This window comes from Somniosus microcephalus, chromosome 7, assembly GCF_052327205.1.
Source record: "Somniosus microcephalus isolate GS21.2 chromosome 7, FLI_Smic_1.0, whole genome shotgun sequence".
Lineage (NCBI taxonomy): Eukaryota > Metazoa > Chordata > Chondrichthyes > Squaliformes > Somniosidae > Somniosus > Somniosus microcephalus.
In genome coordinates this window covers 70,168,471-70,418,946 of record NC_140993.1, presented here as the reverse complement: position 1 = coordinate 70,418,946, position 250,476 = coordinate 70,168,471, and the positions used below count along the sequence as shown (strand labels likewise).

At 48.8% G+C, this 250,476-nt stretch overlaps 3 protein-coding genes across 4 annotated transcripts in view; 2 read left to right on the top strand and 1 right to left on the bottom strand.

Annotated features, from left to right (window-relative positions):
- The window catches only part of klhl18 (kelch-like family member 18), a 44,620-nt gene extending 20,528 nt beyond the window's left edge, over nucleotides 1–24,092 (bottom strand). The window contains 4 exon segments of the mRNA XM_085992567.1: nucleotides 269–545; nucleotides 2,730–2,870; nucleotides 5,210–5,340; nucleotides 23,854–24,092. Of these exon segments, the coding sequence (XP_085848693.1) occupies nucleotides 269–545; nucleotides 2,730–2,870; nucleotides 5,210–5,340; nucleotides 23,854–23,970 (666 nt within the window). The 5' untranslated portion in view covers nucleotides 23,971–24,092.
- An 11,343-nt stretch (nucleotides 24,093–35,435) lies between these two features.
- LOC147114705 (D-serine dehydratase) lies at nucleotides 35,436–179,918 on the top strand. Its single transcript, XM_085992108.1, is given in 7 exon segments — nucleotides 35,436–35,594; nucleotides 60,707–60,987; nucleotides 98,649–98,829; nucleotides 134,492–134,613; nucleotides 145,606–145,795; nucleotides 146,931–147,036; nucleotides 177,901–179,918. Coding segments are annotated over 7 exon segments (1,119 nt in total). The 5' UTR covers nucleotides 35,436–35,445; the 3' UTR covers nucleotides 177,991–179,918.
- Nucleotides 179,919–204,245: 24,327 nt separating this feature from the next.
- nradd (neurotrophin receptor associated death domain) lies at nucleotides 204,246–237,518 on the top strand. 2 transcript variants are annotated; one of them, XM_085992565.1, is made up of 7 exons: nucleotides 204,246–204,444; nucleotides 204,655–204,871; nucleotides 227,123–227,255; nucleotides 227,970–228,323; nucleotides 229,285–229,492; nucleotides 233,932–234,002; nucleotides 234,851–237,518. In XM_085992565.1, the coding sequence occupies exons 2-7, from the start codon at nucleotides 204,836–204,838 to the stop codon at nucleotides 235,156–235,158; spliced, it is 1,110 nt and encodes a 369-aa protein (XP_085848691.1). In that variant the 5' UTR covers nucleotides 204,246–204,444; nucleotides 204,655–204,835; the 3' UTR covers nucleotides 235,159–237,518. The 2 variants fall into 2 exon arrangements, with proteins under 2 accessions (XP_085848691.1, XP_085848690.1); XM_085992564.1 differs by having other exon boundaries at nucleotides 204,248–204,444; nucleotides 233,932–234,074.
- The last annotated feature ends 12,958 nt before the right edge of the window (nucleotides 237,519–250,476 follow it).

Here is a 250,476-nt window from a genome sequence, read left to right as displayed (position 1 = left end):
GTTCCCACGCGCCTGCTGCCCTTGTCCTTCTAGGTGGAAGAGGTCGCGGGTTTGGGAGATGCTGCCGAAGAAGCTTTGGCGAGTTGCTGCAGTGCATCTTGTAGATGGTACACGCTGCAGCCACGGTACGCCAGTGGTGGAGGGAGTGAATGTTTAAGGTGGTGGATGGGGTGCCAATCAAGCGGGCTGCTTTGTCCTGGATGGTGTCGAGCTTCTTGAGTGTTGTTGAAGCTGCACTCATCCAGGCAAGTGGAGAGTATTCTATCACACTCCTTACTTGTGCCTTGTAGATGGTGGAAAGGCTTTGGGGAGTCAGGAGGTGAGACACTCGCCGCAGAATTCATACCTGCTCTTCAGACTTCACATTGAGCTCATCCCGAGCAACAAGCTCCAACACCTCCTCAAAGGGCAATGCGAGGAACTCTTCAGACATGGACACTTCCACAAAGTGCTGGTGGATGAAACTGTTGGAAGAGTCGTAAAGGACGGTGCATAGCATCGTCTCCGCAAACTGACGCACTCCTAGGCAGTTTTTAGGATGCAGCCTGGAAGGGAGGAGGAAGGCATATGTTACTGCAAACTTTATAAAAATTGGGAATTGATCCCCAGAATCAGTATTGGGAGGGTTTTAGGGAACAGTTTTTTGGTATTACCCATTAATACAGGAGTGAGTTACAAGCTGGAATGTAATGGCAGGAATCGATACACCAAGTTGGTGATGAAATGTGCTTTGCCAGCAAGCCACAGGAGTTGGTCATTCAGCTCCTTGAGTCTGTTCCGCCATTCAGTTAGATCATGGCTGATCTGTACCTCAACTGCATTTAAAAGCATTTGCTCCATATCCATTGATAGCCTCCCTAACAAAAATCTATTGATCTCAGTGTTGCAAATTTCAATTGAACCAATATTCAGTCTTTTGGGGGAAGAGAGCCTCAAATTTCCACTATCCATTGTTTGAAAAAGTGCTTCTTGATTTCCCTCTTGAATAGCCTAGCTCTAATTTAAGATTATGCCCCCTTGTTCTGGTTTCACCCAGCAGAGGAAATAGTTTCCCTGTATCTACCCTATCGAATTCCTTTATCATTTTAAACACCTCAATTAGATCACCCCTCAGCCTGCTGTACTCAAGGGAATACAAGCCAGGCTTATGCAACCTGTCCTCATAATCTTACCCTTTAAACTTGATATAATTCTGGTGAATCTGTGCTGTACCCACTCCTGGGCCAATAAATCCTTCCTGAGGTGCAGTACCCAAAACTGAATGCAGTACTTCAGATGGGGCCTGACCAAAGCTCTACACCTGAAGCACAACTTCCTCCCCTTTGTACTCCAGCCCCCTTAAGATAAAGGCTAACATTCCACTAGCCTTTTTGATTACTCTTTGTACCTGTTCAATAGCTTATATTGATTTGTTAACATGAACACCTAAATCCCTCTGGTCCTCCACTGCTCTTAGACTTTCCCCATCCCTTTTAATGATCCCCCTCCTTGTCTGAAGGTACTAATTGAGGCTGGAGCTGTGAGCAGTTCACCTAAACTGCACTCTAGCAGATACTCTGGGTGGAGGAGTCTGGACAATGTCAGCTGGCCTTTAAGGTATCACAGCCAAACCCAATTCCTTCAGCACCTGACTTCCACGCTTGCCACCAAGAACAGGAACCTTGGAGCACCTTCCGTCTCCCTACTGCAGCTGCACGGAGATCAACTGTAGCATCCTAATGCTCACCCAGCTGGGATCAGCTAATTCAGAGCAGACCATGGGATCGAACCTGGGAACTCCCCGATCTGTACAGTTCAGTACCATTGGGCCATGGGATTCTCCTCACTCTCATATTGAACACTGCCACAATCACCTCATACCCAAGGTAACAACTTGTATTTATATATAGCGCCTTTAACGTAGTAAAACACTTCACAGGAGTATTAAAAGACAAAAAAATTTGACAGTGAGCCACATGAGAAGAAATTAGGGCAGGTGAGCAAAAGCTTGGTCAAAGAGGTAGGTTTTAAGAAACGTCTTAAAGGAGGAAAGGGAGGTAGCGAGGCAGAGAGGTTTAACCAGGGAATTCCAGAGCTTAGGGCTTAGGCAACAGAAGGCACGGCCACCAATGGTTGAGCAATTATAATCAGGGATGCTCAAGGGGGCAGAATTAGAGAGCGCAGATATCTTGGGGGGCTGAAGGAGATTACAGAGACAGGGAGGGGCGAGGCCATGAAGGGATTTGAAAACAAGGATGAGAATTTTGAAATCAAAGCTACAGACTAACTGGTACAATCTTTCACCCCAAATTCCTTCTCCAGTCACTGGTTTCCTTCCCTGAAGGTGCCAACTCATGCAGGGGTTCGGTTCCACAGATTCCAACCACCCTGCAATAACTTGCCCAATGGTCTACAGCCACATTCCAGCCTCCAACTACTCAAGCGTCAGCAGACCATTTGAGTATGTGGGGCATCACAGCCAAGCCGAATCCTACCCTCACCGGACATTCCAGCAGGAATCAACACAGAGCAATCAGGAAGCGGAACTCTGGCTTGTCTTTTTCTCCTCCCTAGACCAGGAGTTATGAGATCAATTGCAGTGGCCCAACTGCACCTTATCCTGGGATCAGTCCGTCTCTACGAGGAACCTCCCTGGCCTGTGAATACTGCAGTGACACACGGAGCCCCGGGGATCTGGCAGCAACACTCGAGTGATGATTGCGATTTTCTCTCCCACTCCCAACACTCACCTCTCTCTCAGGAAGGTACAGCACGCATCCTTTACATTCTGGAGCTGCAGGAAACTGGCACCGATCAGCAATGACTGCACGTTCTGCTGGTCTATCGCCAGACGGCCATTATAGGCAAAGTTAATGAGCGCTTCCAGGGCACTGCGAGAAGACAGACAGACTCACTTTAACTCTCTCTATCAAAGCCTGACTCTATCACTTTAAAATTTCTCATACAACTGCACAAAAACAGCAACAAAAGACCCGTCAATGCTTGCTCTTATATTAAACACTGCCCCATCACCTCATGGCCGAGGCACTGTACTGCGTACAGTACAATCTTTTAATCCAGATTCACCCTCCAGACACTGGTTTATTCCCCATCTCCCCTGAAGGTGCTGAATCATGCTGGGGTTTGACTCCAGAGCTGCTAATCACCCTGCAGTAACTTGCCCAATGGTCAGGTGTGATGTACAGTCCCCACCACATACAGCGGACATGTTTGTGCTAATGCGATTTGCCTGCTATAAGTAGTAGATGGTAAATCCATCTCAATGAACCAAGACATTGTAGCAACGATTGACCTGATCGCACGTTAAACATATCAGCTGATAGAGACTTCTGGAAGTTTCAGTCAATGAGACACCAACGATTTAGACTTTGAAATCAGAAACAATTTCTAAATTTGCAGATGACACCAAATTGGAGGGGGATAGTCAATATTGAGGAGGACTGCAACAATTTACAGGAGGACATTAATAAACTTGCAGAATGGGCGTATAATTGGCAAATGAAATTCAAAACAGATAAATGTGAGGTATTACATTTTGGTAGGAAGAATAGGGAGGTCACTTATCACTTGGAGGGTGCGAGTCTAGGTGGTGTAGAGAAGCAAAGGGATCTCGGGGTATAAATACACAAAAAGTAGCAACACAGGTTAACAAGGCCATAAAGAAAGGCTAGGGTTTATTTCTAGAGGGATAGAATTGAAAAGTAGTGAAGTTATGCTAAACTTGTATCAAACCTTGGTTAGACCACACTGAGTACTGCGTACAGTTCTGGTCACCATATTATAAAAAGGATATAGAGGCACTGGAGAGGGTGCAGAGACGATTTACAAGGATGATACCAGAAATGCGAGGGTATACATATCAGGAAAGGATGAACAGGCTGGATCTCTTTTCATTTGAAAGAAGAAGGTTGAGGGGGTGACCTAATTGAGGTCTTCAAAATTATGAAAGGTTTTGCTAGAGCAGTTACAGAGAGTTTCCACTTGTGGGGAAGAGCATAACTAGAGGCTGTCAATATAAGGTAGTCACCAAAAAATCAAATACGGAATTCAGAAGAAACTTTTTTACCCAGAGGGTGGTGAGAATGTGGAACTCGCTACCACAGGGAGTAGTTGAGGCAAATAGTATAGATGCATTTAAGTCGAGGCTAGGTAAGCATATGAGGGAGAAGGGATTAGAGGGTTATGCTGACAGATTGAGATGAGGAAGGATGGGAGGAGGCTCGAGTGGAGTATAAACGCCGGTATGGACTGGTTGAGCCGAATGGCCTGTTTCTGTGCCGTATAATCTGTGTAATCCTATGATATAGGCACCTGTCTGTGATAAGCGAGGATGCTGTAAGTGGTGGGGTCTGTACCTCTCCCTTCTCCTCAGACACGAGTAACGTTGATGGTGTCAGCCATAGCTCAGTTGGTAGCACCCTCGCCTCTGAGTCAGAAGGTTGTGGAGTTCAAGTCCCACTCCAGAGACTTGAGAACAAAAATCTAGGCTGACACTCCAGTGCAGTGAGGGAGTGCTGCACTGTCAGAGGTGCTGTCTTTCAGATGAGATGTTAAACCGAGGCCCCGTCTGCTCGCTCAGGTGGATGTAAAAGGTCCCATGGCACTATTTTGAGGAGCAAGGGATTTCTCCCTGGTGTCCTCGCCAATATTTATCCCTCAACCAATATCACAAACAAATTATCTGGTTATCATCACATTGCTGTTTGTTGAAGCTTGCTATGTGGAAATTGGCTGCCGCGTTTCCTACATTACAACAGTGACTACACTCCAAAAGTACTTTATTGTCTGTAAAGTGCTTTAGGACGTCCGGTGGTCGTGAAAGGTGCAATAGAAATGCAAGTCTTTCTTTCTTCTTTACTGGGGTGAATCAGTAGGGAAATCAACAGTTACTAGAAAAACACAGAGCATGTCACACAATGAATTACTTTCCTGAGTTCAGTGACGGTTATGTACAGAAATGTGACAGCCAGTCTGTGCCAGCCACGTCCCACAAACCGTACATAGATAAGTTAATCCTTTCAACCAGTGCCACAGGATACTCAGCGTCCAGATGGTTAACATCTCGTCCGAAGGACGGCACCTCCGACAACGCAGCACCCACTCAGCGCTGCACTGAAGCAGGGCAGTGGGTAAAACGGGACTAAATAAGAGAGTCGCTCAAAGCCTGAAATCACAGAGATAGAGAGGGTATAAACCAAACGCCTCTAACCTCGGGTCCATTCCCTGCATGACAATCTCGGCCTGCTTGCATTCGATCATGTCGTTTGTGAACATGGCATGGAAGTACGGAATGGACGCAGCCAGCACAATGCGATGGGCACTATACTTGTGGTCACCAACCTGCAAGGGAAGACCAGAATCTTTAGGAGCAGGAAAATCCCAACAACTCCAACTCCAATATCCCAATATCAACCACCCAAACGTCATGGGTAATATGGGGGCGGGGGTGTTGGTTGGGGGTTTGAGATCGGGGAGAGGGAGGGAGATCGGGGGGGGAGAGGGAGATCCGGGGGGGGGGGGGGGGGGAAAGAGGGAGAGGGAGATCGGGGGGGGGAGGAGAGGGAGATCGGGGGGGGGGGGGGGGGGGAGGAGAGGGAGATCGGGGGGGGGGGAGGAGAGGGAGATCGGGGGGGGGGGGAGGAGAGGGAGATCGGGGGGGGGAGGAGAGGGAGATCGGGGGGGGGAGGAGAGGGAGATCGGGGGGGGGAGGAGAGGGAGATCGGGGGGGGGAGGAGAGGGAGATCGGGGGGGGAGGAGAGGGAGATCGGGGGGGGGAGGAGGGAGATCGGGGGGGGAGAGGGAGATCGGGGGGGGGAGAGGGAGATCGGGGGGGGGAGAGGGAGATCGGGGGGGGGAGAGGGAGATCGGGGGGGGGAGAGGGAGATCGGGGGGGGGGGGAGAGGGAGATCGGGGGGGGGGGGGGAGAGGGAGATCGGGGGGGGGGGGGGGAGAGGGAGATCGGGGGGGGGGAGAGGGAGATCGGGGGGGGGGGGAGAGGGAGATCGGGGGGGGGGGGGAGAGGGAGATCGGGGGGGGGGGGAGAGGAGATCGGGGGGGGGGGGGAGAGGGAGATCGGGGGGGAGGGGAGAGGGAGATCGGGGGGGAGGGGGAGAGGGAGATCGGGGGGGAGGAGAGGGAGATCGGGGGGGGGAGAGGGAGATCGGGGGGGGGAGAGGGAGATCGGGGGGGGGAGAGGGAGATCGGGGGGGGGGAGAGGGAGATCGGGGGGGGGGAGAGGGAGATCGGGGGGGGGAGAGGGAGATCGGGGGGGGGAGAGGGAGATCGGGGGGGGGAGAGGGAGATCGGGGGGGGAGAGGGAGATCGGGGGGGGAGAGGGAGATCGGGGGGGGGAGAGGGAGATCGGGGGGGGAGAGGGAGATCGGGGGGGGAGAGGGAGATCGGGGGGGGGAGAGGGAGATCGGGGGGGGGAGAGGGAGATCGAGGGGGGGGGAGAGGGAGATCGGGGGGGGGGGAGAGGGAGATCGGGGGGGGAGAGGGAGATCGGGGGGGGGAGAGGGAGATCGGGGGGGGAGAGGGAGATCGGGGGGGGGAGAGGGAGATCGGGGGGGGGAGAGGGAGATCGGGGGGGGGGGGGAGAGGGAGATCGGGGGGGGGGGGGGGAGAGGGAGATCGGGGGGGGGGGAGAGGGAGATCGGGGGGGGGGGGGAGAGGGAGATCGGGGGGGGGGGGGGGGGAGAGGGAGATCGGGGGGGGGGGAGAGGGAGATCGGGGGGGGGGAGAGGGAGATCGGGGGGGGAGAGGGAGATCGGGGGGGGGGGGGGGAACGAGCACACAGTTCAAACCAGACACTAACCCCGGGGAACCACAGCCACACGATACAACTGACAAACCCCAGCATAACTACCAGGGAGGAAGCCACACATAGTCCCCCTACCATTCCCAGCTCACCAAGAGAAGAGCAGCATAGCAGGAAGTGAGTGAGCCCTCCAGGGCCGACCAGCCTAGCCAGGAAGTGAGTGAGCCTACCAGGGCCGACCAGACACATACCCCGGGATCACACAGCCAGATACAACCAAAAGATAAATTTAATCAATTAGAGATAGAGATGGTTAAACTTAGAGAGGACTTCCTCAAAATGAATGACGATCAAAATCAGGAGAGGGAGAGACACAAGAGAGAGCTGAAGCTACTTGAGAACCAGGTGAATCTACTTAGGAATCAGGTGAAAGAGCTGCAGGAAAAAGAAGAGAGCCATAGAGGAGAGAAAACACATTAGACCAGCAACCAGAGGCTAGAGATAAGACAAGACAGAGCCGGACGGAACGGCTGCACTCCCACACGGAACAAAAGCAACAGACACACAATACAAGGGGTGCCACACAGACCGACCAGCATACTGATTCGCAATCTTCCCCCACCACCGTGGAACCACAAGCGGGCCGCTCACAAGAGGTACGCACACACCAGACACCCAGCCCAGCCACACACACACTATGAGTCCAAGCGAAAGCCACCAGACAGTAAACGCAAACAAGGCTGACGTCGTAATACTCATAGACTCAAATGGGAAATTTCTATGGGAGAAAAAGCTATTCCGAGAAGTAAAGTAGAAAAGATCTGGTGCCCAACAACAAACAGAGCCATGGGATGGCTGACCAAAGCCAGATTAGGCTCCCCCCAACACATAATAATACACACGGGCACAAATGACCGAAAGACCCAACAGAAAGAAGTAGCAACATCGCTCAGAGCAATGATTAGGAAAGCAAGCAGTACATTTCCAAACACTAGAATCACTGTTTCCACAATATTGCCGAGAACAGACTTCAACAACAACACAATTCATGAGATAAATGCCAGCATAGCAAGAGACTGCGAATCAAACCACAACGTACACCTGGCCCAACACCCCACCCTCGATGAGGAATGTCTTTACGACCACGTCCACATCCAAAGGCAAAGAATATCGATCTTTGCTAAAGCCCTGAAGGACGTCGCTTTTAACCGGGTCCATACCCAGACTCCAAGAGGACCCCCCCCCGACCACCAGAGATCAGCGAGGTACATATCAGGAACACTACAAGGACCACCAACACACCAACCGAGACCAGAGAGGATCCCCATGCAAAACAACAATATCAGACCTGCACCACTCCTGTCCCACAGGGGAATAGGACTGCTCCCAGCCAGACAGAGGGAGAGATGCACAGGACGTACGCAATACCTCAGACAGAAACAATCCATTAAGAGACAATAAGCAGATGTGCAGCAGCATCTACTTCCGCCTTATGGATCAAGGACTAATTAATAGAAAGAACTGTAACCAAATTGTATTAACTTTTGTAGACAACTGATGTGATCTTTTTTTTCCACACTTAGACACGACAAACACGTACCACTCTTTAACCTATCATAGTAAAAGATCAAACTTAACATGAAATCCTTATATATTTCGACCTGGAATATCCAAGGTCTACGCTCTTCACTGCGAGAAGTGAAAAGTAGGACCCCAGAGTTCATAGATGAAACTAAAGACCTAGATATTATCATTTTACAGGAAACTTGGTATAAAGGAAAAGGACACACTGGCTGTCCCCAAGGGTACACTGAGCTGGTGGTCCCCTCCAATAAATTACCAAGTGTAACCCAAGGCAGAGACTCCGGAGGCATACTGATCTGGTTTAAAACAGAACTTAAGAATTACATCAAATTTATAAAAAAGGGCGAAAACCATATGTGGCTCAAACTTGAGAGGGAGATTATCTCAAACACCCAAGATGTTTACATTTGCGCACTTTATATCCCTCCAATCGATTCCCCGTACTTTAAAGAGGACACCTTCTCCAACATGGAGGGGGAAATTATCCAATACCAGGCCCAGGGGAACGTGTTGATCTGTGGGGACCTCAATTCAAGAACGGGCGAAGAACCAGACTTCACCAATAATCAGGGAAACAATTACGTTTTCGGGAATAACCACTTTGACATCCCTTCCCTTCCATACAGGCATAACTGCGACAAGCAGTCAAATACCAACGGAAAACAGCTACTACAGCTCTGTCGAAACCTGGGTCTGTACATTGTCAATGGTAGGTTCATAGGAGACCTCCTAGGAAGATCGACCTATTGCTCACCTCTTGGCTGCAGCACAGTAGACTATATGATTACAGACTTAGACCCATCCTCTTTCAGAGCATTCACAGTCAAACCACAAACAACACTGTCAGATCACAGTCAAATTACTATGTTCCTCAAAAAGACAGAAACAAACAACATAGAAACACAACCCAGTAAACTGTACAACACCAAAAAATCGTACAGATGGGCCAAAAGCGACACGGAAAAATACCAGAAAACAATTAGCAATGCATCAACTCAAGCTCTCTTAGACACCTTTCTGGATAACATATACACTCACAATAAAGAAGGCGTAAACCGGGCAGTTAGTAAACTAAACAATATTTTTGATAATTTGGCAACAAATGCAAACTTGAAAGCTCGCAAGAACAAACCCAAAACAAAAAACTATGAAAAATGGTTTGACCGAGATTGCCGTAACATGAGGAAAAAACTTAGAAAAATATCAAACCAAAAACACAGACATCCAGAAAACGAGGAACTACGCCTTACTTATTGTCAGACACTAACACAATACAGAAACACACTCAGAACCAAAAAAGAGCAATATATTAAGAATACACTCAGCTCCATGGAGGAATCCATTGATTCCAATTGTTTCTGGGAAAACTTGAAAACACTACACAAAAAACAACACGACGATTTGGCCATTCAAAATGGGGACACATGGGTAAACCACTTTGAAAAATAATACCAGAAAAACACACTAAGACCAGAGCAACACCAAATATGCAAAAAACTGGAAAAGCTAGAAATGGCCATAAAAGATAACCAAAACCCGCTGGACGCCATAATAACAGAAAAAGAACTTCTTGAAAAACTCAAGGACCTGCGACCAGGAAAAGCCTGCGGGACAGACGCATACTAAACGAGATGATTAAACACACAGACAACAAAATGAAACTGGCTATCCTAAAACTCTTCAACTTGGTTCTGAGTGTCGGTTATTTCCCTGATATCTGGAACAAAAGACTCATAACGCCCATATACAAAAGTGGGGACAAAATCGACCCAAACAACTATCGAGGCATCTGTGTAAACAGTAACCTGGGGAAGGTATTCTGTAGCATCATAAACAAAAGACTTATAAACTTCCTTGAGGAGCACAATGTCTTGAGTAAAAGCCAAATTGGATTCCTGCCAAACTATAGAACATCCGATCATATCTTCACCCTACAGACCCTAATTGACAAACACGTTCACCATAACAAAAGCAAAATCTACGCATGCTTTGTAGATTTCCAGAAGGCTTTCGACTCCATCTGGCATGACGGTTTATTCCTGAAACTTATCGAAAGTGGGGTAGGAGGGAAAACATATGATGTAATTAAATCAATGTATACAAACAACAAATGTGCAGTTAAAATTGGAGACAAACAAACAAAATACTTCCCACAGGGGCGGGGGGTGACGCAGGGCTCGCCAATCTCACCGACACTCTTTAATATTTACATAAATGGATTGGCAAAACTACTTGAACAATCTACAGCACCCGGCCTTCACCCTATATGAATCCAAGGTTAAATTCCTCCTCTATGCAGACGACCTGGTTCTGCTGTCACCTACTAAAGAGGGGCTACAGCAAAACCTGGACCTAACCTGGACCTGCTGGAGTCATACTGCCAGACTTGGGCCCTGACAATAAATCCCCAAAAAACCAAAGTCCTTGTGTTCCAGCAAAGATCCAAACATCAGGGACCCAAAATAAATTTCACAGTAGGAACAACCAAAATTGAACAAACCACTAACTACACATACTTGGGCTTAAAAATCAGTTCTACGGGAAACTTCAAACTGGCTGTGAATGAACTGAAAGAGAAAGCAAGAAGGCTTTCTATGCCATCAAAAAATCAATCCAAATAGAAATCCCAATTAGCATTTGGCTCAAAATTTTCAAATCAGTAATTGAACCAATTGCACTCTATGGCAGTGAGGTATGGGGGACCGCTAACTCAACAAGAATTTGCAAAATGGGACAAACACCCAATTGAGATCCTACATGCAGAATTCTGTAAAAGTATCCTCCGGACTCAAAGGAAAACAGTAAACAATGCATGCAGGGCGGAACTAGGCCAATATCCATTAATAATCACTATCCAAAAAAGAGCCACCAAATTTTGGAATCACCTCCAAATGAGCAATCCCCAATGCTATCACTACGACGCCCTGAAATGCCAAGAGCTGACCATAAAGAAGAATACCCTCAGTCAACTAGTCCTGGGACTCAGTGAAGTAACTACTAACAATACTAACAATAACCAGCCCCAGGACAGTGACAGGGTAACACAAAGAATTCGACCCAACACAATCGTCGCTAAGCAAAAGGAAAAATATCTGACATATTGGGCAGAAACAACAAAAACCCAAAGCAAACTCAATTGCTACTTGGCCCTAAACAGACAATACAACATAGCTGATTACCTGACCATGGTAAAGGATAACAAACTGAGAAGAACCTTCACAAGGTACAGACTTAGCGAACATAGCCTAGCGATCGAAAAAGCAGACACAGGCAGACCAGGCTGCCAAGAGAGGACAGGATATGCTCTCACTGCAGTCAGGGAGTGGTGGAGACAGAGATGCACTTCCTCACAGCTTGTGGAAAATATCAGGGCATCAGGGAGAATTTCTACCAAAAATCTCACAAATATGCCCTGATTTCAGAAATCTGAATGACAACCAAAAACTCCCATTCCTACTGGGAGAGGAGAGAAGCTGTATAACACTGGCGGCGCACTATGTTACAGCTTGCCATGAACAGAGGGACAACCAGTAAACTAAGAAAAAAATATATATAAACAATGCGAATGTATATTTATACACTCAGGGATATACCTGTTTATACACTGTATGAATAGAACTGCGTTTATGTGCTAAACCATAAATGTATTTTGATGCTTTGGCAACATAAGATGTAACTTATCATGCCAATAAAGCGATTTGAATTGTGAATTGTGAATTGTGAGAGGGAGATCGGGGGGGGAGAGGGAGATCGGGGGGGGGAGAGGGGAGATCGGGGGGGGGAGAGGGAGATCGGGGGGGGAGAGGGAGATCGGGGGGGGGAGAGGGAGATCGGGGGGGGGAGAGGAGATCGGGGGGGGGAGAGGGAGATCGGGGGGGGAGAGGGAGATCGGGGGGGGGAGAGGGAGATCGGGGGGGGAGAGGGAGATCGGGGGGGGAGAGGGAGATCGGGGGGGGAGAGGGAGATCGGGGGGGGAGAGGGAGATCGGGGGGGGAGAGGGAGATCGGGGGGGGGAGAGGGAGATCGGGGGGGGAGAGGGAGGATCGGGGGGGGGAGAGGGAGATCGGGGGGGGGAGAGGGAGATCGGGGGGGGAGAGGGAGATCGGGGGGGGAGAGGGAGATCGGGGGGGGAGAGGGAGATCGGGGGGGGGAGAGGGAGATCGGGGGGGGGGAGAGGGAGATCGGGGGGGGGGAGAGGGAGATCGGGGGGGGAGAGGGAGATCGGGGGGGGAGAGGGAGATCGGGGGGGAGAGGGAGATCGGGGGGGGAGAGGGAGATCGGGGGGGGAGAGGGAGATCGGGGGGGGGAGAGGGAGATCGGGGGGGGAGAGGGAGATCGGGGGGGGAGAGGGAGATCGGGGGGGGGAGAGGGAGATCGGGGGGGGGAGAGGGAGATCGGGGGGGGAGAGGGAGATCGGGGGGGGAGAGGGAGATCGGGGGGGGGAGAGGGAGATCGGGGGGGGAGAGGGAGATCGGGGGGGGGAGAGGGAGATCGGGGGGGGGGAAAGAGTGATATCGGGGGGGGGAAAGAGTGATATCGGGGGGGGGGGGGGAGAAAGAGGGAGATCGGGGGGATACCAAGAGAGGACAGGATATGCTCTCACTGCAGTCAGGGAGTGGTGGAGACAGAGATGCACTTCCTCACAGCTTGTAGAAAATATCAGGGCATAAGGGAGAATTTCTACCCAAAATTCACAAAAATATGCCCGGAATTCAGAAATTTGAATGACGACCCAAAAACTCCCATACCTACTCGGGGAAGAGAGAAATTGCATAACACTCGCGGCGCACTATGTTACAGCTTGCCATAAACAGAGGGACAACCAGTAAATAAAGGAAAAGAGTATATATAAATTATATGAAAGTATATATTTATACACTCAGGGATATTATCTGTTTATACACTGTATGGATAGATCTGCATTTTTGTGAACAAACATGAATATTTTCTGATGCTTTGGCAACATAAGATGTAACTTGTCATGCCAATAAAGCGATTTGAATTGAATTGAATTGAAGGGAGAGGGAGATCGTTGGGGGGGGGGGGGGGGTGGGAGAGGGAGATCGTGGGGTGGGGGGGGGGGAGAGGGAGATCGGGGTGGGGTGGAGAGGGAGATCGGGGGGGGGCAAGAGGGAGATGGGGGGAGAGGGAGATCGGGGGAGGCAGAGGGAGATCGGGGGGGGAGAGAGGGAGATCGTGGGGGGGGTGGGGAGAGGGAGATCGGGGGGGCGGGCGAAGAGGGAGATCGGGGGGGGCGAAGAGGGGAGATCGGGGGGGGGGCGAAGAGGGAGATCGGGGGGGCGAAGAGGGAGATCGGGGGGGGCGAAGAGGGAGATCGGGGGGGGCGAAGAGGGAGATCGGGGGGGGCGAAGAGGGAGATCGGGGGGGGGCGAAGAGGGAGATCGGGGGGGCGAAGAGGAGATCGGGGGGGGCGAAGAGGGAGATCGGGGGGGGCGAAGAGGGAGATCGGGGGGGGCGAAGAGGGAGATCGGGGGGGGCGAAGAGGGAGATCGGGGGGGGCGAAGAGGGAGATCGGGGGGGGGCGAAGAGGGAGATCGGGGGGGCGAAGAGGGAGATCGGGGGGGGCGAAGAGGGAGATCGGGGGGGGGCGAAGAGGGAGATCGGGGGGGGCGAAGAGGGAGATCGGGGGGGGCGAAGAGGGAGATCGGGGGGGGGCGAAGAGGGAGATCGGGGGGGGCGAAGAGGGAGATCGGGGGGGGCGAAGAGGGAGATCGGGGGGGGGCGAAGAGGGAGATCGGGGGGGGGCGAAGAGGGAGATCGGGGGGGGGCGAAGAGGGAGATCGGGGGGGGGGTCGAAGAGGGAGATCGGGGGGGGTCGAAGAGGGAGATCGGGGGGGGGTCGAAGAGGGAGATCGGGGGGGGTCGAAGAGGGAGATCGGGGGGGGGGTCGAAGAGGGAGATCGGGGGGGGTCGAAGAGGGAGATCGGGGGGGGTCGAAGAGGGAGATCGGGGGGGGTCGAAGAGGGAGATCGGGGGGGGGTCGAAGAGGGGAGATCGGGGGGGGTCGAAGAGGGAGATCGGGGGGGGTCGAAGAGGGAGATCGGGGGGGGTCGAAGAGGAGATCGGGGGGGGTCGAAGAGGGAGATCGGGGGTCGAAGAGGGAGATCGGGGGGTCGAAGAGGGAGATCGGGGGTCGAGAGGAGATCGGGGGGTCGAAGAGGGAGATCGGGGGGTCGAAGAGGGAGATCGGGGGGTCGAAGAGGGAGATCGGGGGGTCGAAGAGGGAGATCGGGGGGGTCGAAGAGGGAGATCGGGGGGTCGAAGAGGGAGATCGGGGGGTCGGAAGAGGGAGATCGGGGGGTCGAAGAGGGAGATCGGGGGGTCGAAGAGGGAGATCGGGGGGTCGAAGAGGGAGATCGGGGGGTCGAAGAGGGAGATCGGGGGGTCGAAGAGGGAGATCGGGGGGTCGAAGAGGGAGATCGGGGGGTCGAAGAGGGAGATCGGGGGGTCGAAGAGGGAGATCGGGGGGTCGAAGAGGGAGATCGGGGGGTCGAAGAGGGAGATCGGGGGGGGTCGAAGAGGGAGATCGGGGGGTCGAAGAGGGAGATCGGGGGGTCGAAGAGGGAGATCGGGGGGTCGAAGAGGGAGATCGGGGGGTCGAAGAGGGAGATCGGGGGGTCGAAGAGGGAGATCGGGGGGTCGAAGAGGGAGATCGGGGGGTCGAAGAGGGAGATCGGGGGGTCGAAGAGGGAGATCGGGGGGTCGAAGAGGGAGATCGGGGGGTCGAAGAGGGAGATCGGGGGGTCGAAGAGGGAGATCGGGGGGTCGAAGAGGGAGATCGGGGGGTCGAAGAGGGAGATCGGGGGGTCGAAGAGGGAGATCGGGGGGTCGAAGAGGGAGATCGGGGGGTCGAAGAGGGAGATCGGGGGGTCGAAGAGGGAGATCGGGGGGTCGAAGAGGGAGATCGGGGGGTCGAAGAGGGAGATCGGGGGGTCGAAGAGGGAGATCGGGGGGTCGAAGAGGGAGATCGGGGGTCGAAGAGGGAGATCGGTGGGGTCGAAGAGGGAGATCGGGGGGTCGAAGAGGGAGATCGGGGGGTCGAAGAGGGAGATCGGGGGGTCGAAGAGGGAGATCGGGGGGTCGAAGAGGGAGATCGGGGGGTTCGAAGAGGGAGATCGGGGGGTCGAGAGGGAGATCGGGGGGTCGAAGAGGGAAGATCGGGGGGTCGAAGACGGCGAGATCGGGGGGTCGAAGAGGGAGATCGGCTGGGGTCGGAAAGAGGAGATCGAGGGGGTCGTAAGAGGGAAAGGGGGGTCGAAGAGGGGATCGGGGGGTCGATCGTCGAAGAGGGAGATCGGGGGGTCGAAGAGGGAGATCGGGGGGTCGAAGAGGGAGATCGGGGGGTCGAAGAGGGAGATCGGGGGGTCGAAGAGGGAGATCGGGGGGTCGAAGAGGGAGATCGGGGGGTCGAAGAGGGAGATCGGGGGGTCGAAGAGGGAGATCGGGGGGTCGAAGAGGGAGATCGGGGGGTCGAAGAGGGAGATCGGGGGTCGAAGAGGGAGATCGGGGGGTCGAAGAGGGAGATCGGGGGGTCGAAGAGGGAGATCGGGGGGTCGAAGAGGGAGATCGGGGGGTCGAAGAGGGAGATCGGGGGGTCGAAGAGGGAGATCGGGGGGTCGAAGAGGGAGATCGGGGGGTCGAAGAGGGAGATCGGGGGGTCGAAGAGGGAGATCGGGGGGTCGAAGAGGGAGATCGGGGGGTCGAAGAGGGAGATCGGGGGGTCGAAGAGGGAGATCGGGGGGTCGAAGAGGGAGATCGGGGGGTCGAAGAGGGAGATCGGGGGGTCGAAGAGGGAGATCGGGGGGTCGAAGAGGGAGATCGGGGGGTCGAAGAGGGAGATCGGGGGGTCGAAGAGGGAGATCGGGGGGTCGAAGAGGGAGATCGGGGGGTCGAAGAGGGAGATCGGGGGGTCGAAGAGGGAGATCGGGGGGTCGAAGAGGGAGATCGGGGGGTCGAAGAGGGAGATCGGGGGGTCGAAGAGGGAGATCGGGGGGTCGAAGAGGGAGATCGGGGGGTCGAAGAGGGAGATCGGGGGGTCGAAGAGGGAGATCGGGGGTCGAAGAGGGAGATCGGGGGGTCGAAGAGGAGATCGGGGGGTCGAAGAGGGAGATCGGGGGGTCGAAGAGGGGAGATCGGGGGGTCGAAGAGGGAGATCGGGGGGTCGAAGAGGGAGATCGGGGGGTCGAAGAGGGAGATCGGGGGGTCGAAGAGGGAGATCGGGGGGTCGAAGAGGGAGATCGGGGGGTCGAAGAGGGAGATCGGGGGGGTCGAAGAGGGAGATCGGGGGGTCGAAGAGGGAGATCGGGGGGTCGAAGAGGGAGATCGGGGGGTCGAAGAGGGAGATCGGGGGGTCGAAGAGGGAGATCGGGGGGTCGAAGAGGGAGATCGGGGGGTCGAAGAGGGAGATCGGGGGGTCGAAGAGGGAGATCGGGGGGTCGAAGAGGGAGATCGGGGGGTCGAAGAGGGAGATCGGGGGGTCGAAGAGGGAGATCGGGGGGTCGAAGAGGGAGATCGGGGGGTCGAAGAGGGAGATCGGGGGGTCGAAGAGGGAGATCGGGGGGTCGAAGAGGGAGATCGGGGGGTCGAAGAGGGAGATCGGGGGGTCGAAGAGGGAGATCGGGGGGTCGAAGAGGGAGATCGGGGGGTCGAAGAGGGAGATCGGGGGGTCGAAGAGGGAGATCGGGGGGTCGAAGAGGGAGATCGGGGGGTCGAAGAGGGAGATCGGGGGTCGAAGAGGGAGATCGGGGGGTCGAAGAGGGAGATCGGGGGGTCGAAGAGGGAGATCGGGGGGTCGAAGAGGGAGATCGGGGGGTCGAAGAGGGAGATCGGGGGGTCGAAGAGGGAGATCGGGGGGTCGAAGAGGGAGATCGGGGGGTCGAAGAGGGAGATCGGGGGGTCGAAGAGGGAGATCGGGGGGTCGAAGAGGGAGATCGGGGGTCGAAGAGGGAGATCGGGGGGTCGAAGAGGGAGATCGGGGGGTCGAAGAGGGAGATCGGGGGGTCGAAGAGGGAGATCGGGGGGTCGAAGAGGGAGATCGGGGGGTCGAAGAGGGAGATCGGGGGGTCGAAGAGGGAGATCGGGGGGGCGAAGAGGGAGATCGGGGCGAAGAGATCGGGGGGCGAAGAGGGAGATCGGGGGGGCGAAGAGGGAGATCGGGGGGGCGAAGAGGGAGATCGGGGGGGCGAAGAGGGAGATCGGGGGGCGAGACGAAGAGGGAGATCGGGGGGGCGAAGAGGGAGATCGGGGGGGCGAAGAGGGAGATCGGGGCGAGAGGATCGGCGAAGAGGGAGATCGGGGGGGCGAAGAGGGAGATCGGGGGGGCGAAGAGGGAGATCGGGGGGGCGAAGAGGGAGATCGGGGGGGCGAAGAGGGAGATCGGGGGGCGAAGAGGGAGATCGGGGGGGCGAAGAGGGAGATCGGGGGGGCGAAGAGGGAGATCGGGGGGGCGAAGAGGGAGATCGGGGGGGCGAAGAGGGAGATCGGGGGGGCGAAGAGGGAGATCGGGGGGGCGAAGAGGGAGATCGGGGGGGCGAAGAGGGAGATCGGGGGGGCGAAGAGGGAGATCGGGGGGGCGAAGAGGGAGATCGGGGGGGCGAAGAGGGAGATCGGGGGGGGCGAAGAGGGAGATCGGGGGGGCGAAGAGGGAGATCGGGGGGGCGAAGAGGGAGATCGGGGGGGCGAAGAGGGAGATCGGGGGGGCGAAGAGGGAGATCGGGGGGGCGAAGAGGGAGATCGGGGGGGCGAAGAGGGAGATCGGGGGGGCGAAGAGGGAGATCGGGGGGGCGAAGAGGGAGATCGGGGGGGCGAAGAGGGAGATCGGGGGGGCGAAGAGGGAGATCGGGGGGCGAAGAGGGAGATCGGGGGGGCGAAGAGAGAGGGAGATCGGGGGGGCGAAGAGGGAGATCGGGGGGGCGAAGAGGGAGATCGGGGGGGCGAAGAGGGAGATCGGGGGGGCGAAGAGGGAGATCGGGGGGGCGAAGAGGGAGATCGGGGGGGCGAAGAGGGAGATCGGGGGGGCGAAGAGGGAGATCGGGGGGGCGAAGAGGGAGATCGGGGGGCGAAGAGGGAGATCGGGGGGGCGAAGAGGGAGATCGGGGGGGCGAAGAGGGAGATCGGGGGGGCGAAGAGGGAGATCGGGGGGGCGAAGAGGGAGATCGGGGGGGCGAAGAGGGAGATCGGGGGGGCGAAGAGGGAGATCGGGGGGGCGAAGAGGGAGATCGGGGGGGCGAAGAGGGAGATCGGGGGGGCGAAGAGGGAGATCGGGGGGGCGAAGAGGGAGATCGGGGGGGCGAAGAGGGAGATCGGGGGGGCGAAGAGGGAGATCGGGGGGCGAAGAGGGAGATCGGGGGGGCGAAGAGGGAGATCGGGGGGGCGAAGAGGGAGATCGGGGGGCGAAGAGGGAGATCGGGGGGGCGAAGAGGGAGATCGGGGGGGGCGAAGAGGGAGATCGGGGGGCGAAGAGGGAGATCGGGGGGGCGAAGAGGGAGATCGGGGGGCGAAGAGGGAGATCGGGGGGGCGAAGAGGGAGATCGGGGGGGCGAAGAGGGAGATCGGGGGGGCGAAGAGGGAGATCGGGGGGGCGAAGAGGGAGATCGGGGGGGCGAAGAGGGAGATCGGGGGGGCGAAGAGGGAGATCGGGGGGGGCGAAGGGAGATCGGGGGGGCGAAGAGGGAGATCGGGGGGGCGAAGAGGGAGATCGGGGGGGCGAAGAGGGAGATCGGGGGGGCGAAGAGGGAGATCGGGGGGGCGAAGAGGGAGATCGGGGGGGCGAAGAGGGAGATCGGGGGGGCGAAGAGGAGATCGGGGGGCGAAGAGGGAGATCGGGGGGGCGAAGAGGGAGATCGGGGGGGCGAAGAGGGAGATCGGGGGGGCGAAGAGGGAGATCGGGGGGGCGAAGAGGGAGATCGGGGGGGCGAAGAGGGAGATCGGGGGGGCGAAGAGGGAGATCGGGGGGGCGAAGAGGGAGATCGGGGGGGCGAAGAGGGAGATCGGGGGGGCGAAGAGGGAGATCGGGGGGGCGAAGAGGGAGATCGGGGGGGGCGAAGAGGGAGATCGGGGGGGCGAAGAGGGAGATCGGGGGGGCGAAGAGGGAGATCGGGGGGGCGAAGAGGGAGATCGGGGGGGCGAAGAGGGAGATCGGGGGGGCGAAGAGGGAGATCGGGGGGGCGAAGAGGGAGATCGGGGGGGGCGAAGAGGGAGATCGGGGGGGCGAAGAGGGAGATCGGGGGGGCGAAGAGGGAGATCGGGGGGGCGAAGAGGGAGATCGGGGGGGCGAAGAGGGAGATCGGGGGGCGAAGAGGGAGATCGGGGGGGCGAAGAGGGAGATCGGGGGGGCGAAGAGGGAGATCGGGGGGGCGAAGAGGGAGATCGGGGGGGCGAAGAGGGAGATCGGGGGGGCGAAGAGGGAGATCGGGGGGGCGAAGAGGGAGATCGGGGGGCGAAGAGGAAGATCGGGGGGGCGAAGAGGAGATCGGGGGGGCGAAGAGGGAGATCGGGGGGGCGAAGAGGGAGATCGGGGGGGCGAAGAGGGAGATCGGGGGGGCGAAGAGGGAGATCGGGGGGGCGAAGAGGGAGATCGGGGGGGCGAAGAGGGAGATCGGGGGGGCGAAGAGGGAGATCGGGGGGGCGAAGAGGGAGATCGGGGGGGCGAAGAGGGAGATCGGGGGGGCGAAGAGGAGATCGGGGGGGCGAAGAGGGAGATCGGGGGGGCGAAGAGGGAGATCGGGGGGGCGAAGAGGGAGATCGGGGGGGCGAAGAGGGAGATCGGGGGGGCGAAGAGGGAGATCGGGGGGGCGAAGAGGGAGATCGGGGGGGCGAAGGAGGGAGATCGGGGGGGCGAAGAGGGAGATCGGGGGGGGCGAAGAGGGAGATCGGGGGGGCGAAGAGGGAGATCGGGGGGGCGAAGAACGAAGAGGGAGATCGGGGGGGCGAAGAGGGAGATCGGGGGGGCGAAGAGGGAGATCGGGGGGGCGAAGAGGGAGATCGGGGGGGCGAAGAGGGAGATCGGGGGGGCGAAGAGGGAGATCGGGGGGGCGAAGAGGGAGATCGGGGGGGCGAAGAGGGAGATCGGGGGGGCGAAGAGGGAGATCGGGGGGGCGAAGAGGGAGATCGGGGGGGGCGAAGAGGGAGATCGGGGGGGCGAAGAGGGAGATCGGGGGGGCGAAGAGGGAGATCGGGGGGGCGAAGAGGGAGATCGGGGGGGCGAAGAGGGAGATCGGGGGGGCGAAGAGGGAGATCGGGGGGGCGAAGAGGGAGATCGGGGGGGCGAAGAGGGAGATCGGGGGGGCGAAGAGGGAGATCGGGGGGGCGAAGAGGGAGATCGGGGGGGCGAAGAGGGAGATCGGGGGGGCGAAGAGGGAGATCGGGGGGGCGAAGAGGGAGATCGGGGGGGCGAAGAGGGAGATCGGGGGGGCGAAGAGGGAGATCGGGGGGGCGAAGAGGGAGATCGGGGGGGCGAAGAGGGAGATCGGGGGGGCGAAGAGGGAGATCGGGGGGGCGAAGAGGGAGATCGGGGGGGCGAAGAGGGAGATCGGGGGGGCGAAGAGGGAGATCGGGGGGGCGAAGAGGGAGATCGGGGGGGCGAAGAGGGAGATCGGGGGGGCGAAGAGGGAGATCGGGGGGGCGAAGAGGGAGATCGGGGGGGCGAAGAGGGAGATCGGGGGGGCGAAGAGGGAGATCGGGGGGGCGAAGAGGGAGATCGGGGGGGCGAAGAGGGAGATCGGGGGGGGCGAAGAGGGAGATCGGGGGGGGCGAAGAGGGAGATCGGGGGGGCGAAGAGGGAGATCGGGGGGGCGAAGAGGGAGATCGGGGGGGCGAAGAGGGAGATCGGGGGGGCGAAGAGGGAGATCGGGGGGGCGAAGAGGGAGATCGGGGGGGCGAAGAGGGAGATCGGGGGGGCGAAGAGGGAGATCGGGGGGGCGAAGAGGGAGATCGGGGGGGCGAAGAGGGAGATCGGGGGGGCGAAGAGGGAGATCGGGGGGGCGAAGAGGGAGATCGGGGGGGCGAAGAGGGAGATCGGGGGGGCGAAGAGGGAGATCGGGGGGGCGAAGAGGGAGATCGGGGGGGCGAAGAGGGAGATCGGGGGGCGAAGAGGGAGATCGGGGGGGCGAAGAGGGAGATCGGGGGGGGCGAAGAGGGAGATCGGGGGGGCGAAGAGGGAGATCGGGGGGGGCGAAGAGGGAGATCGGGGGGGCGAAGAGGGAGATCGGGGGGGCGAAGAGGGAGATCGGGGGGGCGAAGAGGGAGATCGGGGGGGCGAAGAGGGAGATCGGGGGGCGAAGAGGGAGATCGGGGGGGCGAAGAGGGAGATCGGGGGGGCGAAGAGGGAGATCGGGGGGGCGAAGAGGGAGATCGGGGGGGCGAAGAGGGAGATCGGGGGGGCGAAGAGGGAGATCGGGGGGGCGAAGAGGGAGATCGGGGGGGCGAAGAGGGAGATCGGGGGGGCGAAGAGGGAGATCGGGGGGGCGAAGAGGGAGATCGGGGGGGCGAAGAGGGAGATCGGGGGGCGAAGAGGGAGATCGGGGGGGCGAAGAGGGAGATCGGGGGGGCGAAGAGGGAGATCGGGGGGGCGAAGAGGGAGATCGGGGGGGCGAAGAGGGAGATCGGGGGGGCGAAGAGGGAGATCGGGGGGGCGAAGAGGGAGATCGGGGGGGCGAAGAGGGAGATCGGGGGGGCGAAGAGGGAGATCGGGGGGGCGAAGAGGGAGATCGGGGGGGCGAAGAGGGAGATCGGGGGGGCGAAGAGGGAGATCGGGGGGGCGAAGAGGGAGATCGGGGGGGCGAAGAGGGAGATCGGGGGGGCGAAGAGGGAGATCGGGGGGGCGAAGAGGGAGATCGGGGGGGGCGAAGAGGGAGATCGGGGGGGCGAAGAGGGAGATCGGGGGGGCGAAGGAGGGAGATCGGGGGGGCGAAGAGGGAGATCGGGGGGGCGAAGAGGGAGATCGGGGGGGCGAAGAGGGAGATCGGGGGGGCGAAGAGGGAGATCGGGGGGGCGAAGAGGGAGATCGGGGGGGCGAAGAGGGAGATCGGGGGGGGCGAAGAGGGAGATCGGGGGGGCGAAGAGGGAGATCGGGGGGGCGAAGAGGGAGATCGGGGGGGCGAAGAGGGAGATCGGGGGGGCGAAGAGGGAGATCGGGGGGGCGAAGAGGGAGATCGGGGGGGCGAAGAGGGACGATCGGGGGGGCGAAGAGGGAGATCGGGGGGGCGAAGAGGGAGATCGGGGGGGCGAAGAGGGAGATCGGGGGGGCGAAGAGGGAGATCGGGGGGGCGAAGAGGGAGATCGGGGGGGCGAAGAGGGAGATCGGGGGGGCGAAGAGGGAGATCGGGGGGGCGAAGAGGGAGATCGGGGGGGCGAAGAGGGAGATCGGGGGGGCGAAGAGGGAGATCGGGGGGGCGAGAGGAGGGAGATCGGGGGGGCGAAAGAGGGAGATCGGGGGGGCGAAGAGGGAGATCGGGGGGGCGAAGAGGGAGATCGGGGGGGCGAAGAGGGAGATCGGGGGGGCGAAGAGGGAGATCGGGGGGGCGAAGAGGGAGATCGGGGGGGCGAAGAGGGAGATCGGGGGGGCGAAGAGGGAGATCGGGGGGGCGAAGGGGAGATCGGGGGGGCGAAGAGGGAGATCGGGGGGGGCGAAGAGGGAGATCGGGGGGGCGAAGAGGGAGATCGGGGGGGGCGAAGAGGGAGATCGGGGGGGGCGAAGAGGGAGAGGGAGATCGGGGGGGGCGAAGAGGGAGAGGGAGATCGGGGGGGCGAAGAGGAGAGGGAGATCGGGGGGGCGAAGAGGGAGATCGGGGGGGGCGAAAGAGGGAGAGGGCGAAGAGGGAGAGGGCGAAGAGGGAGAGGGCGAAGAGGGAGATCGGGGGGGCGAAGAGGGAGATCGGGGGGGGCGAAGAGGGAGATCGGGGGGGTGGAGGAGGGAGATCGTGGGGGGGGGAAAGAGGGGAGATCGGGGTGGGGGGAGAGGGAGTGAGATCGGGGTGGGGGGAGAGGGAGTGAGATCGGGGGGGGGGGTGGAGGGAGATCGGGGGGGGGGAGAGGGAGATGGGGAGGGAGGGAGAAAGAGGGAGATGGGGAGGGAGGGAGAAAGAGGAAGATGGGGAGGGAGGGAGAAAGAGGAAGATGGGGAGGGAGGGAGAAAGAGAAGATGGGGAGGGAGGGAGAAAGAGGAAGATGGGGAGGGAGGGAGAAAGAGGAAGATGGGGAGGGAGGGAGAAAGAGGAAGATGGGGAGGGAGGGAGGGAGAGGAAGATGGGGGGGAGGGAGGGAGAAAGAGGAAGATGGGGGGAGGGAGGGAGGGAGAAAGAGGAAGATGGGGAGGGAGGGAGGTGGGGGGGGAGAGGGAGATGGAGGGAGGATGGGGGAGGGAGATAGGGAAGGGGGGAGGGAGATAGGGAGGGAGGGGGATCGGGAATCCCTTCTCCTCCCGATGCCCACAGCTCCTCTCACCCATGGAGCGGGTTCCTCTACCTCAGCCTGTCCCGTTCCCCGCGCCTTACCCGCAGGGTCACATCGCACAGCTTGCCCTGTCGCCGGATCTCCTCCATCAGGCCGTAGCCCCTCGCCGGCAGGTCGCTGACGCTGAAAAGCATCAAATCCTCGTCCGGGTCCGCCATCTTGCCTCGGCAAAAACGTCACTTCCGACGGCGCACCGGCAGTTCGCGCTGTGGGGTTTGGAGCCGTCGGTGTCTTCACTTCCGTGCCGATTTCCCGATTACCTCATTTCCTCTTCACGACACATGGAGAAATTAGGGAACGTCAACATATTACACCCCGTACAAGAAGCGCACAGAGGAGTCCAGGTCGTGGACATAGTTGGAATTCACTTACCGTGCGCTCTTCTCCTGCTCCCTTCACCTCTAAACTGCTGACCAGCCAACTACCCTTGCTCACTCTCCTCGGGAGCTGCCTCTGCCATCGTCACCCACCCACCTCTCTGTCCATGCAAAGTACAATCCCACCTCAAGCCTCCCTTTCCTCTCCAAAGTCCTTGAACATAGTGATCGCCTCCCAAATCCGTGCCCATCTTTCTCGCAACTCCATGTTTGAACCACTCCACAGCAATAAAACAGCCCTCATCAAAGTCACAAATGACAAGTGCACTATCCCTCCTTCTCGACCTGTCTCCTGCCTTTGACACGTTGCACCACTCCATCCTCCTCCAACATCTCTCCTCCATTGTCCAGCTCAGTGGCACTGCCCTCGCCCGGTTCCACTCTTATCCAAGTGTAGCCTGAGAATCTGCTGCAATGGCTTCTCTTCCTGCGCCTGTACCGATGCCTCTGAAGTCCCCCGACGCTATCCTTAGCCCCTGCTTGTCTTGTTTTGCACACTTTGTATAAAAATAATAAATTGCAGGACAACGGAGTATTACAATTTAAACTCTTTTAATGAAGCATCAGGTCTGTGCTGATTCACAGCAGTACAGCACCGTGTGGACAAAATGGAGTCAGGACCCCTGGGTCTTCTAAACCATAGCAGTCCTTACAGATGCCTGCAGGCCAATGACAACTCAGCATGTGATCACATGTGAATATAATAGGTATTCCTTACAGATGCCTGCGGGCCAATGATAATTCAATATGCAAATGTTACAGTGCTCTTCCTCGTCTTCATGCTCCCTCTTGGTGAGATCACGCAGATATAGGGTCAGCTTCCACATATACGCTGATGACACCCAGCTCTGCCTCACCACCATCTCTCTCAACCCCTCCACTGCCATTGTGCATCCAGTCCTGGGTGAACTGAAATTTCCTCCAGTTAAACATTGAGAAGAACAAAGCCATAATTTTTGATCCCCCTAAGCTCTGTACCCCCACCACAGAAGTGTCAGCCTGGATTTGAAGCTCAGGTCCTGAAATAGGGCTTGAACCCACAACCGTTTGCCTCAGGGGCAAGTATGGTAACACTGAGCCAATCTGACACTAACGAATGGTTAGTTGTTGCAGCTGCTTCCATTCCATGGGAGTGGGGATGATGGGGAATAAATTAGGGCAACATGGAGGGTGGAAGTAAACAAACTCATGGTACCACTTGACAAATACCAGCAGAGTTCTTCTGGTGTGCTAACCAATATTTATCCCACAGCCAACATCACCAAAAGTAAATTAACTGGCCATTCATTTGCTATTTGTGGGATCTTGCTGTTACCTTCTCATTTCTTTAAATTCATTCTTGTGTGTTTTTTTTAAATTCTCGTTCTCTACCGCCCACCCAAGTACCATAAAAATTTAATTACCGAGATATCTTCATTGCTTTCCTCCCTCAGCCTCTGCACCGAGTGACTTCTCATCCTCGTTGATTTCAACCTCCATCCGAATTCATCATGCTCTCTCTCTGAGTTCACTAGCCTCCTATCCTCCCTTAATCTCTCCCTCCATGTAAACTCCCCAACCCATATTCACGGCCACCCCCTCAACCTCATCGTGTCAATCGCAGATAAGGCCATTTCTGACCACTTACTCGTATCGCTCTCCCACAGCCCCCTACCACTGCCCCCCCCGCCACCCTACACCAACCCTACTTCCTTCTGTGTCCGCCCCTGGAAAAAACTCTCAAACTCTCTCCCAACTCTCTTACAACTGCACTTATGAATCCCAACAGTCCAGCCTTTGGCCCTCTATTTACCACGACATTTCTGCAGCTACCAACCTGCTCAACCACACCCTTATCACCATGTTTGATGCCCTATTAAAACAATGACACTCACTCTGGCTGTTCCTCCTGATACGGCCCTCATCTTCACTCCCTTAAGTCCAAGGGATGCAGACTTGAATGGATATGGTGGACGACTGGTTTAGCCACTCACCACCAGATCTGGCTGAATCACTTAAAGTCCTGCTCTCGTCTGCCAAAATTGCTCACTTCCCTTCCTTCCCCTAGCTCAGCAGGCCAAACTTCCTCTAAGGCTCCCCCCTGCCCTTGCCCTGAACTCACATCTTTCTCCAGTTTCTCTCTGATCTCCCCTCATGACATCTCTGCGCTCATTTTGTCCATGAAACCCACTTCCTGCTCCTTCAACCTTGTTCCCGCTAAACTGCTGACCACCCAACTTCCTTTTCTGACTCCCATGTTAGCTGACATTTTTAACGGTTCACTCTCCTCAGGTACTGTCCCCCTCTCCTTCAAATCTGCCGTCATCACCCCTCTCGTGCGTTTCCCACATTACAACAGTGACTACACTCCAAAAGTACTTCATTGGCTGTAAAGTGCTTTGGTACATCCGGTGGTCATGAAAGGTGCTATATAAATGCAAGTCTTTCTTTTCTTACTCTCCTCAAAAAAACAACCCTTGACCCCTCCGTCCTTGCAAACTACCGCCCCATCTCCAACTTCCCTTTTCTCTCCAAAGTCCTTGAACGTGTTGTCGCCTCCCAAATCTGTGCCCATCTTTCTCGCAACTCCATGTTTGAATGCCTCCAATCAGATTTCCGCCCCAGTCACAGTGCCGAAACGGCTCTCATCAAAGTCACAAATGACATCCTTTGTGACTGTGACAAAGGTAAACTATCCCTCCTCGTCCTTCTTGACTTGTCTGTAACATTTGACATAGTTGACCACTCCATCCTTCTCCAATGCCTCTCCACCGTCATCCAGCTCGGTGGGACTGCACTCGCCTGGTTCCATTCTTAACTATCTAATCGTAGCCAGAGAATCACCTGCAACGGCTTCTCTTCCCGCTCCCGCACCATTACCTCTGGTGTCGCCCAAAGATCTATCCTTGGCCCCCTCCTATTTCTCATCTGCATGCTGCCCCTTGACGACATCATCCGAAAACACAGCATCAGTTTCCACATGTACGCTGACAACACCCAGCTCTACCTCACCACCACTTCTCTCGACCACTCCATGGTCTCTAATTGTCAGACTGCTTGTCCAACATCCAGTTCTGGATGAGCAGAAATTTTCTCCAATTAAATATTGGGAAGACCAAAACCATTGTTTTCGGTCCCCGCCACAAACTCCGTTCCCTAGCCACTGACTCCATCCCTCTCCCTAACACCTGTCTGAGGCTGAACCACACTGTTCGCAACCTTGGTATCATATTTGACCCTGAAATGAGCTTCCGACCACATATCTGCAACATAACTAAGACCGCCTATTTCCACCTCCATAACATCGCCCGTCTCCGCCCTGCCTCAGCTCATCCGCTGCTGAAACCCTCATCCAAGCCTTTGTTACTTCTTGACTTGACTATTCCAACTCACTCCTGGCTGGCCTCCCACATTCTACCCTACGTAAACTTGAGGTCATCCAAAACTCGGCTGCCCGTGTCCTAACTCGCACCAAGTCCTGTTCACCATCACCCCTGTGCTCGCTGACCTACATTGGCTCCTGGTTAAGCAATGCCTCGATTTCAAAATTCCCATCCTTATTTTCAAATCCCTCCACGGCTTCGCACCCCCCGCAACCCCCCTCCCTATCTCTGTAATCTCCACAGCTCCACAACCCCCTGAGATATCTGCACTCCTCTAATTCTGCCCTCTTGAGCATCCCTGATTATAATCGCTCAACCATTGGTGGCCGTGCCTTCTGTTGCCTAGGCCCTAAGCTCTAGAATTCCCTGCCTAACCCTCTCCGCCTCTCTACCTCTCTTTCCTCCTTTAAGACGCTCCTTAAAAACTACCTCTTTGACCAAGGTTTTGGTCACCTGCCCTATTTTCTCCTTATGTGGCTCGGCGTAAAATTTTTTGTTTTATAATACTCCTGTGAAATGCCTTGGGATGTTTTACTATGTCAAAGGCGCTATATAAATACAAGTTGTTGCTGTTGTTGTTTTTTCTCAATTTATGGACAATCCCTTGAGCTATTGCAACATCTGAATCTCAGAGTGAAACACGCAGAATTGAGAAAACTCCTAGAGGGACAAGAAGTGAAAAGTAATAATCTAGCAAATGAGTTTTAACAAAATGATAACCTAGGCCTAATCCTTTTTTAAAAATTGTTAGCTATGTGTTTATTTTGGATGTGTAAGACTTTTTGCAAATTTTCTCCACTCGTCTCCTGACCCTCGCTGAGATATAATTCTATGGGCACTAGGTACCTCAGTGAAGTGGCAACTCTTCATGTATGAACCTAGATAGTAAGTGTCAACAGGCTAGGATCACTGGATAATGGTCAGAAGCAGGAAATCTGGCTGATTTTTCTTACCTTAACTAGGTTTTGCAGAAGCCTTCACCTATCTGCGCCCTCCTCATGCCTGTTCAGGATGGGAGCTAGACCGGCAATTAAAATTGCTTTGTCCTCCACCAGGCGACAAATAGCTTGCCGTGGTGAGTTTCCCTTGCTTTTGTACTCTATTTATAAAGCCAACGATCCTGTACGCTTTATTAACAGCCTTCTCAACTTCTCCTGCCACCTTCAACCTTACTAAAATACCCATCTATTTTTCAGTTCTGGTGAGGGCTTGTAAGCGGTTTTTGCGGTGGCCAATTTCCTATGGCCCCTGCCGCAATCGCCAATTATTGTAAGTGGTTTCGCCCCGCCCGTAGCGAGCACGCAAACCCCCTTACTACAAGTTCTGGACGATAGGGATGACTGAGGGCAGATTTGAACACGGACAGTGTTTTCGGGCTCACCCGTACAGTGTTTATTAAGGTTGACAAAAACCACTCCACTCGCATACAGTACAAGTGGTTGTAGTGTCCGTGTGTAGATAAAGACACTGAAGACAGGAGTTGGTTCATAGGTATTTACTAAGCAAGTCTGGGGGGGGCTTCTAAAGGATATACACAATACACAGGCTTATATAGCCCAAGTGGCAATTACCGGCATTACGCACACCTGGGGCTCTTAAAGGCACATACACCACAATTCCTCCCCTTTTAGCTAACCAGTACATCATATTTTAAGTAATTATTAATTACATGTTATATGCAAAATAATATACATTGCTGTAATTAATTAATTATAAGTTAGTCTCTCAGGAGACTTCCTGACTCGGTCCGGATAACGCCTCGGGGGTGTAGTAGTTTCTGGTGGTGTAGTAGGTTCTTCTGGCAAGGCTGATTCGGCTTGAATGCCAGTGTCGGGTTCATCGGGTTCCAGTATCACCGGATCGGAGGTAGATATGGGTATCTCTACTTCATCGTTAGATGTATAGAGTGGTGGTGTAGGTTCCCTTTTCGGATGACTTTATGATTTGGTCAGCATGGCGCCTTATTATGCTTTCTCCGATGTCCACAGTATACATCAGTGGTCCTAGTCGTGTGCAGATAGTTCCAGGCTGCCATTTCTCGGTACGGTAGTCCCGGGCCAAAACCTGTTGGCCTATCTGGAAGGCCCTAGTTGGCCTTTCATTCATGCCTTGAAACTGCCGGTTCTCCACGTCCCTTCGGATGTTGGGCTTGACCAAATCTAGCCGGCATCTTAGGTTTCTATTGAAGAACATCATGGCGGGAGTTTGGTTGGTAACCATATATGTTGCATTCCTGTATGCGAATAAGAAGTTATCCACCTTGTGCTGAAGTTTTATGTCTTCATTACCCATGGCCTTTATGGCCTTCTTGAAGGTCTGGACAAACCTTTCAGCCAATCCATTGGTGGCGGGATGGTATGGGGCGGACGTGTAGTGCTTTACCCCATTGTTCTTTAAGAACTTTCTGAATTCTTCGGACATAAATTGCAGTCCATTATCAGAACATATCTGTTCCGGCAGCCCATTCCTGGCAAATATGGTCCTTAATACTGTGATGGTTTTTTCCGTGGTGGTGGAGGACATCTTTATTACCTCCGGCCACTTGGAGTGTGCATCAACCGCGATTAAGAACATTGAGTCCATAAATGGACCAGCAAAGTCGATGTGCACCCTTTGCCAGGGAGATGAGGGCCACTCCCATGGATGTAGAGGGGCCTGTGGTGGAGCGTTTTGGACCTTCTGGCATCCTAGGCAGCTCTTGGTCATGTCTTCGATGTCTCCATCGATACCTGGCCACCATACAAACGCCCTAGCTAGGTTCTTCATTTTCACTCCAACCAGATGCCCCTCGTGAAGCTCCTTTAGCACTTTATCCTGGAGTTTGGGTGGAATCACCACTCTGGATCCACACATCAAGGTTCCTCGGCACACTGACAGCTGTTCTCTTCTTTGCGAGAATGCTGGTAACAGTGGTTCGCCATGTGCTGGCCATCCCTTCACTGTTAAATCGTAGACCCGTGAGAGAGTCGGGTCATTTCTTGTCTCCCTTTCAATGGCAGAATTTGTCACTGGTAGACATTCCACTATGGTAGAGTGGAATATCTCTACTGGGTCTACTGTAGGTGCCTCTTCTATCATTGGCAACGGTAGGCGCGATAAACCGTCAGCATTCCCATGCTGTTTTGACCCTTTGTATTCTATGTTGTATTGGTGTGCCCCTAGAAAAAGGGACCACCTCTGTAGCCTTTGTGCTGTCATAATGGGAACACCTTTTTTAGGGTTGAATATGGAGATGAGGGGTTGATGGTCAGTCAACAAGGTAAATTTTTTGTCCGTGTAGGTAATGGTTGAATTTCTTCACTCCCCATACCAGGCTGAGTGCTTCCCTGTCTATTTGGGCATAGTTACGCTCAGCTGCGTTTAATGAGCGTGACGCAAAAGCTATCGGCTGTTCTGAGCCATCAGGGAATTTATGGGATAATACTGCTCCTATGCCGTAAGGGGATGCATCGCACGCCAGTCTGATTGGTAGTGATGGGTTGTAATGAGCCAAAACTTCTTCGGATGTGATTAAGTCTTTACATTTATGGAAGGCACGTTTACAGTCTTCGTTCCATTTCCAAATCACTCCTGTCTGTAGAAGTTTATTAAGAGGGTGTAGAAGAGTTGGTAAGTTCGGTAAAAATTTATGATAGTAATTTATTAATCCCAGGAATGACCTTAATTGTGAAACATTTTCAGGTGCTGGGGCTTTTATAACTGCTTCAATTTTTTCAGGTGACTTATGCAACCCTTCCTTATTAATTATGTGGCCACAATATGATATCTGATTTTGGAAAAATTCGCACTTGGGGCGATTTGCTCGTAGGTCCCGTTCTTTCAGCCTAGTGAGCACCTGCTTCAAATTGGCAAGGTGCTCGTTGTCGTTTTCCCCTGTTATAAGGATGTCATCTAGGTAGCATTGAGTCCCCGGAATCCCTTGCAGGACTTGCTCCATAGCTCTTTGCCAGATAGCTGGAGCTGATGCTACTCCAAAAACCAGTCGATTGTACTGGTACAGGCCTTTGTGTGTGTTTATTGTGAGTTACTTTTTAGAGGCGTCCTCAACCTCCATCTGTAGATATGCCTGTGACAAGTCAATTTTGGTGAAACGTTTCCCTCCGGATAGTGAGGCGAAAATATCTTCTATCCTCGGAAGAGGATACTGTACTGTGTGAAGGACCGGGTTTACAGTCACCTTGAAGTCACCACAGATGCGAATTTTTCTCTGTTCTTCAGAGTTATTTTTCAATGCTTTTTTCATGACTGGAACGATGGGTGTTGCCCATTCGCTCCAATCTATTTTGGATAATACGCCTGCTTTTTCCAAATTCTCCAGCTCTGCCTCGACTGCTGGACGTATTGCGTATGGCACCGGTCTTGCCTTAAAAAATTTGGGAATTGCTGCATCTTCCACTTTTATTGAGGCGGTGATGCCTTTCAAGGTTCCTAGTTTCTCTTGAAACACTTCTTTGGCGTTGGCCAAGATGTCTTTTAATCGTTCAGGTATGATGTCATCATTGTTTTTTCCCTTACTGGTCACCGTCAGTGCCTGAATGGAGTGCCAATCCAAACGTATCTTCCTGATCCATTTACATCCCAACAACGGTGGACCACCATCTTGTAGAATGTATAAATACAACTTTTGTATTTCTTTGCCGTTGTATACAACAGGCACCCTTATTTTTCCTTTGGGGTATACTTTCTGCCCCGTATATGTTTTTAAGATAATGGGTGTGTCTTTTAGAGGTATATGCGAAAATAGCCTCTCATAATCTCGTCGATTTATTACGGTTAGAGCTGATCCTGTATCTAGCTCCATTTTAACTGGGGACCCTGCTATTGTGAGGGTAACCCAAATGGTTTGGTAATCCTCTTTGGCAAGTACATTATGTAATTTGAGACAGCTTAGTCTCTCGTTTCCGGAGTCGCTATCGCTCTTCTGGTCTTCGGAGCTACTGTCCGTCATCATTTGTACCTTCCTGTACTTTTCTTTATTGATTTTTTGTTTTCTGTCAGTGGATTTATTTTGTCCAGATTGGCATACCCGTGCAATGTGTCCAATCTTCCCGCATTGCCTGCATGGTTTGTCCTTGAACCAGCAGTCCCTCTGGTTATGGGTGGATCTGCCGCAGCGATAACATCTTCCGAACCCCTGTGTCATTTCATGGGTGCCGAAGTCCTGTGTCTTTTGTTGTATTTCTGCAGCTCCTTTTGCTGCTGCTTCGTATGATACAGCCATACTGAAAGCTTTGTCCAATGTTAAATCTTTTTCAGAAAGCAGTCTTTTTTGTGTTCCTTCACTTAAGAGACAGCAAACGAATTTGTCTCGAAGATAATCCGATAGTCCTGCCCCGAATTGGCAGTACTTTGATAGCTTTCTTAATTCGGTTAGGTAATCAGCGTTACTTTCATTCTTGTGTTGATTTCTCTTGAAGAACTTGAATCATTCCGCTATCAGCAGCGGTGTTGGGTTTAAGTGCTCCTGTAGGGTATCAACAATTTCTTTTAAATTCTTGTCCTTTGGTTTGGCTGGAGTGATTAAGTTTCGTAACAGCCCGTATGTCTTCGCGCCCATTAAGTTCAGAAGTACTGAAGCTTTTTTTTCATCTTCTATTCCATTTGCAGTGCAATATACCTCTACTCTTTCCACGTATGTGGTCCAATCCTCTATTTCGCTATCAAAAGCATCAATATTACCAGATTTAGGCATTTCAGAAAAGATATGACGCTTCCCGCGCTTTTTTTTTTCTGTAGCAAAGATATGGCGCTTCCCGCGCTTTCCCGCCGCTGCTGCCGATAACAATGCTGTTTTACTGCGGTTTCCGTTTATTCACTGTTGGAGACTCATTCCCGCCGGAGGTCTGAACGCTGACCTGCTTGCCGCGCCGGCCGTCTCCCGAGTGCTCCCTCCCAGTCCGTTATTGCTTGCCTCCAATTTCGCTGCCTGTCTCAGCTGTAGAGCCCGCCGCTGGAGCCCCAGCCTGATGCCCAGGAAGGATTAGCGCAGTACCTGCCACCAGCTTGGCCAGCTGGTGAAACCACAGTTTCTCTTACTTCCTTGAGTCTTCTGGACGCCGGAGGAATCGATGTTCTTGAGGTGCTGCCGAATTGCAGGTAAGTCCGATCCCATTCTCGTCGCCACTGTAGTGTCCGTGTGTAGATAAAGACACTGAAGACAGGAGTTGGTTCATAGGTATTTACTAAGCAAGTCTGGGGGGGGGTTCTAAAGGATATACACAATACACAGGCTTATATAGCCCAAGTGGCAATTACCGGCATTACGCACACCTGGGGCTCTTAAAGGCACATACACCACAGTGGTGTGAACACAACAGTACAGTTTAAAACAGTACAACGCTGACTTGTCCAACAAGCCCCTGCTGTGCTGACTTACCACAGCCTAAAAACACCCTCCCATGAACTAAACTATCACAGGACCCTTCCAACGCTAAACCCCCTCTGGTTTGGTAGGAACATACAGGCACCCCCTCACACAGCTAAGTGATCTTGTGGGTGTGCAGGCTTGGCAATGCTCACCTAGGTTGCCCTTTGATCTTGCTTGCAGCTTCCTCCCGTATGTCTCGGCTACCTGGTTCCGTACCGGCCTTGCGGCATGCGAGTCCCAGCCTTAGTCGAAGTCCGTCTCGGTTGGAAGAGCAAGGCTCAGCTCCTCTTGACATTCCATTGTGTGGAGGGCAGGAGAGAGAGAGAGAGAGCGCAAGCTATCCAAACTGCTCTCTAATATGCCCCTCCAATACACAGACCGCTGTCTGTGGTTTTAATGGACACATGGCCTCAGGGAAATTATTTCCAGGCTTCCTCCCAGGTTTGGATGGTTTAGATCTCGTTTCGATCTTCCAGCCTTAACTTAACGAGCTCATCTTCTCCAGAAACAATGAGTCACCAGCTTCGTTATTCAAGACTTGGGAGTGGGCCCCTCGGGCCATTGTTCCCAAGGACAGTTTGTTACCATACGAATGCAACCTGGTTACGTCAACCACCTTCAGCTTGAGTGTTTTTTCACTGCTACCCCCCCAAACAGCCTGTCCAGATTTTAATAAGGGTATATGTTCATAATCTAAAAATCCATGGAGTCGGCGCCGACTGCTACAGGCTACACACCCAAAACATTAAATTATCTTCTGTCTGTACAGATGCTGAGTGACCAGTTTTGTATTCTGGAAATGTTTTGCTTTTATTTCAGATTTCCAGCATTTGCAGGTGTTCCTTTTTATATTTTTTAATCATTCTCAGGATATAGGCATTGCTGGCAAATCCAGCATTTATTGCCCATCCCTAGTTGCCTGACTGAGTGGTTTGCTAGACTACTTCAGAGGGCAGTTAAGAGTCAGCCACATTGGTGTGGGACTGGAGTCACATATAGGCCAGGGCAGGTAAGGTGCCATTTTCTTGTCTCTGTTTTCTTACCATCTTAAAAGGACAGCGGTTATGGTGGGTCATTGCTGGGTAAGTTTCGTGTGTTGACTTTGGGGTGAGGGAAGGCTTGTCCTGGAGTCGCTAGGAATGAAAGATTAATCTCCAGGACAGTACTTGTGAGCAAGTCGGAAGAAAAATCATCGGCGCATTACAAAAATGTGTGTGTTTTTTTCATTTTCTTTGAACATTTTTATTTATTAGTTATAAAAATATTGGAGATGGGAAAAAGGCTGTTTGATTGACAGTCAAGAATCATCAATTGGTAACAATGAGTCTACTCACTTTCCAATTGGCGTGGGAAGGTGGTGCACCCGGAGGATGGACATGTCAGGCAACCAGTGGCGGATGCGGAGCAGTTGGAGGTCATGTGATGAAACCTCCTCCAATCAGACTTAGCAACTTTAAGGATGGGTGCTGCCTGACAAACCACTGATCAGGATTGGTGCTTTTATCTCACAGGGTTCGGAGAGAGACCATGGTTTCTGTAGCATCAGTTCAGCAACTTTTGACCCCTGCATTCACTGTCGATATCCAGAAAGTTAAAAGTAACACCAGGCGAATGATCGAGCAATGCCAGGCCCTGGGGGTTCAACTCCGGCCGCACATGAAGACTCACAAAACTGTGTAAGTGCCCGCGAACCAAGCTCTCTAACATTTCTGCTATAATTTTCTCCTCTGCTCCTGGGATCAGTTCTAAAGATGCACCGCCCAAGTGGCCAGGCAGTTCAATTGTGGAGGTTATCACTGCCAAGCTCAACGTACACACGCACAACGCACACATACATGCACACATGCAAATACACATACATACATGCATACACAGGCACGCATACACACACATACATGCATACATACATACATGCACACACACAGGGACACATGTACACACAAACACATATGCATGCACACACAAGTGTATACACAGACTTGCACTGTCCAGGTGACTACACCTGTGGGAAATGTCTAACTCTTGAGTCACTCCGGCTTAGCGTCATTGAGCAGAAAAGAGCGAAGTGAACAGAGAGACCTAGGGGTATATGTGCACAAATCATTGAAGGTGGCAGGGCAGGTTGAGAAAGCAGTTAAAAAAGCTTACGGGATCCTGGGCTTCATGAATAGAGGTATAGAGTACAAAAGTGTGGAAATTATGATGAACCTGCGCTCTGTGCAGAGCGGAGATGGTTGAGAGGAGATTTGATAGAGGTGTTCAAAATCATGAGGTGTCTAAACCGAGTAGCTAGTGAGAAACTGTTCCCATTGGCGGAAGGGTCAAGAACCAAAGGATACAGATTTAAGGTGATTGGCAGAAGAACCAAAGGCGACATCACGACTTTCAAAAGGGAGTTGGATAAGTACCTGAAGGAATAAATTTGCAGGGCTACGGGGAAAGGGCAGGGGAGTGGAACTAGCTGAAGTGCTCTTGCAGAGAGCCGGCACAGGCTCGACAGGCTGTAACCATTCTATGACTATTCTATGAGCTGGAGCACAAGTTAGAGACACTCTGACACATAAGGGAGCGGAAGGAATTTCTGGATAGTTTACTGCTAAACACAGTCACACCACAGAGAGATGCAGGTACAGGAAGAAGAGTGTGTGACTGAGAGTCAACAGGGTAAGGGGTACTTAGTGGAGGCAAAGAAAGAGGAACTGCAGAAACTGATGCTGTCCAACAGGTACGATGTACCTGCCACCTATGTGGATAAGGAAGAAGACTGTGGGGAGAATGCCTAGAATGTTAACCAAGGCACCGTGGAACAGGAAACAGACAATGGAGGCAAACAGCAGAATAGAAAGGTTGCAGTTATCGGGCATTGAATAATTAGGGGGATAGAGGGTATTCTCTCCAGTTGCGATCAAGAGTCCAGGAGGGTGTGTTGCCTACCTGCTGCCAGGATAAGGGATTTCTCGAATCTGTTGGAAAGGAACTTGGAAAGGGATGGGAAAGAACCAGTTGTTATGATCCATGTTGCAATCAACAACATAGGGAAGAACAAGGAGGAGTTCCTGCTGACGGAGTTTTAGGAGCTAGGTGCTAAATTAAAAAGCAGGACCTCGAGAATAGTAATCTCAGGATTACTACCCAAGCCACGTGCTAATTGGCATAGGGACAAACAGATCAGGAAAGTAAATATGTGGCTGAAAGACTAGTGTGGGAAGGAGGGGACACTGGAACCAGGACTGGAACAGGAAGGAGCTGTACTACTGGCATGGGCTGAACCTGAACCAGGCTAGGATGGAAAGGATAAATAGAGCTGTGGAAAGGACTTTAAGCCAATAAAGGGAGGGGGAGTGTTCACGTAGAAGAAATATTAACCCAAAGATAAGAATAAAGAGGATAAAGGTCAGAGTACAAGAAGTGATAACGGTAATATAAATACTCTGGGAACGGAAAAGGTTATAGGAAATTATAATTACCTGTTAAACATAAAACAGGAGTGATTAAACAAATAAAAAAGGTAGTACATTTCCTGTATAGCAATGTACAGAGCATCAGTAACCAAAAGTGTGATAGGTCAAAAAATGTTAGAAATATCAGGGCATATGAGCAGGGTGGAAACAGTTACCCAGATAAGAGTTCTGTACAGGAATGCATGTAGCATAAGAAATAAAACAAATGAGTTAGAAGCACAAATTCAGCTTATGGAGTAGCTGAAACAGAGACCTGGCTACAAGCAGGGCGTGATTGTGAGCTAAATATTCCAGGCTATAGGATCTTTAGAAAGGACAGAGAAATTGGGAAAGGAGGAGGAATATTGATAAAAGACACAATTACAGCAATAGAAAGAAGGGATTTCAGTAAGGTGATCAGGCCGTGGAAACACTGGGTTGAGTTAAGGAACAACAAAGGATGCAAAACTCTGGTGTGAGTTGTCTACAGACCTCCTGATAGTAGTGATGTAGTGGGAGGATGTATAAATATGGAGATCAGGGAAGCATGCAGTAAAAGTAATATGGTTACAATGGGAGTTTTTAATTTTCACATAACTGGGAGAAGCAGAACAGCCCAAGTATAGAATCATAGAATGGTTACAGCACGGAAGAAGGCCATTCGGCCCGTCGAGCCCGTGCTGACTCTTAGCAAGAGCACTTCAGCTAGTCCCACTCCCCCGCCCTTTCCCCGTAGCCCTGCAAATTTTTTTCCTTCAGATACTTATCCAACTCCCTTTTGAAAGGTAAGATTGAGCCTGCCTCCACCACCCTTTCAGGAAGTGCGTTCCAGATCTTAACCACTCGCTGCGTAAAAAAGTTTTTCTTACGTCGCCTTTGGTTCTTTTGCCAATCACCTTAAATCTGTGTCCTCTGGTTCTCGACCCTTCTGCCAATGGGAACAGTTTCTCTCTATCTACTCTGTCCAGACCCCTCATGATTTTGAACACCTCTATCAAATCTCCTCTCAACCTTCTCTGCTCCAAGGAGAACAACCCCAGCTTCTCAAGTCTATCAACATAACTGAAGTCCCTCATTCCTGGAATCATTCTCGTAAATCTTTTCTGCACCTTCTCTAAGGCCTTCACATCCTTCCTAAAGTGTGCTGTCCAGAATTGGACACAGTACTCCAGTTGGGGCCGGACCAGTGTTTTATACAGGTTCATCATAATTTCCACACTTTTGTACTCTATACCTCTATTTATGAAGCCCCGGATCCCGTAAGCCTGTTTAACTGCTTTCTCAACCTGCCCTGCCACCTTCAACGATTTTTGCACACATACCCCCAGGCCTCTCTGTTCGTGCACCCGCTTTAGGATTGTACCATTTAGTTTATATGTCCTCCCCCCATTCTTTCTACTGAAATATATCACTTCACACTTTGAAATTGTGCCCTGTACACCCACGTCCAAGTCATTAATATATATCAAGAAAAGCAGTGGTCTTAGAACCAACCCCTGGGGAACACCACTGTGTACCCTTCCTCCAGTCCGATAAACAACTGTTCACCACTACTCTCTGTTTCCTGTCACTTAACCAATTTCATATCCATGCTGCCACTGTCCCTTTTATTCCATGGGCTTCAACTTTGCTGGCAAGCTTATTATGTGGCACTTTGTCGAACGCCTTTTGGAAATCCATGTACACTACGTCAACCGCATTACCCTCATCAACCCTCTCTGTTACCTCATCAAAAAACTCGATCAAGTTGGTTAAACACGATTTTCCTTTAACAAATCTGTGCTGGCTTTCCTTAATTAATCCACACCTATCCAATTGACTGTTAATTTTGTCCCTGATTACTGTTTCTAAAAGCTTCCCCACTACCGAGGTTGTAATGTATGTACCTTTAAGGGGGAACTACTTTTTACAGCTCATGTATACTGTAGTACCGGCAGTGACCACACCTGTATATAATGCTGAGTAGTAGTCTGTACAGATCAGTTGCCGTCTGAGCCACGTTGAGTAAACACCTATTGTACCGTTCTCCGCAGTCTGTGTCTTCTTATACACGGACGTAACATTGGCGACGAGGCAGGTTCGAACCTACCTGCAACTCTGCATCACCTCCCGGGGATTCGTTCCTGGAGATCAGTGGATTGGAGGTCAAGGCCAGAGTCTCGGGCGTCGACCACGGGCAACCGCCAGTCATCCAGCAGACTCGAAAATTGCGGGGGAGGCTGTCGAGAGCCAGGCTTGGCTTTCCAGTCGAGGTGGTCCAGCGAAACGGGCTGGCAACAGGTAGTGCGCAGACCCTTCCCGGACAGCGGCGGGCTAGAGCCCGACCGAGCGGCACAGCAGAGGGCCGAGCAGCGTCGACGGGGGAGAGAGAGAGAGGGCAGAGCGCACAAGGCGCAGCCGGTGTTCAGGGGCCGAGCAGCATCGGAGAGAGGGAGAGAGAGATGCGCAGAAACCCGCGAGGTGCCGCCATTGCCATGAGGACCGCCGAGAGCGGCATTGGCAGCAGCGCAGGAGAAGCGCGCGAAACCTACAGGGCGCCGCCATTGCCACGAGAACCGCCGGGAGCGGCGTCGGCAGCAGCGGGGGAGGAAGGAAAGCGTGGGAGACGCCATTTTAAGCCATTGGGAGACGCCATTTTAAACCACACCCAAAATGCCGAAGAGTGGCAGTATCACCGCATTTGACAATGAAGTCGAAGATTGGACTACATATGTCGAACGAATAGAGGTGTACTGCAAGGCAAATGGGGTGTCAGATGACAAGAAAGCGTCGGTATTGTTAAATTTAATGGGTGCAAAGACGTATGGTTTATTACGAAATCTAGTAACCCCAACGAAGCCAATGGAAAAGAGTTTTGAAGACATAGTAACGATACTAAAGGAACATTTAAACCCCACACCGCTGCTGATAGCAGAAATATTCAAGTTTCACAAACGGAACCAGCATAAGGATGAAAGCAATGCTGATTATTTAACAGAACTACGCAAACTATCGAAACACTGCCAGTTTGGAGCGGGACTGACAGATGCCTTAAGGGACAAGTTTGTGTGTGGGCTTCAAAGTGAAGGAACCCAGAAACGGCTTTTATCTGAAAAGGACCTTACGCTAGAAAAGGCTTTCAGCATTACGGTATCATATGAAGCAGCAGCACGGGGCGCTACAGAGATACAACAGAGACCACAAGAATATGGCACAAACGAAATGTCATGTGGAACAGAGAAGTGCTATCGCTGCGGCAGAACAACACACGACCAGAATGATTGCTGGTTCAAAGACAAAGTGTGCAGACAGTGTGGGAAAGTAGGACACATAGCACGAGTCTGCAGGTCAGGAAAGAAAACCAGCAATAAGAAACCTACCAAAGGAAAGTACCAGAAGGTACATAAGATGACGGAGAATAGTTCAGACGAACAAAAGAGTGATAACGACTCCGAAAGCAGGGAACTGAGCTGTCTGAAACTACATAATGTGATCACAACGGAGGATCACCGAACCATTTGGGTCACTCTCAAGATAGCAGGAGTTCAGGTAAAGATGGAATTGGACACAGGATCAGCCCTAACAGTCATAAACTGACGGGACTACGAGCGGCTATTCTCACACATACCCTTGAGAGACACAAAAATTAGTTTGAAGACGTACACGGGGCAAAAAGTCTACCCCAAAGGAAAAATAAGGGTGACCGTTATATATAACGGTAAGGAAACACCAAAACTAGACCTGTATGTATTGCAAGATGGAGGACCACCATTACTGGGACGTGAATGAATCCGGAAAATACAACTGGATTGGCATTCCATACAAGCACTGACTGTGGCTGACAAAAAGGATGACGACGTCACACCTGGGCGACTGTCAAAGATCCTAACTGATGCGAAAGAAGTGTTCCAGCAAGGACTCGGAACACTAAAAGGCATGACAGCGACGATTAAAATTGAAGAAAACGCAAGCCCAAAATTTTTTACGGCCAGACCGGTACCTTATGCGATCTGCCCAGCCGTCGAAGCAGAGCTGGAGAGTCTGGAACGTTCAGATGTACTGTCCAAGGTAGACTGGAGCGAGTGGGCTACACCCATCGTCCCTGTGATGAAAAAGTCATTGAGCAGCACGCCTGGGGAACCAAAGAAGGTTTGCATCTGTGGGGACTTTAAGGTAACAGTGAACCCGGTCCTTCACACCGTACAATATCCACTTCCGCGGATTGAAGATATTTTTGCCTCGCTATCTGGAGGGAAACGCTTCACTAAGATTGATCTGGCCCAGGCGTATCTGCAAATGGAGGTAGAAGAAGCATCAAAAAAATACCTCACAATCAACATCCATAAAGGTCTCTACCAATACAAATGGCTGGTATTCGGGGTAGCATCGGCTCCGGCTATTTGGCAGAGGGTAATGGAACAAGTCCTGCAAGGGATCCCAGGGACCCAGTGTTATTTGGACGACATCCTGGTCACGGGCGAAAATGACAGTGATCACCTTGCCAACCTGGAGCAGGTGCTCACTAGATTGCAGGAATATGGGCTCCGAGCTAACCGCACCAAATGTGAGTTTTTTAGAAAACAAATCTCGTATTGTGGCCACGTTATCGATAAAGAGGGGTTACATAAGTCCCCAGAGAAGATTGAGGCAGTAGTCAAGGCTCCAGCACCGGAAAATGTGTCACAACTGAGGTTGTTCCTCGGGCTGGTAAACTACTACCATAAGTTCTTGCCAAATTTGTCTACAATACTACACCCACTGAACACCCTACTGCAAACTGGGGTGCCATGGAAGTGGAGTGACGAATGTAGACGAGCTTTCCAGAAGAGCAAAACACTAATCACATCGAAAGAGGTATTGGCCCATTACAACCCAGCATTACCAATTCGGTTGGCATGTGATGCGTCAACCTACGGCATTGGAGCGGTGCTGTCGCACAAATTCTCGGACGGCTCAGAGAGGCCAATAGCCTTTGTGTCACGATCACTAACCTCAGCCGAGCGTAACTACGCCCAGATTGACAGGGAGGCCCTCAGCCTAGTGTGGGGAGTGAAAAAGTTCAATCACTATCTGCACGGGCAGAAATTCACCTTGCTGACTGATCACCAGCCTCTTGTCTCCATTTTTAATCCGAAGAAGGGCGTTCCGGTGATGACTGCGCAACGACTACAAAGATGGTCACTTTTTCTAGGGGCGCACCACTATGAGATTGAATATAAGGGCACAAAACAGCATGGAAATGCTGATGGGCTATCACGCCTGCCACTGCCTACTGCGGAGGAAGCACCAGCAGTGGATCCTGTCGAAATATTCCATTCGACTATAGTTGAATACCTACCGGTAACTAACGCTTGTATCGAAAAGGAAACCCGAAATGACCCAACACTGTCTCGGGTATATGATTTGACGGTGAAGGGATGGCCAGCACATGGCGACTCACTGTTGCCAGCATTCTCGACAAGGAGAGAACAGCTGTCAGTGTGCCGGGGGACCTTGATGTGTGGATCCCGAGTGGTAATTCCACACAAGTTAAGTGATAGAGTGCTCAATGAGCTTCATGAGGGTCATCTGGGAGGGGTAAAAATGAAAAGCCTAGCCAGGGCTTATGTGTGGTGGCTGGGAATCGATAAACAAATCGAGGACCTGACCAAGAGCTGCTCAGGATGCCAGAAAGTCCAAAATGCACCACCACAGGCCCCTCTACACCCATGGGAGTGGCCCTCATCTCCATGGCAACGGGTGCATATTGATTTTGCTGGTCCATTCATGGACTCAATGTTTTTAATAGCCGTGGATGCGCACTTGAAATGGATTGAGGTCATCAAAATGTCCTCCACCACCACGGAGAAAACTATTGCAGTCCTACGGACCGTTTTTGCCAGGAATGGCTTGCCAGAACAGATTTGCTCCGACAACGGACCACAGTTTGTGTCTGAAGAGTTCCGGAGGTTCTTGAAAAAGAATGGGGTAAGGCATTACACATCCGCCCCGTATCATCCAGCCACAAATGGATTGGCTGAGAGGTCCGTACAAACCTTTAAGAAGGCAATAAAGGCTATGTACAACGACAACATTCCGCTGCAGCACAAGGTGGACAATTTCCTGTTCACCGTAATGCGACACATGCAGTCACCAACCAGGCCCCAGCCATGATGTTCTTTAACCGAAGGTTAAGATCTCGCCTGGATTTGTTCAGACCAAACGTACGAAGAGATGTTGAGAGTAAGTAATTCCAGCACATCCATGAGAAGCCAACAAGGAGCTTCAATGTAGGGCAACCAGTCTTGGCCCGCGACTACCGAACAGAAAAATGGCAGCCAGGCGATATGCACACGGCAGGGCCCACTAATGTACACAGTGGACGTTGGGGAGAGCATCGTGAGACGCCATGCTGACCAGATCCTAGAGTCACAGGAACAAGTCAACCCCATGCCTTGCTCATACGTACCTGGTGATGAACCCGACGTACAGGTAGCATCTACCCCAGAAACAGTAGCATCGGAAGCTGATGAACCAACCGACGACAGGGGGCCAGAATCGCCTCCGCACCAAGAGCAAGACACTCGGGAAAGGCACTATCCAGAAAGGATCAGGAAGCCTCCCCAAAGACTGAATTTATAAATAGACTATTTTCAGCTAATGTTGCATGTTAAAAGTGTTAATTGTAATTAGTTTGATATTTAATTGTTAAATGAGTGTTATGGTACTGTTAATCTAAAAGGGGAGGAATTGTAATGTATGTACCTTTAAGGGGGGAACTGCTTTTTACAGCTCATGTATACTGTAGTACCGGCAGTGACCACACCTGTATATAACGCTGAGTAGTAATCTGTACAGATCAGTTGCCGTCTGAGCCACGTTGAGTAAACACCTATTGTACCGTTCTCCGCAGTCTGTGTCTTCTTATACACGGACGTAACAGAGGTTAAACTGACTGGCCTGTAGTTGCTGGGTTTATCTTTACACCCTTTTTTGAACAATGGTGTAACATTTGCAATTCTCCAGTCCTCTGGCACCACCCCCATATCTGTGAAGGATTGGAATATTATGGCCAGTACCTCCGTGATTTCCGCCCTCAATTCCCTCAGCATCCTAGGATGCATCCCATCCACTCCTGGTGATTTATCTACTTTAAGTACAGCCAGCCTTTCTAACACCTCTTTATCAATTTTTATCCTATCAAGTGTTTCCACTACCTCCTCCTTCACTATGTCTATGGCAGCATCCTCTTCCTTGGTGAAGACAGATGCAAAGTACTCATTTAGTACCTCAGCCATACCCTCTGCCTCCATGCATAGGTTTCCTTTTTGGTCCCTAATCGGCCCCACCCCGTCTCTTACTACCCTTTTACTATTTATATGCCTATAGAAGACTTTTAGATTACCTTTTATTTTGGCTGCCATTCTATTCCCATACACTCTCTTTACCCCTCTTATTTTCTTTTTCACTTCTCCTTTGACCTTTCTATATATAGCCTGATTCTCAGATGTATTTGCAACCTGACATCTGTCATACGCGCTCTTTTTCTGCTTCATCCTATTCGCTTTGTTTTGTCATCCAGGGAGCCCTGACTTTAGTTGCCCTGCCTTTCCCCCTAGTGGAAATGTACCTCAACTGTACCTGAACTATTTCCTCTTTAAAGGGAGCCCATTGTTCCATTACAGTTTTGCCTGCCAATAGAATCGTAGAATCATAGAATAGTTACAGCACGGAAGAAGGCCCTTCGGCCCATTGAGCCCGTGCCGGCTCTCTGCAAGAGCACTTCAGCTAGTCCTAATCTTTGATTCCAGTTTACCTGGGCCAGATGAATGGGGATCCCCTTCTCTCCTCACTGAAATTGGCCTTCTCCCAGTTAAACATTTTTACTCTAGATTGCTCCCTGTCCTTTTCCAAAGCTAATCTAAACCTTATGATACTGGGCCGTATTTTGCGACCCCTACGGGTGCGTACGAGGTGTGTACGCACTCGTAGGGGTTGCACAAGTTCCGGGTTTAGGCATGCGATGTGCCAGCAACAAAAATGGCCGGCCGGCACCTCCCCTTTAATTTGCGCCGCCCTGACCGCAGATAGGCCCCTGTGACCCTGTCGGACATAGCGTCTGGCGGTAAGTCAGGGGGCGCTACCAAAGATCACGGCCGGGGCACGAGTGGGGCGCTGCGCACGGCGATGACGTCATCGCTGGAGGCACAGCGCCATGGGGCGCTAACGGTTACCACCACTGCTAATCTCCCGCTGAATTTCACAGGAGGCATTAGTGATGCCACGCCTGGGTGCTAGTTACTTTGCACCCCATTAGCGCCCTCTTTAGGGCGCTAACTAGGGCGCTAACGGGAGACGCAAATCAACCGAATTTTTCCTCCATAAAATTTTTTTTTTAATTACATTTTTGTTCAAAATATTTAATTAAATGGCATTTTAATTAATTTTAAATATGTAATGTTTTTAAACATTTTATTCCATGTGTTTGTGTATTTTTTAAGTGATCCCCATTCATACTTACGGGGATTCCGTAGGTACAGAACTCCCATAAGTATGAATGGGGATCCCCTTCTTTTATTGGTTGGGCCGGCCCACATGATCCCAGGGGCACTTGCGAACCACATGCGCCCCTGGGATACGTGGGCTTCTTCCCGAGCGTACCTGGAGAGGCCCAGGATCGCAAGTCTCCATACCTCCCGGGCCACCAGGTAAATTCCTAGATTTTTTACAGGTAGGTGGCATCCACCTGCGGGAAGCCTCTGATCGCAAATTTTGGGCCACTATGATCACTGTTCCCTACATGTTCACCTACTGACACATGCTGCACTTGACCTACCTCATTCACCAGAACCAGATCCAGCAATGCCTCCTCCCTCGTCGGGCCGGAAACATACTGATCAAGAAAGTTCTCCTGAACACACTAGAAATTCTTCCCCTTCTCTGCCCTTTACACTATTACGATCCCAGTCTATATTAGGATAGTTGAAGTCCCCCATTATTATTACTCTGCAGTTCTTGCACCTCTCTGTAATTTCTCTGCAAATTTACTCCTCCATATCTTTCCCACCATTTGGTGGTCTATAGAATACACCTAGTAGTGTAATGGCACCTCTATTATTTCTTAACTCTAGCCATATATATTCTGTCCTTGACCCTTCCAGGACATCCTCCCTCTCCCATAATATGATCGAATTCTTCATTAAGATGGAGAATGAAGTAGTTGACTCAGAGACTAGGGTCCTCAATTTAAATAAAGGAAACTATGATGGTCTGAGGAGCGAGTTGGGTAGGATTGATTGGGGAATGGCACTCAAAGGGTTGACGGTGGATGGGCAATGGCAAACATTCAAAGACCGAATGGATGAGCTACAGAATTTGTTCATCCCAGTTTGGCATAAAAATAAAACAAAAAAGGTGACTCAACCGTGGCTAACAAGGGAAATTAGGGATAGCATAAGATCCAAGGAGAGGACATATAAATTGGCCAGAAAAAGCAATAATCCTGAGGATTGGGAGCAGTTTAGGATTCAACAAAGGAGGACAAAGGGATTAATTAAGAAAGGGAAAATAGAATATGAGGGACCTTTGCCGAGTCCAGGGAGTTTTGGAAAATTATTACCAATGCATCCACAATCCCTACTGCCACTTCCCTGAAGACCCTAGGATGTAAGCCATCAGGTCCAGGTGATTTGTCCGCCTTGAGTCCCATTATTTTACCGAGTACCACTTCCTTAGTGATTTTGATCGTGTTTAGCTCCTCCCCCCCTTTAGCCCCCTGTTTGTCCAGTGTTGGGATATTCTTAGTGTCTTCTACTGTAAAGACTGACATAAAATATTCATTCAGTGTTTTTGCCATCTCCATATTTCCCACCATTAATTTCCCGGTCTCATCCTCTAAGGGACCAACATTTACTTTAGCCACCCTTTTTCTTTTTATATAACTATAAAAACTCTTACTATCTGTTTTTATATTTTTTGCTAATTTACTTTCATAATCTATCTTCCCTTGCACTTCCCCTTCTCCCAATCTGAGAGGCGATCTTATCGAAACATATAAGATTGTGAGGGGGCTTGATCGGGTGGATGCGGGGAGGATGTTTCCACTGATGGGTGAGACTAGAACTAGGGGGCATAATCTAAGAATAAGGGGCTGCCCTTTCAAAACTGAGATGAGGAGAAACTTCTTCACTCAGAGGGTAGTAAATCCACGGAATTTGCTACCCCAGAGAGCTGTGGAAGCTGCAACATGAAATAAATTTAAAATGGAGATAGACAGTTTCCTAGCAGATAAGGGAATTAGGGGTTACGGGGAGAGGGCAGGGAAGTGGACATGAGTCTCGATTCGGATCAGCCATGATCCTATTGAATGGCAGAGCAGGCCCGAGGGGCCGTATGGCCTACTCCTGCTCCTACTTCTTATGTTCTTATGATCCCTTTAGCCTTAAGAAATATACCCAACTCTTTCTTGAATATATTTAATGAACTGGCCTCCACCGCCCTCTGTGGCAGAGAATTCCACAGGTTCACCACTCTCTGGGTGAAGAAATTCCTCCTCATTTCAGTCCTAAATGGCTTACCCCTTATCCTTAGACTATGACCCCTGGTTCTGGACTCCCCAGCCATCAGAAACATCCTTCCTGCATCTAGTCTGTCCAGGCCTGACAGAATTTTATAGGTTTCGATGAGATCCCCTCTCAATCTTCTAAACTCCAGTGAGTATAAGCCCAATCGACACAATCTCTCCTCATAAGTCATTCCTGCCATCCCAGGTATCAGCCTGGTGAATCTTCGCTGCACTCCTTCCATGGCAAGAACGTCCTTCCTCAGGTAAGGCAACCAAAACTGCACACAATACTCAAGGTGTGGTCTCACCAAGGCCTTGTACAACTGCAGCAAGACATCCTTCTTCTTGTACTCGAACCCTCTCACTACGAAGGCCAACATACCATTTCCCTTCTTAACCGCCTGCTGCACCTGCATGCTTACCTTCAGCGACTGGTGCACAAGAACACCCAGGTCTCTTTGCACTTCCCCTTCTCCCAATCTATTGCCATTCAAATAATAATCTGCCTTCCTGTTTTTGCCACCAAAGTGGATAACCTCACATTTATCCACATTATAGTGCATTTGCCATGTCTCTGCCCAATCACCCAACCTGTCCAAATCGTACTGGAGTTTCACGACATCCTCCTCACAGCATACCCTCCCACCCAGCTTTGTGTCGTCTGCAAATTTGGAGATATTACATCCAATGCCCTCGTCCAGATCATTAATATATATTGTGAACAGCTGGGGTCCTAGGACCGATCCTTGCGGTACCCCACTAGTCACTGCCTGCCACTTGGAAAACGACCCGTTTATTCCAACTCTTTGCTTTCTGTCCGCCAACCAGTTCTCTATCCAAGTCAATACCTTGCCCCCAATCCCATGTGCCTTAATTTTGCACGCTAATCTCTTATGTGGGACCTTATCGAAATCCTTCTGAAAGTCCAAATACGCCACATCCACTGGTTCTCTTATCTATTTTACCAGTTACATCCTCAAAAAATTCCAGTAGATTAGTCAAGCATGATTTACCTTTTGTAAATCCATGTTGACTTTGTCCGATCCTGTCACTGCTTTCCAAGTGCTCTGCTATTACATCTTTTATAATGGACTCTAGCATTTTCCCCACTACCGATGTCAGGCTTACCGGTCTATAATTCCCCGCTTTTCCTCTACCACCTTTTTTGAATAGTGGGGTAACATTAGCTACCCTCCAATCCATGGGTACTGTTCCAGAGTCTATCGAGTTCTGGAAGATGACCAGCAATGCATCTACTATTTCTAGGGCCACTTCCTTAAGTACCCTGGGATGTAGATTATCAGGCCCTGGGGATTTATCGGCGTTCAGTCCCATCAATTTTCCTAATACCATTTCCCTACAAATACTGATTTCTTTCAGTTCCACCCTTTCATCAGACCCTATGTTCCCCGGCATCTCTGGGAGGTTATTTGTGTCCTTCTTTGTGAAGACAGAACCAAAATATGTATTTAGTTGGTTTGCCATTTCTTTGTTCCTCATTATAAATTCCCCTGATTCTGACTGCAAGGAAGGCCAATGGAATCTTGGCTTTTATTGCAAGGGGGATGGAGTATAAAAACAGGGAAGTCTTGCTGCAGTTATACAGGGTATTGGTGAGGCCACACCTGGAATACTGCATGCAGTTTTGGTTTCCATATTTAAGAAAAGATATACTTGCTCTCGAGGCGGTTCAGAGAAGGTTCACTCAGTTGATTCCTGAGATGAGGGGGTTGACGTATGAGGAAAGGTTGAGTAGGTTGGGACTCTACTCATTGGAGTTCAGAACATAAGAACATAAGAAATAGGAGCAGGAGTAGGCCAATCGGCCCCTCGAGCCTGCTCCGCCATTCAATAAGATCATGGCTGATCTGATCCTAACCGCCAATCTACTATCACAGAACTATCTCCTGAATCTAACAGAATTAGACACACGAAATAGGAGCAGGATCAGGCTACACGGCCCCTGGGCCCGCTCCGCTACCCACAGGGCCATGACTGATCCGAACCTAGATTCATGTCCAAATTCCTGCCCGCTCCCCGTAACCCTTAATTCCCTTTACTTCTAGGAAACTGTCTATTTCTGTTTTAAATTTATGTAATGATGTAGCTTCTACAGCTTTTTGGGGCAGCATATTCCATGGATCTACCACCCTCTGAGTGAAGTAGTTCCTCCTCATCTCAGTTTTGAAAGAGCAGCCCCTTATTCTAAGACTATGCCCCCTAGTTCTAGTTTCACCCATCATCGGGAACATCCTCCCCGCATCCACCCGATCCAACCCCTTCACAATCTTATATGTTTCAATAAGATCGCCTCTCATTCTTCTGAACTCCAATGAGTAGAGTCCCAATCTACTCAACCTCTCCTCATATGTCCATCCCCTCATCCCCGGGATTAACTGAGTGAACCTTCTTTGTACTGACTCGAGAGCAAGTATGTCCTTTCTTAAGTATGGACACCAAAACTGTACGCAGTGTTCCAGGTGCGGTCTCACCAATACCTTGTACAACTGAAGCAATACCTCCCTATTTTTATATTCTATCCCCCTAGCAATGAAAGCCAACATTCCATTGACCTTCTTAATCACTTGCTGCACCTGCATACTAACCTTTTGAGTTTCGTGCACCAGGACCCCCAGATCCCTTTGTACTTCAGTACTTTCCAGTTTCTTGCCATTAAGATAATAACTTGCTCTACGATTTTTCCTGCCAAAGTGCATAACCTCACACTTTCCAGTATTGTATTCCATCTGCCAAATCTCTGCCCACTTACTTAGCCTGTCTATGTCCCCTTGCAGGTTTTTTATATCCTCCTCACTCACTACTTTCCCTCCCATCTTAGTATCATCTGCAAACTTTGATATGTTACACTCGGTCCCCTCCTCCAAATCGTTAATATAGATTGTAAAGAGTTGGGGACCCAGCACTGACCCCTGCGGAACACCACTAGTTACTGATTGCCAGTCTGAGAATGAACCATTTATCCCAACTCTCTGCCTTCTGTTAGATAGCCAATCCTCTATCCATGCCAGAATATTACCCCCAATCCCGTGATTTTTTATCTTAAGCAATAATCTTTTGTGTGGCACCTTGTCAAATGCCTTTTGGAAGTCTAAATACACTACGTCCACTGGTTCCCCTTTATCCACCCTATATGTTACATCCTCAAAGAATTCGAGCAAATTTGTCAAACATGACTTCCCCTTCATAAAACCATGCTGACTCTGTCCTATTAAATTATGTTTATCCAAATGTCCTGTTACTGTCTCCTTAATAATGGACTCCAAAATTTTACCTACCACAGATGTTAGGCTAACCGGTCTATAGTTTCCAGCCTTCTGCCTACTGCCCTTTTTAAATAAGGGTGTTACATTAGCAGTTTTCCATTCTGCCGGGACCTTTCCTGAGTCCAGGGAGTTCTGGAAAATAATCACCAATGCATCCACAATCCCTACCGGGATTGGGGATATGGGGAGAAGGCAGGGACAGGGTACTGAATTTGGATGAGCAGCCATGATCTCATTGAATGGCGGAGCAGGCTCGAAGGGCCGAATGGCCTACTCCTGCTCCTATCTTCTATGTTTCTATGTTTTCCAGCACTGTAACATTCTCCTTAACCAATACTGCCATACCACCTCCTATCTTTCCTTCCCTATATTTCCTGAACACCTTACAACCAGAAATATTTAATACCCAATCCTGCCCTTTTTTGAGCCAGGTCTCAATAATTGCCACAAAATCATATTCCCATGTGGCTATTTCTGCCTGCAGCTCACTTGCCTTGTTTACTACGCTTCGTGCGTTCACATACATACACTGTAAACCCATCTTAAACCATCCAGTATTCTCTCTTAGTCTGACCCTCCCTAATACCTTACCATTTCTTACTTTAGTGCTCTCTGTCTCTCCCAATCCTTTGAGCACTTTACTTCCCCTTTCTAATGTTACATCCTGGTGCCCACCCCCCTGCCAAATTAGTTTAAACCCTCCCCAAGAGCACTAGCAAACCTCCCTGCGAGGATATTGGTTCCAGCCCTGTTGAGGTGCAACCCGTCCAGTCTGTACAGGTCCCCCCTCCCCCAGAACTGGTGCCAATGCCCCAGGAATCAGAAGACCTCTCTCCTGCATCAGCTCTCCAGCCACGCATTCATCTACTCTATCCTCCTATTTCTATATACTCACTTACGCGTGGCACCGGGAGTAATCTGGAGATTACTACCTTTGAGATCCTGCTTTTTAATCTCTTTCCTAGCTCCCTAATATCTACCTGCAGGACCGCATCCCTCTTTCTACCTATGTCATTGGTACCAATATGGACCACGACCTCTGGCTGTTCACCCTCCCCCTTCAGAATGTTCTGCAGATGCTCAGAGACATCCTTAACACTGGCACCAGGGAAGCAACATACCATCCTGGAGTCACGTCTGCGGCTGCAGAAACGCCTGTCTGCTCCCCTAACTATCGAATCCCCTACCACTATTGCTCTCCCGCTCTTCTTCCTCCCCCCCCGCCCCCCCACCCCCCGTACAGCTGAGCCACCTGTGGTGCCATAGAAACATAGAAGATAGGAGCAGGAGTAGGCCATTCGGCCCGTCGAGCCTGCTCCGCCATTCAATGCGATCATGGCTGATCATCCAAATTCAGTACCCTGTCCCTGCTTTCTCCCCATACCCCTTGATCCCTTTAGCCTTAAGAAATATATCCAACACCTTCTTGAATATATTTAATGAATTGGCCTCTACTGCCTTCTGTGGTAGAGAATTCCACATGTTCACCACTCTCTGGTTGAAGAAATTCCTCCTCATTTCTGTCCTAAATGGCTTACCCCTTATCCTTAGACTGTGACCCCTGGTTCTGGACTCCCCGAACATCGGGAACATCCTTCTTGCATCTAGTCTGTCCAGTCCTGTCAGAATTTTATATGTTTCAATGAGATCCCCTCTCATTCTTCTAAACTCCAGCGAGTATAAGCTCAATCGACCCAATCTCTCCTAATACGTCATTCCTGCCATCCCAGGTATCAGCCTGGTGAATCTTCGCTGAACTCCTTCCATGACAAGAACATCCTTCCTCAGATAAGGCGACCAAAACTGCACACAGTACTCAAGATGTGGTCTCACCAAGACCCTGTACAACTGCAGCAAGACACCCTTGTTCCTGTACTCAAACCCTCTCGCTACGAAGGCCAACATACCATTTGCCTTCTTAACCACCTGCTGCACCTGCATGCTTACCTTCAGCGGCTGGTGCACAAGGACACCCAGGTCTCAATGCACTTCCCCTTCTCCCAATCTATTGCCATTCAGATAATAATCTGCCTTCCTGTTTTTGCCACCAAAGTGGATAACCTCGCATTTATCCACATTATATTGCATCTGCCATGCTTCTGCCCAATCACCCAACCTGTCCAAATCATCCTGGAGTTTCTCAGCATCCTCCTCACAGCACACACGCCCACCCAGCTTTGTGTCATCGGCAAACTTGGAGATATTACATCTAGTTCCCTCATCTAGATCATTTATATATATTGTGAATAGCTGGGGTCCAAGGACTGATCCCTGCGGTACCCTACCAGTCACTGCCTGCCACTCGGAAAAAGACCCATTTATTCCAACTCTTTGCTTTCTGTCTGCCAACCAGTTCTCTATCCAAGTCAATACCTTGCCCCCAATCAAATGTGCCTTAACTTTACACGCTAATCTCTTATGCGGGACCTTATCGAAAGCCTTCTGAAAGTCCAAATACACCACATTCACTGGTTCTTCCTTATCTATTTTACCAGTTACATCCTCAAAACATTCCAATAGATTAGTCAAGCACGATTTACCTTTTGTAAATCCATGTTGACTTTGTCCGATCCTGTCACTGTTTTCCAAGTGCTCTGCTATTACATCTTTTATAATGGACTCTAGCATTTTCCCCACTACCGATGTCAGGCTTACTGGTCTGTAATTCCCTGTTTTCTCTCTACCACCTTTTTTGAATAGTGGGGTAACATTAGCTACCCTCCAATCCATGGGTACTGTTCCAGATTCCATCGAATGTTGGAAGATGACCAGCAATGCATCTACTATTTCTAGGGCCACTTCCTTAAGTACCCTAGGATGTAGATTATCAGGCCCTGGGGATTTATCGGCCTTCAATCCCGTCAATTTCCCTAACACCATTTCCTTAGAAATACTGATTTATTTCAGTTCCTCCCTTTCATCAGACCCTATATACTCCGACATCTCTCGGAGGTTATTTGTGTCCTCCTTTGTGAAGACAGAACCAAAATATGTATTTAGTTGGTTTGCCATTTCTTTGTTCCCCATTATAAATTCCCCTGATTCTGACTGCAAGGGACCTACGCTTGACTTCACCAATCTTTTTCTCTTCACATATCTATAAAAGCTTTTACAGTCAGTTTTTATGTTCCCTGAAAGCTTACTCTCATATTCTATTTTCCCCTTCTTAATTAATCCCTTTGTCCTCCTTTGTTGAATCCTAAACTGCTCCCAATCCTCAGGTTTACTGCTTTTTCTGGCCAATTTATATGTCCTCTCCTTGGATCTTATGCTATCCCTAATTTCCCTTGTTAGCCACGGTTGAGTCACCTTTTTTGTTTTATTTTTATGCCAAACTGGGATGAACAAATTCTGTAGTTCATCCATGCAGTCTTTGAATGTTTGCCATTGCCTATGCACCGTCAACCCTTTAAGTACCATTCCCCAATTCATCCTAGCCAACTCGTGCCTCATACCACCGTAGTTTCCTTTATTTAAATTGAGGACCCTAGTCTCTGAGTCAACTACTTCATTCTCCATCTTAATGAAGAATTCGATCATATTATGATCGCTCCGACCCAAGGGGCCTCGTAGAACAAGATTGCTAATTAATCCTTTCTCGTTACATAATACCCAGTCTAAGATGGTCTGATCTCTGGTTGGTTCCCCGACATATTGGTCCAGGAAACCATCCCGTAAACACTCCAGGAATTCCTCCTCCACAGTATTGTTACTAATTTGGTTAGCCCAATCTATATGTAGATTAAAGTCACCCATGATGACTGCTGTGCCCTTATTGCACGCTTCTCTAATTTCCCTTTTAATGCCATCCCCAACCTCTGCATTACTGTTTGGAGGTCTATATACCACTCCCACTAACTTTTTCTGCCCCTTGGTATTTCTCAGTTCTACCCATACAGATTCCACATCATCAGAGCTAATATCCTTCCTTACAATTGTGTTAATCCCTTGTTTAACCATCAATGATACCTCACCTCCCTTTCCTTTTTGCCTATCTTTTCTGAATATTGAATACCCCTGGATGTTGAGTTCCCAGCCTTGGCCACCCTGGAGCCATGTTTCCGTAATCCCAATCAAATCATATTCGTTTACCTCTATTTGCGCAGCCAATTCATCCACCTTATTACAAATGCTCCTCGCATTAAGACACAAAGCCTTCAGGCTTGTTTTTTTAACGCTCTTAGACCTATTAGAATTATTATTTACTGTGGCCATGTTTGATTTAAACCAGTGATTTCTCTGACTGCCACTTTTGTTTTTCTCCTTCCTATCTTTTGCTTTTATCCTTGTTTCCCTTTCCTCTGTCTCCCTGCTCAGGTTCCCAACCCCCTGCCATTTTAGTTTAAACCCTCCCCCAGAGCACTAGCAAACGCTCCTCATAGGACATCGGTCCCGGCCCTGCCCAGGTGCAAACCGTCCAGTTTGTACTGGTCCCACCTCCCCCAGAACCAGTTCCAATGTCCCAGGAATTTGAATCCCTCCCCCTTGCACCATTCCTCTAGCCACGTATTCATCTGAAATATCCTTCTATTTCTACTCTGACTAGCACGTGGCACTGGTAGCAATCCTGAGATTACTACCTTTGAGGTCCTATTTTTTAATTTACCTCCTAACTCCCTATATTCAGCTTTTAGGACCTCATCCCATTTTTTACCTATATCGTTGGTACCTGTATGCACCATGACAACTGGCTGTTCACCCTCCCCTTCCAAAATGTTCTGCAGCCGCTCTGAGACATCCTTGACCCTTGCACCAGGGAGGCAACACACCATCCTGGAGTCTCGTTTGCAGCCGTAGAAACGCCTATCTATTCCCCTTACAATAGAATCCCCTATTACTATAGCTCTACCCCTCTTTTTCCTCCCGTCCTGTGCAGCAGAGCCACCCCTGGTGCCAGGAAGTTGGCTGCTACTGCCTTCCTCTGATAAGCCATCCCCCCCAACAGTATTCAAAGTGGTATATCTGTTTTGAGAGGGGAATGTCCACAGGGGACTCCTGCACTACCTGCCTGCGCCTACTGCTCTGTCTGTTGGTCACCTCTTCCCTTTCTGCCTGTCCAACCTTTGCCTGCGGTGTGACCAACTGCTTAAATGTGATATCCACGCCGTCCTCAGCATCGCAAATGGTCCAGTATGTATCCAATCACAGCTCCAGCGCCGCAATGCGGTCTGCCAGTAGTTGTAGCTGGACACACTTCCTGCACACATGGTTGTCAGGGACATGGGAAGTGTCCCTGAGTTCCCACATAGCGCAGGAGGAGCATACCACGGGGCCAAGCTCTCCTGCCATGACTTACCCTTTAATTAATTCAAATTAAATTAAATCAAATCAATCCCACCAATTACACTACAGTTAAATGATATAATTAAGGGCCCTGGTTTACCAACAATCCCCGCTACACCACAGAGACCTTAAAAACTATAAACCAGAGAGTTAAATTTTAAAAAGAGAGAAATACTCACCAACCAATCACTTACCTGCTTTCTGGTGACGTCACACTTCGATTACTTTTTACTTCGCTCCCTCCCTCTGAGCTCGGAGATTGGAGATTAGTAAACCTACCTGGTCTCTGCCGCTCTTTTAAACCTCGCCGCCGGGTCTCCCGCAGGTCCGCCGCTCTCGCCGCTCTGAGGCCTACCTGGTCCTCGCCGCCGCTTTATAGCCTTGCCGCCGAGTCTCCCGCAGGTCTGCTGCTGCCGCCGCTCTGAGGCCTACCTGGTCCTCGCCGCTGCTTTATAGCCTCGCCGCCGAGTCTCCCGCAGGTCTGCCGCTGCCGCCGCTCTGAGGCCTACCCGGTCCTCGCCGCCGCTTTATAGCCTCGCCGCCGAGTCTCCCGCAGGTCCGCCGCTGCCACCGCTCTGAGGCCTACCTGGTCCTCGCCGCCGCTTTATAGCCTTGCCGCTGAGTCTCCCACCAGTCCGCCGCTGCCGCCGCGCTGAGACCTACCTGGTCCTCGCTGCCGCTTTATAGCCTCGCCGTCGAGTCTCCCGCAGGTCCGCCGCTGCCGCCGCTCTGACTTGCCGTTGACTTGTCTCTGGCTGTACTCCCCAGAGGAACCATCGCCCTCACCAGTACTCAGAACTGATTACTGTTTGGAGAGCGAGATGCACTCAGGGGACTCCTGCACTACCTGCCTGGTTGTCCTCTTCTGTCTGGCAGTCACCCATTCCCTCTCTGCCTGCGCACTCCTTATCTGTGGGGTGACCACCTCCTGAAACGTGCTATCCACGAAGCTCTCAGCCTCATGGATGAACCACAGTGACGCCAGCTGCCGCTCAAGCTCCGAAACCCGGCGCTCGAGCTCCTCCAGCTGACGACACCACCTGTACATGTGGTTGTCCAGGACACGGGAAGCGTCCTGGGTTTCCCACATGGCACAGGATGTGCATTCCGCGGAACTGAGCTGCCCTGCCATGCCTCTATGTATATAAAAGTAGCGCCCTGGCGAAGTTAGCGCCCCAAAGAGGGCGCGACCTAATTTTGCCCCCTAAGAGTCTTAAAAGTCGGGCCTACCTTTATCCCTGGCTGCTTCTCTTACTCTTAGTTAAAGTCTTTATTCACACGATTATCTATAGTTATATTAATTCATTTCTCTAGTTATGTTAGAGAGAATAAAACACGAATACTCACCCACCAATCACCTATCTGCAGTCCTGTGATGTCATTCCTTGCTTTTGCTGTTCTTTTGGAATTCGGCGGCCCTGCGCTCTCTATCCTGTGCTGCCGCCTCTGCTGCCCATTCCTGTCAGTCCGCTGTCCTCGGGCCCTGCGCTCTCTATCCTGTGCTGCTGCCTCTGCTGCCCATTCCTGTCAGTCCGCTGTCCTCGGGCCCTGCGCTCTCTATCCTGTGCTGCCGCCTCTGCTGCCCATTCCTGTCAGTCCGCTGTCCTCGGGCCCTGCGCTCTCTATCCTGTGCTGCCGCCTCTGCTGCCCATTCCTGTCAGTCCGCTGTCCTCAGGCCCTGCGCTCTCTATCCTGTGCTGCAGCCTCTGCTGCCCATTCCTGTCAGTCCGCTGTCCTCGGGCCCTGCGCTCTCTATCCTGTGCTGCAGCCTCTGCTGCCCATTCCTGTCAGTCCGCTGCCCTCAGGCCCTGCGCTCTCTATCCTGTGCTGCCGCCTCTGCTGCCCATTCCTGTCAGTCCGCTGTTCTCGGGCCCTGCGCTCTCTATCCTGTGTTGCCGCCTCTGCTGCCCATTCCTGTCAGTCCACTGTCTCAGGCCCTGCGCTCTCTATCCTGTGCTGCCGCCTCTGCTGCCCATTCCTGTCAGTCCGCTGTCCTCAGGCCCTGCGCTCTCTATCCTGTGCTGCAGCCTCTGCTGCCCATTCCTGTCAGTCCGCTGCCCTCAGGCCCTGCGCTCTCTATCCTGTGCTGCCGCCTCTGCTGCCCATTCCTGTCAGTCCGCTGTCCTCGGGCCCTGCGCTCTCTATCCTGTGCTGCCGCCTCTGCTGCCCATTCCTGTCAGTCCGCTGTTCTCGGGCCCTGCGCTCTCTATCCTGTGCTGCCGCCTCTGCTGCCCATTCCTGTCAGTCCGCTGTCCTCGGGCCCTGCGCTCTCTATCCTGTGCTGCAGCCTCTGCTGCCCATTCCTGTCAGTCCGCTGTCCTCGGGCCCTGCGCTCTCTATCCTGTGCTGCAGCCTCTGCTGCCCATTCCTGTCAGTCCGCTGTCCTCGGGCCCTGCGCTCTCTATCCTGTGCTGCAGCCTCTGCTGCCCATTCCTGTCAGTCCGCTGTCCTCGGGCCCTGCGCTCTCTATCCTGTGCTGCAGCCTCTGCTGCCCATTCCTGTCAGTCCGCTGTCCTCGGGCCCTGCGCTCTCTATCCTGTGCTGCAGCCTCTGCTGCCCATTCCTGTCAGTCCGCTGTCCTCGGGCCCTGCGCTCTCTATCCTGTGCTGCAGCCTCTGCTGCCCACTCCTGTCAGTCCGCTGTCCTCGGGCCCTGCGCTCTCTATCCTGTGCTGCAACCTCTGCTGCCCATTCCTGTCAGTCCGCTGTCCTCGGGCCCTGCGCTCTCTATCCTGTGCTGCCGCCTCTGCTGCCCATTCCTGTCAGTCCGCTGTCCTCGGGCCCTGCGCTCTCTATCCTGTGCTGCCGCCTCTGCTGCCCATTCCTGTCAGTCCGCTGCCCTCAGGCCCTGCGCTCTCTATCCTGTGCTGCAGCCTCTGCTGCCCATTCCTGTCAGTCCGATGTCCTCGGGCCCTGCGCTTTCTATACTGTGCTGCAGCCCCCGCTGCCCATTCCTGTCAGTCTGATGTCCTCGGGCTCTGCGCTTTCTATCCTGTGCTGCAGCCTCTGCTGCCCATTCCTGTCAGTCCGCTGTCCTCGGGCCCTGCGCTCTCTATCCTGTGCTGCAGCCTCTGCTGCCCATTCCTGTCAGTCCGATGTCCTCGGGCCCTGCGCTCTCTATCCTGTGCTGCCGCCTCTATTGCCGATTCCTTTCAGGTCCACTGTCTCAGGCCCCGCGCTCTCTATTCCTTGTTGCCGCCTCTATTGCCGATTCCTTTCAGGGAAAGAATTTCTTAGAGCCCCGAGTTTAACCCAGCCCACCCAGTGGAAATGGTGTGAATGGGGCAGGGGGCGGTTAAATGGTTGCCGGGCGGAAACCGTTACGTACCTGCTATTTTAATTGTTGGACCTCTTACAGCATCGAGGCCACCCGTTGCAGGCACGCCCCTCTACTTAAAATGTAAAAGTCACGGCCTGATGATGTCATTGGCACTGCAATGTGGTTTTTGCTTAAAATTGGCGGCAGGGCGGGGGGGCGGGTGCACGGGGTCTAACCCGGCAGCAGGACCTGGAGAGAGCAGAAGAGGCCAAGGTAAATGTTTAAATTGGCCTTTTCTGCAGATTCCTCGTGGGTCAGGAGAAGCTGAAGAGCTCCTGCCGGACCCTGCAAGGAATACTTGGGCCTCCCCTGCCCCGTCCTTTTTCAGCACCGGCATTGTCTGTGGAACCCCCCCCCCCACCTCCCCACCTCCCACCCTTCCCCCCAGAATTAACTTCATGTCGGTGACCATTCCCTTGGGTCCCTGGCACCCTGGAGCTCCCGACCCGATTTCTGCTCCCGCCTGTCGGCCCTGATCTCACTGCGCTGCAGTATTCAAATGAGGCTTGGAGTTAGAATGGCCCAGGCCTCAGGCTGAACTCACCATGGGGATTTCCGTCCCACCCCCTGCCTGTAACAAATGCGCTCCGAGTTGAAATTGATGATAAAAGAGAGTCAGGATAGATTTATGAAGGGTAGGTCATGTCTGACAAATCTAATTGCATTTTTTGAGACGGTCACTAACATGGTGGACAGAGGTATGATATGGATGTTGTCTATATGGACTTCCAGAAGGCATTTGATCAGGTTCCGCATAAGAGATTATTAGCAAAAATGAAAGTGCACGGAATTGCAGGTAACCTTGTGACCGAGATTGATAATTAGTTGAGAAGTGGGAAAAAGAGAGTAGGGATAAAGGGAAGGTATTCTGATTGGCGGGATGCGTCCACACTGTATTAGTCCTGACACGAAGCTTGCGGTTTCTTTTTTTCCGATCTCAGGGAGTGTGCGGATATTATGACCGGCGGCTCTCGGAGGTGCATCGTAGTCTCCACACTGGCCGAAGCTCGCTTCTACGCTGACCACGGCTTCGATGATATCCTGTACGCCTATCCACTTCCTTTCGACAAGGTGGGCGCCTGAGCTGAGCTGGCGGAACGCCTGGAGATGTTCCACGTGCTAGTGGACAGCGAGGTGGCGCTGGCGGAGCTCACGAAGAGGCGGCTGAGAGATGGGAAGTCATGGCTGGTGTGGCTCAAGGTGGACTGCAACAATGGAAGAGGTAAAATGGCTTGGTATGATACATGCACTGGGAAAGAAAGAAAGAAATTACATTTCTATAGCGCCTTTCACAATCAAAGTACTTCACAGCCAATTGAATACTTTTGAAGTGTAGTCACTGTTTTAATGTGGGAAATGCAGCAGTCAATTTGCACACAGCAAGGTTCCACTATGAGATAATGACCATATAAGCTGATTCTTTAACAATGTTGGTTGAGGGATAAATATTGGCCAGGACCTCGGGGAGAACACCCCTGCCTTTCTTAAATTAGTGCCATAGAATCTTTTACATCCACTTGAGAGAGCAGACAGGACCTTGGTTTAATGTCTCATTCGAAGAATGGCCCCTCCGACAGTGCAGCACTCCCTCAATACTGCACTGGAGTGTCAACTTGGCTCATGTGGGGCTTGAACCCATAACTTTCCGACTCAGAGGTGAGAGTGCTACTACTGAGGCACAGCTGACACCAGTAGCACGGTAGGTGTGCTACTGAGCCACATGGATCACTAGGTCCCAGGTTCGATTCTTGATCTGCGTTGAATGAGCTGATCTGAACTGGAGTAACGTTTGAGATATTTCCTGTAGTGAAGTGAAGACTTTTGCTGATAGAATTTTCTTTAGTTTGTAAATCTCTGGCTCCTGCTCTGCAGAAGAGGCCACATTATTCTTGAAGAGAGAAATCAGCAGGAAAAGGCTGGCTTTTTTTCTCATTTTTAGAGAGATGGGCTTCCATTGGAATCAGGGTACTAGAGGGATGGGATTCTATGGAAGAATCAGGGTACTAGAGCAATGTGGTAGTGCGTTCAAGCCCTACTCCAGAGACTTGAGTACATAATTCAGGCTCATACTTCAGTGCAGTACTGAGGGAGTTGCCGTCTTTCCAATGAGACATTAAACTGAGGCCCCATCTTCCCCCTCAGGTGGATATAAGATTCCATGGCACTATTCGAAGAAGAGTAGGGGAGTTGTCTTGACCAACATTTGTCAGTGTCAGCTGTGGCTCAGTGGTAGCATTCTTGCCTCTGAGACAGAGGTTGTGCGTTCAAGTCCCACTCCAGAGACTTGTGCACAAAAATCTAGGCTGACACTCCTGTGCAGCCCTGAGGGAGTGCTGCACTGTTGGAGGTGCTGTCTTTCAGATGAAACGGTAAAACCGAGGCCCCGCCTGCTCTCTCAGGTGGATGTAAAAGATCCCATGGCACTATTTCGAAGAAGGTCGTGTCTATTTGCAACACCAAATTTCTGATTGGTCCCCTTGGGGAACAAGACACACCTAACAGTTTGACTGGAATTTGATCCTGCTTGCTGGAGTACTCAAGATCTTTGCAATGTGTAATTTGATCTATTCATTGTGACAGCCAGGCTGCAGAGCCCACAGTGCTAACACTACTGCTTTCAGAAAACAGACAGGGCTCACCCTCCTGAGTTAGGAGCGCTCATGCTGCCGAGATCAGATAGGAAGGGGTGAGGCCATGGAGGGGTTTTAACATGAGGCAGAGAATTTTAAAAATACAAAAAATAATAAAGAGGGAGAAAATAGCTTATGAGAGTAAACTAGCAAGGAATATAAAAACTGACAGTAAGAGCTTCTACAAGTATATAAAAAGGAAGAGAGTAGCTAAAATAAATGTTGGTCCCTTAGAGGACGAGACTGGGGAAATAATAATGGGAAACAAGGAAATGGCAGGGGCATTGAACAAATATTTTGTATCTGTCTTCATAGTAGAGGAGACTAAAAACATTCCAGTAATAGTAGAAAATCAAGGGGCAAAAGGGAGGGAGGAACTTAAAACAATCACTGTCACTAGAGAAAAAGTACTAGGCAAACTTATGGGTCTAAAGGCTGACAAGTCCCCTGGACCTGATGGCCTGCATCCTAGGGTCTTAAAAGAAGTGGCTGCAGAGATAGTGGATGCATTGGTTGTAATCTTCCAAAATTCCCTTGACTCTGGAAAAGTCTCTGCGGATTGGAAAACCTCAAATGTAACACCCTTATTCAAAAAAGGAGGGAGACAGAAAGCAGGAAACCTTAGGCCAGTTAGCATAACATCTGTCATTGGCAAAATGCTCGAATCAATTATTAAGGAAGTACAGGTAGACTATCCTTTATCTGCACTTCCGAAAACCGAAAACCTCTAAAAACCGAAAGTTTTTTCGTGGAGCGTAAGTCGTGCGCACGACATGACCCGAGTGGCGCCAAACATGACAGGAGTGGTCCGGGAGCTCTGCCTTTCCTTGTGAGCAGGGCAGAGGGTCACAGAGTTCCCTCCTGGGTAGCAGATTGCAGGCCGAGCCGGGCAGTGTGAAGGAGGTACCGGGAGAGTGAACCCAACAATACAGCGGCCCGTCTGGTAGCTGCAGCGGCCCGTCCGATAGTCTTTTCTTCCCCCCCCCCCCCGACCTGATTTGCGGGCCAGCTTAGTGTAGGAGTCAGCCGATATCCGGCTTTCCCACAACTGACGGCAGCAGTCGAGCTCCAGACCCCCGCTAAGTCAAGGAATTCAGATACGGAGCAGGGGGAGCCAGAAACCTCGATCTAACGGCAGAAATCAGCAGCCATTTTGTTAGGTTTTTTTATCTTCCCCTAGCATTTTTTTTAAACAGTCAGGCTGTGGAAAGAGTCTCTGTAGCTTAGCAACAGCTTCAGAGATGCTTCCAAGGCAGGGCCTGAGTGTTTACAAGCTGTTGCTAAGCAACAGTGTTTGTTGGCAGATACGGAGATGAAAACCTTCTGAAATCCGAAAAATTTCGAAAACCGAAACACAGCTGGTCCCAAGATTTTTGGATAAAGGATAGTCTACCTGTAGTAGCAGGTCATTTTGAAAATCATAATACAATCAAACAGAGTCAACATGGTTTTATGAAAGGGAAATCGTGTTTGCCAAATCTATTAGAGTTCTTTATGGATGTAACGAGCAGGGTGGATAAAGGGGAACCAGTAGATGTAGTGTATTTGGATTTCCAAAAGGCATTCGATAAGGTGCCACATAAAAGGTTACTGCATAAGATAAGAGCTCACGGTGTTGGGGGTAATATATTAGCATGGATAGAGAATTGGCTAACTAACAGAAAACAGAGAGTCGGGATAAATGGGTCATTTTCAGGTTGGCAAACTGTAACTAGTGGGGTGCCACAGGGAGCAATGCTGGGGCCTCAACCATTTACAATCTATATTGATGAAGGAAGCGAGTGTATTGTAGCCAAATTTGCGGACGATACAAAGATAGGTGGGAAAGCAAGTTGTGAGGAGGACACAAATAGTCTGCAAAGGAATATAGATAGGTTAAGTGAGTGGGCAAAAATTTGGCAGATGGAGTATAATATGGGAAAATGTGAGGTTATCCACTTTGGTAGGAAGAATAGAAAAACAAAATATGATTTAAATGTAGGGAGACTACAGAATGCTACGGTACAGAAGGATCTGGGTGGCCTCGTACATGAAACACAATGGGGGAGAAATTCGGTTGGTTGCGCCAGCGATTAGCGTCTAAAGAGCCCAAGATTTGGGGCGTTACCCAATTTTCGGGCGGGCGCAGTGAACCCAGCGCTTCCTGCCATATTGAGTAGCCTTTTAGCGCCGGTGCTAACTCTTTGCGCCCGCTCGCGGGCGCAGGCAGATCATGACGTCATTTCATTGTGCAACGCCTTTTTGGCGCCCCGGATGGGAAATTCAGTGGCGCCCCCCTCCGTTCTGCCTGGCGCTATTAGTGACAGTTGGATGGAACGTTACCAGGTCCTTCTCGGACTCAGGGGGCGCTCTTTAAAGGGGACAGCACTAGTATAAAAGCGGCAGCCATTTGGGCTGGCCATCCTGCTCGCTGCTGGAGAGAGTTGCAGACCTTCAGTTGCAGAGAGTTCTTCTCATTGAGCCAGCGGAGCCTTGGGACCTTCAGCCCTGTCCAGAACAGTTTGATCGTGAGAGATTACTGCGTCTTACTCGTCTGACATAATAATGGGAGCAGCTTTGGAGGGGAACGTCATCCTGGCTGAACAACTGGCAAGGGCACTGAGACGGAGGGAGAGAGGGCCGGGATTGGCCAGAAGGAGGAGGGGCAATGGACGTTGCCAAATCCGACCATACGCTGCCAGGGTTTTCAGGCAGCAGGTCTCATACCTTACCATGTCGGAGGAGCAGTGTCTGCGAAGGCTCAGATTCGGTAAGGATGTTGTGACTGAGCTGTGCCACCTGCTTGCTGAGGATCTGCAGCCGCGGCTATGGTGCAGGACCTCTCTGTTGGTGGCCGTCAAAGTGACTGTTGCCCTCAACTTTTTCGCCAGAGGCTCATTTCAGGCAGCAACTGGGGACATATCAAATATTTCTCAATTTGCGGTGCATTGCTGCATCCGGCAAGTGACAGCTGCCCTCTATAGAAGGAGGCGCGAATTAATCACCTTCCCTGTGACCCTGGAGAAGCAGGGGGAGCGCGTGCAGGGCTTCACGGCTATTGCGGACTTCCCCATGGTGCAGGGGGCCATTGATTGCACACACGTGGCTTTGCGGGTGCCATTACAGAATCCTGAGGAGTTCCGCAACCGCAAGGGGTTCCACTCCCTCAATGTGCAGCTGGTCTGTGATCACCAGCAGATGATCATGGCGGTCAACGCACAATTCCCTGGCAGCAGCCACGACGCCTTCATCCTGCGGCAGACCTCAGTGGCTGACCTTTTTGAGGCCCCGGCTCACCCACGAGGCTGGCTTCTTGGCGACAAGGGCTATCCTCTCTGCCCATGGCTCATGACCCCGCTCCTTTTGCCCAGCACCCCGGCAGAATAGCATTACAACAACAGCCATCAGGCCACCAGGAACATTGTGGAGCACACAATTGGTGTGCTGAAGCAGCGTTTCCGTTGTCTCGACCATTCGGGGGGCGCCCTACAGTACTCGCCGGAGCATGTGGCGCGCATCGTTGTTGTCTGCTGCATGCTCCACAACCTGGCCATTCGACGCACCCAGCCAATGCCAGCCGACCCTCAAGGTCCAGCAGAGCAGGCGGACGAGGAGGAGGTGGAGGAGGAGGAGGAGGAGGAAGATGGGAGGGCCGTTCGTCAGAGGCTCATAAGGACTCGGTTCTAGGCCCCTCTGACGGAATGCTGGCTATGATTGGAACAGCGCCCTTCGGTTCGCAGTAAGCCTATGAAGGCCACCATGATTGTAAATAGTCTACAGCTCCATTGTAAATAAAAAAAAATCTTTATTTTCCAAAAAGTGCTTCCTTCCAGCATGACAATGTAATGGCAACAGAAAGCATAACTAACAAACTAACAGATAACTGTCTGGCAAACCGGCGAGACTAACCAAAACATAACAAACAAACACAGCAGGTGTGGACGGCCTTGAATTCGAAAAAAGAGACGTCTTAGCACCTCCCTCTACTGTTGACCCCTTGATGGAGACCGACTTCTCTTACGAGGTCGGCCCCTTCCCTCCCTGCAGCTCCTCCGTAATTGGACCCCAGTGGCTGCGTCAAGGCCGGGGGACGCCTGCTGAGTGTCTGGAAGCGCTGAAGCCCCTGAGGGACGGCCTGGACGACCTCTAGGCTTGGAGGGCCCGCAAGCTGGCTGCTCCAACTGGGCATGGCTGGAAGCAGTCTGCCATGCAGGTGGTGGCAGCTGCACTGCTGACGTTCCAGCGGTGGCATCAGGAATGCTCACATGCCGAGAGAGGACACCTGCACCGTGGTCGGCCGACACACTGGCACTCTGACGGGGCCGCACCGGATCATCCGCCACAATCGACTGCTGCACAGATTCATGGCCTGCTGTGGTGCTGCAAGGGCCTGGGGTGATCCTGCCTGATGCAGCTAGGGTGGCAGCAGTGAGTGTTGGCGTGGCCTCAATTTGCGTGTGGACGAGGCCAGCAAGTGACTGCGTGGCAGCAGTGAGGACCTGCGTGGCAGGTGCCAGTGCTTCGGAGAAGCCCTGGACAGTCATTTCCACTGCTTCGGACAAGGCCGGAACAGCCCTTTCCACTGCTTCAGACAAGGCCGGAACAGTCCTTTCCACTGCCTCGGACAAGCCCTGGACAGACCTTTCCATTGCTGCCCCGAAGCCCTGGACAGACTTTTCCATTGCTGCCCCAAAGTCCAGCACACTCTTTGCCAGTGTGTCGATCGACTCAGGCATCCTCCCCACTGCAGCCATAAGCTCAGTGTGCCTGAGCCGGGCCTGGGCGCTCATATTGGCAAGGCTACGCACTTCCTCTGCACTCTGTGCAGCAGTCATCGTGTAGCCTGTAGCCATAAAGTCAGGTGCAAATGGAGGGATGCCGAAGTTTGCATAAACACCACTCACCCTCACGACCCGCGTGAGGTTGTTGAATTTCTTCCTGCACTGCACAGGGCTCCTGGTCACCATGCTGCTGGAGTTGACCCTCTGAGAAACATCCCTCCAAGCTCGTCGGTAGTCCTTATGATTAGGCCTCCTGCCATTGTCGGGGTAGAGTACATCTCGCCGGCGCTCCACTGCGGCTAGCAATTCCTCCAGAGCCTCATTGGTGAAGCGCTCTGCTCTCTGCCTCATCCTCTCCAAGTTTTTTGCGCCAGAGAAGGGCCTGCTCCGATTTTCAGGCCTACAAGGCGCAGAGTGTGGATGCTGGAGCTGCCTGACCCACCCCTTTAAGAGCTGGCCGGTGCCTGGAAGTCTCGTGGTCATCGGTAATTGAGAGCACCTGCGCTCTGCCCGCCCACCCCGATATTGGGTTGCGCCGGCATGTTAGCACCTTAGGAGCCCCGTGTAGCGCCTGAACTCGCGCCTCAATCACCTTTAGGGGCGCTGCAACCCAATATCGCGCGAGGTGGCGATAAGTTGCGTCTGGCTATAAAATTTGCGCAGCGCCAATTCTAACGCCCCAAGCAGGGCTATACCCAATTTCTAGGCCAATACGTTAGCATGCAGGTACAGCAAGTAATTAGGAAGGCAAATGAAATGTTGGCCTTTATTGCAAGGGGGATAGAGTATAAAAGTAGGGAAGTCTTGCTACAACTGTACAGGGCGTTGGTGAGACCACACCTGGAGTACTGCGTACAGTTTTGGTCTCCTTATTTAAGGAGAGATATACTTGCATTGGAAGCAGTTCAGAGAAGGTTCACTAGGTTGATTGCTGAGATCACTTGAGAGGGCGCAGAGGAGATTTACCAGAATGGTTCCGGGAATGGGGGATCTTAGCTACAAAAACAGGTTGGAGAAGCTGGATTTGTTTTCATTAGAGCAAAGGAGGTTGAGGGGTGATTTGATAGAGGTGTACAAGATTATGACGGGTTTGGATAGGCTAGACCGGGAAAGGCTGTTACCACTAGTTGATGGTACAAGGACTAGGGGACACAGATTTAAGGTTTTGGGCAAGAGATACAGGGGGATGTGAGGAAAAACTTTTTTACACAGCGAGTGGTGATGACCTGGAACTCGCTGCCGATGGAAGTGGTGGAAGTGGAGACACTCAGGCCTAGAAATTCAGTTGGGCCCCGTTTGGGGCGCCAAGCTCGCCTGGGCGCCGGAATTACCGCTGCGAGCGGAGCCACTAGCACCATCCCGATATTCAGTTTCAGCGCCCCAAACGGAAGCGGGCCGCTACTCGAGGCTCCCCGCGTCCCGCTTGGGGCGCTGAAACTGATTATCGCAGCGCAACGTGCCGCAGCGCCACACGCTGCGGCACGGCACGCTGCGGTACTGCAGGCCTTCCTCCCACTGTTAAGGGGGAGGTGCCTGCAACAGTGCGAACCCCGCTCGCGAGTGCCGGCAAATGAGCCCGGCACCAAGGAGAAGTGCCGGGCTCTCGGGAAACAGCCGGCAATGCCGCGGGGGGGGGGTTTAGGAGGCCGGGGACGGAGGTGCTGGCAGGCGGCCGCCGAAAACGCGGCCGCCCCGCACCTCCACCTTAATTTGCGCCACTACCGCCACAGGTAGGCCCTGTGAACCGGTCGCGATTTGCGACCGGCGTTAACGAGGCGGGCGCGACCAAATATGGTGATCGGGGCGGGAGCGGGGCGCTGCGCACACCGATGACGTCATTGGTGGCGGCGCAGCGCTACAGGCTAACGCCGCCATTAGCGCCCCGCTAAATATCGCGGGAGGTGTGGCCAGTGGCGCTAAAGCCACTGAGTGCCCTCTTTGGGTGCTAACTGGTGGCGCAGCCCACTGAATTTCTAGGCCTCAATGTTTTCAAGGGGAGACAGGATAGGCACTTGAGGCAAATAAACTTGCAGGGCTGCGGGGATAGAGCGGGGGAATGGGACTGACTGGATTGCTCTACAGAGAGCCGGCACGGACTAGCTGGGCCGAATGGCCTCCTTCTGTGCTGTTATGATTCTATGACACTATGGCCTAGAAATTCGGTGGGCTGCGCCACCAGTTAGCGCCTAAAGAGGGCACTCAGTGGCTTTAGCGTCACTGGCCATGCCTCCCGCGATATTTAGCAGGGCGCTAATGGCGGCGTTAGCCTGTAGCGCTGCGCCACCACCAATGATGTCATCGGTATGCGCAGCGCCCCGCTCCCGCCCCGATCGCGATATTTAGTCGCGCCCCCCGCTGTAACGCCAGTCACAAATTGTGACCAGTTCACGGGGCCTACCTGTGGCGGTAGTGGTGCAAATTAAGGTGGAGGTGCAGGGCGGCCATTTTTTTCAGTGGCTGCCTGCCAGTACCTCTGCGCGCCACCGTCCCCGGCCTCCTGATCCTCCCCCCGGGCAGTGCCGGCTGTGTCCCGAGAGCCCGGCACTTCTCCTCGGTGCCGGGCTCTTTTGCCGGCACTCGCGATCGGTCATTGTGCTGGTGCAGGCCCCTCCCCCTTAAGAAGGGGAGGAAGGCCTGCAGTACCGCAGCGCGCCATGCCGCAGCATGTGGCGCTGCGGCACGGTGCGCTGCGATATTCAGTTTCAGCGCCCCAAGAGGGACGCGGGGCACCTCGAGCAGCGCCCCGCATCCCTCTTGGGGCGCTTTAACTGAATTTCTGGCGGGCGCAAGCGGCTCTGTTCGCAGCGTTAATTCCGGCACCCAGGCGAGCTTGGGGCGCCACCGAATTTCTAGGCCTATGACTCCACCTATGAAAGGGTTGTCTTATGAGGAAACGTTGAGCAGGTTGGGCCTATACTCATTGGTGTTTAGATGACTGAGAGGTGATCTTATTGAAATATAAGATTCTGATGGGGCTTGACAGGGTAGATGCTGAGAGGATGTTTCCCCTCGTGGGGGAATCTAGAACTAGGGGGCATAGTTTCAGAGTAAGGGGTCGCCCGTTTAAGACGGAGATGAGGAGGAATTTCTTCTCTCAGAGAGTCGTAAATCCCTGGAATTCTCTACCCCAGAGAGCTGTGGAGGCGGAGTCACTGAATATATTCAAGGCGGAGAGAGACACATATTTGAACTACAGGGGAGTCAAGGGTTATGGGGAACAGGCAGGAAAGTGGAGTTGAGGCCAAGATCAGATCAGCCCCGATCTTATTGAATGGCGGAGCAGGCTCGAGGGGCCGAATGGCCTACTCCTGCTCCTATTTCTTATGTTCTTATTGTTGTTCTTATGAGCTGAGGCAGGGCGGAGTTGGGCGATGTTCCTGAGGTGGAAATAGGCGGTCTTAGCGATGGCGCGGGTATGTGGTCAGAAGCTCATTTTGGGGTCAAATATGACACCAAGGTTTGGAACAGGCTGGTTCAGCCTCGGACAATTGCCAGGTAGAGGGATGGAGTCAGTGCTAGGGAACGGAGTTTGTGGCGGGGACCAAAGTCAATGGCGGAAACTTGATTGGAGGGATTCAAACATGGAGTTCTGGGAATGATGGGCAAAAATTTGGGAGGCGACAACATGGATGACTTTGAAGAGAAATAGGAGGTTGGAGGTGGAGAGGTAGTTTGCAAGGACAGAGGGGTTTTCTGAAGAGAGGGGTGATGACGGCAGATTTTAAGGAGAGGGGGACAGTACCTGAGGAGAGAGAACTATTACCAATATCAGCTAACATGGAAGCCAGGAACGGAAGTTGGGTGGTCAGCAGTTTAGTGTTCAGGTCAGCAGGATAGATTTTGAAGGGTGAGTTACAGTACTAGAGGGATGGACTTCGTTGAGAGATTTATGGTAGTGGAGGGATAGGTTTTGATGGGTCTGTTAGGGTACTGGAGTGATGGGTTTCGATGGGAGTGTTAGGGTAGTAGAGGGATAGGTTTAGATGGGTCTGTTAGGGTACTGGAGTGATGGGCTTCGATGGGAGTGTTAGGGTAGTAGAGGGATAGGTTTTGATGGGTCTGTTAGGTGTGGTAAACCACTTTTATCGTTACACTATAGTTATCACTGTTGTATTGTTATCACCGTTATCACTGTTGTATCACGATACGAGGTCGCCTCTTGTCGCGCTGTTATACCTGGGCTGACCACCTCCGACTCCGCCCATGGCTCCACCTACCTGCCCAGGTATAAAGGTAGTCGACTGGCTGGTATTCCTCCTTGTTGGACCCGATCACCCACGAGGGTGGGCTCTGTTATTTAGTCAATAAAAACCTTTAGTTACGTTCCTAACTCGTCGCTTTTTATTGGACGAATTGATAGGTATATCAATTTTATTGACTAAATTTTAAAGATGTCTACTACTGGCCAGCCAGAAGCCCTCCCAGAAGCACAGCCACACCAGCCGGCTTGGCTGCAAGCCCTCAAACCACCGTACCTGGATCTAAACCCACAGGCAGCAAACGCAGCCCTCAACTTCAAACACTGGCTGGACTGCTTCGAATCCTACCTGGAAGAATCCGGCGCCCCGCAGAGATCCAAACTAAGACTTCTGAACGCCCAAGCGAGCCCGAGAGTATACGCACTCATACAGGACACGACTACGTACGAGGCCGCTATCAACCTACTGAAACAGCAGTACCGCAGCCCGGTAAATTACATGTACACCAGGCACCTCCTAAGATCCCGCCCGCAACAGCCAGGAGAGTCTGTAGCTGAATTTTTACGGGCGCTAAGAGCACTCGGCAGGAACTGTGACTTTAAGGCGGTGACGGCTGTTGAAAATACGGAAGATAATATCCGCGATGCCTTTGTGAAAGGCCTACGGTCCGACTACTCACGGCAAAGACTGCTTGAAGCTAAAGACCTCGACCTGGACAAAGCTGAAGCCCTCGCTCTCTCCCTGGAGGTGGCCCATCAGGACCAGGAGGCGTTTTCCAGGTACTGCTCGCGACCCTGGGACTCGGGCCCGACCCCTACCGCAATACCCTTCGCAGCGCCGCCCCCGGGACCTACCTCAGCGTCGGCGTCCCGGACCCGACCGGGCCCGCCACCCCCGGTACCGGCTCCGACATCGGGCACCCGCGATCGGGCCGCCGGCTGCTTCTTTTGCGGCCAGGAGAAGCACCCGAGGTCGCGCTGCCCAGCCAGGAACTCTACCTGCACAACCTGCAGGAAGAAAGGCCATTTCTCTAAGGCCTGCAGGAGCGGATCTTCAGAGGCCAGCAGTGCCTCATGCGAACTGTGGGGGCGGCCATCTTCTTTCTCGGCAACTGAGGCCAGTATCCCCACACGTGAGTCATGGGGGCGGCCATCTTTGATCAAGGCAACCGACCCCAATAGTGCCTCATGTGAGTTATGGGGGCAGCCATCTTCTCCGCCATTTTGTCCTACCTCGTGGGAGACGCCATTTTACCCACCACGCCCGACTGCCACCGGGCCCCCGGACCCGACGACCGCCTCGCCTGCAGACGACAACGACTCGCTTACCTACACGCTAGCCTCCGTCACTCTGGATCAAGCCCGCCCACACCACCTGTCCAAGTCGATGATGGACATCAAAGTAAACGGCCACGCCACGACCTGCCTGTTCGACAGCGGAAGCACGGAGAGCTTCATCCACCCAGACACGGTGAGCCACTACTCCCTCCCTGTCCTGCCAACGCGCAACCGAATCTCGATGGCATCGAGGTCCCACGCCACGGACATTAGCGGCTACTGTGCTGTGACCTTGTCGGTTAAGGGTACAGAGTATAAAAACTTTAAACTCCTCGTCCTCCCCCAGCTCTGCGCTGCCGTCCTACTAGGGCTGGACTTCCAATCCCACCTCCAAAGTGTAACCCTAGCATACGGTGGACCCCTCCCCCCACTCACAGTCGACAACCAGCGAAGGTTAAACCGCCCACCGCGTAACACCTGCAGCCTATCCACCCTCAAGGTGCCGCCACCTTCCCTGTTCGCTAACCTCACCCCCGACTGCAAACCCGTCGCTACCAAGAGCAGGCGGTACAGCGCTGGGGACAGAGCTTTCATTAGCTCTGAGGTGCAGCGTCTCCTGAAGGAGGGCATCATCGAGGGGAGCAACAGCCCCTGGCGTGCCCAGGTCGTGGTCGTTAAGACCGGCGATAAAAATCGCCTGGTCATCGACTACAGCCAGACCATAAACAGATACACCCAGCTGGACGCATACCCCCTTCCCCGCATATCTGACATGGTCAATCAGATTGCACAATACCGCGTATTCTCGACCATCGACCTTAAGTCGGCCTACCACCAACTCCCTATCCACCCCGAGGACCGCCAGTACACCGCCTTCGAGGCGAATGGGCGCCTATACCACTTCCTTAGGGTCCCCTTCGGTGTCACCAACGGGGTCTCGGTCTTCCAAAGGGAGATGGACCGGATGGTTGACCAGAACGGACTGCAGGCCACATTCCCCTACCTAGATAACGTCACCATCTGCGGCCGCGACCGGCAGGACCACGACGTGAATCTGGAGAAATTCCTCCGTACAGCCCAACGGCTGAACCTCACCTACAATAAGGAGAAATGTGTGTTTAACACCTCGCGCCTTGCCATCCTTGGCTGTGTAGTAGAGAACGGACTCATCGGCCCCGACCCCGAAAGAATGCGCCCCCTCATGGAGCTACCCCTCCCCCACTGCCCTAAGGCACTTAAGAGAACCCTGGGGCTCTTCGCCTACTATGCCCAATGGGTGCCCAATTATGCGGACAAAGCCAGACCCCTCATGAAGTCCACATCCTTCCCCCTTACGGAGGAAGCGTGCGCAGCCTTCTCCCTCATTAAGGGAGACATTGCCAAGGCCACTATGCACGCAGTGGATGAGTCCATCCCCTTCCAAGTCGAGAGCGATGCATCCGACTTCGCCCTAGCCGCCACCCTTAACCAGGAGGGGAGACCGGTGGCCTTCTTCTCAAGGACCCTACAGGGCCCTGAGATCCGACACTCGTCGGTCGAGAAGGAGGCCCAGGCGATTGTGGAGGCGGTACGACGCTGGAGGCACTACCTGGCAGGCAAACGATTTACCCTCCTTACCGACCAACGTTCGGTCGCTTTTATGTTTAATAACAAGCTGAGGGGCAAAATCAAGAATGACAAGATCTTGAGGTGGAGAATCGAGCTCTCCACCTACGATTATGATATCTTGTACCGGCCAGGTAAGCTGAACGAACCCCCCGATGCTCTGTCACGAATTACATGCGCCAGCGCGCAAAGTGATAGACTTCAGACCCTCCACAACGACCTCTGCCACCCCGGGGTCACCAGACTTTACCACTTCATTAAGGCCCGCAACCTGCCCTACTCCATCGAGGAGGTCAGGACCATAACCAGGAACTGCCAGACCTGCGCCGAGTGCAAACCGCACTTCTTTAGGCCGGACAGAGCAAGCCTGATCAAGGCCACCCGCCCCTTCGAGCGCCTGAGCATCGACTTTAAGGGGCCCCTCCCGTCCTCTGACCGTAATGTGTACTTCCTCAACATTGTTGATGAGTACTCCCGTTTCCCCTTTGCCTTCCCCTGCCCAGACATGACCAGTACCACGGTCATTAAATGCCTGAACGACCTCTTCGCCTTGTTCGGGTTCCCAAACTATATACATAGTGACCGGGGCTCCTCTTTCATGAGCGAGGAACTCCGTCAGTTCCTACTAGCGAGAGGTATTGCAGCAAGTAGGACCACCAGCTACAACCCCCAAGGGAACGGCCAGGTGGAAAGAGAGAACGCGACGGTATGGAAGGCCGTCCTCTTAGCCTTAAAGTCTAAGGGCCTCCCAACCTCCCGCTGGCAGGAAGTCCTCCCGACAGCGCTGCACTCCATCCGGTCACTACTTTGCACTGCCGTTAACGCCACCCCCCATGAACGAATGTTTGTTTTCCCCAGGAAGTCGACTACGGGAACCACTCTACCAACCTGGCTGACCTCTCCGGGGCCCGTCTTGCTGCGAAAGCACGTGAGGGCCCATAAAACAGACCCCCTGGTCGAAAGGGTGAACCTCCTGCACGCCAACCCCCAGTACGCCTACGTGGCTTACCCAGACGGGCGGGAGGACACTGTCTCCTTACGAGACCTCGCACCCTCGGGCACTCCGGAGACACCACCTTTACCCCCCCCCACCACCCCCCCAATTCCAGCCCAGGTAGACGGCATGCCGGAACCCCACGAGCCTTCGCCGACCACGCAGACACCAGCACTAACACCGGATAATGCAGCACCGCCGCTGCGACGATCGGAGAGGCTTACGAGGCCTCCGGACAGACTGACATACCAGAACTGGTAGTACACTTCACCCCGCCGGACTCAAATCTAAACAAGGGGTGAATGTGGTAAACCACTTTTATCGTTACACTATAGTTATCACTGTTGTATTGTTATCACCGTTATCACTGTTGTATCACGATACGAGGTCGCCTCTTGTCGCGCTGTTATACCTGGGCTGACCACCTCCGACTCCGCCCATGGCTCCACCTACCTGCCCAGGTATAAAGGTAGTCGACTGGCTGGTATTCCTCCTTGTTGGACCCGATCACCCACGAGGGTGGGCTCTGTTATTTAGTCAATAAAAACCTTTAGTTACGTTCCTAACTCGTCGCTTTTTATTGGACGAATTGATAGGTATATCATTAGGGTACTGGAGTGATGGGCTTCGATGGGAGTGTTAGGGTAGTAGAGGGATAGGTTTGGATGAGCGAGTTAGGGCAGTGGAAGAATGGGCTTCGATGGGAGAGTTAGGTTACTGGAGGGGTAGGTTTTGATGGGAAAGTTAGGTAAAGAAAGAATGACTTGCATTTATATAGCGCCTTTCACGACCAATGGACATCTCAAAGCGCTTTACAGCCAATGAAGTATTATTTGAAGTGGAGTCACTGTTGTAATGTGGAGGGATAGGTAGTGGAGGGATAGGTTTTGATGGGAGCATTAAGGTAGTGGAGGGATGGGCTTCGATGGGAGAGTTATGATGCTGGAGGGATAGGTTTTGATGGGCAAGTTAGGGTAGAGGAGGGATAGGTTTTGATGGTAGAGTTAGGCTACTGGAGGATTGGGCTTCAGTTGGAGAGTTTTTTTTAATTCGTTCATGGGATGTGAGCGTTGCTGGCAAAGTCAGCATTTACTTGTGCCTTGTAGATGGTGGAAAGGCTTTGGGGAGTCAGGAGGTGAGACACTCGCCGCAGAATACCCAGTCTCTGACCTGCTCTTGTTGCTACAGTATATGTTATGGTAGTGGAGGGATAGGTTTTGAAGGATGAGTTAGGGTACTGGAGGGATGGGCTGCGCTGGGAGAGTTAGGTTACTGGAGGGATGGGCTGCGCTGGGAGAGTTAGGTTACTGGAGGGATGCGCTTCGCTGGGAGAGTTATGGTAGTGCAGGGGATAGGTTTTGATGGGAGAGTACTAGAGGAATGGGCTTTGATGGGCGAGTTAGGGTGCTAGAGGTTTGGGCTTCGATGGATGAGTTAGGGTGCTAGAGGAATGGGCTTCGATATGTTAGGGCGCTAGAGGAATGGGCTTTGATGGATGAGTTAGGGTATTGGAGGGATGGGCTTCGATGGGAGAGTTGGTGCACACTTCTCTTTTGATTGTTCCATTAATCTCGCTTTATCCATTGAGAAATAAAAACTCCACGAGAAAAGTGATCCATCCGTGGCTAACTAAAGAAGTTAAGGGTAGTATTGGATTAAAAGAGGAGGCTTATAATGTTGTGAAAAATAGTAGTAAGCCTGAGGACTAGGAGAGCTTTAGGAACCAGCAAAGGATTTTTTTTTAATTATAAAAAGGGAGGAAATAGAATATGAGAGTAAACTAACAAGATATATAAAAGCAGATTGTAAGAGCTTCTACGAGTATGTAAAAAGGAAGAGAGTAGCAAAAGTAAGTGTTGGTCCCTTAGAGGCTGAGATAGGTGAAATTATACTGGGGAATAAGGAAATTGCAGAGAATTTAGACAAATATTTTGTATCTGTCTTTACAGTAGAAGACACAAAATGCATACCAAAAATAATGGGGAATCAAGGGACTAATAATAGTGAGGAACTTAAAGTAATTAATATCAGTGGAAAAAAAGTACTTAAGAAACTAATGGGACTAAAAGCCGACCAATCCCCTGGACCTGATGGCCTACATCCTAGTGTTCTAAAAGAGGTGGCTGCAGAGATAGTGGATGCATTGGTTGAGATCTTCCAAAATTCCCTAGATTCTAGAATGGTCCCAGCAGATTGGAAGGTAGCAAATGTAACCCCTGTGATGAAATATATGCCTTCATCAGCCCTTGTGTTTTACCTGCTTTGTATTGTGTGTACCGCCCCCTTTTTCCTATTGTGTGTATTGGCTACGCCCCTGTCTTTTGTCATATAAAGGTCTCAAGAGCTGTATGAGTCATTCTATCAGACAAACCCTATGTGTAAAGACCTGCAATGTTCTTAGTGATTAAAAGCCTTTAGTTGAATCCTTTAAACTCCTTGGGCTAGATTTTCAGTTGCTTGCGCCAGCAGTTAGCGCCTTAAGAGAAGTGATTTTCGGGCGCTATGCGTGTAGCGCCTGGGCGCAGCGCAGTTTGCGCCCCGCCCCAAATTAAGTTGCCCGTTAGCGCCGGCGCAAAGTTTAGCGGCCGCCCGGATGCGCGCGCAGAAAATGACGTCACATCCTCGTGCAACGCCCTTTGGCCGCCCCGAATCCAAACTTCAGTCGGACCGCCCGATTGTGCGGCTGGCGTCCAGTGCGTTTGTAAAATGAAACGCAACACACCCTGGGGAGCGCAAATTAAAGGGCCCTCCTCCTGCACTATAATGGAAGGAACCAGTGTGTTGTGAATGGTTCCTCCTCCTCCTCCTCCTCCTCCTCCTCCTCCTCCTCGTCTTTTCCCCCCCAGACTCTGCCTTTGCAAATAAACACATGCACCCTTCCCCTTTAAGAGCTCACTGGCACCAGAGTGTCTGCCGTGCGCAGCGCTCTGCACCGCCGGCTTAGCGCCTAAAGATAGTAGTGGAACGCCTCTTTTAGCGCTCCACCAACCTCTTAGGGCGAAGCCACTGAATTTCCGGCAACGGGGCGCTACTTTGGGGCGGGCGCTAACTTCGGGCGGGCGCTAAGGTTAGCGCCCCAAAACTGTCTATACTGAAAATCTAGGCCCTTGTCTTTGAGTTATCGATGGCACATCAATTTTAATCACTAAAACACCAAGATGGATTGACTCCTGAAACCAGAGCGCTTGGATCTGGACCCCCATGCCTCAGACGCAGCCACACAGTTCGGACACTGGTTCCAATGCTTCGAATTTTTCATTGCAAACTCATCCACCGCCATAGCAGCCGCAACCGCCACCGGAGACGTGAAACTGGGAATCCTGCGAAACTGGGTGAGCCATCGGGTCTCCCCTCTCATCCAAGATGCCACCAGCTACGGGGATGCCTGCACCATTCTGAAGGCCCACTACGTGCGGCCAATAAACGAGGTGTACGCCAGGCATCTTCTGACTACTCGCACGCAGCGGCATGGTGAGTCACTAGAGGACTTTATGCTAAGCCTAAAAGTACTGGGCAGAGACTGTAACTGTAAGGCCGTGTCTGCCATCGTGTACACGGAGGAGCTGATCCGAGACTCCTTTATTGCGGGCCTCAGTTCAAATTACATTCGGCAGAAACTGTTTGAAAAAGAGGGACTGGACTTAAAACAGGCTATGGGTATAACGCGATCGCTGGATATGGCCCAGAGGAACTCTGAATCCTGTTCCTCAGGCCACGCGGCCCACTCCGCCTTGTGCGCGCCGTGGGGGCCGCCATCTTGGAAGCCATCTTCACCTCCCAGGTCTCAGGCCAGCCCAGCACCATCGGAGCCCCAGCCTCCACCCAGGAGCCCCACTACTGCCGCGATGCATCGGGGCCCGAAATGCTACTTCTGCGGCCAGGACAAACACTCCAGGCATCTGTGCCCAGCGAAGGGCACCACCTGTTTTAAATGCGGGAAGAAAGGACATTTCAGCAAAGTCTGCAGAGGGAACCCCGCCTCCAACTCCACCACCGCCGCGTGCGCGCCGTGGGAGTGGCCATCTTGGACGCCATCTTGTCCACCCTCATGGAATCCACCATCTTGCCCCGACTACACGGACCTCCAGGACCCACTGGTGGCCTCGATCACAGTGGATCAATCCAGGCCGCATCCGTTGTCTAAATCGATGATGGACATAGAGGTAAACGGGAACAAGGTTAAATGCTTGATTGACTGCGGGAGCACCGAAAGCTTTATTCATCCTAGCCTGGTAAAACGACTTTCACTAACGATAGTCCCCACACAGGGCAAAATCGCCATGGCTGATAAGACTCATACCTCAAAAATTACAGGTTTCTGCGCGGTTATGTTGTCGGTAAAAGGCACTGATTACAGAGATTTTAAACTATTGATAATGCCAGATCTCTGTGTGAGCGTGATCTTGGGTCTGGACTTCCAGTGCCACCACCAAAGTATCACGCTTACCTACGGTGGGTCCCAGCCGCCCCTCACAGTGTGCGGTCTGGCTACCCTGAAGGTCAAGCCGCCCTCTCTGTTCGCCAACCTCGCACCCAACTGTTGACCCATAGCGACCAAGAGTAGGCGGTACAGCTGGGAGGATAGACGGTTCATTGCGTCGGAAGTAGAAAGACTCAAGCGGGAGGGTATCATCGAATCCAGTACCAGCCCGTGGCGCGCCCAGGTAGTAGTAGTTAAGGGTAGCGAAAAGAAGCGGATGGTGATAGATTATAGCCAGACGGTTAATCTATACACCCAGCTAGACGCCTACCCTCTGCCCCGCATAGCGGATATGGTTAACCAAATCGCGCAATACCGGGTGTTTTCCACCATCGACCTAAAATCGGCATACCACCAGCTCCCCATTAGGCCGGAGGACCGTCCATACACCGCCTTCGAGGCGAACGGACGCCTCTACCACTTCCTCAGAGTCCCCTTTGGGGTTACAAACGGGGTCTCGGTCTTCCAGCGGGAGATGGACCGCATGGTCGATGAGAACCAGTTAACAGCCACCTACCCATACCTAGACAACGTCACCATCTGCGGCCACGACCAGCAAGACCACGACTCGAACCTCGCGAGATTTCTGAAAACCGCCCTCAGACTCAATCTCACCTACAACGAGGATAAGTGTGTCTTTAGCACCATGCGCCTCTGTATCCTGGGCTGCGTGGTGGAAAACGGGGAAATCGGTCCGGACCCCGACCGATTGCGCCCCCTACGGGAGCTACCCCTACCAAACACTCCCAAGGCCCTGAAAAGGTGCCTGGGGTTCTTCTCCTATTACGCCCAATGGGTCCCCAATTATTCCGACAAGGCCCGTCCCCTCCTGAAACCAACGTCCTTCCCGCTCACGGCCGAGGCCCACGCCGCCTTCAACAGCATTAAACACAACATTGAGAAGGCCGCGCTGCGGGCAGTGGACGAAAACATCCCTTTCCAGGTCGAAAGCGATGCGTCCGACTTCGCTTTAGCAGCCACCCTCAACCAGGATGGGCGGCCCGTAGCCTTTTTCTCAAGAACCCTCCAAGGGCCCGAGATCAGGCACTCCTCGGTAGAGAAGGAGGCCCAGGCCATAGTGGAGGCAGTGCGGCACTGGAGGCACTACCTAGCCGGCAAACGCTTCACCCTGCTTACCGACCAGCGGTCGGTAGCCTTCATGTTTAACAACAAACAGAAGGGGAAGATCAAGAACGACAAAATTCTCAGGTGGCGGATCGAACTCTCCACGTTTGAGTACGACATAATATATAGGCCAGGGGCCCTCAACGAATCCCCCGACGCCCTATCACGAGGGATGTGTGCCACCATCCAGGGGGACAGGCTACAGGGCCTCCACAATGGCCTCTGCCACCCGGGGGTCACCCGGCTATTCCACTTTATAAAATCCCGTAACCTGCCCTATTCCATCGAGGAGGTCCGGTCTATGACCAGGGACTGCCGCACCTGTGCGGAATGCAAGCCCCGTTTTTTCAGGCCCGACCGAGCCCACCTGATCAAAGCTACACGGCCATTCGAGCGCCTGAGCTTAGATTTCAAGGGACCACTCCCCTCCATCGACCGCAATGTGTACTTTCTCAACATTGTGGACGAGTACTCCCGCTTCCCATTCACCTACCCCTGCCCAGACATGACCAGTGCCACGGTCATCAAGTGCCTCGGCAACCTGTTTTGCACATTCGGCATGTCTAACTACATCCACACTGACAGGGGGGCATCGTTCATGAGCGACGAACTGCGCCAATACCTGCTGTCGAAGGGGATAGCCACGAGTCGGACCACTAGTTATAACCCCCGGGGTAATGGGCAAGTGGAGAGGGAGAACGCGACAGTGTGGAAGGCGGTCACCTTAACACTAAGGTCTAAAGGCCTCCCTACCTCCCGCTGGCAAGAGGTCCTCCCAGACGTACTCCACTCGATAAGGTCGCTACTGTGTACTGCTACTAACGCCACTCCTCACGAGAAGATGTTTGTTTTTCCCCGCAAATCAACCTCAGGAGTGTCCCTACCCTCGTGGCTCTCCACCCCAGGGACAGTCCTATTACGAAAGCATGTGAGGGGCCACAAAACGGATCCACTCGTGGAGGCAGTACACCTACTCCACGCAAACCCACAGTACGCGTACGTCAAGCACGCCGACGGGCGTGAGGACACCATGTCCATAAAGGACCTCGCCTCGGCAGGAAGCGACGACGACCTATCACCACCACCCCCAGAAGAATCTCCACCATCCCCAGGCTCACCACCCCCAGAAGTACCCGCAACACCCCCAACACATGGGTATGCCCAGGAGGGCACCACGGACTCCCGGTCGGAACCCGAGGTACTGTTGCGACGTTCAGGAAGGACTATCACACCCCCGGACAGACTAAATCTGTAGAAGGGGTGAATGTGATGAAATATATGCCTTCATCAGCCCTTGTGTTTTACCTGCTTTGTATTGTGTGTACCGCCCCCTTTTTCCTATTGTGTGTATTGGCTACGCCCCTGTCTTTTGTCATATAAAGGTCTCAAGAGCTGTATGAGTCATTCTATCAGATGAACCCGATGTGTAAAGACCTGCAATGTTCTTAGTGATTAAAAGCCTTTAGTTGAATCCTTTAAACTCCTTGTCTTTGAGTTATCGATGGCACATCAACCCCACTATTCAAGAAATGAGGGAGAGAGAAAACAGGGAACTACAGGCCAGTTAGCCTGACATCAGTCATCAGGAAAATGCTGGAATCCATTATTAAGGAAGTGGTAACAGGGCACTTAGAAAATCATACGTAATATGATTAGGCAGAGTCAACATGGTTTTATGAAAGGGAAATTGTGATTGACAAATTTATTAGAGTATTTTGAGGATGTAACTAGCATGGTAGATAAAGGGGAAATAGTGGATGTAGTATATTTGGATTTCCAAAAGGCTTTCGATAAGGTGCCACATAAAATATTGCAACGCAAGATAAGGGCTCATGGGGTTGGGGTAATATATTAGCATGGATAGAGGATTGGTTAACGGAAAGAAAACAGAAAGTAGGATTAAATGGGTCATTTTCCGGTTGGCAGGCTGTAACTAGTGGGGTACCGCAAGGATCAGTGCTTGGGCCTCAGCTATTTACAATCTATATTAATGACTTAGATGAAGGGACCAAATGCAAGGTATCTTAAGTTGCTGACAATACAAAGCTAGGTAGGAAAGTAAGCTGTGAGGAGGACACAAAAAGTCTGCACAGGGATATAGACAGGTTAAGTGAGTGGGCAATAAAGTGGCAGATGGGGTATAATGTGGGGAAATGTGAGGTTATTCACTTTGGTAGGAAGAATAGAAAATCAGAATATTTTTTAAATGGTGAGAAACTATTAAATGTTGGTGTTCAGTGAGATTTAGGTGTCCTCGTACAGGAAACACAGAAAGTTAGCATGCAGGTACAGCAAGCAACTAGGAAGGCAAATGGCATGTTGGCCTTTATTGCAAGGGGGTTGGAGTACAAGAGTAAGGAAGTCTTACTACAATTGTACAGGGCTTTGGTGAGACCTCACCTGGAGTACTGTGCACAGTTTGGTCTCCTTATCTGAGGAAGGATATACTTGCCTTAGAGACGGTGCAACAAAGGTTCACAGGAAATCACAGGAACCCCACAGTGCAGATAGAGGCCATTTCGGCCCATCGAGCCTGCACCGACACATATCCCATCCTATCCCCGTAACCCCACGTATTTAATCCCCCTAACACTAAGGGTCAATTTATCATAGCCAATCAACCTAACCCGCACATCTTTGGACTGTGGGAGGAAACCGGAGCACCCGGAGGAAACCCACGCAAACACGGGGAGAATGTGCAAACTCCACACAGACAGTCGCCCGAGGCTGGATTCGAACCCGGGCCCCTGGCGCTGTGAGGCAACAGTGCTAACCACTATGCCACCGTGCTGCACTAGATTGATTCCTGGGATGAGAGGTTTGTCCTATGAGGAGAGATTGAGTAGATTGGGCCTATACACTCTGGAATTTAGAAGAATGCGAGGTGATCTCATTGAAACATATAGGCCTAGAAATTGGGTTGGGGCGCCAAAGTGGGGCAAAAGTCGGCGGAGCGCAGGATTTAGCGCAGCGATTGGAGTGATACCGATCGCCAGAAATTCAGTTTCAGTGCCGCTCGAGGGACACGGGGCGAGGCTCGAGGTGCTCCGCGTCCCTCTTAGGGCGCTGAAACTGATTATTGCAGCGCAACGTGCCGCAGCGCCACGCTGCGGTACTGCAGGCCTTCCTCCCACTGTTAAGGGGGAGGTGCCTGCAACAGCGCGATCCCCGATTGCGAGTGCCGGCAAATGAGCCCGGCACCAAGGAGAAGTGCCGGGCTCTCGGGAAACAGCCGGCAATGCCGCGGGGGGGGGGTTAGGAGGCCGGGGACGGAGGTGCTGACAGGCGGCCGTCGAAAAAGCAGCCACCACGCACCTCCACCTTAACTTGCGCCGCTGCCGGCACAGTAAGGCCCCGTGAACTGGGTGCAGGTAGCGAGCGGCGCAACTGTGGCGTTCGCTACCAAATATCGCGAACGGGGCACGAATGGGGCGCTGCGCACACCGATGACGTCATCGGTGGTGGCGCAGCGCAAATGCCTAACGCCACCATTAGCGCCCCTACTGAATATCGCCAGAGACACAGCCAGTGGCGCTACAGCCACTGACTGCCTCTTTAGGCGCTAACAGGTGGCGCTACTCACCCAATTTCTCCCCCATAAGATTCTGAGGGGGATTGACAGGGTAGATGCTGAGAGGTTGTTTCCCCTGGCTGGAGAGTCTAGAACTAGGGGGCATAGTCTCAGGATAAGGGGTAGGCAATTTAAGACTGAGATGAGGAGGAATTTCTTCACTCAGAGGGTTGTGAATCTTTGGAATTCTCTACCGCAAAGGGCTGTGAATGTTGAGTCGTTGAGTATATTGAAGGCTGAGATCGATAGGTTTTTGGACTCTAGAGGAATCAAGGAATATGGGGATCGGGCGGGAAATTGGAGTTGAGGTCAAAGATCACCCATGATCTTATTACCCATCACCTCTGATGGACATAAGAACATAAGAATGGCGGAGCAGGCTCGCGAGGCCGTATGGCCTACTCCTGCTCCTAATTCTTATGTTCTTATGTCCATCAGAGGGCATTGTATATTTCGTATAAACATCTGCGCAAAAGGAATATTATGGATGGGTGGGCTAGATGAACCAAAGGTCTTGTACCTGAAACTCCTGCCTACAACCCGCCGCGTTCTCGGTCATTGTCATTTAAATGACGGCGACTCATGGCATCGACGAGGCTCCTGCTTCAGAGGCAGGAGACTCATGCATAAAATGCAAATAGGGTCCTGTGATGCAATTAGGACTCCAATTTGATGTGGGATTCACGGAGGTCGTCAACATCACTGGGGAACCCTGGCGGGATTGGGTCGGACTGCTAAGTGTGCTGGATGAAAAGGTGCCATAAGGTCAATAAAAAGCTGCAGCATTCTCAGGTGCTCTTTCACTTCGCTGTGGGCTGTGATTCTATGATTACATAAGAACAAAATGTAGAGGAGACCGCAGATTGGGTGACCGCTTTGCGGAACACCTCCGTTCAGTCCGTACGGGTGACCCTGAGCTTCCGGTCGCCTGTCACTTTAATTCACCGCTTCACTCCCATTCTGATCTCTTTGTCCTCGGGCTATTGCATTGTTCCAATGAAGCTCAACGTAAGCTCGAGGAACAGCACCTCATCTTTCGATTGGGCACTTTGCGGCCTGCCGGACTCAACATTGAGTTCAACAATTTCAGATAATTATCCCTGCCCCCATTTTTCATGCAGTATGATTTTTGCCATTCCCATTTGCAACATTTTATCTTTCCTGCCTCTTACAAAAGTACAGGATGTTCTTTCTATTTCTTCCTCCCCTCCTAACCACCCCCCCCGCCCCGTCTCTGCACCTGCTTAATATCTGTTACATCTCCAGCTTTTTCCAGTTCTGATGAAGGGTCCCAGACCTGAAACGTTAACTCTGTTTCTCTCTCCATGGATGCTGCCTGGCCTGCTGAGTATTTCCAGCATTTTCTGTTGTTATTTCTAGAGAATATCGGCCTAGTCTACTCAATCTCTCCTCATAGGACAATCCCCCCATCCCAGGAACCAGTCTGGTGAACCTTTGTTGCACTCCCTCTACGGCTTACTGTTGGGTTTTGGTTGTAACTTGGACAATTTTTCAAAAAAAGTCTGAGAAATTGAGTATGGGAACTGCTTTAGCTGCACTCTATTGCAGTGAAGAGTCCTGCTAAAGTTCCTCTCCATGTTTTTCTTTCACAGTGTGGCACGTGCATCTATCTAGGCCTGTTGGACACACCATACAGCACTGTTTGCATTAAGTGCCAGTTTGGCTTAGTTAGTAGCGCTCTCACCTCCTGAGTCAGAAGATTGTGGGTGAAAAATTCATTTGTTTGCACCTCCCGTTAGCGCCTTAAGAGGGCGCTAGTGGGGCGCAAAGCAACTGCCGCCTGTGCGCGGCAGTTTGCGCCGCTCGCGAAATTAGCTAGACATTTTGCGGCAGCGCTAAACACTACCGCCATGATCTCCTGTGCCGGCAGATTGTGACGTCAGTTGAGTGCGCAACGCCCCGGTAGCGCCCCGGACTGGATATTGAGTGGCGCCCCCTGCCTTACTGCCTGCTGCTAGCAACGACAGGTTGAGGGGAGCGTTTTGCAGTCCGAAAGGGACTGGGGGAGCGCTATTTAAAGGTGACCGCTTCCTGCCTTTTTTTGTTGGTGACATTTTTGCACCACGCATTCTGAGAGAGAGAGAGAGACTTCTGGAGAGATTCAATGCCGTGTGAAGTATTATGCCCGTGTATAATTGAGACACGGACAGCAGGAGTTGATTTAAACAAGTCTTTACTGAATGGAGTCAATCGGGAAACTGAAACTACAGAGGCTTGCTAGCGCCTTTTATACAGGGGTGGTTACTGCCGGTACTGCAGTCTGAGACCAGTTATTCCCTTAAAGGTACATACACAACAATTCCTCCCCTTTTAGATAAACAGTACATAACATTCATTTAACAACTAAATGATAACTAATTACAATCACAATTACGGTTGCTAGATACATTGGTTGAGGTTAAGCAATTATAAGTTCAGTCTTTGAGGAGGCTTCCTGATTCTGTCTGAATAACGCCTCTTCGGAGTATCAGGTTCTTCTGGCAAGGTTGAGTCTGGATCCATGTCGTTGTTTGGTTCATCTGCTTCCAATATCACCGATTCTGCGGTAGCTGCAATTGGTACGTCGATTTCATTGCCAGGTGTATCAGATCGTGGTGTGGAGTTGACGTTTTCCGGTGACTCTAGAATCTGGTCAGCATGGCGTCTTACAATGCTCTCTCCAACGTCCGCGGTATACATGAGAGGTCCTTGCTGTGTACAAATCGTTCCTGGCTGCCATTTCTCAGTGTGGTAGTCCCGGGCCAAAACTGGTTGACCTATCTTAAAACTCCTGGTCGGCCTTTCATTCATATTCTGAAACTGCCTGTTCTCCACATCTCTTCGGACATTTGGCTTAACCAAATCCAAGCGGCATCGTAGTCTTCGATTGAAGAACATCATGGCTGGAGTTTGGTTGGTAACCGCATGTGTCGCATTCCGGTAGGCAAACAAGAAGTTGCCCACCTTGTGTTGTAGGGGTATATCTTCATTACACATTGCCTTGATAGCCTTCTTGAATGTTTGAACAAACCTCTCGGCCAATCCATTAGTGGCTGGATGATATGGGGCAGATGTGTAATGCTTCACACCATTGTTCTTTAAGAACCTCCGGAACTCTTCAGACACAAACTGTGGTCCATTGTCAGAGCAAATCTGTTCAGGCAGCCCATTCCTGGCGAATATGGTTCGTAAAACTGTGATAGTTTTTTCTGTGGTGGTTGAGGACATTTTTATTACCTCTGGCCACTTTGAATGTGCATCCACCGCAATTAAAAACATCGAGTCCATGAAGGGACCAGCAAAATCAATGTGCACCCTTTGCCATGGAGATGAGGGCCATGCCCATGGATGTAGAGGAGCTTGTGGTGGGGTGTTTTGGACCTTCTGGCATCCTGTACAGCTCTTGGTCATCTCTTCGATTTCTCTATCGATTCCCGGCCACCACACAAACGCCCTGGCTAAGTTCTTCATTTTTACCCCTCCCAGCTGACCCTCATGAAGCTCATTGAGCACTCTATCCTGCAATTTGGGTGGAATTACTACTCTGGATCCACACATCAAGGTTCCTCTGCACACTGACAGCTGTTCTCTTCTCAGCGAGAATGCTGGCAGCAGTGGTTCGCCATGTGCTGGTCATCCCTTCACCGTTAAATCATAGACCCGGGATAGTGTCGGGTCATTTCGTGTTTCCTTTTCTATGTTTGCATTCGTCACAGGGAGACATTCGACTATGGTCGAGTGGAATATCTCCATTGGATCCACTGCAAGGCCTTCTTCCACCGTCGGCAACGGTAGGCGCGACAATCCATCAGCATTCCCATGCTGTTTAGTTCCTTTGTACTCGATGTCATATTGGTGTGCCCCTAGGAAAAGGGACCACCTCTGCAGCCGTTGCGCTGTCATTATCGGTACGCCCTTCTGAGGGTTGAAAATGGAGACAAGAGGTTGATGATCAGTTAGTAGAGTAAATTTTTGACCGTGCAGATAGTGATTGAACTTCTTCACCCCCCACACTAGGCTGAGGGCCTCTCTGTCAATCTGGGCGTAATTACGCTCAGCAGAAGTTAACGAGCGTGACGCAAAAGCTATCGGCCTCTCTAAACCATCAAGGAATTTATGTGACAGTACCGCCCCAATGCTGTAGGGAGACGCATCACACGCCAGTCTGATCGGCAGTGCTGGGTTGTAGTGAGCCAATACTTCTCTTGAAGTGATTAAGTCCTTACTCTTCTGAAAGGCCCGCTTACAGTCATTGCTCCATTTCCATGCTACTCCCGTTCGTAGTAGGGCGTTCAGTGGGTGCAGAATTGTGGACAAATTCGGTAAAAACTTATGGTAGTAATTCACCAATCCGAGGAATGACCTCAGTTGCGACACATTTTCAGGCACTGGGGCCTTAACAACTGCTTCAATTTTGTCAGGGGACTTATGTAACCCCTCTTCATCAATCACGTGGCCACAATACGATATCTGTTTCTTAAAAAACTCGCACTTGGGGCGATTGGCTCGTAGCCCATGTTCCCGTAGTCTAGTGAGCACCTGTTCTAGGTTGTTAAGGTGTTCACTGTCATCTTCACCTGTCACAAGGATGTCGTCCAAGTAACACTGAGTCCCCGGAATCCCTCGCAGGACTTGTTCAATCGCTCTTTGCCATATCGCCGGAGCCGATGCTACTCCGAATACCAATCGATGATACTGGTAAAGACCTTTTTGAGTGTTTATCGTGAGATACTTCCTAGAGGATTCTTCAACCTCCATCTGCAAATATGCTTGTGCTAGGTCAATTTTTGTAAAACGCTTCCCTCCAGATAGTGAGGCGAAGATGTCTTCTATCCTTGGAAGAGGATATTGTACTGTGTGAAGGACTGGGTTCACCGTCACCTTGAAGTCCCCACAGATGCGAACCTTCCTTGGCTCCTCAGACTTATTGCTTAACGTTTTCTTCATGACAGGAATGATGGGTGTCGCCCACTCGCTCCAGTCGACCTTAGACAACATGCCTGCCTTCTCCAGATTCTCCAGCTCTGCCTCGACGGCTGGGCGAATTGCATATGGTACCGGTCTTGCTTTGAAAAACTTGGGAATTGCATTCTCTTCTATTTTTATCGAGGCGGTTACGCCTTTAAGAGTGCCCAGTTCTTGTTGAAATACCTCTTTGGCGTTAGCTAAGATTGTTGACAATCGTCCAGGAGTGACGTCTTCATCTTTTTTACCATCCACCGTCATTGCATGAATGGAGTGCCAATCTAAGCTTATCTTCCTGATCCATTCACATCCCAATAACGGTGGTCCACCATTTTGCAGTATGTAGAGATACAATTTCCATATTTTCTTGCCGTTGTATTCGACAGGCACCCTTATTTTTCCTCTGGGGTATACTTTTTGCCCCGTATACGTCGTCAAGACGATGGATGTCTCTCTCAAGGGTATGTGTGAGAATAGCCGCTCATAGTCTCGTCGATTCATGACGGTTAGCGCTGATCCTGTATCCAATTCCATTTTAACTTGGGACCCTGCTATCGTGAGGGTGACCCAAATGGTTCGGTGATCCTCTTTTGCGATTACATTGTGAAGTTTGAGACAGCTTAGTCTCTTGTTCCTGGATTCACTATCGCTCATCTGGTCTTCGGAACTACTGTCCGTCATCTTTTTTACTTTCTTGTACGGTTCCTTAGTAGCCTTTTTGTTGTCGCTGGTCTTCTTCCCAGACCTGCAAACTCGTGCAATGTGTCCCATCTTTCCGCATTGCCTGCATATTTTGTCCTTGGACCAGCAGTCCTTCTGGTCATGGTTAGTTCTGCCACAGCGATAACATTTTGCAAATCCCCGTGTCATTTCGTGGGTGCCGTATTCCTGTGGCTTTTGTTGTATTTCCGCAGCTCCCCTGGCTGCTGCTTCGTACGATACTGCCACGCTGAAAGCCTTATCTAGCGTCAGCTCTTTCTCTGAGAGTAACTTCTTCTGTGTTCCTTCACTCAGGAGTCCACAGACAAATTTGTCCCGTAGGGTATCTGCCAGTCCTGCTCCGAACTGGCAGTGCTTTGATAGCTTGCGTAGTTCCGTAAGGTACTCAGCATTGCTCTCATCTTTATGCTGAGTTCTCCTGTGGAATTTAAATCTTTCTGCTATCAGCAGCGGTGCAGGGTTTAGGTGTTCCTGTAGGACAGCAACAATTTCATTAAAACTCTTCGCCTTCGGTTTGGCTGGAGTAATCAGGTCCCGCAATAGGCCGTACGTTCTAGCGCCCATTAAGTTTAGCAATACCGATGCCTTTTTCTCATCGGCTATTTCGTTTGCCTCGCAATATACCTCGACTCTTTCCACATACGTGGTCCAGTCCTCTATTGTATTATCAAAGGCAGTGATACAGCCAGTCTTCGGCATCTTGAAAATCTAAATGGCGCCTCCCGCACTTTGCCTTCTTCCCCGATTTAACAAAATGGCGCCTCCCGCGCTTTGCCTTCTTCCCTGCTGATTAAGATGGCGCCTCCCGCGCTTTGCCGTCTTCCCCGCTGTTGCTAGCGCTGCTTCCCACGGTTTCCGTTGCAACCTGCAGCTCCTCGCGGTTTTGTGCGCGTTTAATATTTCTTTTTTTTTTATTTTATTATTTTCCCGTCGTGGAACAACCCTGTGGGACTCTTGCCTCCTTCTTCTCGGGTCCGTACGCTGCCCGGCTTCGTATCACCGGCCGCGCCCTGTGTGCGCCACCCTCTCTCTCTCTCCCCTTCCCGACAATGCTGCTCGGCCCCGTTGCAAGCCACCCGCTTGAGTTCTCGACCGCCACAGCCCAGGAAGGACCAGTGTACTACCTGCCACCAGCCCGATTAGCTGAAGCACCGTCGACAGGAACCAGGCCCCGCACTCGACAGCTTCTCCAGCAATCTTCAACTCCGCTGACTCAGGGGCGGATGCCCATGGCCGACGCCCGTTTCTACTGCTTCTTTCTTCCTTCTGGCCTCGACCGCTGCTCACTTCGCTTCAGGAATGGATCCCAGGAGGTGGTGCAGACTGTAGGTAAGTTCGTATCTGCTCGTCGCCAATATTATGTCCGTGTATAATTGAGACACGGACAGCAGGAGTTGATTTAAACAAGTCTTTACTGAATGGAGTCAATCGGGAAACTGAAACTACAGAGGCTTGCTAGCGCCTTTTATACAGGGGTGGTCACTGCCGGTACTGCAGTCTGAGACCAGTTATTCCCTTAAAGGTACATACACAACATGAAGGGGTTTTGGGTACTGAGCAGCACTATGCAGGTTAATTTTGATTTGCCCTTCCTTGCTTCGCCAGCGCTCTGAGGTAACACCTCGCTCCTCAGCCTTTGCGCCTTAAGACAGGTGTGAAGCGCTTGATTTAGCTCTCCAATCACCTCCAGGGGCGATAAAAGCCAAGTTTGCCGTCGGTGGCGATAATTAGCGCCAGGCGCTAAAATTTACGCACGGCCAATAATGGCGCCCCAAAAGGGGCGATACTGAATTTTTCCCCCTGTGGGTTTAAGCCCCACCCCATATACCTGACACTAGGCTGACACTTCAGTGCCAGTACTGAGGGAGTCCTGCATTGTCAGAGGGGCTATCTTTCGATGAGACGTCAAACTGAGGGGCCTTCCTCTGCGTGTAATGATGGATGTAAAAGATCCCACGGCACTATTCAAAAAAGACAGGGGATTTCTCTCAGTGTCCTGGCCAATATTTATTCCCCCAACCAACACCACCAAAAACATCATCCAACAACAACAACTTATATTTATACAGTTCCTTTAACGTGGTATACGTCCCAAGGTGCTTCACAGGAGCATTATAAAACAAAATTTGACACCGAGCCAAATAAGGAGATACTAGGACAGATGACCAAAAGCTTGGTCAAAGAGGTAGGTTTTAAGCAGCATCTTAAAGGAACAAAGAGAGGTAGAGAGCAATGTTCCCTTTAATACCTTTTTGGGTACACGGCCCCTTTAAGGGTCTATGCGGCCCATTCAAAATACCGTGCCTGCACGGTTTTTTCTATTTAAAAGCCGGTGAGCCGGCTGCGTGGCAGCTGCAGAGCGCTGCACAGCTTTAAGGGAACATTGGTAAAGAGGCGGAGAGGTTTAGGCAGGGAATTCCAGAGCTTAGGGCCTTGGCAGCTGAAGGCACGGCCACCAATGGTGGAGCGATTAAAATCGCGGATGTTCAAGACGCCAGAATCAGAGGAGCGAAGATAGCCCGGGGGGTTGTGGGGCTGGAGGAGATTACTGAGATAGGGAGGGGCGAGGCCATGGAGGGATTTGTAAACAAGGATGAGTATTTTAAAATCGAGGCATTGCTTAACCGGGAGCCAATGTAGGTCAGCAAGCACAGGGGTGATGGTTGAACGGGACTTGGTGCGAGTTAGGACTCGGGCAGCAGAGTTTTGGATAACCTCAAGTTTATGTAGGGTAGAACGTGGGAGGCCAGTCAGGAGTGCATTGGAATAGTCAAGTCTAGAGGTAACAAAAGCATGGATGAGGGTTTCAGCAGCAGATGAGCTGAGGCAGGGGCGAATGTTCCGGAAATGGAAAAATGTGGTCTTAGTGATGGCGCGGATATGTGATCGGAAGCTCATCTCGGGGTCAAATATGACACCAAGGTTGTGAACAGTTTGGTTCTGTAATGTATGTACCTTTAAGGGGGGGAACTACTTTTTACAGCTCATGTATACTGTAGTACCGGCAGTGACCACACCTGTATATAACGTTGAGTAGCAATCTGTACAGATCAGTTGCAGTCTGAGCCACGTTGAGTAAACACCGTTTGTACCGTTCTCCGCAGTCTGTGTCTGATTATACACGGACGTAACAGGTTCAGCCTCAGACAGTTGCCAGGCAGATGGTTGGAGTCGGTGGCTCGGGAATGGAGTTTGTGGCGGGGACTGAAGATAATGGCTTCGGTCTTCCCAATATTTCGTTGGAGGAAATTTCTGCTCATCCAGTGCTGGATGTCGGACAAGCAGTCTGACAATTTAGAGACAGTGGAATATTGGTATATGCAAAATGGCTGCTGCATTTGCCTACCTTACCTATCTAACAGTCAGTGCATTGCACTTCAAAAAGTAACTCATTGTATGTGAAGCGTTTGGGAAGTTCCTGAGACAGGATAAAGCACTGTGTAAAAGCCAATTTTCTTTCTTTGTTTGTTGATTCTTCCTTCCTTTGATCCTTTATTTTTTTAATTCAAAATTTGGATGCTGGGCAACACCACCTTAACAACCACCTGTTAGATATGCCACCAACGCAATCCCACAGTACAGCCACTAGGTGCCACTGCAGCCTGTGGAGTTGGCGGTTTCTCCAGCATTATCGGATAACAGGGCCGTACACCAAACATCCCCTCACCTCCCCCTTTCAGCATTCCGTAGGGATCGCTCCCTCCGCGACACCCTAGTCCACTCCTCTATCGCCCCCAGCACCCCTTCCCCTTCACCCGGCACCTTCCCATGCAAGCGCAGGAGATGCAACACCTGCCCTTATACCTCCCCCCTTCCCACTGTCCAGGGCCCCAAACACTCCTTCCAGGCGAAACAGCGATTTACTTGTACTTCTTGCAATCTAGTATACTGTATTCGCTGCTCACGATGTGGTCTCCTCTACACTGGGAGACCAAACGCAGATTGGGTGACCGCTTTGCGGAACACCTCCGTTCAGTCCGTAAGGGTGACCCCAAGTTTCCGGTCGCCTGTCACTTTAATTCACCGCTCCACTCCCACTCGGACCTCACCGTCCTCGGCCTCTTGCATTGTTCCACAGAAGCTCAGCGTAAGCTCAAGGAACAGCACCTCATCTTTCGATTAGGCACTTTACAGCCTTCTGGACTCAACATAGAGTTCAACAATTTCAGATTATAACCCCGGCCCCTATCACATATATTTTTTATCCACACTTTTGTTCTGTTCTTCTCCCCCACAGGGCAGCTGTCTTCCATTCTGCCAGCGCAATTTACACCTCATCTAGAGCCATCCTTTGTTTCTTAACCTGTCCCATTACCATCTCCTTTTGCCTTGAATATCTCTTAATGTCTCTCAATGTCTCTTAATCTCTCTCCTGCCTTCTATCCTATCACAGGCCTTCCCTTTTGTTCTTTCATCCCCTCCCCCATTTCCCAGCCCCTACACTTGCTTAAAAATCTGTTCCATTTCCTGCTATTTTCCAGTTCTGACTAAAGGTCATCGACCTGAAGCATTAACTGTTTCTCTCTTCACAGATGCTGCCTGACCTGCTGAGTTTCTCCAGCATTTTCTGTTTTTATATAAGAACATAAGGATTAGGAGCAGGAGCAGGCCATACAGCCCCTTGAGCCTACTCCGCCATTCAATAAGATCATGGCAAAACACGAAACAAAAATCTGGATTACGGCCTCCTTGTGGCATGGAGCGTACCCAGAAAACAAATGCGGATGAGAAAGACCATAAGGCCCATCCAGAAAGAACCCCCCAGGCTTCCACCATCAAAGCTCCCAGCTGTTTCTTAAATGATTCTGCTGCCTATTCATTCCAGGTGTTGACCAGTATTTAGGACAAGAGCAATAACTTGTATTCATATAGCCCCTTTAATGTAGAGGGGAAAAAACTTCACAGAGGCATGAGGTAAAGAGCATAAGAACATGCGAAATAGGAGCAGGAGTAGGCCATACAGCCCCTCGAGCCTGCTCTGCCATTCAATAAGATCATGGCTGATCATCGACCTCAACTCCGCTTTCCCGCCCGATCTCCATATCCCTTGTTTCCCCTAGAGTCCAAAAATCTATCTCAGCCTTGAATATACTCAAAAACTCAGTCAGCATCCACAGCCCTCTGGCGCAGAGAATTCCAGAGATTCACAACCCTCTAAGTGAAGAAATTCCTCCTCATCTCAGTCTTAAATGGCCTACCCCTTAGCCTGAGACTATGCCCCCTAGTTCTAGACACTCTAGCCAGAGGAAACATCAAACAGACACCGAGCCAAAGAAAAATGCATTCAGAGCGGTGACCAAGATTTCAGTCAATGAGATGTTTTTAAGGACAGTCTTAAAGGAGAGGGAGGTTGAGCAATACCCGAATAACAAGACGAAAGAAAGTCTTGCATTTAAATAGCGTCTTTCATGACCTCAGAACGTCCCAAATGCTTTACAGCCAATTAAGTACTTTTGAGGTGTAGTCACCGTTGTAATGTAGGAAATGCAGCAGCCAATGTGCGCACAGCAAGCTCCCACAAACAGCAATGAAATAATGACCATTTGTTTTGGTGCTGTTGGTTGAGGGATAAATATGATAATGGCCAGATAATCTGTTTTAGTGATGTCAGTTGAAGGATAAATACTGGCCAGGACATCAGGAGAACGCCCCTGCTGTTCTTCAAAATATTGCCATGGGATCTTTTAAGTCCACCTCAGAGGGTAGACAGGACCTGGGTTTAACATCTCATCGCAAGGACAGCCCCTATGACAATACAACACTCCCTCAGTGCTGTGCTGAAGTGTTAGTCTAGAGTTATGTGCTCAAGTCTCTGGAGTGGGGCTTGAACCCACAACCTTCTGACTGTGAGGCAAGAGTGCTACCGCTGAGACAAGGCTGACATCAGCCTTAAATTGTCCTTTAAGTAGTTTGTACCTGTGTCCCCTTGTGCTACTGTCAGATTAGTTAGAAGTACTGTTCCAGTCTACTTTGTCAACTGGTTTACTATCTCTGTAATTAGCAATCTTGTTGTACGAGGCCCCTTGGGTCGGAGCGATCATAATATGATCGAATTCTTCATTAAGATGGAGAATGAAGTCATTGACTCAGAGACAAGGGTCCTCAATTTAAATAAAGGAAACTACGATGGTCTGAGGAGCGAGTTGGGTAGGATTGATTGGGGAATGGCACTCAAAGGGTTGACGGTGGATAGGCAATGGCAAACATTCAAAGACCAAATGGATGAGCTACAGAATTTGTTCATCCCAGTTTGGCATAAAAATAAAACAAAAAAGGTGACTCAACCGTGGCTAGCAAGGGAAATTAGGGATAGCATAAGATCCAAGGAGAGGACATATAAATTGGCTAGAAAAAGCAATAATCCTGAGGATTGGGAGCAGTTTAGGAGTCAACAAAGGAGGACAAAGGGATTCATTAAGAAAGGGAAAATAGAATATGAGAGTAAGCTTGCAGGGAACATAAAAACTGACTGTAAAAGCTTTTATAGATATGTGAATAGAAAAAGATTGGTGAAGTCAAGCGTAGGTCCCTTACAGTCAGAATCAGGGGAATTTACAATGGGAAACAAGGAAATGGCAGACCAACTAAATACATACTTTGGTTCTGTCTTCACAAAGGAGGATACAAATAACCTCCCAGAGATGCCGGAGAACATAGGGTCTGATGAAAGAGAGGAACTAAAAGAAATCAGTATTTGTAGGGAAATGGTATTAGGAAAATTGATGGGACTGAAGGCCGATAAATCCCCAGGGCCTGATGGTCTACATCCCAGGGTACTTAAGGAAGTGGCCCTAGAGATAGTAGATGCATTACTGGTCATCTTCCAGAACTCGATAGACTCTGGAACGGTACCCATAGATTGGAGGGTAGCTAATGTTACCCCACTATTCAGAAAGGGTGGTAGAGAAAAAGCAGGGAATTATAGACCGGTAAGCCTGACATCGGTAGTGGGGAAAATGCTAGAGTCTATTATAAAAGATGTAATAGCAGAGCACTTGGAAAGCAGTGACAGGATCGGACAAAGTCAACATGGATTTACAAAAGGTAAATCATGCTTGATTAATCTACTGGAATTTTTTGAGGATGTAACTGGTAAAATAGATAAGGGAGAACCAGTGGATGTGGTGTATTTGGACTTTCAGAAGGCTTTCGATAAGGTCCCGCATAAGAGATTAGCGTGCAAAATTAAGGCACATGGGATTGGGGGCAAGGTATTGACTTAGATAGAGAACTGGTTGGCAGACAGAAAGCAAAGAGTTGGAATAAACGGGTCTTTTTCCGAGTGGCAGGCAGTGACTAGTGGGGTACCGCAAGGATCGGTCCTAGGACCCCAGCTGTTCACAATATATATTAATGATCTGGACGAGGGAATTGGATGTAATATCTCCAAATTTGCAGACGACACAAAGCTGGCTGGGAGGGTAAGCTGCGAGGAGGATGTCGGGAAACTCCAGTACAATTTGGACAGGTTGGGTGATTGGGCAGAAACATGGCAAATGCACTATAATGTGGATAAATGTGAGGTTATCCACTTTGGTGGCAAAAACAGGAAGGCAGATTATTATTTGAATGGCAATAGATTGGGAGAAGGGGAAGTGCAAAGAGACCTGGGTGTCCTTGTGCACCAGTCGCTGAAGGTAAGCATGCAGGTGCAGCAGGCGGTTAAGAAGGCAAATGGTATGTTGGCCTTCGTAGCAAGAGGGTTCGAGTACAGGAACAAGGATGTCTTGCTACAGTTGTACAGGGCCTTGGTGAGACCGCACCTTGAGTATTGTGTGCAGTTTTGGTCACCTTACCTGAGGAAGGACGTTCTTGCCATGGAGGGAGTGCAGCGAAGCTTCACCAGGCTGATACCTGGGATGGCAGGAATGATGTATGAGGAGAGATTGTGTCGATTGGGCTTATACTCACTGGAGTTTAGAAGATTGAGAGGGGATCTCATCGAAACATATAAAATTCTGTCAGGTCTGGACAGACTAGATGCAGGAAGGATGTTTCTGATGGCCGGGGAGTCCAGAACCAGGGGTCATAATCTAAGGATAAGGGGTAAGCCATTTAGGACTGAAATGAGGAGGAATTTCTTCACCCAGAGAGTGGTGAACCTGTGGAATTCTCTGCCACAGAGGGCGGTGGAGGCCAGTTCATTAAATATATTCAAGAAAGAGTTGGATATAATTCTTGAGGCTAAAGGGATCAAGGGATATGGGGAAAAGGCAGGGACAGGGTACTGAATTTGGATGATCAGCCATGATCACATTGAATGGCGGAGCAGGCTCGAGGGGCCGAATGGCCTACTCCTGCTCCTATCTTCTATGTTTCTATGTTTCTATCACGTCTTTCCTTTTCAGCTTCCTTTCCAGGGTGAAGAACCTAGGGGACCAATTTTAACCTGGAGCAGGTTTTGGGTGGGTGGGGGAGGGGGGTGCAGAGCGCTGCCAAGAGAGACCGACCTACGACGGGCTATTTAAATTAATGAACCTGACAGCGGAAATGCGGAGCAAGTTCAGGTTACCATGTGTGAAGCGTGCATTTAAATGCACTTTCTTCCTGCCCGCAGCCGGGGTGCGACCCGAGGACCCGACGGCACTGATACTGGCGAAATCCATAGCGGAGTGCGAGGGTGTGGAGCTGGCGGGTGTGTACGCACATTGTGGGAATTCCTACAGTGCGACTGGAGTGAAGGAGATCCAGGCCGTGGCACACGACACCACCACCGCCACACTGGAATTTGTGGAGAAGTACGAGGGTTTTGTTTTTAAAAATAATTTAATCTTTGCTTTGGGGGTATCAGATGGAGGAAAGCATGTATTCCGTTAATCCAAGGTGTCAGCCATGGCTCAGCGGCAGCACTCTCGCCTCTAAGTCAAAAGGTCATGGGTTCAGGCCTTGAACACGAAAGTGCTACTAACTGAGACTTGAGCACAAAATGTAGGCTGACACTCCAGTGCAGTACTGAGGGAGCGCTGCACTGTCGGAGGTGCCGTCTTTCGGATGAGATGTTAAACCAAGTCCCCGTCTGCTCTCTCAGGTGAATGTAAAAGATCCCATGGTACTATTTCGAAGAAGAGCAAGGGACTTATCCCCGGTGTCCTGGCCAATATTTATCCCTCAATCAACATTATTAAAAAACAGATTATCTGGTCATTATCACACTGCTGTTTGTGGGAGCTTGTTGTGCACAGATTGGCTGCTGCGTTTCCTACATTACAACAGGGACTACACTTCAAAAGTACTTCATTGGCTGTAAAGCACTTTGGGACGTCTGGTGGTCGTGAAAGGCGCTATATAAATGCAAGTCTTTCTTTTTCTTTCAACATTTATCCCTCAACCAACATCACTAAAAGACAGATAATCCAGACATTTATCTCATTGCTGTTTGTGGTACCTTGCTATGCGCAAGTTGGCTGCCACGTTTACCTACACTACAACAGTGACTAAACTTTAAAAGTGCTTCATTGGCTGTGAAGTGCTTTGGGACATCCTGACATTGTGAAAGGCGCTGTATCAATGCCACACACTAAGTCCAAGCTTTTTTCCTCTGTGGGCCACTTAAGAGCCTCAGAGGGAATCCAGAATCTTGTTAATTCCCCTATATCGCTGAAACTAACCAATCTTGGCATTTTGATGTAGGGTTTTATTCACCAATGAGGCAGCAGGCCTTTCCAAATCTCCAGGCCCAGGAAATTAAAACGGGACAAACCAGTGAATCAGAAATATAAGCAAAAATAGGACTGGGTTTCACGGGTCGGATTTCCAGGGCTCAGGACCGCAAGTATCCCACCAGTTGTAGTTTGGACAGTCCCGCATCGATAGCTTCTGCTTATTGTCAGTCTCTCCCCTGCTCTCGTGTTGGCATTGGGTCAGTTATATGGGCGCTGGCGGGCTTCCAGCAGCTCGCTTAAATGACTGTTCTTTCATGTGCAAGCCTAGGCGATGAGTGCCAGTGGGCTATTCGACCGCATGGTGAATCACAATCGAGTTCCGGTCCTGCCCTCACCCAATGTTCACAAGCACAGAGAGAGTCAAGAACTTCAGCGATGGGGATGGGGGGTAGAATTGGTGTTGGGGGGGGGGGTGGGTGGGAGGTGAAGAGCTAAAGATTTTTTCTGTAGGAGCTTTTGAAATGCAAACCTGTACTACCTTCCCTCACTGACCCCTGTCCCGAAAGACAGCGCTTCAACTCTGCACCATGGTGAGACTTTTTAAAAAAGGTTTCAGGTAATAACACAGCCTTTGAACTCGACCCCATCAAACAGCAGGGAGGTGGGGGTGTTGGGGAGGGTATTGAGAGATGATGAAGGCCTGTGAACGTAAAAGAGGCCCATAGCAGCACTGTTGGATAATGGCTGCTTCCAAAATGTGAATTGTTAAGTGTTTAACAGTCTCTCATGACACTTCCCCTTCACCCCTTCCCCCACCCCTGCCCCCAGGGACCTCATATGCTATCTCTTTATAACTGCACGCAGATACTCAAACCTTTAATTACTTTCTGCCTCTGATGTCTACCAAGGATCGGGTTACAGGCTTCAAGCAGGAGGGACGTCATTGGCCCAGCTCTGCTATTATCTCCCTTTGTCTGACTTTTCCTTAATTCCATGTCGGTATCAGAGAGGTGGGGAGCGGAGAGGAATCAGTAAAGAACACCTTTATAAGAAGGAGGAGGCAGACCAGGAAAATCCCAGGGTTCTACGTCTGGTTGACTCTGAGTCACAAGATCACAATGGCCCACAATTTGCGGTGGGTAATAACAGCGAACTAACAGGGTTTGCTGTTTATACCCCTTTGAAATTGACCGCAACTTCAGGATGTAGCACAAGCGCATCTAAACGTGGAAATCCTGAAGTTGCAGTCAGTCATTCGCTGCTCCGACACTTGCTGCACTGTGGACCCCCCAACCCTCCCACCCACCGCCCCGCATAGCCAGCATTCAGTGTAATCTGTCAAGTCAGGGAAACTGACGAAAACTTCAGCTTTTCCATGGCGTATTGACTGCTAAACAAACATTATGCCCCTGAAAAATGAATTTTAATTTTGTGGAGTGTCAAATTTCTCCATTATGATAAAAATTAATTACATTTTTAAAAAGTTTGTTCATATTTATTTCAGGTTTACCTTTTCCCCAATGTGAGAGCCCCAATCTTTGTTTTGCTCTCTGTAACATTTTTTAAAAGTCTGAATAAAATCAACTTCTTTACTTCCTGGGCCCCTGTCTGTGACAAATCTGCATTGTGATTGTCTGCTTCGACAGCTTGTTAACGTCACTATTCTATGCTGATCTCACTTACGTGTCGAAAAAGGCAAACTTCTTGCCACAGAGATCGCGAGGCCAGCGGCGAATGCCTTTGCTTCGCCGCTGACCGCAAATTCCAGGCCAAGATAATTACAAATGAGGGAGACCATTTGGCCCATCTTAATTCAATCATCCAGAGAGACCCGACACACCCCATTGTACCATCCAATTGTTCCTTAAATTATTCCAGGGTTCTTGCTTCCACTACTTGATCTAGCTGTCCATTCCTACGTTGATTACTCTGTGTAAAGAAGAATTTCCTGACCTCAATCCTAAAATAGCCTTTTACTACAACAACAACAACTTGTATTTATATAGCGCCTTTAACGTAGTAAAACGTCCCAAGGTGCTTCACAGGAGTGTTATAAGACAAAAAATTGACACCGAGCCACATAAGAAATTAGGGCAGGTGAGAGGTAGGTTTTAAGGAACATCTTAAAGGAGGAAAGGAAGGTAGAGAGGCGGAGCGGTTTAGGAAGGGAGTTCCAGAGCTTAGGGACTCGGCAGCTGAAGGCACAGCAACTGATGATTGAGCGATTATAATCAGGGATGCTCAAGAGGGCAGAATTTGAGGAGCGCTGTTTTCTCGGGGGGTTGTGGGGCTGAAGGAGATTCCAGAGATAGGGAGGGGCGAGGCCATGGAGGGATTTGAAAACAAGGATGAGAATTTTGAAATCGAGGCGTTGCTTAACCAGGAGACAGTGTAGGTCAGCGGGCACAGGGGTGATGGGTGAACGGGACTTGATGCGAGTTAGGACACGGGCAGCCGAGCTTTGGATGATCTCAAGTTTACGTAAGGTAGAATGTGGGAGGCCAGCCAGGAGTGTGTTGGAATAGTCAAGTCTAGTTGTAACAAAAGCATGGATGAGGGTTTCAGCAGCAGATGAGCTGAGGCAAGGGTGGAGACGGGCGATGTTACGGAGGTGGAAATAGGCGGTCTTAGATATGTCACGGATATGTGGCCGGAAACTCATTTCAGGGTCAAATATGACACCAAGGTTGCGAACAATAATTTTACTAATTTGAACCTGTGTCCCCTTGTCCTACTCTCGAAATTTAAAGTCATTTTCTGGATTTACCTTTTCCATTCCCTTAACTTTCTTGTATCCCCCTATAAGATTACCTCTCCGACACCTCTTTTCCAGGCCGTAAATATTGGATCTGTGATTCAGAGGATATGCTGTTATTAAATAATCACACGGATGCTGTACATTAACAATAAACAGGTCTTTACTGGAGGAGGGTAGTCTCAAGACTGGGGGTACAGAGGCATGCGCAAAGCTTATATACCGGTGTGGTCACTGCCGGTACTACAGTATACAGGAGCTGTAAAAGTAGTTCTGACTTAAAGGCACATACACTACAATTCCTCCTCTTTTAGATTAGTAGTACCCCTAATATTCAAAAAACAATTAACATTTCAACATGTACATTAAACAACAAAAGTCCATTTATAGATTCAGTCTTTGGGGCGGCTTCCTGACCCTTTCGGGATAGCGCCTTTCCGGAGGTTCTTGTTCTTGGTGCAGAGGCGATTCTGACCCCTTTTCATCGGGTAGTTCATCGGGTTCCACTGCTACTGGGTCTGAAGTAGATGCTACCGGTATGTCGGGTTCATCCCCAGGTACTCGAGACATGGGGTTGACACGTTCTTGTGATGCTAAGATCTGATCGACGTGGCATCTCACAATGTTCTCCCCGACATCCACTGTGTACATTAATGGCCCCTGCCTTGTACATATCGTTCCGGGTTGCCATTTCTCTGTTCGATAGTCACGGGCAAGACTGGTTGCCCTACATTGAAGCTCCTTGTCGGCTTCTCATTGATGTGCTGGAATTGTTTGTCCTCAACATTTCTTCGCACATTTGGTCTGAGCAAGTCCAGACGAGATCTCAACCTTCGGTTAAAGAACATCATGGCTGGGGTCTGGTTGGTAACTGCATGTGTCGCGTTTCGGTAGGCTAATAAGAAATTGTCCATCTTATGCTGTAGTGGAATTTCATCATCGCACATGGCCTTTATCGCCTTCTTAAAGGTTTGTACGAACCTCTCAGTCAATCCATTTGTGGCTGGATGATACGGGGCGGATGTGTAATGCCTTACCCCATTCCTTCTCATAAATTTTTGGAACTCGTCGGACACAAACTGTGGTCCATTATCAGAGCAAATCTGCTCTGGCAACCCGCTTCTGGCAAATATGGTCTGTAGGACTGCAATCGTTTTCCCTGTAGTGGTTGAAGACATTTTTATCACCTCAGGCCACTTTGAATGAGCATCCACTGCTATTAAGAACATTGAGTCCATGAATGGACCAGCAAAATCAATATGCACCCGTTGCCATGGAGAGGAGGGCCACTCCCATGGGTGTAGAGGGGCATGTGGTGGTGCATTTTGGACCTTCTGGCATCCTAAGCAGCTCTTAGTTAGGTCTTCGATTTGTTGATCGATTCCCGGCCACCACACATAAGCCCTAGCAAGGCTTTTCATTTTCACTCCCCCCAGATGACCTTCATGTAGCTCATTTAGCACTCTCTCCCTTAACTTGGGTGGAATCACCACTCGGGATCCACACATCACTGTCCCCTGGCATACTGACAGCTGTTCTCTTCTGGATGAGAATGCTGGCAACAGTGAGTCGCCATGTGTTGGCCATCCCCTCACCATCAATTCATATACCCATGACAGCGTCGGATCATTGCGGGTCTCCTTCTCTATATCCGCGTTTGTTACTGGCAATCGTTCAATTATTGACGAATAAAATATCTCGATAGGGTCCACTGCTGGTGCTTCCTCCACAGTAGGCAGTGGCAGGCGCGATAGCCCATCAGCGTTCCCATGCTGTTTCGTGCCTTTATATTCTATTTCGTATTGATTTGCCCCTAGAAACAGGGACCATCTTTGTAACTGCTGTGCAGTCATCACTGGAACGCCCTTCTTAGGATTAAAGATGGAGACAAGTGGTTGGTGGTCAGTCAGCAAGGTGAACTTCTGCCCATGCAGATAGTGGTTGAATTTTTTTACTCCCCATACTAGGCTGAGGGCCTCCCTGTCAATCTGGGCGTAGTTGCGCTCGGCTGAGGTTAGTGACCAAGACGCAAAGGCTACTGGCCTCTCCAACACGTCTGGGAATTTGTGCGACAGCACCGCTCCAATACCATAGGGTGATGCATCACATGCCAAACGAATTGGTAGTGCTGGGTTGAAATGGGCCAACACCTCTTTTGATGTGATCAATTCTTTACACTTCTGGAAAGCTCGTCTATGTTCGTCATCCCACTTCCATGGTACCCCTGTTTGCAGTAGGGTGTTCAGTGGGTGTAATACCGTAGACAAATTTGGTAAGAACTTGTGGTAGTAGCTTACCAGCCCGAGGAACGACCTCAGTTGTGACACATTTTCCGGTGCTGGAGCCTTGACTACTGCCTCAATCTTGTCAGGGGACTTATGTAACCCCTCTTCATCGATGACGTGGCCACAATACTGTGGTGTATGTGCCTTTAAGAGCCCCCTGTGTACTGTAATGCCGGTAATGGCCACTCGGGCTGTATAAGCCTGTATATTGTCTTGTATCTGTTAGTTCACCTCCAGACTTTGTTCAGTAAACACCTGTGAAACCTACTCCTGCCTTCCGTGTCTCTATTAACACACGGATACAACAGTGGCGACGAATTGGAAACGGACTTACCTGCAATTCGGCAGCACCTCAAGGACATCGATTCCTCAGACGTCCAAAGTCGAAGAAAAGCAAGAAAAAAAAAAAAAGCTGTGGTTTCACCAGCTAGCCGAGCTGGTGGCAGGTACTGCAATAATCCTTCCTGGGCGGCGGGCTGGGGCTCCATCGGCTGGCTCTGCAGCGAGGCCAAGCAGCGAAGGCGGAGGCAAGCAGAAACAGACGGGGGGTAGCACTCGGGAGACGGCCGGCGCTGCAAAGCAGGTCAGCGTTCGGACCTAGCAGAGGGGGGGAAAAGTCCCAGAGAGTCCGGCGGGAACGAGTCTCCACCTGTAAATAAAAAAAAATTAATTTTTTTTTAAAAAACCGCGGAAAACAGCGTCAGCAGCAGCGGCGGGAAAGCACGGGAAGCGCCATATCTTTTCTGCAGGAAAGAAAGAAAAGCGCGGGAAGCGCCATTTTTTTCCAGGATGCCTAAGGCTGGCAATATTGATGCTTTTGATAACGATATAGAGGATTGGACCACATATGTGGAAAGAGTGGAGAAATATTGCACAGCGAATGAAATAAAAGATGATAAAAAGGCATCGGTACTTCTAAATCTAATGGGCGCAAGGACATACGGGCTGTTACGAAACTTAATCATTCCAGCCAAACCGATGGACAAGAATTTTAAGGAGATTGTTGATACCCTACACTGCCAATTCGGGACAGGACTGGCAGATTCTCTACGAGACAAATTCGTCTGCGGTCTCCTAAGTGAAGGAACACAAAAAAAGCTACTTTCTGAGAAAGATTTGACACTGGACAAGGCTTTCAGTGTGGCTGTATCATACGAAGTAGCAGCAAGAGGAGCTGCAAAGATACAGCAAAAGCCACAGGACTTCAGCACCCATGAAATGACACGGGGTTTCGAGAGATGTTATCGCTGCGGCAGATCCACCCATGACCAGAGGGACTGCTGGTTCAAGGACAAAGCATGCAGACAATGCGGAAAGATGGGACACATTACACATGTATGCCGATCTGGAAACAAAAAATCCACTGACAGAAAAAAAATCAATAAAGAAAAGTATAGAAAGGTACAAATGATGACGGACAGTAGCTCCGAAGACCAGAAGAGCGATAGCGACTCCGGAAACAAGAGACTAAGCTCTCTCAAATTACATAATGTAATTGCCAAAGAAGATTACCAGACCATTTGGGTTACCCTCACAATAGCGGGGTCCCCAGTTAAAATGGAGCTAGATACAGGATCAGCTCTGACCGTCATAAGTAGACGGGATTACAAGCGGCTATTTCCGCATATACCTTTGAAAGACACATCCATTATCTTGAAAACATATACGGGGCAGAAAGTATACCCCAAAGGGAAAATAAAGGTGCCTGTTGTATACAACGGCAAGGAAATACAGAAGTTGTATTTATACGTTCTGCAAGATGGTGGTCCACCGCTGTTGGGACGTGAATGGATCAGGAAGATACGTTTGGACTGGCACTCCATTCAGGCACTGACGGTGACCAGTAAGAAAAAAAATGATGATGACATCATACCTGAACGATTAAAAGACATCTTGGCCAACGCCAAAGAAGTGTTCCAACAGGAACTAGGAACCTTGAAAGGCGTCACCGCCTCAATAAAGGTGGAAGATGCGGCAATTCCCAAGTTTTTTAAGGCAAGGCCGGTGCCATACGCAATTCGTCCAGCAGTCGAGGCAGAGCTGGAGAATTTGGAAAAGACAGGCATATTATCCAAGATAGATTGGAGCGAGTGGGCAACACCCATCGTCCCGGTCATGAAGAAAACGTTAAATAATGATAAATCTGAAGAACAGAGAAAAATTCGCATCTGTGGGGACTTCAAGGTGACTGTAAACCCGGTCCTTCACACGATACAGTATCCTCTTCCGAGGATAGAAGATATTTTCGCCTCACTATCCGGAGGGAAACGTTTCACAAAAATTGACTTGGCACAGGCATATCTACAGATGGAGGTTGAGGAGGCCTCTAAAAAGTATCTCACAATAAACACACACAAAGGCCTGTACCAGTACAATCGACTGGTTTTCGGAATAGCATCAGCTCCAGCTATCTGGCAAAGAGCTATGGAACAAGTCCTGCAAGGGATTCCTGGGACTCAATGCTACCTAGACGACATCCTTGTAACAGGAGAAAACGACAACGAAAACCTTGCCAATTTGGAGAAGGTGCTCACTAGGCTGAGAGAACGGGGCCTACGAGCAAACCGCCCCAAGTGCGAATTTTTCCAGAAACAAATATCATATTGTGGCACATAATTAATGAAGAAGGGTTGCATAAGTCCCCTGAGAAAATTGAAGCGGTCATAAAAGCACCAGCACCTGAAAATGTCTCACAATTAAGGTCGTTCCTGGGATTGATAAATTACTACCATAAATTTTTACCGAACTTGTCAACTGTTCTGCACCCTCTTAACGAACTGCTACAAACGGGAGTAATTTGGGAATGGTGCGAGGACTGTAAACGTGCCTTCCATAAATGTAAAGGCTTGATCACGTCCAAGGAAGTTTTGGCTCATTACAACCCATCACTGCCAATCAGACTGGCGTGCGATGCATCCCCTTACGGCGTAGGAGCGGTATTATCACATAGATTCCCTGATGGCTCAGAACGGCCGATAGCTTTTGCGTCACGCTCATTGAACTCAGCTGAGCGTAACTATGCCCAGATCGACAGGGAGGCACTCAGCCTGGTATGGGGAGTGAAGAAATTCAACCATTACCTACGCGGACAAAAAATTACCTTGTTGACTGACCATCAACCCCTCGTCTCCATATTCAACCCTAAAAAGGGTGTTCCCATTATGACAGCGCAAAGGCTACAGAGGTGGTCCCTTTTCCTAGGGGCACACCAATATGACATAGAATACAAAGGATCAAAACAGCATGGGAATGCTGATGGTTTATCGCGCCTACCGTTGCCAACGGTAGAAGAGGCACCTACAGTGGACCCAGTGGAGATGTTCCACTCAACCATAGTGGAATGTCTACCAGTAACAAATTCTGCCATTGAAAAGGAAACGAGAAATTACCTGACTCTCTCACGAGTCTACGATTTAACGGTGAAGGGATGGCCAGCACATGGCGAACCACTGTTGCCAGCATTCTCGCAAAGAAGAGAACAGCTGTCAGTGTGCCGAGGAACCTTGATGTGTGGATCCAGAGTGGTGATTCCACCCAAACTCCAGGATAAAGTGCTAAAGGAGCTTCACGAGGGGCATCTGGGTGGAGTGAAAATGAAGAACCTAGCCAGAGCGTTTGTGTGGTGGCCAGGTATCGATGGAGACATCGAAGAAATGACCAAGAGCTGCCTAGGATGCCAGAAGGTCCAAAACGCCCCTCCACAAGCCCCTCTACATCCATGGGAGTGGCCCTCATCTCCATGGCAAAGGGTACACATCGACTTTGCTGGTCCATTTATGGACTCAATGTTCTTAATCGCGGTTGATGCACACTCCAAGTGGCTGGAGGTAATAAAGATGTCCTCCACCACCACGGAAAAAACCATCACAGTATTAAGGACCATATTTGCCAGGAATGGGCTGCCTGAACAGATCTGTTCTGATAATGGACCGCAATTTGTGTCCGAAGAATTCAGGAAGTTCTTAAAAAACAATGGGGTTAAGCACTACACGTCCGCCCCATACCATCCTGCCATCAATGGATTGGCTGAAAGGTTTGTCCAGACCTTCAAGAAGGCCATAAACGCCATGGGTAATGAAGACATAAAACTTCAGCATAAGGTAGATAACTTCTTGTTTGCATACAGGAATGCAACACACGTGGTTACAAACCAAACTCCCGCCATGATGTTCTTCAATAGAAACCTAAGATGCCGGCTGGATTTGATCAAGCCAAACATCAGAAGGGACGTGGAGAACCGGCAATTTCAAGGCATGAATGAAAGGCCAACTAGAACCTTCCAGATAGGTCAACAAGTTTTGGCCCGGGACTACCGTACCGAGAAATGGCAGCCTGGAACTATTTGCACATGACTAGGACCGCTGATGTATACCGCGGACATTGGAGAAAGCATAATAAGGCGCCATGCTGACCAAATCATAGAGTCATCCGAAAAGGGACAACCTACACCACAACTCTATATGCCTAATGATGACGTAGAGATACCCATAGTATCTACCTCCGATCCGGTGATACTGGAACCAGATGAACCCGACACCGGCATTCAAGCCGAATCAGCCTTGCCAAAAGAACCTACTACACCACCAGAAACTACTACACCACCGAGGCGTTATCCAGACCGAGTCAGGAAGCCTCCAGAAAGACTGACTTATAATTGATTAACTGCAGCAATGTGTAGATTATTGTTCTTGTAACATGTTAATTAATGATTACTTAAAATATTATGTACTGGTTGTCTAAAAGGGGAGGAATTGTGGTGTATGTGCCTTTAAGAGCCCCCTGTGTACTGTAATGCCGGTAATGGCCACTCGGGCTATATAAGCCTGTATATTGTCTTGTATCTGTTAGTTCACCTCCAGACTTTGTTCAGTAAACACCTGTGAAACCTACTCCTGCCTTCCGTGTCTCTATTAACACACGGATACAACAAATACGAGATCTGTTTCTGGAAAAACTCGCACTTGTGGCGATTAGCTCATAGCCCATACTCCTTTAATCTGGTGAGCACCTTCTCCAAGTTGGCGAGGTGATCACCGTCATTTTCGCCCGTGACCAAGATGTCGTCCAAATAACACTGGGTCCCTGGAATCCCTTGCAGGACTTGATCCATTGCCCTTTGCCAAATAGCCGGAGCTGATGCTACTCCAAACACCAGCCGGTTGTATTGATAGAGACCTTTATGAGTGTTGATCGTAAGGTATTGTTTCGAAGCTTCTTCTACCTCCATTTGCAAGTACGCCTGGGCTAGATCAATTTTGGTGAAGCGTTTACCTCCAGATACCGAGGCGAAAATATCCTCAATTCGTGGAAGCGGATATTGTACCGTGTGAAGGACTGGGTTCACTGTCACCTTAAAATCCCCACAGATGTGGACCTTCTTTGGTTCTCCAGGCGTACTACTCAATGACCTCTTCATTACAGGAACGATGGGTGTAGCCCACTCGCTCCAGTCCACTTTGGACAGTACTCCTGAACGTTCCAACCCTTCCAGCTCTGCTTCAACAGCTGGTCTGATCGCATAAGGCACTGGTCTGGCCTTCAGAAACTTTGGGCTTGCATTTTCCTCTATTTTAATTGTTGCTGTTATTCCTTTTAGTGTTCCTAGTCCCTCCTGGAACACTTCTTTTGCGTCAGTTAGCATTTTTGACAGTCGTCCAGGTGTGACGTCGTTATCCTTTTTGGCCTCAACCTTCAGTGCCTGTATGGAATGCCAATCTAATTGTATCTTCCGGATCCATTCACGTCCTAGCAGTGGTGGTCCTCCATCTGGCAATACATATATATCCATTTTAGGTATTTCCTGGCCTTTATATGTCACTGTCACCCTTATTTTTCCTTTGGGGTAGACTTTTTGCCCAGTATACGTCTTCAAGACAATCTCTGTAGCTTTCAAGGGTATGTGTGAAAATAGCCGCTTGTAGTCTCTTTGATTTATGACTGTTAGAGCTGACCCTGTGTCCAATTCCATTTTCACTTGGACTCCGTCTATCTTGAGTGTAACCCAGATAGTCTGGTGATCCTCCATTTCAGTTACCTTATGTAGTTTCAGACAACCCAGCTCCTTGCTTCCGGAGTCTGTGTCACTTTTCTGTTCGTCTGAACCACTGTCCATCACCTGGTGTACCTTTTTGTACTTCTCCTGTGGAGATTTCTTACTGTTGATTTTCTTCCCAGACCTGCAGACTCTTGCTATGTGTCCTGCTTTCCCACACTGTCTGCACACTTGGTCCTTGAACCAACAATCTTTCTGGTCATGTGTTGTTCTGCCGCAGCGATAGCACTTCCCTGTTCCATAGGACATTTCATTGGTGCCATATTCTTGCGGTCTCCGTTGTATCTCTGCAGCGCCCCTTGCGGCTGCTTCGTGTGATACTGCCATACTGAAAGCTTTGTCCAGCGTAAGATCCTTTTCCGACAGAAGCCATTTCTGGGTTCCTTCACTCTGTAGCCCACACACAAACTTGTCCCTTAACGTATCTGCTAGTCCCACTCCAAACTGGCAGTGTTTCGATAGCTTGCGCAGTTCCGTTAGGTACTCAGCATTGCTTTCGTCTTTGTGTTGGTTCCTTTTATGGAACTTAAATCGTTCTGCTATCAGCAGCGGTGTGGGGTTTAAGTGGTCCTGTAGGATTTCTACTATGCTTTCAAAATTCTTGTTTACCGGCTTCTCTGGTGTTATTAGATTTCGCAGTAACCCATAAGTTTTTGCACCCATGGAATTTAACAGAACCAGTGCTCTATTAGCATCTGGCACTTCATTCGCCCTGCAGTACACCTCAATACGTTCCACATATGTCGCCCAATCTTCAACTTCATTGTCGAACGTAGAGATACTGCCACTCTTCGGCATCCTTGGGTGTGAGTTAACTGTCAAAAATGGCGCCTCCCGCGCTTCCCCTTCTTCTCCGCTGGCACAAAATGGCGTCTCCCGCGCTTTCCTTCCTTCCCGCACTCGCCCTTCTTCTCCGCTGCGGCTTCTAAAAATGGCGCCTCCCGTGCTCTTCCTTCTTCTCCGCGGCTCAATGGCGTCTCCCGCGCTCCCCTTTCTTCACCCCGCGGACCCTGTTCAGCCCGTGAGCCCTGGCTGTGCTCTGCGTGTTCTTCTTTTTATATTTTTCGACGCCGCTCAGTCTAGGACCCGGCTGTTTCTTTACCCTCTCTCTCTCCGGTTTGTTTCCTTTTTCTCGATGCTGCTCGGTGTTCAACCCCTGGCTGCGCCCTGCGCTCTTCATCCTCTGTCTTAACCCGTCGACGCTGCTCGGCTTTCTCTCCACCGTCGGTCAGCTCCAGCCACCGCTGCTCGGGAAGGGTCTGCGCTGGACCTGTCGTCGGTCTCTTGCTGCTCGTCGTGGCTGGGGAACCAAGCCCGGCTCTCCACAGCCTCCCCTGTGAAGTTCAATCTCTGCCTGACGGCCGGGCGGTTGCTTGTGGTCGACGCCCGTGTTCCTGGCCTCGACAATCTTTTTATTTTTTTTTGTTGCAGGTAGGTTCGAATCGACACTCGTCGCCACTGTTGGATCCGTGATTCAGAGGATATGCTGTTATTAAATAATCACACGGATGCTGTACATTAACAATAAACAGGTCTTTACTGGAGGAGTGTAGTCTCAAGACTGGGGGTACAGAGGCATGCGCAAAGTTTATATACCGGTGTGGTCACTGCTGGTACTACAGTATACAGGAGCTGTAAAAGTAGTTCTGACTTAAAGGCACATACACTACAGTAAAGCCCAAGGGGGGAATTTTAACTCCAAAAAACGGGTGGGTTGGGGTCGGGTGAGAAGTTAAAGGCCTAGAAATTGGGTATAGCCCCGCTTGAGGCGTTAGAACTGGCGATGCGCAAAGTTTATAGCCAGACTAAACTTATCGCCGCCTGGCGCGATATTGGGTTGCATCGCCCCCAAAGGGGATTGAGGCGCTAAATCAGCCGTTGCACGGTGCTCTTAAGGCGCAAAAGGTCAGGCGCTACTCAATATCGACGCGGACGGGCGCAGCGCAGGTGAACTCAATTACGGGAAAGCACGAGACCTACAGGCGCCGGCCGGCTCTTAAAGGGGCGGGTCAGTCAGACTGAGCTTAAACACCCAACGCCCTGTAGGCCTCAGATTCGGCGCTCGCCCTTGTCTGGCGTTAGAAACTTGTGCATTATGGAGAAGGTTAGGCAGAGAGCAGAGCGCTTCAGCACTGAGGCTCTGGACCACTTGGTGGCTGCAGTTGAACACCGTCGAGAGGTCCTGTATCCGGATAATGGCAAGAGGCCAAATCAGAAGGCTTATTGACGATCTTGGAGGGAGGTTGCTGTGAGGGTGAATTCCAGCAGCATGGCGACCAGGACCCCTGTTCAGTGCAGGAAGAAATTCAACGACCTCACACGGATCGTTAGGGTGAGTGATGGTTTACCAAACTTGTGCTTCCCTCCATCTGCAGCTGACTTTGGGCACCCTGCTGCAATGATGCGCCAATGGCCATCTGTCAGTATGCACCCATGGCCCTTTCTGGCCACAAACATGGACAGATGTCTCAAGGCCTCATGTAAGGGCTCTTGCACCATGGGGGGCATGCGATGAGGTCTCAAGGCCTCATGTAAGGGCTCTTGCACCATGGGGGGCATGCGATGAGGTCTCAAGGCCTCATGTAACAGAACCTCCCCTTCTTTCCCCTGCAGTCCAAGATGGCGCAGATTAGAAAGGAGCAGCGTCGAACCAGTGGCGGACCTGCACAAGTGGTCACTCTCACGGATCTGGAGGAGAGAGTGCACCAGATACTTGGAGGACATCTGTCTGGTCCAGTGACCACTGCATCTGCCGACCCCATTACCGACAGCGAGGGTAAGACTCTCACCTTTTCCACCTGTTCCCTTCCACTTGGTCCCCCCGCCAGCATGCATCCTCAGTGTGCAGCCATGTCAGAGCCTTGCCGCAATCTGGCATGCCTTTCAGCAAACCTGTCCTTTTGCTAAAGCCACTCTTCCACCTCCCACTTTCAGATGAAGCAGCACCAACTCGGGCTCAACGCGCTGAAGCTGCCAGTGCCAGTGCCACCGGAGGCGAGGACCAGGAGGAATCCGGACCAGCCGTTGCAGAATCCGGGGAGCGGAGACATCTGCAGACTGGGGATAGTAGTCCCCTGGAGGGGAGGGGGGGTGGCTCTGAGGATGAACCAGTTGCCGGACCAAGCGGCATGGAGCAACGCAGGGGGGATAGGCAAGTTCGGCCACCGTCTCCCCGCAGGGCAAGGCAAGTCGTCATGACTGCTGCACAGAGTGCAGATGAGGTCTGTCGCCCTCCAAACAAGCTCCCATTCCGATGCCAGTTGGTCAAAAGGCTTTTAGGTGTAGTGGTGCAAGTGCTTCGGACAGGGTTGAAGGTACCAAGTACTGTAAAGCTCAAATCCCAGAACTCCGCTCCACATTAGCTCGCCAACTCTCTCTAGCAGCGAGCGCAATGAGCAGGCCAAGTGGCAGAAGATTCTGCAGTAGAGCTGTCCCCTTTAAATAGCGCCCCCCTACTCCGAGAAGGGCCTGTTAGCCCTCCCTCGAACTGTCACTAATAGCGCTGGGCGCTAAGGCTCCGGGCGCCACCCAATATGCGCTCAGGCGCTCCTAAAAGGCGTTGCACACTGAAATGACGTCATGAGCTGCTTGCGCTCGCGGGCGCGCGCAAACACTTAGCGCAGGCGCTAAATGTATAGTCAATATCTGAGTTGGCGCTATCTTCATAGCGTCCGCCCCAACATAGCGCTTCGCCCCAATTCTAGGTCTCTTTAGGCGCTCAGCGCCGGCGCTACCAACCCAATTTCTAGGCCAAAGTGTTTAAAAACTGAATCCCGACCAGAGCCCGCCTCCAACCCACCCACTTCGGGTTTTAACATAGACAGGATGGAGGGCGGCAGCCAACCCGCTCAGATTTAACCAGCGTTTCAAATTTAACTGTGACTGGTCGGGTTTCTCAGGCCTCGAGAAACCTGACAGCTAATGGAAGGCGAGGTCTGCTGGATCTAGGAGGTAAGTGCTGGATCCAGCGACCCTGCCTAACCCACCCCCCGCGATCGAAGACCCCCCCATGAGGCCTCTGGTTACCCCGCTCCCCCAGGCATCCGATCCCCCCCGCCCCACAAGGCCTCCGATCGCCTTCCCAGCCTCCCACCCCCCCGCCCACCGATGATCTTCAGGCCGGCCTCGATGTTCTCTCCCTCCCCCCCCAATGCTGGAGTCCAGGCCCCCGGCCCCCACCCGATCCCTCCCTCCCTCCTCTCTGTGGCCTAGTGCCCTAGAGTTACCCACCCGCAGCCAGCCAGCCTCTTCACCTGGCTGGCGGCAGGTGGGAAACAGGTTTCAAATGCAAATCAGGCCCTGATGTTAAATTCGGCAGGGCCTGCGGGAAACCCATTCTCCCAACTTTTCCGACCGCTTCCGAGCCCCCTGCTACCAATCCGCCTCCCGATTAACATTCCGGCCCCAAGTTTTTCCAACCATTCCTCATAATGGGGCTCAGCCTCGTGGCTCTTCCCTGCACTGCTTCCAGCAGTTGAATGTCTCCCTTGTGTCTCAATGGCCAGAACTGGACACAGTGCTCAAGGTGCGGTCACTGATGGAATGTAGGAAACGTGGCAGCCAATTTGTGCACAGCAAGCTCCCACAAACAGAAATGTGATGATGACCAGATAATCTGTTGAAGTTGGTTGAGAGATAAATATTGGCCAGGGCATCGGGAGACCTCCCCTGCCCTTTTTCAAAATAGTGCCATGGGATCTCTTACGTCCACCTGAGAGGGCAGACGGGGCCTCGGTTTAACGTCTCATCCAATTCCATTCCCCTTCCTGGCCGCTTTTTCAGGTTGAACCAGACTGTCTCAACTTCGGCACCCTATTTGACCCTGAGCTGAGCTTCCGACCTCATATTCTCTCTTACTTCCATCTGTGTAGCGTGTCCGCTGTCCTCGCTATTGGATCCTGATCTCCCAATGCCTTCAATTAAAAATTCACATATTTGTGTTTGAGTCTCTTCCTGGCCTTGCCTCTCTCTATCTCTGAAACCTCCTCCAGCCCTGCAAACCACCCACACGCCCCCTCACCAATGCTCAGCTTGTCTGATTCTGGCCGTTTGTGCATTCTCCTTCTTCTTCGCCCCACCATTGGCAGTCGTGCCTTCAGCCTCCTAAGGCCCCACTCACGGAAATTCCCTCTCTAAACCCCCTACTTCACCACTTCCCTCTCCTCCTTTTAAGACGTTCCTTGAAACCTACCTCTTTGCTCAAGCTTTTGGTCACCCATCCTAATATCTCCTTCTTTACTTGAAAAAGCAACTCACTGGCTGTGAAGCACTTTGGGACATCTTCAAAAGTGCTATATAACTACAAGAGAAAAAAAATTTACATAGCGCCTTTCACGACCTCAGGACGTCCCAAAGCACTTTACAGCCAAGGAAGTACTTTTTGAAGTGTAGTCATTGTTGTAATGTAGGAAACGCGGCACCAATTTGCGCACAGCAAGCTCCCACAAACAGCAATGTGATAATGACCAGATAATCTGTTATAGCTATGTTGATTGAGGGATACATATTGGCCAGGACACCAGGGATAACTCCCCTGCTCTTCTTCGAAATAGTGCCATGGGATCTTTTACGTCCACCTGAGAGAGCAGACGGGGCCTCGGTTTAACATTTCATCCGAAAGACGGCACCTTCGACAGTGCAGCACTCCCTCAGTACTGCACTGGAGTGTCAGCCTAGATTCTGCAGCCAAATTAGTGAACCGTTGGGGGAGGGGTGAAAGTCGTTTTGGGCGGTAATGCAAAACCCGCAATAGTGAATCGGCAGCCTGTTTTACACTCTGCCTGTCTTTGTAACAGGTGTGTAAAACACCTACCAGTTCACCATCGCTTCTCTTGCGCTACCGTCCAAGGCGACTTTCAGGCCCAATTTGAGTGCAGTTTGACCCTGTTGGCTGGGAGTGGTTGCTGGGAATTGCAGAGGGGGGGAAAACATCCATTAATTAATCAATGGTATCCCGTGGGAATGTGCTGACTGTATCACAATCCTGTGTGAGAAACCACAAATACATTTAAGCTCAGGAACCTCCCTCCCACCCCGCTGTCATTATCCCTCTTGCTAAAAGTGTGGCTGCAAACACTCATCGCCCAAGCCTTGGTCACCAGATCCAGGTCTAGTATTCTTTGTGTTCAGGAGTCGTACTGCACAGCTCCATTTTATTGGTTCCGCAGATCAGACAGGTTTTTTTAATTTACTCTGAGTTGGCAGTGATCTGGGGCATAGAGGCTGTCTGGTCTGTTCAGTGCAGTGGGGGAGGGTTAGCTAGAGAAAGGAACATTTGGAACATCAGTACTTAGTGATTTTCTTGCCCCTCCTCCTCTCCTGAAGTCTCGACCAGTGTTGGAGATGGGGTTCCCACAGCGCTGATGCCTCACCCCGGGTATTTTACATGGATGGGGCATCACAGCCATGTCTAATCTTATCCTTCCCTGATCTTGACATGTATATGCACACACCTACACACTCACACACACACACATTCACCTACACACTAACACACACACACACATTCACCTACACACTCACACACACACACAGTCACCTACACACTCACACACACACACATTCACCTACACACTCACACAAACACATTCACCTACACACTCACACACACACACATTCACCTACACACTCACACACATTCACCTACACACTCACACACACACACACATTCACCTACACATTCACACACACACACATTCACCTACACACTCACACACATTCACCTACACACTCACACATTCACCTACACACTCACACACACACATTCACCTACACACTCACACACACACATTCACCTACACACTCACACACACGCATTCACCTACACACACACACACACACACATTCACCTACACACTCACACACACACACATTCACCTACACACTCACACACACACACACGTTCACCTACACACTCACACACACACACATTCACCTACACACTCACACACACACACACATTCACCTACACACTCACACACACACACACATTCACCTACACACTCACACACATTCACCTACACACTCACACACACACATTCACCTACACACTCACACACACACATTCACCTACACACTCACACATTCACCTACACACTCATACACACACATTCACCTACACACTCACACACACACATTCACCTACACACACACACACATTCACCTACACACTCACATACACACACATTCACCTACACACTCACACACACACATTCACCTACACACTCACACACACATTCACCTACACACTCACACACACGCATTCACCTACACACTCACACACACACATTCACCTACACACTCACACACACACACACATTTACCTACACACTCACACACACGCATTCACCTACACACACACACACACACATTCACCTACACACACACACATTCACCTACACACTCACACACACAGATTCACCTACACACTCACACACACACATTCACCGACACGCTCACACACACACATTCACCTACACACTCACACATTCACCTACACACTCACACACACACATTCACCTACACACTCACACACACACATTCACCTACACACTCACACACATGCATTCACCTACACACTCACACATACACACACATTCACCTACACACTCACACACACACATTCACCTACACACTCACACACACGCATTCACCTACACACTCACATACACACATTCACCTACACACTCACACACACGCATTCACCTACACACACATTCACCTACACACTCACACACACACATTCACCTACACACTCACACACACGCATTCACCTACACACTCACACACACACATTCACCTACACACTCACACACACGCATTCACCTACACACACACACACATTCACCTACACACTCACACACACACATTCACCTACACACTCACACACACATTCACCTACACACTCACACACACACATTCACCTACACACTCACACACACGCATTCACCTACACACACACACACACACATTCACCTACACACTCACACACACACACACATTCACCTACACACTCACACACTCACATTCACCTACACACTCACACACACACATTCACCGACACACTCACACACACACATTCACCTACACACTCACACATTCACCTACACACTCACACACACACATTCACCTACACACTCACACACACACATTCACCTACACACTCACACTCACACATTCACCTACACACTCACACACACACACACATTCACCTACATACTCACACACACGCATTCACCTACACACACACACACACATTCACCTACACACTCTCACACACACACATTCGCCTACACACTCACACACACATTCACCTACACACTCACATACACACACACATTCACCTACACACTCACACACACATTCACCTACACACTCACACACACACATTCACCTACACACTCACACACACACATTCACCTACACACTCACACACACACATTCACCTACACACTTACACACACATATTCACCTACGCACTCACACACACACACATTCACCTACACACACACACACATAAGAACATAAGAACATAAGAAGTAGGAGCAGGAGTAAGCCATACGGCCCCTCGGGCCTGCTCCGCCATTCAATAGGATCATGGCTGATCCGAACCTAGACTCACGGCCAATTCCCTGCCCGCTCCCCGTAACCCCTAATTCCCTTATCTGCTAGGAAACTGTCTATCTCCATTTGAAATTTATTTAATGTTGCAGCTTCCACAGCTCTCTGGGGTAGCAAATTCCATAGATTTACTACCCTCTGAGTGAAGAAGTTTCTCCTCATCTCAGTTTTGAAAGGGCAGCCCCTTATTCTTAGATTATGCCCCCTAGTTCTAGTCTCACCCATCAGTGGAAACATCCTCCCCGCATCCACCCGATCAAGCCCCCTCACAATCTTATATGTTTCGATAAGATCGCCTCTCATTCTTCTGAACTCCAATGAGTAGAGTCCCAACCTACTCAACCTTTCCTCATACGTCAACCCCCTCATCTCCGGAATCAACCGAGTGAACCTTCTCTGAACCGCCTCAAGAGCAAGTATATCTTTTCTTAAATATGGAAACCAAAACTGCACGCAGTATTCCAGGTGTGGCCTCACCAATACCCTGTATAACTGCAGCAAGACTTCCCTGTTTTTATACTCCATCCCCCTTGCAGTAAAAGCCAAGATTCCATTGGCCTTCCTGATCACCTGCTGCACCTGCATACTAACTTTTTGTGTTTCATGCACCAGGACCCCCAGATCCCTTTGTACTGTAGCACTTTGCAGTTTCTCTCCATTTAGATAATAACTTGCTCTTTGATTTTTTCTGCCAAAGTGCACAACCTCACACTTTCCAACATTATATTGCATCTGCCAAATTTCTGCCCACTCACTTAGCCTGTCTATGTCCTTTTGCAGGTTTTTTATGTCCCCCTCACTCACTGCTTTCACTCCCATCTTTGTATCGTCGGCAAACTTGGATATGTTGCACTCGGTCCCTTCCTCCAAATCGTTAATATAGATTGTAAAGAGTTGGGGTCCCAGCACTGACCCCTGTGGAACACCACTAGTTACTGATTGCCAGCCCGAGAATGAACCATTTATCCCAACTCTTTGTTTTCTGTTAGATAGCCAATCTTCCACCCATGCCAGTATATTACCCCCAATCCTGTGATTTCTTATCTTGATCAGTAATCTTTTGTGTGGAACCTTGTCAAATGCCTTTTGGAAGTCCAAATACACTACATCCACTGGTTCCCCTTTATCCACCCTGTATGTTACATCCTCAAAGAATTCGAGCAAATTTGTCAAACATGACTTCCCCTTCATAAAACCATGCTGACTCTGTCCTATTAAATTATGTTTATCCAAATGCTCTGTTACTGTTTCCTTAATAATGGACTCCAACATTTTGCCAACCACAGATGTTAGGCTAACTGGTCGAAAGTTTCCAGCTTTTTGTCTACTTCCCTTCTTAAATAAGGGTGTTACATTAGCAGTTTTCCAATCTGCCAGGACCTTTCCTGAGTCCAGGGAGTTCTGGAAAATAATCACCAATGCATCCACAATCCCTACCGCTACTTCTCTCAAGACCCTAGGGTGTAGGCCATCAGGTCCGGGGGATTTATCCGCCTTAAGTCCCATTATTTTACTGAGTACCATCTCCTTAGTGATTTTAATCGTCTTTAGCTCCTCCCCCTCCCATTGCCCCCTGTTTGTCCAGTGTTGGGATATTTTTAGTGTCCTCTACTGTAAAGACTGATACAAAATATTTGTTCAGCGTCTTTGCCATCTCCATGTTCCCCACTATTAGTTTCCTGGTCCCATCCTCTAAGGGACCAACGTTCACTTTAGCCACCCTTTTTCTTTTTATATAGCTATAGAAACTCTTGCGATCTGTTTTTATATTTTTTGCTAGTTTACTTTCATAATCTATCTTCCCTTTCTTAATTAATCTTTTAGTTATTGTTTGCTGGCTTTTAAATGCTTCCCAATCTTCTATCCTCCCACTAGATTTGGCTACTTTATATGCCCTTGTTTTCAGTCGGATACTATCCTTTATTACTTTACTAAGCCACGGATGGCTGTCTTTTCTTTTATTCCCCTTTTTCCTCAGTGGAATATATTTATCTTGAAAGATGTGAAATATCTCCTTGAATGTAGACCACTGCTCTTGTACCGTCTTACACTTTAATCTGTTTTCCCAGTCCACTTTAGTCAATTCTACTCTCATTCCTTCATAGTCTCCTTTATTTAAGCTCAGTACGCTGGTTTGAGATCCAACTCTCTCACCCTCAAACTGAATTTGGAATTCAACCATATTATGGTCACTCATTCCAAGGGGATCCTTTACTAGGACATTTTTTATTAATCCTGTCTCATTACACAGGACCAGATCTAAGATTGCCTGCCCCCTGGTTGGTTCAGTTACATACTGCTCAAGGAACCCGTCCCTAATGCACTCTATGAACTCTTCCTCAAGGCTGCCATGCCCAATTTGATTAGTCCAGTCAATATGAAAGTTAAAATCCCCCATGATTACAGCTGTTCCCTTATTACAAGCCCCAACTATTTCCTGATTTATACTCTGACCAACAGAGTTGCAACTGTTAGGAGGCCTATAGACTACGCTCACTAGTTACTTTTTCCCCTTCTTATTCCTTATCTCCACCCAAACTATTTCACTATCCTGATCCTTTGACCCAATATCATTTCCGACTATTGCAGTGATTCCATCCTTGATTAACACAGCAACCCCACCTCCCTTTCCTTCCTGTCTGTCCTTCCTAATTGTCAAATACCCTTGTATGTTTAGTTCCCAGTCATGATTATCTTGCAGCCATGTTTCCGTAATGGCCACCAGATCATACCCATGTGTAGTTATTTGCACCGTCAACTCGGCAATTTTGTTACAAATGCTGCGTGCATTCAGATAAAGAACTTTCAAATATGTTTTCTGACAATTTATTCCTGCTTTTACCCCTTTTACTACTTTACCTTTATCATTATACATTCTGTCCCTTCCTGACAGGCTCTGATTTTTAATTCCTCCACTGCTACCTTGCTCTATTGCCTTCTCCGCTGTCATTTTTATTTTTCGCTCTCTTAAAACCTCCCCCCCACTAATTAGTTTAAAGCCCTCTCTACAGCCCTAGTTATTCGATTCGCCAGGATTCTAGTCCCAGCACTGGCCAAGTGAAGTCCGTCCCAACGGAACAGCTCTCTCCTGTCCCAGTACTGGTGCCAGTGCCCCAGGAAGCAAAACCCATTTCTCCCACACCAGGCTTTGAGCCACGCATTTAACTCTCTAATTTTATTTACCCTAGCCAAATTTGCACGTGGCTCAGGTAGTAATCCAGAGATTATTACCCTTGTGGTTCTGCTTTTTAATCTGGCCCCTAGCTGCTCAAACTCCCTCAGCAGAACCTCTTTCCTTGTCCTATCTATGTCGTTGGTACCAACATGGACCACGACAACTGGATCCTCCCCCTCCCACTCCAAGTTTCTCTCCAGCCCAGAGGAGATGTCCTTAACCCTGGCACCGGGCAGGCAACACAGCCTTCGGGACTCTCGCTCTCGGCTGCAAAGAACTCTATCTATCCCCCTAACGATACTATCCCCTACCACTACAACATTTCTTTTATCTCCCCCCACTTGAATGGCCCCCCGCTCCACAGTGCTGTGGCCGGGTTGCTCATCCTCCCCGCAGTCCCCGTTCCCATCCTCACAGGGAGTAAGAGCCTCAAACCTGTTGGACAAGAGCAAGGGCTACGGCTCCTCCAACACTACCTCCTGGATCCCCGTACCTGCCTCACTTCTAGTCACACCATCCTGACCCTGGCCACGGACTACATCTGAATTAATTAATCTAATTGGTGTGACTACCTCCTGATACACAGAGTCCAGGTAACTCTCCCCCTCCCTGATGTGTCTCAGTGTTTGAAGCTCGGACTCCAGCTCTTCAACACGGAGCCGGAATTCCTCGAGCAGCCAACACTTACTGCAAATGTGATCACCGTGAACATCAATGGTGTCCACCAGCTCCCACATATTGCAGCAGCAACACATCACCTGATCTCCCATTCTATGTAATTATTTAAATTTATTAATATTATTCTTAAATACCCTCTGCCCCGATTCTAGATGATGAATATCGCACCTTAGAAACTATAAACCACAGAGTTTAAGCTTAAAAAAGAGAGAAATACTCACCAACCAATCACTTACCCACTTTCTGGTGATGTCACACTTGGATTACTTTTTACCTCTCTCCTTCCCTCTGAGGTCCGAGACTGGAGATTGGTCAACCTACCTGGTCTCTGGGGCCTTTATACAGCCGCTCAGCCCGTGATTCCCACCGATTCTCGCACTGAGGCCTTACCTGGTCTCTGGGGCCTTTATACAGCCGCTCAGCCCGTGATTCCCACCGATTCTCGCACTGAGGCCTTACCTGGTCTCTGGGGCCTTTATACAGCCGCTCAGCCCGCGATTCCCGCCGATTCTCGCACTGAGGCCTTACCTGGTCTCTGGGGCCTTTATACAGCTGCTCAGCCCGCGATTCCCACCGATTCTTGCACTGAGGCCTTACCTGGGTCTCGGGAGCCTTTATACAGCCGCTCAGCCCGCGATTCCCACCAATTCTCGCACTGAGGCCTTACCTGGTCTCTGGGGCCTTTATACAGCCGCTCAGCCCGCGATTCCCGCCGATTCTCGCACTGAGGCCTTACCTGGGTCTCGGGAGCCTTTATACAGCCGCTCAGCCCGCGATTCCCGCCGATTCTCGCACTGAGGCCTTACCTGGTCTCTGGGGCCTTTATACAGCCGCTCAGCCCGCGATTCCCGCCGATTCTCGCACTGAGGCCTTACCTGGGTCTCGGGAGCCTTTATACAGCCGCTCAGCCCGGGATTCCCACCGATTCTCGCACGGAGGCCTTACCTGGGCTCTGGAGCCTTTATACAGCCGCTCAGCCCGTGATTCCCGCCGATTCTTGCACTGAGGCCTTACCTGGTCTCTGGGGCCTTTATACAGCCGCTCAGCCCGCGATTCCCGCCGATTCTCGCACTGAGGCCTTACCTGGGCTCTGGAGCCTTTATACAGCCGCTCAGCCCGCGATTCCCGCCGATTCTCGCACTGAGGCCTTACCTGGGCTCTGGAGCCTTTATACAGCCGCTCAGCCCGCGAATCCTGCCGATTCTCGCACTCACACATTCACCTACACACATACACACACATTCACCTACACACTCACACACACACACATTCACCTACACATTCACACACACACATTCACCTACACATTCACATACACACACATTCACCTACACACTCACACACACACATTCACCTACACACACACATTCACCTACACACACACACACACATTCACCTACACACTTACACACACACACATTCACCTACACACTCACACACACACAGATTCACCTACACATTCACACACACACACACACATTCACCTACACACTCACACTCACACACATTCACCGACACACTCACACACACACACACATTCACCTACACACACACACATTCACCTACACACTCACACACATTCACCTACACACACACACACATTCACCTACACACTCACACACACACATTCACCTACACACTCACACACACACATTCACCTACACAAACACAAACACACATTCACCTACACACTCACACACATTCACACCCATTCACCTACACACACACACACATTCACCTACACACTCACACACATTCACACACATTCACCTACACACACACACACACACACGTTCACCTGCACATTCACACACACACATTCACCTACACACTCACATACACACACATTCACCTACACACTCACACACACACATTCACCTACACACTCACACACACACATTCACCTACACACTCACACACATACACACACATTCACCTACACACTCACACACACACACATTCACCGACACATTCACACACACACATTCACCTACACACTCACATACACACACATTCACCTACACACTCACACACACACATTCACCTACACACACACATTCACCTACACACACACACACAGATTCACCTACACATTCACACACACACACACACATTCACCTACACACTCACACTCACACACATTCACTGACACACTCACACACACACACACATTCACCTACACACACACACATTCACCTACACACTCACACACATTCACCTACACACTCACACACACACATTCACCTACACACTCACACACACACATTCACCGACACAAACACACATTCACCTACACACTCACACACATTCACACCCATTCACCTACACACACACACACACATTCACCTACACACTCACACACATTTACACACATTCACCTACACACACACACATTCACCTACACACTCACACACACACACATTCACCTACACATTCACACACACACATTCACCTACACACTCACACACACACACACACATTCACCTGCACACTCACACACATACACACACATTCACCTACACACTCACACACACACACATTCACCTACACATTCACACACACACATTCACCTACACACTCACACACACACACATTCACCTACACACCCACACACACATGAATTCACCTACACACTCACACACACACACACATTCAGCTACACACTCACACACACACATTCACCTACACACACACACACACACATTCAAGTACACTCACACACATTCACCTACACACTCACACACACACATTCACGTACACACTCACACATTCACCTACACACTCACACACACACATTCACCTACACACACAAACACACACATTCACCTACACACACACACACACACATTCACCTACACACACACACACATTCATCTACACACTCACACACACACACACACATTCAGCTACACACACACACATTCACCTACACACTCACACACATTCACCTACACACACACACATTCACCTACACACTCACACACATTCACCTACACACACACACACATTCACCTACACACTCACACACACACATTCACCTACACACTCACACACACACACACATTCACCTACACACACACACATTCACCTACACACTCACACACATTCACACACATTCACCTACACACACACACACATTCACCTACACACTCACACACATTCACCTACATACTCACACACATTCACACACATTCACCTACACACACACACACACACACATTCACCTACACACTCACTCACACACACACATTCACCTACACACACACACACTCACCTACACACTCACACACACACCCACATTCAGCTACACACACACACATTCTCCTACACACTCACACACATTCACCTACACACACACACACATTCACCTACACACGCACACATACACACATTCACCTACACACTCACACACACACACACACGTTCACCTACACACACACACACACACATTCACCGACACACTCACACACACACACACATTCACCTACACACACACACATTCACCTACACACTCACACACATTCACACACATTCACCTACACACACACACACACATTCACCTACACACTCACACACATTCACCTACATACTCACACACATTCACACACATTCACCTACACACACACACACACATTCACCTACACACTCACACACACACACATTCACCTACACACTCACGCACACACATTCACCTACACACTCACACATTCACCTACACACACACACACACACACATTCACCTACACACTCACACACATTCTCCTACACACTCACACACATTCACCTACACACACACACACACACATTCACCTACACACTCACACATACACACATTCACCTACACACTCACACACACACACACGTTCACCTACACACACACACACACACATTCACCTACACACTCACACACATTCACACACATTCGCCTACACACACACATTAACCTACACACACACACACACACACATTCACCGACACACTCACACACACACACACATTCACCTACACACTCACACACATTCACACACATTCACCTACACACACTCATTCACCTACACACTCACACACACACACACATTCACCAACACACTCACACACACACACACATTCACCCACACACACACACATTCACCTACACACTCACACACATTCACACCCATTCACCTACACACACACACACACATTCACCTACACACTCACACACATTCACACACATTCACCTACACACACACACACACACACATTCACCTACACACACAAACACACACATTCACCTACACACACACACTCACACACATTCAGCTACACACACACACATTCACCTACACACTCACACACACACACATTCAGCTACACACACACATTCTCCTACACACACACACACATTCACCTACACACTCACACACACACACATTCACCTACACAGTCACACACATTCACACACATTCACCTACACACACACACACATTCACCTACACACTCACACACACACATTCACCGACACACTCACACACACACACACACACATTCACCTACACACACACATTCACCTACACACTCACACACATTCACACGCATTCACCTACACACACACACACATTCACCTACACACTCACACACACACATTCACCTACACACTCACTCACACACACACATTCACCTACACACTCACACACACACACATTCACCTACACACTCACACGCACACACATTCACCTACACACTCACACACACACATTCACGTACACACTCAAACACACACACATTCACCTACACACTCACACACACACACATTCACCTACACACTCACACACACACACACATTCACGTACGCACTCACACACAAACACATTCACCTACACACTCACACACACACACACACACATTCACCTACACACTCACACACACACACACATTCACCTACACACTCTCACACACACAAATTCACCTACACACTCACACACACACACATTCACCTACACACTCACACACACACACATTCACCTACACACTCACACACACACACACATTCACCTACACACACACACACACACACATTCACCTACGCACTCACACACATTCACACACATTCACCTACACACACACACACACAATCACCTACACACACAAACACACACATTCACCTACACACACACACTCACACACATTCACCTACACACTCACACACACACACATTCACCTACACACACACACATTCTCCTACACACTCACACACACACACATTCACCTACACACACACACACACATTCACCTACACACACACATTCACCTATACACACACACACACACACATTCACCTATACACTCACACACACACACATTCAGCTACACACACACACATTCACCTACACACTCACACACATTCACACACATTCACCTGCACACACACACACACACATTCACTTACACACTCACACACACTCACACACATTCACCTACACACACACACACACACATTCACCTACACACTCACACACACACATTCAGCTACACACACACACATTCACCTACACACTCACACACTCACACATATTCACCTACATACACACACACATTCACCTACACACTCAAACACACACACACACACATTCACCTACACACTCACACACACACACATTCACCTACACATTCACACACACACATTCACCTACACACTCACACACACACATTTACCAACACACTCACACACACACACATTCACCTACAGACTCACACATTCACCTACACACTCACACACACACATTCACATACACACTCACACACACACATTTACCAACACACTCACACACACACACATTCACCTACAGACTCACACACACACACGCACATTCACCTACACACTCACACATTCACCTACACACTCACACACACATTCACCTACACACTCACCCATTCACCTACACACTCACACACACACACATTCACCTACACACTCACACACACACATTCACCTACACTCACACACATACACATTCACCTGCACACACACACACACACACACATTCACCTACACACACGCACACACATTCACCTACGAACACACACACACACATTCACCTACACACACACACACACACACACATTCACCTACACACTCACACACACACACATTCACCTACACACTCATACACACACATTCACCTACACACTCACACACACACACACATTCACCTACACACTCACACACACACACATTCACCTATACACTCACACACATTCACCTACACACACTCACACACACACACACACACATTCACCTACACATTCACACACACTCACACACACACACACACACATTCACCTACACACTCACACATTCTCCTATACACTCACACACACACACATTCACCTACACACACACACATTCACCTACACACACACACATTCACCTACACACACACACATTCACCTACACACTCACACACACACACACACATTCTCCTATACACTCACACACACACACATTCACCTACACACACTCACACACACACACATTCACCTACACACTCACACATTCTCCTATACACTCACACACACACACATTCACCTACACACACACACATTCACCTACACACACACACATTCACCTACACACACACACATTCACCTACACACTCACACACACACACACACATTCTCTTATACACTCACACACACACACATTCACCTACACACACACACATTCACCTACACACTCACACACACAAATTCATCTACACACTCACATGGAAACATAGAAGATAGGAGCAGGAGTAGGCCATTCAGCCCCTCGAGCCTGTTCCGCCATTTAATTAGATCATGGCTGATCATCCAAATTCAGTACCCTGTCCCTGCTTTCTCCCCATTTCCCTTGACCCCTTTAGCCTTAAGAAATATATCTAACTCCTTCTTGAATATATTTAATAAGCTGGCCTCAACTGCCTTGTGTGGTAGAGAAGTCCACAGGTTCACCACTCTCTGGCTGAAGAAATTCCTCATCTCAGTCCTAAATGGCTTACCCCTTATCCTTAGACTGTGACCCCTGGTTCTGGACTCCCCCGCCATCGGGAACATCCTTCCTGCATCTAGTCTGTCTAGTCCTGTTAGAATTTTACAAGTTTTAATGAGATCCCCTCTCATTCTTCTAAACTCTAGCGAATATAAGCCTAATCGACCCAATCTCTCTTCATACGTCATTCCTGCCATCCCAGGTATCAGTCTGGTAAATATTCGCTGCACTCTCTCCATGGCAAGAACATCCTTCCTCAGATATGGCGACGAAAACTGCACACAATACTCAAGGTGTGGTCTCACTAAGGCCCTGTACAACTACAGCAAGACATCCTTGTTCCTGTGCTCAAACCCTCTCGCTACGAAGGCCAACATACCATTTGCCTTCTTAACCGTCTGCTGCACCTGCATGCTTACCTTCAGCGACTGGTGCACAAGGACACCCAGGTCTCATTGCACTTCCCCTTTTCCCAATGTATTGCCACTCAGATAATAATCTGTCTTCCTGTTTTTGCCACCAAAGTGGATAACCTCGCATTTATCCATGTTATATTTTATCTGCCATGCATCTGCCCAATCACCCAACCTGTCCAAATCATACTGGAGTTTCTCTGCATCCTCCTCACAGCACACATGCCCACCCAGCTTTGTGTCATCTGCAAACTTGGAGATATTACATCTAGTTCCCTCGTCTAGATCATTAATATATATTGTGAATAGCTGGGGTCCTAGCACCGATCCCTGCGGTACCCCACTAGTCACTGCCTGCCATTCGGAAAAAGACCCGTTTATTCCAACTCTTTGCTTCCTGTCTGCCAACCAGTTCTCTATCCAAGTCAGTACCTTACCCCTAATCCGATGTGCTTTAACTTTGCACGCCAATCTCTTATGCGGGACCTTATCGAAGGCCTTCTGAAAGTCCAAGTGCACCACATCCACTGGTTCTCCCTTATCTATTCTACCAGTTACATCCTCAAAAAATTCCAGTAGATTAGTCAAGCATGATTTACCTTTTGTAAATCCATGTTGACTTTGTCCGATCCTGTCACTGTTTTCCAAGTGCTCTGTTATTACATCTTTTATAATGGACTCTAGCATTTTCCCCACTACCGATGTCAGGCTTACCGGTCTATAATTCCCTGTTTCCTCTCTACCACCTTTTTTAAATAGTGGGGTTACATTAGCTACCCTCCAATCCATGGGAACTGTTCCAGAGTCTATAGAATTTTGGAAGATGACCAGCAATGCATCTACTATTTCTAGGGCCACTTCCTTAAGTACCCTAGGATGTAGATTATCAGGCCCTGGGGATTTATCGGCCTTCAATCCCATCAATTTCCCTAACACCATTTCCCTACAAATACTGATTTCTTTCAATTCCTCCCTCTCATTAGACCTTGTGTTCCCCGACATCTCTGGGAGGTTATTTGTGTCCTCCTTTGTGAAGACAGAACCAAAATATGTATTTAATTGGTCGGCCATTTCTTTGTTCCCCATTATAAATTCCCCTGATTCTGACTGCAAGTGACCTACGCTTGACTTCACCAATCTTTTTCTCTTCACATATCTATAAAAGCTTTTACAGTCAGTTTTTATGTTCCCTGCAAGCTTACTTTCATACTGTATTTTCCCCTTCTTAATTCATCCCTTTGTCCTCCTTTGTTGAATCCTAAACTGCTCCCAATCCTCAGGTTTGCTGCTTTTTCTGGCCAATTTATATGTCTTCTCCTTGGATCTTATGCTATCCCTAATTTCCCTTGCTAGCCACGGTTGAGTCACCTTTTTTGTTTTATTTTTATGCCAAACAGGGATGAACAAATTCTGTAGTTCATCCAGGCGATCTTTAAGTGTTTGCCGTTGCCTATCCACCGTCAACACCAACATATACACACACATTCACCTACACACTCACACATATTCACCTACACACTCACATATACACACATTCACCTACACACTCACACATATTCACCTACACACTCACATATACACACATTCACCTACACACTCACACACACACACATTCACCTACACACTCACACACACACACATTCACCTACACACACACACACATACATTCACCTACACACTCACACACACACATTCACCTACACACTCACACACACACATTCACCTACACACTCACACACACACATTCACCTACACACTCACACACACACACATTCACCTACACACTCACACACACACATTCACCTACACACTCACATATACACACATTCACCTACACACTCACACACACACATTGACCTACACTCACACACACACACATTCACCTACACACTCACACACACACATTCACCTACACACTCACACACACACACATTCACCTACACACTCACACACACATTCACCTACACACTCACACACACACATTCACCTACACACACACACACACATTCACCTATACACTCACACACACACACACACACATTCACCTACACACTCACACACACACATTCACCTACACACACACACACATTCACCTACACACTGACACACACACATTCACTGACACACACTCACACACACACATTCACCTACACACTCACACATTCACCTACACACTCACACATTCACCTACACACTCACACACACACATTCACCTACACACTCACACACACACATTCCCCTACACATTCACACACACACACATTCACCTACACACTCACACACACTCACACACACACATTCACCTACACACTCACACACACCCATTCACCTACACACACACACATTCACCTACACACTCACACACACAGAGGCACATTCACCTACATATACACACACACTCAAGCACATACAGACACATGCACGCACATTCATACATACCAGCACACACTCACATAGACACTTGCACACAGACACACTTGCACACAGACACACTTGCACACTCACATACACACACATTTTCCAGTTGGAGTCACTGGAGAGCGTTCATGAGTGGGACCCTGGATTTTGTTTTTCCCACCCCCAACCCTGGGGATGCGGAGGCCTATTGTAGCCAACTGCCATCAGAGATCAGCTAACAGCACAAACCAAGGATGGAAACTGATCATCAGTTAACCCAGACTGTACCTGCCCTGGGAGTGTTTGATGGGACAGTGTAGAGGGAGCTTTATTCTGTATCTAACCTGTGCTGTACCTGCCCTGGAAGTGTTTGATGGGACAGTGTAGAGGGAGCTTTACTCTGTATCTAACCCGTGCTGTACCTGCCCTGGGAGTGTTTGATGGGACAGTGTAGAGGGAGCTTTATTCTGTATCTAACCCGTGCTGTACCTGCCCTGGAAGTGTTTGATGGGACAGTGTAGAGGGAGCTTTACTCTGTATCTAACCCGTGCTGTACCTGCCCTGGAAGTGTTTGATGGGACAGTGTAGAGGGAGCTTTACTCTGTATCTAACCTGTGCTGTACCTGCTCTGGGAGTGTTTGATGGGACAGTGTAAAGGGAGCTATATTCTGTATCTAACCTGTGCTGTACCTGCCCTGGGAGTGTTTGTTGGGACAGTGCAGAGGGAGCTTTACTCTGTATCTAACCTGTGCTGTACCTGCCCTGGGAGTGTTTGTTGGGACAGTGTAGAGAGAGCTTTACTCTGTATCTAACCCGTGCTGTACCTGCCCTGGGAGTGTTTGTTGGGACAGTGTAGAGGGAGCTTTACTCTGTATCTAACCCGTGCTGTACCTGCCCTGGGAGTGTTTGATGGCACAGTGTAGAGGGAGCTTTACTCTGTATCTAACCCGTGCTGTACCTGCCCTGGGAGTGTTTGTTGGGACAGTGTAGAGGGAGCTTTACTCTGTATCTAACCCGTGCTGTACCTGCCCTGGGAGTGTTTGATGGGACAGTGTAGAGGGAGCTTTACTCTGTATCTAACCCGTGCTGTACCTGCCCTGGGAGTGTTTGATGTGACGGTGTAGAGGGAATGTCAATTGGAAAGTGTTCCAAACTTCAGTAGTGATGTTTTTCATCTCTGTTAAGCTACAAATAAAGTGGAAAAAAGAACATAAGTATTGGAAATCTGAAATAAACAGAGAACGTTCTGGAAACGCACAGCGTACCTGTCAACATCTGAAACAGAGGAACAGCTGAGGGGGAATCTCCACCTGAAATGTTAACCTGTCTTTCTCTTCACACTGCTGAGAGGCCTGCAGTGTGTTACTGGAAATTTCTGTGCATATTGAAGTTGAACAATGCTCATCTCTTTGCAGGTTGGAGAAGGCAGGTGTGAGGTGTCCCCGCTGCAGCATTGGATCGACACCTTCCTGCAGTCACCCCATACCAGACATGGGGCGTCTCGACGAACTCCACCCCGGAAACTACATCTTTTACGGTGAGAACCAATTGTCTTACGGACCATGGCCTAGAAATTCAGTGGGCTGCGCCACCCGTTAGCGCCTTAAGAGGGCGCTAAGTGGGTCGCAAGCCACTGGCCACGCCTCCCGCTAAATTCAGCGGGATGCTAGTGGTGGCGCTAGCCGTTAGCGCTGCGCCGCTACCGATGACGTCATCGGTGTGCGCAGCGCCCCGCTGACGACCCGGCCGCGATATTTAGAAGCGCCCCCTGATTTATTGCCAGACGCTATGTGCGACCGGTTCAGGGGAGCCTACCTGCGGCGCTAGAGGCGCAAATTAAAGGAGAGGTGCGGGGCAGCCATTTTTGTTACTGGCTGCCTGCCAGCACCTCTCCGCGCTGCCGTCCTCGGCCTCCTGAACACCCCCCCCACCCCCCGGCGGAGTACCGGCTGCGTTCCAAGAGCCCGGCACTTCTCCTCGGTGCCGGGCTCTTTTCCCGGCACTCGCGATCCTCGGGGGCCCAGCTGGGCCCCAGATCACGGTGAACAAGGTCCCTCCCCTTTAAGAAGGGGAGGAAGGCCTGCAGTACTGCAGCGTGACGTGCCGCAGTGTGTGGCGCTGCGGCACGTTGCGCAGCGATATTCAGTTGCAGCGCCCCAAGAGGGATGCGGGGCACCTCCAGTAGTGCCGCGCTTCCCTCTGGGGCGCTCCAACTGAATTTCCGGCGGGCGGCCGCGACTGCTTCCGGGGCGCTACTTTTAGCGCCCTGGCGAGGCTGGCGCCCCAAACGGGGCTATAGTGAATTTCTAGGCCCATGTCTTTGTCTGAAGCATCTGCCAAACCTGATCCTGAATGGTGGTCTCCCCAATCCTGGCCTGGTTGAGATAAGCTAAGTCAGCACAGACTGGGGAATCACACTTGGCTTGCATGGCTCTGTATTACAAAGTACCCAACAATTGCCCAATTGGCCATGGAGGGAGGTATGGCTACAAGATAGAGCTTAACAGAAATTTAAGAGACTGCCTCCTGTACTATCTGATTTTGATCAGGATTGATATGTGTAAGTTCACAAAGCTAATTACAGTTGAAGGAGGCCATTCAGCATATTTAGATTCTGATGAAACCTAGAGTCCCCCCGCCACAGTACCTAACTGCCTCCTGAATAACTACTGTTTTTTTGTCCGGTATCTGGGAATGTCTCCCGTCTTGTTATAGCAGCAAATGCAAAAGCCATATTGTAAACAGTGAGGCCTCGCAAACAACAAATGAATAGATAACCAGGTAATCTGGTTGGTTTGTGTGGATGCTGTTGATTGAGGTAGAAAACTGCTGCCCTATCTCCAACCTCCCTTTCCTATCCAAATTCCTCCCAAATCCATGCCCATCTTTCCCGCAACTCCATGTTTGAACCACTTCAATCAGGTTTTTGCCCCTGCCACAGCACTGAAACAGCCCTAATCAAAGTCACAAATGACATCCTCTGTGATTGTGACCGAGGTGCACTATCCCTCCTCATACTTCTCCCAGAGATGCCGAGGAACATAGGCCTAGAAATTCAGTTGGCTGCACCACCCGTTAGCGCCTTAAGAGGGCGCTAAGCGGGACGCTAGTGGTGGGGCTAGCCGTTAGCGCTGCGCCGCTACCGATGATGTCATCGATGTGCACAGCGCCCCGCTAACGCCCCGGCCGCGATATTTAGAAGCGCCCCCTGATTTAACGCCGGGCACTATGTGCGACTGGTTCAGGGGGGCCTACCTGCGGCGGTGGAGGCGCAAATTAAAGGAGAGGTGCGGGGCGGCCATTTTTGTTGCTGGCCGCCTGCCACCACCTCTCTGCGCTGCCATCCCTGGCCTCCTGAACGCCCCCCCCTCCCCCGCGGAGTGCCGGCTGCGTTGCAAGAGCCCGGCACTTCTCCTCGGGGCCGGGCTCTTTTGCCGGCACTCGCGATCCTCAGGGGCCCAGCTGGGCCCCAGATCACGTTGGTGCAGGCCCCTCCCCTTTAAGTAGGGGAGGAAGGCCTGCAGTACTGCAGCGCGATGTGCCGCAGCGTGTGGCGCTGCGGTACGTTGCGCCACGATATTCAGTTGCAGCACCCCAAGAGGGATGCGGGGCGCCTCCAGTAGCGCAGCACTTCCCTTTGGGGCGCTCCAACTGAATTTCCAGCAGGCGGCCGCGAATGCTTCCGGGGCGCTACTTTTAGCGCCCTGGCGAGGCTGGCACCCCAAACGCGGCGCTACTGAATTTCTAGGCCATAGGGTCTAACGAAAGGGAGGAACTGAATGAAATCAGTATGTGTAGGGAAATGGTGTTAGGGAAATTGATGGGATTGAAGGCCAATAAATCCCCAGGGCCTGATAATCTACATCCTAGGGTACTTAAGGAAGTGGCCCTAGAAATAGTAGATGCATTGCTGGTCATCTTCCAAAATTCTATAGGCTCTGGAATAGTTCCCATGGATTGGAGGGTAGCTAATGTAACCCCACTATTTAAAAAAGGTGGTAGAGAGAAAATGGGGAATTATAGACCGGTAAGCCTGACATCGGTAGTGGGGAAAAGGCTAGAGTCCATTATAAAAGATGTAATAGCAGAGCACTTGGAAAACAGTGACAGGACCGGACAAAGTCAACATGGATTTACAAAAGGTAAATCATGCTTGACTAATCTACTGGAATTTTTTGAGAATGTAACTGGTAGAATAGATATGGGAGAACCAGTGGATGTGGTGTACGTGGACTTTCAGAAGGCCTTCGATAAGGTCCCGCATAAGAGATTGGCGTGCAAAGTTAAAGCACATGGGATTGGGGTAAGGTACTGTCTTGGATAGAGAACTGGTTGGCAGACAGGAAGCAAAGAGTTGGAATAAACAGGTCTTTTTCTGAGTGACAGGCAGTGACTAGTGGGGTACCGCAGGGATCGGTGCTAGGACCCCAGCTATTCACAATATATATAAATGATCTAGACAAGGGAACTAGATGTAATATCTCCAAGTTTGCAGACGACACAAAGCTGGGTGGGCGTGTGTGCTGTGAGGAGGATGCAGAGAAACTCCAGTATGATTTGGACAGGTTGGGTGATTGGGCAGATGCATGGCAGATGCAGTATAATGTGGATAAATGCGAGGTTATCCACTTCGGTGGCAAAAACAGGAAGATAGATTATTATCTGAACAGCAATAGATTGGGAAAAGGGGAAGTGCAACGAGACCTGGGTGTCCTTGTGCACCAGTCGCTGAAGGTAAGCATGCGGTTAGGAAGGCAAATGGTATGTTGGCCTTCATAGCAAGAGGATTCGAGTACAGGAGCAAGGATGTCTTGCTGCAGTTGTACAGGGCCTTGGTGAGACCACACCTTGAGTATTGTGTGCAGTTTTAGTCGCCTTATTTGAGGAAGGATGTTCTTGCCATGGAGAGAGTGCAGCGAAGATTTACCAGACTGATACCTGGGATGGCAGGAATGACGTATGAGGTCAATTAGGCTTATATTCGCTAGTGTTTAGAAGAATGAGAGGGGATCTCATTGAAACTTATAAAATTCTAACAGGACTAGACAGACTAGATGCAGGAAGGATGTTCCCGATGGCAGGGGAGTCCAGAACCAGGGGTCACAGTCTAAGGATAAGGGGTAAGCCATTTAGGACTGAGATGAGGAATTTCTTCAGCCAGAGAGTGGTGAACCGGTGGAATTCTCTACCACAGAAGGCAGTTGAGGCCAACTTATTAAATATATTCAAGAAGGAGTTAGATATATTTCTTAAGGCTAAAGGGGTCAAGGGAAATGGGGAGAAAGCAGGGACAGGGTACTGAATTTGGATCATCAGCCATGATCTAATTAAATGGCGGAACAGGCTCGAGGGGCTGAATGGCCTACTCCTGCTCCTATCTTCTATGTTTCCATGTGAGTGTGTAGGTGAATTTATGTGTGTGAGTGTGTAGGTGAATGTGTGTGTGTGTAGGTGAATGTGTGTGTGTGTGAGTGTATAGGAGAATGTGTGTGTGTGTGAGTGTGTAGGTGAATGTGTGTGTGAGTGTATAGGTGAATGTGTGTGTGTGTGAGTGTATAGGTGAATGTGTGTGTGTGTGAGTGTGAGTGTGTTGGTGAATGTGTGTGTGTGTGAGTGTGTGAATGTGTGTGCATGTGAGTGTGTAGGTGAATGTGTGTGTGTGTGTGTGTGAGTGTGTGTAGGTGAATGTGTGTGAGTGTGTAGGTGAATGTGTGTGTGTGTGTATAGGTGAATGTGTGTGTGTGTGAGTGTGAGTGTGTTGGTGAATGTGTGTGTGTGAGTGTGTGAATGTGTGTGCATGTGAGTGTGTAGGTGAATGTGTGCGTATGTGTGTGTGAGTGTGTGTAGGTGAATGTGTGTGAGTGTGTATAGGTGAATGTGTGTGTGTGTGAGTGTGAGTGTGTTGGTGAATGTGTGTGTGTGAGTGTGTGAATGTGTGTGCATGTGAGTGTGTAGGTGAATGTGTGTGTATGTGTGTGTGAGTGTGTGTAGGTGAATGTGTGTGAGTGTGTAGGTGAATGTGTGTGTGTAGGTGAATGTGTGTGTGTGTGAGTGTGTAGGTGAATGTGTGTGTGTGTGTGTGAGTGTGTAGGTGAATGTGTGTGTGTGTGTGTGTGTGTAGGTGAATGTGTGTGTGTGTGTTTGTAGGTGAATGTGTGTGTGTGTGTGTGTGTGTAGGTGAATGTGTGTGTGTGTAGGTGAATGTGTGTGTGTGAGTGTATAGGTGAATGTGTGTGTGTGTGTGTGTGTAGGTGAATGTGTGTGCGTGTGCAGGTGAATGTGTGTGTGTGTGAGTGTAGGTGAATGTGTGTGTGTGTGTGTGCAGGTGAATGTGTTGTGTGTGTGAGTGTAGGTGAATGTGTGTGTGTGAGTGTGTAGGTGAATGTGTGTGTGTGTGAGTGTGTAGGTGAATGTGTGAGTGTGTAGGTGAATGTGTGTGTGAGTGTGTAGGTGAATGTGTGTGTGTGTGAGTGTGTAGGTGAATGTGTGAGTGTGTAGGTGAATGTGTTGTGTGTGTGAGTGTAGGTGAATGTGTGTGTGTGAGTGTGTAGGTGAATGTGTGTGTGTGTGAGTGTGTAGGTGAATGTGTGAGTGTGTAGGTGAATGTGTGTGTGAGTGTGTAGGTGAATGTGTGAGTGTGTAGGTGAATGTGCGTGTGTGTATGTAAGTCTGTAGGTGAATATGTGTGTGTGTGAGTGTGTAGGTGAATGCGTGTGTGTGAGTGTGTTGGTGAATGTGTGTGTGTGAGTGTGTAGGTGAATGTGTGTGTAGGTGAATGTGTGAGTGTGTAGGTGAATGTGTGTGTATGAGTGTGTAGGTGAATGTGTGTGTGTGAGTGTGTAGGTGAATATGTTTCTATGTTTCTATGGCCTCCTGTGCACCCCCCTACCATTGGCGGCTGTGCCTTCAGCTGTCTACGCCCTAAGCTCGAGAATAAGACGCTCGTTAAAAGCTACCTATTTGACCAAGTTTTTAGTCACCCCTCCTAATATCTCCTTCTTTGGCTCAGTGTCATTTTTGTCTAATGACGCTTCTGTGAAGCGCTTTCGGATATTTTTCTAAGTTACAGGCACTATATAAACAGAAGCTATTTAATGTTGGCCAGGATACTTGGAGAAGTCCCTGCTCTTATTGAAATAGGGTATGGGGATTCTTATTCCCAGTTAGACAGGCAAGCAGGACCATATTTCATTACATGGATGTTGTTAGATCCGTGATTCTGAGAGTATGATGTTTTCAAATAACTACACAGATGCTGTAACTTAACAATCAACAGGTGTTTACTGGAGTAGGGTAGTCTCAAGACTGGGGGTACAGAGGCATGCTCAAGGCTTATATACAGGTGTGGTCACTGCCGGTACTACAGTATACAGGAGCTGTAAAAGTAGTTCTCTCTTAAAGGTACATACACTACAATTCCTCCCCTTTTAGATTAGCAGTACCCATAATATTCAAATAACAATTAACACTTTAACATGCACATTAAACAAAAATAGTCCACTTATAGATTCAGTCTTTGGGGCGGCTTCCTGATCCTTTCTGGATAGCGCCTTTCCTGAGGTTCTTGTTCTTGGTGCGGAGGCGATTCTGGCCCCTTTTCGTCGGTTAGTTCATCAGTTTCCACTGCTACTGGTTCTGAGGTAGATGCTACCGGCATGTCGGGTTCATCCCCAGGTACTCGAGACATGGGGTTGACTCGTTCCTGTGACGCTAAGATCTGATCGACGTGGCGTCTCACAATGTTCTCCCTGACATCCACTGTGTACATTAATGGCCCCTGCCTTGTACATATCGTTCCGGGTTGCCACTTCTCTGTTCGATAGTCACGGGCCAAGACTGGTTGCCCTACATTGAAGCTCCTTGTCGGCTTCTCATTGATGTGCTGGAATTGTTTGTCCTCAACATTTCTTCGCACATTTGGTCTGAGCAAGTCCAGACGAGATCTCAACCTTCGGTTAAAGAACATCATGGCCGGGGTCTGGTTGGTAACTGCATGTGTCGCATTTCTGTAGGCTAATAGGAAATTGTCCACCTTATGCTGTAGTGGAATTTCATCGTCGCACATGGCCTTTATCGCCTTTTTAAAGGTTTGTACGAACCTCTCAGCCAATCCATTTGTGGCTGGATGATACGGGGCGGATGTGTAATGCCTTACCCCATTCCTTCTCATAAATTTCCGAAACTCTTCGGACACAAACTGTGGTCCATTATCAGAGCAAATCTGCTCTGGCAAGCCGTTCCTGGCAAATATGGTCCGTAGGACTGCAATCGTTTTCTCTGTAGTGGTTGAGGACATTTTTATCACCTCAGGCCATTTCCAGTGAGCATCCACTGCTATTAAGAACATTGAGTCCATGAATGGACCAGCAAAATCAATATGCACCCGTTGCCATGGAGAGGAGGGCCACTCCCATGGGTGTAGAGGGGCATGTGGTGGTGCATTTTGGACCTTCTGGCATCCTGAGCAGCTCTTGGTTAGGTCCTCGATTTGTTGATTGATCCCCGGCCACCACACATAAGCCCTAGCAAGGCTTTTCATTTTCACCCTTCCCAGATGACCTTCATGAAGCTCATTTAGCACTCTCTCCCTTAACTTGGGTGGAATCACCACTCTGGATCCACACATCACTGTCCCCTGGCATACTGACAGCTGTTCTCTTCTGGATGAGAATGCTGGCAACAGTGAGTCGCCATGTGTTGGCCATCCCCTCACCGTCAAATCATATACCCGAGACAGTGTCGGATCATTGCGGGTCTCCTTCTCTACATCCGTGTTAGTTACTGGCAATCGTTCAATTATTGACGAATAAAATATCTCGATAGGGTCCACTGCTGGTGCTTCCTCCACAGTAGGCAGTGGCAAGCGTGATAGCCCATCAGCGTTTCCATGCTGTTTCGTGCCTTTGTATTCCATTTCATATTGGTTCGCCCCTAGCAAAAGGGATCATCTTTGTAACCGTTGTGCAGTCATCACCGGAACGCCCTTCTTTGGATTAAAGATGGAGACAAGTGGTTGGTGGTCGGTCAGCAAGGTGAACTTCTGCCCATGCAGATAGTGGTTGAATTTTTTTACTCCCCATACTAGGCTGAGGGCCTCCCTGTCAATCTGGGCGTAGTTGCGCTCGGCTGAGGTTAGTGACCGAGACGCAAAGGCTACTGGCCTCTCCAACACGTCTGGGAATTTGTGCGACAGCACCGCTCCAATACCGTAGGGTGATGCATCACATGCCAAACGAATTGGTAGTGCTGGGTTGAAATGGGCCAACACCTCTTTTGATGTGATCAATTCTTTGCACTTCTGGAAAGCTCATTTACGTTCGTCATTCCACTTCCATGGTACCCCTGTTTGCAGTAGGGTGTTCAGTGGGTGTAATACCGTAGACAAATTTGGCAAGAACTTATGGTAGTAGTTTACCAGCCCGAGGAACGACCTAAGTTGTGACACATTTTCCGGTGCTGGAGCCTTGACTACTGCCTCAATCTTTTCAGGGGACTTATGTAACCCCTCTTCATCGATAACGTGGCCACAATACGAGATCTGCTTCTGGAAAAACTCACACTTGTGGCGATTAGCTCGTAGCCCATATTCCTTTAATCTAGTGAGCACCTTCTCCAGGTTGGCGAGGTGATCACTGTCATTTTCGCCCCTAACCAGGATGTCGTCCAAATAACACTGGGTCCGTGGAATCACTTGCAGGACTTGATCCATCGCCCTTTGCCAAATAGCCGGAGCCGATGCTACCCCGAACACCAGCCGGTTGTATTGGTAGAGACCTTTATGAGTGTTGATCGTGAGGTATTGTTTCGAGGCTTCTTCTACCTCCATTTGCAAGTACGCCTGGGCTAGATCAATTTTGGTGAAGCGTTTACCTCCAGATAGCGAGGCGAAAATATCCTCAATTCGTGGAAGCGGATATTGTACCGTGTGAAGGACTGGGTTCACTGTCACCTTAAAATCCCCACAGATGCGGACCTTCTTTGGTTCCCCAGGCGTATTACTCAACGACCTCTTCATTACAGGAACGATGGGTGTAGCCCACTCGCTCCAGTCTACTTTGGACAGTACTCCTGAACGTATGTTCAGTACCCTTCCAGCTCTGCTTCGACGGCTGGTCTGATCGCATAAGGCACTGGTCTGGCCTTAAGAAACTTTGGGCTTGCATTTTCCTCTATTTTAATCGTTGCTGTTATTCCTTTTAGTGTTCCAAGTCCCTCCTGGAACACTTCTTTTGCGTCAGTTAGCATTTTTGACAGTCGTCCAGGTGTGACGTCATCATCCTTTTTGGCCTCAACCTTCAGTGCCTGTATGGAATGCCAATCTAATTGTATCTTCCGGATCCATTCACATCCTAGTAGTGGTGGTCCTCCATCTGGCAATACATATAGGTCCATTTTAGGTATTTCCTGGCCTTTGTATATCACTTCCACCCTTATTTTTCCTTTGGGGTAGACTTTTTGCCCCATGTACGTCTTCAAGACAATCTCTGTAGCTTTCAAGGGTATGTGTGAAAATAGCCGCTTGTAGTCCCTTTGGTTTATGACTGTTAGGGCTGATCCTGTGTCCAATTCCATTTTCACTTGGACTCCGTCTATCTTGAGTGTGACCCAGATAGTCTGGTGATCCTCCATTTTAGTTACCTTATGTAGTTTCAGACAACCCAGCTCCTTGCTTCCGGAGTCTGTGTCACTTTTCTGTTCATCTGAACTACTGTCCATCACCTTATGTACCTTTTTGTACTTCTCCTGTGGAGATTTCTTGCTGTTGGTTTTCTTCCCTGACCTGCAGACTCTTGCTATGTGTCCTGCTTTTCCACACTGTCTGCACACTTGGTCCTTGAACCAACAATCCTTCTGGTCGTGTGTTGTTCTGCCGCAGCGATAACACTTCCCTGTTCCATATGACATTTCATTGGTGCCATATTCTTGTGGTCTCTGTTGTATATCTGCTACGCCCCTTGCGGCTGCTTCGTGTGATACTGCCATGCTGAAAGCCTTGTCCAGCGTAAGATCCTTTTCTGATAGAAGCCGTTTCTGGGTTCCTTCACTTCGAAGCCCACACACAAACTTGTCCTTTAACGTATCTGCTAGTCCCACTCCAAACTGGCAGTGTTTCGATAGCTTGCGCAGTTCCGTTAAGTACTCAGCATTACTTTCGTCTTTATGCTGGTTCCTTTTGTGGAACTTAAATCTTTCTGCTATCAGCAGCGGTGTGGGGTTTAAGTGGTCCTGTAGGATTTCTACTATGCTTTTGAAATTCTTATTCACGGGCTTCTCTGGGGTTATTAGGTTTCGCAGTAAGCCATAAGTTTTTGCACCCATGGAATTTAACAAAACCAGTGCTTTCCTAGCATCTGGCACTTCATTCGCCCTGCAGTACACCTCAATACATTCCACATATGTCGCCCAATCTTCGACTTCATTGTTGAACGTAGAGATACTGCCACTCTTTGGCATCCCTGGGTGTGATTTAACTGTCAACAATGGCGTCTCCCGCGCTCTCCCTTCTTCTCCGCTGGCACAAAATGGCATCTCCTGCGCTTGCCTTTCTTCTCGCGCTCGCCCTTCTGAACCCGGCTGCTGCTTTACCCTCTTTATCACCGTTTTGTTTTTCCTCGACGCCGCTCGGTTTTCAACTCCCGGCTGCGCCCTGTGCGCTTCACTCTCTCTCTTACCCCGTCGACGCTGCTCGGTTTTTTCTCTGCCGTCGGTCGGCTCCAGCCGCCGCTGTCCAGGAAGGGTCTGTGCTGTACCTGTTGTCAGTCTATTGCTGGATCGTCGTGGCTGGGGAACCAAGCCCGGCTCTCAACAGCCTCCCCTGCAATGTTCACTCTCTGCCGGACGACTGGGCGGTTGCTCGTGGTCGACGCCCGTGCTTCTGGCCTCAACTTTCTTCTACCGCCCTCCCAGAGCGAATCCTTGAAGGGAAATGCAGAGTTGCAGGTAGATTCAAATCGACACTCGTCGCCACTGTTAGATCCGTGATTCTGAGAGTATGATGTTTTCAAATAACTACACGGATGCTGTAACTTAACAATCAACAGGTGTTTACTGGAGTAGGGTAGTCTCAAGACTGGGGGTACAGAGGCATGCTCAAGGCTTATATACAGGTGTGGTCACTGCCAGTACTACAGTATACAGGAGCTGTAAAAGTAGTTCTCTCTTAAAGGTACATATACTACAGATGTCACCTCTGACAGTGCAGCACTCCCTAAGCACTGGAGTGTCAGCATAGATTAGGTGCTCAAGTCCTGGAATGAGGTTTGAACCCACGATCTTCTGAATACCAACTGAGCCAAGTTCACACTTTAGACGGGGAGAAAGTGAGTGGGGGATGGGGTGTGTGGGGTGGTGGAACTGTCTTGTTGTGGCCCAACATCTTATCCTGATTTGACATAAAAGTTAATGATCTATAATGAGTCTCCAAAAACCCAAATTACCCTCAAAGATCCTCCCTGCTGTGTATTGGCATGAGTCAGACATTCCTCTGTCCAGACCTCTGAAAATTAATTTTTGAACAATTTTCTCCCAGATGTCCAGCAGATGATGATTGGCTCCTGCCAAATGGATGACATCGCCGTGCGAGTGCTGACAAGGGTCATAGGTCACTACCCTCATCGGAACCAACTGTTGGTCGACTGTGGCTGGACTGGATTGAGCCTGCACAGTCTGGGAATGCTGCCAACCGGCTACGCACTCATTGATGGTTATCCTGAGCTGAAGTAAGAGAAGATGAGGCAGGCTGTCTGTCTGACTCCATTAAATGTTAATTCAGGCTGGGGTACAGTTCCTTGGGTACCAAATGCCCTCAAGTAAGCACCTAAGTGGATACGCACAAGGAGGTTGATGAAAGCTGCCCTCGGTGGTTGTGCTATTCTACCGCAGAGGGCATCACAACCAAGTGCCCTCTAGCCCTTGCATGATTTCTGCCAGTGCACTTCCCATGCATAACCCAGGGGTGCTGAGGCTAATTCTAGCTCTCCCCATATACCTTGACATTATTTCTCCAGATAGGATAATTGCACCCCCATTGGATCAGTGGGTAAATACACTGCCTAGTGTGGTACTGACCAGGAGTTCCCAAGTTCAGTCCCTGGTCTTGCTGGGTTTGTTAGTCTCAGGCAGGGGAAGGAGCAGATTTGGTGCTACAATTAGTCTCGCCATCTGTGATAACACTCCAGGGTAAGTACAGCACAGAGTGAAGCTGTCCCATCAAACACTCCCAGGGCAGGTAGAGCACGGGTTATATCCAAAGTAACCTCCCTCTACACAAAGAAAGGAAGAAATTTATACTGCGCCTTTCATGACCTCGGGATGCTCCAAAGTGCTTTACAGCCAATAAAGTACTTTTGAAGTGTAGTCACTGTTGTAATGTAGGAAATGTGGCAGCCAATTTGCAAACATCAATGTGATAATGGCCAGATAATCTGTTTTAGTGATGTCAGTTGAAGGATAAATACTGGCCAGGACACCAGGAGAACTCTCCTGCTCTTCTTCGAACTACTGCCATGGGATCTTTTACGTCCACCTGGGAATGGGAGTGGGAGCCAAAGGCAGAGGAAAAATGTTTTTTTCCCCCTTTGGCCTTGGCGGGAGACCAGAGACAAGTCAGGTTGGGCTGGGGTGGGTGACACTCCTGCACTTTGATGGTGTCGCCCTACCTAAAGGAACTGTGCCCGGGATTGGGTGCTTGTGGCTAGCATGGATTCTGCTGTGGAGCGAATCCCCAGGGATTTCCGGGTTTCATTCTGTCTGTCCCTCAATGCTGAAAGCCTGTTGTCTAATCCACTGTTAGTTCCCATCAGTTCCAGGGACCCTGTCTACTGTTTTATTTTTAATCTGTTGCTCTCACCGCAGGTTGGTGGGAATGACACAAGAGCACGGGAGGATCGAGCAGGCCTCGGGGAAGCTGGATTTTGACAAGTTCCCGCTTGGAAGCTTAATCTCACTCATTCCTTATCACGTAAGTGTCTTGGTTTGATAGTGTGCAGACTCAAGTCAGGAGTATGATGGAATACTCTCCACTTGCCTGGATGAGTGCATCTCCAATAACATCAAGAAGCTCGACACCATCCAGGACAAAGCAGCCTGCTTGATTGGCACCCCATCCACCACCTTAAACATTCACTCCCTCCACCACTGACGCACTGTGGCTACAGTGTGTACCATCTTCAAGATGCACTGCAGCAACTCACCAAGCCTTCTTCGACAGCACCTCCCAAACCCGCGACCTCCACCGCCTAGAAGGACAAGGGCAGCAGGCGCATGGGAACACCACCACCTGCAAGTTCCCCTCCAAGTCACACACCATCCTGACTTGGAAATATATCGCCGTTCCTTCATCGTCACTGGGTCAAAATCCTGGAGCTCCCTCCCTAACAGCACTGTGGGAGTACCTTCACCACACGGACTGCAGCGGTTCAGGAAGGTGTTTCACCACCACCTTCGCAAGGGCAATTAGGAATGGGCAATAAATGCTGGCCTTGCCAGCGACGCCCACATCCCGTGAACGAATAAAAAAAAACTTGTGTTACAACAAGAAAATGGCTGCTCTCGAAACAGGAAGGAGCGAGCACCCCGGATTTTCTGATCCAAGGGGTACTGTTGCACACAGGGTACATTTGGAAGCAAGTATTTGGAAACCAGCAGGAAAGATGACAGCAGCCCAGTACTGCCCCAGTGATATTGGTCCCAGTGCTGACAGTTAGCTCCGCTCCTTAAATGGAGCTCTGGTAATGTCTCATTGGACAATGCCTCATCCAGTGTGGTACTGGGCCGGATGGGGGAATGGACAGACTCACGCTCGATCTCTGACTTAGCCGATCACAGCTGAGGTGGCAGTGTGATTGGCTGCAGCATAACTGAGCTCAGGAGGGGAAAATCCGTCATGGTTCCCACTCCTGTGTGTGTCTGAGAATGTATGTGTGTGTCTGAGAGTGTATGTGCGTCTGAGAGTGTATGTGTGTGTCTGAGAATGTATATGTGTCTCTTAGAATGTATGTGTGTCTCTGAGAATGTATGTGTGTGTCTGAGAGTGTATGTGTGTGTCTGAGAATGTATGTGTGTCTGAAAGTGTATGTGTGTGTCTGAGAATGTATGTGTGTGTCTGAGAGTGTGTGTGTGTGTGTCTGAGAGTGTATGTGTGTCTCTGAGAATGTATGTGTGTGTCTGAGAATGTATGTGTGTCTCTGAGAATGTATGTGTGTTTCTGAGAATGTATGTGTGTGTCTGAGAGTGTATGTGTGTGTCGGAGAATGTATGTGTGTGTCTGAGAGTGTATGTGTGTGTCGGAGAATGTATGTGTGTGTCTGAGAGTGTGTATGTGTGAGAGTGTATGTGTGTGTCTGAGAATGTATGTGTGTGTCTGAGAGTGTATGTGTGTGTCTGACAGTGTATGTGTGTGTCTGAGAGTGTATGTGTGTGTCTGAGAGTTTATGTGTGTGTCTGAGAGTGTATGTGTCTGTCTGAGAATGTATGTGTGTGTCTGAGAATGTATGTGTGTCTGAGAGTGTATGTGTGTGTCTGAGAATGTATGTGTTTGTCTGAGAGTGTGTGTGTGTGTCTGAGAGTGTATGTGTGTGTCTCAGAGTGTATGTGTGTGTCTGAGGGTGTATGTGTGTGTCTGAGAGTGTATGTGTGTGTCTGAGAGTGTGTGTGTGTCTGAGTGTATATGTGTGTGTCTGAGAGTGTGTGTGTGTCTGAGAGTATATGTGTGTGTCTGAGAGTGTATGTGTGTGTCTGAGAGTGTATGTGTGTGTCTGAGAATGTATATGTGTGTCTGAGAGTGTATGTGTGTGTCTGAGAGTGTATGTGTGTGTCTGAGAATGTATGCGTGTGTCTGAGAGTGTTTGTGTGTGTCTGAGAGTGTAAGTGTGTGTCTGAGATGTATGTGTGTGTCTGACAGTGTTTGTGTGTGTCTGAGAGTGTAAGTGTGTGTCTGAGATGTATGTGTGTGTCTGAGAGTGTATGTGTGTGTTGGAGAATGTATGTGTGTGTCTGAGAGTGTTTGTGTGTGTCTGAGAGTGTAAGTGTGTGTCTGAGAGTGTATGTGTGTGTCTGAGAGTGTATGTGTGTGTCTGAGAGTGTTTGTGTGTATCTGAGACTGTATGTGTGTGTCGGAGAATGTATATGTGTGTCTGAGATTATATGTGTGTGTCTGAGAGTATATGTGTGTGTCTGAGAATGTATGTGTGTATCTGAGACTGTATCTGTGTGTCGGAGAATGTATATGTGTGTCTGAGAGTGTGTGTGTGTGTCTGAGAATGTATGTGTGTGTCTGAGAATGTATGTGTGTCTGAGAGTGTATGTATGTCTGAGAGTGTATGTGTGTGTCTGAGAGTGTATGCATGTGTCTGAGAATGTATGTGTGTCTGAGAGTGTATGTATGTCTGAGAGTGTATGTGTGTGGCTGAGAGTGTATGTGTGTCTGAGAATATATGTGTCTGTCTGAGAATGTATATGCGTGTCTGAGAGTGTATATGTGCGTGTCTGAGAATGTATGTGTGTGTCTGAGAGTGTGTTTGTGTCTGAGAGTGTATGTGTATGTCGGAGAATGTATGTGTGTGTCTGAGAATGTATGTGTGTGTCTGAGAGTGTATGTGTGTGTCTGAGAATGTATGTGTGTGTCTGAGAGTGTATGTGTGTGTCTAAGAGTGTATGTGTGTGTCTGAGAATGTATGTGTGTGTCTGAGAGTGTATGTGTGTGTCTGAGAGTGTATGTGTGTGTCTGAGAGTGCATGTGTGTGTCTGAGAATGTATGTGTGTGTCTGAGAATGTATATGTGTGTCTGAGAGTGTATGTGTCTGTCTGAGAATGTATATGTGTGTCTGAGAATGTATGTGTGTGTCTGAGAGTGTGTGTGTGTCTGAGGGTGTAGGTGTGTGCCTGAGAGTGTATGTGTGTGTCTGAGAATGTATATGTGTGTCTGAGAGTGTGTGTGTGTGTGTGTCTGAGAGTGTATGTGTGTGTCGGAGAATGTATGTGTGTGTCTGAGAATGTGTGTGTGTATCTGAGAGTGTGTGTGTGTGAGAGTGTATGTGTGTGTCTGAGAATGTATGTGTGTGTCTAAGAGTGTATGTGTGTGTCTGAGAGTGCGTGTGTGTCTGAGAGTGTATGTGTGTGTCTGAGAGTGTATGTGTGTCTGAGAGTGTATGTGTGTGTCTGAGAATGTATGTGTGTGTCTGAGAGCGTATGTGGGTGTCTGAGAATGTATGTGTGTCTGAGAGTGTATGTGAGTGTCTGAGAGTGTATGTGTGTGTCTGAGTGTGTGTGTGTGTGTGAGAGTGTATGTGTGTGTCTGAGAATATATGTGTGTCTGTGAATGTATGTGTGTGTCTGAGAATGTATGTGTGTGTCTGTGAATGTATGTGTGTGTCTGAGAATGTATATGTGTGCCTCAGAGTGTATGTGTGTGTCTGAGAGTGTATATGTGTGTCTGAGAATGTATGTGTGTGTCTGAGAGTGTATGTGTGTGTCGGAGAATGTATGTGTGTCTCAGAGTGTATGTGTGTGTCTGAGAATGTATGTGTGTGTCTGAGAGTGTGTGTGTGTCTGAGAGTGTATGTGTGTCTGAGAGTGTATGTGTGTGTCTGAGAGTGTGTGTGTGTCTGAGAGTGTATGTGTGTGTCTGAGAGTGTAAGTGTGTGTCTGAGATGTATGTGTGTGTCTGACAGTGTTTGTGTGTGTCTGAGAGTGTAAGTGTGTGTCTGAGATGTATGTGTGTGTCTGAGAGTGTATGTGTGTGTCTGAGAGTGTTTGTGTGTGTCTGAGAGTGTAAGTGTGTGTCTGAGAGTGTATGTGTGTGTCGGAGAATGTATGTGTGTGTCTGAGAATGTGTGTGTGTATCTGAGAGTGTGTGTGTGTGAGAGTGTATGTGTGTGTCTGAGAATGTATGTGTGTGTCTAAGAGTGTATGTGTGTGTCTGAGAGTGCGTGTGTGTCTGAGAGTGTATGTGTGTGTCTGAGAGTGTATGTGTGTCTGAGAGTGTATGTGTGTGTCTGAGAATGTATGTGTGTGTCTGAGAGCGTATGTGGGTGTCTGAGAATGTATGTGTGTCTGAGAGTGTATGTGAGTGTCTGAGAGTGTATGTGTGTGTCTGAGTGTGTGTGTGTGTGTGAGAGTGTATGTGTGTGTCTGAGAATATATGTGTGTCTGTGAATGTATGTGTGTGTCTGAGAATGTATGTGTGTGTCTGTGAATGTATGTGTGTGTCTGAGAATGTATATGTGTGCCTCAGAGTGTATGTGTGTGTCTGAGAGTGTATATGTGTGTCTGAGAATGTATGTGTGTGTCTGAGAGTGTATGTGTGTGTCGGAGAATGTATGTGTGTCTCAGAGTGTATGTGTGTGTCTGAGAATGTATGTGTGTGTCTGAGAGTGTGTGTGTGTCTGAGAGTGTATGTGTGTCTGAGAGTGTATGTGTGTGTCTGAGAGTGTGTGTGTGTCTGAGAGTGTATGTGTGTGTCTGAGAGTGTAAGTGTGTGTCTGAGATGTATGTGTGTGTCTGACAGTGTTTGTGTGTGTCTGAGAGTGTAAGTGTGTGTCTGAGATGTATGTGTGTGTCTGAGAGTGTATGTGTGTGTTTGTGTGTGTCTGAGAGTGTAAGTGTGTGTCTGAGAGTGTATGTGTGTGTTGGAGAATGTATGTGTGTGTCTGAGAGTGTTTGTGTGTGTCTGAGAGTGTAAGTGTGTGTCTGAGAGTGTATGTGTGTGTCTGAGAGTGTAAGTGTGTGTCTGAGATGTATGTGTGTGTCTGACAGTGTTTGTGTGTGTCTGAGAGTGTAAGTGTGTGTCTGAGATGTATGTGTGTGTCTGAGAGTGTATGTGTGTGTTGGAGAATGTATGTGTGTGTCTGAGAGTGTTTGTGTGTGTCTGAGAGTGTAAGTGTGTGTCTGAGAGTGTATGTGTGTGTCTGAGAGTGTATGTGTGTGTCTGAGAGTGTTTGTGTGTATCTGAGACTGTATGTGTGTGTCGGAGAATGTATATGTGTGTCTGAGATTATATGTGTGTGTCTGAGAGTATATGTGTGTGTCTGAGAATGTATGTGTGTATCTGAGACTGTATCTGTGTGTCGGAGAATGTATATGTGTGTCTGAGAGTGTGTGTGTGTGTCTGAGAATGTATGTGTGTGTCTGAGAATGTATGTGTGTCTGAGAGTGTATGTATGTCTGAGAGTGTATGTGTGTGTCTGAGAGTGTATGCATGTGTCTGAGAATGTATGTGTGTCTGAGAGTGTATGTATGTCTGAGAGTGTATGTGTGTGGCTGAGAGTGTATGTGTGTCTGAGAATATATGTGTCTGTCTGAGAATGTATATGCGTGTCTGAGAGTGTATATGTGCGTGTCTGAGAATGTATGTGTGTGTCTGAGAGTGTGTTTGTGTCTGAGAGTGTATGTGTATGTCGGAGAATGTATGTGTGTGTCTGAGAATGTATGTGTGTGTCTGAGAGTGTATGTGTGTGTCTGAGAATGTATGTGTGTGTCTGAGAGTGTATGTGTGTGTCTAAGAGTGTATGTGTGTGTCTGAGAATGTATGTGTGTGTCTGAGAGTGTATGTGTGTGTCTGAGAGTGTATGTGTGTGTCTGAGAGTGCATGTGTGTGTCTGAGAATGTATGTGTGTGTCTGAGAATGTATATGTGTGTCTGAGAGTGTATGTGTCTGTCTGAGAATGTATATGTGTGTCTGAGAATGTATGTGTGTGTCTGAGAGTGTGTGTGTGTCTGAGGGTGTAGGTGTGTGCCTGAGAGTGTATGTGTGTGTCTGAGAATGTATATGTGTGTCTGAGAGTGTGTGTGTGTGTGTGTCTGAGAGTGTATGTGTGTGTCGGAGAATGTATGTGTGTGTCTGAGAATGTGTGTGTGTATCTGAGAGTGTGTGTGTGTGAGAGTGTATGTGTGTGTCTGAGAATGTATGTGTGTGTCTAAGAGTGTATGTGTGTGTCTGAGAGTGCGTGTGTGTCTGAGAGTGTATGTGTGTGTCTGAGAGTGTATGTGTGTCTGAGAGTGTATGTGAGTGTCTGAGAATGTATGTGTGTGTCTGAGAGCGTATGTGGGTGTCTGAGAATGTATGTGTGTCTGAGAGTGTATGTGAGTGTCTGAGAGTGTATGTGTGTGTCTGAGTGTGTGTGTGTGTGTGAGAGTGTATGTGTGTGTCTGAGAATATATGTGTGTCTGTGAATGTATGTGTGTGTCTGAGAATGTATGTGTGTGTCTGTGAATGTATGTGTGTGTCTGAGAATGTATATGTGTGCCTCAGAGTGTATGTGTGTGTCTGAGAGTGTATGTGTGTGTCTGAGAGTGTATGTGTGTGTCTGAGAATGTATGTGTGTCTGAAAGTGTATGTGTGTGTCTGAGAATGTATGTGTGTGTCTGAGAGTGTGTGTGTGTGTGTCTGAGAGTGTATGTGTGTCTCTGAGAATGTATGTGTGTGTCTGAGAATGTATGTGTGTCTCTGAGAATGTATGTGTGTTTCTGAGAATGTATGTGTGTGTCTGAGAGTGTATGTGTGTGTCGGAGAATGTATGTGTGTGTCTGAGAGTGTATGTGTGTGTCGGAGAATGTATGTGTGTGTCTGAGAGTGTGTATGTGTGAGAGTGTATGTGTGTGTCTGAGAATGTATGTGTGTGTCTGAGAGTGTATGTGTGTGTCTGACAGTGTATGTGTGTGTCTGAGAGTGTATGTGTGTGTCTGAGAGTTTATGTGTGTGTCTGAGAGTGTATGTGTCTGTCTGAGAATGTATGTGTGTGTCTGAGAATGTATGTGTGTCTGAGAGTGTATGTGTGTGTCTGAGAGTGTATGTGTGTGTCTGAGAGTGTATGCATGTGTCTGAGAATGTATGTGTGTCTGAGAGTGTATGTATGTCTGAGAGTGTATGTGTGTGGCTGAGAGTGTATGTGTGTCTGAGAATATATGTGTCTGTCTGAGAATGTATATGCGTGTCTGAGAGTGTATATGTGCGTGTCTGAGAATGTATGTGTGTGTCTGAGAGTGTGTTTGTGTCTGAGAGTGTATGTGTATGTCGGAGAATGTATGTGTGTGTCTGAGAATGTATGTGTGTGTCTGAGAGTGTATGTGTGTGTCTGAGAATGTATGTGTGTGTCTGAGAGTGCATGTGTGTGTCTGAGAATGTATGTGTGTGTCTGAGAATGTATATGTGTGTCTGAGAGTGTATGTGTCTGTCTGAGAATGTATATGTGTGTCTGAGAATGTATGTGTGTGTCTGAGAGTGTGTGTGTGTCTGAGGGTGTAGGTGTGTGCCTGAGAGTGTATGTGTGTGTCTGAGAATGTATATGTGTGTCTGAGAGTGTGTGTGTGTGTGTGTCTGAGAGTGTATGTGTGTGTCGGAGAATGTATGTGTGTGTCTGAGAATGTGTGTGTGTATCTGAGAGTGTGTGTGTGTGAGAGTGTATGTGTGTGTCTGAGAATGTATGTGTGTGTCTAAGAGTGTATGTGTGTGTCTGAGAGTGCGTGTGTGTCTGAGAGTGTATGTGTGTGTCTGAGAGTGTATGTGTGTCTGAGAGTGTATGTGTGTGTCTGAGAATGTATGTGTGTGTCTGAGAGCGTATGTGGGTGTCTGAGAATGTATGTGTGTCTGAGAGTGTATGTGAGTGTCTGAGAGTGTATGTGTGTGTCTGAGTGTGTGTGTGTGTGTGAGAGTGTATGTGTGTGTCTGAGAATATATGTGTGTCTGTGAATGTATGTGTGTGTCTGAGAATGTATGTGTGTGTCTGTGAATGTATGTGTGTGTCTGAGAATGTATATGTGTGCCTCAGAGTGTATGTGTGTGTCTGAGAGTGTATGTGTGTGTCTGAGAGTGTATGTGTGTGTCTGAGAATGTATGTGTGTCTGAAAGTGTATGTGTGTGTCTGAGAATGTATGTGTGTGTCTGAGAGTGTGTGTGTGTGTGTCTGAGAGTGTATGTGTGTCTCTGAGAATGTATGTGTGTGTCTGAGAATGTATGTGTGTCTCTGAGAATGTATGTGTGTTTCTGAGAATGTATGTGTGTGTCTGAGAGTGTATGTGTGTGTCGGAGAATGTATGTGTGTGTCTGAGAGTGTATGTGTGTGTCGGAGAATGTATGTGTGTGTCTGAGAGTGTGTATGTGTGAGAGTGTATGTGTGTGTCTGAGAATGTATGTGTGTGTCTGAGAGTGTATGTGTGTGTCTGACAGTGTATGTGTGTGTCTGAGAGTGTATGTGTGTGTCTGAGAGTTTATGTGTGTGTCTGAGAGTGTATGTGTCTGTCTGAGAATGTATGTGTGTGTCTGAGAATGTATGTGTGTCTGAGAGTGTATGTGTGTGTCTGAGAATGTATGTGTTTGTCTGAGAGTGTGTGTGTGTGTCTGAGAGTGTATGTGTGTGTCTCAGAGTGTATGTGTGTGTCTGAGGGTGTATGTGTGTGTCTGAGAGTGTATGTGTGTGTCTGAGAGTGTGTGTGTGTCTGAGTGTATATGTGTGTGTCTGAGAGTGTGTGTGTGTCTGAGAGTATATGTGTGTGTCTGAGAGTGTATGTGTGTGTCTGAGAGTGTATGTGTGTGTCTGAGAATGTATATGTGTGTCTGAGAGTGTATGTGTGTGTCTGAGAGTGTATGTGTGTGTCTGAGAATGTATGCGTGTGTCTGAGAGTGTTTGTGTGTGTCTGAGAGTGTAAGTGTGTGTCTGAGATGTATGTGTGTGTCTGACAGTGTTTGTGTGTGTCTGAGAGTGTAAGTGTGTGTCTGAGATGTATGTGTGTGTCTGAGAGTGTATGTGTGTGTTGGAGAATGTATGTGTGTGTCTGAGAGTGTTTGTGTGTGTCTGAGAGTGTAAGTGTGTGTCTGAGAGTGTATGTGTGTGTCTGAGAGTGTATGTGTGTGTCTGAGAGTGTTTGTGTGTATCTGAGACTGTATGTGTGTGTCGGAGAATGTATATGTGTGTCTGAGATTATATGTGTGTGTCTGAGAGTATATGTGTGTGTCTGAGAATGTATGTGTGTATCTGAGACTGTATCTGTGTGTCGGAGAATGTATATGTGTGTCTGAGAGTGTGTGTGTGTGTCTGAGAATGTATGTGTGTGTCTGAGAATGTATGTGTGTCTGAGAGTGTATGTATGTCTGAGAGTGTATGTGTGTGTCTGAGAGTGTATGCATGTGTCTGAGAATGTATGTGTGTCTGAGAGTGTATGTATGTCTGAGAGTGTATGTGTGTGGCTGAGAGTGTATGTGTGTCTGAGAATATATGTGTCTGTCTGAGAATGTATATGCGTGTCTGAGAGTGTATATGTGCGTGTCTGAGAATGTATGTGTGTGTCTGAGAGTGTGTTTGTGTCTGAGAGTGTATGTGTATGTCGGAGAATGTATGTGTGTGTCTGAGAATGTATGTGTGTGTCTGAGAGTGTATGTGTGTGTCTGAGAATGTATGTGTGTGTCTGAGAGTGTATGTGTGTGTCTAAGAGTGTATGTGTGTGTCTGAGAATGTATGTGTGTGTCTGAGAGTGTATGTGTGTGTCTGAGAGTGTATGTGTGTGTCTGAGAGTGCATGTGTGTGTCTGAGAATGTATGTGTGTGTCTGAGAATGTATATGTGTGTCTGAGAGTGTATGTGTCTGTCTGAGAATGTATATGTGTGTCTGAGAATGTATGTGTGTGTCTGAGAGTGTGTGTGTGTCTGAGGGTGTAGGTGTGTGCCTGAGAGTGTATGTGTGTGTCTGAGAATGTATATGTGTGTCTGAGAGTGTGTGTGTGTGTGTGTCTGAGAGTGTATGTGTGTGTCGGAGAATGTATGTGTGTGTCTGAGAATGTGTGTGTGTATCTGAGAGTGTGTGTGTGTGAGAGTGTATGTGTGTGTCTGAGAATGTATGTGTGTGTCTAAGAGTGTATGTGTGTGTCTGAGAGTGCGTGTGTGTCTGAGAGTGTATGTGTGTGTCTGAGAGTGTATGTGTGTCTGAGAGTGTATGTGTGTGTCTGAGAATGTATGTGTGTGTCTGAGAGCGTATGTGGGTGTCTGAGAATGTATGTGTGTCTGAGAGTGTATGTGAGTGTCTGAGAGTGTATGTGTGTGTCTGAGTGTGTGTGTGTGTGTGAGAGTGTATGTGTGTGTCTGAGAATATATGTGTGTCTGTGAATGTATGTGTGTGTCTGAGAATGTATGTGTGTGTCTGTGAATGTATGTGTGTGTCTGAGAATGTATATGTGTGCCTCAGAGTGTATGTGTGTGTCTGAGAGTGTATATGTGTGTCTGAGAATGTATGTGTGTGTCTGAGAGTGTATGTGTGTGTCGGAGAATGTATGTGTGTCTCAGAGTGTATGTGTGTGTCTGAGAATGTATGTGTGTGTCTGAGAGTGTGTGTGTGTCTGAGAGTGTATGTGTGTCTGAGAGTGTATGTGTGTGTCTGAGAGTGTGTGTGTGTCTGAGAGTGTATGTGTGTGTCTGAGAATGTATGTGTGTGTCTGAGAGTGTATGTGTGTGTCTGAGAGTGTATGAGTGTGTCTGAGAATGTATATGTGTGTCTGAGATTGTATGTGTGTGTCTCAGAGTGTATCTGTGTGTCTGAGAGTGTATGTGTGTGTCTGAGAATGTATGGGTGTGTCTGAGAGTGCATGTGTGTGTCTGAGAGTGTATGTGTGTGTCGGAGAATGTATGTGTGTGTCTGAGAGTGTTTGTGTGTGTCTTTGAGTGTAAGTGTGTGTCTGAGAGTGTATGTGTGTGTCTGAGAGTGTATGTGTGTGTCTGAGAGTGTTTCTGTGTATCTGAGAGTGTATGTGTGTGTCGGAGAATGTATATGTGTGTCTGAGAGAATATGTGTGTGTCTGAGAGTATATGTGTGTGTCTGAGAATGTATGTGTGTATCTGAGAGTGTATGTGTGTGTCGGAGAATGTATATGTCTGTCTGAGAGTGTATGTGTGTGTCTGAGAATGTATGTGTATGTCTGAGAGTGTATGTGTGTGTCTGAGAGTATGTGTGTGTGTCTGAGAATGTATGTGTGTGTCTGAGAATGTATGTGTGTATTTGAGAGTGTATGTGTGTGTCGGAGAATGTATATGTGTGTCTGAGAGTGTATGTGTGTGTCTGAGAATATATATGTGTGCCTGAGAGTGTATGTGTGTGTCTGAGTATGTATGTGTGTCTGAGAGTGTATGTATGTCTGAGAGTGTATGTGTGTGTCTGAGAGTGTATGTGTGTGTCTGAGAATGTATGTGTGTCTGAGAGTGTATGTATGTCTGAGAGTGTATGTGTGTGGCTGAGAGTGTATGTGTGTCTGAGAATATATGTGTCTGTCTGAGAATGTATATGCGTGTCTGAGAGTGTATATGTGCGTGTCTGAGAATGTATGTGTGTGTCTGAGAGTGTGTTTGTGTCTGAGAGTGTATGTGTATGTTGGAGAATGTATGTGTGTGTCTGAGAATGTATGTGTGTGTCTGAGAGTGTATGTGTGTGTCTGAGAATGTATGTGTGTGTCTGAGAGTGTATGTGTGTGTCTAAGAGTGTATGTGTGTGTCTGAGAATGTATGTGTGTGTCTGAGAGTGTATGTGTGTGTCTGAGAGTGTATGTGTGTGTCTGAGAGTGCATGTGTGTGTCTGAGAATGTATGTGTGTGTCTGAGAATGTATATGTGTGTCTGAGAGTGTATGTGTCTGTCTGAGAATGTATATGTGTGTCTGAGAATGTATGTGTGTGTCTGAGAGTGTGTGTGTGTCTGAGGGTGTATGTGTGTGCCTGAGAGTGTATGTGTGTGTCTGAGAATGTATATGTGTGTCTGAGAGTGCATATGTGTGTCTGAGAATGTATGTGTGTGTCTGAGAATGTATATGTGTGTCTGAGAGTGTATGTGTGTGTCTGAGAATGTATGTATGTGTCTGAGTGTGTGTGTGTGTGTGTGTGTGTGTCTGAGAGTGTATGTGTGTGTCGGAGAATGTATGTGTGTGTCTGCGAATGTATGTGTGTATCTGAGAGTTTGTGTGTGTGAGAGTGTATGTGTGTGTCTGAGAATGTATGTGTGTGTCTGAGAGTGTATGTGTGTGTCTGAGAGTGCGTGTGTGTCTGAGAGTGTATGTGTGTGTCTGAGAGTGTATGTGTGTCTGAGAGTGTATGTGTGTGTCTGAGAATGTATGTGTGTGTCTGAGAGTGTATGTGAGTGTCTGAGAGTGTATGTGTGTGTCTGAGAGTGTGTGTGTGTGTGAGAGTGTATGTGTGTGTCTGAGAATGTATGTGTGTCTGTGAATGTATGTGTGTGTCTGAGAATGTATGTGTGTGTCTGTGAATGTATGTGTGTGTCTGAGAATGTATATGTGTGCCTGAGAGTGTATGTGTGTGTCTGAGAGTGTATGTGTGTGTTGGAGAATGTATGTGTGTGTCTGAGAGTGTTTGTGTGTGTCTGAGAGTGTAAGTGTGTGTCTGAGAGTGTATGTGTGTGTCTGAGAGTGTATGTGTGTGTCTGAGAGTGTTTGTGTGTATCTGAGAGTGTATGTGTGTGTCGGAGAATGTATATGTGTGTCTGAGAGTATATGTGTGTGTCTGAGAGTATATGTGTGTGTCTCAGAATGTATGTGTGTATCTGAGACTGTATCTGTGTGTCGGAGAATGTATATGTGTGTCTGAGAGTGTGTGTGTGTGTCTGAGAATGTATGTGTGTGTCTGAGAATGTATGTGTGTCTGAGAGTGTATGTATGTCTGAGAGTGTATGTGTGTGTCTGAGAGTGTATGTGTGTGTCTGAGAATGTATGTGTGTCTGAGAGTGTATGTATGTCTGAGAGTGTATGTGTTTGGCTGAGAGTGTATGTGTGTCTGAGAATATATGTGTCTGTCTGAGAATGTATATGCGTGTCTGAGAGTGTATATGTGCGTGTCTGAGAATGTATGTGTGTGTCTGAGAGTGTGTTTGTGTCTGAGAGTGTATGTGTATGTCGGAGAATGTATATGTGTGTCTGAGAATGTATGTGTGTCTGAGAGTGTATTTGTGTGTCTGAGAATGTATGTGTGTGTCTGAGAGTGTATGTGTGTGTCTAAGAGTGTATGTGTGTGTCTGAGAATGTATATGTGTGTCTGAGAGTGTATGTGTGTGTCTGAGAGTGTATGTGTGTGTCTGAGAGTGCATGTGTGTGTCTGAGAATGTATGTGTGCGTCTGAGAATGTATATGTGTGTCTGAGAGTGTATGTGTCTGTCTGAGAATGTATATGTTTGTCTGAGAATGTATGTGTGTGTCTGAGAGTGTGTGTGTGTCTGAGGGTGTATGTGTGTGTCTGAGAGTGTATGTGTGTGTCTGAGAATGTATATGTGTGTCTGAGAGGGTATGTGTCTGTCTGAGAATGTATATGTGTGTCTGAGAATGTATGTGTGTGTCTGAGAGTGTGTGTGTGTCTGAGGGTGTGTGTGTGTGTCTGAGAGTGTATATGTGTGTCTGAGAATGTATGTGTGTGTCTGAGAATGTATATGTGTGTCTGAGAGTGTATGTGTGTCTGAGAATATATGTGTCTGTCTGAGAATGTATATGCGTGTCTGAGAGTGTATATGTGCGTGTCTGAGAATGTATGTGTGTGTCTGAGAGTGTGTTTGTGTCTGAGAGTGTATGTGTATGTCGGAGAATGTATGTGTGTGTCTGAGAATGTATGTGTGTGTCTGAGAGTGTATGTGTGTGTCTGAGAATGTATGTGTGTGTCTGTGAGTGTGTGTGTGTGTCTAAGAGTGTATGTGTGTGTCTGAGAATGTATATGTGTGTCTGAGAGTGTATGTGTGTGTCTGAGAGTGTATGTGTGTGTCTGAGAGTGCATGTGTGTGTCTGAGAATGTATGTGTGCGTCTGAGAATGTATATGTGTGTCTGAGAGTGTATGTGTCTGTCTGAGAATGTATATGTTTGTCTGAGAATGTATGTGTGTGTCTGAGAGTGTGTGTGTGTCTGAGGGTGTATGTGTGTGTCTGAGAGTGTATGTGTGTGTCTGAGAATGTATATGTGTGTCTGAGAGTGTATGTGTCTGTCTGAGAATGTATATGTGTGTCTGAGAATGTATGTGTGTGTCTGAGAGTGTGTGTGTGTCTGAGGGTGTGTGTGTGTGTCTGAGAGTGTATATGTGTGTCTGAGAATGTATGTGTGTGTCTGAGAATGTATATGTGTGTCTGAGAGTGTATGTGTGTGTCTGAGAATGTATGTATGTGTCTGAGTGTGTGTCTGTGTGTGTGTGTGTGTCTGAGAGTGTATGTGTGTGTCGGAGAATGTATGTGTGTGTCTGAGAATGTATGTGTGTATCTGAGAGTGTGTGTGTGTGAGAGTGTATGTGTGTGTCTGAGAATGTATGTGTGTGTCTGAGAGTGTATGTGTGTGTCTGAGAGTGCGTGTGTGTCTGAGAGTGTATGTGTGTGTCTGAGAGTGTATGTGTGTGTCTGAGAATGTATGTGTGTCTGTGAATGTATGTGTGTGTCTGAGAATGTATGTGTGTGTCTGTGAATGTATGTGTGTGTCTGAGAATGTATATGTGTGCCTGAGAGTGTATGTGTGTGTCTGAGAGTGTATGTGTGTGTTGGAGAATGTATGTGTGTGTCTGAGAGTGTTTGTGTGTGTCTGAGAGTGTAAGTGTGTGTCTGAGAGTGTATGTGTGTGTCTGAGAGTGTATGTGTGTGTCTGAGAGTGTTTGTGTGTATCTGAGAGTGTATGTGTGTGTCGGAGAATGTATATGTGTGTCTGAGAGCATATGTGTGTGTCTGAGAGTATATGTGTGTGTCTGAGAATGTATGTGTGTATCTGAGACTGTATCTGTGTGTCGGAGAATGTATATGTGTGTCTGAGAGTGTGTGTGTGTGTCTGAGAATGTATGTGTGTGTCTGAGAATGTATGTGTGTCTGAGAGTGTATGTATGTCTGAGAGTGTATGTGTGTGGCTGAGAGTGTATGTGTGTCTGAGAATATATGTGTCTGTCTGAGAATGTATATGCGTGTCTGAGAGTGTATATGTGCGTGTCTGAGAATGTATGTGTGTGTCTGAGAGTGTGTTTGTGTCTGAGAGTGTATGTGTATGTCGGAGAATGTATGTGTGTGTCTGAGAATGTATGTGTGTGTCTGAGAGTGTATGTGTGTGTCTGAGAATGTATGTGTGTGTCTGAGAGTGTATGTGTGTGTCTAAGAGTGTATGTGTGTGTCTGAGAATGTATATGTGTGTCTGAGAGTGTATGTGTGTGTCTGAGAGTGTATGTGTGTGTCTGAGAGTGCATGTGTGTGTCTGAGAATGTATGTGTGTGTCTGAGAATGTATATGTGTGTCTGAGAGTGTATGTGTCTGTCTGAGAATGCATATGTGTGTCTGAGAATGTATGTGTGTGTCTGAGAGTGTGTGTGTGTCTGAGGGTGTATGTGTGTGTCTGAGAGTGTATGTGTGTGTCTGAGAATATATATGTGTGTCTGAGAGTGTATGTGTCTTTCTGAGAATGTATATGTGTGTCTGAGAATGTATGTGTGTGTCTGAGAGTGTGTGTGTGTCTGAGGGTGTATGTGTGTGTCTGAGAGTGTATATGTGTGTCTGAGAATGTATGTGTGTGTCTGAGAATGTATATGTGTGTCTGAGAGTGTATGTGTGTGTCTGAGAATGTATGTATGTGTCTGAGTGTGTGTGTGTGTGTGTGTGTGTCTGAGAGTGTATGTGTGTGTCGGAGAATGTATGTGTGTGTCTGAGAATGTATGTGTGTATCTGAGAGCGTGTGTGTGTGAGAGTGTATGTGTGTGTCTGAGAGTGTATGTGTGTGTCTGAGAGTGCGTGTGTGTCTGAGAGTGTATGTGTGTGTCTGAGAGTGTATGTGTGTCTGAGAGTGTATGTGTGTGTCTGAGAATGTATGTGTGTGTCTGAGAGTGTATGTGGGTGTCTGAGAATGTATGTGTGTCTGAGAGTGTATGTGAGTGTCTGAGAGTGTATGTGTGTGTCTGAGAGTGTGTGTGTGTGTGAGAGTGTATGTGTGTGTCTGAGAATGTATGTGTGTCTGTGAATGTATGTGTGTGTCTGAGAATGTATGTGTGTGTCTGAGAGTGTATGTGTGTGTCTGAGAGTGTTTGTGTGTGTCTGAGAGCGTATGTTTGTGTCTGAGAGTGTGTATGTGTGTGTCTGAGAGTCTATGTGTGTGTCTGAGAGTGTATGTGTGTGTCTGAGAGTGTATGTGTGTGTCTGAGAGTGTTTGTGCGTGTCTGAGAGTGAATGTGTGTGTCTGAGAGTGTATGTATGTGTCTGAGAGTGTTTGTGTGTGTCTGAGAGTGTATGTGTGTGTCTGAGAATGTATGTGTGTGTCTGAGAGTGTATGTGTGTGTCTGAGAGTGTTTGTGTGTGTCTGAGAGCGTATGTGTGTGTCTGAGAGTGTGTATGTGTGTGTCTGAGAGTCTATGTGTGTGTCTGAGAGTGTATGTGTGTGTCTGAGAGTGTATGTGTGTGTCTGAGAGTGTTTGTGCGTGTCTGAGAGTGAATGTGTGTGTCTGAGAGTGTATGTGTGTGTCTGAGAGTGTATGTGTGTGTCTGAGAGTGTTTGTGTGTGTCTGAGAGTGTATGTGTGTGTCTGAGAATGTATGTGTGTGTCTGAGAATATATGTGTGTGTCTGAGAGTGTATGTGTGTGTCTGAGAGTGTTTGTGTGTGCCTGAGAGTGTATGTGTGTGTCTGAGAGTGTATGTGTGTGTCTGAGAGTGTTTGTGTGTGCCTGAGAGTGTATGTGTGTGTCTGAGAGTGTATGTGTGTGTCTGAGAGTGTTTGTGTGTGTCTGAGAGTGTATGTGTGTGTCTGAGAGTGTATGTGTGCGTCTGGGAGTGTTTGTGTGTGTCTGAGAGTGTATGTGTGTGTCTGAGAGTGTATGTGTGTGTCTGAGAGTGTGTATGTGTGTGTTGAATTTGAGTCAGGATATTACACACCGGATAAAAGGGAACGATTAACTCCCATGTGGTACTGTACAGCCCTTGTGTGTCTCAGTGTCAGCACCTGTAGAGGTACAACCCTAAATCTCCTCAGTTAAACTTCTGAAGCAGCCTGTACTTCTCGTCTGTCTCCCCCCCCCACCCCCACCCTCCCCACATAATGCTTCCCCCCTCCCCCAGTTTTACCATCTTTTGTTCTGACGGTGCTGGCTCGTCCCAGGGCTTTGGCTCTCATGGGCACCAGTCACCCACTAATATATCACTCAAGTGATCATTCAGTGTGTTCTGCAACAAATTTCCACACACACACTCTCACACTCACTCACACGCTCACTCACATGCACATACACGTGCGCACAAACACACACACTCTCATACACACATGTGCACATATACACTCATGCATATGCGCGCACAGACACATGCACTCACACACATTCTCATGCAGTACTCACCTTGACATGCACAGACATATATAAAAACACACGCATTCACACACTCAGCTTCACATGCACACACAAACACACACTCTCAATCACACACCTACCAGCATGTATCACAGAATGGGACTTGACTATGATGCCCTTCATAGTCAAATAGCTTACTGATACTTACTGCATAGGTTCACACATGAAGAATGGACGAGGTAGCAGTTGGTACTGGTGGGACTGTCTCCCAGGAAGACACACCACCTTCAGTAGAGGAGGAAGAAAATTGGAAAGGAATGGGGTAAAACAAGAGAGCAAGGGGTTCAAGTGGCGTGAAGCTGTGCTCCCTGTCACTGTGGGCTCCTCACTGCCCTCGCTGGCACTGACTGATGTACAGACGTACTTACTGCCTTGTAATTCCCTCCTAATTAAAGACTCTGCCTTACACATCAGAGGGAGCAAATTACAGGTTTATTTTATTTATTTTATAGTCTGCCTTCAGAAGATGCAAAAAATCTTACTTAGGATTGAAATGTACAGCACACTGTAGAACTGGCTGACCAACCAGCCCGGCAGTCAGTGTTTTTAATTTGATTCACAGCTGATGCCGTACCGAATGAACCTTGGTCAGACCCCACCTGGAGAACTGCGTTCCGTTTTGAGCACCACACCTCAGGAAGGGGTACAGCACAGCTTCACCAGAATGATACCAGGGCTTAAAGGGTTAAATTATGAGGACAGGTTGCCTAATCTTGGCTTGTTTTCCCTTGCGTTGAGAAGATTAAGGTGCGACCTAATCAAGGTGTTTAAAATGATTAAGGGATTCGATAGGGTGGAGAAGCTATTTCCTCTGATGGGTGAATCCAGAACAAGAGGGCACAATCTTAAAATTAGAGCCAGGCCTTTCAGGAGTGAAATCAGGAAACACTTTTTCACACAACGATAGTGGAAATCTGGAACTCTCTCCCCCATAAGGCTGTGGACGCTAGGAAAGTTAAATTTCAAGACTGAGATCGATAGAATTTTATTAGGCAAGGGTATCAAGGGATTTGGTTGAAAGTCGGCTAAGTGAGGTTGAGGTACAGATCAGCCATGATCTAATAGAATGGTGGAACAGGCTCAAGGGGCTGAATGGCCTAGTCCTGTTCCTATGTACCTATAGGATTTGGCCAAACACACCGGGAAGATCCAGGGTTCAACACTGTTGTGTCTGTGTATAATAAGACACAGACTGCAGGAGAACAGTACAACAGGTGTTTACTAAACGTGGCTCACACTGGAACTGCCTGTACAGATTACTACTCAGTGCTATATACAGGTGTGGTCACTGCCGGTACTACAGTATACATGAGCTGTAAAAAGTAGTTCCCCCCTTAAAGGTATATACATTACAATTCCTCCCCTTTTAGATTAACAGTACCATAACACTCATTTAACAATTAAATATCAAACTAATTACAATTAACACTTTTAACATGCAACATTAGCTGAAAATAGTCTATTTATATATTCAGTCTTTGGGGAGGCCTCCTGATCCTTTCTGGATAGCGCCTTTCCCGAGTGTCTTGCTCTTGGTGCGGAGGCGATTCTGGCCCCCTGTCGTCGGTAGGTTCATCAGCTTCCGATGCTACTGTTTCTGGGGTAGATGCGACCTGTACGTCGGGTTCATCACCAGGTACGTATGGGCAAGGCATGGGGTTGACTTGTTCCTGTGACTCTAGGATCTGGTCAGCATGGCGTCTCACGATGCTCTCCCCAACGTCCACTGTGTACATTAGTGGCCCCTGCCGTGTGCATATCGTTCCTGGCTGCCATTTTTCTGTTCGGTAGTCGCGGGCCAAGACTGGTTGCCCTACATTGAAGCTCCTTGCTGGCTTCTCATGGATGTGCTGGAATTGCTTACTCTCAACATCTCTTCGTACGTTTGGTCTGAGCAAATCCAGGCGAGATCTTAACCTTCGGTTAAAGAACATCATGGCTGGGGCCTGGTTGGTGACTGCATGTGTCGCATTCCGGTAGGCGAACAGGAAATTGTCCACCTTGTGCTGCAGCGGAATGTTGTCATTGTACATAGCCTTTATTGCCTTCTTAAAGGTTTGTACGAACCTCTCAGCCAATCCATTTGTGGCTGGATGATACGGGGCGGATGTGTAATGCCTTACCCCATTCTTTTTCAAGAACCTCCGGAACTCTTCGGACACAAACTGTGGTCCGTTGTCGGAGCAAATCTGTTCTGGCAAGCCATTCCTGGTAAAAATGGTCCGTAGGACTGCAATAGTTTTCTCCGTGGTGGTGGAGGACATTTTGATGACCTCAGGCCATTTCGAGTGCGCATCCACGGCTATTAAAAACATTGAGTCCATGAATGGACCAGCAAAATCAATATGCACCCGTTGCCATGGAGATGAGGGCCACTCCCATTGGTGTAGAGGGGCATGTGGTGGTGCATTTTGGACTTTCTGGCATCCTGAGCAGCTCTTGGTCAGGTCCTCGATTTGTTTATTGATTCCCGGCCACCACACATAAGCCCTGGCTAGGCGTTTCATTTTTACCCCTCCCAGATGACCCTCATGAAACTCACTGAGCACTCTATCCCTTAACTTGGGTGGAATTACCACTCAGGATCCACACATCAAGGTCCCCCGGCACACTGACAGCTGTTCTCTCCTTGTCGAGAATGCTGGCAACAGTGAGTCGCCATGTGCTGGCCATCCCTTCACCGTCAAATCATATACCCGAGACAGTGTCGGGTCATTTCGGGTTTCCTTTTCGATATAAGCATTAGTTACCGGTAGGTATTCAACTATAGTCGAATGGAATATTTCGACAGGATCCACTGCTGGTGCTTCCTCCGCAGTAGGCAGTGGCAGGCGTGATAGCCCATCAGCATTTCCATGCTGTTTCGTGCCCTTATATTCAATTTCATAGTGATGCACCCCTAGAAAAAGTGACCATCTTTGTAGTCGTTGCGCATTCATCACCGGAACGCCCTTCTTCGGATTAAAAATGGAGACAAGAGGCTGGTGATCAGTCAGCAAGGTGAATTTCTGCCCGTGCAGATAGTGATTGAACTTTTTCACTCCCCACGCTAGGCTGAGGGCCTCCCTGTCAATCTGGGCGTAGTTACGTTCGGCTGAGGTTAGTGATCGTGACGCAAAGGCTATTGGCCTCTCTGAGCCGTCCGAGAATTTGTGCGACAGCACCGCTCCAATGCCGTAGGGAGATGCATCACATGCCAACCGAATTGGTAATGCCGGGTTGTAATGGGCCAATACCTCTTTCGATGTGATTAGTGTTTTGCTCTTCTGGAAAGCTCGTCTACATTCGTCACTCCACTTCCATGGCACCCCAGTTTGCAGTAGGGTGTTCAGTGGGTGTAGTATTGTAGACAAATTTGGCAAGAACTTATGGTAGTAGTTTACCAGCCCGAGGAACGACCTCAGTTGTGACACATTTTCCGGTGCTGGAGTCTTGACTACTGCCTCAATCTTCTCTGGGGACTTATGTAACCCCTCTTTATCGATAACGTGGCCACAATACGAGATCTATTTTCTAATAAACTCGCATTTGGGGCGGTTAGCTCGGAGCCCATATTCCTGCAATCTAGTGAGTACCTGCTCCAGGTTGGCAAGGTGATCACTGTCATTTTCGCCTGTGACCAGGATGTCGTCCAAATAACACTGGGTCCTTGGGATCCCTTGCAGGACTTGTTCCATTGCCCTCTGCCAAATAGCCGGAGCTGATGCTACCCCGAATACCAGCCAGTTGTATTAGTAGAGACCTTTATGGGTGTTGATTGTGAGGTATTTTTTTGATGCTTCTTCTACCTCCATTTGCAGATACGCCTGGGCCAGATCAATCTTAGTGAAGCGTTTCCCTCCAGATAGCGAGGCGAAAATATCTTCAATCCGCGGAAGTGGATATTGTACGGTGTGAAGGACCGGGTTCACTGTTACCTTAAAGTCCCCACAGATGCGAATCATCCTTGGTTCCCCAGACGTGCTGCTAAATGACTTTTTCATCACAGGGACGATGGGTGTAGCCCAGTCGCTCCAGTCTACCTTGGACAGTACACCTGAACATTCCAGGCTCTCCAGCTCTGCTTCGACGGCTGGGCGGATCGCATAAGGTACCGGTCTGGCCTTAAAAAATTTTGGGCTTGCGTTTTCTTCAATTTTAATCGTCGCTGTCATGCCTTTTAGTGTTCCGAGTCCTTGCTGGAACACTTCTTTCGCGTCAGTTAGGATCTTTGACAGTCGCCCAGGTGTGACGTCGTCATCCTTTTTGTCAGCCACAGTCAGTGCCTGTATGGAATGCCAATCCAGTTGTATTTTCCGGATCCATTCACGTCCCAGTAATGGTGGTCCTCCATCTTGCAATACATACAGGTCTAGTTTTGGTGTTTCCTTACCGTTATATATAACGGTCACCCTTATTTTTCCTTTGGGGTAGACTTTTTGCCCCGTGTACGTCTTCAAAATAATTTTTGTGTCTCTCAAGCGTATGTGTGAGAATAGCTGCTCGTAGTCCCGTCGGTTTACGACTGTTAGGGCTGATCCTGTGTCCAATTCCATCTTTACCTGGACTCCTGCTATCTTGAGAGTGACCCAAATGGTTCGGTGATCCTCCGTTGTGATCACATTATGTAGTTTCAGACAACTCAGTTCCCTGCTTTCAGAGTCGTTATCACTCTTTTGTTCATCTGAACTATTCTCCGTCATCTTATGTACCTTCTTGTACTTTCCTTTGGTAGGTTTCTTATTGCTGGTTTTCTTTCCCGACCTGCAGACTCGTGCTATGTGTCCTACTTTTCCACACTGTCTGCACACTTTGTCTTTGAACCAGCAATCATTCTGGTCATGTGTTGTTCTGCCGCAGCAATAGCACTTCTCTGTTCCATATGACATTTCGTTTGTGCCATATTCTTGCGGTCTCTGTTGTATCTCTGCAGCACCCCGTGCTGCTGCTTCATATGATACCGCAATGCTGAAAGCCTTTTCCAGCGTAAGGTCCTTTTCAGATAAAAGCTGTTTCTGGGTTCCTTCACTTTGAAGCCCACACACAAACTTGTCCCTTAAGGTATCTGCCAGACCCCCTCCAAACTGGCAGTGTTTCGACAGTTTGCGCAGTTCTGTTAAATAATCAGCATTGCTTTCATCCTTATGCTGGTTCCGTTTGTGAAACTTGAATCTTTCTGCTATCAGCAGCGGTGTGGGGTTTAAATGTTCCTGTAGTATCGTTATTGTAAAGTCTGTGTGTTCTAGTTGTAATTAATAACACACAGACTACAAGATTAAAGTTCAACAGGTCTTTGCTGGTTGGAGGTCAGGACTATATGAAATACAATCTTACTACACAGTGCTTATATACCGGTGGTCACCACCAGTATTACGTATACAGCAGCCAGAGAAAGTAGTACATCTCTTAAGGTGGAACAGGCTTAAGTTCTCTTAAGGTGGAACAGGTTACATACACCACAATCCTCCCTTTTTAGCTTAATAGTCATATCCCCATTTAACATAACATCATAACATATATACATATATAACTTCAGGTATAAACAGTTCAAAGGTTCAGTCTCTCAGGAGGCCTTCTGATTCGGTCTGGATAACGCCTTTCAGTGGTCTCTGATTCTTGTTGCTGAGGTGACTCTTCTTGTTGGTTTCCTATGTATTGGACGTCATCATCAGGTACAGTCCCTGCCGAGGTAGATGCTTCAGGTTCATTAACGTCTTCCACAGTTGTCTCTGTCGCAACCATGGTTTCGACCCTTGCTCTTGATTCTACCAGTTGATCCGCATGACGCCTTATTACATTGTTACCAATATCTACTGTGTACATCAGAGGTCCTTGTCTGGCCCGAATTGTTCCGGACTGCCATTTTTCGTTTCCATAGCCCCTTGCCAACACTGGTTGTCCTACTTCGAAACTTCGAGTGGACTTGTTATTAATATGCCGGAACTGTTTGTTTTCCACTTCCCTCTGCACATTTGGTTTTAACAAGTCCAACCTGGACCGCAACCTCCTGTTATAAAACATCATGGCAGGACTTTGGTTAGTCACTGCATGAGCGGCGTTTCGATACGCCATTAGGAAATTGTCCACCTTGTGCTGTAGCGGAATCTGATCATCGTTCATGGCCTTTATTGCCTTTTTGAATGTTTGGACAAATCTCTCAGCCAACCCGTTTGTCGCCGGATGATATGGGGCAGAGGTATAATGTTTCACCCCATTCTTCTTTAAGAATTTTTGGAATTCTTCCGACACGAACTGTGGTCCGTTGTCCGAACAGATCTGTTCTGGCAATCCATTCCTTGCGAATATTGTTCTTAACACCGCAATTGTCTTTTCTGAAGTAGTGGTATTCATCTTGATCACTTCTGGCCATTTGGAATGTGCGTCCACCGCAATTAGGAACATGGAGTCCATGAATGGACCAGCAAAGTCAATATGTACGCGTTGCCATGGGGCTGAAGGCCATTCCCATGGGTGTAGTGGTGCGATCGGAGGTGCATTTTGCACTTTTTGGCACCCAGCGCAGCTTTTCGTCAACTCCTCTATCTGTTGGTCAATACCCGGCCACCATACATAAGCCCTAGCAAGACTTTTCATCTTAACTCCCCCCAGATGACCTTCATGCAGTTCTTTTAGAACTCTTTCCCTTAACTTGGGAGGAATAATCACTCTTGTCCCGTACATCAAAGTACCATGGCAGACGGACAGCTGGTCTCGCCTTGCCGAGAATGCCGGTAACAGAGGATCACCACGTGTTGGCCATCCTTTCACTGTCACCTCGTAGACTCTGGACAGTGTCGGGTCGTTCCTGGTTTCTCTTTCAATACTTGCATTGGTGACTGGTAAACACTCGATGATGGTCGAATGAAATAACTCAACAGGGTCAACTTTCGTCGTTTCTTCTTCTTCAGGTAGTGGCAGGCGCGACAGCCCATCAGCATTGCCATGCTGCTTCGTACCTTTGAATTCTATTTGATATTGATGTGCCCCTAGGAAAAGGGACCATCTCTGGAGGCGCTGTGCTGTCATCACTGAAACACCCTTCTTAGGGTTAAAAATGGATACCAACGGCTGATGGTCTGTCAGAAGTGTGAATTTTTGGCCCTGCAGGTAATGATTAAACTTCTTCACTCCCCATACAAGGCTGAGAGCCTCCCTATCGATCTGCGCATAGTTGCGCTCAGCGGAGGTCAATGATCTGGATGCAAACGCGACTGGCCTTTCCGTGCCATTTGGCAACTTGTGTGAGAGTACTGCCCCAATACCATATGGAGAAGCATCACAAGCCAACCGAATAGGCAGTGTCGGGTTGAAGTGAGCCAACACTTCCTCTGAGGTGATCAATTCTTTGCTTTTGCGAAATGCCTTCTTACAGTTTTCGCTCCATTCCCATGGTGCCCCTTTCTGTAAAAGAGCGTTTAGCGGCTGCAGTACCGTAGATAGATTTGGTAGAAATTTATGGTAATAGTTAATCAATTCTAGAAACGACCTCAACTGAGAGACATTATCCGGAGCGGGAGCCTTTACAACTGCCTCTATCTTGTCAGGAGACTTATGAAGCCCCTCCCGGTCAATGACATGACCACAGTACGAGATCCGCTTCTGGAAGAACTCACATTTCTGCCGATTAACTCTAAGTCCATACTCTTTCAGTCTGTTGAGCACCAGTTCCAAGTTTGCGAGGTGTTCTTCATCACCATCACCTGTAATCAGAATATCATCCAGGTAACATTGTGTGCCTGGAATTCCCTGTAATGCCTGCTCCATGGCCCTCTGCCAAATTGCTGGAGCCGATGCCACTCCAAAAACCAGCCTATTGTACCGGTACAAACCTCGATGCGTGTTGATCGTGAGGTATTGGCGTGACTCTTCTTCAACCTCCATCTGCAAGTACGCCTGCGCCAGGTCTATCTTGGTGAAGTGTTTCCCGCCAGACAACGAAGCAAAAATATCCTCAATCCGCGGAAGCGGATACTGCACCGTGTGAAGCACCGGATTAACGGTGATTTTGAAATCTCCACAGATGCGAACCTTCCCTGGTTCTCCTGGCTTGTTGCTCGAAGGACGTTTCATAACGGGAACAATGGGCGTAGCCCACTCACTCCAATCTACCTTAGACAGTACACCTGAACGTTCTAGCGCTTCCAGTTCCGCTTCTACAGTAGGTCATATTGCATAGGGTACCGGTCTGGCTTTAAAAAATTTTGGTTGTGCATGTTCATCAATCTTGATGTTTGCCGTAATTCCTCTCAGTGTTCCCAGTCCCTGCTGGAACACCTCTTTAGCATCATCCAATATTCTGGACAATCGTTTAGGTTTGACATCTGTTTCCCCGGAATCTACCGTTAGTGCCTTCAAGGAGTGCCAGTCCATATTCATTTTCCTAATCCACTCCCGTCCCAGTAGTGGTGGACCTCCTTCAGGTAGCACATATAAGTCCATTACTTGGCTTTCTTCGCCCTTGTGGACCACTTTTACCTCTATCTTTCCGATGGGGTACACTCTTTGCCCCGTGTATGTTTTCAATATAATCTCCGTATCCCGTAGGGGAATATGTTGGAATAACCTTTTGTAATCTTTCTTATTCATGACCGTCAATGCCGATCCAGTGTCCAATTCCATCTTTACTTGGACTCCTGCTATCTGAAGGGTGACCCAAATTGTCTGGAGATCTGCATCCTTACCAACGTTGTGTACTCTTAAGCTACCCAGTTCATTACTGCTAGCGTCTGAATCTGACTTCTGTTCGGTCGAACTGTTCTTTGTCACCTTGTGTACCTTTATGTATTTTCCTTGCGGTGACTTTTTGTTGCTGGTCTTCTTTCCTGACCGGCATACTTTAGCTATGTGGCCAAGCCTGCCACACGTTCTGCATTCTTGGTTTTTAAACCAACACTGGTTCTGATCGTGCGTTGTCTTTCCGCAACGATAACATTTTACAGTACTCAAACCCAATTTATTTGTACTGAGTTCCGGTGACCATAGCTGCATTACTGCCGTGCCTCTCGCTGCGGCTTCGTGTGCTGCTGCCATAGTGACCGCTTTCTCAAGCGTCAGCTCATTCTCCTCGAGCAATCGCTTTTGTGTATCTTCTTTTAATAAACCACACACAAATTTATCTCGTAGTGCCTCTGTCAGTCTCGTTCCGAATTGACAGTACTTTGCTAGCTTACGCAATACCATTAAATATTCAGCATTGCTTTCATCCTTCAGCTGCCTTCTGCTGTAAAATTTAAATCGTTCCGCTAGCATCAGCGGCGTGGGGTTTAGGTGATTTTTCAGGACAGTAACAATCTCCTCGAACGTCTTATCCGCCGGTTCATCTGGTGATAAAAGGTGTTTCAATTGCCCGTATGTCTTCGCACCCATTAAGTTTAATAATGTTAGTGCTTTCTCTTCATCTGGGATTTTATTTGCTTTACAATAATTTTGTATGCGTTCTACATACATAGCCCAATCTTCGATGTCGCTATCAAAGGTATTAATGTTCCCATGTTTAGGCATCGTTGCAATTTAATTTATTTTTATTTTTATCCAAGATGGCGGCTTCCGCGCTCTTGTCTTTGTCCTCCGCCTACAAAATGGCGGTTTTCCCACGCTTGGCGGTCTTCACCCTTCCCCCGACGCTGTCTCCGCTTCACCGCGGCTCTCGCGCCTTCAGTTGCCCCCAGACGCTGCGTCTTTTTAGCCCGAATGCGGCCCGGCCCTTATCACCAGCCGCAATCGATGTCCCCGCGCTGCGCCTTTCGGCCCGAATGCGGCCCGGCCCTTATCTCTGGTCGCGATCGATCTCACCGCCCTTATTCCTCCGTCTTCCCTCCCCGTCTGTACAGCCAATGCGGCCGACTTTCTGGTCGCGTCGCTGCCCGGCTTACCCACTACCGAGGTAGAAAGAAGATAGCTGACAGCCGCTGATGGAGGCTTCGAGTTCAGGATGTCTTCTGCACTCTGGTTTCTCGATGTCTGCCGCGTGACGTGTCTTCCAGCAGGGTGATGAGGGTGGAAGCCTCTCTTCGACGTCCGTTCTGTGGACGAAGCCGCCGTGGATATAACTGCCGCAGGGTAAGAATCGGACTCGTCGCCACTGTAAAGTCTGTGTGTTCTAGTTGTAATTAATAACACACAGACTACAAGATTAAAGTTCAACAGGTCTTTACTGGTTGGAGGTCAGGACTATATGAAATACAATCTTACTACACAGTGCTTATATACCGGTGGTCACCACCGGTATTACGTATACAGCAGCCAGAGAAAGTAGTACATCGCTTAAGGTGGAACAGGCTTAAGTTCTCTTAAGGTGGAACAGGTTACATACACCACAGTTATTATGTCTTCAAAACTCTTTTCCATTGGCTTCGTTGGGGTTACTAGATTTCGTTATAAACCATACGTCTTTGCACCCATTAAATTTAACAATACCGACGCTTTCTTGTCATCTGACACCTCATTTGCCTTGCAGTACACCTCTATTCGTTCGACATATGTAGTCCAATCTTCGACTTCATTGTCAAATGCGGTGATACTGCCACTCTTCGGCATTTTGGGTGTGGTTTAAAATGGCGTCTCCCAATGGCTTAAAATGGCGTCTCCCGCGCTTTCCTTCCTCCCCCGCTGCTGCCAACGCCGCTCCTGGCGGTGCTCATGGCAATGGCGGCACCCTGTAGGTTTCGCACGCTTCTCCTGTGCTGCTGCCAACGCCGCTCTCGGCGGTCCTCATGGCAATGGCGGCGCCTCGCGGGTTTCTGCGCGTCTCTCTCTCCCTCTCTTCGACGCTGCTCGGCCCCTGAACACCGGCTGCGCCCTGTGCGCTCTGCCCTCTCTCTCCCTCCCCCGTCGACGCTGCTCGGCCCTTTGCTGTGCCGCTCGGTCGGGCTCTAGCCCGCCGCTGTCTGGGAAGGGTCTGCGCACTACCTGTTGCCAGCCCGTTTCGCTGGACCACCTCGACTGGAAAGGCAAGCCTGGCTCTCGACAGCCTCCCCCGCAATTCTCGAGTCTCTGCTGGATGACTGGGCGGTTGCCCGTGGTCGACGCCCGAGTCTCTGGCCTTGACCTCCAATCCACTGATCTCCAGGAACGAATCCCCGGGAAGTGATGCAGAGTTGCAGGTAGGTTCGAACTTGCCTCGTCGTCAATGTTGTGTCCGTGTATAATAAGACACAGACTGCAGGAGAAACGGTACAACAGGTGTTTACTAAACGTGGCTCACACTGGAACTGCCTGTACAGATTACTACTCAGTGCTATATACAGGTGTGGTCACTGCCGGTACTACAGTATACATGAGCTGTAAAAAGTAGTTCCCCTCTTTAAGGTATGTACATTACAAACACCTGGTCTCAGCTTGGAAGTAATGAGGAGGGGCACTTAGCACCCCCAGGTTTAGAAAGGAGGGAGGCCAGAGTTCCTGCTCCTGCTCACAGTCGGGTGCCCCCCTGCTGGCAGAGTAGCATGTTGATGCTTACTGTCCAGGCTCACATACGACAAATGGTTACATAATACCGGGGTGCGGGGGCACCAATGCCCTCGGAAGAGTCAGTGAGTTCAAGGGGCGGGGGGGAGGAATCAGGAAAGAATAATACAAGTGACTGAGACAAACCAGGGTATGGAGATTAGATATAAAAGCTGGTGGACTGTAGGAGGAAAGGAACGCTGAATTGAAGGGTATGCTGGAAATCTGTAATTAAGTGTGCCAGTCACAGTCTGACAGAGAGTAGTGTTGCGTATTGGACCCTTCCCCAGAGCTTCATTCCTGGAGATTGGGCCCCCATTGAAGGGGTAAATCTGGCAACTTTTTTCGTAACTCAGCGTTACCCGAGTGGGGCAATAACCACCTCACTGCCCCACCCCCACCCCCCTGCCCCACCCCCATCTCACTACCCCACCCCCCTGCCCCACCCCCACCCCCCTGCTCCACCGCCATCTCACTGCCCCACCCCCACATCACTGCCCCGCCCCACCTCACTGCCCCACCCCCCTGCCCCACCCCCACCTCACTGCCCCACCCCCACCTCACTGCCCCACCCCCACATCACTGCCCCACCCCACCTCACTGCCCCACCCCCCTGCCCCACCCCCACCTCACTGCCCCACCCCCACCTCACTGCCCCACCCCCAGCTAACTGCCTCCACCCCCACCTCCCTGCCCCACCCCCACCTCACTGCCCCACCCCCACCCCCACCTCACTGCCCCACCCCCACTCCACTGCCCCACCCCATCTCACTACCCCACCTCACTGCCCCACCCCCACATCACTGCCCCACCCCCTGCCCCACCCCCACCTCACTGCCCCACCCCCCTGCCCCACCCCCACCTCACTGCCCTACCCCCACCCCACTGCCCCACCCCCTCACTGCCCCACCCCCTCACTGCCCCACCCCCACCCCCCTGCCCCACCCCCTATCTGACCCACCCCCCTCACTGCCACACCCCCACCCCCCTGCCCCACCCCCCTCACTGCCCCACCCCCCCTCACTGCCCCACCCCCTACCCCACCCCCTCACTGCCCCATCCCCGTCACTGCCCCACCCCCCTCACTGCCTCACCCCACCTCACTGCCCCACCCCATCCCCCTGCCCCACCCCCTCACTACCCCACCCCCCTCACTGCCCCACCCCCTCACTGCCTCACCCCACCTCACTGCCACACCCCCTACCCCACCCCCTCACTGCCCCATCCCCGTCACTGCCCCACCCCCCCTCACTGCCTCACCCCACCTCACTGCCCCACCCCCACCCCCCTGCCCCACCCCCTCACTGCCCCACCCCCCTCACTGCCTCACCCCACCTCACTGCCCCACCCCCACCCCCCTGCCCCACCCCCTCACTGCCCCACCCCCCCTCACTGCCTCACCCCCCTCACTGCCCCACCCCCCTCACTGCCCCACCCCCACCCCCCTGCCCCACCCACCTCACTGCCCCACCCCACCCTCACTGCCCCCCCTCACTGCCCCACCCCCCCTCACTGCCCCCCCCTCACTGCCCCACTCCCCCCTCTCTGCCCCACCCCCACTTTTGCCCCACTCCCAGGCTGCCTGCCCAGATTAAGGGGCGATTGGGAATTTGCTACTCGGATGGAGTGCTTCTTTATGAATGTCTTATATGTTCTGAGCGAATCATGGAATGGTCTCACATCTCGCCTCTCTCTCTCCCTCCCTCTCTCCCCTCCCTCTCTATCTCCCTCTCTCCCCTTCTCTATCCCTCTCTCTTTAACTCTCTCCCTCTCTCTATCTGTCCCTCTCTCTCTATCCTTCGCTCCTCCCTGTCTCTCCCTTCTCTCCTCACTGTCTCTCCCCCTGTGTTTTCTGTCTGTCTCTATCTCCTCTATCCACTCTCCTTCTGTCTCTTCCTCTTCCCTCACTCTCTCGCTCTAAATTTCTCCTTCTAATGCTCTCTTCCTCGATCTCTCTCTCTCCCCTTTTCCTGTCTATTTCTCACCCTCTCCCTCTCACTCTCTCCCTCTATCTGTTTCTTCCCTCTCCCTCTCTGTCTCCCTCTCTCATTATCACTCTGTCTCCCTCTATCTCTTTCCCCCTCTCCGCAGGCCTGTGCCACTGCAGCAATGCATCCCGTCTACTACGTGCACTCGGAAGGGAGGATTGTAGCTGAATGGAGACCGACGCGGGGCTGGTAGAACGAGCAGACCATATGAGGACATTCTACTCTCTCTCTCTCCCCCTCATCTACTGAAGGTGCAGTCAGGTGCAGACGGTTGCACTCCTTGCCCAAATGCCCAGGGTGATCCTGGACAGTGAGGGTCAGCAGCCCTATTGTACCATGGGTGGAATCACAGCTGAATGCCATCCTGTTCTCTCCCAGCATGAGTCACTGGATTGAATAAAGACAGAATCGGGCTTGGCTGTGATGCCCTCCATGGTAGAATAGGCTTCTGATACTCACACACAAAGAATGGTCCCTTGAGAAGGATATGGAGCCTGTGGAACACTCTGCTTTAGTGAGAGGCTGGAGAACACTGGGGCTGAGAGCCTAATGCAAACATTCTTACAGACTGGACATCAGTCAAACCCTGACTGTCACTGCCAATGTTACGTGCTCTGGACCCCTCAGCTGTTTTACTGAAGTAATTCAATCTCGGCCTTCCTGTGTCCTCTGGGTAACTTTCATTCTAGAATTATAGAATTTTGTGGCGCAGGAGGAGGCCATTCGGACCATCTGTATCAGCTCTCTGAATGAGCTCTCTGCTTACTCCCACCCCCTGCCTTTTCCCCATACCCTTTTACATTTTTCTTTTTTCAAATTAACCACTTCCCTTTTAAAAGCGATTCTACCACTGTTTCTGGTCGGGCGTGTCTCAACAACACTCTCTTAACGCCTCCCTTAGTCCTTTTGCTGATGATCTTAAATTTATTCTCGATTATTGACCAAAGGAAATGATATTTCCCAATTTACCTTGTGAAAACCTCTCCTAATTTTGAACACTTCCATCAGAACTCCTAGAATTACAGAATGATACCGCACAGAAGGAGGCCATTCGGCCCATCGTGCCAGCGCTGATTCTTTGATAGAGCTATACAATTAGTCCCCTGCACTTTCCCCATAGCCCTGTCATTTTTTTCCCTTAAAGTATTTATCTAATTCCCTTTTGAAAGTTACTATTTAATTTGCTTCCACCACCCCTTCAGGCAGTGCATTCTAGATCACAACAACTCGCTGTGTAAAATAATTGTTTCTCATGTCACCTCTGGTTCTTTAGCCAGGCAACTTAAATCTGTCTCTTCTGGTGACCAGCCCTTCTGCCACTGGAAACAGTTTCTTCTTATTTACTCTATCAAAACCATTCATGATTTTGAACATCTCCATCAAATCTCCTCTTAACCTTCTCTGCTCTAAGGAGAACAACCTCAGCTTCTCCAGTCTCTCTACATAACTGAAATCCCTCATTCCTGGTACCATTCTAGTAAATCTTTTCTGTACCCTCTCTAAGGCCTTGACATCCTTCCTAAAGTGTGGTGCCCAGAATTGAACACAATACTCCAGTTGAGGCCTAACCAGTGTTTTATAAAGGTTTAGCATAACTTCCTTGCTTTTGTACTCTATTCCTCTATTAATAAAGCCAAGGATCCCATATGCTTTTTTAACAGCTTTCTCAACTTGTCCTGCAAAGATTTGTGCACCTACATCCCCAGGTCTCTCTCTTCCTACACCCCCTTAAAAATGTACCATTTAGTTTATATTGCCTCTCCTCATTTTTCCTACCAAGATGTATCATTTCACACGTTAACTTTCATCTATGTGTCTGCCCGTTTCACCAGGCTCTATGTCCTCCTGAAGTGTGTTACTATCCTCTTCATTGATTACTACATTTCCGAGTTTCGAGTTAGCAGCAAACTTTGAAATTATGCCTGGTATACCCAAGTCCAGATCATTAATATATATTAAAAAGAGCAGTGGTCCTAATGGGGAACCCTGGGGAACACCACTACATACTTCACTCCAGTCTGAAAAACAACTGTTCACCTTTACTCTCTGCTTTCTGTCCCTTAGCCAATTTTGTATCCACACTGCCACTGTCCATTTAGTCCCATGGGCTTTAATTTTGCAAACGAGTATATTATGTGGTACTTTATCAAACACCTTTTGAAAGTCCATATACACAACATCAACTGCACTACCCTCATCCACCCTCTCCGTTACTTCATCAAAAAACTCAATCTTCCGAACTTTCTGTGTTTTAAGGAGTCCCCATTTCTCTAGCCTCTTGTTACATTTTGCTCCCTTAATTCTGCAAGCTGATGGACATCAGGTCATGAGATTGTGAGCCCACTGGGCATGACGGATCCCTGATTCATTCCTAATTATCTTAAGCTTCAAGTGAAAGAGATAGTTAAAATCTTTAATCTAAGCAGGAAATCACCAACAACAACAGCAACAACTTGTATTTATATAGCACCTTTAATGTAGTAAAATGTCCCAAGGCGCTTCACAGGAGTGTTATGAGACAAAAGATTTGACACCGAGCCACATAAGGAGAAAATTAGGGCAGGTGACCAAAAGCTTGGTCAAAGAGGTAGGTTTTAAGCTGCGTCTTAAAGGAGGAAAGAGAGGTATCGAGGCGGACAGGTTTAGGCAGGGAATTCCAGAGCTTAGGGCCTAGGCAACAGAAGGCACGGCCACCAAAGGTTGAGCAATTATAATCAGGGATGCTCAAGAGGGCAGAATTAGAGGAGCGCAGATATCTCGAGGGGTTGTGGGGCTGGAGGAGATTACAGAGATGGGGGGATGGGGGCGAAGCCATGGAGGGGTTTGAAAACAAGGATGAGAATTTTGAAATCGTGGTGTTGCTTAACCGGGAGCCAGTGTAGGTCAGCGAGCACAGGGGTGATGGGCGAACAGGATTTGGTGTGACTTAGGACACGGGCAGCCGAGTTTTGGATGACCTCAAGTTTACGTAGGGTAGAATGTGGGAGGCCAGCCAGGAGTGCGTTGGAATAGTCAAGTCAAGAGGTAACAAAGGCATGGATGACGGTTTCAGCAGCGGATGAGCTGAGGCAGGGGCGGAGACGGGCGATGTTACGGAGGTGGAAATCGGCAGTCTTAGTTATGCCGCAGATATGTGGTCGGAAGTTCATTTCAGAGTCAAATATGACACCAAAGTAGCGAACAGTGTGGTTCAGCCGCAAGCAGATGTCAAGGAGAAGGATGGAGTCAGTGGCTGAGGGACGGAGTTTGTGGCAGGGACCGAAAACAATGGCTTCGGTCTTCCCAATATTTAATTGGAGAAAATTTCTGCTCATCCAGAACTAGATGTCGGACAAGCAGTCTCACAATTTAGAGACCGTGGAGGGGTTGAGAGAAGTGGTGGTGAGCTGGGTGTCATCTGCCGACGGAAGTGGAGGCACTCAATGGGCTGGATTTTGTGAATGGAGGCGAGTTGGAGGCGGGACTGCTGCTTGTCGTGTCAATGTCCCGTCTCCATCCTCGCCTGACCAACCAGAGGGATTTTCCCCTGATTGAACTTGTTAAGCCCGCAGAGGCGGGTCTGCTGCTTGTCGTGTCAATGTCCCGTCTCCATCCTCGCCTGACCAACCAGAGGGATTTTCCCCTGATTGAACTTGTTAAGCCCGCTCTGCGGGCTCAGCAGGCCAATTAGGGAGGAAGTCACTGACAGAGCACGTCAACGTCAGATGTGCTATCTGTCAAGACTTCTTGAAAGAAGAAATGTCAGCGTTTGACAGCTCTGTGAAGCTGTCAAACACTGACATTCTCTGTAGTTTGATGAGCCCTTGTGTTCAGGACTCATCAAACCTTTCAACTTTGTTGATTTCACATGGCTGTTGGTTCGGAGGTTCCAACAGCCAGTCTGTGAAATCGACAAGGATGATGTTGGCTCTCCTGATCCAGTGCGGCTGAAGGCTGTAGGAAGAAAACAAGGTAAGTGAACATTTTTCAAAACTTATCACTCACCTTGCATACTTACCACTCCACACTTGCACCCATCACTCACCTCTACATCTTACTTCCAGGTGCCTCCGACTGCCGCAGATCTCCTTCACATTTCCTCCAACCCGGCGGGGTTCTCCGAGGTTGGGAAGCCTTCACCTGTGAAGGTAAAATGGCACTAATCCTTATAACAGGCAGTTAAAAGGATTAAATGCCTTTCCCCCTGCCAGGAGACGGGACCCAAAGCAGCACATCTTCCCGCCTCCTGGCAAAAGGGCACGGAGGCGGGATGGGGGCGGGTTTGCCATCCGCCCCCACTTTCTCCGAATTTACTGGCTGTCCCGCCTCCATGCCCACCTCCTCGGGGCTTGGAAAATCCAGCCCAATGTTTTCAAGGGGAGACTGGGTAGGCACTTGAGGGAAATACACTTGCAGGGCTACGGGGATAGAGCGGGGGAATGGGACTGACTGGATTGCTCTACAGAGAGCCGGCACGGACTCGATGGGCTGAATGGCCTCCTTCTGTGCCGTTATGACTCTATGATTCTATGACATATGGAACATGTACATGTGGAAACAACATAAGATGCAGGGACAGGGCCTCCAACAGATGGAGTAACAGTGTCCGGGAGTCCTTGCCGACTCGATGTGCATCCTGAATGACCCCATTTGGTAAGTGTAGCTTGGGAGGAACAGATTGTTATGTCTGACATTTGGTGATAGGTACTCGATTGCCTTGGCCTGAGCACATGGAGTTTGATAGTGCTGTGATCATTGTATTGTGTATAGGTATTCGATTGCTTGTGCCTGGAAGTGTGTGTGGCAGCCATATTAAAAGCAGCATGAACTGAACTCACTGACGGTCTCTGGATTATCTTTGCAAACGCAACATTGATGACTTTGGATCAATGGTTCCCAAAGCTCTCCTCCACTGAGGATTTCCTCACATCATGTCTGGGTCTGTTGTAGACTAATTGAACATTAGCAATGTTCCCTCTAAAATTTTGTTGTGCGCAGCCACATTTTTCAATGCGCGATACCCTTATAGACTGTGCACGCGCGGTATTTGAGAGCTTGTGAGCGGCCTGCGCATAGCTTAGAGGGAATCTTGGTCATTAGTCCAAAACTCCATTATCATTGTATCATGCGACTACCAGAATGGTAGAAGGCGAATTAGATGTACCGTGGTCTTTTTGCACCCAGCAATTCCTATGTTCCTTTGTTTCTGTGTACTTTAAGTCACATGAACATCATCGTTATCGCTGAGAAAGCGTATTGCAAAACCGCTTCAAAAATATGCTGCCCTAAATGAGCAACGACAGCGTGGGATTGGAAAGTGAGCTATAAGGACCCGGAAGATCCCAGGTTCGATCCCTGGTCTGTGCTGAATCATCTGATAACGGACAGGGTAGATGTTAGGGCAGGCCAGTGGGCCTCAGCACCCTCTGGGTTTGGAAGAAGAAAAAATCAGCTAAGGTTCCTGCTCCTGGTCACAATCTAGTGACGCCTGCTGGAAAATGTGAAAGATGTGTGAAGATTAGATCCGCCTTGGCTGCAATGCCCTCCACAGTCAGATGCCAGCCAACACTCATTAACAATGGCCTCTTGGGTGAGGTACTGGAAGGCAGCCGATGCCCGGGGAGCAGAACCCCTTCAGGAAAGGGGGATGGGAAACTGAGCGAACACAAAAGGATTGCGTTCAAACCATTAGTGACGTTCAGCTGATGTCAGACACATAGCGATGGATTGCTCTGGTGTGCTGCACTGTCACCCGGGGTTCTGAGATATTGCTGAACAGGTGCAGCCGCCGGGGGGAATCGGGGCGGTCACTGCCTGTCAGAATGAGAGCCTGACTTGTCACTGATCGATCACACGGGCGCATGTCGGAAAGAAATTCAAATAAGAAGAAATCGCGAACATTTGGTTTTACCTTGCTGGGTATTTTTGTTGTTGCTTGTTATGAGTTGCTGAGGTGACAGATGTCAGTGCTAAGGTGGGGAACCACTTTCACTTGTTTCCTTTCAGTCCCAGATCAGGTACAGTAATGTAGGCCGAGATTTTCCGGGGGCTCAGCGGGCGCGATCGATGGCGGGTTGGGTGGGAAAGTCGAGACCCTGCTGTGGACCCATCGCCATGCGCCTTTACCAAATGTCGGGTCTGTGAGCACTGAGCAAACCCGACACGCAGCAGCGGGGGAGCCAATTTAAATGATTAGTGGCTTGTTTACAGCCACTTACCAATGGCTTTAAACTGACCTTTTGAATTTGACAGCTTGCCCATGGGTTTCATGCTATTGCTAGACCACGTCTGTGAAGCTGAGGAGGGAGGTTAATGGCCATTGAATCAGCTGATGAGTTGACAGCTTCAAATGTCAAATAAAAGCTCCCACCTTACAGAGATATCATCCCTCAGCCACAAGCTCTTCCTCACTGCATTTCCACAACAGATTCGCCATGCTGCAAGTCTTTACACAAGTCTCCATCCAGTCTGACCTCATTACCTCTCTCACCATTGACAGATCGCTTCTGTCATCTCTACTTCACCTGCCATCTATTTCATTAGCATGGGTGCCCTTTATACTCTCTCACCTTGATCCTCAGAATCCCACCACAAAATGCCCCAACACCAGCAGCACCAGACACACCAGCAGCACCGACAACAACACCAACCTTCTCTGCAACCAGCTGGTGCTGCACAGGACAGAAGGCATTAGCACCCGACCACATTGTTGCCTGGGAGGCCAGGGATGGTCTCAGCGTGGCCAGATTTACTTCACTTGACGCTGTACACCATGGCTGCCACATGATGCGCCAGGTTGGCACCACCCCACACCAACACCATAAAGCATCCCTATAATGCCCAAGCCATTCCTTTCACACTCATCACCATTGCGGGGTGGGTGGGGGAGGGGTACCCTTATGTCTCACCATTCACTGCAACTCACTAAGCCACTTCCAACGGTGCACACAAATCTGTCCAAGAATGCAAAGTGTTGAAAATAAAGGTTTCAATGTTTGACACCACATTAACAGAAACTTTACATGAACATTACATAAAACACCCAAGTGCCTACCCTTGTGTGTTGTTAGTTGGTATGATTGCACTAGGATGAGGGTGAGTGTGAGGGTTGGCTAGTGAGATGGGGATGTGATAATATAGATAGAGGGATGGGTGACAGTCCAAGGTAAGTTGGTGTGAGTAAGGATGTGCAGGAGTAGGGTAGGGAAGGCAGAGTGATGGGGATGTGATGAGAGGCACAGCAGGATGAGGTTTCGTGTGGCTTTGTACTAACGTTTCGTGATCTACGTTTGCGGCACTGCACCCAGGTCCTCCTGACCACATCCTTGTTTGCGTCCTCCTATGCATTGTGTAACCAGGCTGTGTTGGTCTCCTGGGGAGGTCTCTTCCGCCCATCAGAAGGGAAGAGGACCTCCCTGCATACTGTGACTCCTTCCATAAGCATATGGAGGGAGTCATGGGAGAGCCTGGGTGCAGCCCTGTGCCTTTGTGAAGTAATTGTCAGTGTTTGCAGCACCTCAATGCTGTAGAACACTGACAGCACAAATGTCAAACTAAATTTGGCCATGGTCCCTTTAAGGAAACCGGCTGATGACGTGTCATCAAATGACATCACCAGACCCGCTTCCTCTAATTGGCTGGGAAATGCGCTGGATGGGCTTAACAAGCCCAATCAAGGGAAATTCATTTCAGAGGCCGGGGTGGAGCCAGCAGCAGGGTCAGGACGTGCCACCAACATCGCCCACCACGGACCCACCAAGGTCAGCAAAATCGCGGGCAAAATGTTTATGTTACTGGATTAGTAATCCAGAGAATATCAGTTCAAATCCCACCATGAGTTCAGTTAAAATATCAGTAAAAGTGACTATGAAGCTGTCGGATTGTCGTTAAAAACCCCACTGGTTCACTAATATCCTTTAGGGAAGGAAACCTGCCGTCCTTACCCAGTTTGGACTATATGTGACTCCAGTCCCACACAGATGTGGTTGATTCTTCACTGCCCTTTCAAGTGGCCTATCAAGCCACACAGTTGTATCACCACCTTCTCAGGGCAGCAAGGGATGGGCAATAAATGCCAGCCATGCCAGTGACACCCACATCCCGAGAATGAGTTAAAATAAAAGCTGCCTCCGAAGCTTGAGATTCCTCTTTCATCCCAAACTCGTCCTTTCTCCTCAATCACTCTTCCCTCTTCAAGTTCAAATCTGTCCAAGACTTGAATCGGGTTTCCATATCTGGGGAGTTTCTTTTAGCATCTCTCACACTCCTGAATGGCACAAGGGGGAAAGCTTGACATCCCTTTCTCGCCTATGTCTCTGTCACAGCTTTTCTTTTTTTTACTGGTACTGTGATGACAGCTTCTCTGAATTTTTGCTCTCAAGCTCTGAATTTATTATTCCATGTGCTCGTCCTGCTGCTCCCTGTGTTGAAATCTTCTCACACTCTTTTGTTTTGTGTCAGCCGTGGCTCAGTGGTAGCATTCTTGCCTCTGAGTCAGAGGGTTGTGGGTTCACCCCTGCTCCACAGACCTGAGCACATCATTTTTGCCGACACTCCAGTGCAGTACTGAGGGAGTGCGGCACTGTGTTTTTTATTCATTCCTGGGATGTGGCCGTCGCTGGCAAGGCCAGCATTTATTGCCCATCCCTAATTGCCCTTGAGAAGGTGGTGGTGAGCTGCCTTCTTGAACCGCTGCAGTCCGTGTGGTGAAGGTACTCCCACAGTGCTGTTGGGGAGGGAGTTCCAGGATTTTGACCCAGCGACGATGAAGGAACGCCAATATATTTCCAACTCAGGATGGTGTGTAACTTGGAGGGGAACTTGCAGGTGATGGTGTTCCCATGCGCCTGCTGCCCTTGTCCTTCTAGGGGGTAGAGGGTGCGAGTTTGGAAGGTGCTGCTGAAGAAGCCTTGGCGACTTGCTGCAGTGCATCTTGTAGATGGTACACACTGCAGCCACGGTACACCGGTGGTGGAGGGAGTGAATGTTTAAGGTGGTGGATGGGGTGCCAATCAAGCAGACTGCTTTGTCCTGGATGGTGTCGAGATTCTTGAGCTGCACTCATCCAGGCAAGTGGAGAGTATTCCATCACACTCCTTACTTGTGCCTTGTAGATGGTGGAAAGGCTGTACGGAGTCAGGAGGTGAGACACTCGTCGCAGAATACCCAGCCTCTGACCTGCTCTTGTTGCTATGTGGCTGGTCCAGTTAAGTTTCTGGTCAATGGTGACCCCCAGGATGTTGATGGTGGGGGATTTGGCAATAGTAATGCCGTTGAATGTCAAGGGGCAGTGGTTAGACTCTCGCATGTTGGAGATAGTCATTGCCTGGCACTTCTGTGGTGTGAATGTTACTTGCCACTTATCAGCCCAAGCCTGAATGTTGTCCAGATCTTGCTGCACGTGGGCATGGACTGCTTCATTATCTGAAGAGCTACAAATGGAACTGATCACTGTGCAATCATCAGCGAACATCCCCACTTCTGACGTTATGTTGGAGGGAAGGTCATTGATGAAGCAGCTGTAGTTGGTTGAGCCTAGGACACTGCCATGAGGAACTCCTGCAGCGATGTCCTGGGGCTGAGATAATTGACCTTCAACAACCACAACCATCTTCTTTTGTGCTAGGTATGACTCCAGTGGAGAGTTTTCCCCCTGATTCCCATTGACTTCAATTTTACTAGGGCTCCTTGACGCCACACTCGGTCAAATGCTGTTTTTAATGTCAAGGGCAGTCACCCTCACCTCACCTCTGGAATTCAGCTCTTTTGTCCATGTTTGGACCAAGGCTGTAAAGATGTCTGGAGCCGAGTGGTCTTGGCGGAACCCAAACTGAGCATCGGTGAGCAAATTATTGGTGAGTAAGTGTCGCTTGATAGCACTGTCGATGACACCTTCCATCACTTTGTTGATTCAGAGTAGACTGATGGGGTGGTAATTGGCCTGATTGGATTTGTCCTGCTTTTTGTGGACTGGATAAACCTGGGCAGTTTTCCACATTGTCGGATAGATGCCAGTGTTGTAGCTGTACTGGAACAGCTTGGCTAGAGGCGCGGCTAGTTCTGGAGCACAAGTCTTCAGCATGACAGCTGGGATGCTGTCGGGGCTCATAGCCTTTGCTGTATCCAGTGTGCTCAGCCGTTTCTTGATATCACGTGGAGTGAATCGAATTGGCTGAAGACTGTGATGGTGGGGACCTCAGGAGGAGGCCAATAATGATCATCCACTTGGCACTTCTGGCTGAAGATGTTTGCAAACACTTCAGCCTTGTCTTTTGCACTGGCGTGCTGGGCTATGCCATCATTGAGGATGGGGATATTCATGGAGCCTCCTCCTTCCGTTAGTTGTTTAATGGTCCACCACCATTCACGACTGGATGTAGCAAGACTGCAGAGCTTTGATCTGATCCGTTGATTGTGGGATCGCTTAGCTCTGTCTATAGCATGCCGCTTCCGCTGTTTAGCATGCATGGGTCCTGTGTTGTAGCTTCCCCAGGTTGCCACCTTATTTTTAGATAAGCCTGGTGCTGCTCCTGGCACACTCTTCTGCACTCCTCATTGAACCAGGTTCCCTGGCTTGACAGTAATGGTAGAGTGAAGGATATGCCGGACCATGAGGTTACAGATTGTGGTGGAATACAATTCTGCTGCTGCTGATGGCCCACAGCACTTCATGGATGCTCAGTTTTGAGCTGCTAGATCTGTTCTGAATCTATCCCATTTAGCACGGAGGTAGTGCCACACAACACAATGGAGGGTGTCCTCAGTGTGAAGATGGGTCATCATCTCCATAAGGACTGTGCGGTGGTCAATGCTACCAATGCTGTCATGGACAGATGCATCTGCGACAGGTAGATTGGTGAGGACGAGGTCAAGTAGGTTTTTCCCTTCACTCTACCATTACTGTCAAGCCAGGGAACCTGGTTCAATGAGGAGTGCAGAAGAGTGTGCCAGGAGCAGCACCAGGCTTATCTAAAAATGAGGTGGCAACCTGGGGAAGCTACAACACAGGACCCATGCATGCTAAACAGCGGAAGCGGCATGCTATAGACAGAGCTAAGCGATCCCACAATCAACGGATCAGATCAAAGCTCTGCAGTCTTGCTACATCCAGTCGTGAATGGTGGTGGACCATTAAACAACTAACGGGAGGAGGAGGCTCCATGAATATTCCCATCCTCAATGATGGCATAGCCCAGCACGCCAGTGCAAAAGACAAGGCTGAAGTGTTTGCAAACATCTTCAGCCAGAAGTGCCAAGTGGATGATCATTATTGGCCTCCTCCTGAGGTCCCCACCATCACAGTCTTCAGCCAATTCGATACACTCCATGTAATATCAAGAAACGGCTGAGCGCACTGGATACAACAAAGGCTATGGGCCCCAACAGCATCCCAGCTGTCATGCTGAAGACTTGTGCTCCAGAACTAGCCGCGCCTCTAGCCAAGCTATGCCCTTCAGGACTCGGCCAGCTCGGTCAGTAGTGGTGCTACCGAGCCACTCTTGGTAATGGACATTGAAGTCCCCCACCCAGAGTACATTCTGTGCCCTTGCTACCTCAGTGTTTCTTTCAAGTGGTGTTCAAATATGGAGGAGTACCGATTCATCAGCTGAGGGAGGGCGGTAGGTTGTAATCAGTAGGAGGCTTCATTGCCCATGCTCATTGTGGAGATGAAGTCCCATCTTCACACTGAGGACACACTCCATCGTGTTGTGTGGCACTACCACCGTGCTAAATGGGACAGATTCAGCTCAAAACTGGGCATCCATGAAGCGCTGTGGGCCATCAGCAGCAGCAGAATTGTATTCCACCACAATCTGTAAACTCATCGCCCGGCATATCCCTCACTCTACCATTACCACCAAGCCAGGGGACCAACCCTGGTTCAATGCGGAGTGTAGAAGAGCATGCCAGGAGCAGCACCAGGAGTACCTAAAAATGAGGTGGCAACCTGGGAAAGCAGCAACACAGGACTACGTGCATGCTAAAAAGCGGAAGCGGCATGCTATAGACAGGGCTAAGCGATCTCGCAATCAACGGATAGTTCAAAGCTCTGCAGTCCTGCCACATCCAGTCAAGAATGGTGGTGGACCATTAAACAACTAATAGAAGGAGGAGGCTCCATGAATATCCCCATCCTCAATGATGGTGGAGCCCAGCATGTGAGTGCAAAAGACAAGGCTGAAGCGTTTACAACCATCTTCAGCCAGAAGTGCCGAGTGGATGATCCATCTTGGCCTACTCCCGAGGTCCCCACCATCACAGAAGCCAGTCTTCAGCCAATTCGATTCACTCCACGTGATATCAAGAAACGGCTGAGTGCACTGGATACAGCAAAGACTATGAGCCCCGACAACATCCCGGCTATTGTGCTGAAGACTTGTGCTCCAGAACTAGCCGCACCTCTAGCCAAGCTGTTCCAGTACAGCTACAACACTGGCATCTATCAGACAATGTGGAAAACTGCCCAGGTATGTCCTGTCCACAAAAAGCAGGACAAATCCAATTCAGCCAATTACCGCCCCATCAGTCTACTCTCAATCATCAGCAAAGTGATGGAAGGTGTCATCGACAGTGCTATCAAGCGGCACTTACTCACCAATAACCTGCTCACTGATGCCCAGTTTGGGTTCCGCCAAGACCACTTGGCTCCCGACCTCATTGCAGCCTTGGTCCAAACATGGACAAAGGAGCTGAATTCCAAAGGTGAGGTGAGAGTGACTGCCCTTGACATCAAGGCAGCATTTGACCGAGTGTGGCATCAAGGAGCCCTAGTAAAACTGAAGTCAATGGGAATCAGGGGGAAAGCTCTCCACTGGCTGGAGTCATACCTAGCACAAAGGAAGATGGTTGTCGTAGTTGAAGGTCAATCATCACAGCCCCAGGACATCGCTGCAGGAGTTCCTCAGGGCAGTGTCCTAGGCCCAACCATCTTCAGCTGCTTCATCAATAACCTTCCCTCCAACATAAGGTCAGAAATGGGGATGTTCGCTGATGACTACACAAAGTTCAACACCATTCACAACTCCTCATATAATGAAAAAAAAATAACAACAGAGAATGCTGGAAAAACTCAGCAGGTCAGGCAACATCCGTGGAGAGAAATTTGAGTTGATGTTTCGGGTTGAAACCCTTCTTCAAAACTGGAAAGAAAATAAAAAGATCGAAGGCAAAGCTGCGATCGAACAAAAGAAGAAAAAGAGACAATAAAAGGTATGCAAAGCCAGATGAGATTATGAAGCAGTCCATGCCCACATGCAACAAGACCTGGACGACGTTCAGGCTTGGGATGATAAGTGGCAGGTAACATTCGCGCCACAGAAATGCCAGGCAATGACTATCTCCAACAAGCGAGAGTCTAATCACCTCCCCTTGACATTCAACAGCATTACCTTCGCCAAATCCCCCACCATCAACATCCTGAGGGTTACCATTGACCAGAAACTTAACTGGACCAGCCACATAAATACTGTGGCAACAAGAGCAGGTCAGAGACTAGGTATCCTGTCATCGCAAGAATCCTCCTCAATCGCCTTCTCCCAGTGGCTGAAGAGCTCCTCCCAGATTCGCAATGCGGATTCAGCCCACTGAGGGGCACAATGGACATGATCTTCACCGCGCGCCAATTACAAGAGAAATGCAGGGAACAGCACCAACCGCTGTACATGGCCTTCTTTGACCTCACAAAGGCCTTTGACACTGTCAACCATAGGGATTATGGAGTGTCCTCCTCAAATTCGGCTGCCCTCAAAAGTTTGTCACTATCCTCCGCCTGCTTCACGACGACATGCAAGCTGTGATCCTGACCAACGGTTCCACCACAGACCCAATTCATGTACGGACCGGGGTCAAGCAAGGCTGTGTCATTGCACCAACGCTCTTCACGATCTTCCTTGCGGCAATGCTCCATCTTACCCTCAGTAAGCTCCCCGCTGGAGTGGAGCTAATTTACAGAACAAACAGGAAACCGTTCAACCTCCGTCACCTCCAGTTCAGATCCAAAGTCATCCCTTCCTCTATCGTCGAATTACAGTATGCAGATGACGCTTGCGTCTGCGCACACTCGGAGGTCGAACTCCAAACCATCATTAACACCTTCACCGCAGCGTACGAGAGCATGGGCCTTACACTAAACATCCGTAAGACAAAGGACCTCTACCAACCTGCCCCCGCCACACAGTACTGCCTCCCGATTATCAAAATCCATGACAAGGCCTTGGACAACGTGGACCACTTTCCACACCTCGGGAGTCTACTGTCAACAAGGGCAGACATCGATGACGAAGTCCAACACCGCCTTCAGTGTACCAGTGCAGCCTTCGGTTGCCTGAGGAAGAGAGTGTTTGAAGACCTGGACCTCAAACCCGGCACTGAGCTCATGGTCTACAGAGCAGTAGTAATACCTGCCCTGCTGTATGCCTCAGAGACATGGACCATGTACAGCAGGCAGCTCAAAGCACTGGAGAGGTATCACCAATGCTGCTTCTGCAAGATCCTGCAAATCCATTGGCAGGATAGGCGCACCAACGTCAGTGTTCTCACTCAGGCCAACATCCCCAGCATCGAAGCTTTGACCACGCTCAATCAGCTCCGATGGACGGGTCACATCGTCCGCATTCCCGATACGAGACTCCCAAAACAAGCGCTCTACTCAGAGCTTCAACACGGCAGGAGAGCCCCAGGTGGGCAGAGGAAACGCTTCAAGGACACCCTCAAAGCCTCCTTGAAAAAGAGCAACATCCCCACCGACACCTGGGAATCCCTGGCCCAAGACCGTACAAAGTGGAGGAGAAGCATCCGGGAAGGCGCCGAATACCTCGAGTCTCTTCGCCGGGAGCAAGCGGAAGCCAAGCGCAAACTGCGGAAGGAGCGCACATCAACCCAAGCACCCCACCCACCCGCCACTTCAACTACCGTCTGCCCCACCTGTGACAGAGACTGTAGGTCCCGCATTGGACTCTTCAGTCACCTGAGAACTCATTTTTAATGTGGAAGCAAGTCATCTTCGGTTCCGAGGGACTGCCTAAGAAGAGATTCTGCGACAAGTGTCTCACCTCCTGACTCCCCAAAGCCTTTCCACCATCTACAAGGCACAAGTAAGGAGTGTGATGGAATACTCTCCACTTGCCTGGATGAGTGCAGCTCCAACAACATTCAAGAAGCTTGACACCATCCAGGACAAAGCAGCCCGCTTGATTGGCACCCCATCCACCACCTTAAACATTCACTCCCTCCACCACCGGCGTACCGTGGCTGCAGTGTGTACCATCTACAAGATGCACTGCAGCAACTCGCCAAGGCTGCTTCGGCAGCACCTCTCAAACCTGCGACCTCTTCCACCTAGAAGGACAAGGGCAGCAGACGCATGGGAACACCACCACCGCCAAGTTCCCCTCCAAGTCACACACCATCCTGACTTAGAAGTATATCGCCGATCCTTCATCGTCGCTGGGTCAAAATCCTGGCACTCCCTACCTACCGGCACTGGAATTACCTTCACCACACGGACTGCAGCGGTTCAAGAAGGTGGCTCACCACCACCTTCTCAAGGGTAACTAGGGATGGGCAATAAATGCCGGCCTTGCCAGCGATGCCCACATCCCATAAGCGAATTAAAAAAAATATAGGTAAGGGCGTCAGATTTCCTTCCTCCCTAAAGGACAGATGGGTTTTTACAACAATCTGATAGTTTCATGGTTACTGATACTGTAGGAATGTCTAGTTCCTATCCAAAAGACTGAGGTCCACTCAGGCAATCAAATAAACGGGGTTTAATGAAAAGTAACAGAGTTTAACGGATAATTACAGGAGAACATCGAATATAGGTCTAGTCAGTTCGGAGGCTCCACGAGGACTGCTAGGGCGGTCCCGTGGCTGACGTCTTTCCCGCCGGTGGGGGATCATGTGATGAACGGCATGATGTCATCGCGTTTACCCGCGCTATTAAAGTGATTGCGCTCTGTACATGTAAACAGTGAAAACAAAGATACAGACTCAGGCTGTAGCCAACATATTATTAAAGGGAATTATATACAATTGATTGGCGTCCCTTAGTGGCTCTGCCACAATACTAGCTTTTTATTCCAGATTTATTTAATTAACTGAATTTTAATTCCCCACTGCCATGGTGGGATTTGAATTTATGTCTCATGGATGATTAGTCCAGGCCTCTGGATTACTAGTTCAATAACATAACCGCTATGCTACCATTCCAGTGGAGGTGCGGTCTTTTGGACAAGACATTAAACTGAGGTCCCATCTGCCCTCTCAGGTGGGTGTATAAGATCCCATGGCACTATCGAAGAAGAACAGAGGATTTCACTCCAGTGTCCTGGCCAATATTTATCCCTCAATGAACATCACTAAAACAGATTATCTTATTATATTGTTGTTTGTGGGATCTTGCTATGTGCTGCCGCGTTTCCTACATTACAACAGTGATTACACTTATAAGTACCTCATTGGATTTAAGTGCTTTGGGACATCCTGAAGTTGTGAATGGTGCTAAATAAATGCAAGTTCTTTCTTTATAGGATCTTTTTAGTATCTTTACCTCAGCTGCTTACACAGTCACCCACTGTAACTCATTCTTTCCCATCCTCTATCTTCTCAATCTTCCCTCCCTCCGCCCCCCCCTTGACAATCAACAGGCTTTTAAAACCCAAGCATGGCATCAATTATTCTATAATGCTTAATTTATCTCATCTTGTCTCCGACTCTTATGCACCTCGGTGTTGTTTAGCACTGTAGGCCTAGGTTTCCTAATTTAAAAAAAAACCTTTTCATTTAAAGAAAAAGTTTAGGCTAATGTGAGACAGAAAAGCTCCTTTTGAGAGATAAAGGGCAGTTTAAGTGTTGCGAGTCTAATCTCTTTTTTTATTGCTCTCCAGTATTGGCCTCTTTACTGCTGCAAATCCCCCCCCCCCCCCCCTCCTCCCGAGGGGGAGGATCTGGGCCTGTAGTGCACACACACCTCTGGACATCAGTGGCCTGCTTTGATGTCTGGGCCTAGCTATTGTTAAGCAGGAAGCATCCATCTGTCACTTCAGAAATCAGCCAGGACCCCCCGGGGGTGGGGGTGAGACTTGAATAGTTTACGAGAGGCCGCAGTAAAACGCTGTTTGCCCAATGATCAGGAGAGAGAAGTGTGAGGAGATGGATTTGGGCGTCAAGGAAGCAGCAGCACCTTCAAAGCAGCTGTGCGATCATCTGCAGTTAAAGGAGAGTGTAGATGAATGACAAGTAGACCCCCAAACCAGTCCGTTTAAAGATTTAAACCTTCCTCGCAAATGGCTCAGTTAGTTAATGTACCACCTAGTCTGGTACTGACCTACACAGACCAGGAAGATCCCAGGCTCTATCCTGGTTTGTGCTGAGTCAGCTCTCAGCCAGTGCAACAGTAAGGAATCACAAGATAAATACAAATGAGGAAGGCCATTCAGCCCATCTCATCAATCAAATCAATCAAATCAAATCAACTTTTGTCATTGTTAGTGCACAAGTGCAGTACAACGAAATGTAGGCTTGCGGCTCCCGAGAGTGTACAATTTGGATTAGGACACTTAAACATTTCAACATACATTTGTACATATATATTAGCATAAATATGACCATAATAAAGTGCATCGGCAGGTGTGCAGGCTTTAGTGTTTCTTTGTGGAGTTCAGTAGGATGACAGCCCTGGGAAAGAAGCTGTTCCTAAATCTGGTCGTACGGGTGCGAATGCATCTGTAGCGTCTTCCAGATGGTAGGAGGGCGAACAGACTGTGGCTGGGGTGGGTAGGGTCTTTGATGATGGACTGTGCCCTCCGTAGGCAGCGTTTCTGATATATATGTTCTATGGTCGGTAGCCGGGTGCCAGTAATGCGTTGGGCAGTTTTGACTACCCGCTGCAGGGCTTTCCGGTCATGGGAGCTACAGCTGCCGTACCATATCGTGATACAGTTTGTCAGGATGCTCTCTATAGTGCAGCGGTAGAAGTTAGAGAGGATCGGGGGTGACAGATTACATCCCTTCAGCCTCCTCAAGAAATATAGGCGCTGCTGGGCCTTCTTCACTCATTCATCCAGAGACACCCTAGGGACCATGGCACATCCAATTGTTTCTTAAATCCAGGCTGACAGTCCAGTGCAGTACCGAGACAGTTGGATAGCCTGTCAACACTCTCTGTTTTATTTGTTCTTGGGCTGTGGGCGTTACTGTTGTAATGTAAGAAATGTGGCAGCCAATTTGTGTACAGCAAGGTCCCAAAAACAACAATGAGATAGTGGCCAGATAATCTGTTTTTGTGATGCTGGTTGAGGGATAAATATTGGCCAAGACACTGGGAGAACTCCCCTGCTCTTCTTCGAAATACTGCCATGGGATCTTTCATGTCCACCTGAGAGAGCAGATTTAACATCTCTGAAAGATGGCACCTCCAACAGTATAGCTCTCCCACAGAACTGCACTGCAGTGTCAGTCCAGATTTTGTGCTGAAGTCTCTGGAATCTGTGCTTGCTGACCTACATTGGCTCCCGGTTAAGCAATGCCTCGATTTCTAAATTCTTATCCTTGTTTTCAAACCCCTCCATGGCCTCGCCCCTCCCTATTTCTGTAATCTCCTCCAGCCCCACAACCCCCCCAAGATATCTGCGCTCCTCTAATTCTGCCCTCTTGAGCATCCCTGATTATAATCGCTCAACCATTGGTGGCTGTGCCTTCTGTTGCCTAGGCCCTAAGCTCTGGAATTCCCTGCCTAAACCTCTCCGCCTCGTTACCTCTCTTTCCTCCTTTAAGACACTCCTTAAAACCTACCTCTTTGACCAAGCTTTTGGTCACCTGCCCTAATTTCTCCTTATGTGGCTCGGTGTCAAATTTTTTGTCTTATAACACTCCTGTGAAGTGCCTTGGGACGTTTTACTACGTTAAAGGCCCTATATAAATACAAGTTGTTGTTGTTGTTATATTTGACTTTAACCCAGAACCTTCTGATTCAGAGGCGAGAGTGCAATCACTGAGTTATGGCTAACACTAATACCTCATCCGTGTGAGGCTAGATAGTGAGCGCTGGGTGGCTATTTGACTATGGGGGGTTGGTGTGGGGGGACACCATAGGTACCCTGAGAAGGTACCTTCTTGATACAGCTGAGTGGTTTGCTGGGCCACTTCAGAGGACAGTTAAGAGTTTACTACCTGGGCTGACATGTGACTCCAGTTCCACACTACATGGTTGACTCTTAATGGTCTAACAAGCCAACCAGTTGTAAAAGGAAATACTCATGAAGGCTCGCCGACTTCTTAAGGCAATTAGGGCTTGAGCAGAGTTGCCTACATCCGAAGAACAAATATACATGATGATCGGTCAATAGTCATCCTCCATGATTGTTAAAATAAACATTTGCAAATTTTGTGCTCATCAGGTAAAGGGTGTTACTGAACTGGTTGAAGAAGAGCAGGGAGTTTTCCAGGTGTCCGAGCCAACATGCCTCCCTCAACATCATACAGCAAAGTACAGATTAAGTGGTTATTCATCTTATTGCTGCTCGTGGGATCTTGCTGTGTGCAAAATGGCTGCCACATAAGAACAGTCTCTACACATCAAAGTAATTAATTGATTGTGAAGCTCTTTGAGACATCTCTTGAGAGATGTGAGCAAGGTTATATAAATACAAGTTCTTTCTCGTAGCTGATGAATGGAGCTCTCCCTTCTGCTAATGTCCCCATCACCTGCTCACTTGAACCTGACTCCTCGCTGAGATACAGTTGGGTGGGCTACAGACACCCTCTGATACCTCACCCATGTGAGGCTAGATAGTGAGTGCTGGGAGGCTATTTGACTATGGGTGGGGGACACACCACCCAACTCATCTTCACCCATCATCAACTATTTAACAAAGGAGCAGGAATCCTGGTTTGTTTTTGCTCCTCACCAGCCCAGGGCACAGAGGGTGATTGTAGTATCTTAGATACAGGGTCAGGTAACTCTACAGCACAGGAATTGCACCCAGGAACCTTTCGGATTGTATGGTTTACAGACATAGAATTACATAGAATATACAGCACAGAAACAGGCCATTTGGCTCAACTGGTCTATGCTGGTGTTTATGCTCCACACGAGCCCCTTCCCACTCTAATTACCTCTTCCCACCCTGCTCCCATATTCCTCTATTCCCTTCTCCATCGTACATGCATCAAGCCACCCATAAATGCATCAATGCTCTCTGTTTCAACCACTCCAAGTGGCAGCGAGTTCCACATTCTCACCACTCTGTGTAACGAAATTCCTGCTCTTAAAATCTTTATTTGATCTGTTAGTGACTATCTTATATTATGCCCCCTTGTTCTGGACTCAGCCACAAGTCGAAACAGTTTCCCCACATCTACTCTGTCAAACCCCTTCATAGTTTTAAAGACCTCCATCAGGTCTCCTCTTCGTCTTCTCCTTTCTAAAGAAAAGAGCCCCAGCCTTCTCAGTTTTTCCTGATAGTTACATTCTCTCAATTCTGTAATTTTTTTCTGCGCTTTCTCCAGTGCTTCTATATTCTTTTTGCAATGTGGAGACTAAAAGTGCACACTGTACTCCAAGTGTGGTCTAACCAAGGTTCCATCTCAATTTTACTTTACTTCCCTGTTTTTGTATTCTATTCCTCTAGAAATGAACCCCAGTACTGTGTGCACTTGTCATGGCCTTATCAAGTTGTGTTGCTACATTTAGTGACTTATTTATCTGCATTCCCAGATCTCTTTGTTCCTCTACCCCATTCAGTTTCTCACCTTCCACAGAATAATTGGCCTCCTTATTCCTCCTACTAAAATGAACCACCTCACACTTTGACATATTGAATTTCATTTGCCATTTATCTGCCCACTCTGCATCATAGCAAGCAAGTTCTCTACCCACTAGGCCGTGGGGGAAGCCCAAGCAGTAAGTTAAATATTGCTGCCAGACATGGGAAGGGCAGCACTCTGGCAGATACCTTTGAACGCCCTCTCCCCTCATCAGCTGCCCCTGTGTGCCGCCATGCCCCTCACTGGGGAGCCAGTAGAAAGTGACGCTTGTTTTCTGTGCTCGTAGGGCCAGTGATAAGCTGGGATCTGACTCCCAAGTGAGGGCATGGAGTTAGAGTCGCCAGCTCTAGTTGGATGTATTCCTGGAGGTTCAAACACATGACCTAATGCCTTCAACCACCTCTCCTCGTACTCCCGCCACTAATCATCTAACACCACCTTCCCTCGCCAATTGGAAAGCGAACAGATTCATACCCAATTAGGAGACTCTTGGCTGTCAGTCAAACAGCCTTTTAATATATTACAACAGTGACTACACTTCAAAAAAAAGTACTTCAATGGCTGTAAAACGCTTTGGGACATCCTGAGGTTGTGAAAGGCACCATATAAATGCAAGTCTTTCTTGTTTTCTTTTTACTCCCCATCTCCAATATTTTTATAATAACTAATAAATGAAAGTGTTCAAAAAAAATGAAGAGAAAGACACATAATTTTTTTAATACCCTTATGGAACCTCCAGGAATGTTTTACTGCGATTATATAGGGCCCTGGTGAGACCACACCTGGAGTACTGTGTACAGTTTTGGTCTCCTTACCTAAGGATATACTTTCCATAGAGGGAGTGCGACAAAGGTTCACCAGACTGATTCCTGGGATGGGGGGATTGTCCTATGAGGAGAGATTGAGTAAACTAGGCCTATATTCTCTAGAGTTTAGAAGAATGAGAGGTGATCTCATTGAAACATACCAAATTCTTACAAGGCTTGACAGGGTAGATGCTGGGAGGATGTTTCCCCTGGCTGGGGAGTCTCGAACCAGGGGGTCACAGTCTCAGAATAAGGGGTCGGTCATTTAGAACTGAGATGAGGAGAAATTTGTTCTCTCAGAGGCTGGTGAATCTTTGGAATTCTCTACCCCAGAGGGCTGTGGAGGCTCAGTTGTTGAGTATATTCAAGACAGAAATCGATAGATTTTTGAATATTAAGGGAATCAAGGGATATGGGGATAGTGCGGGGAAAGTGGAGAAGGTAGAAGATCAGCCATGATCTTATTGAATGGCGGAGCAGGCTCGAACGGCCAAATGGCCTACTCCTGCTCCTATTTCTTATGTTCTTATGATTTTTTTTCTCCCGGGTTGCTTTCAGGGATGATTAATCTTTAATTCCTGGAGACTCCAGGTCAATCTGGGAGGGTTGGCAAACCCTACATGGAGTTTGCCTACTTTATATTAGGCCCTACCTCTGACAGCACTGTACCATTGTAAAATTACCTTTTAACTGGGCACAGTTTAAAGGACTGCACCAGATGAAGGAGAAGGTGCACGTGTGAATATGTAAAGGAAGGAGGGGAGGGGCAGTGCCATTGCTGAGTTTGATGGATGAGCTGTATAGTCTAGTCCCTTCCTATTGAACATGTTTTTAAAAGGCTCGCTCTGTATTTCCTGAGTTGGAGCTCAGAGACTCAGACTGCGGGACTGGGAGGGTGGGGGTGGAATCAGGCCTTGCACATCAAAGGCACCGAGAATCAAACCAGGCTTAAACACAGGAAACCTAGCCCCCAGGGCCTCAAATAAAACCCGCCTCTTTAAAGCAACACATCCCTCCACTCAAGTTATAGTACAACAGCTGTTGAAAAACAAATGACATGTTGTATTAATATATCAACAAAATTTACAATTAAATGCATATAAATATATGCTTGTGTTTGTGTTTAAAATGTTAAGAAAGCGAGTTTTATATATATATTAATAATATTGATAATATATTAAAAATCTTACATGGAGTTTGCCTACTTTATATTAGGCCCTACCTCTGACAGCACTGTACCGCTGTAAAATTACCTTTTAACTTACCATCTTTCATGTCAACTTTTGTACATTATAAATTCCATATTTTACTTTTTTGTTACATTCATTCTTGGGGTGTGGTGTCGCTGGCAAGGCTGCCTTTATTGCCCATCCTTAGTTGCCCAGGTTTGGTACAACTGAGTCACTTGCTCGTCCACTTCAGAGGGCAGTTAAGAGTCAACCACGTTGGTGTGGGACTGGAGTCACATATAGGCCAGACTGGGTAAGGCCACTTTTACTGTTGCCAGCTTTTTTAGTTCCAGTTTTTAAAAACTGAATTAAAATTCTCAAACTGCCGTGGTGGGAGATGAGCTCACAGTGCTCTGGATTATTAATCCAGTCACATAACCAGTAATGCACTTATGTTTGTGTGTGCAGATGCTGGGTGAGAAGAGGATTAGGCTAGGCTGTTGTGCCTTCCGTGGTTGAATAGCCTGCTGACACCCACTGACTCTAGGCTCACGCATGAAGAATGTGCAGTAAGGAGAGGTGATTGAGGGCTGTCTGTACCTGTGCAACCCATACCCCAGCAGGAGTGGAGAGGAGCAAACTGTCATAGAATTCCAAGCCCTCGTACAGGTATCTGAGAGGAACAAAATTAATAAAATGCTTAATCAATTGAAAAAAGAAAAACACTTCCTGTTCAGCATAATCCAGTATCAAGGCATATGGAGCAAAGACGGTTAAATGGAGTTGGGGTACAGATTAGCTATGATCTAATTGAATGGCGGAACAGGCTTGCGGGGCTGAATGGCCTATTCCTGTTGCTATATCACTGGATAGAGATCAGGAGTGAGATCCCAGCTGGTTGACTCCTTCCTAACCCAGTTGCAACTAACTCAGCACAGACTAGGACTCAAACCCAGGCCCTCCCCGGTCTGAATCATCAGTGCAGTACTGAGGGAGTGTTGCTCTGTCGCAGGTGCTGCTCCAAGGGTGATGTGTTAAACTGCCAGTTTAGGTGCGTTGGCCAACATTCCTCCCTCAACCAACACCACCAATAAAACAGATTAACTACTCGTTCATCTCATTGATGTTTGTGGGATCTTGCTATGAGCAAAATGGACGCTACACTTGCCCGCGATTTCATTCATGCCTGGGATCTTTCAGATACCTCATAAGCTGCTTCTATGTAAAGTAAGTTCTTTCTCTCTCTTTCAAAATACTACATGTGCTGAAGCAGTCCAAGGCTTAGCTGGTGTGCCCACCATTGCCGAATAGCTTGCTGCCGCTCACTGTCTCGATTCACACATGAAGATTGGCCGCTTGGGTTCTGTACCCATGGAGCTGTACCCCTGCAAGGGGTCAATATCTTCAGGGAAGTGGGGGTTATGATTAAAAAGAGAAGACAGCTCACACTTTGCACTGTCGCTTTGCCTTCTAGAGTTCAAACACTCCCAAAGGAAGTGACTGCAACTGGTGTTTTTTTTAAGACAAGTTCACCCAAGTCTCAGCTCAAGTCTGCAAACAGTGACCAAAATAAAAACAAATAATTGACAGTTCAGGATAAATCTGAAATAAAAGTACACAGCAAGTGTGACAGGTTAACATTTAGTGAATGTCCTGCTCTAGTCAGCCCAAGTAATAACCTGCCTTTCTCTGGCTATCCCAATGGGTAAAGGCACCATCTAATCAGGTATAAAGCACACAGACCGGGGAGGGCCTGGGTTTGAGTCCTAGTCTGTGCTGAGTTAGTTGGGACGATTGGGCTTGTACTCACTGGAGTTTAGAAGAATGAGAGGGGATCTCATTGAAACTTATAAAATTCTGACAGGACTGGACAGACTAGATGCAGGAAGGATACTCCCGATGGTCGGGGAGTCCAGAACCAGGGGTCACAGTCTAAGGATAAGGGGTAGGCCATTTAGGACAGAAATGAGGAAGAATTTCTTCACCCAGAGAGTGGTGAACCTATGGAATTCTCTACCACAGAAGGCAGTAGAGGCCAATTCATTAAATATATTCAAGAAGGAGTTGGATATATTTCTTAAGGCTAAAGGGATCAAGGGGTATGGGGAGAAAGCAGGGACCGGGTACTGAATTTGGATGATCAGCCATGATCGCATTGAATGGCGGAGCAGGTTCGGGCCGAATGGCCTACTCCTGCTCCTATCTTCTATGTTTCTATGTAACTGGGTTAGGAAGGAGTCAACCAGTTGGGATCTCACTCCTGATCTCTATCCAGTGACATAGCAACAGGAATAGGCCATTCAGCCCCTCAAGCCTGTTCTACCATTCAATTAGATCATAGCTAATCTGTACCCCAACTCCATTTAGCCGTCTTTGCTCCATATGCCTTGATACCCCTGCCTAACAAAAATCTATTGATCTCAGTCTTGAAAATGTATATTGTCCCAGCATCCACTGCCTTCTGGGGTGGAGAGTTCAAGATTTCCACTACCCTTAGTGTGAAAAGGTGCTTCCTGATTTCACTTCTGATTGGCCTAGCTCTAATTTTAAGATTATGTCCTCTTGTGCTGGTTCCCCCACCAGAGGAAATGGTTTCTCTATTTCTACCCTATCAAGTCCCGCGATGCCCTGCTGGAACCTGTGCTGATGTTGGGTGAGGACAAGATCGGGGTGGCTGATGTGGATCCCACCCCATTGCCATGTAGATTCCAAGCTCACGCCTGAGGTGACACAGGGCAACCTAACACAATCGTGGGAGCACCATTACTACACAGACTCCAATGGTTCAAGGAAAAGGCCCACCACCACCTTCTCAAGGGCAACTAGGGGATGGGCAATAAATGCCATCCTTGTCAGTGACATCCACGTCCTGAGAATAAATTTTAATATACTCAGCACCCATTGAACTGCACCCTGGGGTACTTATCCACAGAAAGCCAGTAGCTCCTGGAGAGGAGGGGAGAGAAAAATAGATAAACTGAATGGAGGAGGATTTAAAACATTTCTAATTGTGAGCAAGAAAACTTTTCTATTTCTTGAAATAGTCGGTAGAATTCTCGCCTCGGAGTCAAAAGGTGTGGGTCGAAGCCTCACTCCAGAGACTTGGGCACATAATCTAGCCTGAAACTTCAGTGCTGTACTGAGGGTGTGTTGCACTGTCGGAGATGCCGTGTTTCAGATGAGGCGTTGAACTGAGGCCCCATCTGTCCTCTCAGGTGGGTATCTGAGCTCCTCTAATTCTGGCCTCTTGCTCACCCCTGATTTTAATCGTCCACCATTGGTGGCCGTGCCTTCAGCTGCTGAGGCCCTAAGCTCTGGAATTCCCTCCCTAAACCTCTCTGCCTCTCTTTCCTCCTTTAAGATGCTCCTTAAAACCTATCTGCCCTAATAGCTCCTTATGTGGCTCGGTGTCAAATTTTGTTTTATAATGCTCCTGTGAAACGCCTTAGGACATTGTACTATGTTAAAGGCGCTATATAAATGCATGCTCTTTCTTTTCATCCTCTTCCTAGTCTTCATAGGCATAAGTAATGCAACATAGCAGTTTGATACTTTAAAGCTTTAATAGTTCAACAACTTAAAATTGTAGGCTTGTGCGGTGTGGCTTTAAGAGCCCAAATTCTGGAACGGGGTTATTATCTCCTGGGGAGTTTTGACACATCAACTCTCAGCCAATCCGAATGAAAGTATGCTACCCCCCCCCCCCCCCCCCACCACGTGGGGTAGCGCTTTTCCTCCTTCCCTCTCTGTGGCTTTTTTCAATAAAAAAAGTAATTGAAAAGTAGCAAAGTGATTGAGTCACTGAGAGAGACAGACTGAAAGAAAGAGACTGAGATACAGAGCCAGAGAGGGGGGGGGGAAACTTGGGAGAAAAGAGAGAACGGAGTGGAAAATCAAGGGCAAACGGAAAGGAAACAAAGTGTTAAAGTGAGTGCAAGAGGTTTGCCCGGTGCAGTGGGTTCTCCCGGGACTTGCGATCCCAGTTGCGCTCCGGTCTCGCCCGGCTCATTAATCAGCTCCCGGCTCCGGTACAGGGAGAGACCGGGAGCGGGAGGCTTGCCTAACTCTACAGTTAAACTTTTCTGTGTTTCTGTTTTTAATTATATTTGAGTTATGACCCCGGTCTCTCTCCTCCAGGCTGGGATCGTTCTGGCAGCGGAGTTTGCAAACTTGACCCGAATCAATTCTGGACTGGAGATTGATCTTCAACTGGAAGCTGAACCAGACCGAACCAGGACTGGAGATTGGAAACGGCGCTGAAGCGAACACTGGAATCTGAATTGAGTCGAGCCAGGGCTGGAAACTTCTCCAGGATAGGATGCGGCTGCAGTTTTGCCTGCTCTTCCTCTCCCGGGTAAGTGGGGCACTGGCGGGGGTCACGGTAAACTGTTGTTTTAATATTTTAGAGAAGAGTTCAAAGTCTGTATTTTATTCTGTTCCAAAATCCTTAAATTAATAAAAAATTAATTCTAGAATAAAATATTAACGTATGTGGGGAGAAAGAATGAAGCATTTATATGGCGCCTTTCACGACCTCAGGACATCCCAAAGCCCTTTACAGTCAATAAAGTACTTCTGGAGTGCAATCGCTTTTGTAATGCAGCAAACGCAACAGCCAATTTGCGCACTGCAAGATCCCACAAACCGCACTGAGATAATGACCAGATCATCTGTTTTTAGGTGTTGGTTGAGGGATTAAATATTGGCCAGGACATTAGGAACATGCAGAAAACAAAGGGAAGTCTGGTTAGGGAAACTGTGCTGCAAGAGGCTGAACACAAGAACATAAGAAATAGGAGCAGAAGTAGGTAACTCAGCTCTTTGAGCCTGCTCCGCCATTCAGCGAGATCATGGCTGATCTTCTACAACAACTCCACCTTCCCGCACTATCCCCATATCCCTTGGTTCCCTTAATATCCAAAAATCTATCAATCTCAGTCTTGAATATACTCAACGACTGAGCATCCACAGTCCTCTGGGGTAGAGAATTCCAAAGATTTACAACCCTTTGATTTGGGGTGGGGGGGCGTTGGGGATTGTCTGGCTGCCTGAAAGTGTGGTAGAGGCAGAAACCCTCATCGCATTTAAAAAGTACTTGGATATGCACTTGAAAAAGAAGGAAAGAAAAACTTGCATTTATATAGTGCCTTTCCTGTCCTCTGGATGTCCTGGGGCCCTTTGCAGCCAATGAGGCGCTTTTGAGTGTGGTCACTGTTGTGGTGTAGGGGTTGTGGCAGGCAGCCAATTTGCACGCAGCGGGCTTCCATGGATGGCAGTGTGGTAATTGACCAGATAATCTGTTTTAGGGATGTTGATTGAGGGATACATATTGGCCAGGACACTGGAGAAAACTCCCCTGCTCTTCATCAAAATAACGCCATGGGATCTTTTATGTCCACCTGAGAGAGCAGACAGGACCTCTGTTAATGTCTCATCCAAAAAACGGCACCTCCGAAAGTGCAGCACTCCCTCAATACTGCACTGGAGTGACGGCCTAGATTTTTGTGCTCAAGTCACTGGAGTGGGGCTTGAACCCCCAACCTTCTGATTCAGAGGTGAGCGTGCTACCGCTGAGCCACAGCTGACACCTTGAAGTGCTGTAACCTATAGGACTACAGACCAAGAGCCGGAAAGTGGCATTAGGCTAGCTCTTTTTCAGCCGGCACAGACATGATGGGCCGAATGGCCTCCTTGTATGCCATAAATATCTGATTACTAGTCCAGGCACTACGGTTGGACTTGGTGCCTCCGGAGTGTGGGGGAGAATCGGTGTTGGTTGTTACTCCCTACTCACTATCTATTGACACATCCATGCGCCTCGCCTCGCCTCGCCCGCGCCTCGCCTCGCCCCCACCTCCCTCCACTGGCAAATGCAAGCCTGTGGGCATCAGGTGAGGAAAGGATCGGGCACTTCTGTGATAGCTTCTGCAGTAAAATAGTCTGTCAGTACTCACTGCCTAGTCATGTATGGTGTTTGGTGCCTGTGGAATTGTATCTCTGGAATGTGTCAATAACTTCGGGGGGCCGGTGGGGGGAAGGGGATTGAAAAATCCTTCAGGCCATGACTCTTCTCATGGTTTCCTTGAGCCTGTGTGAAATGGGTGGATGATTTATTTTTCACCAATTAATTTAAAATTGTAATCATTGCAACGTGTATTTATTTTTTAAATGTTTCCATAAGTGATTGAATTCTACAATGGAGAGTGAGATTCCCGAGTCCCTGACACAGATCCCATCGGCCTGTTGCTATGGGAGTCATGAGACGCTCAAACTCTTGGTCTTGTCTTGTCTTGTCTTTTGGCTCAGTGGGTAGCACTCTCACCCCTGAGTAGAAGGTTGTGGGTTCGAGCCTCACTCCAGAGACTTGAGCACTAATCTAGGCAGACACTTCAGTGCGGTACTGAGGGAATGCTGCACTGTCGGAGGTGTCTGCTTTCAGATGAGACGTTCAACCGAGTCCCAGTCTGCCCTTTCAGGTGGACATAAAAGCTCCCATGGCACTGTTTGAAGAGGAGCAGGGGAATTCTCCCTGGTGTCCTGGTCAATATTTATTCTTCAACCAACATCGCTAAAACAGATTATCTGGCCATTTATCTCATTGCTATTTGTGGGTGTTTGCTTGGCGCAAATTGCCTGCCGTGTTTCCTTACAACAGTGACTACACTTCAAAGAAGTTCATTGGCTGTAAAGCACTTTGGGACATCCTGAGGTTGTGAAAGGCTTTATATAAATGCAAGTTCTTTCTTGTCTTGCTTTTTCACTAGCCAGTGGAAACCTACGGTCTGATCGTAAGGCTCCCAGACTGATTTTGGAAAAAGAGGCATTTTGAGTGCAATCATAGAATGGTTACAGCACAGAAGGAGGCCATTCAGCCCGTCGAGCCTGTGCCGGCTCTCTGCAAGAACATTTCGGTTAGTCCCACTCCCCCGCCCTTTCTCCGTAGCCCTACAAATTTTATTCCTTCAGGTTCACCACCCTTTCAGGCAGTGAATTCCAGATTCTAACCACTCGCTGCGTAAAAAAGTTTTTCCTCATGTCGCCTTTGGTTCTTCTGCCAATCACCTTAATTCTGTGTTCTCTGGTTTTCGACCCATCCGCCAATGGGAACAGTTTCTCTCTATCTACTCTGTCTAGAACCCTCATGATTTTGAACATCTCCTATCAAATCTCCTCTCAATCTTCTCTGCTCTAAGGAGAACAACCCCAGCTTCTCCAGTCTATCCACGTAACTGAAATCCCCCATCCCTGGAACCATTCTTGTAAATCTTTTCTGCACCCTCTCTAAGGCCTTCACATTCTTCCTAAAGTGCGGTGCCCAGAATTGGACACAATGCTCCAGTTGAGGTCGGACTGGTGTTTTATAAAGGTTCATCATAACTTCCTTGCTTTTGTACTCTATGCCTCTATTTATGAAGCCCAGGATCCCGTATGCTTTTTTAACTGCTTTCTCCACCTGCCCTGCCACCTTCAATGATTTGTGCACATATACCCCCAGGTCGCTCTGTTCATGCATTTCCTTTAGAATTGTACCCTTTAATTTATATTGCTGTTCCTTGTTCTTCCTACCAAAATGTATCTCTTTGCACTTTTCTGCGTTAAATTTCATCTGCCAGTGCCTGCCCATTCCATCAGCCTGTCTATGTCCTCTTGAAGTCTATCACTATCCTTCTCACTGTCCACTATATAGTACTTCCAAGTTTTGTGTCGTCTGCAAATTTTGAAATTATGCCCTGTACACCCAAGTCCAATTCATTAATATATATCAAGAAAAGCAGTGGTCCTAGTACCGACCCCTGGGGAACACCACTGTGTACCTTCCTCCAGTCTGATAAACAACCGTTCACCACTACTCTTGTTTTCTGTCAGTTGGCCAATTTTGTATCCATGCTGCCACTGTCCCTTTTATTCCATGGGCTTCAACTTTGCTTGCAAGCCTAATTATGTGGCACTTTATCAAACGCCTTTTGGAAGTCCATGTACACCACATCAACTGCATTGCCCTCATCAACCCTCTGAGTTGGTTCAAGTGACGGGGGTGAAATTGGTTTTCGGCAGTTGCACGAAACAAGTTCATAGCGAATTGGTAAGTTAGTAGTTACAATAATCGGGGTTAGACTGGCTGCCAATTTGCTATGAGCCCAACTTGCGCTACAGCCGAAGACTAATTTCATCCCATCACTTTAAGTTCACTCCAAGTTATTGCACTTGACACTTAGTCCCACTCTCTCGCTCTTTCCCCATAGCCCTGCAAATTTTTCCTTTTCAAGTAACTATAAATTTCCTTTAAGTTATTATTGCAGCTGCTTCCGCCACTCTTTCAGGCAGTGCATTGCAGATCATAACTTGTTGCATAAAAAAATCTCCCTCCCCATCCATGAACAGAATGCAAACCTTCTGTAATGAGTCCTTGTCCTAATCCCGATCCCGATCCCCTCTTTCTGTATTCCTGGGCCTGGTGGGCTTTCCAATGAGGTCACTGGATAGGGATCAGGTGTGCGATCCCTGCGTGATATTCTGTCCCCTTCCAGCCTCTGGGTGCTGAGGCTAGTGGTTGCGAACCAATTGCCTAAGATCAGCTAACTGAAGTCAGACTGGGCAACCAACCCTTGGAGCTTCCTGCTAAGTTTGGCTCAGTACCACATCAGATGGAGCCCTTGCCCACTGGATGAGCCTAGATAAAAAGCAGCTTTAATTTGCAACATGCCGGGAAGGGGAACGGGAAAGGGTGTTGTTTTTCATGCCTCGAGGCCAGGAGCGGTTCCACCTCTTCACAGCTGTGCAACTGAAACCCACCCTAGACCAATAATTTCAACACCAGCAGCTTTCAGAGCCATGCCTGTCCGTTTTGATTAACAGAATGTGCCATGTTGACACTTAATATTTTTCTGTTCTGTAGCAGAGCCCCAGTAAAAGGGTCATATTAGTTTCTATAAAAACTGTTGGAGTTCCCCCCCTCCCCAGTTAGATAATTTTTATTATTCATTCTCGGGACATGGAAGTTGTTTGTAAGGCCAGCATTTATTGCCCATCCCTAGCTGCCCTTGAGGTGGTGGTTGAGTAGCCTCTTTGAACTGCTGCATTGTAGCGGTTTGATACAACTGAGTGACTTGCTAGGCCACTTCAGAGGGCAGTTAGATGCCACCCAAGTTATTGTGGAGTCATGTATAGACCAGACCAGGTAAGGTACGGCAGGTTTACTTCCCTAAAAGACATTAGTGATGTCAAGCCAGTTGAGTTTTTACAACAATCCAACAACTTCATGGTCGCTTTTACTGATAACAGCTTTTTATTTCTGTTTTTAAAAAAAACTGAATTCAAATTCTCAAACTGCCATGTTGGGATTTGAACGCATTCTTTGGATTATTAGTTCAGGCCCCTTAATTACTAGTACAGTAACATAACCACCACGCTAATGTATCCCATAATGTACCAGCTGGCGTGGAACTGAGCTGTGAAGGTTGCAGGTTTGATTGGCCAAAGTCGGTTGAGCTCACTACCCCTGTGCTACCTAAGGGGAGGGAAAAGTCTGCCAGGGTTGCTGCCTCCAGATCGCTGCCCAGTGACTCCTGGGAGATGGGCCTCAGGTGGAGATGGAATTGGGCTCAGCAATGCTGCCTTGTTTCCCCTGCCCCCCACACACCCCTCCACCACCATGGAATGGCTGCTTGGCACTCACTGCCTTGGATCACGCATGAAGAATGAGCAGCTGGGTGAGGTACTGCCCAGCAAGGAGTTGACGGCTAGGGAGAGCAGGGCAGATCTATTTTGTGAAATAGTTGTACACTTGGGTAACAATGAACTGCCCTCTCTTCCTCATTCTGATATGAGTCCACATCTTCAGGAGAGGAATAAAACCCAGCATGTGCTTGGGGTGGGTTTACTGGCTAGGGTTCCTTGTTCCTAACCCTAATGGGACCCAATCAAAACTGAGTCATTCCTAGGAACATAGGAGTAGGCCATTCAGTCACTGGGTCAGCCAGTGTGTCTTAACTGGTATGGCCTGCCTCAATAACCCCTTCACAAGGTCACAAGATAATTATGGATGAAGAAGGCCATTCGGCCCATCTTACCTCATTTACCCGGCGAGATCCTATCCACCTTAATGTAGTATCCAATTGCTTTTTTAAGGGTTTTTACCCCCACTACTCTATCTGAAAGTTTATTCCACACGTTGATCATTACTCTGTGTGAAGAAGCAGCTCCTGACATCAGTGATAAAATGACCTATTACTTCCCCTTGTTGTACTCCCATAGTTTAATTGAAAGTAATATACTGGATTTTTTTCCCATCTCCCTAACAATCTTGTATCCCATGATAAAATCACCTCTGAGATGCCTCCTTTCCAAGCTGAAAGTCGCAAGTCTCTCCAGTCTTTCCTCCATAACTCGGGCCCCTGACACTGGGGACTGGCCTTGTAACTCTCCTCTGCACTGCCTCTAGTGCTCCAGTGTCTCCCTTGTTTCTTGCTGATCAGAATTGACCCAGAACCCTGTACAGTTTGATCATTAACGCCTCTAATTTATAATCTATTGTCTTGCGTATGTAGTTTAACATCCTATGCATTCAATGAATCTTGCAGGACGAAAGGAGACCATTCAGCCCATCAAATCAAATCAACTTTTATTGTCATTGTTAGTGCACAAGTGCAGTACAACGAAATGTAGGCTTGCGGCTCCCGAGAGTGTACAATTTGGATTAGGACACTTAAACATTTCAACATACATTTGTACATATATATTAGCATAAATATGACCATAATAAAGTGCATCGGCAGATGTGCAGGCTTTAGTGTTTATTTGTGGAGTTCAGTAGGATGACAGCCCTGGGAAAGAAGCTGTTCCTAAATCTGGTCGTACGGGTGCGAATGCATCTGTAGCGTCTTCCAGATGGTAGGAGGGCGAACAGACTGTGGCTGGGGTGGGTAGGGTCTTTGATGATGGACCGTGCCCTCCGTAGGCAGCGTTTCTGATATATATGTTCTATGGTCGGTAGCCGGGTGCCGGTAATGCGTTGGGCAGTTTTGACTACCCACTGCAGGGCTTTCCGGTCATGGGAGCTACAGCTGCCGTACCATACCGTGATACAGTTTGTCAGGATGCTCTCTACAGTGCAGCGGTAGAAGTTAGAGAGGATCGGGGGTGACAGATTACATCCCTTCAGCCTCCTCAAGAAATATAGGCGCTGCTGGGCCTTCTTCACAGAGAGGAGGTGTTGGGGGACCAGGAGAGGTCTTCTGTGATGTGGACTCCGAGGAACTTAAAGCTGGCCACCCTTTCCACCTCCGCCCCATTGATGTGGATGGGGGTGTGACTTCCGCCTTTGGACTTCCTGAAGTCCACGATTATTTCCTTTGTTTTCTTGGTGTTAAGGGCCAGGTTGTTGTCGACGCACCACTTCACGAGATGCTGGACCTCCTCCCTGTAGGCTGACTGTGCCTGTGCCGGCTGTTTGAAAGAGCTGTCTAATTTGTCCCACTCCCCCACTCTTTCCCCACAGCCCTGCAAATTTTTCCTTTTCAAGTATATATCTAGTCCCCTTTTGAAAGTTACTGTTGAATCTGCTTCCACCGCCCTTTCAGACAGTGAATTCCAGATCATCATAACTCGCTGTGTAAAATAAATGCACCTCATCTCCACTCTGGTTCTTAATTGGTTGGACATGTTGGCCTGAACATCTTACAGACCAACAAGGAGACAGCATGGGCTGGGAGCAATGGGTCACGCTTCACTAACTGACAGAAATTCTTTTGCGCAGGGGGAGGGGGGGGGGGTGAGTAAACCACAGGGTGAGAGGTCCCAGTGGATAGAATTTAAATGGATTCTTAAAAGACATTTGACGAGGTTTTGCAATTTCTCTCCTTCCCTCCTGAGGAAATGTTGACTTTTGCCGAGGTGCAGTTTTGCAGGCGTTGCATCCTCGTCCAGTACCTCGTCCGGGTGGCCATACTTGGGAGCCCAAACAGTGCCTGTGGCTGTTTGACCATAAGGAGAATCACTGCTGAGGCTGATCGTGTCCTTCCCCCAACATCCATCTCCACACAAGCACTTTACAGTGGGGTGGGACAAGGTCACGGGGATAGTGATCGGAAGACTTGGGATCAGAAACAATTCCCCACAGGTGAGAGGAAAAGCTCAGTTGATGCTGTGCCAATTAATGGTTTGAAAGCAGAGTTAGGATGCCCTCCTGGTTAGGAGGAGGGCTAAGGGTTAGAAGGAGAAGTACAGATGGAGGTGACCAGTTGGCATACAGGCCATGGTGTTTCCTGAGGTGCCAGGAGTCTGGACCTATCCTGTCAGGGAAGGTGATGTTCTAGTGGATGATGTAAGATGTGAGCTGATTTCCCCATTTCACATTGAGTTAAGAGACCCCGATTTAGGGGTCCCAATAGGAACTGTGCAGGAGCAAAGGTATTTTGGTGTCCACTTATACAAATCATTAAAAGATAGTGCATAGTTACAAAAAGCAATCAAAAAGGCTAATGGAATGTTGGCCTTAATCTCGAGGGCTGGAATACAAAGGGGAGGAAGTGATGCTTAGAAACATAGAAGATAGGAGCAGGAGTAGGCCATTCGGCCCCTCGAGCCTGCTCCGCCATTCGATGAGATCATGGCTGATCATCCAAACTCAGTACCCCGTACCTGCCTTCTCCCCATATCCCTTGATACCTTTAGCTCTAAGAAATATATCCAACTCCTTCTTGAATATATTTAAAGACTTGGCCTCAACCGCCTTCTGTGGTAGAGAATTCCACAGGTTCACCACTCTCTGGGTGAAGAAATTCTTCCTCATCTCTGTCCTAAATGGCTTACCCCTTATCCTTAGACTATGACCCCTGGTTCTGGACTCTCCGACCATCGGGAACATTCTACCTGCATCTAGTTTGTCCAGACCTGTCAGAATTTTATAAGTTTCGATGAGATCCCCTCTCATTCTTCTAAACTCCAGCGAATATAAGCCCAATCGACCCAATCTCTCTTCATACGTCATTCCTGCCATCCCAGGGATCAGCCTTGTGAATCTTCGCTGAACTCCTTCCATGGCAAGAACATCCTTCCTCAGATAAGGTGACCAAAACTGCACACAGTACTCAAGGTGTGGTCTCACCAAGGCCCTGTACAACTGCAGCAGGACATCCTTGTTCCTGTACTCAAACCCTTTTGCTATGAAGGCCAACATACCATTTGCCTTCTTCACCGCCTGCTGCACCTGCATGCTTACCTTCAGCGACTGGTGCACAATGACACCCAGGTTTCGTTGCACTTCCCCTTCTCCCAATCTATTGCCATTCAGATAATAGTCTGCCTTTCTGTTTTTGACACCAAAGTGGATAACCTTGCATTTATCCATGTTATATTGCATCTGCCACGCTTCTGCCCAATCACCCAACCTGTCCAAATCACCCTGGAGTTTCTCTGTATCCTCCTCGCAGCACACACACCCACCCAGCTTTGTGTCATCTGCAAACTTGGCGATATTACATCTAGTTCCCTTATCTAGATCATTAATGTATATTGTGAATAGCTGGGGTCCTAGCACCGATCCCTGCGGTACCCCACTAGTCACTGCCTGCCACTCGGAAAAAGACCCGTTAATTCCTACTCTCTGCTTTCTGTCCGCCAACCAGTTCTCTATCCAAGTCAATACCTTGCCCCCAATCCCATGTGCCTTAACTTTACATGCTAATCTCTTATGTGGGACCTTATCGAAAGCCTTTTGAAAGTCCAAAGACACCACATCTACTGGTTCTCCCTTATCTATTTTCCCAGTTACATCCTCAAAAAAGTCCAGTAGATTAGTCAAGCACGATTTACCTTTTGTAAATCCATGTTGACTTTGTCCGATCCTGTCACTGTTTTCCAAGTGCTCAGCTATTACATCCTTTATAATGGACTCTAGCATTTTCCCCACTACCGATGTCAGGCTTACCGGTCTGTAATTCCCCGCTTTCTCTCTACCACCCTTTTTGAATAGTGGGGTAACATTAGCTACCCTCCAATCCATGGGTACAGTTCCAAATTCCAGTGAATGTTGGAAGATGATCAGCAATGCATTTACTATTTCTAGGGCCACTTCCTTAAGTACCCTAGGATGTAGATTATCAGGCCCTGGGGATTTATCGGCCTTCAATCCCATCAATTTCCCCAACACCATTTCCCTACAAATACTGATTTCTTTCAGTTCCTCCCTCTCATCAGACCCTATGCTCTCCAACATCTCTGGGAGGTTATTTGTGTCCTCCTTTGTGAAGACAGAACCAAAATATGCATTTAATTGGTCTGCCATTTCTTTGTTCCCCATTATAACTTCCCCTGCTTTTGACTGCAAGGGACCTACACTTGATTTCACTAATCTTTTTCTCTTCCCATATCTATAAAAGCTCTTACAGTCAGTTTTTATGTCCCCTGCAAGCTTACTTTCATATTCTATTTTCCCCTTAATTAATCCCTTTGTCCTCCTTTGTTGAATCCTAAACTGCTCCCAATCCTCAGGGTTACTGCTTTTTCTGGCCAATTTATATGCCCTCTCCTTGGATCTTATGCTATCCCTAATTTCCCTCGTTAGCCACAGTTGAGTCACCCTTTTTGTTTTATTCTTATCCCAAACTGGGATGAACATCTTCTGTAGTTCATCCATGTGGTCTTTGAATGTTTGCCATTGCTTATCCACCGTCAATCCTTTGAGTGACATTCCCCAATCAATCCTACCCAATTCGCACCTCATACCATCGTAGTTTCCTTTATTTAAATTCAGGACCCTAGTTTCCGAGTCAACTACTTCATTCTCCATCCTAATGAAGAATTCTATCATATTATGATCGCTCTGACCCAAGGGGCCTCGTACAACAAGATTGCTAATTAATCCTCTCTCATTACATAATACCCAGTCTAAGATGGCCTGATCTCTGGTTGGTTCCTCGACATATTGTTCCAGAAAACCATCCCGTAAACATTCTAGGAATTCCTCCTCCACAGTATTTTTACTAATTTGGTTAGCCCAATCTATATGTAAATTAAAGTCCTTCCTTTCAATTGTGTTAATCCCCTCTTTAACCAGCAATGCTACCCCACCTCCCTTTTTTGCCTATCCTTCCTAAATATTGAATACCCCTGGATGTTGAGTTCCCAGCCTTGGCCATCCTGGAGCCATGTTTCTGTAACCCCAATCAAATCATATTCGTTTACCTCTATTTGCGCAGCTAATTCATCCACCTTGTTCCGAATGCTCCTTGCATTAAGACACAAAGCCTTCAGGCTTGTTTTTTTAACGCTCTCAGACCTACATGAATTATTATTTACTGTGACCATGTTTGATTTAAACCGTTGAGTTCTTTGCCTTCTAATTTTGTTTTTCTCCTTCCTGTCTTTTGCTTTTTTCCTTGTTTCCCTTTCCTCTGTCTCCCTGCTCAGGTTCCCAATCCCCTGCCACTTTAGTTGTACAGAGCCTTGGTCAGACCCCATTCAAAGTACTGCGTTCAGTTTGGGCATCGAATGTCGGAAAGGATATATTGACCTTGGATGGGGTACAGCGCAGATTCACCAGGGCTTAAAATTTAAAATGTTTGGCAGCCATTTAAAGAAATAATTCATAATTCACAGTGAATATGCATTCCTTTTAAGGAATAAAAGCCCCACGGGGAAATCCCCTGGATCTGATGGCCTACATCCTAGGGTTTTTAAAGAAGTGGCTAGAGATAGTGGATGCATTGATTTTGATCTTCGAGAATTCCCTAAATTCTAGAATGGTCCCCCGCGGGTTGGAAGGTAGAAAATGTAACCCGCTTTTCAAGGAGGGAGAGAAAAAACTGGGAACTACAGGCTGGTTAGCCTGACATCAGTCGTTTGGGGGGGGGGATGCTAGAATCTATTATTAAGGACGTGGTAACAGGGCACTTAGAAAATCATAATATGATTGGGCAGAGTCAACGTGGAAAGGGAAATCGTGTTTGACAAATTTAAGAGTTTTTTGAGGGTGTAACTAGCAGGGTAGATAAGGGGGAAACCAGTGGATGTGGTGTATTTGGATTTTCAGAAAGCATTTGATAAGGTGCCAGACAAGAAGTTATTACACAAAATTAGGGCTCTTGGGATTGTTGGGGGTAATATATTAGCATGGATTGAGGATTGGTTAACGGATAGAAAACAGGGAGTAGGGATAAACGGGTCATTTTCGGGTTGGCAGGTTGTAACTAGGATCAGTGCTTGGGCCTCAGCTATTTATGATCTATATCAATGACTTAGATGAGGGGGCTGAGTGTAATGTATCCAAGTTTGCTGCTGATGAGGTGGAAAAGTAAATTGAGAAGTGGACGCAAAGAGGCTTCGAGGGGATATAGACAGGTTAGGTGAGTGGGCAAGAATGTGGCAGATGGACTATAATGTGGCAAAATGTGAAGTTATCCACTTTGGTAGGATAAATAGAAAAGCAGAATATTTTTTAAATGGTGAGAGATTGGGAAATGTTGGTATTCAGAGACCTGGGTGTCCTTGTACATGAATCACAGAAAGTTAACATGCAGGTACAGCAAGCAATTAGCAAAGCAAATGGTATGTTAGCCATTATTACAAAAGGATTGGAGTATAAGAGGAAAGACGTCTTACTGCAATTATATAGGGCCCTGGAGAGACCACACCTGGAGTATTGTGTACAGTCTTGGTCTCCTTACCTAAGGAAGGATAGACTTGCCTTGGAGGGAGTGATTGAGGAGACTAGGCCTATCTTCCCTAGAATTTAGAAGAATGAGAGGTGTTCTCATTGAAACCTATAAAATTCGTACAGGGATGTTTCCCCTGGCTTGGGAGTCTAGAACCAGGGGTCACAGTCTCGGAATAAGGGATAGGCCATTTAGGATGAGATGAGGAGAAATTTCTTCACTCAGAGTGACGAATCTTTGGAATTTTCTACCCCAGAGGCTGTGGATGTTGTCATTGAGTATATTCAAGACAGAGGTCGATAGATTTTTGAATATTAAGGGAATCGAGGGATATGGGGATAGTGCAGGAAACTGGAGTTGAGGTAGAAGATCAGCCATGATCTTATTGAATGGCAGAGCAGGCTCGAAGAGCCAAATATTTCTTTTATTTTTATGTTCTTAATGGGTTAAATTATGAGGGCAGGTTGCATAAACTTGTTAAGACGATTGAGGGGTGATCTAATTGAGATCTTTAAAATGATAAAGGGGTTCGATAGGGTAGATACAGAGAAAATGTTTCCTCTAGTGAATGAATCTAGAACAAGGGGGCATAATCTTAAAATTAGAGCCATGCTGTTCAGGAGTGAAATCGGGAAGCACTTTTTCACACAAAGGGTAGTAGAAATCTGGAACTTGCTCTCCCAAAATGCTGGGTGAATTGAAATTTTCAAGACAGTTCGGTAGATTTTTGTTAGCTAAGGTTATCGAGCAATATTCACGTTTAGCTGCGCAGTTGCCTGGCGCTCCCACGCAGGCCGCTTGCCAGTTTCTCAATGGAAAAACAGCGCGTGCGTGGAATTTTGAATGGGCCGCACAGCCCCTTAAAGCGGCCACGCACACAAAAAAAATTAGAGGGAACATTGGCATTAAGGGATATGGAACAAAGGCGGGTAAATGGAGTTGTGGTATAGATCAGCCATGATCTAATTGAACGGCGGAACAGGCTTGAGGGGCTGAATGGCCTCCTCCTGTTCCTATGTTTCATGTTGTGTTGCCCCACATTGATGTTCTGTGTTGGAAACTGTTGGGAATGTTTGGTTCCACCATGTATTACAGATGCATGGATGTGGGGCTGGCTTCTCGTGGCTACTGTAACCTTCACCCGTTGACAAGTTTGTTCAGCCATGATTTTGATGGAGATGACCATGCCCAAACTTGGGTTATTTAAATTAAATGCGGGGAGAGCTGGGTGAAGGATCGTCTGTCTACCATTACCTGCACCCCTGTGTTGTAAAAGAGCATTTATATTCTGATGGCTTTGTTCTTCAGGGTATTGATGATCCCCTGAGGGGGATTGACAGGGTAGGTGCTGAGAGGTTGTTTCCCCTGGCTGGAGAGTCTAGAACTAGGGGGCGTAGTCTCGGGATAAGGGGTTGGCCATTTAAGACTGAGATGAGGAGGAATTTCTTCACTTGGAGGGTTGTGAATCTTTGGAATTCTCTACCGCAAAGGGCTGTGGATGCTGAGTCGTTGAGTATATTCAAGGCTGGGGTAGGTAGATTTTTGGACACTAGGGGAATCCAGGGCTATGGAGTCAGTGGGAAAGTGGAGTTAAGGTTAAAGGTCAGTTATGATCTTAAATTGAGGGGCCATATTGCCTGCTCCTAATTCTTATGTTTTATTAGGATTTTCTGCCATTTCTTCCCACCTGTGTTGCCATTTAGTTGTCCATACAGGCCTTCACATTATTGACCTGTGCTGACCTTGCATCCTCTCTCCTTCCCCATACCCTGACACTAGAGAAAAGCCCCCCCCCCCCCCCGACCAGAATGTAGAATGGCGTGTTTATGATATTTGGACAACAGCACACTAATAAGTCAGAACACAAGTGATACTGCCCTCCTGCAGGCCGACACCGCCAGTAGCAATTTGCAGTATATGGGAAACGAGATAAATATAAATGGATGTTTGGTGCCCCACAGCTCACCTGCAAAATTTAAATGCAGCCAAGGCCTCCAAATGGTGGCTGCCTCTTCGCCAGTGTGCTCCGCCGGTCTGTCACCCAAAAGTCAAACTAAACCGCTGGCCCCCCCCCCCCCCCCCTTTTCCCCCCCACCCCACCCGGTGTAACACCAAGGGAGAACGACTAGTAGTATTACAAATCTATATAATGTGGTTCCTGTTTTTTTCAGTATCAAATGAGTCATTATTTTTTACTTTGAGGCAGTCGAGTGATACATTGCTCTGATAAATTTGTTGTATTATAAAGATGGGCAAACTGTCCTGTGGCAAGACTGCACGCCTGGCCTCGGACTAACCAGTTGTAGTTTAGAAGTCAGTTGCTTTATCTGCTCGGTGTAAAACTTTTCTTTTTAACTTTTAATTATCACGCCAAAACCTCTCCAGAATGCTTTTAACTTTACAACCCAGCACTAATTAAATATACAGAGGGAGAGAGAGACCCTGTTTTTAAAAAAAAAAAAAAAAAAAATTCTGCAGCAGCTTGCTGGGGAATGGTCTGGCTGGCTGTATTCAGGCTGTAATCAAAGCTGATTTCTAATTTGTCTTTTTTATAACATTAAAAAAAAATTCAGTCCTAGTTAATAGTGGGGGTTGGGGGACAGGAGTGTTCGACAGTCTGTGTCAGACACAAAATAACCTCCAGCCTGTGCCACAGATGCACCATCTGCGCAGACCTTGTCTGAACTCACTTCCTCCTTAATTGCCTCTCCCGTCGGCTCCTATTGTGTGGAATTAAAGAAAAGCATCTAAATTATTTACAGTGGAGCCCCACCATTCCGTCTTTCACCCTCTTCGCAGACTGTGATTCATTGGTGGCTGTGAGATTCTTTTATGCGTGGCTTTGAAGGCCAAGAACTTGTGCTAATGTTCTCTGCTCCCAAAAGCATCGACTGTTGCTGGGCTACACGTTTGGCGGTACCAATTGCCGTCCTGTTATTTTATTGTGGAGCTGAAGCACTCTGGGGTGGGGGAGTTACTGAGCCTGTGACGTAGAACAGTGCCGAGCGGGGAGGATCAGGACTGAAAGCTTGAAGAGAATGTTTTAAAAGGTGGAGGGATTGAGGGCTGCACAGGAAGCCAGATTCAAAGGGCCAGAGGATGTGGGAGTGGGTGTAGGATGCTGCAGATCAGGATGGTCCCAGGGTCAAACTCCTTCCACCCATCTCTCTCCTACCTCACACCCATCGCAGACTGGTTTGTACTGCTTTAGCTGAACTCGGCTGTGTTGCAATTGGTCTGAGTGCCCCTGAGTGTTGGGGAAGGTGTAAATCAGGCAGGGTTTCTGCTCCTATCCAGCCAGCCTTGTATATAGACGGTGCTCAGGCAGCTTGAAACAAGCTACAATCACCAATCACTCTCTCTCTCCCCGCCCCCCGATCAACCGTGATGCTTCCTGCAGTAGCCATGGTGTGGAGATGCCGGAGTTGGACTGGGGTGGACAAATGTAGAATAGTCTGCCAGCACTCGCTGTGTAGGCTCAAACATTGAGCCACTGCTAAAGGTGTAACTCCTACTGTGTGTAGTACACCATGTATAACTCTGCCAATTCTCCTTTTGCCTTGTGTAGTGTGATACAATATTTGGGAGGATGGCGGGCAGAAGGACCCTGGGGAAACTTTTCAGGACCCGAGACCTCAACATGAGTGTTGGTGTTGAGTGGTGAAGATCAGAGCGATACTGGGCCCCCGCAGCTGTTAAATTCCTTCCTATTGTGTTCACTGTGGGTTTAAAAAAAAATGTATATAAAGATATCTACACACACAGTTTAAAGGCTGCAAAAAGCGCTTAGGATGTGAGCCAGTGGTCAGGCAGCTTCAAATGAGCTGCATACCCAGTGTCACAGACACTGATAAGTGGACTGAGGAATTAGTCTCTGATGGCCTAGTAACCGATGGAGGATTGGCGGTGGGTGTTTAGGTTAGAATGCAGCCAGTACACGGTTCTCTTGTAATCTCGCAAATCATAGAACTTTACCGCATAGCAGGAAGCCATTCGGCCATTCCCCCTGTGCTAGCTCTCTGAAAGAGCTATCCTTTAATCCCATTTCCCTGCCCTTTCACCATACCCTTTGGAAATTTTTCTTTTTCATATATTTTTCCATTTCCCTTTTAAAAACTATTCTGGATTCTGTTCCTAACACTATTTCTGGTCGGGCATTCCCTGTCCGAACAACCCTGTGTGTTATAGAACAAAATTCTCCCATCGTTCTTTTGGTGATGATTTTAAATTTATAGCCTCTAGTTACTGACTCACCGACCAGTGGAAATAGTTTCTCTTTATTGATCTTTTGCTTCTTTTACCGTTTTCTCATTCAGTGGATATTTCCTCTCCTCATTCATCCCCTCAAACTGTATCACCTCATATTTCTCCACATTAAATTTCATCTGACATCTATCTGTCCAATCTAGTAACCTATCTATGGCCTCCTGGAGGCACTTGCAGTCCTCTTCACTTGGTGGTAACACTCTCCCATCTCAGAAGGTTGTGTGTTCAAGCCCCACTCCAGGGACTTGAGCACGTAATTCAGGCTGACACTCCAGTGCAGTACTGAGGGAATGCTGCACTCTCGGAGGTGCCGGCTTTCGAATGAGACGATAAACCGAGGCCCCGTTTGCCCTCTTAGGTGGGCATAAAAGATCCCATGACACTATTTCGAAGAAGAGGAGGAGTTGTCCTGGCCAATATTTACCTCTCAACCAACACCACTAAAACAGATTATCTGGTCCTTTATCACATTGCTGTTTTTGGGACCTTGCTCTGTGAGAATTGGCTGCTGTGTTTCCTACATTGTAACAGTGACTACACTTCAACATTGGTTGTAAAGCACTTTGGGATGTCATGTCATGAATGATGCGATGTAAATGCAAGCTTTTTCTTTCTCTTCAGTGAGTCGTGCTCCCTATTTTCTGTTTTGATATGGTGACTGCTAAACTCAAGTCCATATATAATATATATTTTAGAGATTTACAGATTTACTAGGAGTCTGTCTGGTGTAAGGAAATACAAATACAAATATGAAGACTTTAGTACAACGCATATTACGGGGTGATATGAGACATGTTTAAAGTTACGAAAGGTTGGGACAGAGTAGCTAAAAGCAGACTGTTTCTAGTAGTTAAGGGGTCAAAAACAAGGGGTGATAGATACAAAATTAAATGCAAGAGATTTAGAACAGAGGGCGGGAGAAACTCCTTCATACAGAGAGAGTTGTAAGGCTGTGGAATTCATTTCCAGCATTAGTGGTTAAGGCAGAAGCTAGGTCAACATTCAAAATGAGATTGGATAGGTGGTGAAGGAAAAGGGGTTGAAGGGAAATGGAAACCGAGTGGATGAATGTAATTAGGACTATTTTCTCACCTGGAGGGTAAATGCCAACACTGACTGGTCGGGTCGAATGACCCATTTATATAGAGATGGAAGAGCAGTGGCCCCATCAACAGACCCTGGAGGACACCAGTGTTTACATCACTCCTTTCCAAAACGCTCTCTGTTTTCTGTCCTTTAACCAAATTCCTACCCATGCTGCGACATTCCCTTTAATACCTTGTGCCTGAATTTTATCAACAAGCCTCCTACGTGGCACCTTATCAAATGCCTTTATGAAAAACCCATACACAGTGTTCCTTTCAACAATACGTTCCCATATTTTGCTGTGAGCTGCTAATGTTGCCCAATTCTTTTCTTCTGCGTGAAGTATCATAGAATGGTTACAATACAGAAGGAGACCATTCGGCCTGTTGAGCCCATGCTGGCTCTCTGCAAGAGCACTTCAGCTAGTCCCACTCCCCCGCCCTTTCCCCATAGCCCTGCAGATTTTTTTCCTTCAGGTACTTATCCAACTCCCTTTTGAAAGCCTGCACCACCCTTTCAGGCAGTGAATTCCAGATCCGAACCACCTGCTGCGTAATAAAGTTTTTCCTCACGTTGCCTTTGGTTCTTCGACCAATCACCTTAAATCTGTGTCCTCTGGTTCTCGACCCTTCCGCCAATGGGAACAGTTTCTCGCTATCTGTCTAGACACCTCATGATTTTGAACATCTCGATCAAATCTCCTCTCAACCTTCTCTGCTCTAAGGGGAACAACCCCAGCCTCTCCAGTCTATTCACGTAACTGAAGTCCCTCATCCCTGGAACCATTTGTGTAAATCTTTTCTGCACCCTCCCTAAAGCCGTCACATCCTTCCTAAAGTGCGGTGCTCAGAATTGGACACAATACTCCAGTTGAGGTCGGACCGGTGTTTTATAAAGGTTCATCATAACTTCCTTGCTTTTGTACTCTATGCCTCTATTTATGAAGCCCAGGATCCTGTAAGCTTTTTTTAAACTGCTTTCTCAACCTGCCCTGCCACCTTCAATGATTAGTGCACATATACCCCCAGGTCTCTCTGTTCATGCACCCCCTTTTAGGATTCTATCTTTTAGTTTATATTGCCTCTCCTCGTTCTTCCTACCAAAATGTATCACTTCGCATTTTTCTGCGTTAAGCTTCATCTGTCACGTGTCTGCCCATTCCACCAGCCTGCCTATGCCCTCTTGAAGTCTATCACTATCCTCCTCACTGTTCACTGTACTTCCAAGTTTTGTGTCATCTGTAAATTTTGAAATTGTGCCCTGTACACCCAAGTCTAAGTCATTAATATATATCAAGAAAAGCAGTGGTCCTAGAACTGACCCCTGGGGAACACCACTGTACCTTCCTCCAGTCTGATAAACAACTGTTCACCACCACTGTTTCCTGTCACTTAGCCAATTTCGTATCCATGCTGCCACTGTCCCTTTTATTCCATGGGCTTCAACTTTGCTGGCAAGCCTATTATGTGGCACTTTATCAAACGCCTTTTGGAAATCCATGTATGTTATACTTGTTCATATTACAGTAAATGGCTTCTGCGTAGGGGAGTGGAGTTATTCAAGAGGATGTTAGATTGCAGGAAAGGATGAATCTTGGATTCCTATGGTATAATGAGTTAGATGGGCCAAATGGCTTCCCTTCTCCATATTTACTGTTGTGAAATTTCATTTGCTATTCTTAACCCTGGCAATGTTTTATCTGACTCACTTCTGTAGGTTACTGGACCTCCCACTCTCTTCCCCCTCCCCCACTCTCTCGCAACCTCAGATTCATCTGACTTTGTACAATCTACAAACTGGATCAGTGTGTGATGATCTTAATCTAAGTTGTTCATGTAAATTAGAAACAGCCAGCCTTGGAATGAAGCACGACTGAAACTGGCTGAATTGCAGGGTCCTGGTTCATCACTTTACTTTTTCCTTCGCCCTCCTGTCTTTCCACCTCCGCTCCCTTTTTCAACCTTTTCCTCCTCCTCCCTCTCTTGCTTCTTCCCCTCCTGCTTCTTCTCACTCCTCTTCCCACTACAGCTTCCACACTATCCCTTTTCTACTTCTTGCCCCCCTCCCTCCCTTTCCCTCTACAGCTTCCACCTCCTCCCTTTTCAACCTCTTACCTCTCCTTTGTTTTCCTCCTCCTCTACACCTCTCCCTCTTCCTGCTCCTCCTCCCACTACAGCAAAGTAAAATTCTCAGCCATGTTGCTATAAATGTGAGTTAATCAGGCCTCGAGTAGAAAAACTGCACTTGACCAGATGAAAGTCCCAAGTACTGAGTTGCACAGACCGGGACATTTAAACCCCGGCCTCAGCAGAGTTTGCTGATCTCAGCTGGGACCATATGGGCAGCACATTTGGGCTCAGTGCCTCTGGGCTAGGGAAAGAAGAAAAAATGTAGTCCGCTATGATGCATAGTTGCACAGCTTGTCAACACTCACCGTCTAGGCCAGGAGTATCGGCAAGTATTTTGTTTCTGAAGCTATATTCAATGCTATAGTGCCTCAGGGGGCCGTGTGTGAATTTTAAACCACTGCTGCTGTTAACTTGCATAATTCTGTAGTTACTGATGGTTCTGATTTAGGATTTATTCACCAATCAGGCAACAGTGCTAGGAACGGCTCTTGCCAAACCTCCAGACATATGAAATCCAAATGGGATAAACCAGAGAGTCAGAAATATAAGCGTAAGTAGGGCTGGGTTGTCTGCACTTCAGGGGAAGGATGCTCGGGGTTCGGGGGCTGCATAGGGTTGCCTGGACGCTGGGGGTTTAATCACATCACCTTCCGTCTCCAACCGCCCTGCCTCCACGTTCGCGCTATTGGTCGCCCGATATGTCCATCATCGCGGCGCACTGTTTTCCCACGCCCATTGGGAAGTGAACACTCTTGGCCAATTGGATGATTCTTGACTGTCAGTCAAACAGCCTTTTCTCCCCCCATCTTCGATATTTTTTATAACAAACAAAAAGCGTTAAAAGAAAATGGGGAAAAAAAACCACACCACTTTATTTTAATGGCCCGATGATTGTCTCCCCGGCTGCTGTCCGGAAGATTAATCTGTAATTCCTGGAAACTCCGGAGCAATCTGGGATGGTTGGATTCCCAAGTGCTGTGGTTTTGACACTAATGGAATATAGATTCCCAGCAAAAGCAGAAGCCAAAATAATTAACTTCAAAAAGGAGTGACTAAAAAACTGGGACTGAGAGGGGTAGGTACAGACTGCAATGATCAAATACACAGGACACAATGGTCCCAGTGCTGCTTGGAGCAAAAAAGAAAGGCTTGCATTTATATAGCGCCTTTCACAACCACCGGACATGCCAAAGCGCTTTCCAGCCAATTAAGTACTTTTTGAAGTGTAGTCACTGTTGTAAAGTTGGAAATGCAGCAGTCAATTAGTGCACAGCAAGCTCCCACAAACAGCAATGTGATAATGACCAGATAATCTGTTTCAGTGATGTTGATTGAAGGATAAATATTGGCCCGGACACAGGGGATAACTCCCCTGTTCCTCTTCTAAATAGTGCCATGGGATCTTTTACGTCCACCCAAGAGAGCAGACGAGGCTTCGGTTTAACGTCTCATCATAAAGATAGCACTCCCTCAGTACTGCACTGGAGTGTCAGCCTAGATTTTTGTGCTCAAGTCTCTGGAGCGGGACTTGAACCCACAGCCTTCTGACTCAGATGAGGCTGTTACCAACTGAACCACAGCTGACACAAGGGACAAGGGGGAGATTCAGGAAAACAACATCTAGCGATGAGGATAGGTGGATACTCTAGAGTTTGGTTTCATTACCTTTGGGATGAGGCAGTATCTAGTCAGAACTTCCCACAGGAGATTAAATGTGTGAGTAGAGTCCATGATGGGGTAGAGTACAGAGGCAGTGGAAGGAAATTAAATGGATTAGTAGTTCATGATGGGGGAGATTGTAGAGGGTTTTGGGAGGAGATAAAATTGGTGGGTAGAGTCCATGTTAGAAGGGACTGTACAGGAGTGGGAACAGTAGGCCTTTTCTTGTCGCATTATGTCCCTCTGTCCCATTCCGAATGCGTGTTGTGTTCCTCCCACACTCGTCCAACCCTGTTTCCCAGTGCAGCTCCATAGAGAATTTCTGGATATTGATAAGTGCCCTGATCCATTTTTATTACTCTGCCAATTTTTTCCCCTCCTGTCTCTCACTGGGGTCTGGCTTTCAGGGCACCTTGCCAGTGTGGCCATTCTTCATGTGTTAGCAGGATGTTTGACCGTGTAGGGGGTTCTGTTCTTTACTCAACGTCCACCCATGCCCTGCCCAGTAGAGGTCACCCAATAGCGATCATCATGGGAATTGGAGCTGGCTCTTCATTGCCTGAGCCTGGGGCACTTGGACCTGGTTATATCCTGGAGAGCGGGTAAGCATTGGGCGAGGACAGGATCCAGCTCGGGTGTGATGCCTTCCACTGCTGAATGCCTGCACTCACTGTCGAGGCTCAGACATGGAATGGCCCCTTGGGTGTGGATCTGTAACCCTGGCACCCTTTGGCGTTCTCAGGAGGTGAGACTGAAATCTCCCCCCTGCCCTTGCTGGACAGTCTTGCATAATCTTCATTTCTTGATCCTCAGGTGCTGGCGGATGACTCCTGTCCCAGCGGACGATTTACATCGCAGGACGAGTGCTGTGACCTTTGCCCCAAAGGTCATGGGGTTATTAAAGAGTGTAACGCCACCAACACCCAGTGTCAACCTTGTGAGAATGGTAAGTGTCTGGAGAAGGTCAGTGACTTCTCAAAATCCTATCTTGCCCCACCCCTCTCAATTCACCCCTCTGAATTTTTCTTCTCAATCTCCGAATGTATCATTCCACCTGCTCATCCTCCTGTATTGAAATCATCTCATATTTTTGTTTTAAGTGTCAGCCATGGCTCAGTGGTAGCACAATTGCCTCTGAGTCAGGAGATTGTGGGTTCAAGCCCCACTTCAGAGACTTGAGCACATAATCTAGGTTGACACCATACTGAGGGAGTGCTGCACTGTCGGAGGTGTCGTCCTTTGGATGAAATATTAAACTGAGGCCCCGTCTGCTCTCTCGGGTGGATGTAAAAGATCCCATGGCACTATTTTGAAGAAGAGCAGGGGAGTCCTCTGTGTCCTGGCCATTATTTATCCCTCTACCAACATCACTAAAACAGATGATCTGCTCATTTATTTCATTCATGTTTGTGGGATCTTGCTGTGCCCAAATTGACTGCCACATTTCCCTACATTACAACAGTGACTATGCTTCAAATGTACTTAATTTGCTGTAAAGCACTTTTAATGTTGTGAAAGACACTCTATAAATGCAAGTGCTTTCTTTCTACTTTCTAACTGCATGAGTTAGTGCCTTTAACGGCGGGCGGGGCGGGGGATTAAATTTGGGACACTCTTGGATTGTACTAATTCCATTTCCTCCCCACTTTTTTTGTTGCAGGTGTGACCTTCTCACCCAGCGCTGGCCTCTCCCGCTGCCAGCTGTGCTCGAGCTGCCCCGACGAGATGGAGGTGGGACTGCAGTGTTCAGCCACGATTGACACCCAGTGCCAGTGTGTGGAAGGGTACTACTCGCGGTCCGGCGGCAGGCGATGTGTGCCGTGCACCACCTGCCGGCCGGGCTTCGGGGCGGTGGTGGAATGCCACGGGGACCAGGATGCCGTGTGCCAGTCGTGCCCCGAGGGCTCCTTCTCCGAGAAGTCGAGCAGCTCGCAACCGTGCATGGCATGTCGCGTCTGCGGCGAAGATCATTTTGTGTTGAAGTGCGAAGCGACCTCGGACACGATCTGCCGGAGTAAGGCCTGCTCCTGACATTCCAATGATCTTTTCTCTCTTCCTCAATATTTTCTCCTGAAGGCTCATCAGTCCTGCTGGGCTGCACCCGCCCCCAAGAAACTCTCCACAGTGATTTTTTTTTAAATATAGAGAAACTCAGATGTACAGAAAGCCTACCGTATAGGACGCCTGCACAGTTGCAAAGGGTAAAAGAGAATCGTGGACTATTCTAGCAGAGTAGGAGGCCATTCGGCCCATTGAACCTGTGCCCGCTCTCTGATGCAATAATAACCATTGCCTAACAAAAAAGTCTTAGCTCAAACTTCCAAGACTGAAATCGATAACTCCCAGCATCCGCAACCTTCTGGGAGAGGGGATTCTAGATTTCCACTGCCCATTGTGTGAAAAAATTGTTCCTGATTTCGCTCCCAAATGGCCTGGCTCTAATTTTAAGATAATGTCCCCCGTTCTTGATTCCCCTATCAGAGGAAATAGTTTCTCTGTTTCTACCCTATCGAATCCTTTTAGCATTTTAAATACCTTGATCAGGCCACCCCTCAATCTTCTATACTCCAGGGAATACAAGCCAAGTTTATGCAACTGATCCTCATAATTTAACCCTCTAAGCCTGGTATCATTCTGATTTTTTTGGTTTTTTTCCCCAGAGAAAAGAGCCCCAGCTTGCTCAGTCTTTCCTGATAGTAGTATCCTCTCAATTCACATAAACTGGAACTAATCCAGTCTAATCCCATTGTCCTGCCCTTGCCCCATATCCTTTTATATGATTCCAGTTCCCTTTTAAATGATAATCTCAGCCTCAGTAGCCACTTTTGGTAAAGAAATCCATGTTCTTGTTTCAGTTCTAGCATCTAGTCATTTTTTCCTGCCCTGCCATTTGTTAATCTTGGCATTGGTTGCAGTGACTTGGATACACAATGGAACTAAAATGTGGTTTTCATTCCCTCCCGTCTCCTGTTTAGACAAAAGCTCACTGGTACCAAAGAGACCGCAGGTTGAACCGATGAAGGACGATGCCAAGTTCGTGACCTCCTTGGAACCCGAGTCCAGCACTGTGATGGGGGCCATCAACTTCACTGCCTACGACACAGGGAAGAACATCATTCCGGTTTACTGCTCCATCCTCGCAGCGGTCATCGTGGGACTCGTAATCTATGTCACTGTGAAATGGTGAATTTTACATCTCAGTAACTGCAAATGAAGCAAATACTCTTTATATTTTGTTGTTTTACTTCCTTGTTTTACTTCCTCCTCAGAAAATATGGGAAAGTCAGCGTTCAGTGTAAGATCGAGCAACGTAGGCCACAAGGTGCCAGGTTTGATCCCCGGTCTGTCCTGAATTAGCTGATCTCACCCAGTTGGGACTCGGCAAACCCTCCAAAAGAAGGGAATGGGTGACCAAAAGGCAGGAAGGGAATGGGTGACCAGCAGGCAGAGTAAGAGGCGCAGGCAGGTAGTGCAGGAATCCCCTGCGGCCATCCCCCTCTCCAACAGATATACCACTTTAAATACTGTTGGGGGGGGGGGGGATGACTCATCAGAGGAAGGCAGCAGCAGCCAACTTCCTGGCACCATGGGTGGCTCTGCTGCACAGGCTGAGAGGAAAAAGAGTGGAAGAGCTATAGTGATAGGGGACTCAATTGTAAGGGGAATAGATCAGCGTTTTTGCGGCCGCAATCAAGACTCCAGGATGGTGTGTTGCCTCCCTGGTGCAAGGGTCAAGGATGTCTCGGAGCGGCTGCAGAACATTTTGGAGGGGGAGGGGGAACAGCCAGTTGTCGTGGTGCACATAGGCACCAACGATATAGGTAAAAAACGGGATGAGGTCCTAAAAGCAGAATATAGGGAGTTAGGAGGTAAATTAAAAAATAGGACCTCAAAGGTAGTAATCTCAGGATTGCTACCAGTGCCACGTGCTAGTCAGAGTAGAAATAGGAGGATATTTCAAATGAATATGTGGCTAGAGGAATGGTGCAAGGGGGAGGGATTCAAATTCCTTCGACATTGGAACCGGTTCTGGGAGAGGTGGGACCAGTACAAACGGGACGGTTTGCACTTGGGCAGGGCCGGGACCGATGTCCTAGGGGGAGTGTTTGCTAGTGCTGTTGGGGAGGGTTTAAACTAAAGTGGCAGGGGGTTGGGAACCTGAGCAGGGAGACAGAGGAAAGGGAAACAAGGAAAAAAGCAAAAGACAGGAAGGAGAACAACAAAATTAGAAGGCAAAGAACTCAACGGTTTAAATCAAACATGGTCACAGTAAATAATAATTCATGTAGGTCTGAGAGCGTTAAAAAAACAAGCCTGAAGGCTTTGTGTCTTAATGCAAGAAGCATTCGGAACAAGGTGGATGAATTAGCTGCGCAAATAGAGGTAAACGAATATGATTTGATTGGGATTACAGAAACATGGCTCCAGGATGGCCAAGGCTGGGAACTCAACATCCAGGGGTATTCAATATTTAGGAAGGATAGGCAAAAAAGAAAGGGAGGTGGGGTAGCATTGCTGGTTAAAGAGGGGATTAACACAATTGAAAGGAAGGATATTAACTCTGATGATGCGGAATCTGTATGGGTAGAACTGAGAAATATCAAGGGGCAGAAAACTTTAGTGGGAGTGGTATATAGACCTCCAAACAGTAATACGGAGGTTGGGGATAGCATTAAACGGGAAATTAGAGACGCGTGCAATAAGGGCACAGCAGTCATCATGGGTGACTTTAATTTACATATAGATTGGGCTAACCAAATTAGTAAAAATACTGTGGAGGAGGAATTCCTAGAATGTTTACGGGATGGTTTTCTGGAACAATATGTCGAGGAACCAACCAGAGATCAGGCCATCTTAGACTGGGTATTATGTAATGAGAGAGGATTAATCAGCAATCTTGTACGAGGCCCCTTGGGTCAGAGCGATCATAATATGATAGAATTCTTCATTAGGATGGAGAATGAAGTAGTTGACTCGGAGACTAGGGTCCTGAATTTAAATAAAGGAAACTACGATGGTATGAGGCGCGAATTGGGTAGGATTGATTGGGGAATGTCACTCAAACGGTTGACGGTGGATAGGCAATGGCAAACATTCAAAGACTGCATGGATGAACTACAGAAGTTGTTCATCCCAGTTTGGGATAAGAATAAAACAAAAAGGGTGACTCAACTGTGGCTAACAAGGGAAATTAGGGATAGCATAAGATCCAAGGAGAGGGCATATAAATTGGCCAGAAAAAGCAACCCTGAGGATTGGGAGCAGTTTAGGATTCAACAAAGGAGGACAAAGGGATTAATTAAGAAGGGGAAAATAGAATATGAAAGTAAGCTTGCAGGGGACATAAAAACTGACTAAGAGCTTTTATAGATATGTGAAGAGAAAAATATTAGTGAAATCAAGTGTAGGTCCCTTGCAGTCAGAAGCAGGGGAAGTTATAATGGGGAACAAAGAAATGGCAGACCAATTAAATGCATATTTTGGTTCTGTCTTCACAAAGGAGGACACAAATAACCTCCCAGAGATGTTGGAGAGCATAGGGTCTGATGAGAGGGAGGAACTGAAAGAAATCAGTATTTGTAGGGAAATGGTGTTGGGGAAATTGATGGGATTGAAGGCCGATAAATCCCCAGGGCCTGATAATCTACATCCTAGGGTACTTAAGGAAGTGGCCCTAGAAATAGTAGATGCATTGCTGATCATCTTCCAAAATTTGCTGGAATCTGGAACTGTACCCATGGATTGGAGGGTAGCTAATGTTACCCCACTATTCAAAAAGGGTGGTAGAGAGAAAGCGGGGAATTACAGACCGGTAAGCCTGACATCGGTAGTGGGGAAAATGCTAGAGTCCATTATAAAGGATGTAATAGCTGAGCACTTGGAAAACAGTGACAGGATTGGACAAAGTCAACATGGATTTACAAAAGGTAAATCGTGCTTGACTACTGGAATTTTTTGAGGATGTAACTGGGAAAATAGATAAGGGAGAACCAGTAGATGTGGTGTATTTGGACTTTCAATAGGCTTTCGATAAGGTCCTGCATAAGAGATTAGCGTGTAAAGTTAAGGCACATGGGATTGGGGGCAAGGTATTGACTTGGATAGAGAACTGGTTGGCGGACAGAAAGCAGAGAGTAAGAATTAACGGGTCTTTTTTCGAGTGGCAGGCAGTGACTAGTGGGGTACCGCAGGGATCGGTCCTTGGACCCCAGCTATTCACAATATATATTAATGATCTAGACGAGGGAACTAGATGTAATATCTCCAAGTTTGCAGACGACACAAAGCTGGGTGGGCGTGTGTGCTGTGAGGAGGATGCCGAGAAACTACAGGATGATTTGGACAGGTTGGGTGATTGGGCAGAAGCGTGGCAGATGCAATATAACATGGATAAATGCGAGGTTATCCACTTTGGTGTCAAAAACAGAAAGGCAGACTATTATCTGAATGGCAATAGATTGGGAGAAGGGGAAGTGCAACGAGACCTGGGTGTCCTTGTGCACCAGTCGCTGAAGGTAAGCATGCAGGTGCAGCAGGCGGTGAAGAAGGCAAATGGTATGTTGGCCTTCATAGCAAAAGGGTTTGAGTACAGGAGTAAGGATGTCCTGCTGCAGTTGTACAGGGCCTTGGTGAGACCACACCTTGAGTATTGTGTGCAGTTTTGGTCACCTTATCTGAGGAAGGATGTTCTTGCCATGGAAGGAGTTCAGCGAAGATTCACAAGGCTGATCAATGGGATGGCAGGAATGACGTATGAGGAGAGATTGGGTCGATTGGGCTTATACTCGCTGGAGTTTAGAAGAATGAGAGGGGATCTCATCGAAACTTATAAAATTCTGACAGGTCTGGACAAACTAGATGCAGGTAGAATGTTCCCGATGGTCGGAGAGTCCAGAACCAGGGGTCATAGTCTAAGGATAAGGGGTAAGCCATTTAGGACAGAGATGAGGAAGAATTTCTTCACCCAGAGAGTGGTGAACCTGTGGAATTCTCTACCACAGAAGGCGGTTGAGGCCAAGTCTTTAAATATATTCAAGAAGGAGTTGGATATATTTCTTAGAGCTAAAGGTATCAAGGGATATGGGGAGAAGGCAGGTAAGGGGTACTGAGTTTGGATGATCAGCCATGATCTCATCGAATGGCGGAACAGGCTCGAGGGGCCGAATGGCCTACTCCTGCTCCTATCTTCTATGTTTCTAAGGGGAAGGGGAGAAAAAATGTTTGACTAATAAATGTATTTTGATCTACATGTGGTTCTTGCTGACTGGCCTTGTCCGTTGCCTGTCCCACATCCACCGTGCTCTGTCCCCTGGTGTCCTATTGTCCTCACATGCTGCCTCCCTTCACTGGCTACAACCCACCTCTTTCCCCCCACCCCGGCCCCCAACCCTCCAGTTGTTGGCCACTCCCATATTTTGACACTGCTGCAGTTTCCGCTCTCACTTTCGCCGTCTCGCTCTCTAACTCTTTCTCATTCTCTCTAACTCTTTCTCGCTATCTCTCTTTCACTTACCCACTCTCTCTCACTATTACTCAGCACTCGCTTTCTTTCGCTCACTCACTCACTTTCTCTCTCACTTACACTCACTCGCACTCTCTCTCATTCTTTTTTCTCCCTACAGCTGGAACACATGCAAGCAGAAGAAGCAGCTGGCGAAGGCGCGAGCTGGTGAGCTCGACGTGGGACCCGAAGGTGAGAAGCTGCACAGTGACAGTGGCGTGTTTGTCGACACACACAGCCTACATGAACCACAGCTCAGTAAAGGTACGTCCCACTCCGGCAGCGAGCGTTGACTGTTCCATGGGAACCTCATTATCTCACTCAGCTGCCCGTGGGAGCCCCTTGTTATCGTAGCTGCCTATGGGAGCCCGAAAGTGCTTGCAGATTATTCGACTCCTGGGCCATCACAGCTAAGCCTGATTCTGTTCCCAGCACACACGTTACAACAGGGGTGGAGAGTTGGATGGGGGATTCATGCCTGGGTGGACCCAGTGTGGGTCGTGCCACTGGTGGGAGCCAGGAGAAGGGCTGGTTCCCTGCTTTCTTGACTATGGAGATGTCAGGTTGAAGAATGAATGAATAAGGGGGTGAAACGGTAGGTTTAAAAGTAAAGGGTGTGTAATCAACATTTCAGGAACTTGCCCTCTCTTGGTTGGGTTCTGCTATTGGGGAAGATGTTCCACTTTTTGTCATTGGTAATGTCCCCTTCTCCCTGCTCTCTCTTCTCCCCCCCCCCCCCCCCCACTCCAAATCCCAGAATACCTTCTCACGACCCCACAAGTCATCAAAACCCTCAGCGGTTATTCATTCCCAGGTATCTGTTCTCGCTATAAACACCCAAACCCCTCGATTAGATTCCAACCTGTAACTCATTCCCAGGTACCTACTATTCTCGCTATAAACCACCCGAATACCTCGATTACGTTCCAGCCTGTAACTGACTCCCAGATACCTGTTCTTCTGTCTGTTAATTTCTGGCATCTATTTGGTGCAATGTTGCGGTTCCGGTATTGATCACTAGTTCTCTCTCTCTCCCTCAGCTGTTCGCGCTGACCCACCCCTTTACAGCAAACTCCCGCTGCAGAAACGGGAAGAGGTCGAGCGGCTGCTTGGCAGCCAGGGTGCCAACCGGGCTGACTGGCGCAACCTGGCGCACCTCCTGGGCTATGACGAGGAGCGCGTGGCCACCATCGGCCGAGGGGAGGACCCGGCCCACACGCTGCTGTCTGACTGGTCGATGAGGGACGGCGCCAGCCTGGATGTGCTTTGCAAGGCCTTGGGGAGGATGGAGAGGGACGACGTCGCAGAGCGTCTAAAACCGGAGCCGGCCGTGACCTCTGTGGTGTGACGGAAAAGCCAACATCTGCCGTCAACCTTTTGTGCATGAAAGACTTCGATCCGCTTACAGACAAAAGGGGGTCACTCAGACTCAAAAATGCGGCTGGGTCTTTTAAATTTATTTAAAAAGAAAACCTCTTGACTGTAACTGGGACACGTGAGGCAATCAGTTGATTGTGTGGGAATTGGGATTCTTGCCTTTGGCCCACATCTGACGATGCTTCATGAAACGTGTGGGGACATTTTTTTCTTGATTTTTAATTATCACACATCCTGTGCATAATTACACGGGCCGAGCGGCCTGCTCTGTATTTACTGGTTTTTTTGTTTGCTCACTTCCTCCTCTTGTAGCTGCCGACTCTTGCTGTGGATTCCTTCGGCGCCCACCCTCAGCTGCCTGGCCAAAGTGCCCGTTCTTTGTCTGGGCCAGCAACTGTTGGCGGGATGTTCAGCTTAGAGTGGCATCTCACCCAAGCTATTCCTCCTCAGTGTACAAAATCGGGTGCAGACACTTTCTAGTGGGGGAGGGGTATGTCTCTGGCCAGTAAGGGAATGCTTTTTTTTTTGAAAGAGTGGGGAAAGGAGGAAGAAGCTGAACTGCAGGAAGCCATTCTGCTTTGGGTCTCCTTACCACCAAACTAGATCCAGCCGGTTAACATTGTTTATTGGGCTTCTGGATTGGCTGTCCAGCTGGTCAGCAGTTCTGATCACACCCCTTGTCCCTCAGTGCATATGGGCACTCCCTGTTGGTGTCATCCCTAACTTGTAAATCAGGCTTGTATGGTTCAAGGGCTTCACACTCAAAATGGCTGCCAAAGTTGCCCATAAAATGGCTGCCCACAGCAAGAAGAAGTCATAACAGCAAGTGTGGCCAGACTGAGCAAGAACTATCAGCAGCTTTGTGATTTTTTTTTTTTATATGCATGAGAGTTTCTTTTGGATTACAACTCAGTTCTCAAACACTTGCGGTCCAGTTGAGCCATCAAGGAAACTTAAGTCTATGCTTTAACTGATCCAAGTCAGGGGAGCCGGAATGATGTTACATTTGACATCAGCCCGCCTAGGTTAAAGAAGGGGAAAATCAGCCGGTGTTCCAGTCCCTCACTGCTATCCAGTACCCTCTGTTAGAATATGCATTAGTTGGATATTGGGTGAGCGTATTATTGGCTGTGACCCCTACGTTCCAATACCTTACCAAGACGTAGATAGGCTCATACATGAAAAATAGTCATTTGGTGCGGTTTGAGGAGAAGGCGTAGAGAGAGGGTTGGTGCCTGTGTGGAACTGTTTGACAAAGGTTACTACCTTCAGGAGAGGAAGGGAGAACATTGGGCCCAAAAAAATCAAAAGAAAAACTGACCTATGTGTCACTCTACTTTTGAAAACACAATTTATTGGGGCATGGATATGTTTTTGCATGGAGTGGCAGGCTGTTGTAAATTGTTAGTATTTCTTCAGAGCCCAGATTGAAATCTCAGCCTGCAGTAGGTGCAAGTTTCCTCAGTCCTATGTGAAATGAGTTTGCAAGTCTCAATCCAGTTCCTAGTGAACAAACAGCATAAAACTACTCACAAATTGGAACTAATACAACTGTGGGACAGTGTACATAAGAGAATGGAACGAGAACATAGAATCTTCCAAGGGAAAGTTCTGTATAAATGTTCCCTGATTCCCCAAAGACAATCAAGTACAAGGCACTGATGGCGGCTGGTGTAGGAAGTAGAACTTGAGATCCTTGGTTGACATTCAGCCCAAAGGTGATTTTGGGAACACTTTTGAGGGAGCTTCACTCTGCCTGTGCTATAGGTAACTTGAGAGTGCTTCACTGGGTATCTAACCCATGTTTGATGCTGTCCCTGTGGCCAAAAGCTGTCCAGTGATGAGCATTGACTCCCCCACCTTGATGGGCACAAAATTCTGACATCCAATTAAAGGAAGTCAGGGCAGAAAAAGTTGCCAGATCAATCAAAATGGCTGCCACATTAACTAAAATGGCAGCCTATATCCAATATTGTGACGCGATACTAATTATTTCTTGTCTTAATGCCAATTTGTTGAGTCAAATTGTTACCTATGTTTGTATTGTTTTTTCAATAAATACAGTACCCAGTGGGTCAGAATAGGTACAATATCCCAGAGATTTTGAAAAGAGGAGGAATTGTCAGCTTTGGCTGATGCTTTTTCTGGAACTTTCTCTTTTTGTACATAAAGAAATGAAGCTTTTCTGCTCTGGTGTTGTTGCAGACAGTTTGACCTTCACCTCATTGTGCTGTCATTGCATAATTGTGTCCTACAAACAAATTTATATCTTTAAAAAAATCACTTTTATGTTATGCCAAATAAACATTTGAAAAATCAAGCTCCACCCTCTCCAGTTTGTTGTGGTTATGTTTATTTCTCTTGTGATAGTCTAGGATTTTCAGTAATCTGCCGATGTGTCATTTATTCCCTAAACTCTAAGTATAAACGTTTCCCCTCGTCTCTTGAAGTTGGCCTCTTTCGTGGGGTGGGATTCAACAGACACCAGCTGTCTTTCACACAAGTGTACATTCTTTGTCACAGCAGGCTATTGTGTCGTGGAGTGCATCACAGCCAAGTCTGATCTTGTTTTCACCTATAACACATCTACTTTCCAGTCACTGGATGATTTTTAAAAATTAGTTCTTGGGTTGTGGGCCTGGCTTCACTGACGAGGCTGGCATTTATTGCACATCCCTGCTTGACATGATGAAATGGCTTGTTTGTCACTTTAGAGAGCAGTTAAGAGTCAACCGTGTTAAGATTCCCTCTTTCCTCCTCTTCCCCAAACCAAGGCACTTTATGGGCACAAAGCAGTAGTTGGGGAAGCCTTCATCAATGAGGTAGGTTTTGAAGTTTCTGAAGGTGGGGAGTAAGATTAGGGAGTGTTCTAGAGGGTGAGGCCAAGATGGCTGAAGACCAAGTTAGAGTGGGTGGGGGAGGGGGAAAGGAACATCAAACTTGGGAATTGGATATATAGTTAAAAGGAAACAATTGCAGGGCTGGAACTAACTGGATCGCTCTTTCAATGAGCCTGCACAAGCATGATGGGCCGAATGGCCTGTGCTGTATGATTCTATGATTAATGGGCATCAGTGTCAGTTGGACCCGTGTGTTTCAAATGGACAGTTGGGTTTCTGGTGCCCATGGAACGTGGAGTTAAAGCTATTGAGATGAGGGCAGATAATTGTTGGCCAAAAACTCCTCATGGAGTGGCTATAACTTTTAAAAAATGTGGGAGGTGGGGATGACCTTGGATCTATAAATGGCTTGCCCTAATTTAGCTTGTCCCCTGCTGAGGTTTTGGGTACTAGTGCTGCTCTGCTGCTTGTCCCCATCCATCATTAACTGAAAAAGAAAGATGGCTTTAATTGAGATCAAAGTGATTGAGGGAGAACATGATACCCTGGGTAAGCAGAGCTTCAACAAGCTTGGATTTGCCGAGGTCAAAGGTGAATGGCATTGGCAGTTGCCGCGTATGAAACACGTTTACTGACAGATTTAGAAGGGCAGCAGGGTGCTGGTGGGGCCTGAGCATTTGAACATCACATTCTTCCCTTTCTTTCGTCGAATGGGTGCCAATTATCCTCAAGCTTCACCCAACTGGCCAGTTTCAACGTGACCCTAGCGCGTGCGCATCAGACTGGCTACAAAGGGAAGTGATGCTTCAGTTGTACAGACCCCATCTGCAGAACTGCATTGTTTTAGGCACTGCACCTTAGAGGATCTATTGGCCTTGGAGGGGGGTGCAGTGCAGATTCACCAGAATGATACCAGGGCTTAATGGGTTAAATTATGAGCACATGTTTCATAAACTTGACTTGGTTTTCCCTTGAGTTTAGAAGATTAAGGGGTGAGCTGATTGAGGTGTTTAAAATGAAGGAAATCAATAGGGTAGATACAGAGAAACCACTTCCTCTGGTGGGGGAATCCCGAACAAGGGGGCATAATCTTAAAATTAGAGCCAGGCCATTCAGGAGTGAAATCAGGAAGCACTGACCAGGAAGGATTCAGCTTTGAACCCTGGCTTAACTGAGTTAACTAACACTAGGAAAACAATAAATAATCTCAATGTCCTGAGCTGATGAAAAATCAGCCAGGGCAGTGTGTCCTGATGGAAAGTTCATAGGGCAGCAGAATCATCTGATACCCCTCTCCCATGTCGAATAGCTTCCTGATACTGTGTAGGCTCACACATGTAGAATGCTCATAGGTTTTTACAAAAATGTTGTTATCGGGACATGGATGTTGGCAAGGCCACATTTATTCCCCATCCCTAGTTGCCCAGAACCCATTGAGTCAACCACGTAGCATAGGACTGGAGTCACGTGTAGGCCCAGACTGGATAATAAGAACATAAGAAGCAGGAGTAGGCCAATCGGCCCCTCGAGCCTGCTCCATCATTCAACAAGATCATGGCTGATCTAATCTTGGCCTCAACACCACTTTCCCTGCTCTCTCTTCCCATAACTCTTGATTCCGTAATGATTGTTGGTTCCTTCCCTGAAGGACATTAGTGAACCAGTAGGTTTTGTTACAACAATCCAACAGTTCTTCGAGGTTATTTTTTCACAACTTGCCATGGTTATGAACTCACAAATTACCAACTTTATAACAATCACAATTTGCATTTATATAGCCCCTTAAATGTAAAAAATGTGCCAAGGCGCTTCGCAGAAGTGTAATCAGACAAAAATGAATGCACAGCCAAAGAGCGAGCAATTAGGAGGGGGTGACCAAATGCTTGGTCAAAGAGTAGGGTTTTAAGAAGGGGCTTAAAGGAGAAGAGATACGTGGAGAGGCCGAGGGAATTTCAAAGTTTAGAGCCAGTTGAAGGCATGGTGGGAGGAAAAGGGTTGGGGTGGGGGGGGGGTTGGAGGGAGTTACACAGGTCAGAGTTGGAGGAAAGCAGCGTTCTGGGGTGGGGGCTGTTATACAGCTGGAGGAGGTTACAGAGATAGTGAGGGGTGAGGCCATGGAGGGATTTGAACACAGGGTGAGAATTTTAAATCGGCAGCATTGGTGAACCAGGAGCCAATGTAGGTTAGTGAGGACAGGGTTGATGGGTGAGCGGGACTTGCAGTGGGATAAGATACGGACAACAGAGTTTTGGATAAGGTGCCGGGGTGCATTGGCATCATTGAGACTAGTTGAGAGTTTCAGCAGCAGAGAAAGATTGAAAGACTTACATTTATGTAGCGCCTTTGGCGACCTCAGGACAGCCCAAAGCAGCTTTACAACCAATGAAGTACATTGAAGAGAGGCTGAGGTAGGGCTGCAGATGGCAAAATTACAGAGGTGGAAGTAAGTGGTCTTTGTGATGGAGAGAATATAGGGTTGGAAATTCAGTTCAAACACAATTCAGAGTCAAATAGGATGCCGAGGTTGCGAGGAGCCTGGTTCAGCCTGAGACAGTGACCAGGGAGAGGAATGGAATCAATGGCAAGGGTATGGAATTTGTGGTGGGGCTCGAAGACAATGGCCTCAATGATTAACGAGAAAATTTTGGCTCATCCAGGACTGGATGTCAGACAAGCATTCTGACAACACAGAGGCAATGGAGGGGTTGAGAGGTAGAGCTGGCTGTTGTTCGTGTACATTGGGAAGGTGAACCTATGTTTTCAGATGGTTTTGTCAAGGGGCAGGTGTAGATGAGGAAGGGGTGGGGTCAAGGATAGTTGGTTGGGAACTCCAGAGGTAACGGCGTGGGAGCGGGAAGAAAAGCCAAGAGACAGGCGTTGGAGGAGAATGGTGTCAAAGGCTGCAGACTGGTCGAGAAGGACGAAAAGGGATGGTGCACCACAGTCACAGTGGATGCCATTTGTGACTTTGATTAGGGCTGTTTCAGTGCTGTAGCAGGGGCAAAAACCTGATTGAAGTGGTTCAAACATGGAGGTGCGGGAAAGATGGGCACAGATTTGGGAGGCGACAACACTTTAAAGAATTTGGAGAGGAAAGGGATTGGAGATGTGGTGGTAGTTTGCAAGGGCAGAAGGGTCAAAGGTGGGTGATGCCAGTGGTTTTGAACGGGAGTGGGAACCATTTACAATTTCAGCTAGCATGGGGGCCAGGAAAGGAAGTTGGGTGGTCAGCAGTTTAGCGGGAATTGGGGTTAAGAAAGACTTGCATTTCATATAGCGCCTTTCATGACCACCGGACGTCTCAAAGCGCTTTAACGCCAATGGAGTATTTTTTGGAGTGTAGTCACCGTTGTAATGTGGGAAACGCAGCAGCCAATTTGCATACAGCATGCTCCCACAAACAGCAATGTGATAATGACCAGATAATCTGTTTTTGTTATGTTGGTTGAGGGATAAATATTGGCCAGGACACCAGGGATAACTCCCCTGCTCTTCTTTGAAGTAGTGCCATATATCCACCTGAGAGAGCAGATGGGGCCTCGGTTTAACACCTCATCTGAAAGACAGCACTTCTGACAGTGCAGCACTTCCTCAGCACTGCATTGGAGTGTCAGCCTAGTTTTTGTGCTCAAGTCCCATGGAGTGGGATTTGAATCCACAACCTTCTAACTCAGAGGCGAATGTGCTACCCACTGAGCCACAGCTGACAGGAGGTCAGTCTTAATAGACAAGATGAGAGACAGAACGGAGGATTAGGCCTGCCATGGAGGGCAAGTGGAAAGGGGGACGCAGCAGAGGTTCATAAAATATCCGTTTTACACCTTGCCGCTGGTGGTATTTGAACTCACGACCTCTGGGCTGCTAGTCCAGTAACAAAACCATGAGGTTACCACACTTTACCCGAAGTGAGGTTCCGGAAGGCTGGTGGAACCGAACTCCAACCAGTGTGAGGAGAGGGAGAAGTGTAAAACAAAAGACAAAGAAGTTGCAGCACTGAAGGCGAGTCTGAGCTGGTTTTAGTCTGACGTCCTGATCCGCTCGTTCTCTGCAGGCATCCGGGAAGTGCTCAGCCGGGTAACTGGATCCCGCAGCTCTAGGTTAGTCAGGTGGCGACATGCGAAGTTAATCAAAAGCCTTCTCGCGCGTGTCCCTTCTCTCATGTTTGCGCCCAATTGCTGGGCATGTGATTTATTTTCAGTGCTTTGGCTACCGAAGGAAAGCGTTCCCTTTCTCGAGTGTGCGCACAGCTCTTCTAAGAAAACATTTTATCCAACCCAGTGTTGTTCTGTGTAGCTGACGACAATTTGGAAGAATATTTGTGCCAACACTCCTCTTCAAAGGCATTGTCAGCCTGGGAGGTCCCTGTGGTTTCATTACCGTAAAATTATTAAAAACATTTTGTTCTCATTTCAAGGTTCCTGACAGGGAAAAGATCACCCACTGTCAGAATCAAACCCAGCTCAGGTTAAAGTTCCCTCTTCACTGTCCCATCAAAGACTCCCAGCGCAGGTACAACATGGGTTAGATACAGAGCAAACCTTCCTCTACATTGTCCCATCAAACCACTTGATAGAACCTGTGTTAGATCCTAAGTAGAGCTCCCATAACATCATCCCAATAAAGGATTCTGAGTATTGGTTAGATACAGTGTCAGGCCTACAAGTTCTGTGTGTCTGGCCATGAGCTTCCATTAACCAACCCCTGAGATCTAGTTATCTGGGCCATGAGCTTTAATTAACTGGTCAGCAAGGTAGGGTGGACGGTTATGGAGGTGGAAGTAATTGGTCTTTGTGATGGAGTCGATATAGGGCCTGACATAGCTTGGGGAGAGAAAAGCAATCAGTGGGAGAGGAGTGTTGATCGTAACAGGGGTCGAAAAATATGGCTTTGGTCTTCAGATGTTGAGTTGGAGGAAGTTGTGATTCATCCAAGACTGGATATCAGACAAGTAGAGGGATCAAAAATGGAGGCGCAGTAGAGGTCGAGCTGGGTATCGTCAACATACAAATGGAAGCTGGCCCCATCTCTGCGGATGGTGTCAGTGATGGGCAGCATATGGGCGGTGAGGAGGAGAGGCCAAGGATAGATCCTTGGGAACTCCAGAGTTAATGGGGCTGGGGAGAAAAGGGAAACCATCACTGGAGATACTCTGGCTACATTTGAATAGGTATGAATAGAACCAAGCGATGGCTGTCCCATGGAGCTGGATGACGGATGGGAGGTGCTGATGGACAATGGATTGGTCAACTGTGTTGAATGTTGGAGAGAGTAGAGAGGACGAGGAGAGTGGAGATAGTTGCAAGGGGTCTCCTCCAGTGACTCCAGAGCCTGTGATAGACACATCTTTCTGCAGCCACTTCTGTATCTGAGCACAATAAAGAGAACAGGAATCAGCGAGAGCATTATTTTATCTCCTTGAATCACACCCATTAAAAGAACAGTATTAAAATCAGTAAATGGTTAAGGAAATCCTAAGTGCTACCTACGCTGCTCCCCTATTTCTTTCAGCCGAGGTGGCATCTTGCCCACTGAACCTTGACCCTTAACTGAAGCCTCCCAATAAAATTAATAAAAAAACAATGATTCCCCGACTGTTCAGTGAGTTGAGCCAATGAGTAGCTGAGGCCTAAAGACCAGGAAGGGTCGTTACCTTGGAATTCCCTACCTAACACCATTGTGGTAGCCCCACCCCCACAAGGACTGCAGTGGTTCAAGAAGGCACAGCACCTCCTTCTCGGGAAAAATAGAGATGGGCAATAAATGCCGGCCTTACCCGTGACACATCCTGAGATCAAATATCTTTTTTAAAGTAGGGGTCACTGGACAGTGATCAGGCTGATTGTTTTCTCCCTTGCAAGGTCGAGGGGGAGCTGGATATACTGAGGGTTTAAGAGATTGAGCAGTGAGTGAATGAGACTTTCTGAACTGTAGGAACTGAGTAGATAAATCTCAACGATAATTTCCAACCCTATGCTCCTTTGTATGATGACGGGCTAGGATTTGTAAAACTTGTAGCTCCTGCTTTGCCCCTGACCCTGACCTTTTGATATATTGAAGGCGTAGTTGGTCTCTCTCAGCCCATCCACTGATCTTGAAGTGCACACAGCACACGATAGTTAACATGAGTCAGAGGGGAGTGTGCACTCAATCAGGATACACTACCCATTCCTGACTTCCCAGTGATGTGACTGAGCAGCCTCTAAGATTCTAACTACATTGGGAACGGAGTCAGTAGGTTGTCGTTTCCAGCCCTACTCCACAGAGCGCATAATCTCAACCAACACTCCAGTGCTATCCCGAGGGGCTGCTGGACTGTTGGAGGTGCTGTCTTTCAGATAAGACGTTAAACTGAGGGCTCATCTGTCCTCTCAGGCGGATGTAAAAGATCCTGTGGCACTATTCGAAGAAAAGCAGGGAGTTCTCCCTGGTATCCTGGTCACCATTTATCCCTCAACCAACATCACTAAAACAGATTATCTGGTCATTATCACATTGCTGTTTATGGGGCCTTGCTGTGTGTGAATTGACTGCTGCGTTTCCTACATTACAACAGTGACTACACTTCAAAAGTACTTCATTGGCTGTAAAACGCTTTGGGACGACCTGAGGCCATGAAAGCTGCTTTATAAATGCAAGTTCTTTCTTATTCTTTCTTTTTACCTATCAGGAAAGGATGAACGGGCTGGGTCTCTTTTCTCTTGAAAAGAGAAGGCTGAGGGGTGACCTAATAGAGGTCTTTAAAATCATGGAAGGTTTTGATAGAGTAGATACAGAGAGAGTTTTTCCACTTGTGGGGAAGAGCAAAACTAGAGGCCATCAATATAAGATAGTCACCAAAAAATCAAATAGGGAATTCAGAAGAAACATCTTTACACAAAGAGTGGTGAGACTGTGGAACTTGCTACCACAGGGAGTGGTTGAAGCGAATAGTATAGATGCATTTAAGGGGAGGCTAGACAAGCATATGAGGGAGCAGGGAATAGAGGGTTATGCTGATAGTTAGAAGAGGAAGGATGGGAGGAAGCTCGAGCATAAATGCTGGCATGGACTGGGCTGGGCCGAGCCGAATGGCCAGTTTCTGTGCTGTATATTCTATGTAATTCCATGTAATGTAATATTCACTGGCATTTGAGTCACATGCCAGGAACAGCAGAAGCCACTCGATTCAATCAAATGCCAACAATCTCACTGCTTCTTCAGGGTTTCAGAGTCACTGCCTACTTGGGCTCACTGTCGCCCAACCATCGTCTACCAAGTGTCGAGGGGGGAAGGGGGAGGTGTACACTTGGTTTGTGGGGGTGGGGGTAGGGACGGGGAAGAGGGCAATTGAATGGAGGCTGAAAGATTGTTCTTCAGGTTCCAGTGGTTTTCTTTTCAGAATAGAGTCTGACTTCTGTTGGTGTTTTCTGTTCTGACATTTTCTCTGCTTATTTTGATGGTTCAATGCTGGTACGTTTTCGGTTATCACCAATGCTCCCCCTAAGCTGCGCGGGCGTGTGGCCGCGCATCGATCAGTTGGTCCCACGCAGGCCGCTCACCAGCTGTTGCCGCTGGAAAAGATCCCGCGTGCTAAAGGGACCGCGCACGGAAAAAAAAATTAGAGGGAACATTAGTTGTCATGTAACTTTAGGTCGTGCCCTGATGCCTTCAATTTCTCCTGTAACAGGTCACTGACAGCGCCACCTACAGGCACAGTGCTTTTGGAATTCGGTGACCAGTCACCATTTTTGATGCATCATAGATAACCCACCTGAGCCCTTGGAATAGATTCTAGCTGTAACTTACTCCTGGGTAACCCTTGTCTTTCACATATAAACCATCTAATCATAGAATCATACAGCACAGGAGGCCATTCACCCAATCGTGTTGTGCCAGCTCGTTGGTAGAACTATCCAGTTAGTCCCTTTCCCCCGCACATTCACCATAGCTCTGCACATTTTTCCCTTTAAGTATTTATCCAATTCACTTTTGAAAGTTACTACTGAATCTGCTTCCACCACCCTTTCAGGCAGTGCATTCCAGATCTTAACAACTCGCTGCGTAAAAAGCACTCTCATCTCCCCTCTGATTCTTTTGCCAATTATCTTAAATCTGCGTCCTCTGGTTACCGACCCACCCACCACTGAAAAGTTTCTCTAACTTTAATGGGCTGTGAAATTCATTGCTACCCCCCGGTCAGGCAAGGGAGGGGTTAAAAAAAAAAATCGACCAGCCCGCTAACGGTGACCGTCCAGCTTGACACATGGGGAATGGCCACTTAGGGTGGGGTATCTGGGGGGGGGGGCTGGTACCCGTGGACTTGTACCCCAGGCGGAATTAGCGCCCGCAGGAGAGGAAGGAGCTAAGGAAAAACCTAAAGGGAGCTCTGGATAAGGAATGTTGTTTCTTTTAAATGGAAATAGTGGGTGAGAGGCGCACAGGCCTCAAGTTCTTGTCATCTCTCCCTCCACCCCCCTCCCCTTTGCTGGCAGGCCGGCCGGAATTAATCCTAGATTTTGGTTTCCAGCGTCTGCATGCGATTAAACAGCAGATGTGGGGGCAGCTGTTCCATTCTTTTCAACTTTGATCATCACGATCGAGGGGAACAGGCAACGGAATCCACGCCCAACGTGTGCAGCTGTGGAGTCAAAGTCAGGATTGATCAATAACAAGATGGAAACAAGAGGGGGTTAAATTGATAACCCCGGTAAAGGACCCAGGCCCAAAGCCCAGGACACCATCAAGATCAAAATAATTAGGCGAATAAGAAGGAGTGGCCAGGTCTCTGATTCTTGTTTTTGCTCTTTTCCACAATATTTTTTCTTCTCCTTACTCAGCTTATCTGCTTTCCAAAACACTTTGTGACATTTGCTGTAAGGAATTCAACAGAAATCCAACCATAGACGGTTACCAACCCACAGTACATTTAAAAAGAAACTTGTTTCATATTTGCCGTGTTTTTTTGTTGGGAAGTTACGCTCAGGGCAAAGCTGAAAAGAATAGGAGAGAAAATTAGGTCAATTTGAAAGCGATGAGGCACCGACAATTGCATTCCCCTGCATTTAGAAGATTAAGGGGTGATTTAACTGAGGTGTTTGAAATGATCAAAGGCTTCAATAGGGTAGATAGTGAGAAACTATTTCCTCTGGTGGGGGAAATCCAGAACAAGGGGGCATAATCTTAAAATTAGAACCAGGCCATTTAGCAGTGAAATCAGGAAGCATTTTTTCCACACAAAGGGCAGTAGAAATCATGAACTCACTCCCCCAAAAGGTTATGGATGCTGGGTCAATTGAAGCATTCAGGACTGGGATTTACAGATTGGCATTGGGGAAGAAAAGGTTCAGAGGTGACCTTACAGAAGGATTCAAGAACATAAAGCATACACAGGACATAAACATCATGCTGTTTAACACAGTCGCGACAAGGGGACACAGCCTCAAATTTAGAAGAGGGAAGGTAAAAGACAGATTTAACTCCTTTACTCAGGGCGTGGTGAATGAATGGAATTGACTGATTTCAATTTACTGGTACAGGGAGTTGGATAAGTACCTGGAAATTTTTTTAATAAAGGGGTATGAGAGGTGTGGTGGGATAGGATATTTCCCAGAGATTGGGCGTTATCAGTTATGCACGTCCCTAAGGTGCTACACAATCCAGTAGATCCATTACAACTGCACCCAGTACATGCACACCCACACATCTGGGCATTGGATATTCACCAAACATTCCTTCAAAAAGGTGCAGGCCATTGAGTGTCAGCCTTGGTCCAGTCAGAAGGTTGTAGGTTCAAGCTCCACTCCATAGGCTTCAGCACTTAATCTAGGCTAACACTCCAATACAGTAACGTAGTGTCAGAGGGGTCGTCTTTCGGATGAGACATTAAACCGACCTCCCAGGTGGACACAAAAGATCCTACGGCACTATTCAAAGAGCAAGGGAGTTTTCCCAGTGTCTTGGCCAATATTTATCCCTCAACCAACAGGTTATCCGGTCTTTTATTTCATTGTGGTTTGCTAGGAAAGCCAGCATGCATTTGTTAAAGGCACATTTTGTTTAACTAACTTGATCGAGTTTCTTGACGAGGTAACAGAGGGTTGATGAGGGCACTGCGGTTGATGTGGTATACATGGACTTCCAACAGGCATTTGATAAAGTGCCATATAATAGGCTTGCCAACAAAGTTGAAGCCCATGGAATAAAAGGGACAGTGGCAGCATGGATACAAAATTGGCTAAGTGACAGGAAACAGAGTAGTGGTGAAGGGTTGTATTTTGAAATGAAGGAAAGTGGTGTTCCCCAGGGGTCGGTTCCAGGACCACTGCTTTTCTTGATATATATTAATGACTTGGACTTGGGTGTACAGGGCACAATTTCAAAATTTGTAGATGGCACAAACCTTGGAAGTATAGTGAACAGTGAGGAGGATAGTGATAGACTTCAAGAGGACATAGACAGGCTGGTGAAATGGGCGGACACGTGGCAGATGAAATTTAACACAGGAAAGTGTGAAGTGATACATTTTGGTAGGAAGAATGAGGAGAGGAACTATAAACTAAAGGGTACAATCCTAAAGTGGGTGCATGAACAGAATGTCCTGGGGGGTATATGTGCACAAATCGTTGAAGGCGGCAGGGCAGGTTGAGAAAGTGGTTAAAAAAGCTTACGGGATCCGGGGCTTCATAAATAGAGGCATTGAGTACAAAAGCAAGGAAGAGAGGGAGAGAGCGTGAGTGTACGGGAGAGAGCGCGCGAGGGGGAGACGGGGAGGAGGGGGGAAGGGGGAGAGGGAGGGCGGAAGAGGGATGGGGAGGCAGGGGGAGGGAGGAGGGGGAAGGAGAGGGAGGGAGGGGGAGAGGGAGATATACTGTTTATACACTGTATGAATAGATCTGCGTTTATGTGTTCAACCATAAATGTTTTTCGATGCTTTGGCAACATAAGATGTACCTTATCATGCCAATAAAGTGATTTGAATTGAATTGAATTGACTGGGGGGGGGAGAGAGAGAGAGACTGGGGGAGAAAGAGGGAGACTGGGGGTGAGAGAGAGGGAGATTGGGGGAGAGAGAGGGAAACTGAGGGAGAGAGAGGGAGAGAACCGGGGGGGGGGAGAGAAAGAGACCCGGGGGGGAGAGAGAGAGAGAGAGACTGGGGGTGAGAGAGGGAGAGAACCAGGGGGGGGAGAGAGAGAGAGAGAGTGGGTGGGGGGGAGAGAGAGAGTGGGGGAGAGAGAGAGAGAGAGAGAGAGAGAGTGGGGAGAGAGAGAGAGAGTGGGGGAGAGAGAGAGAGAGAGAGAGAGAGAGTGGGGAGAGAGAGAGAGAGAGAGTGGGGAGAGAGAGAGAGAGAGAGTGGGGAGAGAGAGAGAGAGAGAGAGAGAGAGAGTGGGGGAGAGGGAGAGAGAGTGGGGGAGAGGGAGAGAGAGTGGGGGAGAGGGAGAGAGAGTGGGGGAGAGGGAGAGAGAGTGGGGGAGAGGGAGAGAGAGTGGGGGAGAGGGAGAGAGAGTGGGGGAGAGAGGAGAGGGAGAGAACCAGGGGGGGGGGGGGGGAGAGAGAAGAGAGAGAGAGACTGGGGAGAGAGAGAGAGAGAGAGTGGGGGGAGAGAGAGAGAGAGAGAGAGAGAGTGGGGGGAGAGAGAGAGTGGGGGAGAGAGAGAGAGAGAGAGAGAGTGGGGGGAGAGAGAGAGAGAAGAGAGAGAGAGAGTGGGGGAGAGAGAGAGAGAGAGAGTGGGGGGAGAGAGAGAGAGTGGGGGAGAGAGAGAGAGAGAGTGGGGGGAGAGAGAGAGAGAGAGAGTGGGGGGAGAGAGAGAGAGAGAGACGTGGGGGGGAGAGAGAGAGAGAGAGGAGACTGGGGGGGGGGAGAGAGAGAGAGACTGGGGAGGGGAGACCGGGGGAGAGGAGAGAGAGACTAGGGGGAGAAGAGACTGGGAGAGAGAGAGAGACTGGGGGAGAGAGAGAGAGAGAGACTGGGGAGAGCTAGAGAGAGAGACTGGGGGAGAGAGAGAGAGAGAGACTGGGGGAGAGAGAGAGAGAGACTGAGAGAAACTCTCTACCAAAAATTCACACAAATATGCCCTGAATTCAGAAATTTGAATGACGACCAAAAACTCCCATATCTACTAGGGGAACAGAGAAACTGTGTAACCTTAGCGGCACACTATGTTACAGCTTGCCATAAACAGAGGGACAACCAGTAAACCTAAGAAAAGAGTATATACAAATTATACGAATGTATATTTATACACTCAGGGATATATCTGTTTATACAATGTATATGAATAGATCTGCGTTTATGTGTACAACCATAAATGTTTTTCGATGCTTTGGCAACATAAGATGTACCTTATCATGCCAATAAAGCGATTTGAATTGAAAATTGAATTGAGAGGGATGGAGGGAGGGCGGGGGGCGGGAGGCGGGAGGGGAGGGCGGGGGCGGGGGGCGGGAGAGGGAGGGGGCGGGAGAGGGAGGGG

Bases quoted from the DNA above. Each gene is read 5' to 3' on its own strand.
- nradd (XM_085992564.1), top strand. From the start codon at position 204,836: ATGCGGCTGCAGTTTTGCCTGCTCTTCCTCTCCCGG. The intron at 204,872-227,122 runs GTAAGTGGGGCA...CTTGATCCTCAG, and splicing joins GCCTGCTCTTCCTCTCCCGG to GTGCTGGCGGATGACTCCTG. The intron at 227,256-227,969 runs GTAAGTGTCTGG...TTTTTGTTGCAG, and splicing joins GTGTCAACCTTGTGAGAATG to GTGTGACCTTCTCACCCAGC.